We start from the raw sequence: 288,358 nt of genomic DNA on the forward strand, positions 1-288,358 counted from the left end.
ATGCACAGGATCCTTCTGGACAGCCACAGTAGGAGGGAAGCACAGTTTTAACCCTGTCATGCCTGTATTACCACCTTGTTCTTTATCAGAGCGTGTCAGGCATCACATGAGGGAAAACCAAGCCCTGCCCCTCCAAGAACTGCATTTTCTGGGTTGCATTACTACTCAAAACGCTGGCAAAGTCGGAATGAGGCGTACACTTGACTTGCTCACGTATGAAATATTCCACATAGTCTTATTTACAAGTAATCCTACAGAACGTATTTTGCACAAACATTCAGGATAACCACGAAATTACATAATTTTTACCCAAGCTTTGTCAAGAGTAGTTGTACACTATTGCCTTTCATTAATGCATGAACAATCAGTCTAGCAACACTTTACCTCTGAAGGACGTAAAACATCAAAGGTAACACCATGCATTTCTACTGGAGTGACTCAAAACGGATACCTACGCAGCACCTCATTTTCCCTTAGAACAGAAAAGCAGGCCTCTATCTGGCGGGCCCTACACGCTATGGGGAGGGAGCCCGCCTCAAAGCACTTCACGTAATTCGAAAGGACGTAATCTGCACATTACGTAAACACTATGTTGCAAAGGCATCACCAGAGTGACGCATATCTGACGTTCGTGGCACTATAAACAACAAGAGTGAGGCCCTGGTGAATTAAGTAATAGCTCGCAGTTAAGTTAATATGTGATTTAAGCACCTCTTACGGGCGCCATGAAACGCTTCAGACAGACTTTCTCTCAATGCCCGACACTCTGGGCCAGTTTAAGGGTAACCCGTACTTCTGCATGGGTTTCTTAATAGGCGTGCATTTAATAATTTACAAAGTTGACGGTACACCTGTTAAACGCTCAGATTATGTTCGCCCAAATGGCAAAGAACCCCTCCGAGCAACTTTTCCGCTGCCTACAAAATGCTGCAGACTCAAGTGGTCAGTTGGAGGGTGAGGATAAGAAAGCTCATGTTTTAGGGGGTGTGATACCGTTAATTGGTCATCTAGATAAATTCGAAGTGGTATTCTGCAACAGAACACAAACTTAGGCGAAACCAGTGCGCTCTCTAAAGACATTACACTGGACTATGTAAACAATGCGTTGGCACGGAATCGAAACCTGTGGTGCGCGCGCACCACAGAGGAGCCGACGCGGGAATCGAAACCAGTGGTGCGCGCACCAGAAGAGCGGGGGCAAGGGAGCGCGAAGACACGCCGAGACGAGGTAGGGGATGTGTGTGTGTAAGCGCCGGGGGGGGGGGGGTTTATGTGTGTATGTGTGTGTGTGTGTGCGCACGGCGGCAGGGGCGGCGGGTTCTCTATGTGTGTGTGCGTGTGTGTATGCGCGGCGGCGGTCTCTATGTGTGTGCGTGCGTGTGTATATGCGCGGCGGCAGGGGGTTCTGTGTGTGTGAGTGTTGTGTGTGTGCGAATGTGTCTACATATGTCTGTGTGTGTGTGCGCGTGTGTGTGTACGTGTGTGTGTGTGTGTGCGTGTGTCTGTGTCTGTGTACGTGTGTCTGTGTGTACCTGTTTGTTTGTGTGTGCGCGTTTATCTTTATTGTGTGTGTGTACAGCCTGCCGGAATCGGAGCGCGTGTTCACGCGCGCAACCTGATCCGATTCCGGCAGGCTGCGTGCGTGTGCCAGTCTCTTGTCTCCTCTGGGTAGTCCTTGAAAGCTGAAAGGACTGAAACGATTGCAATAGACTCGCTTTGCGACAGCAGGCGCGAGACCTAATAAAGAGGGGAGAGCGCACATGCTCTTGGCCATTCTACCAACCGACTATCCTGGAGGAGGAGTCACACATCTGTGTGACTCAAAAACATTCTTGGAAGAAGAAAAACAACTTGCAATCATCTGAGCCAGACACTAGATGGAGGACGTATGCACAGCATGTGTATCTACAGCCACAACTGCCCTGGAGGTGTCTGCCGAGTCCTTGCAAGCAAGGTGACTGTCGTAAACCATGTCTCATCCCCTGGCTCTGTGATGTCTCTTCCTGATCTTGCATGTTCATGGGATGGAATCAGAGGTGGAGGTTTGACACTTTGCAATGATTATAGAGTGCTTTCTGAGGTTGGTATAAGGTACTATGTTACTATATGGTGGAGGTGAGATTTATTCTGCATTTTGATCAGCTCCAGAGTGGACGACGGGGTGTCGCATTCTCCCGTGCTTCAGTGGTGAACTTATGGTGAAGTGGTATCCCCCCTCCAGCTGCTGAAATGTAACATTATCTGCAACAGACTTGAGGCTTAACATCTATCTGTTGGGGAACAAAACAAACAACAAAACAAACAAACAGCTATTTTATAGTTATTTAAAAAACACTTTACTGAAAAGAATTATTTACATTTGTGAGAAGCAGGGACAAGCGAAGAAGGCACTGGGAAGACATTCTACCAAGCCGTCCATCACATCATTGCACTCGGCGAGACAGACACCCCTTTCTCCATGTCCCAGTATCCCACCCGCCTTGAAGTTTTCAGATAGCAGGAGTTTGGTGACATAGAACCTACTTCACACTACCAGAAGAGTCCGTGCATTGTAGGTTACGATCAGTGGAGGGAAGCAGCAGAGACTGAGGTCCAGAGAAGAACCAGTCCAACGGGAGCAAAGAAAGCTTAGTGGCTCTTTGCCCCCCCCTTGGTATCCAATGGAACAGGGCAATGATCATTATGTGCAATGAGAGAAAAGCGACAAGGGCTGCACCACCTTCGGTTAGTAGGGCGTCGTCGGCGCCATCAGTCACCTTTCACTGCTCACAAGGGCCAGACGGGAGGCAGGGTTGGGAATAGTCTACATAGGAGTCACTTCCAAAAAGAGCGCGGTCTGTAAATCCAGCTGAGGGACGCTGAGCACAGCCAGGCTGAGGAGAACCAGTCCAGCTACCTTCCTTGCAACTGGTTGTAATTCAGACACTCAGACATTTTGTACTTCTCAAGGCACCAACGCCAGAATGAATGCTCTTGGCTTAAGACAAAGCAAAGAGGACGTAAAAGCGCTGATGACTGAGCGGCTGCTGCCTGAAGACAGTGAGATGCTGAGGTGCTCCTCAGATGCATCTCCTCAGGTCTCAGGTTACTGTGAGCCCCGCGGAGTGTCTGATACAGCATGGCCTTGCCTCGCTCATCATGGTCTACTGTGTTTAATGGCTGTGTCCTGGAGGCATGAGCTGGGTCCAGCGCTCTCACGGCAGAAGGCTGCTTTGCTGCCCATTTATACCTCCCTGAGTGGCATCGGCAGCTGCAGATGGACTTGATGTGTGGCTCTGCAGGAACCTGCGGAAGTCCTTGATCATGGGCCGCAACACCTGGATGAGGGCGGTCAGCGCTGCCTGGCTCCCCTCCATGGCCTGCGCCTGCCTCTCTTGAGCGCATGCCTGCATTTCCTGCGAGCGGCGAATCATCTGCAGTAAGTCGTTCTGTTGCTCAAGGTGCTGTGCAATCTCTTTCACGTGCAAGTTGGTCACTCGCTGCTCCTGCAATAATTTTGCTGAATTTAAGGCGATTCGACTCTTCAGTTCCTGCGGTTTCACAGAGACCTCTGCCTGGTGCGTGGTTATCTCCACCGGCGCCTCCGCTGTGATCGTGGTAGGGGTCTCCGTTGTGCAGTACTCCACCACACCATCATCTAGAGTGTGGTATGTTGTCTCAGCTGGGACTGCAAAGAGAGAAAGAAAACATGTCAGTTCCTCTCACAGCTAACTCTTTGCCACTGGCAAAGCAGCAAATGCTCTCACATGTTATTGTCTATGTGCCAGGATACTCCCACCCTGCACTGCTGCGAGGCCTTCTGTGACCGCGTCTGCTTCATGAACACCCTGCACTGCTGCGAGGCCTTCTGTGACCGCGTCTGCTTCATGAACACCCTGCACTGCTGCGAGGCCTTCTGTGACCGCGTCTGCTTCATGAACACCCTGCACTGCTGCGAGGCCGCCTGTGACCGCGTCTGCTTCATGAACACCCTGCGCTGCTGCGAGGCCTTCTGTGACCGCGTCTGCTTCATGAACACCCTGCGCTGCTGCGAGGCCTTCTGTGACCGCGTCTGCTTCATGAACACCCTGCGCTGCTGCGAGGCCTTCTGTGACCGCGTCTGCTTCATGAACACCCTGCACTGCTGCGAGGCCGCCTGTGACCGCGTCTGCTTCATGAACACCCTGCACTGCTGCGAGGCCGCCTGTGACCGCGTCTGCTTCATGAACACCCTGCACTGCTGTGAGGCCTTCTGTGACCGCGTCTGCTTCATGAACACCCTGCGCTGCTGCGAGGCCTTCTGTGACCGCGTCTGCTTCATGAACACCCTGCACTGCTGCGAGGCCGCCTGTGACCGCGTCTGCTTCATGAACACCCTGCACTGCTGCGAGGCCGCCTGTGACCGCGTCTGCTTCATGAACACCCTGCGCTGCTGCGAGGCCTGCGGTGACCGCGTCTGCTTCATGAACACCCTGCACTGCTGCGAGGCCTTCTGTGACCGCGTCTGCTTCATGAACACCCTGCGCTGCTGCGAGGCCTTCTGTGACCGCGTCTGCTTCATGAACACCCTGCGCTGCTGCGAGGCCTGCGGTGACCGCGTCTGCTTCATGAACACCCTGCGCTGCTGCGAGGCCTGTGGTGACCGCGTCTGCTTCATGAACACCCTGCACTGCTGCAAGGCCTTCTGTGACCGCGTCTGCTTCATGAACACCCTGCGCTGCTGCGAGGCCTTCTGTGACCGCGTCTGCTTCATGAACACCCCGCACTGCTGGGAGGCCTGCGCTGCTGCGAGGCCTTCCGTGACCGCGTCTGCTTCATGAACACCCTGCACTGCTGCGAGGCCGCCTGTGACCGCGTCTGCTTCATGAACACCCTGCACTGCTGCGAGGCCTGCGCTGCTGCGAGGCCTTCTGTGACCGTGTCTGCTTCATGAACACCCTGCGCTGCTGCGAGGCCTTCTGTGACCGCGTCTGCTTCATGAACACCCTGCGCTGCTGCGAGGCCTTCTGTGACCGCGTCTGCTTCATGAACACCCCGCACTGCTGGGAGGCCTGCGCTGCTGCGAGGCCTTCCGTGACCGCGTCTGCTTCATGAACACCCTGCACTGCTGCGAGGCCGCCTGTGACCGCGTCTGCTTCATGAACACCCTGCACTGCTGCGAGGCCGCCTGTGACCGCGTCTGCTTCATGAACACCCTGCACTGCTGTGAGGCCTTCTGTGACCGCGTCTGCTTCATGAACACCCTGCGCTGCTGCGAGGCCTTCTGTGACCGCGTCTGCTTCATGAACACCCTGCACTGCTGCGAGGCCGCCTGTGACCGCGTCTGCTTCATGAACACCCTGCACTGCTGCGAGGCCGCCTGTGACCGCGTCTGCTTCATGAACACCCTGCGCTGCTGCGAGGCCTGCGGTGACCGCGTCTGCTTCATGAACACCCTGCACTGCTGCGAGGCCTTCTGTGACCGCGTCTGCTTCATGAACACCCTGCACTGCTGCGAGGCCTTCTGTGACCGCGTCTGCTTCATGAACACCCTGCACTGCTGCGAGGCCTTCTGTGACCGCGTCTGCTTCATGAACACCCTGCGCTGCTGCGAGGCCTTCTGTGACCGCGTCTGCTTCATGAACACCCTGCGCTGCTGCGAGGCCTTCTGTGACCGCGTCTGCTTCATGAACACCCTGCACTGCTGCGAGGCCTTCTGTGACCGCGTCTGCTTCATGAACACCCTGCGCTGCTGCGAGGCCTTCTGTGACCGCGTCTGCTTCATGAACACCCTGCGCTGCTGCGAGGCCTGCGGTGACCGCGTCTGCTTCATGAACACCCTGCGCTGCTGCGAGGCCTGCGGTGACCGCGTCTGCTTCATGAACACCCTGCACTGCTGCGAGGCCTTCTGTGACCGCGTCTGCTTCATGAACACCCTGCACTGCTGCGAGGCCTTCTGTGACCGCGTCTGCTTCATGAACACCCTGCACTGCTGCGAGGCCTTCTGTGACCGCGTCTGCTTCATGAACACCCTGCACTGCTGCGAGGCCTTCTGTGACCGCGTCTGCTTCATGAACACCCTGCGCTGCTGCGCCTTCTGTGACCGCGTCTGCTTCATGAACACCCTGCGCTGCTGCGAGGCCTTCTGTGACCGCGTCTGCTTCATGAACACCCTGCGCTGCTGCGAGGCCTGCGGTGACCGCGTCTGCTTCATGAACACCCTGCGCTGCTGCGAGTCCTGCGGTGACCGCGTCTGCTTCATGAACACCCTGCACTGGTGCGAGGCCTGCGGTGACCGCGTCTGCTTCATGAACACCCTGCGCTGCTGCGAGGCCTGCGGTGACCGCCTCTGCTTCATGAACACCCTGCACTGCTGCGAGGCTTTCTGTGACCGCGTCTGCTTCATGAACACCCTGCGCTGCTGCGAGGCCTGCGCTGCTGCGAGGCCTTCTGTGACCGTGTCTGCTTCATGAACACCCTGCGCTGCTGCGAGGCCTTCTGTGACCGTGTCTGCTTCATGAACACCCTGCACTGCTGCGAGGCCTTCTGTGACCGCGTCTGCTTCATGAACACCCTGCGCTGCTGCGAGGCCTTCTGTGACCGCTTCTGCTTCATGAACACCCTGCACTGCTGCGAGGCCTGCGGTGACCGCGTCTGCTTCATGAACACCCTGCACTGCTGCGAGGCCTGCGGTGACCGCGTCTGCTTCATGAACACCCTGCACTGCTGCGAGGCCTTCTGTGACCGCGTCTGCTTCATGAACACCCTGCGCTGCTGCGAGGCCTTCTGTGACCGCGTCTGCTTCATGAACACCCTGCACTGCTGCGAGGCCTTCTGTGACCGCGTCTGCTTCATGAACACCCTGCGCTGCTGCGTGCCTTCTGTGACCGCGTCTGCTTCATGAACACCCTGCGCTGCTGCGAGGCCTGCGGTGACCGTGTCTGCTTCATGAACACCCTGCACTGCTGCGAGGCCTTCTGTGACCGCGTCTGCTTCATGAACACCCTGCGCTGCTGCGAGGCCTTCTGTGACCGTGTCTGCTTCATGAACACGCTGCGCTGCTGCGAGGCCTGCGGTGACCGTGTCTGCTTCATGAACACCCTGCACTGCTGCAAGGCCTTCTGTGACCGCGTCTGCTTCATGAACACCCTGCACTGCTGCGAGGCCTTCTGTGACCGCGTCTGCTTCATGAACACCCTGCACTGCTGCGAGGCCTTCTGTGACCGCGTCTGCTTCATGAACACCCTGCGCTGCTGCGAGGCCTTCTGTGACCGCGTCTGCTTCATGAACACCCTGCGCTGCTGCGAGGCCTTCTGTGACCGCGTCTGCTTCATGAACACCCTGCGCTGCTGCGTGCCTTCTGTGACCGCGTCTGCTTCATGAACACCCTGCGCTGCTGCGAGGCCTGCGGTGACCGTGTCTGCTTCATGAACACCCTGCGCTGCTGCGAGGCCTTCTGTGACCGTGTCTGCTTCATGAACACCCTGCGCTGCTGCGAGGCCTGCGGTGACCGTGTCTGCTTCATGAACACCCTGCACTGCTGCAAGGCCTTCTGTGACCGCGTCTGCTTCATGAACACCCTGCACTGCTGCGAGGCCTTCTGTGACCGCGTCTGCTTCATGAACACCCTGCGCTGCTGCGAGGCCTTCTGTGACCGCGTCTGCTTCATGAACACCCTGCGCTGCTGCGAGGCCTGCGGTGACCGTGTCTGCTTCATGAACACCCTGCACTGCTGCAAGGCCTTCTGTGACCGCGTCTGCTTCATGAACACCCTGCACTGCTGCGAGGCCTTCTGTGACCGCGTCTGCTTCATGAACACCCTGCACTGCTGCGAGGCCTGCGGTGACCGCCTCTGCTTCATGAACACCCTGCACTGCTGCGAGGCCTGCGGTGACCGCGTCTGCTTCACCCTGCGCTGCTGCAAGGCCTTCTGTGACCGCGTCTGCTTCACCCTGCGCTGCTGCAAGGCCTTCTGTGACCGCGTCTGCTTCATGAACACCCTGCACTGCTGCGAGGCCTTCTGTGACCGCGTCTGCTTCATGAACACCCTGCACTGCTGCGAGGCCTTCTGTGACCGCGTCTGCTTCATGAACACCCTGCACTGCTGCGAGGCCTGCGGTGACCGCCTCTGCTTCATGAACACCCTGCACTGCTGCGAGGCCTGCGGTGACCGCGTCTGCTTCACCCTGCGCTGCTGCAAGGCCTTCTGTGACCGCGTCTGCTTCACCCTGCGCTGCTGCAAGGCCTTCTGTGACCGCGTCTGCTTCATGAACACCCTGCACTGCTGCGAGGCCTTCTGTGACCGCGTCTGCTTCATGAACACCCTGCACTGCTGCGAGGCCTGCGGTGACCGCCTCTGCTTCATGAACACCCTGCACTGCTGCGAGGCCTGCGGTGACCGCGTCTGCTTCACCCTGCACTGCTGCGAGGCCGCCTGTGACCGCGTCTGCTTCATGAACACCCTGCGCTGCTGCGAGGCCTGCGGTGACCGCGTCTGCTTCATGAACACCCTGCACTGCTGTGAGGCCTTCTGTGACTGCGTCTGCTTCATGAACACCCTGCGCTGCTGCGAGGCCTTCTGTGACCGTGTCTGCTTCATGAACACCCTGCACTGCTGCGAGGCCTGCGGTGACCGCCTCTGCTTCATGAACACCCTGCACTGCTGCGAGGCCTGCGGTGACCGCGTCTGCTTCACCCTGCACTGCTGCGAGGCCGCCTGTGACCGCGTCTGCTTCATGAACAACCTGCGCTGCTGCGAGGCCTGCGGTGACCGCGTCTGCTTCATGAACACCCTGCGCTGCTGCGAGGCCTGCGGTGACCGCGTCTGCTTCATGAACACCCTGCACTGGTGCGAGGCCTGCGGTGACCGCGTCTGCTTCATGAACACCCTGCGCTGCTGCGAGGCCTGCGGTGACCGCGTCTGCTTCATGAACACCCTGCGCTGCTGCGAGGCCTGCGGTGACCGCGTCTGCTTCATGAACACCCTGCACTGCTGCGAGGCCTTCTGTGACCGCGTCTGCTTCATGAACACCCTGCACTGCTGCGAGGCCTTCTGTGACCGCGTCTGCTTCATGAACACCCTGCGCTGCTGCGAGGCCTTCTGTGACCGCGTCTGCTTCATGAACACCCTGCGCTGCTGCGAGGCCTTCTGTGACCGCGTCTGCTTCATGAACACCCCGCGCTGCTGCGAGGCCTTCTGGGACCGTGTCTGCTTCATGAACACCCTGCACTGCTGCGAGGCCTTCTGTGACCGCGTCTGCTTCATGAACACCCTGCACTGCTGCGAGGCCTTCTGTGACCGTGTCTGCTTCATGAACACCCTGCGCTGCTGCGAGGCCTTCTGTGACCGCGTCTGCTTCATGAACACCCCGCACTGCTGCGAGGCCTGCGCTGCTGCGAGGCCTTCCGTGACCGCGTCTGCTTCATGAACACCCTGCACTGCTGCGAGGCCTTCTGTGACCGCGTCTGATTCATGAACACCCTGCACTGCTGCGAGGCCTTCTGTGACCGCGTCTGATTCATGAACACCCTGCACTGCTGCGAGGCCTGCGCTGCTGCGAGGCCTTCCGTGACCGCGTCTGCTTCATGAACACCCTGCGCTGCTGCGAGGCCTTCTGTGACTGCGTCTGCTTCATGAACACCCTGCACTGCTGCGAGGCCTTCTGTGACCGCGTCTGCTTCATGAACACCCTGCGCTGCTGCGAGGCCTTCTGTGACCGCGTCTGCTTCATGAACACCCTGCACTGCTGCGAGGCCTGCGGTGACCGCGTCTGCTTCATGAACACCCTGCACTGCTGCGAGGCCTTCTGTGACCGCGTCTGCTTCATGAACACCCTGCGCTGCTGCGAGGCCTTCTGTGACCGTGTCTGCTTCATGAACACCCTGCACTGCTGCGAGGCCTGCGGTGACCGCCTCTGCTTCATGAACACCCTGCACTGCTGCGAGGCCTGCGGTGACCGCGTCTGCTTCATGAACACCCTGCACTGCTGCGAGGCCTGCGGTGACCGCGTCTGCTTCACCCTGCACTGCTGCGAGGCCGCCTGTGACCGCGTCTGCTTCATGAACACCCTGCACTGCTGCGAGGCCTGCGGTGACCGCGTCTGCTTCACCCTGCACTGCTGCGAGGCCGCCTGTGACCGCGTCTGCTTCATGAACACCCTGCGCTGCTGCGAGGCCTGCGGTGACCGCGTCTGCTTCATGAACACCCTGCACTGGTGCGAGGCCTGCGGTGACCGCGTCTGCTTCATGAACACCCTGCGCTGCTGCGAGGCCTGCGGTGACCGCGTCTGCTTCATGAACACCCTGCGCTGCTGCGAGGCCTGCGGTGACCGCGTCTGCTTCATGAACACCCTGCGCTGCTGCGAGGCCTTCTGTGACCGCGTCTGCTTCATGAACACCCTGCACTGCTGCGAGGCCTTCTGTGACCGCGTCTGCTTCATGAACACCCTGCGCTGCTGCGAGGCCTTCTGTGACCGCGTCTGCTTCATGAACACCCTGCGCTGCTGCGAGGCCTTCTGTGACCGCGTCTGCTTCATGAACACCCCGCGCTGCTGCGAGGCCTTCTGGGACCGTGTCTGCTTCATGAACACCCTGCACTGCTGCGAGGCCTTCTGTGACCGCGTCTGCTTCATGAACACCCTGCACTGCTGCGAGGCCTTCTGTGACCGTGTCTGCTTCATGAACACCCTGCGCTGCTGCGAGGCCTTCTGTGACCGCGTCTGCTTCATGAACACCCCGCACTGCTGGGAGGCCTGCGCTGCTGCGAGGCCTTCCGTGACCGCGTCTGCTTCATGAACACCCTGCACTGCTGCGAGGCCTTCTGTGACCGCGTCTGATTCATGAACACCCTGCACTGCTGCGAGGCCTTCTGTGACCGCGTCTGCTTCATGAACACCCTGCGCTGCTGCGAGGCCTTCTGTGACCGCGTCTGATTCATGAACACCCTGCACTGCTGCGAGGCCTGCGCTGCTGCGAGGCCTTCCGTGACCGCGTCTGCTTCATGAACACCCTGCGCTGCTGCGAGGCCTTCTGTGACTGCGTCTGCTTCATGAACACCCTGCACTGCTGCGAGGCCTTCTGTGACCGCGTCTGCTTCATGAACACCCTGCGCTGCTGCGAGGCCTTCTGTGACCGCTTCTGCTTCATGAACACCCTGCACTGCTGTGAGGCCTTCTGTGACCGCGTCTGCTTCATGAACACCCTGCGCTGCTGCGAGGCCTTCTGTGACCGCATCTGCTTCATGAACACCCTGCACTGCTGCGAGGCCTTCTGTGACCGCGTCTGCTTCATGAACACCCTGCACTGCTGCGAGGCCTGCGGTGACCGCGTCTGCTTCATGAACACCCTGCGCTGCTGCGAGGCCTTCTGTGACCGCGTCTGCTTCATGAACACCCTGCACTGCTGCGAGGCCTTCTGTGACCGCGTCCGCTTCATGAACACCCTGCACTGCTGCGAGGCCTTCTGTGACCGCGTCTGCTTCATGAACACCCTGCACTGCTGCGAGGCCTTCTGTGACCGCGCCTGCTTCATGAACACCCTGCACTGCTGCGAGGCCTTCTGTGACCGCGTCTGCTTCATAAACACCCTGCACTGCTGCAAGGCCTTCTGTGACCGCGTCTGCTTCATGAACACCCTGCACTGCTGCGAGGCCTTCTGTGACCGCGTCTGCTTCATAAACACCCTGCGCTGCTGGGAGCCTTCTGTGACCGCGTCTGCTTCATGAACACCCTGCGCTGCTGCGAGGCCTGCGGTGACCGCGTCTGCTTCATGAACACCCTGCACTGCTGCGAGGCCTTCTGTGACCGTGTCTGCTTCATGAACACCCTGCACTGCTGCGAGGCCTTCTGTGACCGCGTCTGCTTCATGAACACCCTGCACTGCTGCGAGGCCTGCGGTGACCCCGTCTGCTTCATGAACACCCTGCGCTGCTGCGAGGCCTTCTGTGACCGCGTCTGCTTCATGAACACCCTGCACTGCTGCGAGGCCTTCTGTGACCGCGTCTGCTTCATGAACACCCTGCACTGCTGCGAGGCCTTCTGTGACCGCGTCTGCTTCATGAACACCCTGCACTGCTGCGAGGCCTTCTGTGACCGCGTCTGCTTCATGAACACCCTGCGCTGCTGCGAGGCCTTCTGTGACCGTGTCTGCTTCATGAACACCCTGCACTGCTGCGAGGCCTGCGGTGACCGCCTCTGCTTCATGAACACCCTGCACTGCTGCGAGGCCTGCGGTGACCGCGTCTGCTTCACCCTGCACTGCTGCGAGGCCGCCTGTGACCGCGTCTGCTTCATGAACACCCTGCGCTGCTGCGAGGCCTGCGGTGACCGCGTCTGCTTCATGAACACCCTGCGCTGCTGCGAGGCCTGCGGTGACCGCGTCTGCTTCATGAACACCCTGCACTGGTGCGAGGCCTGCGGTGACCGCGTCTGCTTCATGAACACCCTGCGCTGCTGCGAGGCCTGCGGTGACCGCGTCTGCTTCATGAACACCCTGCGCTGCTGCGAGGCCTGCGGTGACCGCGTCTGCTTCATGAACACCCTGCGCTGCTGCGAGGCCTTCTGTGACCGCGTCTGCTTCATGAACACCCTGCACTGCTGCGAGGCCTTCTGTGACCGCGTCTGCTTCATGAACACCCTGCGCTGCTGCGAGGCCTTCTGTGACCGCGTCTGCTTCATGAACACCCTGCGCTGCTGCGAGGCCTTCTGTGACCGCGTCTGCTTCATGAACACCCCGCGCTGCTGCGAGGCCTTCTGGGACCGTGTCTGCTTCATGAACACCCTGCGCTGCTGCGAGGCTTTCTGTGACCGCGTCTGCTTCATGAACACCCTGCGCTGCTGCGAGGCCTTCTGTGACCGCGTCTGCTTCATGAACACCCTGCGCTGCTGCGAGGCCTTCTGTGACCGCGTCTGCTTCATGAACACCCTGCACGCTGCGAGGCCTGCGGTGACCGTGCCTGCTACATGAACACCCTGCACTGCTGCGAGGCCTTCTGTGACCGCGTCTGCTTCATGAACACCCTGCGCTGCTGCGAGGCTTTCTGTGACCGCGTCTGCTTCATGAACACCCTGCGCTGCTGCGAGGCCTTCTGTGACCGCGTCTGCTTCATGAACACCCTGCACTGCTGCGAGGCCTTCTGTGACCGCGTCTGCTTCATGAACACCCTGCACTGCTGCGAGGCCGCCTGTGACCGCGTCTGCTTCATGAACACCCTGCGCTGCTGCGAGGCCTTCTGTGACCGCGTCTGCTTCATGAACACCCTGCGCTGCTGCGAGGCCTTCTGTGACCGCGTCTGCTTCATGAACACCCTGCACTGCTGCGAGGCCTTCTGTGACCGCGTCTGCTTCATGAACACCCTGCGCTGCTGCGAGGCCTTCTGTGACCGCGTCTGCTTCATGAACACCCTGCGCTGCTGCGAGGCCTTCTGTGACCGCGTCTGCTTCATGAACACCCTGCACTGCTGCGAGGCCTTCTGTGACCGCGTCTGCTTCATGAACACCCTGCGCTGCTGCGAGGCCTTCTGTGACCGCGCCTGCTTCATGAACACCCTGCACTGCTGCGAGGCCTTCTGTGACCGCGCCTGCTTCATGAACACCCTGCACTGCTGCGAGGCCTTCTGTGACCGCGTCTGCTTCATGAACACCCTGCGCTGCTGCGAGGCCTTCTGTGACCGCGTCTGCTTCATGAACACCCTGCACTGCTGCGAGGCCTGCGGTGACCGTGCCTGCTTCATGAACACCCTGCACTGCTGCGAGGCCTTCTGTGACCGCGTCTGCTTCATGAACACCCTGCACTGCTGCGAGGCCTTCTGTGACCGCGTCTGCTTCATAAACACCCTGCGCTGCTGGGAGCCTTCTGTGACCGCGTCTGCTTCATGAACACCCTGCGCTGCTGCGAGGCCTGCGGTGACCGAGTCTGCTTCATGAACACCCTGCACTGCTGCGAGGCCTTCTGTGACCGCGTCTGCTTCACTCCCACCCTGCACTGCTGCGAGGCCTTCTGTGACCGCGTCTGCTTCATGAACACCCTGCGCTGCTGCGAGGCCTTCTGTGACCGCGTCTGCTTCACTCCCACCCTGCACTGCTGCGAGGCCTTCTGTGACCGCGCCTGCTTCATGAACACCCTGCACTGCTGGGAGGCCTTCTGTGACCGCGTCTGCTTCACTCCCACCCTGCACTGCTGCGAGGCCTTCTGTGACCGCGCCTGCTTCATGAACACCCTGCACTGCTGCGAGGCCTTCTGTGACCGCGTCTGCTTCACTCCCACCCTGCACTGCTGCGAGGCCTTCTGTGACCGCGCCTGCTTCATGAACACCCTGCACTGCTGCAAGGCCTGCGGTGACCGCGTCTGCTTCACGAACACCCTGCACTGCTGCGAGGCCTGCGGTGACCGCGTCTGCTTCACGAACACCCTGCACTGCTGCGAGGCCTGCGGTGACCGCGTCTGCTTCACCCTGCGCTGCTGCGAGGCCTTCTGTGACCGCGTCTGCTTCATGAACACCCTGCGCTGCTGGGAGACCTTCTGTGACCGCGTCTGCTTCATGAACACCCTGCACTGCTGCGAGGCCTTCTGTGACCGCGTCTGTTTCATGAACACCCTGCACTGCTTGGAGGCCTTCTTTGACCGTGCCTGCTTTATGAACACCCTGCACTGCTGCGAGGCCTTCTGTGACCGTGCCTGCTTCATGAACACCCTGCGCTGCTGCGAGGCCTGCGGTGACCGCGTCTGCTTCATGAACACCCTGCACTGCTGCGAGGCCTTCTGTGACCGCGTCTGCTTCATGAACACCCTGCACTGCTGCGAGGCCTTCTGTGACCGCGTCTGTTTCATGAACACCCTGCACTGCTTGGAGGCCTTCTTTGACCGCGCCTGCTTTATGAACACCCTGCACTGCTGCGAGGCCTTCTGTGACCGTGCCTGCTTCATGAACACCCTGCGCTGCTGCGAGGCCTGCGGTGACCGCGTCTGCTTCATGAACACCCTGCACTGCTGCGAGGCCTTCTGTGACCGCGTCTGCTTCATGAACACCCTGCACTGCTGCGAGGCCTTCTGTGACCGCTTCTGCTTCATGAACACCCTGCGCTGCTGCGAGGCCTGCGGTGACCGCGTCTGCTTCATGAACACCCTGCGCTGCTGCGAGGCCTTCTGTGACCGCGTCTGCTTCATGAACACCCTGCGCTGCTGCGAGGCCTTCTGTGACCGCGTCTGCTTCATGAACACCCTGCGCTGCTGCGAGGCCTTCTGTGACCGCGTCTGCTTCATGAACACCCTGCGCTGCTGCGAGGCCTTCGGTGACCGTGTCTGCTTCATGAACACCCTGCACTGCTGCGAGGCCGCCTGTGACCGTGTCTGCTTCATGAACACCCTGCGCTGCTGCGAGGCCTGCGGTGACCGCGTCTGCTTCATGAACACCCTGCACTGCTGCGAGGCCTTCTGTGACCGCGTCTGCTTCATGAACACCCTGCACTGCTGCGAGGCCTTCTGTGACCGCTTCTGCTTCATGAACACCCTGCGCTGCTGCGAGGCCTGCGGTGACCGCGTCTGCTTCATGAACACCCTGCGCTGCTGCGAGGCCTTCTGTGACCGCGTCTGCTTCATGAACACCCTGCGCTGCTGCGAGGCCTGCGGTGACCGCGCCTGCTTCACCCTGCGCTGCTGCGAGGCCTTCTGTGATCGTGTCTGCTTCATGAACACCCTGTTGGGACTGGTTTGTGCTCGTGCGTCCATCCACAAGTTTTCCTACTCCTATGAGTGAGAAGGTGGCTTAGTATATGGTGCACACTTGTGTAAGTGGGCACCTGCACTAATCCAGGCAACCCTTATGGTTCTGTTAGGTGTTCTTAGACAAACTTAGAAAGCTCTCAGCAGGGGTAGCTGTGGAGCGTAGCCTTCAGGCTTAGTCCAGAAGGAGTGTAAAGCAGCTTGTTTTACCAGAACATACTCTTATTGGTATACATTAAGTGAAAAAGAACCACACAGTGTATTTATAAACATATGTATTTATTATAAGACACTAACACATCAGATATCTCCTACCCGGAGATATGCACAATGCACACAATACTTTGAAATAAAAACAGGTAAGTAGCACAAATACACAGTGGTCGCCAGGGGGAGACCAAACTATACACTAAAATATTGGAATGCGAACCACGACGCAAGTCAAGACTATACCCAGAAGATGTAGAAGTGCCGGGGACCCAAGGAACCACCCGAGGTAAGGAACCAGGAAGCCCACGGAGGCTGTGTGCAGAGTGGGACCACGATTGCAGGCTCAATGCGCCAATGGGCAAGTCACAGTTGCAGTTTAAAAGAAGAGCCCTTCCCAGTGGACCCTTAAGAAACTGCGTGTAAGACAGAAGGTTGGGGAGCCACCTCACCCATGGATACCCCAGGAACCAGGATACCTACACCAGGGAAGCCAGGTGCATAGATGTGAAGTGGCATCGGAAACCGCAGTCAAACTCAATGGAGAACTTCAGGAAGATGCCGCTAAGACGAAAGTGTCCATTGGAACCCAAAGGTGGAATTCAAGCTGACAAGTACCTGCGAGCAGAGGGGACAGAGTCTATGCCACTCAGGAGTGACCAGGGGCACGGACGACGATACCCACTGATGTTGGGTGTTGCAGGAGAGCTGACGGTGACCTTAGAGCTGCAGCTGTATGGACCAGGCGACGCTGTGGAAGACCAGGAGCCCTTCACGAGCTGTCCCACGTCTGATGTCAGGAGCGGAGGAGTCTGTGTCCATCAGGAGCACCAACAAGCCTTGCCAAATGCAAACAACGTGGAAAGCAAAGAAGGTGCAGTGTCGGGACCAGCAAGTCCAGGTGACTCTCCACAAGAATACGAGTTCAGGCAGGCCCGAGCAATCAGGGGAGCCCACTGGAATCAAAGACCCTCAAGAGGACCCACAGGCTGGAGGCACTGGTGTCGCAAGGGGACCTCAAGCAGCTCATCAAAGATGCCAATCCACGATGCAAGCGATGCAGTGAGGATGAAGATCTTGGGCACTGGAGATGCTTGAGGTTGGGGCTACTTGGAGCCTGAAGATCTTGGAGGAAGGAAGCCACAAGCCTTTGCAGCGGCAAGTCGATGTGGTGCACAGGGATTCGATTCCTGTGGCTCCGATGAGGGATACTGGCTTCAAACTTGGTGAGAGGACAGGATAGGCCTCGAAGGATGTGAAGAACCACCTCCTGTGTTGCTGAACCTTTCGGAGTCCTTGGGAGCTCAGGGTCAGCAGACAGGTCAGCTTTGTTGAGGTGCCTGCAGATGCAAGGAAGGGACACTTTCACTTCAAGTGAGATTCCTTCAGGTGTCTTGGATGTGCACAGGCCTTGGAAGATTCTTGTTTGGAGCACGGACACAGACGTTGCAGAAGACTGGCAGGATGACGAGACCAGGAGCACCAGGAGTCTTCCCAGTTGCAGTCTCAAAGCACCCAGATGGTAGAAGAAGTGGTGTCTTGAAATTAATCTTTTTCCAAGATGAATCTAGGGACCCACCTACAAGCCCTTAAGTACCCAAAGGAAAGGGTTGGGACAATTCAGAGTTTCCTCCCAGGGGAAGGGTTGAACAGTGGGGAGGATACTCCCATGTCCTTTGTCCAGTTTCACGCCAGAGTGGGAGCCAACAGCTCCCTGAGCTGGTTTGAAGTGGACTATCCAAGGAGGGCACCAAATGTACCCCTCAAGCCGACTGAGTGGGGCTGGCAAGCGCTCCCACCCTACCCCACTACACTAAACCCTGTCTGGGCGGTGGTCACACCTCCTTGTGACCAGTGCTTTACTGGAAAAAAGTGCCCACTTTATTGTTACTTATGATGCCTCAAGCTCACTTACTTATGGGAAGGTTTTCACGACTGGTGAATACGCACCTGCAAAAAGTGAGGAGTTCATCGGCCAGTCTTTTTATTCACTCCTCTAGTGGGTGTTTCTGTCAAACCTGGAAACCAGATTTGCTTTCGAAGAGACATACTTTGCACAACTTTAGTAAGTAGCATATTCTCTCTTTCTCTCTCCCTGCCCTGGGATGAGAAATGCTGACAGACAGACAATAGCAACATTGCAGTTGGTGGCTCAGCCTTTCAACATTCCACTTTATGTGGAAAGAGTGGTGGAAGGAGTAAACATGCTGCAGATGTGATATCAGAAAGAATAAAGTATCCACTAGGCTGATCTGGCTGCACTATGAGTAATAAAAAATACACACCATGATTCCATGTGTGTCAATTCAGCTAATGATTGATATTATAAGCCTTATATACTTACTATACCAAATGCATTCTTGCATTTGCAAATGTCGTTGACAAATATAAAAAACAAAAGGAAGAGGCTTGCAAGTCACAATATAAATGGCAAGATGATCTTTCTGAATAAAAATATGACCAATGACATAAAGTGCTGGTTAGGAGATGAGGCGTATTACAAATTAAACATGTTTTCTGAGCCTGTACCACGTCACTTGTACAAAATAAATGAAAAATGTATGTTTTCTTGCTTTTGGCATTCATTGACAGTGTGTAATAAATTGCAACCATGAGTGGGAATAACACGCATATACCCAGCTAGCCATGCAATACATTTACTGGCTTTTGATAAAAACACAGCCGTGTACATCCATGTGGCATGCAGGCCCAGGTGGTTTAACACTGGACGCAAACATCTGTTTAAAGAGCATCTCACATTTTTCACTGGACTTACAGTCTGTCTAAGATCGATAAAATCGGGATCAGCGAGTTTGGTAACAAGCCCTCCTTGCAAGTAGACAATTCAGATGTGTGGCGATGGTGAAAGCATTAACAAATGTTCTTCAGTTCTGTCCTGAACAGTGCATCCCACCGCCACACATTCGATTTTACAGCCCCATCGTTGCTTCACTGTGAAAGATCAATGGATAAGCTAATCCATCTGCAGACACACCTCTGCTCTGACGACTTCCAAACTAGCTCACGCTGTGTTCTGGTGAATTCCCTGCAGTGCTTGTTAAAGCTGCTGCTGAGGAAAGAGTTGAATGATGAAGGGAGCGCTGCCTGGGTTAAAGTCAGGTCCCCATGAGTACCGGTACTCTCTTCATTCTAGGAACTGTGCCGTTACTCAAGGGGAGAAAAATAAAAAGTGCCAGTACTCCGCACCGGTGAGTAACGGCCCATTTAAAGCACTGCCTGTGACAGGATACCTATTGTTCTGCCTTCCTCTGCTCGAGCTTGGATCAGCAGCAGGAGGGCAGAATCGTGTCCTTGGTCGGCAGTAGCCATGTTGTGCTGTTTGGGTCTAGAAGACTGGTACCGGGAGCACTACAGCCTCCCCGGTGAGCTTTACAGTGCAAGGAATTGTGATGTATTCCTATAGGTTCTGTATCGATCCCCCTATTCCTGACCCTATTCTGGTTAACAAGTTAACTAGCAGCCATCCCATGATGCAGAAACCGTTATCTGATTACGCCAGACCACGGCACAGGAGCGCGTTATCTGATTAGGTCATAACGCTTGCCATCTAATTAGGCAAAAGCAATATTCCTCCAGCCCCTGATAAGGCATACGGAGTTCTCAAAACAAATCAAACCTATGACAACCTGGGAAAAACCCTGCGGCCATTGTTTTGATTTCACCGAGAACTTCAGTAAAAGAATGTGCTAACGACCAGCTCGTATGACATCCTTATTGACGTATCTATGTCCATCCTTACGTCAATCTCGGCACCTTACAGGTATAAATATTACCGATATTGCCTTAAGCAAACACACGCGGTGGTGACGAGATCGGAGCAGCTAGACTTGCCGAAGCCCAGCAGAGAGCGAAGCCCACTGGCGCTGCCCCGCCTTCCTGACGCGCTGAGAACGAGACGCTGCTTTCTCCTGCCGAGAAATCCAGCTCCGGCGCTTCCGAGCAGCCCTCGCAGGCAGCTTGGAATATCGAGACCTCAGACGAGAGATACTATCCCTCAACCATCCTAGATCTCAGGTACAGAACTGAATAACCCCTTGCAGAGAATTCTTGAGTCAGTCACTTGGCAAAACAAACTTAACTTAAACTGCTACTTTCTATCCCCGCCCACGTATTAGGCTTAGGTCAGGTACACTGGGGTAGGCGTAGTTAGAAGCACCAGTTGAGTACTATTAGTTAAATGTATATGTGTATGTATATATTCTGTCCATTTGAAATAACGAATGGCTTAGAAACCATATCAATGTTTTTACAGTATTATTTCATAATTCTGCTTTTATTGTATGCACTTTACTTAACCAAAAGTATTGCGATAATATCGATCCATTTCTCTTGTACGAGAAAAGAGACTGATCAATAAATAACATCTTTTATTGAACACGCCCGTCTCTTCCTTTTCTCTACAATCTGGTGAAACTAAGAATGCACGTACTGACTGAGTAAAATAAGTTGTCTTTTGTTTTCACACGACTCTAGAGATACACTCTTGATTAGGGGAGAGCAAAGTTGTCATGTTCTATGGTTGTCAGAAACTAAATCCCTTCTTGTCTATCCAGGGAGGTTCAACTCCTCCTTGCCTATTCGAGAAAGTTTCTAGTGAACTCTGAGCTAGCTGGCAAACCCAAAACTTTAAGTCTAATATCGACAGTAGAAGACCTAGTTAACGTCTGGTCTAGGTCTATACTATTGGAGGTATTATTCCAATGCGCAGAGCCTATTGGGATAACAGGAACTACACTACATGGCGCCCAACGTGTTTGGATAGGCGATAAAACTAACGCAAGACTTTAGAGTAACTCAGTCGTGCTCTTTCACTCAGACCCTTTTTCCCATAATACTCCAAAGACGTCTGGAGTGGGTGAGAGGTAAAATCCGCCAAACCTCGCAGGAGGGAACTCCTATGTATGGTTCTTGGTTCAATCAACGTTGAAGGATACACTGTTCCAAAATATTGTGCATCTAATCTTTGTTTCCATAAGAAACCTGATCTGCAAACAAACAGAATAACCTTCCTGACAGTAAAATGCCAGAAAGTTAAGACGAAAGAGAGAGAGCTAGATTAGCAGCTGAACTAATAGAAGCTGATAATACTATGCAAGAAGCAGACCCGGATATAAAACTCATCCCGGTCAACATAAGAAGATCTATAACGTTAACACTTATAGACAATGGACTGACACCAAGAGGTGGTACAGTCATATTCGTAATTGAGGCACACGAATATCGGCAGACAGAGGTATTCTATTCATGGATAAACTTTCCAGCAGCAAATGCTGTAACAAAGGAGTTCCACTATTATAAAATAGAGGAACCACCGGATACCTACACTCCTTTCGAGGAAGTGGAAGTACCACTCAAATTCCAAGAGCACCTGCTCTTGTTTAATGGCGCCCTAAAACATAATAATCACATCACCAGGCTCGGTCCACTAGGTAGACCAGGAGCAACATGGCCGGTCCTAGCCGGATACACACCACATCCAGACATCGAAAGAATGTCTGCAGCAGATGTTTTAGTACAACTAAAACAACTAATTAAAATATATAGACAACTAGTCCAATATGTAATGCGGACTTCAACCATCCAACCTGTAGTTAAAATTCCACAGCTGACCCCACATCAGGGGAACACAAATAAAATTACACCACAGAACATACAGTCCTGCCTAGGTAAAGTACCAGCTAAACGGGAACAAATACCATTCTGGTTAGCACAAAAAATCACCCAAATAGAGGCGGTGTTTCCAGACACCACCCCTGTGGATAAACACAGGATTCTGACTATCTGTCTTCCAATGGGAATCGCACCACACGTGGAGGACTGTGACACTTGGGGTACAGTCTTTGCTTCCATTTACACAAAAACACATGGTGTACCATCCATGTCGGTAATACCAGATGTGCTAAAACAAATTCAAGACGAATACGGTCCAGAACCCGCTTTAACTCTCGGTATGAAATTACTAAAAGACTTCAAGCAGGTCTCGGCAATATTACTAGCCAACATAAAAGGAGAAGCAGCGAATGTGGCGATCCGCAGGGGTTAAAAGAGCCAGATATAGCTGACCAACCAGCTGAAATTGCCAGAATTATAGAAAAATCCTATGAAGAACTAGGTAGAGATAGTTTGGGTGGAATACCAGTAAAACCCCAACTAATTGAAAGTCCTGAAAAAATATTTATTAAAAATAATCTAAACAGTCAAAAGAAGAACTGGGATGGAAACAAACAATCCAATCCAAAAGAAAAGAGATTCCAGTCCAGAGGAAGGTCTCCTCGGCGGAGAGAAAGATCTCCGGACCAAGGACCCAAGTCTCCCCAAAGGGAGCCCTCTGTGAAAAAATACAACCTTAGAAATAGGGATAACATAAAGAAACCGGATAGATATCAAGATTTTGATACACGTCCCTCTCAATCTTTTCAGACTTTCTCGCAGAAAATCGGAAAGAAGAGGACGACCGGAACCCAGGGAAGGGCACGTCAAGTCCAAAGACAAGGAACCTGCTCATCCAAATAAAAAATTACAGTTTCCAAAAAAGAAGGTAGCCAGTATTAAAGTATTCAACAATGCCGAGAATACTGAGGACACAGCTGAAAAACGGAGAGTGGGCTCAGACAATGCTAGACAGCGCAGCAGAAGTGAGCATAGCACACAAGGTCCTTATGAATCATCTGGAGACAGTGGACACGAATGAATACATTCAGGTGGAAACTGCAGACACCAGAGTTAGCAAACCTCACAAAATATATGAAATAACTTTACGTATAGAAGGGGATAAGACTAGGAAAATAAGGGGCCTTTTTTGGGATAATCTCTCCAAGGGCTATGACATCCTTCTAGCTGAAAAAGATTGGCCACCAGAGTTCGTCAGGGAGTGCCCACATGGCGAAGAAATAATTATGCCTGCCTTCTCAAATCATATTCCAATTCATAAAAAATATACACTTGCAAGAAAGTGGGCAGTAGCTCAAGCTCCTGCTTTATATAAAAATCATGTAGGATGGGATGAGGAGTCTCCTCCTCACAAAATCCAGTTAAAATCACAACCTACTGCACAAAGGCAGTATCCAATCAAGCAAGAAGCTAAAAAACAGGTAAATGAAATTCTAGATCAACTAGAATACCAGGGGGTGATTGAAACTTGCACCTCACAAATGAACAACCCTTTGTTTCCTGTCTCCAAACCAGACAATTCATATCGTCTAGTTTTGGATTACAGACACCTTAACTCATGTTGCAAAACTTTTGCAGTACAAAACTCGCTTAGTGCTGCACTAATGAATAACATAGTGCGCAAAAAATATAAAACAACATTAGACATCTCTAATGGATTCTTTTGTCAAAATATAGCACCAGAGAGCAGATTCTTATCAGCGTTCTCAATAAATGGCGCTCAAAAAGAATTCTGTCGGTTACCCCAGGGGTACAAGAACAGCCCAGGATTATTCTCAGCGAGAGTAACAGAGTTACTACAAACATATGATGACGAAGCATTATCGTATGTCGACGACATATACCTAACAGACGATGACTTGGATACTCACTTGAAGAGAGTGAACACCATAATACTTGGGTTCGCGGCAGAGGGTTACAAATTCAACTTTAAAAAATCTAGAATTGCCCATCTAACAGTCCTGTTCTTAGGATATGAATTATCAAGTGAAGGCAAAAGCCTGGCTGACAATTTCCTAGAGAAATGTGCCGTACTCCAAGCACCTAGAACACTAAAAAACCTACAGTCAATTCTAGGCTTCCTAAATTTCGGAAGAACATACATTGCAAATTACGCAGAAAGGGTTAAACCCCTTTATGATCTAATAAAACCAGATTTTAAAAAAACCAATTGGACTCAAAAACACACAGAAATTCTGAGATCCTTACAAACAGATATGTTAATTAAAACAAAATTAGAAACACGTGATAACACACGCAACCTTGTGATTCGAGTCATCCCAGGAAGATGCGGATTCACATACCTGACCTCTAATGAGGGAGAAAAGGTACCAATTGCATTCAAATCACACTTGTACACTAAAGCTGAAATGAAATTTAGCCCACCGGAAAAAATTCTTACTGCAACACAGACAGCTATAGCAAAAGAACGAGCCCTTTCACAAGGTAAACGAATAATAATCGTTACACCGATACCAGCCCTAGAGGCTGTAACAAAAGCAAGCATACCGAATGCTAAAGCGCTCCATCCGAGATGGATACAATGGGCTAATTCTCTTGCTGCAACAGACGTGGCATACGAATTTGATCCTAACTTAAAAACACAAGAGTTTCTCCAATACGAATTCGAATGTCCGCCGCCGACCGAAATTCTGCCTCTAGAACATTACGGCTGTATAATATATACAGACGGATCATCACAACCCGCAGTAGGAGGTAAACAAGCTTACAGTGCTGCGTGTGCGATTGTAAAAGGTCGCTGGCACGATGGGAAATTCAAACCAGCGGTCACTAAAACACAATCTCTAGGAGATTGTACAGCTCAGCAAGCAGAACTACTAGCATTCAAGATGGCGCTTGAAAATACCGATCGAGAATTCCCCACACTCATAGTGTGTGATTCGTGTTATTGCGTTCAGTCTTACAATGAATACTTACAGATCTGGCTTCAGAATGGTTTTAAGGATGCAAAAGGAGGCACAATCAAGCATAAAAGTGTAAATTGATTTTAGAATTTGTACACCTCCCACTAACCTGTTAGGGGCACTCACCTAGACTCTGAAAACACCCGTGCAGCCGACCTAAACGCTGCCACGGGGAAGAAAAGTCTCCTTCACCGCCATTAGCGAGTGAGCCTGATTACAGGCCACGCCCACTACTTTTGGCCACGCCCCCTTGACTACTTAAAGCGCCGACGCCCAGTCTCTCTCAGAACCCATACTCCTGAGGCACAGCCGGGAGCTCTGCTGAAAAATTGTATGAAAAATTTTATGTTTTTTTAAAGTGTGTGTAAATTGATTTTAGAATTTGTACACCTCCCACTAACCTGTTAGGGGCACTCACCTAGACTCTGAAAACACCCGTGCAGCCGACCTAAACGCTGCCACGGGGAAGAAAAGTCTCCTTCACCGCCATTAGCGAGTGAGCCTGATTACAGGCCACGCCCACTACTTTTGGCCACGCCCCCTTGACTACTTAAAGCGCCGACGCCCAGTCTCTCTAAGAACCCATACTCCTGAGGCACAGCCGGGAGCTCTGCTGAAAAATTGTATGAAAAATTTTATGTTTTTTTAAAGTGTGTGTAAATTGATTTTAGAATTTGTACACCTCCCACTAACCTGTTAGGGGCACTCACCTAGACTCTGAAAACACCCGTGCAGCCGACCTAAACGCTGCCACGGGGAAGAAAAGTCTCCTTCACCGCCATTAGTGAGTGAGTCTGATTACAGGCCACGCCCACTACTTTTGGCCACGCCCCCCCTGTCGGTATAAAATCATGTGCCGCATTCGGACGCGCAGCGGACGGGCGCAGCGGGCGCGCCGTCAGCGCGCCAAAGGCGCGCCAAAGGCAAGCCCGTCTGGGCCCGTCCGGGCCCAGCCGGACCCGGGCCCAGTTACTCTGCCCATTTCTGTCACGAAATGCCCGAACTACACCCGGGACAGGCTCCTGGCCCTGAACACACAAAAACACCCCCTCTGCAATTACACCTATTCGGGCGACAATCCTTTTACCGGCTGCAGTTTCTGCAACCCTCCTGGCACAGACTCGGCACCAGGCGGACTACAACTAGGCCTCCTCAACTGCAGATCGCTCGCTAAACATGCGCATGAAATTAACCTCTTGATTCTAAACCACGCTATGGACATTCTGTTTCTCACTGAAACATGGCTTACTCACAACAATGGCCCTGATATAGTCATAGCACTCCCTCCGGGCTATCAAATCTGCTCATTGAATAGACCAGTTGGTAGAGGAGGCGGCCTAGCCATAATATCTAAGGACGTGTTCTCCTGTAGAATCTCGGATGGTAACATCAAAGGTTGTGAAAGCTGCCACTTCTCCATCCAAATCTCCCCAGTAACATCCCTGTCGGGAATGCTTGTATATCGCCCCCCTGGCCAACTCACCGATTTTCCTAGCAAACTCACTGACCACATCACCATGGATTGCACGACTTCCTCCAACTATCTCCTACTGGGGGACCTCAATATCCACTTCCTGGACCCGGTCGACAAACAGGCTGTAGAACTCCTACAAGATCTTTCCTCTATGGGCCTCGGCCTAAAAAACGCACAGGCGACTCACGACAAAGGACAGCTACTCGATCCCATATTCACTAACATCCAAGATCTGAGCACTCGCCCCCACGTCCCCCTCCCTTGGACCGACCACTTCCTGGTCCCCTTCGAATGGCACATTAACATCCCTCCACCTCAACCTCCTAAATTCAGAACCCTTATTAGACGCTGGCATAAACTGGTCCCAGAGGAATGGGCAGCTAAACTAAGTGAAGATACCCCTCCCCCCTCTCAAGACACTATCACTGCTGACACCAAATTTAACACATGGATCTCCCAATCTCTGGACGACATCCTCCCGAAATCCAGCACCCTCAAACGTACCAACAGAGTCACCCCTTGCCCCTGGTACACCCCCGAATTAAACTTACTACGGAAGGAATGTAAGAGGAACGAACGCTTATGGAGGAAAGATAAAAAGGCAGACAAAAAAGATATATTTCGGGCCTCTTTAAAATCCTATAAAACGGAACTCCTCAATACTAAAAGCGCCTTCTACGAAGATAGAATTAAAAACGCCTCCTGCTCGGCACATGAAACCTTTGCCGTCCTTAAGGAACTCCTCCAGGCCCCAGACCCCCCAGTAAAACCTCTGGACCCCAAAGCAGCGGAAAGCAAATGCATTAAACTTGCCACCTTCTTCGACGAGAAAATCCAAAAAATTCTCGCGGACCTACCCCCAATCACGGCTGACAACCTGGGCGGGGATCCTTCTAAATCTCCCATTTACTGCCCTCACTCCCCTGAAGGCAACCTACCCTTTCTGGACACCTTTGGCCCAGTGTCTACGGAAGAGGTAGCCGCGACATTGGCTACAATTAAAAGTGGCTCTCCTCGCGATCCCGCTCCCCTCCGTTTTCTGAAAAAAGTGTCCAGCACCATCCTCCCCCCCCTCACGTCCCTCATTAATTCCTCCCTCTCGCAGGGTCTAGTCCCTCCTAGCTGGAAGGCGGCAGTGGTCAAAGGCCTTTTAAAGAAACCCTCTCTAGAACCCCTGGACCTAGCCAACTACAGACCTATCTCCCTCCTCCCAGGAAATAGCAAGATCACGGAGAAGCTAGTGAATAAAAAACTATCACTATTCCTTGAGAGCAACAACCTACTCGGGACCTCCCAGACAGGGTTTCGTCCAGGACAGGGCACTGACACAGCCCTCCTGGCAGCAGTGGAGAAGGCCAGAAGCATTCTGGACACGGGAGGATCAGTGGCAGTGATCCTCCTGGACCTCAGTGCGGCCTTCGACACTGTGAGCCACCACACCCTAATCCAACGACTGGGAGACATCGGAGTAAGGGGCACGGCCTTGAAGTGGCTAAAATCTTTCCTAGACGGACGCTCCTTCCAAGTCTGGGAGAATGACAGCCACTCCCCCGCAATCCCCCTCCGTTGTGGAGTACCGCAGGGCTCATCCCTTAGCCCTACGTTATTTAACGTGTATATGTCCCCGCTGGAGAAACTGGTCAACCCGTTCGGCGTCTCGATTATCAACTACGCCGACGATACCCAGCTGGTGGTAACCCTCTCACACCCGCACCAATCCCCACCCGACCTTCACAGCTGTCTCTCGGAAATTCATAACTGGATGAACTCCTCGGCACTGAAACTGAACGGGTCCAAGACCGAGATCCTGCTGCTCGGACATAAAGAGCCCTCCCTGCCGCCTGACATCTGGCCCGTCTGTCTAGGTGACCCCCCTACACCGAAGGAGGAGGTCAAGAGCCTGGGCGTATGGCTCGAAAAGGACCTGAGCTTCAGATCACAGGCCAAAAAAACGGCAGGAATCTGCTTTGGACTCCTTAGGGCCTGCAGAAAGGTCTTCCCCCTGCTCCCCGCTACCTCCAAGAAACTCCTGATTCAGGGCCTCATTATGGCGAGGCTGGACTACTGCAACGCAATCTACCTGGGTGCCCCTGAAGCCACCCTCAATACCCTGCAGAAAGTCCAAAACGCCGCGGCCCGCCTACTTACCGACACCCCCGCCAGATCCTCGGCAAAGCCAGCCTTGAAGCTCCTGCATTGGCTCCCAGTCAGAGAAAGGGTGGCTTTCAAGGCCCTCTGTCTGGCCCATAAGACCCTCCATGACAAAGGCCCACCCATCCTCAAGGATTTCATCATCCCTTACAATGCGAGTAGGGTCCTCCGCTCAGGCGGAGAGAACTTCATCACTGTTCCCAGAGTCAAAAAGGCCCGGTCCGGAGGACGCCGCTTCTCGGTCCACACGGCCAAACACTGGAACAACCTTCCTCGGAGACTGAGAACTGAACCTAATCTTCTCCAATTCAGGAAGGCCTTGAAAACCTTTCTCTTTCCTTAAATCCCCCCCCTTCGATTCTGACCTCTCCTGAGTTCTGGTTCTAGTGCTGGGATGCTCTAGGGTTACTACGCGCTCTATAAAACCTTAAAAATAAATAAATAAAAATAAAATGCTTTGGGAACAAGTAGTTCTTTTACAAAAGGAACTACCAAAGACTCACGTGATACATACACTGAGTCATCAACGTGATGGCGTTCACGTTGCAGGGAATTCATTGGCTGATGAGGCCGCGAAGGCAGCTGTGCAAACGGCTTCCGTAGCTGCCATCACTCGGTCAAAAACAAAAATAGACAGCGATATATTACAAGCTGTCAGCGCTACAGTAAAAGATGCGATAGAAACACTCCCGAAAGGCTTTCCAGTAAAGTACTCATACATAACTGATGCAAATAATGTTCCATTTGCTCGAATCCCTGGAGTGGGGGATAGAGTAATTCCAAACATGGAACATAGGTCAGGACTCATCATAGCGGCACACGAAGGACTTGCTTCTGTACATGCTGGCGTCTCAGCCACAGTATCGTTATTAAAACAGAGATACTGGTGGCCACAAATGAGAAGACAAACAAGGAACTATGTTCTAGAATGTGACATATGTCAAAAAATGAAAGTATCAACAGTAAGACGACCAGCACAGACGCCCCTTCTAATCTCGGATAAACCATTAGCCTGTGTTTACCTGGACCACTGTGGTCCCTTACAAAGGGATGGTAACTATAAATATATCTTGGTTGCAGTGGATTCATGCACGAGATTCATATGGATGTGGCCCCAGCGAACGGCTGACGCCAGAACTGTTATAAAAGATTTGCGAGTCTTTATCGGCACATACGCAATTGGCATGCTGCATTCTGACCAGGTAGTTTGGTCTGCCCTGTTCCCATGATGCACTGGGCCAGGGACAGACTAATTTGCATATAGCCAGGTTCTGAACTGGGATGGTGCAGTGAGCTAAAAAACGGTGATGGATCAAGCCCTGATCTCTTGACTGGGTAGGAGTGTTCTGCATTAATTTGGAATACTCTGTCCATCACCACCCCCTTTACTGTATAGCATTCTGACCAGGGTCCTGCTTTTAGCTCTAGAGCTTATAAGGAGGCCATGGCCAGCATGGGCATTGCATTGCAGTATTCTTGTCCATTTCATCCCGAGGGAAACGGAATTGTTGAAAGAAAAAACCGTGACATGAAGTAATCTATAACAGCAAAGGTATTAGGTTCGGGAGCTGGGTGGGTCAAACATCTAATAAGTGTCCAACGTAGTCTAAACAACTTGCCAAGAAATTCTGAGGGGATTCAGTCCGTACGAATTACTGTTTGGGACTAGGATGCTAGTCTTAGATCTTGACAGTCAGACTTCAGTGGTGAAAGAAAAAAGCTTTGATATCAAAGATCGTTTGGCTATTTTACAGGACTTAAACGAAACAAGAAAAGACCTGAGCAACATAAAGTTGAAACAGCAGCCAACAACCACTGAAGAACCACCACCTGTCCCAGCAAGACCTGTCTGGATTCCAAAAATCGGGGATCTAGTCAGAGAAAAGATCGCGGTAAAGAAGGAATTTGGGCCTTCTTACAGAAAAGCAGTTCCTGTCTTGTCCATCAACGGGACGAGATCAGTTGTACTACCGCCGCTTGCTGGTAAAAAGGAGAACCGAGTTGTATCCATCGACCTGGTAAAACCACAATCATGTGGCCGATAACAAACAGTAGGCCAAGTGGACTCCCGATAAGTAGTAGAACACCGAGGTTTGCTACAAGTACAGAGGTGCTAACTAAAAGGCTAATCACATTCGAAACGCCTACAGAACAACAACAAGGACTATGCAACAATGCAATGGAACTCACACCTCTGAAAACCCAAATAAAAACATTTAGTAGAGACACACCAACCTACAATGAAGTAACAAATGAATATGCTGAAGCTGCAAGAAACAGTAATCCTGAAGCAATTGGAACAATAGACAGAACGGCATCCGGCTACTTCATCAACTTTGATGATTCTTCTGAAGATCTAAGTGAATCAAAGACACAGCCATCAACAAAAACTTTTAAAGATAAAGCTAAGGAACTTTTGAAACAGCTGAAAGAAACCTATCTGATTTCTCCATGGATTGAATTTTGGGTGTCCTTTGGTGTATTTATCCTGATACTTAGGCTCATCATGATACTATGTTTGGGACGCTTCATTGAGGGAAAATATGCTAAAATGGACACAGCAAGCCAGAAAATCAACTTGATCCTCAAGCCACATACATCTTCACACGTCAAGAAAAGAGAACTTTCTTCAGTCAATTTCACAGCCAATCCTATACCGGGTGGGGTAGCCTGGGACAATACTGACTATGAAATTTATGGTCCGGTTGAAATCCTCAAATATCCACACCAAATCAAGATCTCGTTGAGTGACTTTGTAAAACCAAACTCATTTGCTGATGATTGGGACTTTGAAAGTATTAATGACATGATGTCTGATCTAGTGATGTCTGCTAAATTTACCAAACATGATTATTTGCAGGGCTCATCTAATTATGATAGTATGTACTGCTACAACCACTATGGTAACCATTTTTTACATAAATCAGCACAACCTAGAAATGTTTTAAATTATAATCAATGGGAACATTGTGCAACCCCTCCAAAAGGAAGCTCAAGAACCTTTTATGACAAATATTCATACTTTTCAGGGTTCAACACAAGTGATGCTGAGACATTTTATTTCAAATTGTCAAATAGGACAGGAACAAAAACCATGCTTACAAACACGAAATTGATATATTCGGACTCATTTTTTGAACAAATGAATACATTTGGTTTTGATTATTGGGACAAAAATGTTGAAGTAAAAAGTGTTTGGGGTACAAAAGAATGGCAAGTACAAGGTATAGAATCATTGTTTAGAGCCTGCATGATCCCAGAACAAATTATATTCTTGAATGAAACTATTCAACAAACTACCTATCTTGGATTAGCCAAAATCAAAGACTTAAATAAACCGTCTATTCCAAAACAAACAATGAACAGCAATAACTCTGCAGATGAAGAGATAGACGTAAACTTTGTATTAAACCAAAACAGAACAAATCCTGATTGGAAACAATGGTTAATCTGGCCCACAGATACTAATAACTGTCAAGACAGATTCCTGAACAAAACACAGGGGTTCACATTGACCAGGCCAGACCCTAGATATTCCCAAAGACAACACCCAGGGATAATCACCACCTACAGTGTGGGCAAACTCTGCCTTCAATGGCTAAAAACTTCCACACTGACAGAAATTAAGCAACACCTAACTTTACTTACTGATGGTGCTGACTTGCGTGATTTCATTATGGGACCGCGCAAACAGCGTCAAAAACGCTTCATAGCAGCCTCTATATATGCAGCTTACAACGAGGCCTGGAAGATAACTCAAATTGGGACAGCAGAAAGTATACGGGGAATTGACCATATTAATTTGGAAAAATCGCTTTCTGTAGTGGACAATGGGTTAATGACTCTGTCCTGCAGAATCTTTTCATTGGACAGCATTGTGTCATCAGCAATCGACATAATATCGCAAGACTTACTGTTGTTACAACACGGTCAGTCTCAATTGCGTTCTATTGTACAGCTTGGCTGGACGTTACAAAATCTGCGTTCAGGCTATGTGCCTTGGCGTTTAATCAACACAACGTCACTATTCAATATCTTTAACCTTACTGATAAACAAATCAGTATGGCACAGAAGGGTGCTGATTATACAATCCTGAGCATTGAGAAACTCGAGAGATTACCATTGACAATGTCAGAACGACCTGTCATTGAATGGATAATACATGGGATAATTAATATTCCGATATCTACTTTCAGGTTTCAATACTGCCAAAAATATATACACACCTGCAACAGAGATAGAACCATTCTTTAAAAGACTCTATAACGGGAGTTACATTCTAATTGTGGATCGCAGATGTTGTAGTCTACTGCCCGGGGTTCCTTATCTCGTTAGTACGACTGCGAAGGTCAAGTGCTGTGGACGCTTATTGTTCCCCAGCTCCTTTCCAGACAGGGAGGCAAGGGCATGGCCTAACTTGAAAATTACTTCTATTCGAGTTGATACTTTAAGCAGAATGAAAACAGTGCTTCTTCAGACGCCGACCAGGCTCACGTCATCAAAAGAAACGTATGATCTCCTAGTCGCAAGGACGACTGCAGAGATTCACTCATTGTTATCAACTAATTCCCCCATACATTTCGCAGAAATCCTGAATGAAATCTTAAATATTTCTGATACCAGTGGAGTCTCAAATGTATTTAAGACAGTATTTTCGATGGCATTAACACCATTCAAAGCCATACTGGGTATTTTTCCAGACTTCGTCTTCGATTTTTGGAGGAGTTCCCCTCATTTTGGGACTAATTGCAGGAATCCTATTCTTGGTCCTTATATTTCGTTATGGCAAACCATGTCACAGACAAAACACCCGCGACAAGGGAAGAAACAATCCGAGCCATTGGATACCGGGACCGGATATCAAAAATCCTGGGACTAACCCGGCTTAGAGACCTGAACATGACTTGGTTTCTTTCATTTCGGCCGATATGGCAAAGATGTGTTTTACCTGTATTAAGGTGCATGCTGTGCGGAGAAGAATGCGTGTTGGACACCTGTCTAACGCTACAATCGGATGAGCCAATGGATGCAGAAACATTGTTGGGTCCGGTAAAGGCTCATGCATTGTGCTGCCCTCAACGGCTGCCAATCCTGATGACGGCATTCGTGGAAACTTCACCACTACGATTAAGGGGTAGTGAAGATCAAGATGAAAGCAGCATCGATCAGGTACAACCTTCTGTCAGCAATACTACTCAAAACGTCAATGGAGACGATCATGCACATGAATGCATGGTTACATCCTTTTCCGAGTTAGTGGAACTCTCACAGGAAGCTGTTGACAGCTTTTTCAGCAGTCTCAATGATATGATGTTCTCACCAGAGCAGAAATAATGACTCTTGAACAAGCTCGCACACGGCGTTCCCGACACCTTGAATTTGGCCTTCAACTTTAATAATAAAGTAGCAAGATCAACTTTTCCTCCAGTCCACGGACAGCAATTTTTTTAGCAGCCCCAAAATATTTTTTTTAATTTTACGGGACACTTTTCTTCTGCTTAAAGTAGGAACTATTCTTAGAGAACTAATTTCTGTTTTTAGAAACTTCATAGACATTAGCTGCCCGCTGGTATGTTCATAAATATTTTTTTTCTTGAACTGTGATGAAGTGGTCTCGAACTTTTCTTCTGTATTAAGAGCCATTTCATGTGTAATTCTCATATTCGATTACTAATAATGTATACATGCGTGATTAATTTAGCATTAGTCTACTGCTTAAGTGCATATGGCTATTTTATTTTCCCGTACATTACATAATTTCGAAATGCATTATATGTATTTTGGGGTGGTACGGTATACACGATACTCTACAGTATGTTTTACTATGCCTAGATTCGTAAATATGGCCATAGTTAGCGTGGAGTGGGTGTGATGTATTCCTATAGGTTCTGTATCGATCCCCCTATTCTGGTTAACAAGTTAACTAGCAGCCATCCCATGATGCAGAAACCGTTATCTGATTACGCCAGACCACGGCACAGGAGCGCGTTATCTGATTAGGTCATAACGCTTGCCATCTAATTAGGCAAAAGCAATATTCCTCCAGCCCCTGATAAGGCATACGGAGTTCTCAAAACACATTAAACCTATGACAACCTGGGAAAAACCCTGCGGCCATTGTTTTGATTTCACCGAGAACTTCAGTAAAAGAATGTGCTAACGACCAGCTCGTATGACATCCTTATTGACGTATCTATGTCCATCCTTACGTCAATCTCGGCACCTTACAGGTATAAATATTACCGATATTGCCTTAAGCAAACACACGCGGTGGTGACGAGATCGGAGCAGCGAGACTTGCCGAAGCCCAGCAGAGAGCGAAGCCCACTGGCGCTGCCCCGCCTTCCTGACGCGCTGAGAACGAGACGCTGCTTTCTCCTGCCGAGAAATCCAGCTCCGGCGCTTCCGAGCAGCCCTCGCAGGCAGCTTGGAATATCGAGACCTCAGACGAGAGATACTATCCCTCAACCATCCTAGATCTCAGGTACAGAACTGAATAACCCCTTGCAGAGAATTCTTGAGTCAGTCACTTGGCAAAACAAACTTAACTTAAACTGCTACTTTCTATCCCCGCCCACGTATTAGGCTTAGGTCAGGTACACTGGGGTAGGCGTAGTTAGAAGCACCAGTTGAGTACTATTAGTTAAATGTATATGTGTATGTATATATTCTGTCCATTTTAAATAACGTATGGCTTAGAAACCATATCAATGTTTTTACAGTATTATTTCATAATTCTGCTTTTATTGTATGCACTTTACTTAACCATAAGTATTGCGATAATATCGATCCATTTCTCTTGTACGAGAAAAGAGACTGATCAATAAATAACATCTTTTATTGAACACGCCCGTCTCTTCCTTTTCTCTACAATCTGGTGAAACTAAGAATGCACGTACTGACTGAGTAAAATAAGTTGTCTTTTGTTTTCACACGACTCTAGAGATACACTCTTGATTAGGGGAGAGCAAAGTTGTCATGTTCTATGGTTGTCAGAAACTAAATCCCTTCTTGTCTATCCAGGGAGGTTCAACTCCTCCTTGCCTATTCGAGAAAGTTTCTAGTGAACTCTGAGCTAGCTGGCAAACCCAAAACTTTAAGTCTAATATCGACAGTAGAAGACCTAGTTAACGTCTGGTCTAGGTCTATACTATTGGATGTATTATTCCAATGCGCAGAGCCTATTGGGATAATAGGAACTACACTACAGAATCATACCTCCAACACCGTTTACAGTGTGAGGGATACCAAACATGACAGGGTTCATTACAGCCAGTTTAGAGATGGCCATCGTCTGGAGATGGTCGGAGTCTCCGGCCTTGCTTTGACATGGTTCGGCTCCTTCCTCAAAGATAGATCCTTCCGGGTGTCAGCCCCTCCATTCCTATCCAAACCCCATCCGATTGCACCGGGAGTTCCACAGGCTTCTGCTCTGAGCCCCTCCCTTTTTAACCTTTACGTGCAGCCACTTGCAGCAGTGGCCAAAGAGTGGGGCCTGACGCTGGTGTCCTATGCTGACGACACACAGCTGGCCATCACTCTCACGGAAGGCCCTTCCATCTTGGCCTCTAGATTCAGAGATGGTCTTGCGGCAGTGGCCCAATGGATGACGGATAACTACCTACAGCTTAACGCCGGAAAAACAGAAGTGCTGCTCCTTGGTAAAAACACCTGCCACTGGAATGAGCACTGGTGGCCGTCATCCTTAGGCCCCACTCCTCCTCCCAAGTCCCTTGTAAAAAATCTGGGAGTCTGGATGGATGCCTCACTTAGCTATCAGACACACACCAAGAAAGTGGCCGCCACGTGTGTTGGTCTGCTGAGGAGTCTCAGCCCTATACTAGGCTTTTGTTACGCTAAAGTCCGCCAACTTATCATCCAAGCGACAATTCTTTCTCGATTAGATTACGCCAATGTCCTCCTCCTAGGTGCAAACAAAGGAGAAATAGCACGACTGCAGCGCGTGCAAAACGCTGCGGCAAGAGCATTAGTCGGCCTCCCCCGCAGATGCTCGGTTAGAGCCACTATTCGCAAATTGCACTGGCTACCCGTCAACTCCAGGATCCATTTTAAAACCCTTATCATGATCTTCAAAATTCTCAAACTCGGAAGCCCTATACTCCTACGACCTCTCCTCACTCCTTATGTTCCTCGACGTGATCTGCGATCCTCTAGCCAGCATCTTCTGAGCATCCCCCGTACAAAGCTCTGCCGCATTGGCGGCCGCTCCTTCAGGTCTATGGAAGCCAAGCTTTGGAATGCTCTTCCTCTAAACATCCGCTGCATAGAAAGCCTCCCCACCTTCCGTAAGGCCATTAAGACACACCTGTTCCCCTCTCTCTAACCTTCCCTTCCTTTCCCTCTCTTTCTAGCTCAGGATGGGGACTGTGGCCCTCATTAGCGCCGGGACGCCTCTTTGCTGGGGCAGCTGTTTGCGCTTTACCAAAACCATAGAATAGAATAGAATAGAACCGAGGACCCTGCCTTCAGGATGGAAAGGCCTGCTTTAGAGGTGACATAGGTTTTAAGTGCAGTGACCTTAGATATATGGAAACCTGTATCTTTTGTGAGTGGTGCTAGCACCAGCTTACACAGGCTGCAGTGGCAGGCCTGTAGTTAAAAAGTGAGTGGTCTCTCATGGCTGGCATAATGCATGCTTCAACCCATGGGGGACCCCTGGTGTACCTATGCCCTGGGTCACTCAGTAACATATACTACATACTTATAAGGGTACTCCAGTAGCCAATCTGGGATGTACCCAAGTACTTACCATAACCAATTTAGGGGAGAAAGCAGAGAGACTAGGGGTCCTGATTAGCAGGATCCCAGTCAGACTAGTCAAAAACCAGAATAGCACCAGGCAAACAGCGGGGGTGACCATGAAAGCAGATCCGACTTTCCTACACAATGTGACATCATTTCTAGATTCCATCCCAGGTGTGGGGTCGCTCTTACTGTTGCATTCGTATACTTCTATCTCTTTCATGAGGCTGACCTTTAAAAAGAGAAATTTAGAGAAATGAATTATACTCAAGTCCTAGACGAGAGACTCAGGCAGGATCCTGGCCCGGCCACAACGAGATCCATTTCACAATCGACTGGGAGTCGTGTTCTGTCCACTTTGTACTCGGCACCATGGTAGGAAGCTCGCTCTCTATAAAGTGCACTAAAAGAAGTGCACTGTGCAGAGTCCAGGGGATTCCAGTTGGTATAGATAATACTAACGCTCTCTTTTGCGTTCGTGTGGGCAAGCAGTTAGGCTTATCTGAGGGTAGTGCTGAGCATTTGTCGTACACACAGAGGCAATACATGAGACACACGCTCAAGAATAAATCATAGACCAAATTAGAAAAATAACCCTTCTTTTTATATGTTACGAAACAAAGAACTTTGTTCAAAGGTAAGTACTGTTTTCATTAGCAATTCGTACAGGTAAGTAAAGCTTTTAAAGTTGTGCACCTTTACACACAATGCAATGCTATGGAAGGCAAAGTAAGAGATGCATAAAGGTAGGTACAATCTGTTTCAGGGGTTCATCTTCAGTGTTTGGAGCTGTAGTGGGCCACGGTCCAAAGCACTATCTGCAGTTCTTCGGGAACTGCCTGGGTTCTACCGCGACCAGGGTGCTTGTGAGGTTAGTAGCTGGTGCTACAGAGACGGAGGGCACCTACAAACAGGCAACACAGGGGGATTTGGGGACAATTCTGAGAGCTCCCAAATGGGGGCTTGGGCCGCAAGGGGGCACAGCTGGTTCTTTGAGACCTGGGCTGGGCAGTTCAGGTGCAGAGTGGTTAGGTCGGCTGGGCTAGGTGCACAAAGATGCTCCTCGAGGCCAGAGACAAACAGCTGGTAGGGGCAAAAGCAAGGGAGCCGGGACATTAACAACTGGGATCTTCTTTGATGGCTGCTTGGTCCTGGTGCAGTGGGAATCCAGCCTGGAATCACACTGTTGCTATTTGGTGCAGGGCGCCCGGTACCCGGGGGATTGGAAATGCAAGGACCTGTGGAGCATCAAGGACAACTGAAGTTATCTCTCTTGGGGTGAAGGAGTCACTCCCCTGCAATCACAGGCACTGTTACGCAACTGACCATTCTGCTAATCCTGAGCTCCTGCGGACTCCGAAGCCCCCGCAACACAGGAGGTGGGTTGATAAACATCCTTCACAACGCGGTCAAAACACCGCGGTGCCATTACGACACGTCTTTTACAACGCAAGTCGTTACCACGCCTTGCGCTGGAGGGCGCTTTACAATAAGGAATAGTAGATTTACTATTCGAACACCTTCCCTACTGTACGTTGTTGTGGAGTTGGAATAGTAAATCTTACTATTCCTAAGTCCAGCACCCTACAGCGCAAGTCGTGGTAACGACTTGCGTTGTAAAAGATGCGTTATGATGTACCGCGATCATTTTGATCGCGTTGTAACATCATATATCCGGTGGGTTCCTACGTTCCAGAGCTGCCTTTTCGCCAAGTCTGAGGCCAGTATCCCTCTTGGGGACCACATAACCCGAACCCCTGTGCACCGCATACTTTTGCAAGTGCATACACTTGTTGGTGTTTTCCGAACAAGTACATTGGGCTACAAGTAGCCCCAACCTCTGCGCACATTTCGTACAAAGAACTTCGGCCTCCTCACACTCTGTGCCCTGCAGGGTGTGACTTTGTGAAACTGCTAGAGGTCCCCTCACGACTCCTGTGCCTTCGGCCTGTGGGTCCATTTGAGGGACAACACTGCTTTTCTTGGGCTCCCCTGGTTGCTCCAGGCCTACCCTGACTCCCCTTGCTGTGGTGAGTCTCCTGGTCCTTGCTGGGCCAGACCGTAACCTTCCCTGACCTTCTTCGTGGGTTGCCGCTGCCAAGCTTGTTGGTGCTCCCTCCGGACACTGACCCCTTAGCACTCGACATCCTTTTTGGGACAGCTCGTATCTGGCTCCTGGTCGTGCTCAACGTCTCCTGGTCCCTGCAGCTGCAGAGTCAAAGTCTCCATCATTACACTTGAAGCACTCAACATCGGTAAGCATTCGTCTACCGAGCCCCTGGTCACTCGTGAGTGACCCAAACTCTGTCCCCTCTGCATTCAGGTTCTTTCCATCAAGAATCCACCTGTGGGTTTCACCGCACACTTTAAATTTGCCATAGAAATTATGATTAGTGCTGAAGAAAGAAAAATTAGGGCACATTTTGAGTGACTTCTCAAATCCTCTTATATTTCATTAAAAAAATTCTGATATTCAGTCTCCCAAGATGGCCACCAGAGACAAAAGAGCCTGTGCTTAAAAACTCTGTTAGCAAAGCAGGCATTTGAGATTTAAAAAACGTTTTAATATATAAAAACGTTATCCGCTAATAGAATTAGCATTTAAAAAACCTTGCGAATTCAATGAAAAAACCATAGGTTTCAGGCCTTATATAGTTAGGAATTAGCATTTAAAAAACCTTGCGAATTCACTGAAAGTATGATCCATTGTTTGCATAAGTGAGTAGGATGACTTCATATGTGAATAGGATGTGTGCTGTTGTTTAATGTCGATATAGATGTATAAGTATTTTTGATAGTGTTCTATTGTTCATTGACAGCATGTATGAGTGAATCCATAGGTAAGTGATTAGATGTGTGTATACATATATGAATCACTGAGTGGATTTTTAGATACTTGTATTGCTGTGACAATGGATTTAAATATGATACTCTGTATTTTACAAAGAGTGATGAAAAATTGTAATAGTGTATGAAAAGGTGTATGTGATTGTCACGTGGATGATTTCATCAGTGATGTCATCAGTGATGTCATTTGAGATGTCATCAGTGATGTCACTGACCATGTCATGAATGATCTAATATGTGACATCATCAGCAGTGGATTGCGGGTGCGCGAAATATAGTTAGTACAACTAACTATATAGGAGCAATTTCAATGGTTTTGTATGAGTAAAATGTCCAGATAACTATAACACCACTAAAACTTATAGTTTTTTGAGTGAATTTCAAAGGTTTTTTAAAAGCTAATTCCTAACTATATAACTCCTGAAACCTATGGTTTTTTCAGTGAATTTCAAAGGTTTTTTAAATGCTAATTCCTAACTATATAAGGCCTGAAACCTATGGTTTTTTCAGTGTATTTGCAAGGTTTTTTAAATGCTAATTCCTAACTATACAAGTCCTGAAACCTATGGTTTTTTCAGTGAATTCGCAAGGTTTTTTAAAATGCTAATTCCTAACTATATAAGGCCTGAAACCTATGTTTTTTTTCAGTGAATTTCAAAGGTTTTTTAAATGCTAATTCCTAACTATATAAGGCCTGAAACCTATGGTTTTTTTCAGTGTATTTGCAAGGTTTTTTAAATGCGAATTCCTAACTATATAAGGCCTGAAACCTATGGGTTTTTTCAGTGAATATATTATATATATATATATATATATATATATATAAATATATATATACATACATATATACATACATATATATATATATATTGCTTTTAGCTTATTTTGTTCTTTAAGTTTCAAGGCTTTGGTTGCAAACTTGCAGTGGATTTAGAGTACTAAGTACTTTCCGAATTCTATTCTCTCTCACTTCTTCTTGTGGCTTGTCTCTTGAAAATTTGAAACGCTCGACTGTCTTTAAAGGGTTTGACTTCTCTTGTGGTAAAACTAGAACAACTAAATTATTTTCTCATACATTTTCTAGACTTTAAAAGATTTGAAACTCTTACCGATGTCGTCTTCTTCAGTAACTCTAGCCTCGCGAATGATTACTAACACAGGAATTGAACGCACAGCCAGACTACCTGCTCACTGCTCATGCGCTTAATCTGACAGCTACCGCTCTCCTTCGACGTGACTGAAATTGCTGATGCGTCTTGCTATGACTTCTCCTTCGATGATAAAAGACTGCACATGTGCCTCACAGGTAGAATATCTTTATTTTGACTTTAGGCTGCACACTTGGGGAAATGCTTCTTGCTTGTCAGAAATTTCTGTTGAAGTGCGCCAGACAGAGTGCGCGCGATAACGGAACACAGGCTCAAGGAATGAAACAACTAGACTGCTCCACACAATTCCTTTGAACTGCGGCGTCCATGAAGGTTCTTCTTAACCCTTCGCAAACCTAGCAAGATGGCTCCAGGAATACAAATACAAACCCTGCGAAGGGAAGGAGATATGATGCGAGAGAGAGTTGAATCCTTAGAGAATTACTCGAGGAGAAATAACCTACGCCTTTTGAGGGTTCCTGAAGGTAAAGAGGGGACCGATATTAAGACTTTTGTGGTAAAGCTCCTGAAAGACGCCTTAAATTTGGAGGAGACGTCAGAATCTTTGGAAAAAGATATCCAAAGGATTCATAGAGATCCTTTTCGCCTTAAGCCTGGTAGGGAGAAGCCAAGAAAGATTCTGGTAAACTTTTTAACCTACGCACTCAAAGAGAAGATACTAAACTTGGCATTAAAAAACAGTTCCCTTAATGGTCCGGACTTTCCCTTTCAAATTCGCTCAGATCTATCAAAGTCTACGCTGGACCGGCAGTGGGAGCTGGGACAAAGGATGGAAAAGTTCCGCGCCCTGGGCGCAACAGTGCAGATGAGGTTCCCGGCTTTCCTACGAGTTATGTTTAACAACAAAATGTATAACCTTAGATCCCCCCTCGAGGCTGATGAGATGCTCGAGTTATGGAAGGATGCTACATGGAGGGGAGCAGGGAACTCTTAGGGGGCTGATGTGGACTTTAGGGTTAATAAGTAACTCCCCCCAAAGTCAAAGTCAGTGTTGAGTTTGAGTTATGTAATATAATTCTAAAAAAAAAAAAAAAAATTAAAAAAATTAAATACATTGACAAATAAATAAATAAACATGAAAAAAAGGGATAAAAGAACAACAAAAAAACAAAAAACAAAAAAAAAAAAAGAGTGATAGATAAATAATCTAAAGGGGATCTAAGTCTTCTTTTCTTTTTGGGGTGTGGGGTTTGGGGTGTTGGGGATTGCAAGCTTTCGGTTTGTTGACACTAAATACTATCTAGTTGGTAGATAAGCGGGGGGAGAGGGAGGGGAGGGTGCCAGAGGGTGCTAAACTGGAGATTCATCAGTCCAGTGTAGTTAGGGGGGGGTTTTCCAGGGGGGAGAGGGTGGGTGGTGCACGGGGTGATAGGGGGGGAAAAAACGTGAAATGTCCTCATGGAGTTGTACCCATTTTTTTTGGTTTGTCTCGCTTTAACCACCAATCATTATTGCCAATATTTATCTCCAAGGGGGGTCCTAGGAAGGAACAGCAACAGAGAAGCAGGGTGGGTCGTAGAGGCAGTAAGGGGCGTGATAGACTGATTGTATGACTAATTTGCAGTTTTTATCCTGGAATGTCAATGGCCTGCGCACTGGGAGCAGGAGAAAAAAGATCTTCCAATATTTGAGGGACTCCCAGGCGCAGGTCATTGTCATACAGGAGTCACATCTTCTCAAAGCCGAAACGGTCGAGCTTCTTAAAAAAGAGAAATGGATTGACATCTTCTTGTGCACTGATCAATCGGCAAATATTAGGGGTGTGCTTTTTATTTTTAAGAAGCAGGCTAAAGCTCAAATTATAGAGCATTTGGAGGATAAAAGTGGTCGGTGGCTGATTGTAAATCAGGACGACCCTTCGTATTTGAATATTATTCAGGATCATCTAGTAGCTTTAAAGGACCCGGTAATTTGGGTAGGAGATTTCAACATTGTTTTGAACCCAAAATTAGATAAATCCGCAAAGTCTAGGGCCTGTGCTTCTTCCAAATCCAGACAAGACCTCTTAACAATTATGTCTCAGTTAGGCTTAGCAGATATCTGGAGGGAAAGGGCAGGGGCCAAACTGGGGGTCTCCTTCCGAAATCTTAAATATAAACATCTTTCAAGAATTGATTATGCATTTTTCAGCTATAACCTTAAGGATTTTCTGATAGATATTTCTTATCTCCCCTCGCACCTCTCGGACCATTCTGCTATATCATTCATACTAAATATAGGCCACCAAAAACCGCATTTTTCCTGGTCTTTTGACCGTACCTTGTTATTGGAGGAGGAGGAAGTTTTCTTCCTCAAGACAGAAACACAATCTTTCTTAGAAGCCAACTTAGACACAGCTGTTATCTCTGTTTTGTGGGATACTTTGAAAGCCTATTGGAGGGGGTGCATTACAAGTCGATCTTCGTATAGGAAAAAGCAATATAATGAATGCATTAAAAATCTTGAGTTGGAAATGAAGGCAGTAGAAAACAATCTGGGGGATCACATGGGCACGGAAGCTGATCGAGAAAGATTAGGAGCTTTAAAATCGCAGCTGGAAGGCATCTTACAGAACAGAATAGCGAAACGGTGGGAGGCAAGTAAGAATTCTCATTTTGAGATTGGGGAGTCGGCGGGGAAAATCCTCGCCTGGAAAACCAAGGCTAACCAAGCTCGGAACTATATTAGGGAGATTAAGGTGGAGGGGGAAGTTTCCCCGCGGCTGACCCAATTAGAAATCGGCGCTGCCTTTCAGGATTTTTTTCAGGCCATTTACAAAGAGGATACTGCTGTAGACACTCTGGAGTGTGAGGCTTGGCTGAACTCAATCTCTACTCCTAAGCTCACAACTGAGCAGAGTAAGATCCTGGAGAGAGAGATCTCGGTGGAGGAGGTTAACAAGGCACTAGGGCAAGTGAGTCGGGGGAAGGCCGCAGGCCCTGATGGGTTAACAGGGGAAATTTATAGAGCCCTTAGTGGAGAGATTGCGCCGGCCTTGACCTCTGTTTTTAATAGCATTTTTCTGGAAGGTTCGGACCCACCTAATTCCTGGAAAGATGCCACTGTGGTTTTAATACCCAAACCTGGGAAGGACGTGAGGGACTGTGGGTCGTACCGTCCGATATCACTTCTTAATTGCGACTACAAAATCTTCGCTGCTATTATGGCGGACAGACTGGGGGCGGTGGCTAAAACAATTATACACGATGACCAAAAAGGTTTCATTAAGGGTAGACAGCTATCAGACCTCACTCAAGATCTTGTGAGTGCAATTGATATAGCTACCACTTTTTCTCTCCCGCTTGCCGCCTTTACGTTGGATGCGACAAAGGCCTTTGATAGGGTCAACTGGGTCTATTTGGCTGCAGTTATGAGGAAATTTAACTTACCCGCAAATTTTTGTAATATGATATCTCTTATTTATAAAGCTCCAACGGCCAGGCTTTTTGTGAACAATCTTCTGACAAAGCCTTTTAGTATTTCTAGAGGAACAAGGCAGGGCTGCCCGCTCTCCCCCCTCCTTTTCAACCTTTATATCGAGCCTTTTGCTCAGATTCTAAGAGAAGAAGCAAATATATCATCATTCAGCTTCGGAGGGTGGGAAAAGCGGGTAGCCCTATATGCGGACGATATCCTCATAATGACATCCAACCTAGACCAGGCTCTCCCCACAGTGTTCAAGAGGGCTGAAGAGTTTGGCAAGATTTCCGGATATGAGATAAACTCAGATAAAACGGAAATTATGGCCTGGAACACCACTACTACTCTGGTTGAGACAGTGCCCTCAATGCGATATTTAGGCATCAGAATTTTTCAAGATATTAATAAGCTCGCCGTTAAAAATCTGGAGCGAGTACATAATGAATGCCGGAAGAAGCTTAAGGCTTGGAACCATCTCCCTTTATCCATCTTTGGGAGAACTAACTTAGTTAAAATGTCTATCCTGCCTATATATACGTTTCTGTTTAACTCGATCCCAATGGCTTTTGACCCTAAACAATTGGCGAAGTGTCAACAGGATGTCAATTCATTTGTCTGGAGATATGGAGCCACACGACTGGCGTGGAAGAAGTTGAGGAGGAGGAGGGAAAAAGGGGGGTTGACACTGCCTGACCTTCAGTATTACGCCTGGGCATTTGAGCTATCTTACTCTAGAATGCTCCTAAAGACACCAATGGATAATGCTAGGGGAAGAATGTTTCGAGCTATGTTAGAAGGTGCCGGTCTTCCACCAGCTGGCTTTCTTTTTAAGTTTGGAGACCAGAAATTTTTCAAAAAAGTTAAATTAAAGACTCTTCAATCACTGGCGAGGAGCTGGTCTATAATTAGGAAGAGGTTGGGGCTCGGCTATTTCTCCAACGCGGCACCTCTGTGGGACTCACCTGGAGCTCCAGCGTGTCTTAAAGACAGTTTGGCGGGTCCTATCAAAGAGGCCGGTTTTTTGTCTTGGGGAGAGTTGGTGGCAGGAGGCTCCATGATTTCTTGGGAGGATCTGCGGGAGAAAGTCGGACCGCACCTTTCTACCTTTAAGTATATACAACTAACTAGTTGGGCTCAGGCTACGCTTAGGAAGAGGGTCCCCCTTGGGAAAGAAAGTCAACTGGAAAGTTTATTGGTCACGAGACCAGGGGGGGGCAAGGAGGTTGCATGTTGGTACTGGGGGATTCTAGAAGAAATAGATGGAGATTTTAATCTCCCTGAGAAATTATGGGCAAGAGAGATGGGAGATCAGTGGGATTCGAAGTGGCAAATTTCATTTACTTTGCTAAACAAGCTTGTGAAACCAGCTTGGCTGAAAAGAAACCACCTTTTCACGCTACATCGTGCATACCTTTCTCCCCAGAAACTATCTAAATATCAACATGGGAAAAGTTGTAATAAATGTAATCTGCCGGAGGCTTCGGATGTTTACATGTTCAAGGACTGCCCAGCAATTAGCTATTTTTGGGAGAAGGTGTTGGAGGCTCTGTCTTCTATGCTTAATACAACATTGCATATCTCTCTTCCCCTGATTATCTTTGCATTAGATGATAGCATCATTGGGCAGGCTAGATCCTTTTTGTTTTATTCAATCCTCCTGGCTAGGAGACAGATTTGCAGGTTTTGGATAGACGTAGCTCCCCCAACTTTTTCAGGATGGTTGACATCGCTCTACGAGGTTTCTAGGGTGGACCTGGCCAGATCCTGCAGCAGGAAAAAGCTTGCTTTTTGGGACTTTTTGGTAAAATGGAGGTAGAATGGCCGGGGTTTTTTTTTTTTTTTTTTTTTTCCCCCCGGTCCTATGATTATGCCTGTTTCCTACTCCATGGACCGGTTGAAGGGTCTTCCCAGGTTTGGGCTGGTCCAACAGGCGTTAACACGTCTAGATGGAGAGATCTAGGTCTCCCTGTTGTGTAAAGAATCCCTTCTCCCGCCAATAATAGCTTTTGCGCGCCTGGGTCCGTGCCATGTTAACATATCCGAGGGCTGGTTACGGTGGCGTTGTGGTGGTTGGTGGTTGCTTCTTTATACTAGGGTATCGGCAAATGAGGACACAAAAAAAAAAACCCAGAAAAAAAAAAAAAGATGGCTCCAGGAAGCACGGAACGTCTTCTCCACAGCGGGCATTTATACACCCTATGGACTCTTATGGCACTACAAATCAGATGGTTCCTGATATTCTGCATTCAGATCACGCTGCAGCACAAAGACCGCCACCTTATCAATGCAGGCAACGCCTTCTTCACCACAGATATAGCTGACCTCCGCGTTTTGAAATGATTGGACCTCGCAGCTGCCTTTGGCACAGTTGACCATCAGACTATTATAAAAAGATCAGGACTCACCAGTATGCAGAGGATACCCATAGCCACTCTGAACCCTGTACGTGGAGCTTGGTGCTCGACTCACAGATAACAGCATCAAGATTCACCAGTATGCCGAGAATACACAACGCCACTCAATCAACCTGTACATGGAGCTGCTTGGTGCTCGACTCACATATAACAGCATCAAGATTCACCAGTATGCCGAGGATACACAACGCCACTCAATCAACCTGTACATGGAGCCGTTCGGTGCTCGACTCAAAGATAACAGCATCAAGATTCACCAGTATGCCGAGAATACACAACGCCACTCAATCAACCTGTACATGGAGCCGTTCGGTGCTCGACTCAAAGATAATACCATCAAGATTCATCAGTATGCCGAGGATACACAACGCCACTGCGTCAACCTGTACATGGAGCCGTTCGGTGCTCGACTCAAAGATAACAGCATCAAGATTCACCAGTATGCTGAAGATACACAACACCACTCAATCAACCTGTACATGTAGCTGCTTGGTGCTCGACTCACAGATAACAGCATCAAGATTCACCAGTATGCCGAGGATACACAACGCCACTCAATCGACCTGTACATGGAGCTGCTTGGTGCTCGACTCACAGATAACAGCATCAAGATTCACCAGTATGCCGAGGATACACAACGCCACTGCGTCAACCTGTACATGGAGCCGCTCGGTGCTCGACTCACAAGTAACAGCATCAAGATTCACTAGTATGCTGATAATACACAATGCCACTCCATCCCCCTGTACGTGGATCTACTTGGAGCTTTACTCTCAGATAAAAGCTTCAAGAGTCATCAGTACACCGATGATACACAACCCTTCTCCATCACCCTCTACATGGAGCCGATCTGTGCTCTACCCACAGATACAGCATCAAGATTCATCAGTATGTTAATGATACACAACGCCACTCTGTCAACCTCTACATGGAGCCACTTGGTGCTCGACTCACAGACACCATCAAGATTCACCAGTACGCTGATAATACACAGCTCAACTTGAAAGCCACCTCTGCCTCAAACACGGCCTGTACAGCATCTGGGCCTGGATGATCACTGCCTACCAGAAGCTCAACCCATCCAAGGTAGAATTCCTATTACTGTTCAAGAACAACAAACAAGCGACAGTACAAACCTGGCTCCATGAGATGAATCTTGGTGGCTTTTTACCCCAGCTCTCCCGAATGCCAAATTATCTAGACATCAATCTCTCCCTCAGGGAATATATTGCAAAACGACACGGATGGCCTGGGACCAGCTCTCTCTTCTAAAGAAAGTCAAACAGTTTCTTCCTTAAAGAGACTTCAGAACTGCTGTTCAAGCCCTCGTGCTCTCGCATCTGGATGGTGGTAACGCCCTGCTCCATGGTGTCGCAGACTCCACACTGGCACCCCTTGGGAGCATCCGAAACGCCGCAGCACGTCTCATGCAAGGTCTCAAGAAATATGGCTACATCACCCCAATCCTGTAGGAACTCCGTAAGCGCCCCGTGCCAGCCCGCATCGCCTTCAAAACGAACTGTATCATTTACAAAGCCATCAGGACAAGCTCTCCTTCTCTAGTGGTTTCCGGAACACTCACAGCTATCAGACTGGAACACTCGGAGCGATCAGACTGGAACACTCGGAGCGATCAGACTGGAACACTCGGAGCGATCAGACTGGAACACTCGGAGCGATCAGACTGGAACACTCGGAGCGATCAGACTGGAACACTCGGAGCGATCAGACTGGAACACTCGGAGCGATCAGACTGGAACACTCGGAGCGATCAGACTGGAACACTCGGAGCGATCAGACTGGAACACTCGGAGCGATCAGACTGGAACACTCGGAGCGATCAGACTACAACACTTGGAGCGATCAGACTACAACACTCGGAGCGATCAGACTACAACACTCGGAGCGATCAGACTACAACACTCGGAGCGATCAGACTACAACACTCGGAGCGATCAGACTGGAACACTCGGAGCGATCAGACTGGAACACTCGGAGCGATCAGACTGGAACACTCGGAGCGATCAGACTGGAACACTCGGAGCGATCAGACTGGAACGATCAGAGACTGGAACACTCGGAGCGATCAGACTGGAACACTCGGAGCGAACAGACTGGAACACTTGGAGCGATCAGACTGGAACACTCAGAGCTAACGCAAACGCTGTTCCAATTTACGAAAGGGTTAGAGACCCACCACTTTAAGGAACATTATGCCACAATGCATTAAATATCGACAAGTCCGCTCGTCTCCTATCACTCCAGAACGTTAGGCTTGACTTTGACAATATACAGCGCTCCGCTGCCTTTCTGCTAGGTTTGCTCTATAGAAATACCATATACATACAAACATACATGCATACTAATCCAAAACTATGTGAACATTGAAGACAAGCATTATTTACACAGACTGTATTTTTTGCGAAGATGCTAGCAATCAGACTATTCTTTCACCAAACCTAGTTCAGCTGAGCACTTGCTTTCATTAAATGGAGTCTTTTGTGATCTAACCTCTGCCTGTGTCGATGATATGTTCATGCACGTAGTTTAACTTTCAGGAGGTAGAAAAAGCTTCTCTAATTTCTTGTTTACACATTTATTCTTTCATTTATGAGGATTTATAAAGCCTCAACTGTCACTCATAGAACAGTCTCGCCTGGCGCTGCAGAAACATCTAGTGCGGAGCAGAGAGGCTGCGACTCGAACAAACACAACATCCCATTTCACCTGAAAAGCACGTTTGTAATGGTCGCCTGAACTCTGAGCCCAAAGGGGAGCAGAAAGGGAGCTCACAGAACAGCTCCTTAAACCTGAAAGGCTCTCCTGCCCCAGGGTTGAGAGCTGAAAAAGGCTCTACACAAACCGGTAGTCGAGCTAGCTCGCAGAGCTCTGGAAAGATGATATTTCTTCAACTTATTGGCCCAGAATGTGTGGCTTGAGCCATATTAGGGCCCTTTGGGTTAAGCATGCCAAGATCAAAGCATCTGTCTCAGTAAAGAGACTGCAAGCAGTGCTTGCAGGGGCAAAACCAAAGACTCAACAGAGTCCCTGCAATCACTGGACTCTTTCTGAAGAGACCTAAAGAGGCAGAATTCCCATAGCCCAGTGACAACTGGATTTAAGCTTTAGCGCCTGATCCAAGAGGGAAAGCAAGGGAGAAGGAGGGGTTCTGAGCACTATTTCCACAGGAAGGATACAGGCTTCAGTGACAGCGAAGAGATGAGCTCAGGGTCAAAGGGCACCTGTGGGTTCTGGGTGCGCATGTTATGGCTGCGAAGTGTAGTGGTGCGTGGGGGGGGCAGGGTATTAAGGGGGGCAGGTGCTGCGTCCGCAGGGATATGGAACACTGATGGGTTGGCGCAGTTCAGCACAAGGTGCGCACTGCCATCTAGCAGCGGACGGGGGGAAGGCAGCCTGAGATCCGACTGGTGGAGGTAAAAGCAGAAGAGAAGGACGGGAGTATTGTGGGGGGGTAAAAGCAGAAGAGAAGGACTGGAGTATTGTGGGGGGGAAAATCAGAAGAGAAGGACTGGAGTATTGTGGGGGGGAAAAGCAGAAGAGAAGGACTGGAGTATTGTGGGGGGGGAAAGCAGAAGAGAAGGACTGGAGTATTGTGGAGGGAAAAGCAGAAGAGAAGGACTGGAGTATTGTGGAGGGAAAAGCAGAAGAGAAGGACTGGAGTATTGTGGAGGGAAAAGCAGAAGAGAAGGACTGGAGTATTGTGGGGGGAAAAGCAGAAGAGAAGGACTGGGGTATTGTGGAGGGAAAATCAGAAGAGAAGGACTGGAGTATTGTGGAGGGAAAAGCAGAAGAGAAGGACTGGAGTATTGTGGAGGTAAAATCAGAAGAGAAGGACTGGAGTATTGTGGAGGGAAAAGCAGAAGAGAAGGACTGGAGTATTGTGGGGGGGAAAATCAGAAGAGAAGGACTGGAGTATTGTGGAGGTAAAAGCAGAAGAGAAGGACTGGAGTATTGTGGAGGGAAAAGCAGAAGAGAAGGACTGGAGTATTGTGGAGGTAAAAGCAGAAGAGAAGGACTGGAGTATTGTGGAGGGAAAAGCAGAAGAGAAGGACAGGAGTATTTGTAATGGTTCTCAGGCAGGTTCCGCAGGAGCGCCAAGGATCCGATGAATATTCCACAGCCTTCCCCTACGGCCTTCCGACTCTATCAAACACTAGAGTACCGAGAGGCTCGCCAGGGGAAAACAGGGAGACAAAACAAGGAAAGGCGGGGAAAAAATATTCTTCTTGGTCGTAGACTTCTGTGTGTATGGACCTGCACTTGGTCTGGACCTCTGGTGGGTGTAGGAGCTAAAACCAAAATATAAATTACTAACCCTCAGTAACATACACAAAAAACAACCACCTCTTCAGTAAATGTGTACTACATACCAATGGAAGTTAAACTTTGCTGGCGTATAGCTGTGTAGTGGTGACAGGGGTCTGGTTGGGCTAAGGTGGAGGAACAAACAAGAATCACAATAGCGATTACTCTAGGTAGACTGTGAACTCGTATAACACTGTTCAGGATTGTAGAATTCTTACTTGATAACATGTAGAAGACTCTTAACCACTTGGATGCTAAGCATCTTCTGGCACTTCAATGTAATTTCCATTGAAATCAATAGAAACTCCATGACGAGTTACCCTTGTCATTAGCACTGAAGGGGTTAAATAAACATCTGTATCGCAGTAGATTACACCAGAATCAGAAGGAAACATTCACGTAGAACTAAATGTCTGAGATACAAAACAAACATCTATTAGTTCAAGTATGGCTGCATAGTGATAACATAAGAGTAGCGCACAGCGCTGTTACCGTGATTCTGGGTGATGTGGAAGATGTCTGTACCCTTCACGAGTCCACGCAAGTACACCACACACACACTGTAAGGATGGCCCGGAACACAGGAAGTGAGGGAAGATGATGACGACCAAGAAGGAAACAAATGGCAGGAAAGGGAACCACCGGATGGCGGAGACTAAGCCCGGCCGCCGGGTGGAGGTTAGGATAACCAAGGCTAAATACCTAAAGAATCACCTGCTAGGCGGCGGGGAACAAGCCCGGCTGGTATGCGAAGCAGGTAAGAGGAATGGCGGACAGGGAAAAATAGCAGCCCGGCCAGACGGCGGAGTACAGACCCGGCCGTCGGGCGGAGCCAAAGGGAAAGAGGAGAGGTCAGTGTACTGCCCGGCCGGACGACGGAGCAAGACCCGGCCGTCGGGCGGAGCTAGCAAGACCCGGGGAAACACTGACTCACTGCCCGGCCGGACGGCGGAGAGAGAACCCGGCCGTCGGGCGGAGCAGTCAAGGACAATACTAGGCTCTTGGCAAGTTCCAGTACTCGGAACCACAGCGGGAGCAAGGAGAAAGCCACAGAGCAGTAGAACGGCAGCGAGCCCGTTCAAACACAAGGAACAACCGGAAATCAGGCAACAGGAAACAGGACAGGAATGCAGCAACGGGAGCTTGACGCAAGGACGTAAAGCGTCGCTCCAAGGGCTCTAATTGCTTATGTAGGGGTTTCTTAAAGGGACCGCCCGTTTGCGGAACTCGAGGCATGACAGTATTGTGGGGGGGGAAAATCAGAAGAGAAGGACTGGAGTATTGTGGAGGTAAAAGCAGAAGAGAAGGACTGGAGTATTGTGGGGGGGGGGAAAGCAGAAGAGAAGGACTGGAGTATTGTGGAGGGAAAAGCAGAAGAGAAGGACTGGGGTATTGTGGAGGGAAAATCAGAAGAGAAGGACTGGAGTATTGTGGGGGGAAAAGCAGAAGAGAAGGACTGGAGTATTGTGGGGGGGAAAAGCAGAAGAGAAGGACTGGAGTATTGTGGAGGGGAAAAGCAGAAGAGAAGGACTGGAGTATTGTGGAGGTAAAAGCAGAAGAGAAGGACTGGAGTATTGTGGGGGGAAAAGCAGAAGAGAAGGACTGGGGTATTGTGGAGGGAAAAGCAGAAGAGAAGGACTGGAGTATTGTGGAGGTAAAATCAGAAGAGAAGGACTGGAGTATTGTGGAGGGAAAAGCAGAAGAGAAGGACTGGAGTATTGTGGAGGTAAAAGCAGAAGAGAAGGACTGGAGTATTGTGGGGGGAAAAGCAGAAGAGAAGGACTGGGGTATTGTGGAGGGAAAAGCAGAAGAGAAGGACTGGAGTATTGTGGAGGTAAAAGCAGAAGAGAAGGACTGGAGTATTGTGGGGGGAAAAGCAGAAGAGAAGGACTGGGGTATTGTGGAGGGAAAAGCAGAAGAGAAGGACTGGAGTATTGTGGAGGTAAAATCAGAAGAGAAGGACTGGAGTATTGTGGAGGGAAAAGCAGAAGAGAAGGACTGGAGTATTGTGGAGGTAAAAGCAGAAGAGAAGGACTGGAGTATTGTGGGGGGAAAAGCAGAAGAGAAGGACTGGGGTATTGTGGAGGGAAAAGCAGAAGAGAAGGACTGGAGTATTGTGGAGGTAAAATCAGAAGAGAAGGACTGGAGTATTGTGGAGGTAAAAGCAGAAGAGAAGGACTGGAGTATTGTGGAGGGAAAAGCAGAAGAGAAGGACTGGAATATTGTGGAGGTAAAAGCAGAAGAGAAGGACTGGAGTATTGTGGAGGTAAAAGCAGAAGAGAAGGAATGGAGTATTGTGGAGGGAAAATCAGAAGAGAAGGATTGGAGTAATGTGGAGGTAAAAGCAGAAGAGAAGGACTGGAGTATTGTGGAGGTAAAAGCAGAAGAGAAGGACTGGAGTATTGTGGGGGGAAAAGCAGAAGAGAAGGACTGGGGTATTGTGGAGGGAAAAGCAGAAGAGAAGGACTGGAGTATTGTGGAGGTAAAATCAGAAGAGAAGGACTGGAGTATTGTGGAGGGAAAAGCAGAAGAGAAGGACTGGAGTATTGTGGAGGTAAAAGCAGAAGAGAAGGACTGGAGTATTGTGGGGGGAAAAGCAGAAGAGAAGGACTGGGGTATTGTGGAGGGAAAAGCAGAAGAGAAGGACTGGAGTATTGTGGAGGTAAAATCAGAAGAGAAGGACTGGAGTATTGTGGAGGTAAAAGCAGAAGAGAAGGACTGGAGTATTGTGGAGGGAAAAGCAGAAGAGAAGGACTGGAATATTGTGGAGGTAAAAGCAGAAGAGAAGGACTGGAGTATTGTGGAGGTAAAAGCAGAAGAGAAGGAATGGAGTATTGTGGAGGGAAAATCAGAAGAGAAGGACTGGAGTAATGTGGAGGTAAAAGCAGAAGAGAAGGACTGGAGTATTGTGGGGGGGGGGAGCAGAAGAGAAGGACTGGAGTATTGTGGAGGTAAAAGCAGAAGAGAAGGACTGGAGTAATGTGGAGGTAAAAGCAGAAGAGAAGGACTGGAGTATTGTGGAGGTAAAAGCAGAAGAGAAGGACGGGAGTATTGTGGAGGTAAAAGCAGAAGAGAAGGACGGGAGTATTGTGGAGGTAAAAGCAGAAGAGAAGGACTGGAGTATTGTGGGGGGAAAAGCAGAAGAGAAGGACTGGAGTATTGTGGAGGTAAAAGCAGAAGAGAAGGACTGGAGTATTGTGGAGGGAAAAGCAGAAGAGAAGGACTGGAGTATTGTGGAGGTAAAAGCAGAAGAGAAGGACTGGAGTATTGTGGAGGTAAAAGCAGAAGAGAAGGACTGGAATATTGTGGGGGGGAAAAGCAGAAGAGAAGGACTGGAGTAATGTGGAGGTAAAAGCAGAAGAGAAGGACTGGAGTATTGTGGAGGGAAAAGCAGAAGAGAAGGACTGGAGCAATGTGGAGGTAAAAGCAGAAGAGAAGGACGGGAGTATTGTGGAGGTAAAAGCAGAAGAGAAGGACGGGAGTATTGTGGAGGTAAAAGCAGAAGAGAAGGACTGGAGTAATGTGGAGGGAAAATCAGAAGAGGAGGACTGGTGTATTGTGGGGGGAAAAGCAGAAGAGGAGGACTGGAGTATTGTGGAGGGAAAAGCAGAAGAGAAGGATTGGAGTATTGTGGAGGTAAAATCAGAAGACAAGGACTGGAGTATTGTGGGGGGAAAAGCAGAAGAGAAGGACTGGAGCAATGTGGAGGTAAAAGCAGAAGAGAAGGACGGGAGTATTGTGGAGGTAAAAGCAGAAGAGAAGGACGGGAGTATTGTGGAGGTAAAAGCAGAAGAGAAGGACGGGAGTATTGTGGAGGTAACAGCAAAAGAGAAGGACGGGAGTATTGTGGAGGTAAAAGCAGAAGAGAAGGACTGGAGTATTGTGGGGGGAAAAGCAGAAGAGAAGGACTGGAGTATTGTGGAGGTAAAAGCAGAAGAGAAGGACTGGAGTATTGTGGAGGGAAAAGCAGAAGAGAAGGACTGGAGTATTGTGGAGGTAAAAGCAGAAGAGAAGGACTGGAGTATTGTGGGGGGAAAAGCAGAAGAGAAGGACTGGAGTATTGTGGGGGGAAAAGCAGAAGAGAAGGACTGGAGCAATGTGGAGGTAAAAGCAGAAGAGAAGGACGGGAGTATTGTGGGGGGAAAAGCAGAAGAGAAGGACTGGAGCAATGTGGAGGTAAAAGCAGAAGAGAAGGACGGGAGTATTGTGGAGGGAAAAGCAGAAGAGAAGGACTGGAGCAATGTGGAGGTAAAAGCAGAAGAGAAGGACGGGAGTATTGTGGAGGTAAAAGCAGAAGAGAAGGACTGGAGTATTGTGGAGGTAAAAGCAGAAGAGAAGGACGGGAGTATTGTGGAGGTAAAAGCAGAAGAGAAGGACGGGAGTATTGTGGAGGTAAAAGCAGAAGAGAAGGACTGGAGTATTGTGGGGGGAAAAGCAGAAGAGAAGGACTGGAGTATTGTGGAGGTAAAAGCAGAAGAGAAGGACTGGAGTATTGTGGAGGGAAAAGCAGAAGAGAAGGACTGGAGTATTGTGGAGGTAAAAGCAGAAGAGAAGGACTGGAGTATTGTGGAGGTAAAAGCAGAAGAGAAGGACTGGAATATTGTGGGGGGGAAAAGCAGAAGAGAAGGACTGGAGTAATGTGGAGGTAAAAGCAGAAGAGAAGGACTGGAGTATTGTGGAGGGAAAAGCAGAAGAGAAGGACTGGTGTATTGTGGGGGGAAAAGCAGAAGAGAAGGACTGGAATATTGTGGGGGGGAAAAGCAGAAGAGAAGGACTGGAGTAATGTGGAGGTAAAATCAGAAGAGGAGGACTGGTGTATTGTGGGGGGAAAAGCAGAAGAGAAGGACTGGAATATTGTGGGGGGGGAAAGCAGAAGAGAAGGACTGGAGTAATGTGGAGGTAAAAGCAGAAGAGAAGGACGGGAGTATTGTGGAGGTAAAAGCAGAAGAGAAGGACTGGAGTAATGTGGAGGGAAAATCAGAAGAGGAGGACTGGTGTATTGTGGGGGGAAAAGCAGAAGAGAAGGACTGGTGTATTGTGGGGGGAAAAGCAGAAGAGAAGGACTGGAGTATTGTGGAGGGAAAAGCAGAAGAGAAGAACTGGAGCAATGTGGAGGTAAAAGCAGAAGAGAAGGACTGGAGTATTGTGGAGGGAAAAGCAGAAGAGAAGGACTGGAGTATTGTGGAGGTAAAAGCAGAAGAGAAGGACGGGAGTATTGTGGAGGTAAAAGCAGAAGAGAAGGACGGGAGTATTGTGGAGGTAAAAGCAGAAGAGAAGGACTGGAGTAATGTGGAGGGAAAATCAGAAGAGGAGGACTGGTGTATTGTGGGGGGAAAAGCAGAAGAGAAGGATTGGAGTATTGTGGAGGGAAAAGCAGAAGAGAAGGACTGGAGTATTGTGGAGGTAAAAGCAGAACACAAGAGAAGGACCGGAGTATTGTGGAGGTAAAAGCAGAACACAAGAGAAAGACCGGAATATTGTAGAGGTAAAAGCAGAACACAAGAGAAAGACCGGAGTATTGTGGAGGTAAAAGCAAAACACAAGAGAGGGACTGGAGTATTATTGTCAGGGACTGTGCCGGTAACACGGTCAGGGACTTGGGCAAGGACTGGGAACTGGGTAGAAAACGTAGACAGAAAGAGGAGTATAGCGCTGCCCACACAGGAAGTCAGAGGAGAAAAGGGATCCAAAGAGGAAGCCTGTACAAGTGAACAAGATGGCTAGGATTCAAAGGATGGGCACTCACGAGGCAATTTAGCATTCAGAATAACTTCACCCAGGATGGATGTGCAGATTTATATATATACACACACACACACAACAATATTAACAATAAAGGGAATGGAGGGAAATAGAACACAAGAGATCTTGGTGCACCACTAAGTGTCCATGCTACTGTGCTCGCTGGATCTTGGTGCACCACTAAGTGTCCATGCTACTGTGCTCGCTGGATCTTGGTGCACCACTAAGTGTCCATGCTACTGTGCTCGCTGGATCTTGGTGCACCACTATGGGGCACGGGTGGCTTTGTTGACTAGATCTTGGTGCACCACTAAGTGTCCATGCTACTGCACTTGCAGGATCTCGGACCACCACTATGGGCCTCGGTTACTGAGCTCGCTGGATCCCGACCCCGGCTTCACTTACTCTGGTTGAGCGTCACGGTGGTGGCGGCCTCCATGGGCTCCTGCAGGGCTCCCAGGTCTGAGGAGCACTCGCCGCTGGATGGCAGGCTGATGATGGTGGCCTCGCCCAGGAGGTTGCAGATGCGCTGCTGCATGGGGGTGAGGATGACCGGTGCTGCTGCTGCATCCCCGTCCATGGCTGCACGCACCTGGGACACCTTCCTCCTCACTTCGGTCTTCAGGTCTGACCACTTCTTCTTGACCTCTGCGGCTTGCCGCTGGCAGGTGCTCACCGCGTTGACGCGCCGCAGGATGTCCTGCCAGGCGCTGCTCTTGGCCAGCAGAGGCACGCCGGCGTTGAAGTGGTTGATGAGCACGTGCTTCTGCCGCTCAAGCTCCTCCACAATGATCTCCACCTCCCGCTCAGAGAAGTTCATCTTCCGCTTCTTCGCTGGACCACTCATGGCCAAGAGATGGGGTCTCCTGAGGAAGAGAGAAGGCCAAGAATTAGAGGGACCCTCAAGCCTGGCGCTGCACACAAGCACGAAGAGGGGGGGATATATGGAAGACTGGGGATGAGGAGGCCAAGAGATGGGGTCTCCTGAGGAAGAGAGAAGGCCAAGAATTAGAGGGACCCTCAAGCCTGGCGCTGCACACAAGCACGAAGAGGGGGATATATGGAAGACTGGGGAAGAGGAGGCCACGAGATGGGGTCTCCTGAGGAAGAGAGAAGGCCAAGAATTAGAGGGACCCTCAAGCCTGGCGCTGCACACAAGCACGAAGAGGGGGATATATGGAAGACTGGGGAAGAGGAGGCCAAGAGATGGGGTCTCCTGAGGAAGAGAGAAGGCCAAGAATTAGAGGGACCCTCAAGCCTGGCGCTGCACACAAGCACGAAGAGGGGGATATATGGAAGACTGGGGAAGAGGAGGCCAAGAGATGGGGTCTCCTGAGGAAGAGAGAAGGCCAAGAATTAGAGGGACCCTCAAGCCTGGCGCTGCACACAAGCACGAAGAGGGGGATATATGGAAGACTGGGGAAGAGGAGGCCAAGAGATGGGGTCTCCTGAGGAAGAGAGAAGGCCAAGAATTAGAGGGACCCTCAAGCCTGGCGCTGCACACAAGCACGAAGAGGGGGATATATGGAAGACTGGGGAAGAGGAGGCCAAGAGATGGGGTCTCCTGAGGAAGAGAGAAGGCCAAGAATTAGAGGGACCCTCAAGCCTGGCGCTGCACACAAGCACGAAGAGGGGGATATATGGAAGACTGGGGAAGAGGAGGCCAAGAGATGGGGTCTCCTGAGGAAGAGAGAAGGCCAAGAATTAGAGGGACCCTCAAGCCTGGCACTGCACACAAGCACGAGGAGGGGGATATATGGAAGACTGGGGAAGAGGAGGCCAAGAGATGGGGTCTCCTGAGGAAGAGAGAAGGCCAAGAATTAGAAGGACACCCAAGCCTGGCGCTGCACACAAGCACGAAGAGGGGGGGATATATGGAAGACTGGGGATGAGGAGGCCAAGAGATGGGGTCTCCTGAGGAAGAGAGAAGGCCAAGAATTACAGAGGGAACCCAAACCTGGCACTATTCACAGGGACGGAGAGAGGGATATATGGAAGACTGGGGAAGAGGCGGGTATAAGAGGGGTGTGAGAGGAGTACTCCTGAAGAGAGAGAAGGCCAAAGGTTACAGAGGGACCCCCAAACCTGGCACTATTCACAGGGAAGAGAGGGAGAGAGAGTGTGGGGTATTTGGAAGACTGAAGTAACATGCACAAGGACTACTCGTGCAAGAGCAGCAGTCTCGCGGGGTCGTCTTTAAACTAACCCGGAGCAGTGCAGCCCCCTTTAGAGTGCATGGGACCACGCTGCGAGAGAATGATAGCTCGGAAGGTAAGGTCCCTGCTGCAGGGATGAATGTTCATGGTCAAACACTAGTACTCATATGGGATGTGGCTTATGAGGCTGAAAAACGGGGAGGGATTAATGCAATACACAAAATCCTTAAATAACCCCATTGGCCATAAATCAAGACTTATTCAAAACACCACATAACGCGCACATTAATCCTGTGTGCTGGATAAATCCAGTATTATTTAAGAAACACTTTTTACAATATCACTTATTTACACAAAAAGTATCTTTCCAACCAATCAAAAGGATGTAAGGGAAGCATTGAAGTCAGGATTGCTTAAAAGGAGCGCCTTCCACTCTGGGAGTATAAAGTCCTGGGGCTCTGTTTCTACAGGGGGGAGCTGGACTGTTTAGGGGTGGAGATTGCACTCCCCCCACCTCCCTTTAAACCTGTACCCTAAACTCCCACACACCCCCACAAGAGCTCCTGTCCGGCTTGGGATACTGAGTAATACTTCCAGCTGGGCAAGGACTTTAATCCAATCAATAGCTTTACTACGGCGGTGAGCATCATTAACATAAAACCTTTATTCAGTTACAACCATAATATAAAATAAATATTTTGTGAAAGCATACGTATAAAATACATATACATTGGGCACGAAGGAAAAAAACTAAATACAGTAAAAACAGAATAACAAGCATTTGCAATGCAATAGGTCTCGCATGTATGCGAGTTTAGGCTATTGGCATTGTAAATGACAATGCCTTTTATTTATGTTTTAAAAAGCATAACAAAACAAACAAGCATTGCCATAGCCAATAGGTCTCGCCTTTGGGACATCATAAGTGTTTAGCCATGCAACACTTGATGTTGTTGCACCAAGGATATTGTGCTGGATAACTAAACACTTATAAGGTCCCAAAGGTGAGACTTATTGGCTATGCCAATGCTTGTTCTGTTAGTTATAGCACTCCATAAGGGTTCATATGCTTGCAGGCCGTCTCGCTTTCATCCTTACTCCCATTGTACAGTAGCCAACACATCTGTATGGCTTTAAAATGAGGATACGGGTTGCTATGATCTAGTGATTTACAATGTAACAGTAAAAATTCTTCATTAACATACCTTTGCGATGTAGTGCACTGTGTAGTGCCTGGAGCGTAAATACCACCAATGTATTGGGGGTCGATGCACTGAGATGCAACGATTCCTACACAGTTACTCTCTTGATACAAAACTCCCTCCCCACACACCCAATACCTCTCTATGTAAAGATACGACCCACACGCCATCTACATACACCATACCTTTCTACAAACTGACTCAAATCAGCCGTCACTACACACACACACTCGTTCTCTCCACATGCACAATTGTTTGTTACACACTTGCACCCTATCCCCAACACCCTTTCCTCAAACACACACTCCACACACACACACACTGCCTTCTTCGCACATATATCTCAAACACACAAACTTAGTCCCTGTACCCACACAAGCTCCTTCTACACAAACACCACAGTCCCTCCTAAACCCACACACCTTAAAGAGGGGCAGTCAGATAGAGACCTCAGTGTACCCCCTGCCAGGTCCCATCTATCCCCCCCCCACTTACCCCTCCCCATCCATGGTCCACCTTCATCGGCTCAGCACGCCTCTCTCTCCATTTTCACATGATAACTCATTGCCGTCATATGGTGTAATGGCCTGCTGGGGCAAATGATGCAATCAGGAAATACTTCACACCAATTAGGATCTACTCTGTTTATTGACCACTTATGTGCTAAATAGTAACAGAAACAGGTACCTCGCAGCCGTCTCTGATAAGGAAGAAGACCAACATGATGTTATATGTTTATTTCAGACACCAGTGTCTCACAAAGGCAGAGATTTTAGTTCTAGCAATCTGTTGTTTGCGGAATTGAGCGAAAACTCTGAAAGATGAACTGGACAAAAGAGCCACAAATAAAAAACAAGCATTGAAAATGCAATAGGTCTCGCAATAGAAGAGTTTTACATTTTTCGTTTTGCAAATGGATGAGTGGCGTTGCGTGGATGAGTGGCGTTGCGTGGATGAGTGGCGTTGCGTGGATGAGTGGCGTTGCGTGGATGAGTGGCGTTGCGTGGATGAGTGGCGTTGCGTGGATGAGTGGCGTTGCGTGGATGAGTGGGGTTGCGTGGATGAGTGGGGTTGCGTGGATGAGTGGGGTTGCGTGGATGAGTGGGGTTGCGTGGCTGAGTGGGGTTGCATGTGTGAGTGGCGTTGCATGTGTGAGTGGCGTTGCATGTGTGAGTGGCGTTGCATGTGTGAGTGGCGTTGCATGTGTGAGTGGCGTTGCATGTGTGAGTGGCGTTGCATGTGTGAGTGGCGTTGCATGTGTGAGTGGCGTTGCATGTGTGAGTGGCGTTGCATGTGTGAGTGGCGTTGCATGTGTGAGTGGCGTTGCATGTGTGAGTGGCGTTGCATGTGTGAGTGGCGTTGCATGTGTGAGTGGCGTTGCATGTGTGAGTGGCGTTGCATGTGTGAGTGGCGTTGCATGTGTGAGTGGCGTTGCATGTGTGAGTGGCGTTGCATGTGTGAGTGGCGTTGCATGTGTGAGTGGCGTTGCGTGTGTGAGTGGCGTTGCGTGTGTGAGTGGCGTTGCGTGTGTGAGTGGCGTTGCGTGTGTGTGTGGCGTTGCGTGTGTGTGTGGCGTTGCGTGTGTGTGTGGCGTTGCGTGTGTGTGTGGCGTTGCGTGTGTGTGTGGCGTTGCGTGTGTGAGTGGCGTTGCGTGTGTGAGTGGCGTTGCGTGTGTGAGTGGCGTTGCGTGTGTGGGTGGCGTTGCGTGTGTGAGTGGCGTTGCGTGGGTGAGTGGCGTTGCGTGGGTGAGTGGCGTTGCGTGGGTGAGTGGCGTTGCGTGGGTGAGTGGCGTTGCGTGGTTGAGTGAATGGTTAGCTGTTGCTTATGCGACGTATAGCACTTAATACTAAAGTAGGCAGACCTTAGCCTTTGTGAGAATAATAGCAAAATAAAAATAAAAACCAGATCAAGTCAAGGACGCAAACGGCACCATGCTATTGTTTATTTACTCAGATGATTTGCATAAAAATTTAACTTGTGAGCACGTTTCTCTAACTCTCCAATAATCCCATTACAACACTTTGCACAAATGAGATTGGGACTCATCCTTCCGAAGTCGAGAAAAATGTGCAACGCTGTGTTGTAGTTAAATAGCATCTACGAATGACTGAGATGTGAAGCCGCAAACCAGGGCAGATCTAACTTTACAAAACGAGTTGTTTGTAGTACCCTGAAGCACTTCACATCAGCTAGTTGCAAAACAACACGTTAACCCGATATTAAATTGGCCAATTGCAGAATATTGCACAATACCAGCACGAGGTGTGTCCCAGGGGTTGAATTCATGGAGAAGGTTAAAAGGAACTGCAGTGAAACACTTCCCTACGAAGCCACTGTACTTGGGGTGGATTTAAACTAGAGGATAGCTGAAAGGGTTCGGGGGCTGCTGCAGAGAACAGCCTGCTGCCGGAAGCTTCTGAGGTTTAGCTGCAAAAGAGCAGAGGCCGCTGAATTAAGCAGTCCCGAGTAAGGTAGTAATATCTAAATGTGGCCAAAATAATGGTTAGGTTTTCATAGGTCTCAAATTGCCCATCACACGTGGGAGTAGTACGCCCGGTTGTAGTGTTCACTCTTATTTTTTTTAAGCAGGAAAGAAGGTTCAGTGAGTTGGACATTCGTCGCTGAAACGTGCGGTGATGTGAAGCTACCTGGCCTCTCTTAAACTGGGTAACAATCACACATGGCATTTACAGGTATTTGGAAATGGCACGTGTGGCGTGCAGCACTAGATAAACAAGGCAGTCAGAGAGGAGGGTGACGGGGGGGGACAAAATGAGAGGGGAAGGAGAGGAGGACACGGAGACATTGGCGTAATAAATACAGAGCATTATAAAAACAAGGCAGGGAGAGAGGAGGGTGAGTGGAGGGAAAAATGAGAGGGGGAGGAGAGGAGGACACGCAGACATTGGCGTATAGAGAAAGAGACGTACAACATGGCTGCCTAAAGTGCGTTTATGTCAGTATCCGGATTTAAATGGGTGACAAAGGCTCCCGGCATTTCTGAAAACACGCAAAATGTTTCAAATAAGGTGTACGAGTCATTGCGCAGTGGTGACATGGCTCAACAAGGACCTCACTATTTAAGGCAAATGACTTGGATCCAGGCTTCTTTCTTCCGCAAATGCAAACATAGAACGCCATACATGATGACTTCAGTCGGGACGTTTTGAGCCAGCACTTACAATGTTAAAAAAAGGTGAAAATCGGCCGGGAAATGCTCTCGGCATTGTGTGGGCGTGGGCGCATTCCTTTGAAGTGTGAAGCAGGGGGCGGGAGAGTGGTTCCCTTTGAAGTGAAGCTCTAAACAACATGCAAATGTAACCCCTTGTTCATCACCCTGCGTGTGATTAAACGTTTGTCCTAAAAGAGGTGCGTGCACCCAGGAAGAGTACAGAAAATACAGTGTGAGGTTTAAAATGGAACAGGAAAAAAGAAACAAACTAGGGAAGGAAAGAAACGGAATGTGAAAGAAAAGAGAAAAAGAATAAAGGAAAGAGCAGAGGGAAAATCCAAGAAGGAGGGAAGGCAGAGAAGGGGAGGGGGAGGAGAAATGCGACACGGTGGGCAGGGGAGGGGGCGGAGCGGGGAGAGCGGCCTTTGAAGCGCACTTTACACGGCCGGCCGGCAGTGAAACTGAAAGCACGGCCGGCCGGCCGTGAAAGCCTTTGATGACACAGCAGGGGGAACAGACGGCGAGAGGGTGTGAAAGCAGCAGGGGCAGGCAGGCGGCTGGGGGCATGTGCACGCGCTTTTAAGCGCATGCGCATTAAGCTTGTATTTCACGGGCACTGCAAGGAATCGCCACGATTCCTTGCAAGTTGTTTAAAGACTGTTTAAGCCCCAATAGTCTCGCAAGCTCGATGCGCATGCGCATCGACAGGCGAGACCTAAAAAGTGAAAATGAGTGAGATTCAAATGAGAGGTCCCCGTGGAATGAGTAACTTGTTATTCACAATGATTCACGGCTCAGTTCACGTGTGCCAACGGAAATTCTTCGTGCAACCACTAACACTGCAGCGAAACAGAAATGCATGTTTTACTTCATAAATGCCCTACTTAAGTACAAATAGAACAAGCGCGCAAATGGACATCTTTCATGCGAGAGGAGTGTGGCTCACTGGTTAGAGGAGGCAGCCCCTGATGCAGAGGTCAGACCCGGGACCAGGGTTCAATTCCCGACGCGGCAGGGTCTTGAGCACAAATGTCCACGGACTCGATAATTCTCGCCTCGGTGCCTACTCGAAGCATGAGTTCACACTCTGCAGCTCTGGGCAATAGCTTGCTTAATCTCCACTACGGCCCCCCCGCGGCGGGATGCCTGGTCTTCACCTTGGGGATGCCCAGTAGGGGTAATCTCGCAGGGAAAGCCAGGACGGGTTCCCAAAGCAAGCGCTAAGAGACCTGTCGGTGATTTGGTGCTATATAAATCGAAATTAACATAACATAACATGCTCTGAAATCATGCCAAACCCAACGTATTTCAATAAGTATGTTTTTATAGGTCAGATCTCAGAATGATCATGTTTAACTAGATCACTTCATAGCTAAGACAGCAATGTGCCCAGACTGTGTACATCCCTCTACGAAAGATGGTTTTGTTATTCTATTGTGTAGTTAGTCAAACACATTGTTAATATATTAACAAATATAGAAGGGGAGAAACATGATAGACTGGTGTATAAAACTGTGTAATCTTCACTTCCCCAGTAGCAAACCCTCTTGTTTTTTAACACTGCATAAACTAATTTTCAATAAAAACCTCCTATTCCACTCAAGATTCTATAATTCTTAACATGATTTTAACTTTCTGGTAAACCTATTTCACCTTCTCCAAGATAAAGTTGGAATTTCACTAAACGCCGCACAGTTTCACGCCTCACAATTCAACTCCACACATTTCCATTCCATGCCTCATAATCCGACAAGCCACATAATTCAACTCAACAGCACAATTACACAACACACCACATGCATTCAATACACACATCATGCCCCAAAATTCAGCAGCAAACCCCATAATGTAAGTCCACAACATACCACTCCACAACACAAAATACCATTCCACATAATAGCAGTCCATAATCAATACTACATAATTACTATCCACATCATTCCACTGCAAACCATGCCACATAATTCCACTCCACAAATCCACTCCACACCACACTTATACCACACAACACTATTCCAGTTAACAATTCCAATCCAAACCAAATACATTCACTCCACTCCATAACACATGGGTAAAAAAGACATTGTCATTTACAATGCCAATGTCATGGTGCGGTGGGAGCCCCGCCCCCGAGTACCTGGTGTATGTGTGTGCGCTTCTTCACTCATGCAGAAATGAGTGTTCCTCACTTCCGTAATGCGGGCGGTTGGCGGTCCAGTTTTCCGCTACCGGAAACCGCCGCTCGTCACACCGCGCTTCCGGGGGAAACTGCATAACCACAGCGGTTCCGGCAGGCTCAGGGCTTCGTATTGACGCCCTTGCCATTGACGTATGCCCACATCTGCATCGGACACCATTTCAGGTATCCCGAGGCCGCGCTGGAGTGCTGCCTCGTTTTCTTCGTGACTTTCTCAGTCTCCCTGCTTGCGCAAACCGCATTACCTGGGCTTGGTTCCCCTTCCAGTGCGAACGCGCTGAAAAGTGCCTTGACTATGTTCAGTTCCTTTTGGCACGTACTTTGGGGCCTGGTTTTGGCGTCAGGTTGCGCAGGAGCGCTTTCTTAGTGAATACCACACCGCGCTGGTGCGCTTTTCCTCGTGTACGCCACACTGCGCTGAAGTGCTTTTCCTTATGTATGACACACCGTGCTGGAGCACTTTTACTTGTGTATACCAGACCGTGCTGGAGCGCTTGTTTCTGCTTTCCTTTGCACCGCGCAGGAGCGCTTAGTACTTTGTTTTTGCACCGCTCTGGAGAGCTAGTGCCTGTTTCCCATTGCACCACGCAGGAGCGATTGTTACTTTGTTTTTGCCCCACGCTGGAGCACCAGTGCCTGTTTCCTATTGCACCACGCAGGAGCGCTTGTTACTTTGTTTTTGCACTATGCTAAAGCACTAGGTCCTGTTTACCATTGCACCGCGCTGGAGCGCTTATTACTTTATTATTTAGATGATATCTGGTTATATGGTGTTTCCAGTCACAAGGTATTTACTGCTTTCCGCATGTGTGTAAGGAGTGGTAAGAGGAGGGGTTGTCTGGTCTGTGCCTGTTGTAACTGGGTCTCTCCTTGTCTTCCCTCCCAGCCGGTGTTCACGGTTATACTCCGAACAGAAGGAGGTCCTCTACTGGTCTTCTGGACACCATCCCTGTCATCTTTAGCTTCCTTCCCCAATCACGTCTCCATCCTGGTTTGTGTACACATCCCAATTGCGGTAAGGTGGGTACGGGGGCGATAGCTCATGTCGTCTCTGCGAGATTACACAGCAAGCAGCAGGTAAGCCTTGTGGGGTACACGGCAGCCAATATCTCTACCTCTCACACGCACTCTTCCTGCCTCTCTCAGGTGGTTGACTTCAGGTCATTGAGTACAGTTTCTTTCCTGTGCCTTTTCGATGTTTCCATCCCTCAATCTCTCATTCTCCTCTTCTTGGGGTCTCTTCTGCATACACAGGCATTCCCTCTTTATGTGTCTGTGGCCTGCTCTACCCTTCTTTCTCTTATGAACACACTCTTTCTGCTACTTTTTCTACAGTTCATACACCACTTCCTGCACAAACTACCTATCCCTCTCTATCTTCCTATCTATACATAATTCCACCCCACACAATTCCACAACTAACAATTCCAATTCAACCCACATAATTCCACTCCAAACCACATACATCCACTCCAAACTACAACACATAGATATAAGAGATTGTCATTTAAAGGCCAATAGCTCTAACCATTGCAAATGCAAGACCTACTGCATTGCAAGTGCTTGTTTTACATGTTGCACAACAGCGCGGCTGGTGTGCCGCATGGCTTCAAGTTTTAAAAAAGCACTGGGTGGCACGTATTGATCGCTTCAAGTGGCTTTTTTTTTTGCTTTAAGCCATGTAGCTCAGGAGTCTACGGCGCTGTGCAATATGTAAAGAAAAAAAGCATGGGGTTTGCAGAGGGAAGGTCAAGCAACACAATGGTAAGATAGACGATGTTCCTAAACACATCAGAAGGGTAGGGGTTGAAAACGATGAAGGTCGGGGAGGCGGGGGGTATTAGGGGACACATGGGTGGGGTGAAAAGAGGGACTGCCGTAAAATTATGTATTTCTTTGTAAATCTGCATCTTTGTAATATGCTAATACGGATCGGAGTGTATAAAACCATCTTGCTCTACATTGATGTTGTTTAATTTTAGTATTGTGGCACTCACTGCACTACTTTTTCCAACGAAGGGATCTCTGCCTCGGAAAGACACAAAGCTACCCATCTCCTGCATCTGGACAAAGAGCACATCCCATAGTGCAGAGTATCAGCATATCACACGGACTTCCATGGCCTCTCCAGTAACCCTCAGGCGGGGAGTAGCTCAGTGCAAACCACGCAGGGGCTGTGCTCAGCAAGGGGGTGATACACACCCTGTTTTGTGCAGGAGACACAGGCGAAGCTGCATCTCAGGAGCTGCGCTCTGCAGGGGGCAATACACACCCTGTTCTATGCAGGAGACACAGGCGATGCTGCATCTCAGGAGCTGTGCTCTGCAGGGGTGATACACACCCTATTCTGTGCAGGAGACACAGGCGATGCTGCATCTCAGGAGCTGTGCTCTGCAGGGGATTATACACAGCCTGTTCTGTGCAGGAGACACCAGCGATGTTGCATCTCAGGAGCTGTGCTCTGCATGTTGTGATACACGCCCTTTTTTGTGCAGGAGACAGGCGATGCTGTATCTCAGGAGCTGTGCTCTGCAGGGGGTGATACATACCCTGTTCTGTGCAGGAGACTCCCGGGAGTGCTGCATCTCAGGAGCTGCGTTCCGCAGAGGGTCATACACACCCTGTTCTGTGCAGGAGACACAGGCGATGCTGCATCTCAGGAGCTGTGCTCTGCAGGGGGTGATACACGCCCTGTTCTGTGCAGGAGACACAGGCGATGCTGCATCTCCGGAGCTGTGCTCTGCAGGGGGTGATACACGCCCTGTTCTATGCCGGAGACACAGGTGATGCTGCATTTCAGGAGCTGTGCTCTGCAGGGGGTGATACACACCCTGTTCTGTGCATGAGGCACCGGCGATGCTGCATCTCACAGTGCTCTGTAGTGGTGAGAGTTTGCTGGTGGGCAGCAGGTCTGGTGTGCAGGATGTTTCCGCTCTCTCCAACTGCCCCCGCAGACCCCCAGACATATTTCAGTCGCTTGTGTGAATACATATTGTTGTTGTTTGGAAATCAACAACTGCAACCTCACCTGCAAACCTGGAGTGTACCTGGCATAATGTCATCAGCCCTGCAAGTGGGTCTGTGCTATCTAAACTACAAACATAGCTGAGATGGCCTTAGATGAGCTGAAAGCTTCAGTGTGATAGCGCTGCAAAACCATCGCCAAGGCGAGGAGCCAGGTTGCCTGGCAGGTGCGTCTGTCCCCCTGCAATGTCAGCATAGTACAGTGCAGATTAATCTGTAGTCCAGTGAGGCCCAAGCAAACCCAATTTAAAGATGCCCTCTGCTGGCTTAGGCAGCCTGGCAATCACTGTAACCACAGGGGGGTCCAGCACAGCTGCACTTCAACTTATGAGTGCAAAGGGGGAAGCGATGCAGTGGCTGTGTGGTGGCGGAAGCAAAGAATTGGCTGAAAAGGAGTGAATTTTTTTTTTTTACTGTGTCAATATGTTGGTCTTCGACTTAGATGTAACGGTGTATAAAATATTGGTACATTGACAATAAAATGAAATAAACCGAAGTTAAATAATTGCAGGCTGCAACAGTGTTTACCGCAATCACTGCAGATGTCTGTGTGTAGGTAACCAGACGGTAAGGGTACTGAATCCTGGCTGGCTGAGCGGGGGTAGTGCAAGGTGCATTTATAGTGCCAGGAGATCCGAGTCTGACTGAAAGCACTGTAAATATTAATTAATGGATAAATGAACACACATGGTAAGCAAGGCTGCCAAAACTGCACAGACCGTTTTTAATTTAAATGTGCTTTCAAAATATGTATTTTGACTAACCTAGCGCAGCCCTTTATAACTGCTATTGATCTCTTTCCATGAGCTCGCGTGCTTGGCTCCACTCGAGACAGTGTCACTCCAAGTGTCACGCGCCCGCTGAGTGTCACTCATATGTGGAGACGTCACGCATAAGCGATGCGGAAGCGTGGCGGCCCCATGTCCCCCCCCTCCCCTCCCTCAGAGGCCGTGCCCCGAGGCCGCCCTCCTCGCGGGGCCCCTCACAGGCTCCCTCCTCCCCCCGGGGGCCGGGCCCTCCTCCTCCTCCTCCCCCCCCCCCCCCCCCGGGGGCCGGGCCCTCCTCCTCCCCCCCCCCCCGGGGGCCGGGCCCTCCTCCTCCCCCCCCCCCCGGGGGCCGGGCCCTCCTCCTCCTCCCCCCGCAGCCGCCGCTCCCCGCCCGCCTCGCGCGCAGCGCCGCCATCACTTACTCCAACTCACTAAAGTACGCAAAGGGCGTAGAGCAGCCGCGGCCCCGACCAAGCAAAGTGCGCAGCGTAATGGCTTCCAGAATCCGCTGCGTCCTTGCGTCGGAGCGGAACTGACGCAGCGTGGGCCGACGTCACGCGCGCTCGTGAGGGGCGGTGGGCGTGGCCTCTGGAGTCGCCATTTTAGATGAGGCGCGCGCCGCGGCTGAGGCGGGACCAACGGCTGAATTTATTTATTTATTTATTTGTGCGTTTTTATAAAGCGCGGACTTAACCCGAAGGTGTCAGAGCGCTTCACAAAAGGAACAGAAATGAAACATCATGAGAAACATTACAAAAGAACAGATTACAAAAGCATACATTACGTTACATAAGGTAATAGTGACATTTGTGAAGGCTGAAGGAGGGCGCGCCCCCGACACGGTACACCGAGGGGCACGAGGACCACGCATGCGCCGAGGGGGAGCGGAGGGGCCCGGCCCTCCCTCACTGGGGCCCTTGAGAGCCCGGCCCTCCCTCACTGGGGCCCTTGAGAGCCCGGCCCTCCATCACTGGGGCCCTGAGAGCCCGGCCCTCCATCACTGGGGCCCCAGGGAGCCCAGCCCTCCATCACTGGGGCCCCAGGGAGCCCAGCCCTCCATCACTGGGGCCCTGGAGAGCCCAGCCCTCCATCACTGGGGCCCTGGAGAGCCCAGCCCTCCATCACTGGGGCCCTGGAGAGCCCAGCCCTCCATCACTGGGGCCCTGGAGAGCCCAGCCCTCCATCACTGGGGCCCTGGAGAGCCCAGCCCTCCATCACTGGGGCCCTGGAGAGCCCAGCCCTCCCTCACTGGGGCCCTGGAGAGCCCAGCCCTCCCTCACTGGGGCCCTGAGAGCCCAGCCCTCCATCACTGGGGCCCTTGAGAGCCCGGCCCCCATCACTGGGGCCCTTGAGAGCCCAGCCCTCCGTCACTGGGGCCCTTGAGAGCCCGGCCCTCCCTCACTGGGGCCCTGAGAGCCCAGCCCTCCATCACTGGGGCCCCAGGGAGCCCAGCCCTCCCTCACTGGGGCCCTGAGAGCCTGGCCCTCCGTCACTGGGGCCCTGAGAGCCCGGCCCTCCCTCACTGGGGCCCTTGAGAGCCCGGCCCCCATCACTGGGGCCCTGAGAGCCCTGCCCCCATCACTGGGGCCCTGAGAGCCCAGCCCTCCGTCACAGGGGCCCTGGAGAGCCCAGCCCTCCATCACAGGGGCCCTGAGAGCCCGGCCCCCATCACTGGGGCCCTGAGAGCCCAGCCCTCCATCACTGGGGCCCTGAGAGCCCGGCCCTCCATCACTGGGGCCCTGAGAGCCCAGCCCTCCCTCACAGGGGCCCTGGAGAGCCCAGCCCTCCATCACAGGGGCCCTGGAGAGCCCGGCCCTCCATCACTGGGGCCCTGAGAGCCCAGCCCTCCCTCACAGGGGCCCTGGAGAGCCCAGCCCTCCATCACAGGGGCCCTGAGAGCCCGGCCCCCATCACTGGGGCCCTGAGAGCCCAGCCCTCCATCACTGGGGCCCTGAGAGCCCGGCCCTCCATCACTGGGGCCCTGAGAGCCCAGCCCTCCCTCACAGGGGCCCTGGAGAGCCCAGCCCTCCATCACAGGGGCCCCAGGGAGCCCAGCCCTCCCTCACTGGGGCCCTGAGAGCCCGGCCCTCCATCACTGGGGCCCTGGAGAGCCCTGCCCCCATCACTGGGGCCCTGAGAGCCCAGCCCTCCATCACTGGGGCCCCAGGGAGCCCAGCCCTCCCTCACTGGGGCCCTGAGAGCCCAGCCCTCCATCACTGGGGCCCTGAGAGCCCAGCCCTCCATCACTGGGGCCCTGGAGAGCCCTGCCCCCATCACTGGGGCCCTGAGAGCCCAGCCCTCCATCACTGGGGCCCTGAGAGCCCAGCCCTCCATCACTGGGGCCCTGGAGAGCCCTGCCCCTATCACTGGGGCCCTGAGAGCCCAGCCCTCCATCACTGGGGCCCTGGAGAGCCCGGCCCTCCGTCACTGGGGCCCTTGAGAGCCCGGCCCTCCATCACTGGGGCCCTGGAGAGCCCAGCCCTCCATCACTGGGGCCCTGAGAGCCCAGCCCTCCATCACTGGGGCCCTGAGAGCCCAGCCCTCCATCACTGGGGCCCTGGAGAGCCCAGCCCTCCATCACTGGGGCCCTGAGAGCCCAGCCCTCCATCACTGGGGCCCTGAGAGCCCAGCCCTCCGTCACTGGGGCCCTGGAGAGCCCAGCCCTCCATCACTGGGGCCCTTGAGAGCCCGGCCCCCATCACTGGGGCCCTGGAGAGCCCAGCCCTCCATCACTGGGGCCCTGGAGAGCCCAGCCCTCCATCACTGGGGCCCTGAGAGCCCAGCCCTCCATCACTGGGGCCCTGAGAGCCCAGCCCTCCATCACTGGGGCCCTGGAGAGCCCAGCCCTCCATCACTGGGGCCCTGAGAGCCCAGCCCTCCATCACTGGGACCCTTGAGAGCCCGGCCCTCCATCACTGGGGCCCTGAGAGCCCAGCCCTCCATCACTGGGGCCCTGGAGAGCCCTGCCCCCATCACTGGGGCCCTGAGAGCCCAGCCCTCCATCACTGGGGCCCTGAGAGCCCAGCCCTCCATCACTGGGGCCCTGGAGAGCCCTGCCCCCATCACTGGGGCCCTGAGAGCCCAGCCCTCCATCACTGGGGCCCTGGAGAGCCCGGCCCTCCGTCACTGGGGCCCTTGAGAGCCCGGCCCTCCATCACTGGGGCCCTGGAGAGCCCAGCCCTCCATCACTGGGGCCCTGAGAGCCCAGCCCTCCATCACTGGGGCCCTGAGAGCCCAGCCCTCCATCACTGGGGCCCTGGAGAGCCCAGCCCTCCATCACTGGGGCCCTGAGAGCCCAGCCCTCCATCACTGGGGCCCTGAGAGCCCAGCCCTCCGTCACTGGGGCCCTGGAGAGCCCAGCCCTCCATCACTGGGGCCCTTGAGAGCCCGGCCCCCATCACTGGGGCCCTGGAGAGCCCAGCCCTCCATCACTGGGGCCCTGGAGAGCCCAGCCCTCCATCACTGGGGCCCTGAGAGCCCAGCCCTCCATCACTGGGGCCCTGAGAGCCCAGCCCTCCATCACTGGGGCCCTGGAGAGCCCAGCCCTCCATCACTGGGGCCCTGAGAGCCCAGCCCTCCATCACTGGGGCCCTGAGAGCCCAGCCCTCCATCACTGGGGCCCTGGAGAGCCCTGCCCCCATCACTAGGGCCCTGAGAGCCCAGCCCTCCATCACTGGGGCCCTGAGAGCCCAGCCCTCCATCACTGGGGCCCTGAGAGCCCAGCCCTCCCTCACTGGGGCCCTGAGAGCCCAGCCCTCCATCACTGGGGCCCCAGGGAGCCCAGCCCTCCATCACTGGGGCCCTTGAGAGCCCGGCCCCCATCACTGGGGCCCTGAGAGCCCAGCCCTCCATCACTGGGGCCCTGAGAGCCCGGCCCTCCCTCACTGGGGCCCTGAGAGCCCAGCCCTCCATCACTGGGGCCCTGAGAGCCCAGCCCTCCATCACTGGGGCCCTTGAGAGCCCGGCCCTCCATCACTGGGGCCCTGGAGAGCCCAGCCCTCCATCACTGGGGCCCTGGAGAGCCCGGCCCCCATCACTGGGGCCCTGGAGAGCCCAGCCCTCCATCACTGGGGCCCTTGAGAGCCCAGCCCTCCATCACTGGGGCCCTGAGAGCCCAGCCCTCCATCACTGGGGCCCTGGAGAGCCCAGCCCTCCATCACTGGGGCCCTTGAGAGCCCGGCCCCCATCACTGGGGCCCTTGAGAGCCCAGCCCTCCATCACTGGGGCCCTTGAGAGCCCGGCCCCCATCACTGGGGCCCTGGAGAGCCCAGCCCTCCATCACTGGGGCCCTTGAGAGCCCAGCCCTCCCTCACAGGGGCCCTGGAGAGCCCAGCCCTCCATCACAGGGGCCCTGAGAGCCCGGCCCTCCCTCACTGGGGCCCTTGAGAGCCCGGCCCCCATCACTGGGGCCCTGAGAGCCCGGCCCTCCCTCACTGGGGCCCTTGAGAGCCCGGCCCCCATCACTGGGGCCCTGAGAGCCCGGCCCTCCATCACTGGGGCCCTGGAGAGCCCAGCCCTCCATCACTGGGGCCCTGGAGAGCCCAGCCCTCCATCACTGGGGCCCTGAGAGCCCAGCCCTCCATCACTGGGGCCCTGAGAGCCCAGCCCTCCATCACTGGGGCCCTGGAGAGCCCAGCCCTCCATCACTGGGGCCCTGAGAGCCCGGCCCTCCGTCACTGGGGCCCTGGGGAGCCCGGCCCTCCCTCACTGGGGCCCTGAGAGCCCAGCCCTCCGTCACTGGGGCCCTGAGAGCCCGGCCCTCCGTCACTGGGGCCCTGGGGAGCCCAGCCCTCCCTCACTGGGGCCCTTGAGAGCCCAGCCCTCCCTCACTGGGGCCCTGGGGAGCCCGGCCCTCCCTCACTGGGGCCCTGAGAGCCCGGCCCTCCGTCACTGGGGCCCTGGGGAGCCCGGCCCTCCGTCACTGGGGCCCTGCAGAGCCCAGCCCTCCGTCACTGGGGCCCTTGAGAGCCCAGCCCTCCGTCACTGGGGCCCTGGAGAGCCCAGCCCTCCATCACTGGGGCCCTGGAGAGCCCAGCCCTCCGTCACTGGGGCCCTTGAGAGCCCAGCCCTCCGTCACTGGGGCCCTTGAGAGCCCAGCCCTCCGTCACTGGGGCCCTGAGAGCCCAGCCCTCCATCACTGGGGCCCTGAGAGCCCAGCCCTCCATCACTGGGGCCCTGGAGAGCCCTGCCCTCCATCACTGGGGCCCTTGAGAGCCCGGCCCCCATCACAGGGGCCCGGAGAGCCCAGCCCTCCATCACTGGGGCCCTTGAGAGCCCAGCCCTCCATCACTGGGGCCCTGGAGAGCCCGGCCCCCATCACTGGGGCCCTGGAGAGCCCAGCCCTCCATCACAGGGGCCCTGAGAGCCCGGCCCTCCCTCACTGGGGCCCTTGAGAGCCCGGCCCCCATCACTGGGGCCCTGAGAGCCCGGCCCTCCATCACTGGGGCCCTGGAGAGCCCAGCCCTCCATCACTGGGGCCCTGGAGAGCCCAGCCCTCCATCACTGGGGCCCTGAGAGCCCAGCCCTCCATCACTGGGGCCCTGAGAGCCCAGCCCTCCATCACTGGGGCCCTGGAGAGCCCAGCCCTCCATCACTGGGGCCCTGAGAGCCCGGCCCTCCGTCACTGGGGCCCTGGGGAGCCCGGCCCTCCCTCACTGGGGCCCTGAGAGCCCGGCCCTCCGTCACTGGGGCCCTGGGGAGCCCGGCCCTCCGTCACTGGGGCCCTGCAGAGCCCAGCCCTCCATCACTGGGGCCCTTGAGAGCCCAGCCCTCCGTCACTGGGGCCCTGGAGAGCCCAGCCCTCCATCACTGGGGCCCTGGAGAGCCCAGCCCTCCGTCACTGGGGCCCTTGAGAGCCCAGCCCTCCGTCACTGGGGCCCTTGAGAGCCCAGCCCTCCGTCACTGGGGCCCTGAGAGCCCAGCCCTCCATCACTGGGGCCCTGAGAGCCCAGCCCTCCATCACTGGGGCCCTGGAGAGCCCTGCCCTCCATCACAGGGGCCCGGAGAGCCCAGCCCTCCATCACTGGGGCCCTTGAGAGCCCAGCCCTCCATCACTGGGGCCCTGGAGGGCCCAGCCCTCCATCACTGGGGCCCTTGAGAGCCCGGCCCTCCATCACTGGGGCCCTGGAGAGCCCAGCCCTCCATCACTGGGGCCCTGGAGAGCCCAGCCCTCCATCACTGGGGCCCTGAGAGCCCAGCCCTCCATCACTGGGGCCCTGAGAGCCCAGCCCTCCATCACTGGGGCCCTGGAGAGCCCAGCCCTCCATCACTGGGGCCCTGAGAGCCCGGCCCTCCGTCACTGGGGCCCTGGGGAGCCCGGCCCTCCCTCACTGGGGCCCTGAGAGCCCAGCCCTCCGTCACTGGGGCCCTGAGAGCCCGGCCCTCCGTCACTGGGGCCCTGGGGAGCCCGGCCCTCCGTCACTGGGGCCCTGCAGAGCCCAGCCCTCCATCACTGGGGCCCTTGAGAGCCCAGCCCTCCGTCACTGGGGCCCTGGAGAGCCCAGCCCTCCATCACTGGGGCCCTGGAGAGCCCAGCCCTCCGTCACTGGGGCCCTTGAGAGCCCAGCCCTCCGTCACTGGGGCCCTTGAGAGCCCAGCCCTCCGTCACTGGGGCCCTGAGAGCCCAGCCCTCCATCACTGGGGCCCTGAGAGCCCAGCCCTCCATCACTGGGGCCCTGGAGAGCCCTGCCCTCCATCACTGGGGCCCTTGAGAGCCCGGCCCCCATCACAGGGGCCCGGAGAGCCCAGCCCTCCATCACTGGGGCCCTTGAGAGCCCAGCCCTCCATCACTGGGGCCCTGGAGAGCCCGGCCCCCATCACTGGGGCCCTGGAGAGCCCAGCCCTCCCTCACTGGGGCCCTTGAGAGCCCGGCCCCCATCACTGGGGCCCTGAGAGCCCGGCCCTCCATCACTGGGGCCCTGAGAGCCCGGCCCTCCATCACTGGGGCCCTGGAGAGCCCAGCCCTCCATCACTGGGGCCCTGGAGAGCCCAGCCCTCCATCACTGGGGCCCTGAGAGCCCAGCCCTCCATCACTGGGGCCCTGAGAGCCCAGCCCTCCATCACTGGGGCCCTGGAGAGCCCAGCCCTCCATCACTGGGGCCCTGAGAGCCCGGCCCTCCGTCACTGGGGCCCTGGGGAGCCCGGCCCTCCCTCACTGGGGCCCTGAGAGCCCGGCCCTCCGTCACTGGGGCCCTGGGGAGCCCGGCCCTCCGTCACTGGGGCCCTGCAGAGCCCAGCCCTCCATCACTGGGGCCCTTGAGAGCCCAGCCCTCCGTCACTGGGGCCCTGGAGAGCCCAGCCCTCCATCACTGGGGCCCTGGAGAGCCCAGCCCTCCGTCACTGGGGCCCTTGAGAGCCCAGCCCTCCGTCACTGGGGCCCTTGAGAGCCCAGCCCTCCGTCACTGGGGCCCTGAGAGCCCAGCCCTCCATCACTGGGGCCCTGAGAGCCCAGCCCTCCATCACTGGGGCCCTGGAGAGCCCTGCCCTCCATCACTGGGGCCCTTGAGAGCCCGGCCCCCATCACAGGGGCCCGGAGAGCCCAGCCCTCCATCACTGGGGCCCTTGAGAGCCCAGCCCTCCATCACTGGGGCCCTGGAGAGCCCGGCCCCCATCACTGGGGCCCTGGAGAGCCCAGCCCTCCATCACAGGGGCCCTGAGAGCCCGGCCCTCCCTCACTGGGGCCCTTGAGAGCCCGGCCCCCATCACTGGGGCCCTGAGAGCCCGGCCCTCCATCACTGGGGCCCTGGAGAGCCCAGCCCTCCATCACTGGGGCCCTGGAGAGCCCAGCCCTCCATCACTGGGGCCCTGAGAGCCCAGCCCTCCATCACTGGGGCCCTGAGAGCCCAGCCCTCCATCACTGGGGCCCTGGAGAGCCCAGCCCTCCATCACTGGGGCCCTGAGTGCCCGGCCCTCCGTCACTGGGGCCCTGGGGAGCCCGGCCCTCCCTCACTGGGGCCCTGAGAGCCCGGCCCTCCGTCACTGGGGCCCTGGGGAGCCCGGCCCTCCGTCACTGGGGCCCTGCAGAGCCCAGCCCTCCATCACTGGGGCCCTTGAGAGCCCAGCCCTCCGTCACTGGGGCCCTGGAGAGCCCAGCCCTCCATCACTGGGGCCCTGGAGAGCCCAGCCCTCCGTCACTGGGGCCCTTGAGAGCCCAGCCCTCCGTCACTGGGGCCCTTGAGAGCCCAGCCCTCCGTCACTGGGGCCCTGAGAGCCCAGCCCTCCATCACTGGGGCCCTGAGAGCCCAGCCCTCCATCACTGGGGCCCTGGAGAGCCCTGCCCTCCATCACAGGGGCCCGGAGAGCCCAGCCCTCCATCACTGGGGCCCTTGAGAGCCCAGCCCTCCATCACTGGGGCCCTGGAGAGCCCAGCCCTCCATCACTGGGGCCCTTGAGAGCCCAGCCCTCCATCACTGGGGCCCTGCAGAGCCCAGCCCTCCATCACTGGGGCCCTTGAGAGCCCAGCCCTCCATCACTGGGGCCCTGGAGAGCCCAGCCCTCCATCACTGGGGCCCTGAGAGCCCAGCCCTCCATCACTGGGGCCCTGAGAGCCCAGCCCTCCATCACTGGGGCCCTGGAGAGCCCAGCCCTCCATCACTGGGGCCCTGAGAGCCCAGCCCTCCATCACTGGGGCCCTGAGAGCCCAGCCCTCCATCACTGGGGCCCTGGAGAGCCCTGCCCTCCATCACTGGGGCCCTTGAGAGCCCGGCCCCCATCACAGGGGCCCGGAGAGCCCAGTCCTCCGTCACTGGGGCCCTGCAGAGCCCAGCCCTCCATCACTGGGGCCCTGAGAGCCCAGCCCTCCATCACTGGGGCCCTTGAGAGCCCGGCCCTCCCTCACTGGGGCCCTGAGAGCCCAGCCCTCCATCACTGGGGCCCTGGAGAGCCCAGCCCTCCGTCACTGGGGCCCTGGAGAGCCCGGCCCTCCCTCACTGGGACCCTTGAGAGCCCAGCCCTCCGTCACTGGGGCCCTTGAGAGCCCAGCCCTCCATCACTGGGGCCCAGGAGATCCCAGCCCTCCGTCACAAGGACCCTGAGAGCCCGGCCCTCCATCACTGGGGCCCTGAGAGCCCAGCCCTCCGTCACAAGGGCCCTCGAGAGCCCGACCCTCCCTCACAGGGGCCCTGGAGAGCCCGGCCCTCCGTCACAGGGGCCCTGGAGAGCCCGGCCCTCCGTCACTGGGGCCCTGGAGAGCCCGGCCCTCCGTCACTGGGGCCCTGGAGAGCCCGGCCCTCCGTCACTGGGGCCCTGGAGAGTCCAGCCCTCCATCACTGGGGCCCTGGAGAGCCCAGCCCTCCATCACTGGGGCCCTGGAGAGCCCAGCCCTCCATCACTGGGGCCCTTGAGAGCCCGGCCCCCATCACTGGGGCCCTGAGAGCCCAGCCCTCCATCACTGGGGCCCTTGAGAGCCCGGCCCCCATCACTGGGGCCCTGAGAGCCCGGCCCTCCCTCACTGGGGCCCTGAGAGCCCAGCCCTCCATCACTGGGGCCCTGGAGAGCCCAGCCCTCCATCACTGGGGCCCTTGAGAGCCCGGCCCCCATCACTGGGGCCCTGAGAGCCCAGTCCTCCATCACTGGGGCCCTTGAGAGCCCAGCCCTCCATCACTGGGGCCCAGGAGATCCCAGCCCTCCGTCACAAGGACCCTGAGAGCCCGGCCCTCCGTCACAAGGGCCCTCGAGAGCCCGACCCTCCGTCACAGGGGCCCTGGAGAGCCCGGCCCTCCGTCACAGGGGCCCTGGAGAGCCCGGCCCTCCGTCACTGGGGCCCTGGAGAGCCCGGCCCTCCGTCACTGGGGCCCTGGAGAGCCCGGCCCTCCGTCACTGGGGCCCTGGAGAGTCCAGCCCTCCATCACTGGGGCCCTGGAGAGTCCGGCCCTCCATCACTGGGGCCCTGTAGAGCCCGAGCCGCCATCACAGAGGCCCTGGAGAGCCCGGCCCTCCTATTGTGTGTGGGTAGGGCTCTGTGTGTGTGTGGGTAGGGCTCTGTGTGTGTGTGGGTAGGGCTCTGTGTGTGTGTAGGTAGGGCTCTGTGTGTGTGTGTGTGTGTGGGTAGGGCTCGGTGTGGGTAGGGCTCTGTGTGTGTGTGTGGGTGGCTTTCTGTGTGCATGGGTAACTGTGTGTGTGGGTGGCTTTCTGTGTGTATGGGTAACTGTGTGTGTGTGTGTGTGTGGGTGACTTTCTGTGTGTGTGGCTCTGTGCCCGCGAATAATCTCTACTACTCTCTAATGCTCACCTATTGCCATTGTAAATGACAATACCATTTATTTATGTTTAAAAAGAAAATTAAAAGAAAATGTCGACTCCGCGCATCTGTTAGTAATACGTTTTGTCAAATAAAAATACATTTAGGTAACAAGCATTGGAAATGCAATAGGTCTCGCAGCATTAGAGTTAGTGCTTTTAGAATTGTTTATGGGTTTTTTGTAAATCTTTAGCATTTTTGTTTCCTGTAGCCAATGCTAAAGAATTAAAAAAAAAAGCCATAAACATTTCTAAAAGCTCTAACTCAAATGCTCCGAGACCTATTGCACTGTGTGAGGGTGAGGGGTTGAGGGTGAGTGAGGGTGAGTGAGGGTGAGGGTGAGTGTGAGTTAGGGTGAGGGGTTGAGGGTGGGTGAGGGTGAGGGGTTGAGGGTGAGTGAGGGTGAGGGGTTGAGGGTGAGTGAGAGTGAGGGTGAGTGAGAGTGAGGGTGAGTGAGGGTGGGTGAGGGTGAGTGAGGGTGAGTGAGGGTGAGGGGTTGAGGGTGAGTGAGGGTGAGGGCGAGTGAGGTGTTGAGGGTGAGTGAGGGTGAGGGTGAGGGGTTGAGGGTGAGGGTAGGTGAGGGGTTGAGGGTGAGTGAGGGTGATGCTGAGGGGTTGAGGGTGAGTGAGGGTGAGGGGTTGAGGGTGGGTGAGGGATTGAGGGTGAGTGAGGGTGAGGGGTTGAGGGTGAGTGAGGGTGAGGGATTGAGGATGAGTGAGGGTGAGGGGTTGAGGGTGAGTGAGGGTGAGGGGGTGAGGGTGAGGGGTTGAGGGTGAGTGAGTGAGTGAGGGTGAGTGAGGGTGAGGGGTTGAGGGTGAGTGAGGGTGAGTGAGGGTGAGGGGTTGAGGGTGAGTGAGTGAGGGTGAGTGAGGGTGAGGGGTTGAGGGTGAGTGAGGTTGAGGGTGAGTGAGTGAGGGTGAGTGAGGGTAAGTGAGTGAGGGTGAGGGGTTGAGGGTGAGTGAGGGTGAGTGAGGGTGAGTGAGGGTGAGGGTGAGTGAGGGTGAGGATGAGTGAGGGTGAGTGATGGTGAGGGTGAGTGAGGGTGAGTGAGGGTGAGGGGTTGAGGGTGAGGGTGAGTGAGGGTGAGTGAGGGTGAGGATGAGTGAGGGTGAGTGATGGTGAGGGTGAGTGAGGGTGAGGGTGAGTGAGGGTGAGGGTGAGTGAGGGTGGAGGGTGAGGGGGTGAGGGTGAGTGAGAGTGAGGGTGAGTGAGGGTGAGGGGTTGAGGGTGAGTGAGGGTGAGGGATTGAGGGTGAGTGAGGGTGAGGGATTGAGGGTGAGTGTGGGTGAGGGATTGAGGGTGAGTGAGGGTGAGGGGTTGAGGGTGAGTGAGGGATTGAGGGTGAGTGAGGGTGAGTGAGGGTGAGGGATTGAGGGTGAGTGAGGGTGAGGGGTTGAGGGTGAGTGAGGGATTGAGGGTGAGTGAGGGTGAGTGAGGGTGAGTGAGGGTGAGGGGTTGAGGGTGAGTGAGTGAGGGTGAGTGAGGGTGAGGGGTTGAGGGTGAGGGGTTGAGGGTGAGTGAGTGAGGGTGAGTGAGGGTGGGTGAGTGAGGGAGGGGGTGAGGGTGAGGGAGGGTGAGTGAGGGTGAGTGAGAAAAAAATAAGAGCAGACAGTGCTGGGGCTTGACTGGCTATTAGCAGAGAGCGCCCGAGGGTCAGATACAGTGCCTGGAAGCGAGGACATCACAGCCTGCTCGACTTCAAACCCAAACGCAGCGGCAGGCTTAGCATTAGACTCCCACTGCTATATGGTGACCAAAAGAGGAAACTGTATGTTCCTGGAAGCGGATGTCCGAAGAGATGGGAAACCTGTGGAAGAGAGCGACGGTGGGGCGACAACGATTATGGCTTCGTTTGCTTTTGGTATCCGACTGGCTGCTGCGTTCCGGTTCTGAGCCGTGGAAGTTAAAGGGGTTCTCGCAGAGTCAACGAGGCAAAACGCGAAGGAAAGAACCATGGCTGAAGACGGGTAACATTATATTAAATCTACATCCGTTTGCAAGCGCTAAACGAAGCCTGACATGGGCGAGCAATAATTCAGTGCAAATACTGTAGCGGGGCAGCCAGGATTGGATATAGTATAATTGAGCACGTGTTTTTTTATCAACAATGACGCGAGATTTGCTACGTAAATTCAAGAGGCTGTAAAAGTTACAACTATTTGCGTGTGTGCGCGTGAGTGAGCTCTTCTTTGCTTTTAATCTTTTGGCGCGATATATTTAAGTTGGAACGCAAACGACGACAGCGCGTTCGCCTCTTTTAACTCTGCGCCAGTCAGACAAGGATTTTACTTCAGGAAGGTCTGGAGTTGTGTTTGAGTAAGTTTGCTCTCGTTTGCATGTACCTGACAAAGCCCCAGCATATACTTAGTTTCCAGGTAACTTCGCAAACCGTGTGAAATCCCGAATGTGAACTGTAAATCAATTGGTCAGAATAAACTGTTAAACAAACACAAGAAACAGTCGGACAGGAAGCAATCGCCAGCAGGCTCATGTGTGCAGCAGTTACAGAGCGCACACACAGAACTGGAGACCAGTTACAGTCAACGAACAATCGCAGGCAGGAGCAGTCACAGGCGGAGAGAAACGATGCGGTCACAGACATGGAGCAGTAACATGTAAGGGAGGGGTCGCCTGCAGGAGGCAGTCGAATTCGGAGAGCTGCTGCAGGCACGCGGTACTCACAGGCAGGGCTGGCGCAGGCAGGGGCTTCACTCGAGGAGGCTGCGGGGACCAGTGGAGGGGGGAGGAGAAATGCGACACGGCGGGAAGGGGAGGGACAACCAAAGAAGACGGAGACCCCAAAGACAGGCAGGAAGCAGGGACAGGCAGCGTGGGAACCGGGAACAGAGGAGAGAGGCAAGAGGAAGGAAGGACGAGGAGAGGAAGGCCATTGAAGGGGGCGACTGAACCTCAAGGCAGAAAATTGAGGAGCATAATTGAAAAGGAGGCCGAAGGAAAATGTTTAAATTGAGGGACAAAGGTAGAAGGTGGGGGCACTTGGGAGAAATATTGTAAAGCTCGAGGAAAAAGAATACAGGAAGGGAATACCTGAAAGGAGAGAGACAAACGGAAACAAGCCTTTCACCGTAACACGGCGGGCAGGGGAGGGGGCGGGCAGGGGAGGGGGCGGAGAGGGGAGAGGTGCGACACGGCAGGCAGGCAGGGGAGGAGAGTAGGAGGAGGAGGGGGGAGGAGAGTAGGGGAGGCACGGCCTAGCGGCCGTGCAATCAAGTAGTGAGGGGCGGAGCTGGGGGAGGCTGTGAGAGAGAGTAGGCGGCTGGGGGCATGTGCACGCGCATTTAAGCTCAATGCGCATGCGCATTGAGCTTAAATTTCTCGTGCACTGCAAGGAATCGCCACGATTCCTTGCAGTGTGGATAAAGAGCGGATAAGTGCCAATACTCTCGCCTTGCTCGATGCGCATGCGCATCGACAGGCGAGACCTAAAAACTAATCATATTTATCAACATTGCATCATGGGGGGGGGGGTAAAACATTCTCATCTGTCCTTAAGTAAAATTCCAGTGCACGCAATCCATCCTTGTGGTTAATACATGTATATAACCACACTACATCAAGGGTCATTAAAAGATAATTTCCCTTCCACCTGAAATCTTTCATTTTTAAAATGAAGTCACTCCTGTAAGATGGTAGTTCTTTTACGTAGTCTTGTAAAAAAAAGAATCAACATATATTGAGGTATTTTCTAGCAAGCTATTCTGGGCCAATATAATTGGCCTTCCTTGAGGTTTACATGCATTCTTGTGGATTTTAGGAATGAAGTAGATATTTGGTATTTTTGGGTTGTCATTCCTAATAAACTTGTATTTGTCTGTTATCAGGTCCGCACTTTTCCAGGCCACTAATTTGCCATAATATTCACCATATATTCCTTTGAGTGCCAAGATGTTGCTGGTGCTGTAACATGCCCTGTCATTCAATTGTGACAATGCTTCATCCAAGTAGTCTTGTCTTTTCCATATATATATATATTGTGAAACGGGATGAAAAGAGCACTACAGAGGGGATGTCGCTGATATCTAGGAGGAGAATACAAAGAAGAAAACATATGAAGTAATGTCACAAAGGCACTGCCGAAAAGATGCTTCTATGAAAAGCAACAAGGAGGAAGTTCTCTGATGAAGAGGAAAATGGAAAACGTCTCACCAAAGTTAGGGATCTTCAAAGTAGAAACTGCTGCCACTGGAGAATAACATGGGGGTGAAGCTGTCCCCTCACAGTGCCTTGTTCTAATTTCCTTTATGGAAATACCCTGATTTTTTTTAGATCCTTTAGGGTACAGAACCCTCATTTTAGCTTGAACTATGATTTAGGAGATTTAGATTACTCAATGTACAGATGACAGAACTTTACACTTTTCTCTGAGCATCAAATCCTTGTATAGTTCTTTTGTGCTGCTGTGACTGGACTGCTTGTCTGCCTAATATTGGCCCGGCTTAATTTCTTTCAGATGTTGGGCTTACCTGTTGTTATTCTGTACCTTTATAGTGTGGTGTTTAGTTGTGTACCTGAACTTGATTATCAATCTGTAATAAACCTTAACTATAGTTACTGGTTCCTGTTCCTTATTTATAGCTGCCAAGTTCACAGATTGCCTATGTGTGACATTTCCATGGTTTCAGGGTACTTATGAGTGACATTCTATGAGTGTGAAGAAATAAATATCAGAAAGTACTTATTTCATCTGGGCTTCTCCTGTATCACTACTCGCAGGCTCAGGCTGCTAAAATTAATTTATATATTTACTAATATTCTTGAAATAAATTATGATTTGATTGGCCAACTTATAAAGTGCGAACAAATGCCTGAGGGCGTCAAGGCGCTGAAGTGGTAAGTCTGCTAGGGGGCGAGAGCATCATCCCTATACCAGAAAGACATTACAAGGTAAAAAGTTAGGTCTTCAAGGCCATGCGGAACAGAAGGTGGGCTTCCAGACAAGAGATGGATTGAGGAAGAGTATTCCAAAGCTTGGCCAAATGCTCTCCCTCCCCATCGTGTACAAATGCTCTCCCTCCCCATCTTGCCCTCCTCAACCTAGGAATAACCGTTTTTTATCAAAAATGAAAATATATCTATGTTTATGTGTGATTAATCACACAGACCTGAGCGGCAGACAAGTGTTGCAGCATGGCATCATAACTTAGTCGGATCTTTTGAAAACATGTTCCCAGTGTCAGGAGCGTTGTATATAAGGGGTCCCAGACCAAAACACAATTCTTATTTTAAAACACACATTATTTGGATGAATTCAAAAGCACACTGAATGAAGGTGACCAGTGTTTTTAATATTCACTGTACCATTCAAGCAATCAATGTTAGAAAAATCAGACGTAAAATATACAAAATTCAATGCGCCCACAGTGAGGGAGAGGGGGAAGTGCAGGGAGGGGGATGTATTTCACTAGATTATACATCACTAGTCAACATTCAAACAGCATTGAGCATAAATCCACAATTCAAAACATAATTTGACATACATGAAAAGCCATGGAAAATGACATATATCATAACAGAAATTTGCACATAGAAGATACTCCTATAGTGATTAATATATCAAACTAGGGTTAGGAGTTCCTGAGTGTAGATGTCTACGTTTCGACCCGGATAATGTAGGATAGTCGATCCTTACTGCATGGGTCTTCGTCAGGACGTGATGGGTGAAGAGGGGTGGGGCGTTTAACTCTGCGCAAAAAAATAATAATAATAAATTGTTTAATTAACCGGTCTCAAACGAGTCCCGACACAACTAAAAGATTATGGACAGAGTGGTCCATTGTAGGAAAGTCGAGAAAGAGTGCAGGAGGTTCATAGAGTGAGAAATACTTTGGTGGGCTTGAAGTAGCCATTTAAGCAAAACATTTACCTTGTGGAGCGGGGAAAACCCGTCAACAGGTGATGTCTAGAAATCCGCCATATAGAGAGTCAGGGTCTGCCATGTGAGATTAAAAGACACATTTGTACTAATATGCCCAAGTAGCGCAGATAGGAGGTTCATAGGGTGAGAGTTACTGGAGTAGGCTTGACAAAACAAAACATTTACCTGGCGGAGCGGGAGGATCCCGTCAACAGGTGATGCCTAAAGATCCGCCATATGTAGAGTCAGGATCTGCCATGTAAAATCAAAATCACGGTCACATTTGTACTGATATACCAAAGTGACGTAGGAAAACTAAAGTGGGGGTATGTTGGTTTGGGGCCCTACCTTGTTGTGAGACAGTCACCTTGTAACTTGAGGTTAGTTCCTGGGTCGAGGCAGTACAGGCTACATCTAAAAACAATGATAAACGACGTGTCAAAAGGAGGGGTTGCTTTAAACAGTGATTCCGTAAAGGAAACCTCAAACAGCTCAGAACTCACCCGTGAAGGATGTAGAACGAGCATGCCTGCGACCGGCTCTTTCTCCAAAAATGGACCAATTCAGTGACGCGCGTTGTCAGTGTACGATTAGCACGACCTCCGCAGTGTCAACATCTGTAAAAACCAACACGTTGATAACAGGCTTAGATTGCCGCCCATTAGTTTAGAGAACGCATGGATGCGACCCGCCAGATGGGAGACTCACCCGCAGTGCTTGTGGAAAAATCCAACAGTGGTGCGCGCGCGCCGCGTCTCCTGGAATCAGGAAGTGTTGCCCCGGGAGACGGTGTTATTTACTACCTTGGTAAGGACAGACTCGGGTTTGTTGCCGAGGGTTGTCAGAAGTACCCGAGGGAAAAAAAGACTCGTTGTGGCCTTATTAAACCATTACAATTGGAGGGCTGTCTCAAAAGGCGGAGGAGACCATGTGTAGGGCGAAAGTGTGGAGTAATAATAAATCCTGTGAGCCTGAAATATGTGAATATACAGAACAATGAATTAATTAGAAACTCCAGACATATTAGCAAAAAACATGTTCCTAGCGCTGGGCCTGCCAAACATGGCGGTCAAAACGCTAGTTATTACAGGAATTCCCTAACAATAAAAACAATGATTATTCGAAATTCTGTAACAATAAATATACAAAGCTCACATTTCAATAAGTCTACATGGGTCATGTCACATAGGTGTCTAGCGCACCAGATTGGTTAGGGGAGCATCATTAGCTAATGTCCATACCCAGATCGGTGGTTCACAGCGCGAACCTGCCAGGCACGGCGGTTAAGGCGCTCTTTTACTCAGGAGTAATCATTTTAAGGAAAGGCCAAAGAGGAAAAATCCCAATGCATGATGGTCCACAGGTATATACTAAGGCACATTAGTAAGACATTTAGGAAAAACAGCAGCAAAAAGGGGGAATACCTAAGTTCCATATGGAGAGCCATAATTGCATAAGTGTTTCAGAGAGTAGCCATTTGGGCGAAACTGCTTTCGGACTCATTAAGGCCCCCTCGCACTGAGTCAAAAAAACGGATCCATTTAATTTCCCTCACATTTAAGATGGGTTCAATGCTACCACCCCTTGGGCCTAACTTGACCTGCTCCAAAACTGTCCACCTCAAACTTTCTGGTGGGTGGCTTTTCCCATTGCAGTGATCCACCAAGGGTGCGCCTGCAACCTTGCATCTCACACGGCTGCAGTGCTGGAGAAAACGTACTTTGACTCGTTGCTGTGTTTGACCCACATAAATCAAATCACAGGGGCATAGTATGCAGTATACCACGTCAGTCGAGTTGCAGTTAGTGTGCGACTTTAGTGAAACTTGTTGTTGTCTGTGGCTGAAAACCTTGGTCTGGATTGTCGCAGGGCATGCTTTGCATGATCCACATCGATAGTGGCCCAAAATGGGGGGCAGATTCCACATAGTTGTGATGGTAGGTGCATCTGGGGTCGGCAAGAAGGAGCGAACCACACTGTCCCGAATGTTCTTAGCTTTTCTGAAAGCGTGAAGGGGCAGCGAATTACTCCCAAGGTCTTCTGATATCAAGTTCCAGTATTTATTAATGGTTTTTTTCACCTCATTACTCTTTGTGGAGAAAGTCGTGACACAGATAAGACGCTCTTCGTTGTTGACCTGTTTGTCTCCAGGCTGAAGCAAGGTTTCTCTGGGATTGAACCATGCTCTTTTTTTGGCTTTATTCACCAGGCGTCTTGGATATCCACGCTCGAGTAGTCTGTCCATCAGTATGGTGGACTGTTCTATGTAGTCATCCTTCCTGCTGCAGTTACGCCGAATCCTTAAAAACTGGCCAAACGGAAGGTTATCCCGGAGACCCCGGGGGTGATGGCTGGAGTATAGGAGTAGAGAGTTCCTCTCCGTTGGTTTCCTGAAAAGCGTTATTTTTAAGGTGTCATCTTCCACAAAAATTGTTAGATCCAAGAAGTCTATTGATTTTTTGTCGAACTGGATGGTGAACTTAATATCCGGGGATCGTGCATTGAGCCAGTGGAAGAAATTGGTGATTTCCTCCTCAGTTCCAAACCAGATACAGATGATGTCGTCAATGTATCTCATCCAAATCTTTATCTGGGGTCTAAAAGGGTTAACGTCAGTGAATATAAACGTGTCCTCATACATAGACATAAAGATAATGGCCAAATCTGGGGCAAAGGCAGCCCCATCGCCACTCCCTTGGTTTGGAGGTAGAAACAGTTCCGAAAGATGAAGAAATTCCTCATCAGTGTCAGGAGGACAGCTCTGGGAGTGACGAACTTAACACCATTCCTTGGCTTGTCCTAAGTGAGATGACATTACCTTCTTGTTAGAAATGGAATTTCTGGTTGGCTGAGGCTTGCGCCAAAGCCAGGCAGAAACCACCACCCTAGTCAGGGCAAGGAAGTTACAATCCAAAGATAACCCCTGCTCACCCCCTTAGCAACGTGACACGAGCAGCAAGGCTGATCGCGGAGGCAATGTAAGTTAATATTTGCGCGCGCACCCACCAACAACAACAACATCCCAGGCCCCCCCACAAAAGGAACTCCACACAAGGTTATATATAAAATAGCCTTTGTATTACCATAAACACATTAGATCATAATCACACAGTTACACTGTGCCAACTGGCACTGGGCAATATTTACAGGGGATTATATACATGGGACAGGGCTACATGGACCACTGTCACGAATAAGCACTTAGTAGAACTAGCACTTTGTAGAAATAGCACTTTTAGAACATAGAATACTTGTAGCACCAAATAGCAAATGTAGCACACAACCAGTAACCACTGGTAGAAGGTAAGTACACCCTATGCAACCCTAACCACCTTAGGCATATATCACGCAGGGAACCCTGAACTCACTAGCATAACTATACTAGGCCAAACAACCTCCTAAGCATAAACACATTTAGAGGTATAGGCAAAAAGGTATTGCATATTATGCATAACTCACATTAGGCAAGTAATCACATTTGCGCCACAAATCACATAACTGACCCCAGGCCAACTTGGGCTCACAGGCCCAATGTCCAGAATGTCTGGGCTGGCTGCGCAGGCAGCCAAAGAAGAATGCGCAACAGGCCTAAACGATGCAGCTGCCCACTAAGTGCAGGGCAGCTGGGGAATGGAGCCTGGCACCAGCGTGCATTCTGGCTCTCCTCTGGACTCTAATAACCTAACAGTGCCCAAAAACAACGTGGGAGCCTCCTGGGCTCTGAACCAACTGTGCCCTCAGATCAACGTCGGAGCCCTGCAGGCTCGAGACCATCAGGATATGCGCCACTTGTGGGGGCCACGTGGACTCGGTAATTAAAGACTGTGCCCAAACACGTTGGAGCCTCTCTGGCTCTAAGGACCCCAATGCGTGTGGGAGCCTCATGGGCTCGAGTTATAAGAATGCCCCAGATGTTGGAGTCCCGCTCTGGGGACTCCGAACACAATGGCCCCCTAAGTAGATATGCACGTCATGGGGGAGCGGCCCGCTCAGAATAGGCGCAGAGTGTCTCTGGTCCTGCAGCCACGCGGCACCCAGGGAGTCCCCCCAGCCCGTCTGGACTTACCAGGCTGCTCCTCTGGTGGGGTCCTCTCCTGGGTCCTGGTGATCTGGGCTGCTGCTCCGGTCCGCGGGCGGGGCTTGCTGAAGTCGGCGGCCTTCACCCGGGACTTGATTCGAACTCGCGGGGCTTCCCTCTTCCGTCTTGGAAGCCCCGTCACCCTGCACACCACCTCGCATGCCTTCCGGGTCACGCTGGGCAGCGGCCCGGAAGAGGATTATCTAGCGGTTCGGTCCGTGGCGGTGCAACCCGGGGTAGGCACCCTATCAAATGCGAGGGTCCCTGGCGGGGTGGGCACCCATCAGGGGATAAAGAAAAGTAGAAATACGCGGGGCAGGCTCCCGCTCTGGGGATACAACGGCAGATAAGCGGGATAGGCACCCGCGCCGTAAATCAGCCAGGCAGGGGGATCCCCATGCCGGGGAATTCTTCAGGGCCTGGATCACCGCTCCAGCGGTGCAAATGCGCTATTTTCAAAAAGGGGGAAGCCAGCGCTACAAGGGCAAATAAATCGCTATAAAGAAATAAAAGCAAAGCGCTCTCAGCGCTAGGGTCCCTAAAGTCCAGGGAAAGTCCTTAGAAGTGCAGGGGGGCAAAGGCTGGGCCCAGGGGCCAGCTCACAGGGCCCTCCAGCAGGGAGGCAGCACCCAGTGACGGTATCCTCCTGGTGCTCAGCAGCAGCAGGCCCCCCTCAAGTTAGGAACAGGAAAAGAACATTTTTCATGGGGTCACATCCCCTTCTTATACACAGAAATCCTTTGTCTGGTACCACAGGGTTAAGGAAAAACCAGATGCAACTGGTTTTGGAGCACTCTGTTGTGCTCAGCCCTTCTACCCATTCACTGGACAGGCTAGGGACATCAGACACACCACAGGGGGCGGAGCCAGCATTGTGGAGGGAAAGCCCAGCCATATTCAGGTCCGAGGCGCACCCCTCCCTCACAACATGCAGATCTCTCCATTCACCACTGGGGCAGACCCATCCTGACTCCTGGATCCAGGCACACCAGCCAGCTCCAGCCAATCACAAGTCAGACAGTCAAATCACATTCACTGCACAGACATGCCAAGTTCTAGAAGTGGCACTTCCACACCAGACACATTAAATCTGCACACATCATCGCGCAGCATTTAATCTCACGAGTTCGCACATACCAAACTCAACCCTGCACTCCCCACACATCAGGAACTACCATGGACACACATATTCCCCATGCATTCCTATGGGAGGGCAGGCCAATCTCACCACATGCACTCAGAGTGGGCACGCACTTTACACTGGGACACAGTGTTAAAGTGCGCAGAAGCCAAAAACAACTAACACCAGGTCACAATTAAAAGCAAAAAGTTTAGGGGTCAGAAGTCCAACACTTCTGATTTCCCATTTTTCTTGCAGCCTTTGGACAAGGGTTTGATGTCCAGGATTGGAAACACCTGCTCCTCGTCCCCAGGGCGAGAAGAGGACATTGCGATATGCTTGAATCAGAAAGCCCTACAATGAGAGTGGAGACGTCTGGCATTCCTGCGTAGTCGAATGCGAAGGTATCAACCCAGGCCAAATTACAAGACAAACACTGGCTATTTAAAGACACAAATTATGCAAAACATTATGAACTATAACACAGAAAAATATACTGTTGTAAAAAGGTTGTTTTTAATTATATTGATAAAAATAGATTAAACACATACATCATGTATACAAGATAAATTGATACAATAAAAAGATTTTTGTTAATGATAAAAATGAAACATTTGTCTTAAAAAAGGCTCGAGGGAGTTCTATATGTTATTAGCGTGGCTGTAGTCTGTCAACGCGTTTCGACACGTCGTAGTGTCTTCCTCAGGACAATATTTTTTGCAGCCAAATTTTCTAAAAAGAACAAAACATCTTTAGCTTTTCTCAACATATCGTACATTGTGTTATAGTGCATTATTCTCTTATACTTTATCTAAAAAAATGAGCTTTTTCTTTAATTTCAGGTATTCTTTTTTTAGCCAAGTACAAAAGTCTGATCAATGATTTTTCCACTGAAGATAGCCAAAAGAGCGGTCTTGACAGGAGTCTAAGAACACAATCCCTATAGTTAAGCTTGGCATCAGAAAGCGATTATACATATATCTAGAATTTTTCAATACATCTGATGAAGGCAGTTAAACACATGTTTAGTTAGTAAATAACATATAGATGCAGATAGTAACATTTTAAGGCTTTCCATCATAATCAGGCTTTCTATCATGTTCAAATGCAAATAGTCATATCTTTGGATTTTTACATCGTACTTAAAAAAGAGAGAGAGAAAAGTAATAGAAAGAAGTAAAGTTGTTAGAGGTATAAAACCATATTTCTATTTCTTGTAACCGGTGTATCTCCTAAGGATGGTCTGCTTACGAGTTTACATATTCCCTAATATCTATTGTAAAAATTATTCTACATTTATTAATTTGTAAAATATTATTAATAGAAACGACCTATTTTGTATCTGTTTCCGGTAGATACTTTTTCCGTTCAGTATAAATTTAAAGAGTAACTCACCATTATATATAGGATGAACTCAAAATCACTTAGATAGCTGTAATTTCTGCGATATCAGGTTAAAAAACAGTCGATATTCATCAAGCCTGAAAGGTCATAGTGAAAAAACAATTGGATATTATTTGTTTACTCATGATTTTTCTTTTTTTCCAATCGCTTGTTAATACATATTAGTATCATGATCCTAACTTTCATTGACTACTTTGTTTCCGTATTCTTTTTTTGTTACAACCAGTTATCCTTTGTTCTATTACTTTTTATTTTATCACCTAATGAGATTGGAAGCATTTTTTACCTGGAGTGGCTTCTTATATGCCATTCAGTCTTCCCAATAACCACGAAGAATGAGGCACCTCAAAAGACTCTTTGTTTCGGTATGTGAAATCTACAAAAACAAAATTGTATCTGTAGCTATTCCATCATGTCGCTACATACTACTCCAAAGTGGAATTCCTAATTTGCATAAACGCGATGTAATATTTGCATATTCACGCGTTACCTTTTTTTGAAGATTTCACTGCTCACTTCTCATTCTTCGTTTCAGAGATATATAACCACTTTTTTCTTTTAAAACCAAAGTTCTATAATAGAAGAAATATTGGAACATGGAGTCAGGGCTTAGAAAACACGTTATCAAATAGAGTTTTGAAGATTAAATTCCTGGTTTCTTACCGCCACGAATGATGTTTTAGCTTTGAGGTTGTGTAAAATGCTGTCTTTAGTGAATTTTTCTTCTTTTCTTTTTTTGAGATAATCTGAGAACGAAAGAATGTCTTTCTTTATGATTTCCAGTTGTTTATCTGCTTCTTCTACTGTTGTGGATTTTTAATTTTTTTCTTCCAGTTCCTCTATTTCTTTTCTTATTTCTACGGCTAGCTCCTTAGATGTTGAGATTATTAGGATCATGAGATCCCTGGAGCAGCGACTAGCGATCATACTCCATTTAATGAGAAAGGTTTTAATATCAACAAAAAGGCCTGGAATATTCCTAACTCTGAGTCCTAAAGGAATTATTCAATTTTTGAGATAGTTCAACATAAATTCTCCATGGGCTTCTATTCTAATTAATTTCTTTTGAAGGTTTAATAGTTTGTTGGTATCGCTATTATTAAGAGGATTACTTGTCGAGCTATTCCCAAATGCTGCATTGGTACCTACCAGTGTGGCGAAGTCATCGTCCGAGAACCCAAACGTCTGGAGTTGGGCCATAGGGGCTTGTTATTTCCTTATACGAGTTACACCAGTACTTTTTAGTGGATAGAGAGAGATAGAAAAGAAGATTTAAATCATAGAGGAGAGGCAATCAGGATCAAATCAGTTACAAAATAGTCTTTCTTTTTTTTAAAAACATCAGTGGAGGAAAAACACTAGTCTTAATAAGCACGGCCCCACACGGATCTACCGTGGGTAAAATTATGTGATATATCAAGTGGCTTGCAAATCCCTTTGCTTTTTGAACCAGCCAGCAGACGCCAGAAGTACTAGAGCAGGAGAATCCTTAGAGGTAAGCACACTAAGACCGGGGAAACGCTATATAAATAACAAACAGAAAGAGAGAATATTTCTTTTTCTCTTTCCTTAAAACTTTAGAATACTAAGACAATGTTAATTTGTTGTTGTCTTACTCTCTTAGATTTCTCAAAACCCTCGCTTTGGGAACGTCTTCGCATCTTAATGTCTTCACATCTTGAAGCTTATAAAGAGTGTCCCCTGCCAGCCATACGCCAAAAGATAGACTCAGCTAATCTGCTGTAGTCTCACACTATAAAATCAACAATAGAAAATCATCATTTGTATATCTATAGCGTAATTCCAAAAGGTAAGAAGACCCCCTGCTTTTTCCACGCAAAACTATTTAAAAAATATCTTTAAACTAAAAGATTGTAAACATCGGTTTTTATGGTCTTGGTGTAAGGGGTAACATCCAGACTTATCATGACGTCCTGAGCGTTTCCTCCAGTATCAGCATTTTACACGACCTCAAAGCTAAAACATCATTCGTGGCGGTAAGAAACCAGGAATTTAATCTTCAAAACTCTATTTGATAACGTGTTTTCTAAACCCTGACTCCATGTTCCAATATTTCTTCTATTATAGAACTTTGGTTTTAAAAGAAAAAAGTGGTTATATATCTCTGAAGCGAAGAATGAGAAGTGAGCAGTGAAATCTGCAAAAAAAGGTAACGCGTGAATATGCAAATATTACATCGCGTTTATGCAAATTAGGAATTCCACTTTGGAGTAGTATATAGCGACATGATGGAATAGCTACAGATACAATTTTGTTTTTGTAGATTTCACATACCGAAACAAAGAGTCTTTTGAGGTGCCTCATTCTTCGTGGTTATTGGGAAGACTGAATGGCATATAAGAAGCCACTCCAGGTAAAAAATGCTTCCAATCTCATTAGGTGATAAAATAAAAAGTAATAGAACAAAGGATAACTGGTTGTAACAAAAAAAGAATATGGAAACAAAGTAGTCAAAGAAAGTTAGGACCATGATACTAATATGTATTAACAAGCGATTGGAAAAAAAGAACAATCATGAGTAAACAAATAATATCCAATTGTTTTTTCACTATGACCTTTCAGGCTTGATGAATATCGACTGTTTTTTAACCTGCTGTCGCAGAAATTACAGCTATCTAAGTGATTTTGAGTTCATCCTATATATAATGGTGAGTTACTCTTTAAATTTATACTGAACGGAAAAAGTATCTACCGGAAGCAGATACAAAACAGGTCGTTTCTATTAATAATATTTTACAAATTAATAAAATGTAGAATAATTTTTACAATAGATATTAGGGAATATGTAAACTCGTAAGCAGACCATCCTTAGGAGATACACCGGTTACAAGAAATAGAAATATGGTTTTATACCTCTAACAACTTTACTTCTTTGTATTACTTTTCTCTCTCTCTTTTTTAAGTACGATGTAAAAATCCAAAGATATGACTATTTGCATTTGAACATGATAGAAAGCCTGATTATGATGGAAAGCCTTAAAATGTTACTATCTGCATCTATATGTTATTTACTAACTAAACATGTGTTTAACTGCCTTCATCAGATGTATTGAAAAATTCTAGATATATGTATAATCGCTTTCTGATGCCAAGCTTAACTATAGGGATTGTGTTCTTAGACTCCTGTCAAGACCGCTCTTTTGGCTATCTTCAGTGGAAAAATCATTAATCAGACTTTTGTACCTGGCTAAAAAAAGAATACCTGAAATTAAAGAAAAAGCTCATTTTTTTTAGATAAAGTATAAGAGAATAATGCACTATAACACAATGTACGATATGTTGAGAAAAGCTAAAGATGTTTTGTTCTTTTTAGAAAATTTGGCTGCAAAAAATATTGTCCTGAGGAAGACACTGCGACGTGTCGAAACGCGTTGACAGACTACAGCCACGCTAATAACATAGAACTCCCTCGAGCCTTTTTTAAGACAAATGTTTCATTTTTATCATTAACAAAAATCTTTTTATTGTATCAATTTATCTTGTATACATGATGTATGTGTTTAATCTATTTTTATCAATATAATTAAAAAAAAACTTTTTACAACAGTATATTTTTCTGTGTTATAGTTCATAATGTTTTGCATAATTTTTGTCTTTAAATAGCCAGTGTTTGTCTTGTAATTTGGCCTGGGTTGATACCTTCGCATTGAACTAATTTCCCTGACCCAGGAACTTTATCCTTACCAGGGGGTCCTTGATATATCACATAATTCCTGCGAAGTCGACCGCTGCTCCAGAGACGGACCCTGAGTTAGGCAGCCCGCCCAGCCATGTCCAGGAGGGACGTGGCCCAACCAGGTGCATGAGCAGGCCGCCCAGCCTTGTCCTTTTGATTTTTTATTTTTTTTTTGTTTTTTTTTTTTGAAAACCTTTATTGTACAGAAAGAGCTCACAAATACGGGCCTACAACCCACCGGGCTGGCCACCACAGAGCCGAGTGTCAGGAGCAATGCACAGAGTATCACAGTATACAAAGGCAAAGAAACAGGAGAAATAACAAGCGTCTCAGAGCAAGCACAGGAGATAAGAATTAGAAAGGCAGTTTTCGTATTTTTTAAAGGACGGGTTAGGGAGTACAGGAGTATGGCGGGCCGAGAGACAAACCAAAGGGGTGGGGCCGCGGCGGGCAGCAATACAATGATCGTAAAAAACACAGGAGAAACAAATACGAAATAGGCATACCAATAAGCACCGGTCAAAACAAGAGACATGAGGAAAGGCCACCGCACACATCGTCCAATGCCCGCCCACCGCAGCTACCACCTGTCCCATCGAACAGCACAGAAAAGGACCCAAATACAAGAACAATACGAAACGGACCCCCAATAAAAGAAAGGAACCCCGCATAAGGGGGGGGGGGAAAGGAAGGGGGAAGAAGGAAAGGAAGGGACTCTTATCCAAACACCCGCCCCCGGGCGACGAAACAGGAAAACAATAACCCGGTACAAAATAGACATTAAAAATATAGAAAACACACCCAGCAAATCAGAATCATCGCGATACCGGAAAAATACCCCAGAAAGACACCAGGGGGACAGACGATGAGACAGAGCCCCGAAAGAAGGGATACACAAGGGCCATAGAACCAAAAAGGGAGAAGAAAGGAGGAAAAAGATCCCCCAAAAACAGCAACAGACCCCCCCACCCACCCCACAAGCCCACCCTACACCCCTGCAGAAGGCTACGGCCAACCCCCCAGCAGCGTGCCTGTCGCCCTAAATAGAACCCGAAATATAGGAGAAAGAAACAAGGTAGAAACAAAGGCAAAAAGAAGGGCCAGGGAAAGGAAGGAACATTACACACGGGAGAGGGCAAAAAACAGTATTATCAGCAACCATCCCACCACCTGTGCAGAGGGGAGAGAGGCAGAGCCCACGGGAAGTTAAACGATATCAGGATAAGTTTCAGGAGTCCCACGAAGTTACGCAACATCACAACAGCACATGTCGGTCATAGATCAAAAAACAAGACTACCGCATATAATAAGTCATTTCAGCCCTGTCCGCTTTTGTCCAAGGTTGTAATCATCCAAACAAACAAAGTCCAAACGACGAGGGACACAGGGTTCAGGAGGAAATCCAGCGGCAGTCCTGAGGAGAAACGTGAAAGAAAGTACGGAGGATACAAAAAAGTTACGGTACAACCTTCGCACCGCAGGCACAGTTCTATGGACAAGTCCAACGAGGCAAGCCCAGCTGGGTCGGCACAGGCGCCCCGGCCGGGGAGCCGACGCGATGAGAAACAGAAAGGATCAGCGAGGCCTGGACAGGATGCAAACGGACCGCAGACCAGCGGCCGAGGCAACAAAGCAGGACGACGAAGGGCGTCGGAGAGTCTCCAATCCAAGGATGCGGTCTCCGCCGGAGGCACAGAGACCAGGAGCACACCAGCCGTACCCTGCAACAAGGAAGCAAAATCCAACGATGGGGGCCCGCATAAATCGAAAAGTGGGTCCGCCTCCACAGGGGAAACAGGCGCAGCCACGGAAGTCCGCCAGGAGTATAGTGCATCCAGGACAACTTGAAGTGCAGGGAACCCTTCACTAGATCCGACATCCGGGCCGTGTGGCGGGCCCCCAGTGCTCGCCCAGGCCCGGCAGAGACTCCCAGGGTCGGCCGCCATCTTAGGAGCCCAGCAAGCCCTCGGTCGTCGGGGGCCCCGGCCGGAGCAACACCAAAGCAAAAGGAGGTCAGCCGAACTGCGGCGGGGCGCCCCAAGGCAGGAAGGAGACCCACCAGAAGAAGGATGTTCGGCGGCCCCCTCGTGCCGCCGGCCCCGTTCTCCGAGCCCGGGCGGAAAATCCAAAATGGCCGGGCCGGGGAACAAAGGGGGGACCAAGCCGGACAAAAGAGGAGGCTCTCCCGCAGGAGGCAGCGTCCGCACCCCGAGGCCCAGGACAGTCGGGTCCGCCAACGGGCACAGCCGGCCTATTCGCACATCAGCCTCCGCAGCCAGATCCACAGCGCCAGCAAGGGCCGACCATCGCGCTCCGTCACGTCCCGTCGCTGCAAGGAGGTCCAGGCCAGTCCGCCCCGAAGGCTCCGAGCGGGACCACCGCACAGGATCGACAGCACCCAGGATCACCGGAGCAACAGGTAAGTGTCCGCAAAGTGCCCGCAGTACCGAAACACCGCAAGGAGGGCTTCCCGGGGCAGGAGAAATACAGGATAATCGAAGAAAACAGGTGGTTGAACGGAGCCGAGCTAAAACGCGGCCATCTCGGTCGCGAGCTAGGCTCCTCCCCCCGTCCTTTTGATTTTTAAAGAGTGTTACGAGCCTGTGCTGGCCTCCCCAGAAATGGCCTTTCTTTCTGGCCGCCCTCTTAACAGGAGAAGCACAGGCTGCTTATCAAATAGCAAATGCTTAAGGTATTTGTAATAAAGATGTCCAGTAGCTGGGGAGAAAGCAACAGGATAATTGCATATACAGGTTACCTGCTAATACCCCTATGAAGCTCAAGCAACTGGTGTCCACCCCCACCCACCTCGCCGGACACACACTCGACACAGTCTTCTCCTCCAGCCCAGACATCGACTTCAGCCACGCCACAGAGCTTCAATGGACGGACCACAGCTGCGTCCACTTCACCTTCAAGAGAACGACGAGCCACCAACACCAGCAACAGGCCGCCCGCAGAAGCTGGAACAAGATCACAGCAGACCAGCTCGCCACCTCCCTGAGCCAGCACCCCCCTGCCAGCTCAGCGAACCCCAGCCAGGCCGCCAACAACCTCACGAAGTGGATCAGCAACTGCGCGGACGAACTCGCCCCACTGAGGACCCCGCCTAGCAGACCCGGCAGCAAGAAGGCCCCATGGTTCACCGACGAACTCAAGAGCTCCAAGAAGAATTGCCGAGCCCTCGAGAAAGTCTGGAGAAGGGAACCGACACCGGACAACAGGACCTCCTTCAAACTTGCCACCCGGAAACACCACCAGCTGATCCGCGCCGCCAAGAAAACAGCATTCAAGGACCGGCTGGACAACAACGCACACAACTGCAAGGAACTCTTCAACATCGTGAAAGAGCTCTCCAACCCCAGCGCAGGAAACAACGACATCACCCCATCGCAAGACCTCTGCAACTCCCTCGCTTCATACTTCCACAACAAGATCGCGGACATACACAACAGCTTCAACAACCAACCAACGCACACCATGACCGAGCAACCACCCCCCACCACCACCCTCCACGCCTGGACCCCGATCAGCACCGAAGACACCATCCGCACGATGAACTCCATCCACTCCGGATCACCAACCGACCCCTGCCCTCACCACGTCTTCAACAAGGCCGACGCTGTCATCGCACCCCACCTGCGAGACATCATCAACACATCCTTCGACACCACCATCTTCCCTGAGAGCTGGAAACACGCCGAACTCAGCGCTCTACTCAAGAAACCAACAGCGGACCCCACCGACCTCAAGAATTACCGCCCCATCTCGCTCCTCCCGTTTCCAGCCAAAGTCATCGAGAAGACCGTCAACAAGCAGATGGCCGCCTTCCTCGAGACGAACGGATCCCTCGACCCCTCACAGTCCGGCTTCCGAGCCAACCACAGCACCGAGACCGCCCTCATCGCCGCCACCGATGACATCCGAGCCCTGATGGACAATGGAGAAACAGCGGCCCTCATCCTCCTAGACCTCTCCGCGGCATTCGACACGGTCTGCCACCGCACCCTAGTACGGCGCCTCAGCAACATCGGAATCCAGGACAAGGCGCTGGAATGGATCATCTCCTTCCTCGACGGAAGAACACAGAGAGTCCGCCTACCACCGTACAAGTCAGAGGCCTCCAAAGTCATCTGCGGCGTCCCCCAAGGATCATCTCTGAGCCCCACCCTCTTCAACGTCTACATGAGCCCCCTCGCAGCCATCGTACGCAAACACAACCTCAGCATAATCTCCTACGCCGACGACACCCAGCTGATCCTCTCCCTGACCAACGACCCCGCCGCCGCCAGAGCCAACCTACACGAAGGGATGAAAGAGGTAGCCGAGTGGATGACGACCAGCCGCCTGAAACTGAACTCGGACAAGACGGAGGTCCTCATCCTGGGCTCCTCACCCTCCGCCTGGGACGACTCCTGGTGGCCTCCCGCCCTGGGCACCGCACCCAAACCGACAGACCATGCACGCAACCTGGGCTTCATCCTGGACCCCTCCCTCTCCATGACCAGGCAAGTCAACAACGTCTCCTCGGCGTGCTTCAACATCCTACGCATGCTACGGAAGATCTTCTGGTGGATCCCCACCGAGACCAGGAAGACCGTCACCCAGGCCCTCGTCACCAGCCGACTGGACTACGGCAACGCCCTCTACGCCGGTACCACCGCCAAGCTCCAGAAGAGACTCCAGCGGATCCAGAACGCCTCAGCCAGACTCATCCTCGACATCCCGCGAACCAGCCACATCTCCGGACATCTGAGAGACCTTCACTGGCTCCCCGTCAACAAAAGAATCACCTTCCGCCTCCTCACCCACGCACACAAAGCCCTACACGACCAAGGCCCGAGCTACCTCAACAGCCGAGTCAACTTCTACGCTCCCAAACGCCACCTCCGATCAGCCAACCACGCCCTCGCCGCCGTCCCCCGCATCCGAAGAGCGACTACAGGAGGGAGGTCCTTCTCCTACCTGGCCGCCAAGACCTGGAACTCCCTCCCTCCCGACCTGCGCCTGACCCAAGACCACCTCTCCTTCAGGAAGAAGCTGAAGACCTGGCTGTTCGAGCAGTAGCGGCACCCCCCCCCCCCCAGCGCCTTGAGACCCTACGGGTATGTAGCGCGCTTTATAAGTGTCACTGATTGATTGATTGATTGAAGAAATGAAGGTCATTATCCTAGACCACGGGAACTCATAGTACGGCCCGCTGGCCAACAGCGGCCCTGCAAGCCTTCCCTGGCAGCCCGCGGACCGTCCAAACATTGTACCCGTGTTTTAATATATATATATTTTTTTTAAATGTGTCAGCAAACACCCCTGCGGCAGCGTGACTCAAAAGACTCTGCTGCTCTGTGGAGGTGGGCGATTCCCGCCATAGTCACGAGTGGAGCTGCAGGGGCCTAAGAGGTGAACAAAGCCTCATTAACATGTGAATGGTCTTTTAAAGACCTATGAAGTGCTCGGGTGCGGCTGTGTGTGTGTGTGTGTGCCCGGAAGCTGTCTCAGCCAGGGTACACACAGGCAGGGTGAGATGAAGAGGGTGACAGAGCGAGAGGCAGGAGGTAGAGGGGGAGAGAAACAGAGGCAGACAGAGGGACAGCGAGGGAGGGAGACAGGGAGAGCGAGGGAGAGGCAGAGCGAGGGAGGGAGACAGAGGGAGAGGGAGACAGAGAGAGAGCGAGGGAGTGCACAAGGGAGGGAGACAGAGGGAGAGCAAGGGAGGGAGACAGAGGGAGAGCGAGGGAGGGAGACAGAGGGAGAGGCAGACAGAGGGAGAGCGAGGGAGGGAGACAGCGGTAGAGCGAGGGAGAGGCAGAGAGAGGGAGAGCGAGGGAGGGAGACAGAGGGAGAGCGAGGGAGGGAGACAGAGGGAGAGCAAGGGAGAGGCAGACAGAGGGAGAGCGAGGGAGGGAGACAGCGGTAGAGCGAGGGAGAGGCAGAGAGAGGGAGAGCGAGGGAGGGAGACAGAGGGAGAGCAAGGGAGAGAGACAGAGGCCGAGGGGGGGAGACAGAGGAAGAGCGAGGGAGGGAGACAGTGGGAGAGCGAGGGAGACAGGCAGACAGCGGGAGACAGGCAGGCAGGGAGAGCGAGGGAGACAGGCAGACAGAGGGAAAGCAAGGGAAAGCGAGGGAGGGAGACAGAGGCAGACAGGGAGAGGGAGGCAGACAGGGAGAGCGAGGCAGACAGAGGGAGAGCGGGGGAGGGAGACAGGCAGATGGAGGGAGAGAGAGGGAGAGCAAGGGAGAGCGAGGGAGGCAGACAGAGGCAGAGCGAGGGATAGGGAGACAGAGAGAGAGTGAGACAGTCAGAGTGAGTGAGACAGGGAGAGAGGGAGTGAGACAGTCAGAGTGAGGGAGACAGAGGGAGAGAGAGGGAGGAAGAGGGAGGGAGAGAGGGAGGCAGACAGAGAGAGAGACTGAAAACAAGCATTTACAATGCAATAGGTCTCGCAGCATTAAAGTTTGAGCTATTGGCATTGTATATTACAATGTGTTACATTAATTTGTTATCAAACTCTGAATTGTTGTATAAAGAGGATTTGGAAACTGTCAAATGTTGCTGAATAGTAAGCAACGTTGTGAATAATATTGTTTGCTAGTCATCCTTGGGTACCAGAGTACTTCACATGAGGCAGCTCACTACTCTGCACTCACTACTCTGCACTCACTACTCTGCACTCACTACTCTGCACTCACTACTCTGCACCCACTACTCTGCACTCACTGCCCACTACTCTGCACCCACTACTCTGCACTCACTACTCTGCACTCACTAATCTGCATCACTACTCTGCACTCACTACTCTGCACTCACTACTCACTACTCTGCACTCACTACTCTGCACTCACTACTCACTACTTTGCACTCACTACTCTGCACTCACTACTCTGCACTCACTACTCTGCACTCACTACTCTGCATTCTGCACTCACTACTCTAAACTCTGCACTCACTACTCTGCACTCACTACTCACTACTCTGCACTCACTACTCTGCACTCTCTAATCTGCACTCACTACTCTGCACTCACTACTCTGCACTCACTACTCTGCACTCACTACTCTGCACTCACTACTCACTACTTTGCACTCACTACTCTGCACTCACTACTCTGCACTCACTACTCTGCATTCTGCACTCACTACTCTAAACTCTGCACTCACTACTCTGCACTCACTACTCACTACTCTGCACTCACTACTCTGCACTCACTACTCACTACTCTGCACTCACTACTCACTACTCTGCACTCACTACTCACTACTCTGCACTCCCTACTCTGCACTCACTACTCTGCACTCACTACTCTGCACTCACTACTCTGCACTCACTACTCTGCACTCACTACTCACTACTCTGCATTCACTACTCTAAACTCTGCACTCACTACTCACTACTCTGCACTCACTACTCTGCACTCACTACTCACTACTTTGCACTCACTACTCTGCACTCACTACTCTGCACTCACTACTCTGCATTCTGCACTCACTACTCTAAACTCTGCACTCACTACTCACTACTCTGCACTCACTACTCTGCACTCACTACTCTGCACTCACTACTCTGCACTCACTACTTTGCACTCACTACTTTGCACTCACTACTTTGCACTCACTACTTTGCACTCACTACTCACTACTTGCACTCACTACTCTGAACTCACTACTCTGAACTCACTACTCACTACTCTGCACTCACTACTCTGCACTCACTACTCACTACTCTGCACTCACTACTCTGCACTCACTACTCACTACTCTGCACTCACTACTCTGCACTCACTACTCTGCACTCACTACTCTGCACTCACTACTCTGCACTCAATACTCTGCACTCACTACTCACTACTCTGCACTCACTACTCTGCACTCACTACTCACTACTCTGCACTCACTACTCTGCACTCACTACTCTGCACTCACTACTCTGCACTCACTACTCTGCACTCACTACTCTGCACTCACTACTCACTACTCTGCACTCACTACTCTGCACTCACTACTCACTACTCTGCACTCACTACTCTGCACTCACTACTCTGCACTCACTACTCACTACTCTGCACTCACTACTCTGCACTCACTACTCTGCACTCACTACTCACTACTCTGCACTCACTACTCACTACTCTGCACTCACTACTCTGCACTCACTACTCACTACTCTGCACTCACTACTCTGCACTCACTACTCTGCACTCACTACTCACTACTCTGCACTCACTACTCTGCACTCACTACTCACTACTCTGCACTCACTACTCTGCACTCACTACTCACTACTCTGCACTCACTACTCTGCACTCACTACTCTGCACTCACTACTCTGCACTCACTACTCTGCACTCACTACTCTGCACTCACTACTCTGCACTCCATACTCTGCACTCCCTACTCTGCACTCCCTACTCTGCACTCCCTACTCTGCACTCACTACTCTGCACTCACTACTCTGCACTCACTACTCTGCACTCACTACTCACTACTTTGCACTCACTGCTCACTACTCTGCACTCACTACTCTGCACTCACTACTCTGCACTCACTACTCTGCACTCACTACTCTGCACTCACTACTTTGCACTCACTACTTTGCACTCACTACTTTGCACTCACTACTTTGCACTCACTACTCACTACTTGCACTCACTACTCTGAACTCACTACTCTGAACTCACTACTCACTACTCTGCACTCACTACTCTGCACTCACTACTCACTACTCTGCACTCACTACTCTGCACTCACTACTCACTACTCTGCACTCATTACTCTGCACTCACTACTCACTACTTTGCACTCACTACTCTGCACTCACTACTCTGCACTCACTACTCTGCACTCACTACTCTGCACTCACTACTTTGCACTCACTACTCTGCACTCACTACTCTGCACTCACTACTCACTACTCTGCACTCACTACTCACTACTCTGCACTCACTACTCACTACTTTGCACTCACTACTCACTACTCTGCACTCACTACTTTGCACTCACTACTCTGCACTCACTACTCTGCACTCACTACTCTGCACTCACTACTCTGCACTCACTACTCTGCACTCACTACTCTGCACTCACTACTCTGCACTCACTACTCACTACTATGCACTCACTACTTTGCACTCACTACTCACTACTCTGCACTCACTACTCACTACTCTGCACTCACTACTTTGCACTCACTACTCACTACTCTGCACTCACTACTTTGCACTCACTACTCACTACTTGCACTCACTACTCTGAACTCTGCACTCACTACTCACTACTCTGCACTCACTACTCTGCACTCACTACTCAAACTCTGCACTCACTACTCTGCACTCACTACTCTGCACTCTGCACTCACTACTCTGCACTCACTACTCTGCACTCTGCACTCACTACTCTGCACTCACTACTCTGCACTCACTACTCTGCACTCACTACTCACTACTTTGCACTCACTACTCTGCACTCACTACTCTGCACTCACTACTCTGCACTCACTACTCTGCACTCACTACTCACTACTATGCACTCACTACTTTGCACTCACTACTCACTACTCTGCACTCACTACTCTGAACTCTGCACTCACTACTCTGCACTCACTACTCACTACTTGCACTCACTACTCACTACTTGCACTCACTACTCACTACTCTGCACTCACTACTCACTACTTGCACTCACTACTCACTACTTGCACTCACTACTCACTACTCTGCACTCACTACTCTGCACTCACTACTCACTACTCTGCACTCACTACTCACTACTCTGCACTCACTACTCACTACTCTGCACTCACTACTCACTACTCTGCACTCACTACTCTGCACTCACTACTCACTACTATGCACCCACTACTCACTACTCTGCACTCACTACTCTGAACTCTGCACTCACTACTCTGCACTCACTACTTGCACTCACTACTCACTACTCTGCACTCACTACTTGCACTCACTACTCACTACTCTGCACTCACTACTCACTACTCTGCACTCACTACTCACTACTCTGCACTCACTACTCTGAACTCTGCACTCACTACTCTGAACTCTGCACTCACTACTTGCACTCACTACTCAAGTCAAGTCAAGTCAATAAACTTTATTCGGTTGTTCGTTTTGACAACCATAAAAGTATTTACATTACAATTAAAAAGAACACATTCATTTAGAAGAGAGAATTCAATTGTTATTAAAAATCACAAGATTAAAAGTACTAAACTATATCAGAAATTGAAGACCGTTTAAAAAATAGAATTCCTTTAGCAACAGTTATAAATAACAATTCATATATCAGTATTATTATCCTTCCATACTGTTTCTGAATTTAACTGCCAGCTTTAAAAAACTACATATAAACAAAGTGTATTCACAGTTTAGCAGCTGTAGAAAATGTTGTGCAGGACGAAATTGTACAAAGTTCAATTTTTTCAAACAGGGTTTCAGGTATAGCTTCCTTGGTATAGCGTAAAAAGGACAAAAGAACAGAAAGTGTGCCAGGTCTTGCGGAGACTTATCGTCGCAGCCGCAAGCCGGCAACACTTGACCTCGATGAGAGCCCCTAGGAACAGCCAGCAAAAAATGAAACAGGTTAAACCTGAACCTTGTCAGCAGGAAACGGTCATAACTCGACATTTGCCATGTCAGGTAGGGTTCCGTGAACAAAGTGCTTTTAATTAGTATATGGTTACGTACACTTTCTTTTTTTAGTTCACATGATTCCCTATCCTGCTGTCTTGAGTCAATAAAAGCATTTTTGACCGTAATAAGATCCATTTTAGTGATAGAATCCGGAAATAGAAAAAGTTCAGGGCGGCCTAGATCAGTAAAGCACTTAAATAAGTACTTAAGCCAGGGAACCTCCTTCCTGTTGTCCCATGTAAGTGCTTCTCTTAGAATAAGCTTGGTAAGTGGGATATTGTCATTTAGCCAACAATTCATCCAGCATAACAGGGGATTCACTGCAATTTTATCACATACGTACGGGACCCCCAGTTCTTCATGCACAGAAAAATTTGCTGTACTCCTGGGGACCCTTAAGACCTGTTTTAAAAAGTTATTTTCAACTATCTGTAGTGCATCCAGTGGAACATATCCCCATATTTCACTGCCATAACAAACTGTGGTAATGCTTTTGGCCTCACTACTCTGCACTCACTACTCACTACTCTGCACTCACTACTTGCACTCACTACTCACTACTCTGCACTCACTACTTGCACTCACTACTCACTACTCTGTACTCACTACTCACTACTCTGCACTCACTACTCACTACTCTGCACTCACTACTCTGCACTCACTACTCTGAACTCTGCACTCACTACTCTGAACTCTGCACTCACTACTCTGCACTCACTACTCTGCACTCACTACTCTGCACTCACTACTCACTACTCTGCACTCACTACTCTGCACTCACTACTCACTACTCTGCACTCACTACTCACTACTCTGCACTCACTACTCTGCACTCACTACTCACTACTCTGCACTCACTACTCACTACTCTGCACTCACTACTCACTACTCTGCACTCACTACTCTGCACTCACTACTCTGCACTCACTACTCTGCACTCACTACTCTGCACTCACTACTCTGCACTCACTACTTTGCACTCACTACTCACTACTATGCACTCACTACTTTGCACTCACTACTCACTACTCTGCACTCACTACTCTGCACTCACTACTCTGAACTCTGCACTCACTACTCTGAACTCTGCACTCACTACTCTGCACTCACTACTCACTACTCTGCACTCACTACTCACTACTCTGCACTCACTACTCACTACTCTGCACTCACTACTCTGCACTCACTACTCTGCACTCACTACTCTGCACTCACTACTCTGCACTCACTACTCACTACTCTGCACTCACTACTCTGAACTCTGCACTCACTACTCTGAACTCTGCACTCACTACTCTGCACTCACTACTCTGCACTCACTACTTTGCACTCTGCACTCACTACTCTGCACTCACTACTCTGCACTCACTACTCTGCACTCACTACTCTGCACTCACTACTCTGCACTCACTACTCTGCACTCACTACTCACTACTATGCACTCACTACTTTGCACTCACTACTCACTACTCTGCACTCACTACTCTGAACTCTGCACTCACTACTCTGCACTCACTACTCACTACTCTGCACTCACTACTTTGCACTCACTACTCACTACTCTGCACTCACTACTCTGCACTCACTACTCTGCACTCACTACTTTGCACTCACTACTCACTACTTGCACTCACTACTCACTACTCTGCACTCACTACTCTGCACTCACTACTCACTACTCTGCACTCACTACTCTGCACTCACTACTCACTACTCTGCACTCACTACTCTGCACTCACTACTCACTACTCTGCACTCACTACTCTGCACTCACTACTCTGCACTCACTACTCTGCACTCACTACTTTGCACTCACTACTTTGCACTCACTACTCTGCATTCACTACTCACTACTCTGCACTCTACTTTGCACTCACTACTCACTACTCTGCACTCACTACTCTGCACTCACTACTCTGCACTCACTACTTTGCACTCACTACTCACTACTTGCACTCACTACTCACTACTCTAAACTCTGCACTCACTACTCTGCACTCACTACTCTGCACTCACTACTCACTACTCACTACTCTGCACTCACTACTCACTACTCTGCACTCACTACTCTGCACTCACTACTCACTACTCTGCACTCACTACTCACTACTCTGCACTCACTACTCTGCACTCACTACTCTGCACTCACTACTTTGCACTCACTACTCACTACTCTGCACTCACTACTCTGCACTCACTACTCTGCACTCACTACTCACTACTCTGCACTCACTCCACTTGCAAAAAAATGTTGAGCCTCCCACCCTGAAAGACGGCACCAAGGATGTCCTCTGCGGAAAGGCCCTCCCGAAACCTCTCTGCCACATTTAGCCTACCTCCCTCCTTCATCAACACAGCTCTCCCCATCATCAACATAGTTCTCTTACCTCAACTCCCTGCAACTGAAAAATAATTAATTCAACCATGTCCGTGAAGAAATCTGCAAAATACTTGCGAACATGAAGCAGACTACGCACATCTCGGACCCTCTCCTGGCGACATTTGTAAACAAGCATTTATTTTGCAATACTGAGGTTCAATTTTGTATTTGTGATTCCGTTTTCCCAGTGCAACATAACCCTGTTTTCCATGTCAGATTTTTCTTAATTAAATGGTGTTTAGAATTTGCGATTAACCCCTGCGCTGTCGGTTTCTGTTGGGGATCAGGCGAGATGACTGCAATATCTGCGCGCGCATTCAAAACGAAACTTAGCGTGGGGGCGGGACTTCCGTCTTGTGCGCGAAGCCCGCGCCCACGGAGTTCCTGGTCAAGAGCAGTGCGTGATGCGGGGCTCCCATGCCGGAGAGCCCCGCGGAGGCGACAGAACACACTGGATTAGCGGTAAGTGGGCCTTGGGGGGCGCTCGTGTGTGTGAGTGTGTGGGCGCGCGTGTATGTTCGCTCCTGTGTGTGTGTCTCTGTGTGCGACAGCGGGGGGAGGGGGGAGTGTATCTGTCTGTGTGTCTGTCTCCGCTCGTGTGTGTGTGTGGGCGCATGCGTGCAGGGGGAGGTGTGCCTGGGTATGTTTGCGCTTCCCAGGAGACAGCCAGGCCGAGCGCGGCGCGTGCCAGTCGGCGCGTGCCACTTTCAAATCGCCTCCAAGGCGATGCGCGCGGCCAGGATTGTCTCCTGGGAAGCTCACATGCCGACAATAGGGGCTCGGCGGAGACGCGCTTCGCGCGGCTAGCCGAGACCTAAAGAACGAGAGAGAGATGTGTGTTTGCCAGGTCTGGTGGCTCAGTGGACGAAGGTGTCCGCTGCAGGGACCAGTGATCAACCTCATGGTACCTGTTTTTTTGTTGCTCTAGCCCCGCCCCCTCCCCCACTGACCCCGTCCCCACCGTTGCGGCCCTCGGACACAAACCACACTGTAAATTTGGCCCCCGAGAGAAAGTTTGTGAGTACCCATGTCCTAGACTATCTAGGTGGCGGCAGACCTGTCCCATTAATCTAGACACAAAAGGTGTGCCTTGATCAGTAATGATCTCCCTGGGAAAACCCATACGCGAAAACACCTCCACTAGTCTTTGGGCTATGGTACAGGAGGTGGCGGCCCGGAGGGGAAAAGCCTCCGGGTAACGGGTGGCGTAATCTACCAGTACTAACGCGTACTGGTGTCCCCGAGCAGACTTGGGTAAAGGGCCTATAAGGTCCATTCCCAAACGATCGAACGGCTTCTCTATGATAGGTAGGGGATTCAGAGGTACTGCAGGAGGGATATAGGGATTGCGCCGTTGGCAAATGTGGCATTTTTGACAATATCGCTGTATTTGTGCGTATACTCCCGGACAAAAGAAGTGCTAGAGGATGGCCTGCCCCATTTTCTCAGCACTAGAGTGTACCGCTAATAAATGCGCACGGGCAAAAAAAAGTATCTGGTCCCTGAAGTCTGTCGGGACTAGGAGTTGAGGGACCCCATCGGCTTTGGCTAGTCTGTACAACAGTCCCTTTTTTTCAATAAAAGTAGGATAAGTCCTATTCAAGGGGTCCTGATCAGTGCAAGCCTTTTGCCAAGCATTAGTGAGGCTAGCATCGTTTAGCTGAGCGGTTCTGAAATGTGTGTCCCGAGCCCAGGGTTCTGATGTTAGGAGGGTATCACGTGGTGTTTTTGTAATGGCGTCAGACATGAGGTTGATGAAGCCGGGATTATCGATCCCTATAATGACTGGCTCGGGGAGAGATGTTAAAACCCCTACCACTACTTTTGTCTCCTTCCCTGAGGCACTGCAAAGAGTTATTTTGGCTAAGGGATACTCCTTGACGTCCCCATGCATGCATCTGATGTGAACTGTGTCCCAGGTAACAGAGAAGAGGGGTGCACTAGCTCTTGCCTCACCACCGAATGTTTACAGCCCGTGTCTAATAGTGCTTTTACAACCCTCCCATTGATAACCACACTCACATAGAACACTGGGCCAGTTTCTTGGGCGTATAGGAGTGAATGGGGGGCGTAGCTCACATCCATGGGGTCTTCCTCTTTTTCTTTTTTCTTGCGGCAGTACCGCGCTATGTGCCCCCACTCCCCACAGTCATAACACTGGGGACCTGAAGTCGGTGGAATGTCAGGTCGAGGATATCTAGGTCGTGGTAGTTCAGTTGGGCCTTTCACAAACTTCTTGTCGGGTTTCCCTGGCATGATTCTATTGGTCTTTTCAGGTTCTTTTATGGCGGGGCGACCTTGGGCACGGGCATATGAGGTAGCCATTTCGATTGCATGTTCGAGAGTCAACCCCGCATGTTGCTTCAGCCAGCGTTGGGTCCCATAGGGTAGTGCCTCTAAGAACTGTTCGAGGTATATTTTATTCATACCTCTTCCAGGCTGGACTCATGTGGTTTGAGCCACAAATCCGCTGCTCCTTTTACTTTATAAAACAGTCTTGGGGAGGTCTCCTGGGGTTCCTCTTTCTTGGCGAAACTTTAGCCTATGGGTTTCTTCGTCCACTCCCAGGCGGTCGAGAATATACTGTTTGACCACGGCATAGGTGGTGGTGCCGTCTTTGTTCACCATCTGATATGCGGCTTGCGCCTCTCCCGTTAACAGAGGTGCAAGGTAGAAAGGCCATCTATCTCCGGACCAAGTGCTGGCCCTGGCAGATCTTTCAAAGTTCAGAAAAAACGCCAAAGGGTCATCCCCTTGTGTGTATTTCTGTAGGGGAACAACCGTTCCCGGAGGAGGGGCGGTGGCTCTCCCCTGTCCAAGGCCAGCAATGAGTTGAGTTTGACCTTCTGCTATCTTTGTTAAATGATCGGACTGGCTCTGTATAGCCGTGGTGAAGGCTGTACGATCCGCGTCGGCTTGAGTAGATATCTGTTCTATTGCCCAGGCCAGCGTAGCCTGGTCCTCCTTCATTTGTTGAATTAGATTCTCCATCTTGTGTCAGACGGTGGTTCTTCTCTTTGACTCCTATCTGGCTCACCACTTGTGACAGGGTGATAGGCAGGGGGGGGGGGGCGACCAAGGAATAATTCTACAACAGTTATAGCCTTTATGTGTCAGGTATTTTTATTCCTTCACTCAACAAAGTAGGTAATTAAACATCCGTCCGATGTCTTTAAGGGATGACTGTGGCTTTCGTGGGAAGGTGTAGGTCTGGTCTCTGCTCTCGTTTCTTTCTCTGTCTTCGGGGCCTCCCTCACTGGATTCACCACGTCTCTCCGGTATGGGCGTGAAAGGAAAACAACAAAAGATTTCCCCGATTACTGCGGGGCCTGGTTTTTATAACAGTGAAGAGTGGGGGGGGGGGTGTGAGGTATCACCAGGGTCTACCACCAGTTCATAAAACAAAAAGGTTTCGCAACCTCGCAAGACACAGGTGGACAGTGTGTTCCAAACGCGGTGTGAACCAACGAAAAGATAATAAATGAACACACAGTCAACCCCGTGATATCCCTCAACCCTCCCCGGACCCAGTCCCTCCTCGTGAGAACGCCAGTCGCAGTATGCGCCCCCGTACCTTGTCCAGCCACACTTCTCCAGAAGTGCGGCGGGGCGACACGTGGTGACGGTGGCCTCCTGCTCCTGGCGTGTCGGTCTTCCTGGATTCGCACTCCTCGGCGTCTCCACTCTCCGTCTTCCTAGGTTCGCGCTCCTCGGCGTATCCACTCTCCGTCTTCCTGGGGGCTTCTAGGATAACGCTCTTCGGCTCCGGCTTCTCCGCTGATGCTCCTCCTCCGGCCCATCTTCTTCCGGATTCAGCGTTATGACTGCCTCCTCAATCCCTGATTGGTAGAATGCTGGGGACGTCGTGAGAGAGCTGTCCACCCCCGGTAAGGCCCATGCAACATTAAAGGGGCCGTATGCATCCTGTGCACGGGGTGGAAAGGAAGAGTCATTAAAGTCCTCGCCCTGCCCATGACAGACAGAGCCCCCGCGACAGGACCGTATAAAATAGTTATCTGGATAGGGAAAACAACATACTGGCTACAAATCTCTCCAAGAACCCAGCAAACCTATCATGTGAACCTCCTAAAAAAAATGGCTAGGTCCCATTCCCAAAAAGTTACAGACGGTACAGCTTGAAAATCACCCCACCACTCTGAGCCAACTGGCTGTGAATGAGGCCCTAACAAGGGAACAACGGACATCCCTGTCCTCTATATTGCAACCTTCCTCTTGTATATTTTCAGATATCTCTGGTAGGACCCAGTTAGCTGAACATGCCATCCCTACTGAGAAAGGTGTTGTAATTAAACAAAAAACATACAGAATACCGACTGCCCATAGAGAAACCATAAGAAAAGAAGCCTCTAATAGGTTACAACTAGGTGTTATTAAACAATCCCAGAGTAATTGGTCTTTTCCCATAGCCCTTTTCCCAAAACCAGATGGTTCAATAAGATCTGCATACACTTAATGTCAGTTAACCGCATCTCCGAATGTGATGCATATCCTCTACCCCAAGTAGGCAAGTTGGTTGAGAAATTGGGGAAGGCCAAGTATATCACGACGATTTGACTAAGGGGAACCAGCAAGAACCCTATAAGGAAGAAGATCAAGCAAGGGCCACTTTCTCTACTCTCAATGGACTGTTCGAGTTTACAGTCCTACTATTCGGTCTACATGGCACACCAGCAACGTTTCAGAGATTAATTAATAAAGTGTTACAACCCCATCAGGCACACTCATCCACCTATCTGGAGTGGTGTGGCTCACTGGTTAGAGGCGGCAGACCCAGAAACAGAGAACGGCCCGGGACCAGGGTTCAATTCCCGACGCGGCAGGGTCGTGGACCAGGGTCAGGGGGACTCGATAATTCTCTCCTTGGTGCCTACTCTAACCAGAGATCACACTCGGCAACTCTGGGCACTTAGCTTGCCTCATCTCTACAACGGCCCCCCACATTCGCCGGGGATGCCTGGTTTCACCTTGGAGATACCCAGTAGGGACCATCTCACAGGGATAGCCAGGACGGGTTCCCCAGCGGTCTACATCGCCACGACGCCTCAGGGCAGCAGTGCGCTTTACAAGACACATACATTACATTACATTACATCTGGGTGATATAGTGGTTTTTAGCCGAACATCGGAACAATACTGTAGTATTCTTGTTTACAGATTGATGGACAGGCCACATGAAGGGCTCGCTCCCTCCCCGCAGGACAGGGCCCGGGCCACCGTCAGCACCATTGCCCGGCCCAGCCGCCATCTTGGACACGGCACCACGCGGCCGCGCGGCCTCAGCCCGACCCCAACCCTGGGCCTGGCCAGGCCCCGACATCCCGGCACCACCCTCCACCCAGGAGGTGAACGGACCACTTGGCAGGTCAATGGGAGTAAGAAGTGTCGATGGCTCTCCCCCGCCAGGTGCCGAGCACCCCCAGCCTCCTCGGGCGCTGGCTCCACCCCCCTGCTGGGTGTCTGGACTCCCTCATCCCAGGCCTCCCGACCTCCAAGAGCGAGGGTCCGGACATCAAAGGGCGCCAGACCTATAACTGAGGCCGCCCCAGGACAGGAAGGCAGTTGTATCCTGGAGTCGAGAGACACCGAGAAGAACTCATCCTTGACGGACTGCTGGCGCTGCCACAGCCCTGCCTTGTGAACTATTGTCCTGCCTGCTGGCGCTGCCGCGGCCCTCTGCAACCTTCATCCTCGTGGGACCTGCTGGCGCTGCCGCGGCCCTCTGCAACCTTCATCCTCGTGGGACCTGCTGGCGCTGCTGCGGCCCTCTGCAACCTTCGTCCTCGTTGGGACCTGCTGGCGCTGCCGCGGCCCGTGGTAACCTCCATCCTCGTGGGACCTGCTGGCGCTGCCGCGGCCCGTTGCAACCTGCATTCTCGTGGGACCTGCTGGCGCTGCCGCGGCCCGTTGTAACCTTCATCCTCGTTGGGACCTGCCGGCGCTGCCGCGGTCTGACCCATCCGAACACCGAGCTCGAGGATTGTGAGCTATCACCGTTACCCCTCCGTACCCGTGGGTACCAAGACTGTCCCGCTACCCCCTTCCCTTACTAGAGACTAGAATTGAGAGGATCATCGTGTCCTGATCGCCTTGTATCGTACCACTCTACTACCAGAAGTGCCTATAAAAGGTGTTACCCTGATCTTTGTGTGGTGTCCATCTGTGGGGGGGAAGTTACCTGTCTGTGCGATCACTGTGCTCGGCCGACCCTCCAGGTCCCCGTCTAACATTGGTGGCAGCGGTGGGATCCGAACCAACGCGTACCGTACAGACAGTAACTCACCCTACGACTAAAACCACAATGACGACCAAAGAGAGCGGATCGGCGGAGAAGTTCCAGATGGAAAAGCTGGAGGAATACAACCACCGAGAGCTCAAACAATTTTGCATGGACTTAGGCATTGCTACCACCGGGCTAAGCACAAAAGAAGACTTCAAAAACGCCCTAGAGGCCTGGACAGAGACAAATACCGCAACCCCCCGGGACCCCGCAGCCCCGGAAGTCAACACCACCCGGACGGAGGAACGGAGAACAGGCCCGTCCCGTGAAGAGATCCAAGAGCGGGAAAAAAATAGATTACACGAGTTAGACTTGGCACGACTCAGATTAGACGGAGAATTAAAACTGGCGGAACAAAAAATAAACTTAGAACACTTACGGCTCAGAGAAGAGCGAGAGGAAAAACAGAGACAGAGAGACCTCGAAGAAAAAAGACTGGCATACGAGCACGAGTGCAAACTAGCGGAGATAGAAATACGCAAACTGAACAAAAACCTAGGGGTGCCCGAGCAACCGCACTCCCCGGGTCCTACCGAGCAGAAGGTCCACATCCCCAAGGATGTGGTCCGAGAATATCACCGGAACGACGACATACAGCAGTGGTTCAAGGCCTATGAGATTGCCATGACCGCCCACCGGGTCGCTCGAAGTGACTGGGGAGCCGGCCTATGGGGGAGATTCGTTAACGAGGGTCGTGATGCCCTGCTGCAGCTTCCGGACCATCAAATGACGTCCTATGCTACATGAAGGCCGCCCTCCTCAGTCGATATGGACTTACACCCGAAATGTACCGCCAAAGGTTCCGCAACTGCACCCGGATCCCAGGTACGACGTGGTTGGAATACGTGAACTATTTCAGCCGAGCCTTCGAGGGGTGGATCAAGGGTAACAACGTAACCACTTACGAACAACTCTTCAATCTCATTGTGTGGGAGCACCTCTCCAACAACTGCTTCGTCGAGCTCCGGCAGCACCTCCTCGACAGTAAATTGACTGAACCCCGGCAGCTCGCCACCGAGGCTGACCGGTGGGAGAGCACCCGAGTGGCCCGGAGTGGGCCGAATGAGCAGAACAGAACCAACCAAGGTCATCATCGTCCCCGAGGAGGAGGAGGAGGCCCGGGCCGGGGCAGAGACGCCGTCCCGGCCGCACCCACTAACGCCACCCCGGCCCCAGTAGGCTGGGGAAACCCCCCGATGCGCCCGGGGTTCCGAGCTAACGTGACGTGTCATCGATGCCAGCGAGTCGGCCACTATGCCAGTGACCCGACCTGCCCGAAGAACCAGGTCCCCGGGCCCCGCCAGATGGCGGCCGCCGCCCTGGGAGAAGAACAAGTCTCCGAAGACACGGAGACCTATGAGTCTGAGCAGTTCGAGTGGGAACCCGCCGCCATGACCCTGGCATGCCTGGGAGGAAGAGACATGGTCCCGCGGACTCCCCTGCCCGCCAACACTCGGAAGTACAGCCAATGGGTGAGCATCAATGGGCGCAAGGCCGAGGCCCTGCGTGACACCGGGGCCAGTGTGACGGCCGTCCGCTGTCACCTGGTGACCCCAGAACAAATCCTACCAAACGTACTTTGCCCCGTCCGATCGGCAGATAACTCGGAGAGCCTGTGTCGGATGGCCTGCGTCCCCTTCGAATGGGGAGGAGTGTCCGGCATGCTGAAAGTAACTGTCCGTGACGATGCCCCCGTAGACTGCCTCCTGGGGAACGATCTCGAGAGCTCCCCGTGGGCCGCTGTGGAAAGAAGAGAGCATCTGGGGATGTTGGGTCTCCCGGACTGGGCGTGCGTAACCACCCGGTCCATGGCCACCCGCACCATCCCTAGACCAGAAGAACCAGAATGGGCAGCACCTCCGCCCTCGATCACTCCAGAAGACGACTTCCTCCAGACCGACCACCCGGACCCCGCCCCAGAGGGGTCCCCACAGCCCCCCGAGCTTCCCGACCTGGCTCAGTGGCGTCAAGAAGGGGGGCCCACCCAGGAACAATTCCGGCAGGCGCAAAAGACCTGCCCCTCCCTCGAGGGATTGCGACAGCAAGCGCTCACCCAGAGCCAAGGAGACACCACCGGGGCCCACTGGGTTTATTGGGACAATGATCTCTTGTACAGCGAACAGAAAATCGCAGAACTGGGGGCCGGGCGAGTGCTGGTGGTGCCCCTCCACTTCAGAGACTTCCTGTTGAACCTAGCCCATGATGTCCCCCTGGCCGGGCACCTGGGCCAAGACAAGACCTACCACCGCCTGGTGACTCACTTTTTTTGGCCCAAAATGAGAAATGACGTCTCCAACCATTGCCGGTCCTGCCCGACCTGCCAGGCCAGCGGGAAGAGCGGCCGCAAACTCAAGGCACCCCTACAACCATTCCCCGTGGTGACCACCCCGTTCGAAAGGGTGGGAATAGACATTGTGGGGCCCCTGGACCCCCGAACAGCACAGGGGCATCGCTTCATCCTGGTCCTGGTGGACCACGCTACCCGATATCCTGAGGCGGTCCCCCTTCGTACGATAACAGCCCCAGTAGTGGGTCGAGCCTTGATGGGGATCTTCTCTCGAGTGGGCTTCCCCCGGGAAGTCGTCAGCGACAGGGGTACGAACTTTATTTCAAAGTATATGAAATCCCTCTGGCAGCAGTGCGGAGTCACTTACCGCTTCACCACCCCCTATCACCCCCAGGGGAACGGACTAGTCGAGCGGTTCAACCGCACCCTCAAGGGGATGATCATGGGGCTGGAAGAACCCCTACGCCGCCAGTGGGACGTGCTACTACCGTGCCTCCTCTTCGCCTACCGAGAAGTCCCCCAGAAGTCCCTCGGCTTCAGCCCCTTCGAACTCCTGTACGGACACCCCGTTCGCGGGCCTCTCAGCCTAGTGAAGGAGGAATGGGAAATGGCCCCCCTAAAGACCCCTCCGGACGTCTACAAATACCTCCTGACCCTCCGCAATCAGACCCGGAAATTCAGGGAGATCGCTAAAGCCAATCTGGAGGCCAGTCAAGAGGACATGAAGAAGTGGTACGACCAACATGCCTCCTCCATCGAGTTTGAACCGGGTCAGCAGGTATGGGTGATGTCCCCCATCGAACCGTGTGCCTTGCAAGACAAATGGACGGGGCCCTTCAAGGTGATCGAGCGCAGGAGTCCCGTCACCTATCTCATCGACCTGGAGTCCCCCCGGAACCCCCTCCGGGTCCTCCACGCCAACAGGCTCAAACCCCACTTCATGCGCTCAGAACTCAGCCTGCTGATGGCGACCGACAGTGGCACAGAAGGAGACTCCGAGCCCCTCCCTGACCTACTGAGGACTCGGGAAAGAGATGGCTCGGTGGACGGGGTCCGACTCTCCGAGGCCCTGACCCCAGAGCAGCGTCAAGATTGCCGGGCCCTCCTGCTGCCGTTCGCAAACCTGTTCTCCCTCGCACCCGGAGTCACCTCCTGGTGCCTGCACGACGTGGACACGGGGGACAGTCCTCCTGTCCGACACCGGGCGTACCGGGTACCGGATCGGGTACGTACATGCATCCAAGAAGAAGTCTCCAAGATGCTCGCCCTCGGGGTCATCGAGCCTTCGGACAGTCCCTGGGCCAGCCCGGTCGTCCTGGTCCCCAAGGCCGCGGCACCGGGCACCACGCCGGAGCTCCGATTCTGCATCGACTATCGGGGGATGAACGCGGTCACCCGAACCGACGCTCACCCTATCCCCCGAGCAGATAACCTAGTCGACCGCATGGGGGCAGCCCGCTACCTAAGCATCTTTGACCTGACAGCGGGCTACTGGCAGATCGGCCTCACCCCCAGGGCCCAAGAACGTTCCGCTTTCTCCACCCCGGACGGACACTACCATTTCAGAGTGATGCCCTTCGGCATGAAGAACGCTCCAGCCACCTTTCAAAGACTGGTGAACCAGGTATTGGTGGGCCTCGAAGAATTCAGCGCCGCCTACCTGGACGACATCGCGGTATACAGCCGCCACTGGGCCGACCACCTCCACCACCTCAGAGCGGTCCTGCAGGCCCTCCAACAGGCCGGCCTCACCATAAAGGCCAGCAAGTGCCAAATCGGCCAGGGGTCCGTGACCTACCTCGGACACCAAGTGGGGAGCGGTCTGGTGGCCCCCCTCCAACTCAAGGTAGCTGCCATCCAGTCCTGGCAACCCCCCGAAACACAAACAGAGGTCCGAGCCTTCCTGGGGCTCACCGGATACTACCGGCGGTTTGTGAGGGACTATGGCAGCATTGTGGGGCCCCTCACGGAACTCACGTCTAAGAACAACCCAAAACGAGTCAACTGGACTCCCGACTGTCACGCGGCCTTCGAGACGCTGAAGGCCGCCCTGTGCACCGCTCCGGTGCTCCAGGCCCCCGACTACAGCCGCGAGTTCATTGTGCAGACCGATGCCTCCGACCATGGTATTGGGGCCGTCCTCTCCCAACTGAACCCCGAAGGAGTGGACCAACCCGTGGCCTTCATCAGCAGACGCCTACTGCCCGAGAACAGCGCTGGAGCACCATTGAGCGAGAGGCCTTCGCAGTGGTATGGGCCCTCAAGAAGCTCCGGCCGTACCTCTTCGGAACCCACTTCCGGGTACAGACAGATCATCGGCCCCTGCAATGGCTCATGCAGATGCGGGGGGAGAACCCCAAACTATTGCGATGGTCCATCTCCCTGCAGGGGATGGACTTCACTGTGGAGCATCGTCCTGGCCAAGACCACGCCAACGCGGATGGCCTGTCCCGCTTTTTCCGCCTCGACGAGGAAAGTCCCCAAGAAGATGGGTGACTCTCCCCGCCTTCAGCTGGGGGGGACGCATGTTGGACAGGCCACATGAAGGGCTCGCTCCCTCCCCGCAGGACAGGGCCCGGGCCACCGTCAGCACCATTGCCCGGCCCAGCCGCCATCTTGGACACGGCACCACGCGGCCGCGCGGCCTCAGCCCGACCCCAACCCTGGGCCTGGCCAGGCCCCGACATCCCGGCACCACCCTCCACCCAGGAGGTGAACGGACCACTTGGCAGGTCAATGGGAGTAAGAAGTGTCGATGGCTCTCCCCCGCCAGGTGCCGAGCACCCCCAGCCTCCTCGGGCGCTGGCTCCACCCCCCTGCTGGGTGTCTGGACTCCCTCATCCCAGGCCTCCCGACCTCCAAGAGCGAGGGTCCGGACATCAAAGGGCGCCAGACCTATAACTGAGGCCGCCCCAGGACAGGAAGGCAGTTGTATCCTGGAGTCGAGAGACACCGAGAAGAACTCATCCTTGACGGACTGCTGGCGCTGCCACAGCCCTGCCTTGTGAACTATTGTCCTGCCTGCTGGCGCTGCCGCGGCCCTCTGCAACCTTCATCCTCGTGGGACCTGCTGGCGCTGCCGCGGCCCTCTGCAACCTTCATCCTCGTGGGACCTGCTGGCGCTGCCGCGGCCCGTGGTAACCTCCATCCTCGTGGGACCTGCTGGCGCTGCCGCGGCCCGTTGCAACCTGCATTCTCGTGGGACCTGCTGGCGCTGCCGCGGCCCGTTGTAACCTTCATCCTCGTTGGGACCTGCTGGCGCTGCCGCGGCCCGTTGCCACCTACGACCTCTTCGGGACCTGCCGGCGCTGCCGCGGTCTGACCCATCCGAACACCGAGCTCGAGGATTGTGAGCTATCACCGTTACCCCTCCGTACCCGTGGGTACCAAGACTGTCCCGCTACCCCCTTCCCTTACTAGAGACTAGAATTGAGAGGATCATCGTGTCCTGATCGCCTTGTATCGTACCACTCTACTACCAGAAGTGCCTATAAAAGGTGTTACCCTGATCTTTGTGTGGTGTCCATCTGTGGGGGGGAAGTTACCTGTCTGTGCGATCACTGTGCTCGGCCGACCCTCCAGGTCCCCGTCTAACACAGATATTTCCCTTTTAATACAAATTCCAATGTTGTACATATTTCCCTTTTAAATAGAATGTCTCTTCATAGCTGCTCATGCACATTGTGTTATGGATTCCATTTAGAATTGTTATGGTCTGAAATGGATTGGGGTGGAGAAAAAGGACTGGTAACTTGGGGAGTGGATGTACTGTGCTGCAGTTCAATAAACCTTGGATTTTACTTGGAATTATCTTGGATTTTCAACCTCTTTATTACAAAATTGGCGACGAGGGTGTCTAGTACCTACTACTACAGCAGCACAGGTGTGGTACACCTGATTTTGAAAGGATTTTGGATTTTTACCTGATCTTAACCTAGTTTGGATTTTATAAACTTTTGAAGATTGGAGCTTGGTTCATTCCTACATAGAAGACGTTGCTATCGACTATCCTACTTAAGGACTAAAGGATTTAAAACTTTATTTTACTTAGAATACTATTTACACCTGCTCTCACTGGTGTACAATATTCTATTGGTAACGCTTTTCATCTTGGAGACTGCACGGTTGAGGACGCTGTGTTTACCGTAAACTACGAAATTTATGGGTGTTTGCGCGAAAGTTTCACAATTTTAAACGAAATAAGCAAATGTTTACCTTTGAATGTGGTTTCAACGGGCAACACGCGAAGGACTGAGTCTTCCCGTGCAACAAATCTCCATGCGCCGTGTTGGAGCGTGCAGTTACCATGGTTTCCAAGTAGTGACTCGGGTGTGCTCGTGAAATAAAGGTACTGTTTCACATTTTGGAATATATTGATCAAATAAGCCACGCCGCACGACGAACTTCACAACTATCTGTTTTGACAACATTTTCGCATCGCGTGCATTATTGCTGGAAATTTAGAGCTAGTGCTAGACTTTTGCACTATAATCTACAACTGCTGTGTAGGACATTACAGCGCTGATGTATACAGCTGGTGTACTCAAGGATTGAATTTGTGTTTATTTACTTTGCATTTTATTTTCTTTCAACGGTAATAATATCATATTGCTTCATTTTGTTCACTATTTAATTTGTACTATTATCATTTTCACCATGCAGTTTGACCCTGCTTCGAAATTTTTACAATGTAAGGGTGATCCTCCCATCCCCTGGAACAGATGGAAGGAGGAGTTTTTAACTTATTTAAAGGTTATTGATGGGGAAAGGATGGGAAATGAAAGAAAAAAGAATATTTTTCTTCATTGTTTAGGATCCGAAGGGCAAGCTATTTTTAGAAATTTACCACCTGTTCCTGGTGACTCTGGTGTATTTGATGAAGCAATGCTTCGTGTAGAAACACATTTCAAACCCACAACCAGTATTGCTCTGAATCGTTACAAGTTTTATACGAGGGCACAGAAAGAAAATGAATCTTTTGATGATTTTTTAACAGGTTTGAGAGCTTTGGTGGTTTCATGTAATTTTGGTGCAATGACAGACGAAATGATCAGAGATCAGATAATTGTCAATGTTAAATGTAAGAAAACACAGGAACAATTGTGGATATTAGGTAATCCCACTTTATTAGAAAGCATTTCCACTGCCAAGGCTTTTGAACAATCTAGCAAATGGATGAAAACTATTGAAGAAACGAGCACTAGGGGTAGCAAGAATGATAAACTAAGTGAAGAAGTATGTGCTATGAACAATGTTACAAAAGGTTTTCAAAACTATAGGAATATATCACGTAACCGCATTGTATGTTTTAGATGTGGGAGTTACAATCATGTAGCTTCCTTCAAGTTTTGTCCTGATTTGGGAAAAGAGTGCAACAAATGTGGTAGAGTTGGTCATTTTTCCAAGTCCTGTAGGGAAGACAAAAAGAAAATTGGGGACAAAAATAATTATTTAAAAAAAGGGGAAGTCTCTTGTGTGAGAGATGACACTGATTTGGGATCAAATTTGTCAAGATGTGAGCATGTCGTGTCTGATGAATCCCTTAAAGAAAGATGAATGATTGTATCATTAGTGAGTTTAGGGTTGCTTGAAGAGGATGTGTTGGACTCTCCCAAGTGTGTGGTTAAATTTATGGATGTTGAACTAGAGCTAATGGCTGATTCTGGGTCTCCTTGGACCATCATAACGGAAGAATACTTTCATGAAATGTATGAATCTAAGATTGCTAAGAGTGATTTGTGCCCTCCTGATGTAATGGCAAAAGGTTTCAATGGTTCATACATTGATTTCATTGGTTATATTGCTTCCACCATATATTTTAAGGATCAATCTGCGTACATCAAATTATATGTTGTAGTAAAGGGTGTGAATGTTCTGGGTTGGCGCGATCAATTCAAACTTAACATTACGTTGAATCCACGCAGCAAAGATCCAGTCATGGTGTTAAAGGATAGAGATGAGTTAAATAAAAGAGTTATGTTTGTAGAAGAGAGTAATGCTTGGAAGTTACTTTCGTGTGAGTTTCCTGAAGTTTTTTCAGACAAGTTAGGTAAGCTAAGCGGGTTCACTCACGTCATCAAGCTCAAACAACGAGCTGAACCAGTTGTGCAAAAGCTTAGACCTGTACCACTCAATGTTAGAGAAGAGTTAAGTGATACTCTAAAAGATATGTTAAAAAATGATGTCATAGAGGAGATAGAATCGTCAGAATGGGTTTCGCCAGTAGTTTTGGCACGCAAACCTGATAAATCTCTGAGACTTTGCATAGATTTGAGAGCACTTAATGCTAATATAGTAGTAGATTGTCATCCTCTGCCGAATATCAATGAAGTAGTGAGCATGATTGGTGAGGCTGTAGTTTTTTCTACCTTAGATTTGAGATCTGCGTATCATCAGGTAGTGTTAGCAGAGGAATCACGTCATCTCACAGCATTTATTACACCTCAGGGATTATATCAATTCAAACGGATGCCATTTGGTTTGGCATCGGCAGCCTCAGTTTTTCAGAGATCGATGTATCATATTTTTAAAGACATGAGTGACTATGTGAAGTGTTTTCAGGATGACATTTTAGTATTTTCTAAGAGTGATGAAGTACATATGGAACACCTGAGTAATGTGTGTAAAATGTTAAGTAAGTTTGGTCTTACCATTAAGAGTAAAAAGTGCAAGTTATTTCAAAAGAAGATAGAATATTTAGGGCATACTATTTCTGGGAATGGTGTTGCTCCTAAGAAATCGTTAGTTGATGCAATCCTGAAAGCTCCTGCACCCGATTGCAAAGATAAATTGTTATCATTTTTAGGACTCTGTGAATATTACAGTAAGTTTATAGTTGGTTTCGCAACTAAAGTGGAGCCGTTAAGAGAACTAACCAGGAAAGATGTTGAATTTTTGTGGGGAACTAAACAACAAAACGCTTTTGACAGTATTAAACTTGACATGGTGTCAGCTCCTACACTTAGACCGTTTTGTTTGAACAAACTTTGTGTTTTGACAGTGGATGCTAGCCTTTATGGCCTGGGTTGCGTGCTTTCGCAACGTTCGGGTAAGGAGGACTGGAATGTTGCATTCGCGTCTAGATCTCTAAATAACACTGAAAAACGATATGCTGGAATCGAAAAGGAATTATTAGGATGTGTCTGGGCTGTTGAACATTTCCGGAATTATATTTGGGGTGCAAGATTTTTGATACGTACTGATCATAAGCCTTTGGTGGGTATTCTTTCACCCGGTGGAGGTTTAAGTGCGACTGCTCGTATTGCTAGATTGATGTCACGATTACAAGAATATAGTTTTGACATAGAATATGTGCCTGGGAAACTCAATGTGACTGCAGATTGTTTGTCAAGATTACCATATCCCAGTGTCAGTGATGATGAAGATACTGAAGTCGTAACTAGCATTTCAGAATTATTGTCTGAGAAATTCAGTATCATTTCAGAAGATTTATGGATGAAAAGCATGAGTGAGGATGATGTCTTGTGCAAAGTGAGAGATTATGTGAGTGTGGGTTGGCCTTCTAAGGAATTAATTCCAGCTGAAGTTATACCATTTTACAATGTTGCTGATGAGTTAGCCATAGAGGGAAATCTACTATTCAGAGCTGGAAAATGTATTCCACCTTTTGCGGTAAGAGATGTTATTTTGCAAATGAGTCATGAATGTCACATGGGCATGTCGTCCATGAAAAGATTAATTAGGTCAAATTTCTGGTGGCCAGGAGTGGATAGGTTTGTAGATAAATTTGTTAGAGAGTGTCCTGAGTGCATTGAAAGTGATAAGACGTGCAAATGTGATCCGGCACCTTTGACTCCTGTGAAGTGGCCAGATCATCCATGGCAGAAATTAGGGATCGATATTGCTGGCCCATTCCATTTTTTACCACAGGAGTGTAGATTCGCTATAGTTGCTGTGGATTATCACTCCAAATGGCCTGAGGTCAAACTGGTACCTCATCCTAACACTGAAAGTGTTATTTTATTTTTGAGAGAGATATTTTCAAGAAAAGGATTCCCAGAAAGCATTGTATCAGATAATGGGGTACAGTTCAAATCTTCAGAGATGTTGGAGTTTTTGAGTACTTATGGTATAAAGCATTGCACCACTGCTCTGTATGAACCACAAGGAAATGGGCTAGTGGAGAGATATAACAGAGTTCTCAAACAAGATATCCTATGGGCTCGGAAGTTTGGGGGAATGTGGAAGGAGAAATTGAGAGAAAAGTTATGGCTGTACCGTAGAACGCCTCATGCCACTACAGACGTTTCTCCTTTCCGCCTACTAAAGGGTAGAGATCCTGTATCTAACCTATGTCCTTGGTGGTTTAAGAAAAGTGCTGGTTATCGCATGGTTGATGTGAATGTCAAGGATGTAGCTGAGAAAGTGGAACTAACAGTGCAAATACAAAAGTGATTATGATACTAGGATGAAAGTCAAACAACCTGCTTTTATGGTAGGTGATGTGGTTAGGATTCGTAAACCTGGTTATATTACCAAAGGTGAGACAAAGTTTGGCAAACCTATGAAGGTTGTGAAAGTTTATCACAATAGCGTTGTCACACAAGATGGCAAAAGATGGAATGTTAGAAGAGTATCCAAATGTGTGTCTTAAATTTTCTATTATAACCAGTAGTTTCTTTATGTGTAAGAATTTGTTTTTTTAAATGTTTACGTAGTCACTTAATTTTCTTTAGGGGGAAAATGTGTAGTATTCTTGTTTACAGATATTTCCCTTTTAATACAAATTCCAATGTTGTACATATTTCCCTTTTAAATAGAATGTCTCTTCATAGCTGCTCATGCACATTGTGTTATGGATTCCATTTAGAATTGTTATGGTCTGAAATGGATTGGGGTGGAGAAAAAGGACTGGTAACTTGGAGAGTGGATGTACTGTGCTGCAGTTCAATAAACCTTGGATTTTACTTGGAATTATCTTGGATTTTCAACCTCTTTATTACAAATACCTCGATCATTTCTGACAATTCAAGAACTGAAAAAAACGCACATCTACACATAAATATAAAGAAATCACGGGTGGGTTTCATGAAAGTCAAATATCTTGGGTACATCCGGGCCATTCAGTATACCCCTTTACCCAAAACAAGAAAGGAAGTATGTAGTCCTATTGGGCTATTAGTGTAGATTTATACCACAGTACTCTGATATTGCAGGACCCTTAACTGACTTACTAAAACAGGGGGTAACCCTCCAAGAGCTGCATAACCCCCCGAGCCAGAGAAGCATTCCAAATACTGAAACAGGCTTTCACCAGCAAACTGACGCCTCGGACGTCGGCATTGGGGCTGTACTCCTCCAAGTAAATGATGAAAGACTTGAAGTACTGTAGTATCCTGTTCATGTGACTGCCCTGCCATTATCTCTCCCCCTGCTCAGCCAGTGTTCATGTGCTGTGTGCTGCATGGAATGTTGGAGGGATGATGCATTTTGGAATGTTGGGTGCCTGTGAGGTGGAGTGTGAGTTGGAGAATGGGCAGAGCAGCAGGCGGTCTGCTCCTGGTGGGGCTGCTACACAAGAACTCTTCTACCTGTAACTTACTTCAATAATTCTACTTAATGTACATCCTACCTGTGTGGACCTAATGAGCCGTAAACTCTTCCCAAGGGAACAGAAATACCTGGTCATTAAAAAAAGAATGTATGGCTATAAAGATGGCAGTAGAGAAATTGCAGTACTACCTGGAGGGAAACCTTCTATCTTAGAGACCGCGCTCTGCTCATGTGGATGAGTTACAATATGGGTAATACCCTGCATCTTACGGTGGTTCCACAACCCTTCCGCTCAAGGTGCGGCAACACAACGGCAACAATAGTAATGCGGTGCGGATTTCTTGGGGGGGGGGGAATGTCAGGAGGACAACTCTGTGAATTACGAACTTGACACCATTCCTTGGCCTGTTCTAGGCGAGCAGACATTACCTTCTGATTCTGCCTTTTCTTACAGCCTTTGGACAAGGGTCAGATGTACAGGATGGAGACCCCATGCTCCTCGTCCCCGGGACTAGAAGAGGATGTTGCGATAGGTTTGAATCTGAAAACCCTACAACAAGAGCGGAGATTTCTGGCGTTCCCGCAAAGTCGACCGCTGCCCCAGAGTCGACAGCGACAGACCTTGGGTCAGGCGGGCCACCCAGCTGTGTCCAGGAGAGAGTTGGCTCAGCCTAGGGTGACCAACCATCCGTAAATTCTACAGACAGTCTGTTGCCCGTGATAATATCTTTAACGGATGTCATTTGTCCATATTTTTGACTATTTTAGGTGACAGCTAATGAGGTTGTGCTTTCCAGCCAATAAAGTTGTGCCTTTCACTCTCCGCAGCTACCTAGGATTGACTTAAACAATACAGGCCAATCCTAGTTTTCACTGCTCCACTGCACGACCTGCAGAGCAGGCTTTCAGTCGTTTGTTTCCTGTTTACATTACAGGGTCAGTGGCTGATAAAGAGAAACATTCCTAATGAGTGGAACAGTGGGTGGAACTGAACTTGGGGAGCACACCAAGCGGCACGAAGTGGCATCCCTGACTGCACATCTGTGTGGACAGAGGGCTGGCCTGCAAGCCAAGGAGTGGCACGTGCTAGTAAACAGATCTATCTGTGGCGGTCACTGGATGGTAGATCACCACTGATAAGTGGGATAGCTCCTTGTTTGGCAGACAGCTAGCCTGGGAGTAGTGCCCTGGGTGGTCAAATTACAAGGGGGAATATCTGACTGACACTCCAGAAAAGTAGGGAGTTTCCCTTTATTCTTGAAGCCAGGGAAAATGCGATTATACTATTAATAGTCTGGTACAAACTGAGACCGAAGTAGCTGTGCGATTGTGCTCTAACAGATGTGCCGACAAGGACATTGGGAAAAGGGGTGACGACATTCGGAAAGGCCACAGTGAACTGAGCCTGTGTTCCAAATTTCTACCGATTTGAACATTCAGGAGGTGAATCAGCAGACAAGTAGAATGGTTGAGCAGGAAGGTGGTAGTGCAGGAAGACGGTTGAGCAGGAAGATGGTATGCTCGCGGTAGACCCAATGCAATGTGACCAACAATCTTGAAATGTTTGAACAAACGGCTCTAGCCTACATTCTATTGCTGGAATGAGTAAGGTGCATACACATGTAAAGTTTGTGAGATCTTTATTAGGGGAATGCTCACAGTGGGACTACTTTCTATGCACTATTGACACGCTGTTACAAGTTGCACCCGAGTTGTAGAATAGGCCGTGATTGGTTGCCCGTGTGTGTGTGTAAGGGAGGCAGGGGATTGTTTCTGGAGTTAGGTTTAGAAGATGGCAGAATCAGTGGGCAAAGAAAGGTCCAAGGTGATGATAACAGGTGTGAACCAAAGTCCTAGCCTCATCAGATTCAGGCAATCCCTTATGGGGAATTCATGAGGGCCAGGAGAAACGGCAGTGAGGAGACTGAGTTCCACAAATGTCTTACTGATATGAAGTCTAGATTCATGAAAAGAGGATACACACCACATACAATTAAGAAGGCAGAGAAAAGAATCATGCGGGTACAAAGAGAGAAAACACTAAGGGGCAGGGTTCATACACAGTACAATCAACCAGCAAGACTGGCAACAGACTATAACGATATGAGCTACACTCTCAGGAAAAGCCTGACCAAACATTGGGGGATTCTGCGAGCGGATAGGTCACTGGATGGACAGATTGCCTCTCAACCACAGATAACCTACAGATGAGGCAGGACCCTCAGAAATTGACTTAGCCCCACAGTTCCACGGGCTCGTGGTGACTCTTCATGGCTATCCTCGCAAACAATATGCTTTTACAAATGTGGCTCGTGTGGTATATGCAGATGGGCCAAACATGATACCAAGGAATTTACTGGTTCTGACAAAAGGAAATACAATATAAGACACAACTTCAATTGCAACACTAGATTCGTAGTGTACATTATCGAATGCACATGCAAAGGGTAGTACGTGGGCAGTACTATTAGACCCCTTGAGTACAGGATTGGGGAACATGTGAGGGCTTTACATCAACAACATATCAGATATCCCATGGCACTACATGCCGCTGTTTGTTCATCTCAAGGCCCTCATACACGTTTCACTTTTTATGGCATTGACTTTTTGGAACCAAGTCCACGCAGCGGCAACAGAGAACTAAAACTCAGACACACGGAGGCAACATGGATAATGCGCCTTCGGACTGTGGAACAGGGCTCAACAGTGACCATGGGATGCAGTACTTCTTGGGAGAGTGAGATCAAGAAGATAGGATCCTTTTGTCGTGCACTCTCTGTTTAATGTCGTAAGTTTAACAGTGAACTGGTGATGTGACGAACTGTAACTAGAAATAGTCCATAACGAGAGTAGAACCACAAAAAATCTTTACACTGTTTCTTTACTCTCAAACACTTTTAATGACTATAAGAGATTTTTCCTAACAGATCAAGTGGTAGATGTAGATTGAGAATGAATACTTCACCATTAGTTTTACATATTTGGTTACACAGAGGCACTGTCAGGCACTTGCAGTTGAGAGAGGTTCTAATGTTCTAACCCACAGATTTCTGCATACTATTTTTGCTTTTAACTGTATACTAACACATTGTATTACCAATTGTCGCCCAGTTAATGCCTCATGCTTGCAATTACACGATTACATCTCGTCTTCCGTTAGCTCTAATTATGATAGTTTTCCTCTTTTCATACAGAGGTTTCAGATCCATTTTTAGGTCGAGGACTATCGGTTCTGCCGTAAGGCAGAAACCGGAAGTCGGAGATTTAATGATTCTTAGAGTGCTGCATTTATCTCGCCCTCTTTTTGCTTGTTCTCCATTGGCTGGCTTCCTAAATGGAGGCCAGCCATTGGAGGAGAGAACTGTCCCTCCGAATAGGCTCCGTCTTTTTCGGATTTGGGGGCGTCATTTTTGCTGTTCTTTAGCTCGTGACGTAGTCCGTCACTCAGGACAGCAAAACCACGCCCCCAAATCCGAAAAATATCGGAAGCTCGAGTCCGCCATTTTTCCCGCCGTCTAGCCTGCACCAACCAGTCCCCTGTGAGGTCGCCTCTTCAGTCACCTTGCAGCCTCCCTCTCAGCCCCTGCAGACTCTCACCTCCCTACTCCCTTTCGCTCTCACCCGTCCTCCCAGTCCGTAGCTCCCTGCTCCGGCAGGCTCCCTCTCGGCGCTTCTCGTCCTGTGCGCTCCTCTGCCCTGTAACCTCCCTGCACTCTCACTCCCAGCTCGCCTCCATCCAGTCTCCCTCCTCCCTCCCGTACCCATTGACCCTAGAAGACCTCGGCTACCGTATGAGCCCTGGATCCCACAGATCCGCGAACACCCCCCCACCCATCTTGCCGGCGGCGAGTTCTAGCATAAGGAAATCCTCAGGAGCGCAGGCCGCATTAATTACTGGCAGCGCGAGCCACGTCAGGCTCATAACTCATTGCAATCATTGAATTAGCATCAGGGGGTCTAGTGAGGGGACAGGCGAGAGACTGAAGGTACGGGGGCTCACAGGGGGGGAAAGCACTTTGAAGCGACCGTAAAGTGGCAGATTAGAGCTAAAGAAACCAGTGTAAATTGAAGCGGAGGTGGGTCTTGGGCATTTTTGCTTCTGTAGCGAGTTACAGCGAGCGGGGTAGCAGCCCTGGGGCCGGGAGTGCCAGGGCAGGCCGGGGCTTGAGCGCACTCAGGCAGGCAGGGTGATGGCGAATTGTGACTGCATTTCAATGATCAAAAGACACTTCCCGGAACGCAACAATGAATAATTGGTCACATGCGATCTATAATCTCGGCTGGAGCCTGGCCGCCACCCTCTCGTGAGCCCCCGTCGGTGTGCCTACCTCTCGCCCCCTCACCCCGTCTCAATGTTGCATTGTCTTCAGTGAGCTGGATCACGGCGCCTGCGGGCGTGCGAGAAATGATTTACCTGGTACACGCCCCGATTTAACCGTTTTCAGGCGCTCCCGATTCACAGACGAGCGACTGATGCCAAGTAGGAGGTAGGGGAAGGGAAAAGTGGTGTGTGCCCCAAGATAACACAATCTACCAGCGGCTGACCGGGGACTTGGGAGCCCAAACTTCCTGTCTTGGAAGCATTCACCTGTGCCTCAAGGCTTTGTAGCCACTCGCAATTAAGAGTTTAATAGCGAGAATTTTTGAAAGGCTCACTTAGTGGTTTGTTAATTATATCATCTGCATACGTTTAGTGGCTCGTAGGAATGTAGCGCTAAAGTCAGCAGTGCTTGCAGTTCAAGCTGTTGGATGCCTCCATGTCACGGAGTGGGGTGGAGGGACGGGGAGGGCACAGGGGACGCGTTAATGAGCCACTCCGGGATTTGTGCGCTGTAATCTGGTACTTGAGTCTGACGGATCATTTGAAGTGACAACAGACACGTCTGGGCTGTTTCGCGTGTTCTCAGGGTATCTGCGTCAGAGATCCATTGATTACACACGCCTGAAACCCTGGCCAGGCCTCTAGGACTTTAGATTGACAGCCATTGGAAATATAAACCGTGGACTGGCATGGTGCCCCCACCATAGCTACCAACTGGCTCCATGTCACAGATGTAACTTTCAGCCCGTTCTGGTATTTCCATCAGTAGCACTAAGCATGATGGGAGTTGTAGGCTAATGTTTGTAACAGGAAAGGTAAATCTTACAAGTCCCGTCCAGCGTGCTAGAGTTATCAGCTGAGGAACCAGGAGGGTCAAAGGATCACTTGACAACACTGGTGTAACACTGGCACGCGATTACACATTAAGCCAAGCAGATTACACAGATATGACAAAAGGGCATTAGTGATGTTGCGCTGGCTAATCGGAGGTCAGATTGAAACGGGGTGCCTTCGACTTAATCTGTGTTCTTGGATGAAAGTGTACTGCAGCAAGATCTTACACCGTGACGGCGGGTGAGCTGCGATTTACGGCCCCAATCTTCATACCTCAAGCAATAACAAAAAATCATGAATGAAAAATCCTTCATGAATAAGGTCCTTGTATGTAATGGAAAGAACAGGCTGTGGCATGATGGATTAAATGTTTTGCAACTGGCTCGCATCAGCGAGCCCCCTTCGAAGCTATCCAAATCTGCCCTTAGTGGGTTGTGTCACTTTCTATTGCACGCGCCACTCGCAGACAGTGATGTCACCAGCAGGTAAATAAAACCACAGCTGATGCTGGAGGGACGGGGGAGGGTGGCTGCGGACAGGCAACGTAAGCACATAGGTCGCGGCATTTGAGTTGGCTCTTTCTAGATTACGTACAGGGCTTTTTTTTTGTAAGAGACTAGAGAGCATCTGCCATGGTCACTGTCCTAGAATCCCGGTGTGCTTCCGACAAGTGCCAGCACTCTCCCATTATAAGTATTGCACTTCTGCTGAGAAGTGCGAGTACTCCTTCATTAAAATGAAAGAAGTGCAAGTTCTCTGTACCTGACATCAGCCCGTTTAAAGAACTATTGACGGGGGGATCGATAATCAATACACGCTCTGCCACAGAATGAAGTCCCCCTCTTATCCATACGTCGCCAGTCCAAATCACCAGCTTGATGTATAGCGTGCACCGTCTGTGCACTGTGGCTCGAGTCACCCCAGGGTCCAGAATATTGACATGGGACAAATGAGCATACAATACATTTCAAGTTAATTATTTACAAAGTAGGATGTTATTCTTGAATCCCGGCATGTCTACGTCGCTCGAGGGCCAGCTTTGGACACCCACGGCCCTGTAAGCGTGCAGTATACATTGCACATTTCACCCATGTCTTATGGGAGATGTTAAAGTCTGAATTTGAAGGTGTGGCCTCGGGACAATGATATGTCTTGTTTTACAGATTGCAGCTCGTACTTCTTAGGTACAGCGGATGCTCTTTGCTCTAGTCATGTAAGGCAGCTTATTTTTAGGCTTCTTATAATGTATTTTAAGTTTAAAATAGTATTGTCATCTTTTTTTTATTTTTGGTTACGGTGAACCTCACTCTATCTATTTCTATCTCGGTATCTCTCTCTCACTACCTCACTATATCACAACACACTCAATAATTCACTACATCACTCTCTCACTACCTCACAACTTCACTCTCTCTAACTCACTAGTTCACTCTATCTCACTACATCACTCTCTCAAATACATTTCACTCTCTCTTTCAATACCTCACTCTTTATAGCTCACTAATTAACAACATCACTCTCTGTTTCTATCGCAGTACCTCACAAAATACCTCTCCCTCACTGACTCTTTCAATACCTCACTCTCTCTGTCTAACACTAACTCAATATCTATCTACATCACTCTCTCTCACTACATAACTCTCTATACATCACTACTCCCCTCTATCTATATCACTACCTCACAATCTCACTACTTCTCTCTCTAAAAACAACACTACCTCACTCTCTCACTACATCACTCTCTCAATCTATAACTCACTACATCACTCACTCTGTATCTCTCTACCTCACTCTTTCTATCTCACTAACTCACTTTCACTGTCTCTTTCACTACCTCTCTCTCTATTCTCACTACATCACATACCTCTCTGCTTACATCTGACTACCTCACAACATCCCTCCCCCTCACTACATCAGTTTCACTCTCACTACCTCACTCTCTCACACTACCTCACTCTATATCTCACTACCTCACTCTCTCTCTGCTAATGCAATAGGTATCACATGTGCAAAATATTAGGCTAATGACAACAGAAATGACAATGCCATTTATTTAAAGATAAAAAAAACACAATACCAATAGCTCTACCTATACCATTGCCGTGACCATTGCATTGTAAATGCTTGTTACTACAGTGTCATGATGTTCACACCAACTTAAGAAATCGTGATTCCTGTACCATAGCCAATAGACTAGGCTATATAGGGACTTATTCCTACGATGTATTCATGTCCCAATTTGCACGTTACACTCGCGGTACATACGTAGATTTTCACTGTGATCACAGAACGCTCCAGTGAAAACAGCACACTTTTCTTTAATGCTCTCACTTTTCACAAACCTGTTATTTTTCAGACGTATATATAGACTAGGACACTTTTTTTTGTTGAAAATCTTTTTATTACAAGAAACACTCCATTACAAAGCACATCAGTTTACGTCGGAAGATCATTGGCAGCATATACAAGACAATTAGTTAAAACCTCCCTCAGCAGGAACAAATGCGGCCCATGACCATGGATCAAGCACCTACAGAACCCACATGCAGTACCTAGGCCCCACCACACCGCTAACTAGACCCTCCCCTCCCATGTAACCGCGCCTAAACCCTACACCGCCCCCTCCCCCATCCCTTGAGTATCACATGGTTCCCTCAGTTGAGATTGATTGCGCTCCAAGCGTGCCCTGCAGGCCAGAGACTAGGACACTTTTAACATCACTGGGAACTTGGTAATCGGAGCTCCTTTGACTAAGAGTATACGGATAGCCTAGGATTGCTTATGGACAATAAAGCTTTTGTCGTCTCAACTCGGTCCTCGGGAGCGATGCACTCTAGTAGTTTGCATGGGCGTGACTGTTGGACTTGGCCCTTCTGGCAGGTTCAGCCCTCAACTTTTTGCCTTTTTTTTTTTAACTCTTTTTATTTACCAAACTAAATTCAGTCTTGGGATCATTACATACAGGGGTTACATTAGTCACAGAGTCATCATTGCAGGACAAATACAAGGACATCATGACTGGTACATTAATTCACATGCTACAATCTGCACCGATTACGTTACAGTGTACTTAGGGCATCAATGGGTTCCATATAGGGGGGATCACACAAATTGCTGCGGTATTCATTCCAGTTGGACCACTTAGCTATCCATTTCCTGGGGCACCCCCAGGCTACATACACTGTCTTTTCTTGGAGCATACACCAGTCCATATCCTTCTTCCAGGAGCTGAGTGTCGGAGGTGTAACTGCTCCCCACAGCCGTGCTATATTCCTTTGGCGATTGCCAGACCCAGCGTCACCCATTGTCTACCTTTTGTTGAGAGATATGTGGGTTCCCATATGTTCAGCAGACACCTTTTTACCTCCAGACGCAGTTCTACTCCCCAAACCTCCTGCATGCAGTTGTGAACCCGCTTCCAATAAGTTTGCAGCAAAGGGCATTCCAATATTATGTGGAAGAAAGTGCCCGCCTCCCCACAACCCCTCCTGCAGAGCCCCTCTTCACTGCGGCCCATCAACATTAGCCTTGTGCCGGATATATATACACGGTGAAGTATTTTCAACTGAACGAGTCTCAACTTGGCCGAAATCGCTAATTCTTTGGGGGAAGCTAGTGACTCTCTCCATTCCTCGTCGTCAATTTCAAGACCTTCCGCCTCCCATTTCTCTCTAAGAGCGAATAAGGGGTCCGGAGTGTGGTTTATGAGCTTTTTGCAAGTCAGGGAAATCGCCTTTTCAGGGAGGTGGCCATCTAGCAGCCTGTCCTCGAGGGGGGAGGATTCTGGAAGTAGAGTCCCTGGTGGAATGTTTGTCTGGAGAGGGTGTCTGACCTGCAAATATCTAAAGTGTTCCGAGCGAGCAAGGTCATAGGTATGTTGGAGCGAAGCGAATGTCACCATTCCTTCAGGACCCCACAGATCTGTAATGTGAGAAATTCCTATCAGGTCCCATTTGTGAAAACCCTTAGTGCGACTCAATGTGCCCAGCCTCTCAGCCGCCCATAATGGGGTAGACAGTGTAAGTTTGCCCGCCCATCCCAATTTCCTATTAACGATGTGGCAGAGTTCAACGAAGTGTTTTGTCGGGCCTGTGAGGAGGTATCTGCTTGGCCTGGAACAGAGCTCAGCCTCAAAGCCCCCCCTCCCACCCCCCGGTAGGAGCCACCTATCCATCCCATAGCCCGGGTCATTTCCGTCACAGTAGGTGCCCTGATTTATGGTGGAGAGATGCGCCGCCCAGTAATATTTCCGAATATCCGGAAGTGCTATACTCCCGTCATACCATCCCAATATAAGTTTCTGCAGGGACATTCGGGGCGTTCCGGTCCACAAGAGATCTCGTTGGGTGACTTTGATATCCGCAAAATATCTCTGGGGAATTAAATCTAGGTAGTTCTGGAGGGCGTAAAGAAACCGCTGCAGTGCCATCATTTTAAAGAGTGCTGCCCGCCCTAGTAGGGACAACGGCAGAGTCGTCCAGGTGGTTGCATCTCTCTTTAACCGTTGTAGAGGCGGCAATGAATTTCTCTCGTATCTTAGAGTCGTGTCCTTTGAGATAAAAATTCCCAGGTACGTGAACCCCTCCGCCGCTACCTTGATTGGGTAATTGCGCAGGATAGGCGGGGGGAAGGCTCCGTGGAGGACGTAAAGGAGTGACTTACTGTGGTAATCTACTTATGCTTTCTTGTATATAAATGTTAATGTGGAATTGTATGTATGTCAGGTTAGAATTGATAGTGTCATAGAGTGATGTCATGAGTTCTAGATAACTTTAGAAGTAAACTTGGACAGTTAGTTCCAGGGTGTCCTGCTGTTGGTTGGATGGGATTCTTGCTACAATAAATCTAAGATAAAAACTACATCTGCCTACATTTATTATTGGACCTGCTTCACTGGCGTAGTCGGCAGAGGAAAAGAATCTCAACAAAGGAAGATTGGTGAGGAGCACTTCATTTTTTTTTGCTTTAAAAAAAAAAAAGAACAATTTGGCATTGGATACTTGACATCATTAATCTTGGAATCATAGATCTACTGTTAAATATCCTGGGGATTGGGAGCTTTTCGCCGCATTTCCTAAGCTGTCTTGTGGGTACTCGATGCGGGCTCATCCCAAATTATTATTTTGCCAATTCGAGTTTTTTTTTTTTTTTGTCGCTCCGTTATTCTGTGCCACATTTCCTGTACCAGCGAAGAAGCAATTTTTAACCACTACTAATTTGTGGAAGTGGCTATCAGTAAACCTTTTTAATGCTAACTTTTACAAATGATGGGGAAAATTAAGCAGTTACATGTATGACTTTGCGCGCAGCTAAAGAGTAAAGTAACTGAATAAAATGAAGCCAAGCGTGAAAGAAATTGGAAACTAACAGCAGCTCGTGCAGTGTGATTAAGTGAGCATGAAGAGAAACATGGAGTCAAGCTCATGAGCTTCAATGCATTTGAGAAAAGCTGTTTAGTCATTTTAAGTGCCAGAAGTCTCTGTGTGCATTCATCAATCAGGCACGATGTCTGTGTTTTAAAGTAAACAAAGTATGTGGAGCTAAGCGCGTGAAAACCATTGCTGAAGGGAAGTTGTTGTGTACGTATCGATCAAGGGTGACGGCTGGATTTTAAAAGTTAATAAGGCATTTGGAGTTAGCGCGTGGAAACAAACAGTTTATGGCATTCTTTAAAACTTACTGATTTTGACGTCTCTGAAGATTGCGTGTCATTCCGAACTCTGTGACGAAGGATCATTCTTCATCGACTGAGTTGCCCAGCTATCTGTTGGAGAGCAGCTTGAACTAGCAGAGATCCTGTAGTTTTGCAACATCAGTCATAACGTCATAACGTTATGCGTGTCAGCCATTTTGGATACTAGAAGTCAATTTCATCGCTTCGTCTGATGTTTCAAGTCGAGCTCTTTCAGTTGGAGTTGCTTTTGGCCTCAATAATGCTTCATTATTCACAAGATAACCATCATCTCTGGTGAATTCTACTTGAAGAATTTGGAGGGAAAAGTAAAACTATTGAAACCAGATATTAGACCTTTGGCTTATGGTGGGGAACCCATTAAGTTACATGTGTATTTCATTGGTCTCATCGAATTTAAAGGAAGATTTGTTTCGGGTAAGATTTACGTTTTGAAGAAGGGGGATAGTATAATTAGTTGGATTCATCAGGGTGACCTTGGTGTGTACTTAGATCCCAATGCTGACCCTCCTATTCAGTTGAGAGAGTTAGGGAGCGCTGTGGTGGTTGGAAAATCTGATTCTAACTTTATTGCTGGATTAAAGAACAGTTATCCCAAAGTTTTCAGTAATAAATTGGGCTGCCTTAAGGGCTACCAGCATAAGATTGTTCTTAAGGAAGATTCTATACCGGTTAGTTGTAAAGTGAGGAGTGTACCTATTGCTGTAAGATATGACATGAGAAGAGAGTTGGAAAAATTGGAGGATGGGGGCATCATTGAGGATGTGGAAGGGACCGAGTGGTTGGCTCCGGTAGTGGCAGCGAGGAAATCGAATGGAGATTTGAGATTATGCATTGACTTGCACCAGTTGAACAAGTGTGTTGTGGTGGATAAGCATCCTTTACCCAATTTAAATGAGCGTTTGATGCTGTTGGGTGGTTCTAAGATCTTTAGCACCATAGATCTCACCTAAGCGTATCATCAAATTGAACTTGAAGACTCATGTAAGGATCTCACCTCTTTCATAACTCCCTGTGGTACTTTTAGGTTTAAGCGCATGCCCTTTGGGATAGTGTCAGCTTCTTCGGTCTTCCAAGAGGGTCATGGAGAAAGTCTTATATGGTCTTGAAGGTACTTATGTTTACCAAGATGATATATTGATATATGGGGGGATGATGAAAGTCAACATGATGGAAGACTCAGGAAAACTTTGGAAAGGTTGGCTGGGCATAACTTAACTATCAAAGCTGAGAAATGTAGGTTTAGGACAGATTCGATAAATTATTTGGGGCACAACATTACCAGTGGTGGTGTTAAGCCTAAGTGTGAATTGGTCAACACCATTCAAGAGATCAGTTCGCCTTCATGTAAAAGTGATCTCATGAAATTTTTGGGCGTTGTTGAATACGATTCAAAGTTCGTAAAAAATGTTGCTGATTGTGCAGTCAACATGAGACACTTGTTAAAGAAAGGAGTTGACTTTGTATGGTCTGAGGAGTGTGAGGATGAGTTTTTGAAAATCAAGCAAAAGCTCAAATCTGCTCCTTCTCTTAGTAGTTTCAACCCAGAACTCAAGCCGATTCTCATCACTGACGTGAGTAAGGGCTTAAGTGCGGTTTTGCAACAGAAGGGTCCTGATGGAATGCAAACCATAATGTTTTTATCTCGCACCCTTAGGGACCCTGAGACAAGATACTCGGTGGTTGAGAGGGAGTCATTAGCTGTTTTCTGGGTGGTTAAAAAATTAAAAAAATTCCTTTGGGGTGTTGAGTTCGAGGTGTGAACCGATCACAAACCGTTAATTGAAATATTTAGCAAAAAAGGGCTTGATCTGATTTCTAGTAGGATAACGAAATGGGTGATTGGTTTGCAAAATTATAATTTTGTGATTCGTTATATTCCAGGATTGGAGAATAAAGTTGCTGATGTTCTGCCCCGTTTAACCCCTAAGTCAGAGGTTTTGGATGAGGAAGCTGAAGATGGTGATGAGTGGGTTTGTGCAATTGAACAAAGTGTAATTTCGGAGGAAAAGTGGTGTGATGAGATGCGTGCCGATGAAGTCTTAAATTAAGTTATGAGATTGATTAATAAAGGTTGGATGTGTAGTAAGGAAGAATCTGATGGCTGTAGGAAATTTGGGCCATTGCGAAACGAGCTTGCTATTGACAAGGTGTTGTTATTTTGTGGTACACGAGTCATTCCACCTACTGCGCTTAGGAAGGAGATCATTGATAAAGTACATTCTACACATGATGGAGTATCAAAATGTAAGGAGAAATTACGTATGATTTATTGGTGGCCAGGGATGGATAACCAAGTGGAACGTATGGTACGTGATTGTGTTGCATGTTCATTGAGTGATAAGTCTAAATGTCCTCGTGTTCAACCCGTGGTGTTGAGAAGAGGACCCTCTGGACCTTGGCAAGATGTTGCCTTGGATATTTTAGGTCCGATTAGTAGCAATGGGACACAAACCTATGTGCTTGCTGTTATTGACATGTTCTCACGGTGGCCAGAAGTATTTTTTTTATCAAGCGTTGATTCAAAGCACATCATTAAATGCTTGAAGGATTCATTCTCAAGAGAAGGGATTCCTTGTTCATTGTTGACAGACAACGGTGTTCAACTCGTTTTGGAGGAAATGAAGAAATTTCTTTCTTCCAAATGAGTCATTCATAAGACATGCTCTATTTATCACCCCGAGGGAAATGGCATGATTGAGAGATTCAATCGAGTGATTAAAGGCACTATATATATTGCAAAATCAGCCTCTATTGACTGGAAATCTGAAGTCTTGAGGAAGGTGGAGGAGTATAGATTGTTTCCTCATTCCACGACAGGGAAAACACCGTTTTTGTTGTTTAGAGGTCATGTTCCTAACACTAGTGCAGAACCGAGGGGGAATAAGAAGTACGAGATTAGCAGAGGAAAAGGAATGTGGTGGTGTTAAAATTAAGGAAAAAGAAGAAGAGAAAGCTAGGGCAAGAAAATGTTATTTTGATGCAAAGAAAAGTGTGAAAACAACTAAGGTAATGGTGGTAGATATGGTTATGATAAAACGTCCAGGTTTAAGGAGTAGTGCTAGTTCAAAATTCTTGAAACCCATTAAGGTCATAAAAGTATTTAGGAATGCTGTTAAAACCCAGGATTACCGCATATGGAACTTAAACTGAGTGGTGGTTGTTAAAGGCAAGTTAAATCACTGCTTGAGGGGTCATGTGGATGAAAATCATTCACGTTCTGACAATATGGATGGATTTCGATCACATGCTGGTGGGGAAGATGGAACACGGAGTTCATCGAGAGTTGCTAAATGACCACTGTATCTCTCTTACTATGTATGAGTTATTTGTTTTGTTGAGCTGCACAGTATATTTAATTCAAGTAAAGAGGGGAGGTGTCTGGTAATCTACTTATGCTTTCTTGTATATAAATGTTAATGTGGAATTGTATGTATGTCAGATTAGAATTGACAGTGCCATAGAGTGATGTCATGAGTTCTAGATAACTTTAGAAGTAAACTTGGACAGTTAGTTCCAGGGTGTCCTGCTGTTGGTTGGATGGGATTCTTGCTAAAATAAATCTAAGATACAAACTACATCTGCCTACATTTATTATTGGACCTGCTTCACTTACCCCAGTTGATACTATACCCTGAGTTCTTCCCGAAGCTGGTAAAGATGTCTAGCGCCACTATCAGGGACTGACGAGGATTCGCTAGGTACAGGAGAATGTCGTCAGCGTACAGCGAGATCCTGTCTTCCCATCGTCAGCCTCCTCAAGGAGAGATCCTGACTTACCCAGGCAGCCAGTGGCTCTAGGGAAAGGGCATAGAGCAAGGGCGAAAGGGGGCATCCCTGTCGCGTTCCTCTTCCTAGGGTAAAGACCTCCGATTTCTTATTGTTCACTACCACCTGAGCTAAGGGTTCAGCGTAGAGGAGGCGTCCCCAACCGATAAAGTTTGGGCCAAAACCCAGTTTTCGAAGGACTGCCATCATATACGGCCATTCTAGCGTGTCAAACGCCATCGCGGCGTCTAGCGATACCACCACCGCGTCTTCCTGCCTCGCGTGGCAGCGTCCTAGCACGCCATGCTCCGCTCCATTTGCTTCTGTGACATTCTCCTCATGTATCATTGCTGTTCCTATTGTGAAGCGCTCTGACGCCTTTGGGTAAAGGCCCCGCTATATAAGAATGCATTAATAAAATAAAACAAAAATGGGCTTTGCCAATGCTTGTTGTTTTGAGACTCTGGTCCCCCTGCCAGTAGAGGCGCTTGTGACGCGCACTCCAGGCCTCATCTGCCTCCGGCGCCCCCACCCCACCCCACCCCACCCCGTGGGAGCGGATCCCGCCGGGGCCGCCTCAGGATCAGCTTCCGGTGCCGCCTCCGCCGGCTCAGGATCCGCTTCCGGGGATCTGGCGGCGCCGCCTTAGGGCAACATGACACCCTGGACGTTTAAATCTTGGCGCTCGGCATCCTGTACTCCTATTGGCTGCTCGCGAAGTCAATCCTCCTTCAAAGTCCAATGCCGCATCGAGCCGTGGGCGCCCGTCCGCCTCGCGGGTGTGACCGCCGGGTCCAATGAGCGGCCGGGCTGTGGGCGCGTCACGGCTGCCGCCGCTGCGGTTGGTCGGACGCGGCTCGAGCCGGGGGGCTGGGCGGCCACGTCTGGGCTGTGGCGGAGGCGAGGCAGTGACGCGTTTCCGGTCACGGGACGGAGGCGCGCGGGGCAGTGTTACCGGCATCGGAGGCTCGCGATCGTCGCGCGCGGCTGGAGCGGAAGTGACGGACGCGTCCACGGCGGCCCCCGGAAGCCCCCTCATGCCCCTGCGGCCCTCGCTGCCCCCGCTGCTGGGGGGGGCGCTGTGCCAGTGCGAGCCCCCCCCGGCCCCCTGCGGCGGCGCGCAGTGCGGGGGCCCCGAGCAGGAGCAGCGGCTGCAGCGGCTCTTCCAGCAGCTCGACGTCAACCGCGACGGGGGGCTCTGCGTCACCGACCTGCGCGTGGGGCTCCGGCGGCTGGGGGTGCACCGCACCGAGGGGGAGCTCAGGGTGAGTGACGTCACACCGAGGGGGGCACCGAGGGGGGGCTGAGGGTGAGTGACGTCACACCGAGGGGGGCACCGAGGGGGGGCTGAGGGTGAGTGACGTCACACCGAGGGGGGGGGCTGAGGGTGAGTGACGTCACACCGAGGGGGGGGGCACCGCACCGAGGGGGAGCTGAGGGTGAGTGACGTCACACCGAGGGGGGGGGCTGAGGGTGAGTGACGTCACACCGAGGGGGGGGCACCGCACCGAGGGGGAGCTGAGGGTGAGTGACGTCACACCGAGGGGGGGGGCACCGCACCGAGGGGGAGCTGAGGGTGAGTGACGTCACACCGAGGGGGGGGGCTGAGGGTGAGTGACGTCACACCGAGGGGGAGCTGAGGGTGAGTGACGTCACACCGAGGGGGGCCCCGAGGGGGAGCTCAGGGTGAGTCACAGGGGGGGGGCTCCGAGGGGGGGCTGAGGGTGAGTGACGGGGGGGGGGGAGGGGGGGCACCGCACCGAGGGGGAGCTGAGGGTGAGTGACCGAAGGGGGGGGCTGAGGGTGAGTCTGAGGGGGGGCACGGGGGGGGGTCTGAGGGTGGGTGAGGGGGTGAGTGTAAGTGAGGGGGTTGGGGAGTTGAGTGTAAGTGAGGGGGCTGTGGGGGAGCTGAGGGGGGTGGGGTGAGTGTAAGTAAGGGGGCTGGGGGGGTAAGGGTGAGGGGGTGAGTGTAAGTGAGGGGGCTGTGGGGGTGGGGTGAGTGTAAGTGAGGGGGCTGGGGGGGTAAGGGTGAGGGGGTGAGTGTAAGTGAGGGGGCTGAGGGGGGTGGGGTGAGTGTAAGTGAGGGGGCTGAGGGGGGTGGGGTGAGTGTAAGTGAGGGGGTTGGGGAGTTGAGGATGAGTGAGTGTAAGTGAGGGGGCTGTGGGGGAGCTGAGGGGGGTGGGGTGAGTGTAAGTGAGGGGGCTGAGGGGGGTGGGGTGAGTGTAAGTGAGGGGGTTGGGGAGCTGAGGATGAGTGAGGGGGTGAGTAGAGTGAAAGGGGGAGCTGAGGATGAGTGAGGGGGTGAGTGTAAGTGAGGGGGTAAGGGTGAGGAGGTGAGTGTAAGTGAGGGGGCCGTGGGGGAGCTGAGGGGGGTTAGGGTGAGGGGGTGAGTGTAAGTGAGGGGGTTGGGGAGCTGAGGATGAGTGAGGGGGTGAGTAGAGTGAAAGGGGGAGCTGAGGATGAGTGAGGGGGTGAGTGTAAGTGAGGGGGTAAGGGTGAGGAGGTGAGTGTAAGTGAGGGGGCCGTGGGGGAGCTGAGGGGGGTTAGGGTGAGGGGGTGAGTGTAAGTGAGGGGGTTGGGGAGCTGAGGATGAGTGAGGGGGTGAGTAGAGTGAAAGGGGGAGCTGAGGATGAGTGAGGGGGTGAGTGTAAGTGAGGGGGTAAGGGTGAGGAGGTGAGTGTAAGTGAGGGGGCCGTGGGGGAGCTGAGGGGGGTTAGGGTGAGGGGGTGAGTGTAAGTGAGGGGGTTGGGGAGCGGAGGATGAGTGAGGGGGTGAGTAGAGTGAAGGGGGAGCTGTGGGTGAGGGAGGGCTGAGGGTTCTATGAGAAACTTGTCAATCAAAGCTGGTTTCTGCCTCATCTCTGATTAACAAATTATCCGTTCCCCGAATATCTAAATTTGTTTTCAGTGTTTTTTTATCCAGTCATTCCGTGTGGTTTGTTCCTCTGTGTACATTGATGGAGTCCTCGCCACAGTGACTTGTATTATTATAAAGTGGTGTTTGAGGGGCTGCGCTGGTGAATTGTCTGTAAACCTACAGACTGCCAAAAAGAACGGTTCCCTCGGGAGAAGCTAAGAGCCTTTGCTTCCTCGACAATTGTAATGAAGTGGTCTGGAGCGAAATCAGAGTTTGTAAAAGACCAGCTGTTTAATAGATAACAATATATATATTAAAAAAATGCACACGCCCATCGAAGCATTGGGTATATACATTACATGAATACAATGCTCCTTGCGGACGGCACAGTGGTGATGGATGGTGAAAGATAGTGAACAGTTGCGCCCAGTGATAAACCAAGCAATTGTTGACTTGTCGCATGTGTTTCAGTAATAGGGAGCCTACGTCCCAAATGACCATATAGGTTCAACCCGTACAAGCATTCATTAAAGTAAACACATGTTACTATTTGACCCGCAAGTATCAAATTGTAACAGAATGTTCATCAGGACCTCTTAGGGGAAGAAGCGTCGACACGTGTTGACTTTAATGAAATCAAATTGTAACAGTCTTGTCCTGGTGAAGACTCCTTTACAGTTTCATACTTAGAGGTTGAAACAGTGACGTGTGTTGACCTTAATGAATATTTGCAATGGGTGGAACCTATACAGCCTAAAAATGTGATCCCTGCCAGAAGCCCTTGGTTCACCAAAGTTGGCCTGAAAATTTAACTTGAACATTGCAGCTACTGTACATGCCGTTCATTCATGGATTGTTCGCAGTCCTGGGTACCAGTTGATACTTCTTTTCCCTCACTGATTGCTTTCTAGCACTGTGTGGGGTTTTTGTCTGTGGGCTGGGCACAATTGGTGGAGGTGCCGTGTTTTGTAGATAAGTTGTATTACTTGACGCCGGCCTGCAACGGGGTTCTACTCTATTCTGCTCGTGAATGTTACAAGTGAGAGGTCCCTTTTTAGGATCGTGGGCGTGAATTAATGAGATGTAGGTTGTCAGTGGTGTGATTTTCGTAGTTCTCTGGTTGATTAAGTGTGACCTTATTATTCTTTGTTTTGGGGGCATCCCTCCCTGGTCCAGGGTTCTTGATGTACCCCATGACAGGGTACATGCCGGATCACTTTACTTTCAGGGGGTAGAGAAGTTTCCATCGCATGCTACAGGCTTCCTGAAGGGAGTCTGTGGCTAACCCCTGCGTATGAAAGCTGAGGTGACACCAACCATGTGATTTTCTTGGATAGAGGCTCTTGAGGTGTAGTTTGACAGCACATCTATTACTAGACCTTATATAATCAACAGGAAAAAGAGCTTTCAGGAATACTATAGGGTTAGGGACCCGGGCTCTGTCCAAATGTTGGTGCCTTGATTGGACAGAAGTTGAGTGGTTCCTCTAAAAGAGCAGAGCTGAGTTGGTTATAATGACATTCTATTTATCTAGATCAGGTGAGGGATGAGTGGGTAATACTGCTGTCAGGCACCTGAGATGGATGGCTTGTATGGCTCCCGGGCACCTGCTGAGAGATGGGTGGAGACCTGCACTGCTTCTATCGGGCTTAGTGAAAGACCAGAGAGTAGTAAGGGATTGGCTGGCGGAGTGACCATATAGGACGATATTAGTGGGTGTGTAATACTGCTTCGTAAAAATTCTGAGACCGTGATTTTAGCAGCACTATTGTATTGGGGTGTGAGGTGTAGTGTTAGGAGAGGACGTCTGCCTGAGGAGAGTGTCTGGTAGGGCGACTGCCTGCGGAGAGTGGCTGGTAGGGCGACTGCCTGCGGAGAGTGGCTGGTAGGGCGACTGCCTGCGGAGAGTGGCTGGTAGGGCGACTGCCTGCGGAGAGTGGCTGGTAGGGCGGCTGCCTGCGGAGAGTGGCGAGTAGGGCGGCTGCCTGCGGAGAGTGGCTGGTAGGGCGGCTGCCTGCGGAGAGTGGCGGGTAGGGCGGCTGCCTGCGGAGAGTGGCGGGTAGGGCGGCTGCCTGCGGAGAGTGTCTGGTAGGGCGGCTGCCTGCGGAGAGTGGCTGGTAGGGCGGCTGCCTGCGGAGAGTGGCGAGTAGGGCGGCTGCCTGCGGAGAGTGGCTGGTAGGGCGGCTGCCTGCGGAGAGTGGCGGGTAGGGCGGCTGCCTGCGGAGAGTGTCTGGTAGGGCGACTGCCTGCGGAGAGTGGCTGGTAGGGCGGCTGCCTGCGGAGAGTGTCTGGTAGGGCGGCTGCCTGCGGAGAGTGGCTGGTAGGGCGACTGCCTGCGGAGAGTGTCTGGTAGGGCGGCTGCCTGCGGAGAGTGGCTGGTAGGGCGGCTGCCTGCGGAGAGTGGCTGGTAGGGCGACTGCCTGCGGAGAGTGTCTGGTAGGGCGGCTGCCTGCGGAGAGTGGCGGGTAGGGCGGCTGCCTGCGGAGAGTGGCGGGTAGGGCGGCTGCCTGCGGAGAGTGGCTGGTAGGGCGGCTGCCTGCGGAGAGTGGCTGGTAGGGCGGCTGCCTGCGGAGAGTGGCGGGTAGGGCGGCTGCCTGCGGAGAGTGTCTGGTAGGGCGGCTGCCTGCGGAGAGTGGCTGGTAGGGCGGCTGCCTGCGGAGAGTGGCGAGTAGGGCGGCTGCCTGCGGAGAGTGGCGGGTAGGGCGGCTGCCTGCGGAGAGTGTCTGGTAGGGCGGCTGCCTGCGGAGAGTGGCGAGTAGGGCGGCTGCCTGCGGAGAGTGGCGGGTAGGGCGGCTGCCTGCGGAGAGTGGCTGGTAGGGCGGCTGCCTGCGGAGAGTGGCGAGTAGGGCGGCTGCCTGCGGAGAGTGGCTGGTAGGGCGGCTGCCTGCGGAGAGTGGCGGGTAGGGCGGCTGCCTGCGGAGAGTGGCGGGTAGGGCGGCTGCCTGCGGAGTGTGGCGAGTAGGGCACCTGCCTGCGGAGAGTGGCGAGTAGGGCACCTGCCTGCGGAGTGTGGCCAGTAGGGCACCTGCCTGCGGAGAGTGGCGAGTAGGGCGGCAGCTTGTGCTCTTTCTGTCTGCTCGATGCAGAAGGTTGTCATGTGGATTTAGTTGCAACGATTGGGTATATTCCATGTCCTAAAGAGGATCCCCCAGTTTTTTTCTTGCTGATTGGGGAGTGGAGTCATTCATACTGGTCGGGGTGTTTGCTTGTTTTTGGTAGATCCAGATGGGGGTAAAGCTGGCAAGAGCAGTGGCTCGTTTTTGGTGGAATCCGGTGGGGAAAAGGCTAGGCAGAGTGGTTTCTTGTCCCTGGTAGATTCGAGTGGGTAAAGGCCGGGCATGGTGGTGTCTGGTCCTTAGTATATTCTTGCTTGGAAGGCTGGCTAGGTTGGTTTCTTGTCTAGTAGATTCAGGTGGGGTAAGGCCAGCCCGGGTGGCCTCTTGTTCCTGATCGATTTAGGTGGGAAATGGCTGACCAGGCAGGTCTCCTGTCCCCGGTAGATACAGGTGGAGATAGACCGGCCAGAGCGGTGTCTAGCCCTGATAGATTCGGGTGAAAGAATGGTCAGGCCTCGAAAAACCCTAAACATGTTACTTCACCTGCAGGTCAAGTGACTTAAATAATCTATTCAACCTAATTATAATGCTCTTGCCCCATAAACTAGTTTCAAATTATGTGATCCAGGGCAAGTAGTTCAATTCACTGAGACACCATTTTCTTCTTAATCACATACAAGAGCAACTTCAAATAAGCAAGTTCAGCATGTCTGCTGTACAGAAACCTCTTTTGTTTGATTTAATAGACTATACTTTTGCTCCATATAAATCTAGCCACATATAGGACACACATGACCGCTGACTTGCCTCAGTTCATTAACCACATTGTCATCAGTGCGGGGGCAGGAATGTTTCTCAAATTGTTTAACTGTCACTTTTAATAAATACAGAACTAAGTATAAAGTAGCAGCACGCTGTTATTAGCAATCAGCAGATTTCACATTGACATGTTGTAAAACTAGATAGTGGACAATGTCTGGAAATCAAGTTTCTGCCAATATTTGTCATTTGCAGGTGGATAAAGGCCTCCTTGGGGAGGGGGGGGGGTTATATTTTATATTGGAAAGCAACCAAGTGGTGATCCGACCACGTGATTGGAGTCATTGTATGAAAGGTCACTAGTTCTGAGTTTTCAAGAATGAAATCTAGGATGTGTCCAGTGATTTTGTGGACGATTTGGTGCAGGTTAAGTGCCTGCGCTGATTGTTTTCAGATGGAGCATATTGGGTTTGTCAAACCAAATGTTGAGGGAACCCAGAACACATAGGTTGGAGCATAATGGTAATACATTTTGAATTGTCTGGGAATGTCGCATTGCTAGGTGAAGGTCTGTAAAGGAGCAGGAAGTTACCGGAAGAAGATGGTGTAGGATTGCATCTCGTCAAAGGGCCTCATAACCATGTATGGAGACCTCGTCGGCTTTAGTGATATTTAATGTTTGCCTGAACTCACCAGTTAGGCCACCTTCTCTTCTGCCCATGCGATTTTGCTCGATAGTTTGATAGCCTAGAGGAACGGCTTCATGCAGGACTGGAGCCATATCATCTTCCACCCGTGATTCAGTTATGAAAAGTAGGTCAGGTTTGTGTCAGGCTGACTAGGGTGGGTTTTTGGGTAAGCTTGGGTGGTTAAAGGCCGGCCTCAACAGTGTCTTGTCTTGGGTACACTTTGGTGGGTAAAGGTCGAGTGGTATGCCTTCTTCAGCCTTTGCCCCTCGTGTGTTCCCTGCCCTTTGCCCCTCGTGTGTTCCCTGCCCTTGGCCTATGACCCTCATGTGTTCCCTGCCCTCAGTCCCAGCCTATGCCCCTCGTGTGTTCCCTGCCCTCGGCCTTTGCCCCTCGTGTGTTCCCTGCCCTCGGCCTTTGCCCCTCGTGTGTTCCCTGCCCTTGGCCTATGACCCTTGTGTGTTCCCTGCCCTCAGTCCCGGCCTATGACCCTTGTGTGTTCCCTGCTCTCAGTCCCGGCCTATGAGCCTTGTGTGTTCCCTGCCCTCAGTCCTGGCCTTTGACCCTCGTGTGTTCCCTGCCCTCGGCCTTTGACCCTCGTGTGTTCCCTGCCCTCGGCCTTTGCCCCTCGTGTGTTCCCTGCCCTCGGCCTTTGCCCCTCGTGTGTTCCCTGCCCTCGGCCTTTGCCCCTCGTGTGTTCCCTGCCCTTGGCCTATGACCCTTGTGTGTTCCCTGCCCTCAGTCCCGGCCTATGACCCTCGTGTGTTCCCTGCCCTCGGCCTTTGCCCCTCGTGTGTTCCCTGCCCTCGGCCTTTGCCCCTCGTGTGTTCCCTGCCCTTGGCCTATGACCCTTGTGTGTTCCCTGCCCTCAGTCCTGGCCTATGACCCTTGTGTGTTCCCTGCCCTCAGTCCTGGCCTATGACCCTCGTGTGTGCCCTCAGTCCCGGCCTATGACCCTCGTGTGTTCCCTGCCCTCAGTCCCGGCCTTTGACCCTCTTGTGTTCCCTGCCCAGGCTCTGGGGTCCCGGGGGAGGCTCTGGGGTGCCCGGGGGAGGCTCTGGGGTGCCCGGGGGAGGCTCTGGGGTGCCCGGGGGGAGGCTCTGGGGTGCCCGGGGGAGGCTCTGGGGTGCCCGGGGAGGCTCTGGGGTGCCCGGGGGAGGCTCTGGGGTGCCCGGGGGAGGCTCTGGGGTGCCCGAGGGAGGCTCTGGGGTGCCCGAGGGAGGCTCTGGGGTGCCCGGGGGAGGCTCTGGGGTGCCCGGGGGAGGCTCTGGGGTGCCCGGGGGAGGCTCTGGGGTGCCCGGTGGAGGCTCTGGGGTGCCCGGTGGAGGCTCTGGGGTGCCCGGTGGAGGCTCTGGGGTGCCCGGTGGAGGCTCTGGGGTGCCCGGTGGAGGCTCTGTGGTGCCCGGTGGAGGCTCTGGGGTGCCCGGTGGAGGCTCTGGGGTGCCCGGTGGAGGCTCTGGGGTGCCCGGTGGAGGCTCTGGGGTGCCCGGTGGAGGCTCTGGGGTGCCCGGTGGAGGCTCTGGGGTGCCCGGTGGAGGCTCTGGGGTGCCTGGTGGAGGCTCTGGGGTGCCTGGTGGAGGCTCAGAGGTCCTGGGGGAGGTCTGTCATGAGAAGGTCCGATGGGCTGGGGGGGTCGGATGTAGATTGTTCCCAGTGCCCCGCTCTATCCTCGCCCTCTGCTGGCTCCAGGGAGGGGCGGTGAACCCAGCGCCCTCGGCTGAGCTCATTCTTGGCAGCCGCTCCCAGGGCCTCCGGGGCCTTCATCAGAGGCCTCTCGGTTCCTGGGACCGGCAGGAGTCGTGCTCCTTGGCACAGCCTGGACACTGGCATGCCTCTGTCCATCCTGGATTGGACAACCTCTACAGGCGGGCTCTGGTCAGTGGGGGGAGGGGGGGCTTCACACCCTCAAACCTCCCCTGGTGGCACCTGAGCAGAGGGGGGGGCTCCACACCCTCAAACCTCCCCTGGTGGCACCTGAGCAGAGGGGGGGGGGGGCTCCACACCCTCAAACCTCCCCTGGTGGCACCTGAGCAGAGGGGGGGTCTCCACACCCTCAAACCTCCCCTGGTGGCACCTGAGCAGAGGGGGGGGGGCTCCACACCCTCAAACCTCCCCTGGTGGCACCTGAGCAGAGGGGGGGCTCCACACCCTCAAACCTTCCCTGGTGGCACCTGAGCAGAGGGGGGGGCTCCACACCCTCAAACCTCCCCTGGTGGCACCTGAGCAGAGGGGGGGCTCCACACCCTCAAACCTCCCCTCCCCTGGTGGCACCTGAGCAGAGGGGGGGGCTCCACACCCTCAAACCTCCCCTGGTGGCACCTGAGCAGAGGGGGGGGCTCCACACCCTCAAACCTCCCCTGGTGGCACCTGAGCAGAGGGGGGGCTCCACACCCTCAAACCTCCCCTGGTGGCACCTGAGCAGAGGGGGGGGGGGGGCTCCACACCCTCAAACCTCCCCTGGTGGCACCTGAGCAGAGGGGGGGGGGGGGCTTCACACCCTCAAACCTCCCCTGGTGGCACCTGAGCAGAGGGGGGGGGGGGGCTTCACACCCTCAAACCTCCCCTGGTGGCACCTGAGCAGAGGGGGGGGGCTTCACACCCTCAAACCTCCCCTGGTGGCACCTGAGCAGAGGGGGGGGCTCCACACCCTCAAACCTCCCCTGGTGGCACCTGAGCAGAGGGGGGGCTTCACACCCTCAAACCTCCCCTGGTGGCACCTGAGCAGAGGGGGGGGCTCCACACCCTCAAACCTCCCCTGGTGGCACCTGAGCAGAGGGGGGGGCTCCACACCCTCAAACCTCCCCTGGTGGCACCTGAGCAGAGGGGGGGGCTCCACACCCTCAAACCTCCCCTGGTGGCACCTGAGCAGAGGGGGGGGCTCCACACCCTCAAACCTCCCCTGGTGGCACCTGAGCAGAGGGGGGGCTTCACACCCTCAAACCTCCCCTGGTGGCACCTGAGCAGAGGGGGGGGGGCTCCACACCCTCAAACCTCCCCTGGTGGCACCTGAGCAGAGGGGGGGCTTCACACCCTCAAACCTCCCCTGGTGGCACCTGAGCAGAGGGGGGGGGGCTCCACACCCTCAAACCTCCCCTGGTGGCACCTGAGCAGAGGGGGGGGCTTCACACCCTCAAACCTCCCCTGGTGGCACCTGAGCAGAGGGGGGGGGCTCCACACCCTCAAACCTCCCCTGGTGGCACCTGAGCAGAGGGGGGGGCTTCACACCCTCAAACCTCCCCTGGTGGCACCTGAGCAGAGGGGGGGGGGCTCCACACCCTCAAACCTCCCCTGGTGGCACCTGAGCAGAGGGGGGGGGGGGCTCCACACCCTCAAACCTCCCCTGGTGGCACCTGAGCAGAGGGGGGGGGCTCCACACCCTCAAACCTCCCCTGGTGGCACCTGAGCAGAGGGGGGGGCTTCACACCCTCAAACCTCCTCTGGTGGCACCTGAGCAGAGGGGGGGGCTCCACACCCTCAAACCTCCCCTGGTGGCACCTGAGCAGAGGGGGGGGGGGCTCCACACCCTCAAACCTCCCCTGGTGGCACCTGAGCAGAGGGGGGGGGGGCTCCACACCCTCAAACCTCCCCTGGTGGCACCTGAGCAGAGGGGGGGGGGGCTCCACACCCTCAAACCTCCCCTGGTGGCACCTGAGCAGAGGGGGGGGCTTCACACCCTCAAACCTCCCCTGGTGGCACCTGAGCAGAGGGGGGGGCTCCACACCCTCAAACCTCCCCTGGTGGCACCTGAGCAGAGGGGGGGGGGGCTCCACACCCTCAAACCTCCCCTGGTGGCACCTGAGCAGAGGGGGGGGCTTCACACCCTCAAACCTCCCCTGGTGGCACCTGAGCAGAGGAGGGGGGGGCTCACCCCCTCAAACCTCCCCTGGTGGACCCTGAGCAGAGGGGGGGGGGGGCTCCACACCCTCAAACCTCCCCTGGTGGCACCTGAGCAAAGGAGGGGGGACTCGCACCCCCTCAAATTTCCCCTGGTGACACCTGGCCGGGGGTGGTTGGCAGTGGGTTTGTTGTCCCCATGGGTGGCAGTCTGTCCTGTCTGTGGGTCTGTCCTGTGTGGGTGTCCTGTCTGTGGGTCTGATGCGAGTATAAAATCCTAGGACATCCACAAAATAAGTGACCATACAAGCAGGACCAATAGAAAGAAAAAATTGTCAGGAGATAATGTGTGTATTTAAAAAAACACCATATATGTTTAATTATACATAAAAGATAAAAATCATATAGAGACTGATTCAATAAGTCAAACTATATGATACAATAAGACATTGACACGTTAAAAACAATTCTTTAACACAATAACTCGAAAGCATTCATTGAAAAACAATACACTTCTTAATAAAATTATAAATCCTAACTCATTGGACAATTATATACAAGCAGAAAATGTAAATAGAAACATCAGATATATCTATAACAATTTAATTCAATTGACTCGACGCGCGTTTCGGCAGTAGGAGAACTGCCTTCTTCAGGAGCCTTTGATTAAATTCTGTAAAAAGAATTTTTATTGAAAAAACATAGTTATATCTTGACATATACATATCTTTTAACAGTTTTAGTCTCTTTATCTACCAAAAAAATCCAGTAGTTCCTCACACAATGAAAATCATTTTTTTTAAAAAAATTAAAAAAAACCTTTCTATATCTCCTCTAAAGGTCCAGACATTTTAATTGGTCACTTAACGTCATATGTTAGACTGATATATGCAGAAAGTAGTGCGCACTCAGCTTGACTTCAACGGAGCTATTCTTATAGGTACTTTTAATGTTCATATGTATCAATCTTGAGTGATTACCTAATTGGAGATTCAAATATTCAATGCACATATATAATACATTTTGGTCTCACTTCCGGATATACACACATTAAGTCACTTAGATAGCTCAAAAGAACATTAATATTTTCGTCGTTAGATTAGAAGAATTTGCTAAAATTCACGGATAACAAAGTCATTTATAAAAATGATATCTAATTGTAGCCAAAATTTATAATGAGAACAGACTATATGATGAAACAAAATAGAAAGCAGCTTAAACTCAATGGGGCATTACAGACACAATTTGTATACGATACCATTGGGGTTAACAAGATATAGGTAATTAGTCCATATCCTTACATTAACACCAGCAAAAAAAGGGGTAGGTGGGAAAAAAGATTTTTGCTTTTATAGTTGAAAGATAAATGGATTCAAAGGACCAGTTACCTATTATTCTAACTGCTAACGTATATACTAAACTGTTCACACTGAGAAATCTTCTAGAAGTTGTATGTTTAAAGGGGGAAAATTACCTTTTTATTTTCAGTTGTTTATGTTCCAATATTGGTGGTCAAGACGAATCTTAAGATGCACAGGGCATAAAATAGGCTGAAACAATATAAATTTATGCAATGGCAAGCATTAGATGTTATCCTAAATCTTGGATCGTGTACATCAACTAATAATGCAACGTATCCTAGGGGTCGAGACGTCATAGTGTTACGAGAATAGATGAACATTTACCTTTAAAACCAAGCAAAAATGCCGACAGCAAGATGGTGCTGTTTCATTTGGAGAGCCGGGTTGGAATGCCGCTATTTTCAAAGTTTCTGCAAATAAATATCAGACGAACTCGAAGTAAATAAATAAAAAGTCATATCTGTGAGCTGGGGTAGTATTAATATCTTGAGTGTGGAGACAATTGTCACCTTAATTTAAGGGAGGTGGTGCAGACTTCAAGTGGGTTCGGATCAAGGCGATAGATCAGTGAAACTGCTTCGCCAGAACAAGATGTAAAGTCCACTACTGGCTGATCTTTAAAGAAAAATATCATTTCGTAAGGGGCCACATTTTGAGATTCAGACAGTTGCCAATATTAAAGCGGACATAATTCTCACCTTATAACAGTGTGAATATCGTGGACTGCAAAGTGGTGCAGTTCCAAATGGCGGGATTGCGGAGCTGCCTCGCCGAAAGTGATAAGTATTCCGCTTCTAATGAATCCTTAAAGACAGATATTTACATAAAGGGTCACATCTGACAGAAATACACGGTTCCTAATGTTTTCGAATGTGCTTACATCTCACCTTGTTAAAGTGCAAAATACACGGGCTGCAGGATGGTGCAGTTCCAGACGGCGAAATTGCGGAACTACTTCGCCGAAAAATGATGAGTATTCTGCTGCTATCGAGTCTTTAACAAAAAGGATAATTTACGTAAAGAGCCACATCCGTTAAAATTTGTACGGTTCTTAGCATATTAAAGTGGGCTTACGTCTCACCTTGATAAAATATAGATTTCTCGGGCTGCAAGATGGTGCAGTTCCAGGCGGCAGGACAGCGGTACGGCTTCTCCGGGGTAAATCGGTGTGCGCTCAATTACTGGCAACACTTTTAAATAGTGATTTAGGCGCGAAAAGAGAAAACGCGCAATCAGGTCTGGATGTAGTTGAAAGAGTGAGCGGACTATCCCGAGACCTCCGTCAGGATCCCGATTGAAAGATACCTTCTCTAAGATGGCGCCCAAAGGGCGTGAGGATATTAATCTATGCTGCCTAACTCTAAAGACACAAAACTAATGTGCTATAACGAAGAAACCGAGAGAGAGAATATCTCAATGAGGTCGCAAATACAAAAATCGCAAATAGATTGTACAGAAATAAAAAAATATCTAGTTAGATGTTTTAATACTAAAAAACGACATTTATTTACTACACCTATGGCATGATTTTTAATACCTAAAGCGGCAGCTATTTACACTTCGGTTAAGTCAATAATGTGACTCAACTTTCACATATAATTGTAAAATATATTTATTGTATGGACTAATAAACAAGGGGTGACTGAAGGCCATTATCTTATTTGGAGGGCCAGAAGACAATCTAGCTCTCTTAATATTTGTCTAATGGACTCAGTGTTAAACATATATGTTGGTTTACAGTGGGGATCAGAGGAGATCAGTGGAGGGCAGTAACAAAGTTCGGAACCATAACTTACATATTGTTACCTGATGTTATATGATTGCATTCTCCCACGGGATTTCAGCGTTTAATCCTGTTTTGAAGGTCCCCAAAGAAAAGATCCAGAACACCTCTCTTTTTTTCCTAATTTTTTCACCACCTTTACTGTCTGCGAGCCTAATTTTCTCTAAGATGCACCATCTGAAATCCTCTGGGCCATGATTGTGCTCTCTAAAGTGTTTAACTAGAGGTGCTACAGTTTTGTTAGTACGAATGGCTGAGCGGTGTTCCGTGAGTCTAGTTTGTATCTGTCTCGAGGTCTCCCCAACATATCCCAGTTGGCAAGGGCAAAGGATCAAATATATACAATTGGCTGTTTTACAATTCCATAGGCCTGTAGCTTTAAAATGGCAGCCATTGTGTACAAAAGATTCTCCGGAGATGATATTTTTACATGATTTACATGAGGAGCATCTAACAGTTCCTTTCATTGGGGAGTTATTATCAATTGATCTTTGGGAAAATTCAGAATTGACCTCTTTGGAGGAGAAACGAGAATGTACGATCAGATCCTTGAGATTTTTATTCCTTTTATGTGCATACAATGGTTTTTCCATTTTGACGTTGGTAGGGTTGGAATTAAGTATATGCCAGTTAGAGTTTATAATTTGGCGAACAGTATTATCTAAGGTGGAATGTTTGGTTATGCAAACCAGTCTTTTGTTCTCTGGGGGTGGCTTAGGTCTAAGTAATGAATCCCGATCGTAGTATCGGGCTCGTTTGTATGAGTTCCTGACTAGTCTATGAGGATAGCCTCTATTCAGGAACTTCTGTCGCATGATGTTTGCTTGAAGGTCAAAGTCTGCTAAATTAGAACAGTTCCTTCTCACCCGGAGGAACTGAGAAAAAGGGATGCTTTCTCTCTGACAACGGGGATGAAAACTTTTAAAATGTAAGAGAGTATTCCTCGCTGTGGGCTTGACATAGAGATCAACTGCTAACTTGCCATTCTGGTGCTTAATAATGATGTCTAAGAATTCAACCTGGTTACTATCGAAATGAGCTGTAAATTTCAAATTTGTGTCCACCAAGTTGATCCATTCCAAAAACTCAGAGTGAGTCTTTCCCATTGGTCCAGATAAAAAAGATGTCGTCAATGTATCTGGACCAATGGGAAATGGATTCAAAAAATGGAGCTATCTCGTTGTGGATAGCTTTAGTTTCGAAGGCTGCCATGTAGATATTGGCGATGGACGGAGCAACTGAAGCCCCCATGCTGACGCCTCTCGTTTGACGATAGATTGTATCACCAAATTCTACAATGTTTTCCGACAGTACAATATGGAGAAGCTCCAGCAGAAATTCTTTGGGGCCAGGGATGTTGAAATGGTCAATAAACCAACTAGTGGCTGACAGAGCTTCCCGTTGGGGAATGCTACTGTACAACGCTTCCACGTCCATCGTTACTAGAAGATCTGTGCATGGGTTGAAAGATAGAGTTTCTATCTTTGATATCATGGAACCTGTATCCTTAATGTAGGAGATGATTTTCGGTATGTGTGGACGCAGAAATGAATCTACAAATTTGGATAAAGGTTCCGTATTGGTCCCTATTGTGGATACGATCGGCCTATAGGGGGGGTCAATGGTGTCTTTGTGGATTTTAGGCATCCCGTAGATGCATGCTGTTTTATGTTGATGGAAATTCAAGAAGTCAAATTCTTTTTGGTTAATGTCACCTGCAGATAGTGCCTCGATGGTCAGATTACGGATTTTTTTGGAAGTTGATATCAAGGGGTTACTTCTAATAGGGGTGTACGTGGTGGTATCTGCAAGCAAATTTTTCATTTTACGTTCATAGTCTTTGGTATCTATTAGAACGATTCCTCCACCTTTATCGCAACTCTTGATGACCACAGTATTATCCTGACGTAAAATTTTTAAGGAGTTTGATTCCTCTCTATTAAGGTTATAGATCGGTTTTGGAATAAAGCGAAGAGCTTTCTCAAGTTGTTGGAGGACCACTAGTTCGAACGTGGCAACTTCGGGGCCTAGTTGATCTAGAGAAGGATTAAAAGTCGATGGAAGAGATAATTGCCTTATTTCTTGAAGTTGTTCCGTATTATCTAACTGAGAAGCGAAAAATTTCTTGAGTCTAATTCTGCGAAAAAAGGAGATAATGTCTTTCTGAAATTCAAAGATGTCTAAATGGGAATGTGGGACAAAGGAGAGTCCTTTAGATAGAAGAGATTCTGTGTAGGGATCGATATTTCTGGAAGATAAATTAAAGATTGGGATCATATCCCTTGTCCCCAATATTGGCGGTTGCGTGTCTCGCGAATAAATTGGGGTTCCTGAGGCTGATGTTGTTGGTAAGACTGTTGGTGTTGGTGTGGGTGCTGTTGTTGGTGATGGGCCTGTTGGAAATTGCCTCTTGTCTGGTTCTGAAAATGAACTCTTTGTCGACCTCGTCGTGGGCCCCTGTTGGATAAAAAAGGCTGTTTAGGGCGAGGGCCGTTGTATTGGTTGAAGTTGTTTTCCTGGTCATAATAGTTTGACGGGCCTTCATTCTCTGAATCAGAGGAGTCAGTAAAGTTATTCACTCTCTGAGGAGTAGATCTCAACTCATCAACATAGTGGTTCTGTTTATAAAAGTCTGCCTTAAGGTAAGGATAAGTGCTTTCTAAGGTATAGAAGCGTTTGTCTTTAGTTAATTTATCGTTCTTCCGTTTGTTTAAATAAGCACAAAAAGACTCTAACTCTTTGTTGGCTTCCTCGATTTTCTTCATTGCCTCCTCTATGTTACCTGCATTTTTAAGTTTAGTTTCTAGGGTGTCAATTTCTTTCCTGATGTCGACAGCTAGTTCTTTTGCTGTCTCGATGATAAGGATCATCAAGTCCCTTGAGCACCTATTAGCAATGAGACTCCATTTTTCTAAAAAAGGCTTATGGTGAACAAAAAGTCCTGGTATATTCCGTACTCTTAGACCCATGGGGATAATGCCATTTTTAAGATACGCAAGCATGAATTCCCCATGTGCTTCCATGCGAGTCAATTTCTTTTTAAGTTCAATAAGATTGCGACTATCTTCATTGTTTGATATATTGGAAGCTCCCCCATTTATGGTGGTGATACTAGTTCCAACTAGAGAGGCAAACACCTCGTCTGAAAAACCAAAGGTTGGTAGTTGAGCCATGATGTGTGGCTGATAGGTTTATTAAAGGAATGACTGTTTGTAGAGGCTGAGGGCACGAGGCACTGGCACTACTAGGTAACACTTGTGATATAGCAAAAGACAGGCCCTACACAGACAGGCTGTGGGTAAACATTGAGAAATAAACAAGGACCCCCTGGGTATCGTAAATACACAGATTCCTAGGGCAGGGTAAAGACCAATGCGAGTATAAAATCCTAGGACATCCACAAAATAAGTGACCATACAAGCAGGACCAATAGAAAGAAAAAATTGTCAGGAGATAATGTGTGTATTTAAAAAAACACCATATATGTTTAATTATACATAAAAGATAAAAATCATATAGAGACTGATTCAATAAGTCAAACTATATGATACAATAAGACATTGACACGTTAAAAACAATTCTTTAACACAATAACTCGAAAGCATTCATTGAAAAACAATACACTTCTTAATAAAATTATAAATCCTAACTCATTGGACAATTATATACAAGCAGAAAATGTAAATAGAAACATCAGATATATCTATAACAATTTAATTCAATTGACTCGACGCGCGTTTCGGCAGTAGGAGAACTGCCTTCTTCAGGAGCCTTTGATTAAATTCTGTAAAAAGAATTTTTATTGAAAAAACATAGTTATATCTTGACATATACATATCTTTTAACAGTTTTAGTCTCTTTATCTACCAAAAAAATCCAGTAGTTCCTCACACAATGAAAATCATTTTTTTTATAAAAAAATTAAAAAAAACATTTCTATATCTCCTCTAAAGGTCCAGACATTTTAATTGGTCACTTAACGTCATATGTTAGACTGATATATGCAGAAAGTAGTGCGCACTCAGCTTGACTTCAACGGAGCTATTCTTATAGGTACTTTTAATGTTCATATGTATCAATCTTGAGTGATTACCTAATTGGAGATTCAAATATTCAATGCACATATATAATACATTTTGGTCTCACTTCCGGATATACACACATTAAGTCACTTAGATAGCTCAAAAGAACATTAATATTTTCGTCGTTAGATTAGAAGAATTTGCTAAAATTCACGGATAACAAAGTCATTTATAAAAATGATATCTAATTGTAGCCAAAATTTATAATGAGAACAGACTATATGATGAAACAAAATAGAAAGCAGCTTAAACTCAATGGGGCATTACAGACACAATTTGTATACGATACCATTGGGGTTAACAAGATATAGGTAATTAGTCCATATCCTTACATTAACACCAGCAAAAAAAGGGGTAGGTGGGAAAAAAGATTTTTGCTTTTATAGTTGAAAGATAAATGGATTCAAAGGACCAGTTACCTATTATTCTAACTGCTAACGTATATACTAAACTGTTCACACTGAGAAATCTTCTAGAAGTTGTATGTTTAAAGGGGGAAAATTACCTTTTTATTTTCAGTTGTTTATGTTCCAATATTGGTGGTCAAGACGAATCTTAAGATGCACAGGGCATAAAATAGGCTGAAACAATATAAATTTATGCAATGGCAAGCATTAGATGTTATCCTAAATCTTGGATCGTGTACATCAACTAATAATGCAACGTATCCTAGGGGTCGAGACGTCATAGTGTTACGAGAATAGATGAACATTTACCTTTAAAACCAAGCAAAAATGCCGACAGCAAGATGGTGCTGTTTCATTTGGAGAGCCGGGTTGGAATGCCGCTATTTTCAAAGTTTCTGCAAATAAATATCAGACGAACTCGAAGTAAATAAATAAAAAGTCATATCTGTGAGCTGGGGTAGTATTAATATCTTGAGTGTGGAGACAATTGTCACCTTAATTTAAGGGAGGTGGTGCAGACTTCAAGTGGGTTCGGATCAAGGCGATAGATCAGTGAAACTGCTTCGCCAGAACAAGATGTAAAGTCCACTACTGGCTGATCTTTAAAGAAAAATATCATTTCGTAAGGGGCCACATTTTGAGATTCAGACAGTTGCCAATATTAAAGCGGACATAATTCTCACCTTATAACAGTGTGAATATCGTGGACTGCAAAGTGGTGCAGTTCCAAATGGCGGGATTGCGGAGCTGCCTCGCCGAAAGTGATAAGTATTCCGCTTCTAATGAATCCTTAAAGACAGATATTTACATAAAGGGTCACATCTGACAGAAATACACGGTTCCTAATGTTTTCGAATGTGCTTACATCTCACCTTGTTAAAGTGCAAAATACACGGGCTGCAGGATGGTGCAGTTCCAGACGGCGAAATTGCGGAACTACTTCGCCGAAAAATGATGAGTATTCTGCTGCTATCGAGTCTTTAACAAAAAGGATAATTTACGTAAAGAGCCACATCCGTTAAAATTTGTACGGTTCTTAGCATATTAAAGTGGGCTTACGTCTCACCTTGATAAAATATAGATTTCTCGGGCTGCAAGATGGTGCAGTTCCAGGCGGCAGGACAGCGGTACGGCTTCTCCGGGGTAAATCGGTGTGCGCTCAATTACTGGCAACACTTTTAAATAGTGATTTAGGCGCGAAAAGAGAAAACGCGCAATCAGGTCTGGATGTAGTTGAAAGAGTGAGCGGACTATCCCGAGACCTCCGTCAGGATCCCGATTGAAAGATACCTTCTCTAAGATGGCGCCCAAAGGGCGTGAGGATATTAATCTATGCTGCCTAACTCTAAAGACACAAAACTAATGTGCTATAACGAAGAAACCGAGAGAGAGAATATCTCAATGAGGTCGCAAATACAAAAATCGCAAATAGATTGTACAGAAATAAAAAAATATCTAGTTAGATGTTTTAATACTAAAAAACGACATTTATTTACTACACCTATGGCATGATTTTTAATACCTAAAGCGGCAGCTATTTACACTTCGGTTAAGTCAATAATGTGACTCAACTTTCACATATAATTGTAAAATATATTTATTGTATGGACTAATAAACAAGGGGTGACTGAAGGCCATTATCTTATTTGGAGGGCCAGAAGACAATCTAGCTCTCTTAATATTTGTCTAATGGACTCAGTGTTAAACATATATGTTGGTTTACAGTGGGGATCAGAGGAGATCAGTGGAGGGCAGTAACAAAGTTCGGAACCATAACTTACATATTGTTACCTGATGTTATATGATTGCATTCTCCCACGGGATTTCAGCGTTTAATCCTGTTTTGAAGGTCCCCAAAGAAAAGATCCAGAACACCTCTCTTTTTTTCCTAATTTTTTCACCACCTTTACTGTCTGCGAGCCTAATTTTCTCTAAGATGCACCATCTGAAATCCTCTGGGCCATGATTGTGCTCTCTAAAGTGTTTAACTAGAGGTGCTACAGTTTTGTTAGTACGAATGGCTGAGCGGTGTTCCGTGAGTCTAGTTTGTATCTGTCTCGAGGTCTCCCCAACATATCCCAGTTGGCAAGGGCAAAGGATCAAATATATACAATTGGCTGTTTTACAATTCCATAGGCCTGTAGCTTTAAAATGGCAGCCATTGTGTACAAAAGATTCTCCGGAGATGATATTTTTACATGATTTACATGAGGAGCATCTAACAGTTCCTTTCATTGGGGAGTTATTATCAATTGATCTTTGGGAAAATTCAGAATTGACCTCTTTGGAGGAGAAACGAGAATGTACGATCAGATCCTTGAGATTTTTATTCCTTTTATGTGCATACAATGGTTTTTCCATTTTGACGTTGGTAGGGTTGGAATTAAGTATATGCCAGTTAGAGTTTATAATTTGGCGAACAGTATTATCTAAGGTGGAATGTTTGGTTATGCAAACCAGTCTTTTGTTCTCTGGGGGTGGCTTAGGTCTAAGTAATGAATCCCGATCGTAGTATCGGGCTCGTTTGTATGAGTTCCTGACTAGTCTATGAGGATAGCCTCTATTCAGGAACTTCTGTCGCATGATGTTTGCTTGAAGGTCAAAGTCTGCTAAATTAGAACAGTTCCTTCTCACCCGGAGGAACTGAGAAAAAGGGATGCTTTCTCTCTGACAACGGGGATGAAAACTTTTAAAATGTAAGAGAGTATTCCTCGCTGTGGGCTTGACATAGAGATCAACTGCTAACTTGCCATTCTGGTGCTTAATAATGATGTCTAAGAATTCAACCTGGTTACTATCGAAATGAGCTGTAAATTTCAAATTTGTGTCCACCAAGTTGATCCATTCCAAAAACTCACAGAGTGAGTCTTTCCCATTGGTCCAGATAAAAAAGATGTCGTCAATGTATCTGGACCAATGGGAAATGGATTCAAAAAATGGAGCTATCTCGTTGTGGATAGCTTTAGTTTCGAAGGCTGCCATGTAGATATTGGCGATGGACGGAGCAACTGAAGCCCCCATGCTGACGCCTCTCGTTTGACGATAGATTGTATCACCAAATTCTACAATGTTTTCCGACAGTACAATATGGAGAAGCTCCAGCAGAAATTCTTTGGGGCCAGGGATGTTGAAATGGTCAATAAACCAACTAGTGGCTGACAGAGCTTCCCGTTGGGGAATGCTACTGTACAACGCTTCCACGTCCATCGTTACTAGAAGATCTGTGCATGGGTTGAAAGATAGAGTTTCTATCTTTGATATCATGGAACCTGTATCCTTAATGTAGGAGATGATTTTCGGTATGTGTGGACGCAGAAATGAATCTACAAATTTGGATAAAGGTTCCGTATTGGTCCCTATTGTGGATACGATCGGCCTATAGGGGGGGTCAATGGTGTCTTTGTGGATTTTAGGCATCCCGTAGATGCATGCTGTTTTATGTTGATGGAAATTCAAGAAGTCAAATTCTTTTTGGTTAATGTCACCTGCAGATAGTGCCTCGATGGTCAGATTACGGATTTTTTTGGAAGTTGATATCAAGGGGTTACTTCTAATAGGGGTGTACGTGGTGGTATCTGCAAGCAAATTTTTCATTTTACGTTCATAGTCTTTGGTATCTATTAGAACGATTCCTCCACCTTTATCGCAACTCTTGATGACCACAGTATTATCCTGACGTAAAATTTTTAAGGAGTTTGATTCCTCTCTATTAAGGTTATAGATCGGTTTTGGAATAAAGCGAAGAGCTTTCTCAAGTTGTTGGAGGACCACTAGTTCGAACGTGGCAACTTCGGGGCCTAGTTGATCTAGAGAAGGATTAAAAGTCGATGGAAGAGATAATTGCCTTATTTCTTGAAGTTGTTCCGTATTATCTAACTGAGAAGCGAAAAATTTCTTGAGTCTAATTCTGCGAAAAAAGGAGATAATGTCTTTCTGAAATTCAAAGATGTCTAAATGGGAATGTGGGACAAAGGAGAGTCCTTTAGATAGAAGAGATTCTGTGTAGGGATCGATATTTCTGGAAGATAAATTAAAGATTGGGATCATATCCCTTGTCCCCAATATTGGCGGTTGCGTGTCTCGCGAATAAATTGGGGTTCCTGAGGCTGATGTTGTTGGTAAGACTGTTGGTGTTGGTGTGGGTGCTGCTGTTGGTGATGGGCCTGTTGGAAATTGCCTCTTGTCTGGTTCTGAAAATGAACTCTTTGTCGACCTCGTCGTGGGCCCCTGTTGGATAAAAAAGGCTGTTTAGGGCGAGGGCCGTTGTATTGGTTGAAGTTGTTTTCCTGGTCATAATAGTTTGACGGGCCTTCATTCTCTGAATCAGAGGAGTCAGTAAAGTTATTCACTCTCTGAGGAGTAGATCTCAACTCATCAACATAGTGGTTCTGTTTATAAAAGTCTGCCTTAAGGTAAGGATAAGTGCTTTCTAAGGTATAGAAGCGTTTGTCTTTAGTTAATTTATCGTTCTTCCGTTTGTTTAAATAAGCACAAAAAGACTCTAACTCTTTGTTGGCTTCCTCGATTTTCTTCATTGCCTCCTCTATGTTACCTGCATTTTTAAGTTTAGTTTCTAGGGTGTCAATTTCTTTCCTGATGTCGACAGCTAGTTCTTTTGCTGTCTCGATGATAAGGATCATCAAGTCCCTTGAGCACCTATTAGCAATGAGACTCCATTTTTCTAAAAAAGGCTTATGGTGAACAAAAAGTCCTGGTATATTCCGTACTCTTAGACCCATGGGGATAATGCCATTTTTAAGATACGCAAGCATGAATTCCCCATGTGCTTCCATGCGAGTCAATTTCTTTTTAAGTTCAATAAGATTGCGACTATCTTCATTGTTTGATATATTGGAAGCTCCCCCATTTATGGTGGTGATACTAGTTCCAACTAGAGAGGCAAACACCTCGTCTGAAAAACCAAAGGTTGGTAGTTGAGCCATGATGTGTGGCTGATAGGTTTATTAAAGGAATGACTGTTTGTAGAGGCTGAGGGCACGAGGCACTGGCACTACTAGGTAACACTTGTGATATAGCAAAAGACAGGCCCTACACAGACAGGCTGTGGGTAAACATTGAGAAATAAACAAGGACCCCCTGGGTATCGTAAATACACAGATTCCTAGGGCAGGGTAAAGACCAATGCGAGTATAAAATCCTAGGACATCCACAAAATAAGTGACCATACAAGCAGGACCAATAGAAAGAAAAAATTGTCAGGAGATAATGTGTGTATTTAAAAAAACACCATATATGTTTAATTATACATAAAAGATAAAAATCATATAGAGACTGATTCAATAAGTCAAACTATATGATACAATAAGACATTGACACGTTAAAAACAATTCTTTAACACAATAACTCGAAAGCATTCATTGAAAAACAATACACTTCTTAATAAAATTATAAATCCTAACTCATTGGACAATTATATACAAGCAGAAAATGTAAATAGAAACATCAGATATATCTATAACAATTTAATTCAATTGACTCGACGCGCGTTTCGGCAGTAGGAGAACTGCCTTCTTCAGGAGCCTTTGATTAAATTCTGTAAAAAGAATTTTTATTGAAAAAACATAGTTATATCTTGACATATACATATCTTTTAACAGTTTTAGTCTCTTTATCTACCAAAAAAATCCAGTAGTTCCTCACACAATGAAAATCATTTTTTTTATAAAAAAATTAAAAAAAACATTTCTATATCTCCTCTAAAGGTCCAGACATTTTAATTGGTCACTTAACGTCATATGTTAGACTGATATATGCAGAAAGTAGTGCGCACTCAGCTTGACTTCAACGGAGCTATTCTTATAGGTACTTTTAATGTTCATATGTATCAATCTTGAGTGATTACCTAATTGGAGATTCAAATATTCAATGCACATATATAATACATTTTGGTCTCACTTCCGGATATACACACATTAAGTCACTTAGATAGCTCAAAAGAACATTAATATTTTCGTCGTTAGATTAGAAGAATTTGCTAAAATTCACGGATAACAAAGTCATTTATAAAAATGATATCTAATTGTAGCCAAAATTTATAATGAGAACAGACTATATGATGAAACAAAATAGAAAGCAGCTTAAACTCAATGGGGCATTACAGACACAATTTGTATACGATACCATTGGGGTTAACAAGATATAGGTAATTAGTCCATATCCTTACATTAACACCAGCAAAAAAAGGGGTAGGTGGGAAAAAAGATTTTTGCTTTTATAGTTGAAAGATAAATGGATTCAAAGGACCAGTTACCTATTATTCTAACTGCTAACGTATATACTAAACTGTTCACACTGAGAAATCTTCTAGAAGTTGTATGTTTAAAGGGGGAAAATTACCTTTTTATTTTCAGTTGTTTATGTTCCAATATTGGTGGTCAAGACGAATCTTAAGATGCACAGGGCATAAAATAGGCTGAAACAATATAAATTTATGCAATGGCAAGCATTAGATGTTATCCTAAATCTTGGATCGTGTACATCAACTAATAATGCAACGTATCCTAGGGGTCTGTCCTGTCTGTGGGTGGCGGTGGGTCTGTCCTGTCTGTGGGTGGCGGTGGGTCTGTCCTGTCTGTGGGTGGCGGTGGGTCTGTCCTGTCTGTGGGTGGCGGTGGGTCTGTCCTGTCTGTGGGTGGCGGTGGGTCTGTCCTGTCTGTGGGTGGCGGTGGGTCTGTCCTGTCTGTGGGTGGCAGTGGGTCTGTCCTGCCTGTGGGTGGCGGTGGGTCTGTCCTGTCTGTGGGTGGCAGTGGGTCTGTCCTGTCTGTCTGTCCTGTCTGTGGGTCTGTCCTCTCTGTGGGTGGCGGTGGGTCTGTCCTCTCTGTGGGTGGCGGTGGGTCTGTCCTCTCTGTGGGTGGCGGTGGGTCTGTCCTGTCTGTGGGTGGCAGTGGGTCTGTCCTGTCTGTGGGTGGCAGTGGGTCTGTCCTGTCTGTGGGTGGCAGTGGGTCTGTCCTGTCTGTGGGTGGCAGTGGGTCTGTCCTGTCTGTGGGTGGCAGTGGGTCTGTCCTGTCTGTGGGTGGCAGTGGGTCTGTCCTGTCTGTGGGTGGCGGTGGGTCTGTCCTGTCTGTGGGTGGCGGTGGGTCTGTCCTGTCTGTGGGTGGCGGTGGGTCTGTCCTGTCTGTGGGTGGCGGTGGGTCTGTCCTGTCTGTGGGTGTTGGTGGGTCTGTCCTGTCTGTGGGTGGCGGTGGGTCTGTCCTGTCTGTGGGTGGCAGTGGGGTTGTCCTGTCTGTGGGCGGCAGTGGGTCTGTCCTGTTTATGGGTGGCAGTGGGTCTGCCCTGTCTGTGGGTGGCAGAGGGTTTGTCCTGTCTCTGGGTGGCAGTGGGTTTAGTGGGTGGCAGTGGGTTTGTCCTGTCTGTGGGTGGCAGTGGGTTTGGGTCTGTCCTGTCTGTGGGTGGCAGTGGGTCTGCCCTGTCTGTGGGTGGCAGTGGGTCTGCCCTGTCTGTGGGTGGCAGTGGGTCTGCCCTGTCTGTGGGTGGCAGTGGGTCTGCCCTGTCTGTGGGTGGCAGTGGGTCTGCCCTGTCTGTGGGTGGCAGTGGGTCTGCCCTGTCTGTGGGTGGCAGTGGGTCTGTCCTGTCTGTGGGTGGCAGTGGGTCTGTCCTGCCTGTGGGTGGCAGTGGGTTTCTCCCTTCCGCTGGTGGCACTGGGGTGGTTCTGCCGAGGGCACTGACTCTCCAAGCTTCTGATGGGTGGCACCGGAGCTCTCGCCAGCTCCAGCCGAGCTGTGATTGGCCGGCCACTGCTGCAGGGGGATGCAGATACGAGGGATGCTCTGGCGATGAGGGGACCCTGGACCGGCCCCGAAAGAATCACTGGAGGCAGCACACGAGGCACCCCCCCCCCCCCAGACTGCAGAAAGGGACTCTCCTCCTGCGGGGGCGGCACATGTGACCCACCCCCCTACACTGAAGGGGGCGGCTCTCCTCATGTGGGGGACACACATTGCCGAGTCATCCCGAGGAGACGTGCCACCACAGGAGGTGCTCCTGCCCTGTACTCCTGCGCTGTATGCCCTGTACTCCTGCGCTGTATGCCCTGTACTCCTGCGCTGTATGCCCTGTACTCTCCTGCGCTGTACTCTCCTGCGCTGTATGCCCTGTACTCCTGCGCTGTATGCCCTGTACTCCTGCTCTGTACTCTCCTGCGCTGCATGCCCTGTACTGCGCTGTATGCCCTGTACTCCTGCGCTGTATGCCCTGTATTCCTGCCCTGTACTCTCCTGCGCTGTATGCCCTGTACTCCTGCACTGTACTCTCCTGCGCTGTATGCCCTGTACTCTCCTGCGCTGTATGCCCTGTACTCTCCTGCGCTGTATGCCCTGTACTCTCCTGCACTGTATGCCCTGTACTCCTGCACTGTACTCTCCTGCGCTGTATGCCCTGTACTCTCCTGCGCTGTATGCCCTGTACTCTCCTGCGCTGTATGCCCTGTACTCATGCGCTGTATGCCCGGTACTCCTGCGCTGTATGCCCTGTACTCCTGCGCTGTACTCTCCTGCGCTGTATGCCCTGTACTCCTGCGCTGTATGCCCTGTACTCCTGCCCTGTACTCTCCTGCGCTGCATGCCCTGTACTGTCCTGCGCTGTATGCCCTGTACTTCTGCGCTCTTGGTGCTGTACTCACCTGTGCTGCGTGCCCTGTACTCTCCTGCGCTGCATGCCCTGTACTCTCCTGCGCTGCATGCCCTGTACTCCTGCGCTTTACTCTCCTGCGCTGTATGCCCTGTACTCTCCTGCGCTGTATGCCCTGTACTCTCCTGCGCTGTATGCCCTGTACTCTCCTGCGCTGTATGCCCTGTACTCTCCTGCGCTGTATGGCCTGTACTCTCCTGCGCTGTATGCCCTGTACTCTCCTGCGCTGTATGCCCTGTACTTCTGCGTTCTTGGTGCTGTACTCACCTGCGCTGCGTGCCCTGTACTCTCCTGCGCTGCATGCCCTGTACTCTCCTGCATGCCCTGTACTCCTGCGCTTTACTCTCCTGCGCTGCATGCCCTGTACTCCTGCGCTTTACTCTCCTGCTCTGTATGCCCTGTACTCTCCTGCGCTGTATGCCCTGTACTCTCCTGCGCTGTATGCCCTGTACTCTCCTGCGCTGTATGCCCTGTACTCTCCTGCGCTGTATGCCCTGTACTCTCCTGCGCTGTATGCCCTGTACTCTCCTGCGCTGTATGCCCTGTACTCTCCTGCGCTGTATGCCCTGTACTCCTGCACTGTACTCTCCTGCGCTGTATGCCCTGTACTCCTGCGCTGTATGCCCTGTACTCCTGCGCTGTATGCCCTGTACTCCTGCGCTGTACTCTCCTGCGCTGTATGCCCTGTACTCTCCTGCGCTGTATGCCCTGTACTCTCCTGCGCTGTATGCCCTGTACTCTCCTGCGCTGTATGCCCTGTGCTCTCCTGCGCTGTATGCCCTGTGCTCTCCTGCGCTGTATGCCCTGTACTCCTGCGCTGTACTCTCCTGCGCTGTATGCCCTGTACTCCTGCGCTGTACTCTCCTGCGCTGTATGCCCTGTACTCCTGCGCTGTATGCCCTGTACTGTCCTGCACTGTATGCCCTGTACTTCTGCGCTCTAGGTGCTGTACTCACCTGTGCTGTATGCCCTGTACTCTCCTGCGCTGCATGCCCTGTACTCTCCTGCGCTGCATGCCCTGTACTCTCCTGCGCTGCATGCCCTGTACTGTCCTGCGCTGCATGCCCTGTACTTCTGCGCTCTAGGTGCTGTACTCTCCTGCGCTGCATGCCCTGTACTGTCCTGCGCTGTATGCCCTGTACTTCTGCGCTCTAGGTGCTGTACTCACCTGTGCTGTATGCCCTGTACTCTCCTGCGCTGTACTCTCCTGCGCTGTATGCCCTGTACTCCTGCGCTGTATTCACCTGTGCTGTATGCCCTGAAAACACTCCTGCGCTGTATGCCCTGTACTGTCCTGCGCTGTACTCTCCTGCGCTGTATGCCCTGTACTGCGCTGTACTCTCCTGCGCTGTATGCCCTGTACTGTCCTGCGCTGTACCCTCCTGCGTTGTATGCCCTGTACTCCTGCGCTGTACTCTCCTGCGCTGTACTTTCCTGCGCTGTTGGCGGCAGGGAACCCCTTGTTTACAGGAAGCAGCACGAGAAAGGCGCTCGGTTGTTGGCACATGTCAGGGGGTCGCAGTGCTGGACCGGGGCATGTAGCAGCTTCTTTGGCATTTTCTATTCACACCTCCAGTGCAGGCTCCTTCCCAAGCGAACCCCAAAATCGAGAGCCTGGAGCAGAGCGTTCTGGAGCCAGATATTATTTTTTTATTATTATTTATGCATTTTTATATAGCGCGGACTTTACCCGAAGGCGTCAGAGCGCTAAGCAAACGTTAAGTTACATGAGGTAAAGTGACAATTGTGAGCAAACAAAATACATGAGGTAGCAAAAAGTGCACAGAAGGACAAAGTAAAAAGTGTGCAGGTTACAAGAGAAAACAAAGTAGAAGTAGAGGTATAATACTGCAATATGTGCTAGACACTCAGGCTCAAGAACAAACGTTACGTAGGCACTGGTGGCACTTGTGCAAGTATCAGAGGCAAACAAAATGTGAGAAGTAGCAAACCGTGTGTTACAAGGGAAAGTGACGTGTGCAAGTTACAAAAAGGTACCAAACACAGGTAGAAGGATAATGCCGCAATAAATGGCAAACACTCCAACCACAAGAACACACTGGGAAGGCACTTCCATAGTCATGGAGAGTAGAATTTTCAGTAATGGGAGGTCTTCCTTCAGATAATAGAGGACGTGGATTACTTTTGGAGGTGTCTTTGGAGGAGGAGAACTTTGAGGTCCCTTTTGAAGGCCTGGGAGGAGGTGGTGGTCCGGAGCTGAGGCGGGAGTGAGTTCCAGATTCTCACTGCGCTGCCTGAAAAGGATTGGGCCATCGATCTCTCTTTCTTGAAAGTGGGAGGTTCAAGCTGTAGATTTTCCGCATTTCGTGAAGGTCTAGAGCCTCCAGAGAGGTTCAGTTTATTCGCCAGGTAGCGAGGAGAGGAGGAGTGCAAGGCTTTGTGGGTGATACAAGCAGTCTTGTAGATAGCTCTAGCCTCGAAGGGGAGCCAGCGAAGGGTGGATAACATCAGTGTGATATGATCGCTTCTTTTGGCCCCATAAATGAAACGAGCTGCTGAATGGAGAACAGATTTAAGGGGGGACAGGTGGGATTTGGGGAGGCCAGTAAGAAAAGAATTGCAGTCTCGTCTGGAGAGGACCAGTGATTGCACCAGGGTTATAAGGTCCTGCTCCGGGAAGAAGCGACGGATTCCCCAAAGAAGGCGCAGTTGTTATCGAGCAGACTTTGCAATGGAATTGATGTGGGAGATTAGATTGAGTTTTTTTTATCGAGAATGACACCAAGGGATTTTGCGCTGTCGACAATGATGGGTTTATTGTTTAGTAGATTCATCTGATCCATCTATGATTGCACCGGGGGAGGAGAGAGTGAGGAGAAGAGGAGGAATTCAGTTTGAGGGATTCAGAATCAATTGATGAGTTGACATCCAGTTTTGAATGGAGTAGAGCTTAGGATGGAGAGATCGTGAGTGGATGCAACCTTGAGGTAGAGTTGAGTGTCGTCTGCGTAGAGATGATAGTGGATCCCGGATTTACGTAGGAGATTTTCCAGTGGTTCTAAATGGAGATTGAACAATGTGGGTGCAAGTATAGAGCCTTGGGGAACACCTTAACCCACCGCCACAGGAGATGAAAGACTGTCCTCTATTTTGATCATTTGGGATCTATCAGAGGAACGAAGCAAACCATTTAAGCACAGTGCCCTCCATGCCCATTGTCTGTTGAAGAATGTTGAGGAGGGTGTTATGATTGACAGTGTCAAAGGCTGCAGAAAGGTCAAAGAGAATTAGAAGACAGGACTGATCTAGGACTCTGCACCCCCAGGGTGCGCCAGACACCGGATCTCTGACTGCACCACCAGGATGCACCAGACCCCGGATCTAGGACTGCACCCCCAGGGTGCACCAGATGCCGGATCTCTGACTTTGCACCCTCAGGGTGCACCAGACCCCGTATCTAGGACTCTGCACCCTCAGGGTGCACCAGACCCTGGATCTAGGACTCTGCACCCCCAGGGTGCGCCAGACCCCGGATCTGGGACTCTGCCACCTCAGGGTGCAACAGACCCCGGATCTGGGACTCTGCACCCTCAGGGTGCGCCAGACCCCGGATCTAGGACTCTGCACCCTCAGGGTGCACCAGACCCCGGATCTGTGACTCTGCACCTCCAAGGAGCCTCAGGCTCGCCAGCTGACCCTCCCCGCCCTCTGACGGTACCGGACCCTACAGGCGAAAGAGCCACTGTTCTATTGGTGCTTGAACCGGACCAGCGTCTTGTGCAGGCAATGGGGTCGGGGTGGGAGCCCTCCTCGGTACTCTTGGCGCCAGGAGACTCTAGGACCTGCGTTGTACGCGCTGTAGGCTTCTGTTCCCTCCGGCACTGGTGCATGTTCATCCAATGGTGGCGGGAGGGGCTCCTATTCTGTGGCTTTGGAGTTGGACTCGAGTTGCAACTTAGTGTTTCACGATGCAAGTCCCAAGTCTGGGGCAATGACCTAAAGTCGACCATATTCTCAATAGTGACTTTTTTAGAGACCGACAAGCGTTCAGTAGGTGGGGTCTGTACCCTCGCCCCAAGCCCTGCTTACTGCGCTATCCACTGCCCTTTGAGGGACCAGGCAGCTGCTGGTGAGCCTGGGTAGACTCTGGCTCCCTGTACAGGGTGCTTCTGTTGTATCCGGCGCTGCTGGTGAGCCCGGGTAGACTCTGGCTCCCTGTACCGGGTGCTTCTGTTGTATCCGGTGCTGCTGGTGGTCCTGGGTGGACTCTGGCTCACTCTGCCGGGTGCTTCTGTTGTATCCGGCGCTGCTGGTGGTCCTGGGTGGACTCTGGCTCACTGTGCCGGGTGCTTCTGTTGCATCTGGCACTTCTGGTCTTCCTCTGGTGGACTCTGGCTCCCTGTGCCGGGTGCTTCTGTTGTACCCGGCACTGCTGGTGGTCCTGGGTGGACTCTGGCTCACTGTGCCGGGTGCTTCTGTTGTATCTGGCACTGCTGGTCTTCCTCTGGTGGACTCTGGCTCCCTGTGCCGGGGTGCTTCTGTTGCACCCGGCACTGCTGGTGGTCCTGGGTGGACTCTGGCTCACTGTGCCGGGTGCTTCTGTTGTATCTGGCACTGCTGGTCTTCCTCTGGTGGACTCTGGCTCCCTGTGCCGGGTGCTTCTGTTGTACCCGGCACTGCTGGTGGTCCTGGGAGGACTCTGGCTCACTGTGCAGGGTGCTTCTGTTGTATCTGGCACTGCTTGTCTTCCTCTGGTGGACTCTGGCTCCCTGTGCCGGGGTGCTTCTGTTGTACCCGGCACTGCTGGTGGGCCTGGGTGGACTCTTGCTCACTGTGCCGGATGCTTCTGTTGTATCTGGCACTGCTGGTGGTCCTCTGGTGGACTCTGGCTCACTGTGCCGGGTGCTTCTGTTGTATCTGGCACTGCTGGTGGTCCTCTGGTGGACTCTGGCTGCCTGTGCCGGGTGCTTCTATTGTACCCGGCACTGCTGGTGGTCCTGGGTGGACTCTGGCTCACTGTGCCGGGTGCTTCTGTTGTATCTGGCACTGCTGGTGGTCCTCTGGTGGACTCTGGCTCCCTGTGCCGGGTGCTTCTGTTGTATCCGGCACTGCTGGTGGTCCTCAGGTGGACTCTGGCTCACTGTGCCGGGTGCTTCTGTTGTATCTGGCACTGCTGGTCTTCCTCTGGTGGACTCTGGCTCCCTGTGCCGGGGTGCTTCTGTTGTACCCAGCACTGCTGGTGGTCCTGGGTGGACTCTGGCTCCCTGTGCCGGGTGCTTCTATTGTACCCGGCACCTGTCGGTGGTCCTAAGTGGACTCTGCTCCCTGTGCCGGGTGCTTCTGTTGTATCCGGCACTGCTGGTGGTCCTCTGGTGGACTCTGGCTCCCTGTGCCGGGTGCTTCTGTTGTATCTGGCACTGCTGGTGGTCCTCTGGTGGACTCTGGCTCCCTGTGCCGGGTGCTTCTGTTGTATCCGGCACTGCTGGTGGTCCTCAGGTGGACTCTGGCTCATTGTGTTGTGGTGCTTCTGTTGTATCCGGCACTGCTGGTGGTCCTCTGGTGGACTCTGGCTCCCTGTGCCGGGTGCTTCTGTTGTATCTGGCACTGCTGGTGGTCCTCTGGTGGACTCTGGCTCCCTGTGCTGGGTGCTTCTGTTGTATCTGGCACTGCTGGTGGTCCTCTGGTGGACTCTGGCTGCCTGTGCCGGGTGCTTCTATTGTACCTGGCACTGCTGGTGGTCCTCTGGTGGACTCTGGCTCACTGTGCCGGGTGCTTCTATTGTACCCGGCACTGCTGGTGGTCCTGGGTGGACTCTGGCTCACTGTGCCGGGTGCTTCTGTTGTATCCGGCACTGCTGGTGGTCCTCAGGTGGACTCTGGCTCATTGTGTTGTGGTGCTACTGTTGTACCCGGCACTGCTGGTGGTCCTGGGTGGACTCTGGCTCCCTGTTCCGGGTGCTTCTGTTGTATCTGGCACTGCTGGTGGTCCTCTGGTGGACTCTGGCTCCCTGTGGATTGGTTCTCCAGTTGTACCCGGCACTGCTGGTCAATCATTCAGGGTACTTGTATAGCGCACTACATACCCGTGAGGGTCTCAAGGCGCCGGGGGTAGGGGGGAGTACTGCTACTGATCAAAGAGCCAGGTCATGAGTAGTCTTCTGAAGGCCAGAAGGTCTGGGGTCTGTCGTAGGTTGGTGGGGAGGGTGTTCCAGGTCTTGGCGGCAAGGTGGGAGAAGATCTGCCCCCGGCTGTCGTTATTAGGATGCGGGGGACAGCAGCGAGGTCGGCAGAGCGGAGCTTGCGGGTGGGGGTGTGGAAGCTGAGTCGTCTGTTGAGGTACGTTGGGCCGGTGTCGTGGATGGCTTTGTGTGCGTGGATGCGGAGCTTGAAAGTTATCCTCTTGTTGTCGGGGAGCCAGTGTAGGTCTCTCAGGTGTGGTGTGATGTGACTGCAGCGGGGGATGTCGAGGATCAGACGTGCCGAGGTGTTTTGGATGCGTTGCAGCCGTCCCAGGAGTTTGGCCGATGCTCCTGCATAGAGGGTGTTACCGTAGTCCAGCCTGCTGGTGACGAGGGCCTGGGTGACTATTCTTGTTTCAGTTTACTTGAAAATCCTACGTATCTGGAGGATGTTGAAGCAGGAGGAGGAGACGGCGTTGACCTGTTTAGTCATGGTGAGGGTGGAGTAGAGGATGACTCCTAGGTTGCATGCGTGGTTGGTGGGAGTTGGAGCAGTTCCCAGTGAGGTCGGCCACCAGGAGTCGTCCCAGGCCGAAGGAGTGGACCCAAGGATGAGGACTTCCGTTTTGTCAGAGTTCAGCTTTAGTCGGCTGTTCCTCATCCATTTGGCGACGTCCTTCATTCCTTTGTGGAGGTTGGTTTTGGCGATGTGGGGGTCCTTGGTGAGGGAGATGATCAGCTGGGTGTCGTCGGCGTAGGAGATGATGTTGAGGTCGTGTTGACTGGCGACATGGGCGAGGGTGCCATGTAGATGTTGAACAGCGTCGGGCTGAGGGACGAGTCTGGGGTAAGCCGCAGATGATCTCGGTGGCCTTGGAGTGGAAGGGGGGAGGCGGACGCTCTGAGTTCTGTCGGGAGGAAGGATGTGGTCCAGTCTAAGGCCTTCCCTTGGATTCTGGCGCGGTGTAGGCGTGTGTGTAGGGTGCGGTGGCAGATAGGTCCAGGAGGATGAGGGCTGCTGTTTCTCCGTTGTCTAGCAGGGTCCTGCTGTCAACTGTAGCGGCGATGAGGGTGGTTTCGGTGCTGCTGGTGGTCCTGGGTGGACTCTGGCTCCCTCTGCCGGGTGCTTCTGTTGTACCCGGCACTGCTGGTGAGCCTGGGTGGACTCTGCTCCCTGTGGATTGGTGCTCCAGTTGTATCCGGCACTGCTGGTGAGCCTGGTTGGACTCTGGCTCCCTGTGCCGGGTGCTCCAGTTGTACCCGGCACTGCTGGTGGTCCTCTGGTGAACTCTGGCCCCCTGTACCAGGTGCTCCAGTTGTATCCGGCACTGCTGGTGGTCCTCTGGTGGACTCTGGCTCCAGTGCCTGCACCCCCTTCCCCGTACAGAGTAACCCGGCTCTAGATGCTGGAGCTCGTGCTCCCGCTGCCCTATGATTTGCGGAGAGTTCATGTTTGCGCTTGTCTGATGCCTCCCCCCGGCACTGGCTCTGATGTCACGAGATGGAAGGCCTTGGGCTTCTGATGAAAGGGGCAACGAGCCCACATCACTCGTGTCAGGTTATCACTGTGAGGGCCACGCAATCTGTTCGCGATGTTACTTACCTCTTATCAGCACCTGATGACATTGCATCAGTACATGACCATTCCCTATGTGTCCACTCTTCTGTCCTCGTGACTACACCACAGACCAACCCATCCAGCAGGACTCTGTCTCTCTGTGGGCTGGCACTGGTGACACAGCTCCCGGTGCCAGCTCCCGGTGCCAGCTCCTTCTCGCTGCTGCGTGCCGCTTACCTCCAGCTGTGTAGCTTTTCATTCCAGTCCCGTCACTTCTGTTTTAGGTTGGTTGAGGTCATGGGGTGGAGGGGGAGCAGAGGGAGATGGTCCATTGACTCTCTGATGCTCTGTTTCAGCTTCAGTGAGAGGTGCTAGGCTGTTTGGTGGTCGGAGGGGCTGTGATGGTGAAGTGGACGATGGCATGTGCTTTCCAGGTGAGTTTGTGACGTGGCTGAAATGGACTGTTGCTGGCCATGAAAATGTGTCTGAGTATGCCCTGCGATGTGTGTGGAGTAGGTCACTAGTTGGGTGAGGCTGAGAGAGTTCATGCTTTGGAGGAGGTTGTCGGTGTTGGTGTCGTCAAGGTGGAAATGGAGGTCTACAAGCGCTGGAGTCGATGGCGAGCGGTGCAATGAAATTGGAGATGGCGTTGCAGAAGCTGGGGCACGGTCCTGGAGGAGAGTGTGCCTGATGGTTTTGTCGTCGGTGTGGAGTTGGAAGTTGCGATTGTCCATCTCCAACTATTCAACAGCGTCCCAAGTTTGCCAACCTCTCAGCCTCTGAAATCATCATCACCCCCTCCCAGGAACTCTGACACCCTGGGGGACTTCTTCTGACAAGAGCTCCAAATTTCATTGCCCAACCCACTGCTGCCGGCATCTCTCATCGCTTCCATAGAGGCAAAACCTATCCACCTGGGACAAGCTCAACACTAAAAACACCCCCGCCATCATGAACTCTGGCCACTCGAAGCACCAACCACATCTTCAACCATGGGAGCACGAGAATCCGCAACAAACTCCCCACCTTCAACGCATCTATTGCCACAGCCATCGTCAAACCTCTCCTGAAGAAACCGTCTGCCAACCCCAGCGAACTCAAAACTTCCTGCCCATCTTTTTTTTTTTTGCAGAGTTTTATATAGCGCGAACTAGACCCGAACTGAATCAGGTATCCGAGCGCTTTACATAGCACCAGTTACGTTACATGAGGACACGCATTAATTTTTTAGGCACGGGGAGATTAAGTGATTTGCCCAGGATCACAGGAGGTTTTTGGCGTCGTTACCGAGACTCGAACCCAGATTCCGAGGTAGAGCGCCCTAGCCGTTAGGCCAACCCCTCTCCCCATCTTCCCATCTCTCTACTCCCCTATCCTGTCCAAGTCCTCTAAAAAACCATCAACCGCCAACTCATGCAATACCTGGAGAATGACTACGTTCTCTCTATATCTCAGTCTGAATTCCGCACCAACCACAGCTAAACCTTCATCACTGCCACAGACTACACCGGAGCCCTCCTCAACCGAGGAGAAACTGCAGCCTTGATCCTCCTCGACCTCTCAGCAGCATTTGACACCGTATCCCACCACACCCTTCTCAAGAGACCCCACCGGAGCCCTCCTCAACCGAGGAGAAACTGCAGCCTTGATCCTCCTCGACCTCTGCAGCATTTGACACCGTAACCCACCACACCCTTCTCAAGAGACCCCACCACACTGGAATCCAAGGAGATCCTCAGATGGATTGCCTCCTTACTCACAGAGAATCTGTTTGCCTCCCTACAACTCTGAACACAAAAGCAACATCTGCGGTGGCTTCTGCCTCATTTCCACCCTGTTCAACACAAGCATGACCCCCTGGGTGGCTGGCATGTAAGGAGGGCGTTGGGGACAAAAATAAGAGTAAGAAATAAGTAAAAAATCAATAATTCCACTTATCTTCCTGTTGCGACTTCTTCCTCGATCTGATCTTCTCCAGGCAAGCTCCAGCGGGGACCCAGGAAACTGCACTAACCAATCCTGGTGCTGCTCTCAAGAAACGTGAAAGAAGCCCCGGGATTGGAAGGAGCGGCCGAGGACACGAGCCCTTTGCTCTCTCTAACCCAGCGGCTTAAGACAGCTGGGAGAGATTTAAAAATGTGCTTCTGTCTGGCTGTCGCAAGACAGCTGGCCAAAAAAACACGCACATTCAAACTTAAAAGTGCCCTGCCCATCACTGCTTTCTGCTGCTGCCTGACTGGCAGCAGTAGAAATCAGAAAGGCCCCCCCAAGTACTGCTCGGGGCGGGGCTTCGAAAAATAAATTGATAATAAATGACATTTACCATTTTCTTTTTCCATCTCTGGGCCATCAGATGGGTGCGCGCCCCTCCAATGTGCGGGCACAGGGGGGTGCGCCAGGGTGTAGGTTAGGGTTATGGATAGGTAGGGGTGAGGGTCAGGGGTGGGACTAGGGTCACGGAGAGGACTAGGGCTGGGGTCACGGAGAGGACTAGGGCTGGGGTCACGGAGAGGACTAGGGCTGGGGTCACGGAGAGGACTAGGGCTGGGGTCACGGAGAGGACTAGGGCTGGGGTCACGGAGAGGACTAGGGCTGGGGTCACGGAGAGGACTAGGGCTGGGGTCACGGAGAGGACTAGGGCTGGGGTCACGGAGAGGACTGGGGCTGGGGTCACGGAGAGGACTAGGGCTGGGGTCACGGAGAGGGCTGGGGTCACGGAGAGGACTAGGGCTTGGGTCACGGAGAGGACTAGGGCTTGGGTCACGGAGAGGACTAGGGCTGGGGTCACGGAGAGGACTAGGGCTGGGGTCACGGAGAGGACTAGGGCTGGGGTCACGGAGAGGACCAGGGCTGGGGTCACGGAGAGGACTAGGGCTGGGGTCACGGAGAGGACCAGGGCTGGGGTCACGGAGAGGACCAGGGCTGGGGTCACGGAGAGGACCAGGGCTGGGGTCACGGAGAGGACCAGGGCTGGGGTCACGGAGAGGACCAGGGCTGGGGTCACGGAGAGGACCAGGGCTGGGGTCACGGAGAGGACCAGGGCTGGGGTCACGGAGAGGACCAGGGCTGGGGTCACGGAGAGGACCAGGGCTGGGGGCACGGAGAGGACCAGGGCTGGGGGCACGGAGAGGACCAGGGCTGGGGGCACGGAGAGGACCAGGGCTGGGGGCACGGAGAGGACCAGGGCTGGGGGCACGGAGAGGACCAGGGCTGGGGTCACGGAGAGGACCAGGGCTGGGGTCACGGAGAGGACCAGGGCTGGGGTCACGGAGAGGACCAGGGCTGGGGTCACGGAGAGGACCAGTGCTGGGGTTACGGAGAGGACATGGGCTGGGGTTACGGAGAGGACATGGGCTGGGGTTACGGAGGGGACTAGGGCTGGGGTCACGGAGGGGACTAGGGCTGGGGTCACGGAGGGGACTAGGGCTGGGGTCACGGAGGGGACTAGGGCTGGGGTCACGGAGGGGACTAGGGCTTGGGTCTAGGGTCACGGAGAGGACTAGGGTCACGGAGAGGACTAGGGCTGGGGTCACTGAGAGGAGGACTAGGGCTGGGGTCACGGATAGGACTAGGGCTGGGGTCACGGATAGGACTAGGGCTGGGGTCACGGATAGGACTAGGGCTGGGGTCACGGATAGGACTAGGGCGGGCTGGGCTGGGGTCACGGATAGGACTAGGGCTGGGGTCACGGAGAGGACCAGGGCTGGGGTCACGGAGAGGACCAGGGCTGGGGTCACGGAGAGGACCAGGGCTGGGGTCACGGAGAGGACTAGTGCTGGGGTTACGGAGGGGACTAGGGCTGGGGTCACGGAGGGGGCTGGGGTCACGGATGGGACTAGGGCTGGGGTCTAGGGTCACGGAGAGGACTAGGGTCACGGAGAGGACTAGGGCTGGGGTCACGGAGAGGACTAGGGCTGGGGTCACGGAGAGGACTAGGGCTGGGGTCACGGAGAGGACTAGGGCTGGGGTCACGGAGAGGAGGACTAGGGCTGGGGTCACGGATAGGACTAGGGCTGGGGTCACGGATAGGACTAGGGCTGGGGTCACGGATAGGACTAAGGCGGGCTGGGCTGGGGTCACGGATAGGACTAGGGCTGGGGTCACGGATAGGACTAGGGCTGGGGTCACGGATAGGACTAGGGCTGGGGTCACGGATAGGACTAGGGCTGGGGTCACGGATAGGACTAGGGCGGGGGTCACGGATAGGACTAGGGCGGGGGTCACGGATAGGACTAGGGCGGGGGTCACGGATAGGACTAGGGCGGGGTCACGGATAGGACTAGGGTTACGGATAAGACTAGGGTTCGGGTTAAGAATGGGCATCGGCTAAGGGTTAGTCTCGAGGACAGGACAAGGGCTGGGGTCACTCTTAGGATGAAGCGGCCAGGTCGTTCTTGAAACAAATGTGAAACAATGTCGCGCGAATATTTTTTATTTAAATGCCTGGTTCATTTTTAGGAACCGCAAATGCGAAGGGGGTGGGTGGGTGGAAGGGGGCGGCCGGAAGTGGTGGGCATGGCCCATGGCTGTTCTTCCTTTGGGTACAGGGCCCCCTCCAACACTGCGGGGCCCTCCTTGGGGCGGGCTCTCATTGGCTTGGTGTGGGGGGCAGGTCTTATTCCTTGACAGGGGGCCCTTTGGTTACAGGGCCCAGTCCAGGGGCGGGCCCTCATTGGCTTGGTGTAGGGGGGGCTTCTGTGTGGGGCCATGCCGGGGGCCTCATGTGTTGGGGGTGCACTGTCTGTGGGCCCTGTATCTTGGCCCTTGACGGGGGGCCCTGTGTGCGCTGCTGGGTGTCTCGGACCCGGGACCCTTGCCACCCAGGGCGAGGTTCCCTCAAGATGCGCCTAGTAGCCTAGCCTGCCGCCCTTCAGGGCGCTGTGCCCCTTCCCCTGGGTGTGAGAATGAGGGAATGTCCTTTCTCTTGTTGTGGTGACCTCTGCCCCCTGCAGCTGGTGACGACACTCCCTGACGTGGGCAGCGTGGACTCTGCCCCCTGTGTGACCGGTGCCTCTTGTGCAAGCGCCTGTGAGGCTGCCAGGCGTGCCCCGGGCACTCCTTATAGAGTAGAGGCCGGCCCTCACTCACTCACTCCCTCGCCATGCTCTGCCTCGGCCTCTACGTGCCCCTGGCACACGGGTGCCAGCCAGAGTTCCAGTACTTCGAGTCCAAGAGGCTTCCCTCGGAGCTCAAGTCCATCTTCAAACTCAGCCTCTTGGTGCCCGCGCAGGAGGTGACGACCTACCGCCAGTGGCGAGAGGTGGGTGGCAGGAGAGGTGCCCCGGTGGTAGTCTCAAGGGGTGACGACCTACCGCCAGTGGCGAGAGGTGGGTGGCAGGAGAGGTGCCATGGTGGGGTCTTGGAGGCGATAACCTACCACCAGTGGCCAGAGGTGGGTGGGATGAGTATTTGCTGTGACTCTGGAGGTGGTTTGTCCATTTTACAGTGAGGGCAGGTATGCAGGCAGTGCGGCATGTTACACTGGGGGGCAGGGAGTGTTGGATGCCTTGTCCATGTTACCCCAGGGGCAGGGAGTGTTGGATGGCTTGTCCATGTTACACCGGGGGGCAGGGAGCGTTGGATGGCTTGTCCATGTTACCCCCGGGGCAGGGAGTGTTGGCGGCTTGTCCATGTTACCCCGGGGGCAGGGAGTGTTGGATGGTTTGTCCATGTTACCCCGGGGGCAGGAAGTGTTGGGCTGCTTGTCCGTTACCCCGGGGGCAGGGAGTGTTGGGCGGCTTGTCCATGTTACCCTGGGGGCAGGGAGTGTTGGGCGGCTTGTCCATGTTACCCCTGCTGCAGGGAGTGTTGGATGGCTTGTCCATGTTACCCCAGGGGCAGGGAGTGTTGGATGGCTTGTCCATGTTACACCGGGGGGCAGGGAGCGTTGGATGGCTTGTCCATGTTACCCCGGGGGCAGGGAGTGTTGGGCGGCTTGTCCATGTTACCCCTGCTGCAGGGAGTGTTGGATGGCTTGTCCATGTTACCCCTGCTGCAGGGAGTGTTGGGCGGCTTGTCCATGTTACCCCCGGGGCAGGGAGTATTGGGTGGCTTGTCCATGTTACCCCCGGGGCAGGGAGTGTTGGGGGGCTTGTCCATGTTACCCCCGGGGCAGGGAGTGTTGGGGGGCTTGTCCATGTTACCCCGGACGCAGGATGTGTTGGACGTCTTGTCCATATTACCCCGGATGCAGTGAGTGTTGGGGGGCTTGTCCATGTTACCCCGGGGGCAGGGAGTGTTTGGCGGCTTGTCCATGTTACCCCGGGGCAGGGAGTGTTGGGCGGCTTGTCCATGTTACCCCTGCTGCAGGGAGTGTTGGATGGCTTGTCCATGTTACCCCTGCTGCAGGGAGTGTTGGATGGCTTGTCCATGTTACCCCTGCTGCAGGGAGTGTTGGATGGCTTGTCCATGTTACCCCGGGGGCAGGGAGTGTTGGGCGGCTTGTCCATGTTACCCCTGCTGCAGGGAGTGTTGGGCGGCTTGTCCATGTTACCCCTGCTGCAGGGAGTGTTGGGCGGCTTGTCCATGTTACCCCTGCTGCAGGGAGTGTTGGATGGCATGTCCATGTTACCCCCGGGGCAGGGAGTGTTGGATGGCTTGTCCATGTTACCCCGGGGGCAGGGAGTGTTGGATGGCTTGTCCATGTTACCCCTGCTGCAGGGAGTGTTGGATGGCTTGTCCATGTTACCCCTGCTGCAGGGAGTGTTGGATGGCTTGTCCATGTTACCCCGGGGGCAGGGAGTGTTGGGCGGCTTGTCCATGTTACCCCGGGGCAGGGAGTGTTGGATGACTTGTCCATGTTACCCCGGGGGCAGGGAGTGTTGGATGTCTTGTCCATGTTACCCCTGCTGCAGGGAGTGTTGGATGGCTTGTCCATGTTACCCCTGCTGCAGGGAGTGTTGGATGGCTTGTCCATGTTACCCCGGGGGCAGTGAGTGTTGGGCGGCTTGTCCATGTTACCCCGGGGCAGGGAGTGTTGAGCGGCTTGTCCATGTTACCCCGGGGGCAGGGAGTGTTGAGCGGCTCGTCCATGTTACCCCGGGGGCAGGGAGTGTTGGACGGCTTGTCCATGTTACCCCCGGGGCAGGGAGTGTTGGGGGGCTTGTCCATGTTACCCCCGGGGCAGGGAGTGTTGGGGGGGCTTGTCCATGTTACCCCGGGGGCAGGGAGTGTGGGGGGGGGGGGGCTTGTCCATGTTACCCCGGGGGCTCTTGATGTGTTGGGACCCTATTCATGCTCCAAACAGTCGTTGCCGGTGCGCAGACAGCCCCCCGCCCTGGAGTCATGTGCCCCGGGAGGGGGGTTAGAGGGGGGGGGGGGAGACTATCTTTAACTCATTTTATATCCGGAGCCCTCCTGGGCACGGCCTGTCCTGTGAGACGGGTCTTGTGACTTTAAATGTCACCACAGACGTCACCCGGGGGCAATGGGCCCAACATCTGGTCAGAACCGTCTCTTCTGGGGGCAGTGGAGGCGAGCTGTGTCTGGGGGCAGTGGAGGCGAACTGTCTGGGGGCAGTGGAGGCAGGCGAGCTGTGTCTGGGGGCAGTGGAGGCAGGCGAGCTGTGTCTGGGGGCAGCGGAGGCAGGCGAGCTGTGTCTGGGGGCAGCGGAGGCAGGCGAGCTGTGTCTGGGTGCAGCGGAGGCAGGCGAGCTGTGTCTGGGTGCAGCGGAGGCGGGCGAGCTGTGTCTGGGTGCAGCGGAGGCGGGCGAGCTGTGTCTGGGGGCAGTGGAGGCGAGCTGTGTCTGGGGGCAGTGGAGGCGAGCTGTGTCTGGGGGCAGTGGAGGCGAGCTGTGTCTGGGTGCAGCGGAGGCGGGCGAGCTGTGTCTGGGTGCAGCGGAGGCGGGCGAGATGTGTCTGGGTGCAGGGGAGCTGTGCTGTGTCTGGGGGCAGTGGAGGTAGGCGAGCTGTGTCTGGGTGCAGCGGAGGCGGGCGAGCTGTGTCTGGGTGCAGAGGAGGCGGGCGAGCTGTGTCTGGGTGCAGTGGAGCTGTGCTGTGTCTGGGTGCAGTGGAGGCAGGCGAGCTGTGTCTGGGTGCAGTGGAGGCAGGCGAGCTGTGTCTGGGTGCAGTGGAGGCAGGCGAGCTGTGTCTGGGTGCAGTGGAGGCAGGCGAGCTGTGTCTGGGTGCAGTGGAGGCGGGCGAGCTGTGTCTGGGTGCAGTGGAGGCGGGCGAGCTGTGTCTGGGTGCAGTGGAGCTGTGCTGTGTCTGGGTGCAGTGGAGGCAGGCGAGCTGTGTCTGGGTGCAGTGGAGGCAGGCGAGCTGTGTCTGGGTGCAGTGGAGGAGAGCTGCATAGTTGAGCTGTGTGTGGAGGCGCGCCGCGTCTTAGCCCCAGGGCCCGCACACAGCTCCTCAGGCTCTTGTACACCGGTTTGAAGGTGCGCTGTCTGTGGCCCCAGGGCCCGCACACAGCTCTTGTACAGTGGATTGAAGGTGCGCTGTCTGTGGCCCCAGGGCCCGCACACAGCTCTTGTACAGTGGTTTGAAGGTGCGCTGTCTGTGGCCCCAGGGCCCGCACACAGCTCTTGTACAGTGGATTGAAGGTGCGCTGTCTGTGGCCCCGGGGCCCGCACACAGCTCTTGTACAGTGGTTTGAAGGTGCGCTGTCTGTGGCCCCGGGGCCCGCACACAGCTCTTGTACAGTGGTTTGAAGGTGCGCTGTCTGTGGCCCCAGGGCCTGCACACAGCTCTTGTACAGTGGATTGAAGGTGCGCTGTCTGTGGCCCCAGGGCCCGCACACAGCTCTTGTACACCGGTTTGAAGGTGCGCTGTCTGTGGCCCCAGGGCCCGCACACAGCTCTTGTACAGTGGATTGAAGGTGCGCTGTCTGTGGCCCCTGGGTCTGCACACAGCTCTTGTACACCGGTTTGAAGGTGCGCTGTCTGTGGCCCCTGGGTCTGCACACAGCTCTTGTACACCGGTTTGAAGGTGCGCTGTCTGTGGCCCCAGGGCCCGCACACAGCTCTTGTACAGTGGATTGAAGGTGCGCTGTCTGTGGCCCCAGGGCCCGCACACAGCTCTTGTACACCGGTTTGAAGGTGCGCTGTCTGTGGCCCCTGGGTCTGCACACAGCTCTTTACACCGGTTTGAAGGTGCGCTGTCTGTGGCCCCAGGGCCCGCACACAGCTCTTGTACACCGGTTTGAAGGTGCGCTGTCTGTGGCCCCAGGGCCCGCACACAGCTCTTTACACCGGTTTGAAAATGCGCTGTCTGTGGCCCCTGGGTCTGCACACAGCTCTTTACACCGGTTTGAAGGTGCGCTGTCTGTGGCCCCTGGGTCTGCACACAGCTCTTTACACCGGTTTGAAAATGCGCTGTCTGTGGCCCCTGGGTCTGCACACAGCTCTTGTACACCGGTTTGAAGGTGCGCTGTCTGTGACCCCAGGGCCCGCACACAGCTCTTGTACACCGGTTTGAAGGTGCGCTGTCTGTGGCCCCAGGGCCCGCACACAGCTCTTGTGCACCGGTTTGAAGGTGCGCTGTCTGTGGCCCCAGGGCCCGCACACAGCTCTTGTACACCGGTTTGAAGGTGCGCTGTCTGTGGCCCCTGGGTCTGCACACAGCTCTTGATCACCGGTTTGAAGGTGCGCTGTCTGTGGCCCCAGGGCCCACACACAGCTCTGCAGTGGGGTTTGGTGCTCACGGAAGTGAAGGTGTCTCAACCAGCCAGACCTCCAAAGTGTAACAAGCATTTGCAATGCAATAGGTTTCGCGTTCACACGAGTTAGAGCTATTGCCATTGTGTAAATGGCAATGCCTTGTTTTATGTTTTGGGTTTTAAAATACTAATGGCTTAAACTCTCACAAATGTGGGACCAGTTGCTTTGCAATAAAGGGCCTTCTCGACCGCTTGTTAGATTGTAAATATCAGAGGAAGAGACCGGCCTGCGACGTCTTCAAAGTAGTGATAAACAATGCCGTGAAGATGTGCAAGTGTAAATCATACAGACACCAAGTGTGAAGTGAAAGTTACATATGATCCGAGAGAAACACTAACAAAGCGCTCCTTCACCTGTCGCTCAGTGATCACACTGTCGCGGCTCAGGAAGAAGAGCGGGGGGGGCTAGTACCTGCCCTCTCCCTGATTTGAATGTGCCGTGTGACGCTGTGTAATATCATTGCGATCTTTGGCCTAATAAAAAACACTCCAGCTGTGGTAGAGCCCTGGCTTCTCCAGTATTAGGGGTGTCTTTCATAGATTCACATGCTTGAATATTCCCCGTCGTCGAAGTGGGAGTCCCACGGTACATAGAATAGCAGTCATATATACATGAAAATTACCATAATTACATATATACATACATATATGCAGTAGAAGAAATATAAAGTTTAAAAGTACCATAGAACAGAAGAGCCCCTTAGAAGCCTATGGGAGAACTCACTTTAGTAACATATCAGTCATTATGTATTGGTCCACATACTAGCTAATCAGGCTGTAGCTCCCTCTAGAACCTTCTCCTCAGAAGCCCAAGACCTCAGATTTTCTACCTCACGTCGTGTGAAGGGAGTCTCCCTGAGCTCTGCTCAGTTTTTTTTTTTTCTTCAAACATAGCTGTTTTTCTTCTCAGATATCTTCCTCAGGGAAATCTTTGTTCAAGCCTTCTCCATCTTGTGGAAAACTACGTCTCTTTCATGAGGATCCACACAGTAAATGTATTTACGGTCTCTACCCGGACCATGCAGTGAAGAACTGTAAGTACTGCCATACTTTTCCACCTAAAACTTTAAGGGACAGAGAGGCCCGTCTCCTTCTGTGGCTACAGAAGTTGAAGACTACTGACACGGTGCTCTCGGAGGTTGAGTGTCTCTTCTTTCCAGTCTAAGACCTCTCAGAAGCGTGGGTCGGAGACGGAGATGCCTTCCCCTTTTCTCAAGAAAAGTAGACTCGTGGAAGTCTCTAAAGATGTCTCCCCACAGGATTTGCTTCCTATAACGCCTACGGGACCTGGCTCTCTGGCGTCACTGTCCAAAGCCATGCCATCATCCTCTAAAACGGGCACTGGCTCGTCGACGGGCTCGTGGACGCGTCCGTCGACGACGACGAAATCCGTGGATGCTGTCTCCACGTCGACGACGACATGTTCAATGTCTTCGAGAACTACGTCGACGTCCACCTCGTCGACGACAACCCATGAGGTGAGACCCATTACCTCTATCTTGAAGATCTCGTCGACGACTACCAAATCAACACAGTCGATGAAGAAGCCACCGTCGACGCGTCATCCGACGACGCACTCCTCGTCGTCGACCAAGATCACAAATCTTGGTCGACTGGATCATCTTCGTCGACGAGCAAGGCTCTACCCCCGTTGACGGCGAAAAAATCTTCGTCGACGAAGGTAAAATCAACTCCGTCTACAGTTGCAGATTCCCAGCCGGTTCTTGGATCTTCCACCACTACGTCGACGGGCTCGTCGACGTTGCACCATCCTTTAGCCACAGCTACCACCTTCACAGTGGTCACTGCTTCCACATATAAAAAGGTGCCTCTTATACAATTGAGTCCGGTCAAGAGTTGTTCTACTCTTCCTGAAAAACTATTTCAGTCTGCGGAGGAGGCCTCCAATGACGGTTCAGAGGTGGACAATGTCTTTGGCCAAGTGTCTAGCCCATCCGAGTAAACATCAAGTGCCGGGATTATGATGAAGAGGAGGAAGAGAACGTCGAAGATGGGACAGATCTATTTCCGGTGGACACTTCAGAGGCACCTATGGCAGAACAAACAACACAGATACCATTGTCTTTGGTAATGAATCTGCAGCACATGCTGGACGATTATAATCACAGATTCTCACCGTCTAGGCCTGTTTCTCCACTGCCGCAACCTCTTCCACAGCATCAAATTTCTGCACCAGTGCGTACCCAGCACGATACGGATAATGAGGATCAAGACCCTCACAACACAGATCAAAATGATGATAACTGCCTTCAAGAGTGGGACTACAGGGCTCATACACCTTCGACCCCACCAACGTCGCCTCTAGCTTCGCCTTCTGTGGATATTAGCAGTTTCCATACCTTAATGGTCTGCGCTGCAAAGAGGTTTCACCTCACTTTAGAAGTCCAACAGACTGATTGTTTTCTATACGATTTCAAGGACTTACCTCAACGGCATGCCCACACTATTCCGATCATAGACCATATCTGGGAGGAAGGCCTCAAATTGATGGAGCGACCAAATTCTATCCCTGCTGTCTTACCAAGGTTGGATAAAAAGTATAAAGCGCCGCCAAATTCTCCGGCATGTCTAGTGTCACAGCCTAAGGCGGATTCCGTCATTGCTCGGGCAGCTCAAAAACGGTCCCGCAATCCTGCCACACCTCTCACATCTCCCCCTGATCAGGAAGGCCGCAAGCTGGATTCCATAGGGAAAAAGTTTACCACCATGGCAGCCACGACTGTAAGGGCGGCTAATTCCTTGGCTATTCTTGGACGGTATGACCGCCAAATGTGGTCCGAAATTGCAGCATTCGTTCCACAATTTCCGGATGCCATCCGTGCGGAAGCACAAGCCATCATTCAAGAGGGGGAAAAGATCTCTTCAGAGATCATTGACTGCGCCCTTGATATCTCCTCTACGGGATTCAGGCAATTGGCTGGAGCTGCAGTTTTGAGGCGTCAAGGCTGGGTAAAATCTACAGAGGTTCAGGCTAGAGTGCTCGATCTACCATATGACGGCAATTCGCTCTTCGGCACACATGTCGATGAAGTCCTTGAATCAATCAAAAAGGATAATGATACGGCCAAGGCTTTAGCAACCCTCCAGTATAGAAAACTGCCATTTCGAGGGGCACGTGGTGGAGGCGGCAATTCTTCCACTTTTCGTGGATCAAACCAATATCGCTCTTACACTGAAAACCGTCAAAGGAATACTTACCAGTCCCAAAATCGACAGACCTCCTCCAGACCATACCAAAGGAAAACCACCTACAGAGGTGGTTCAAATGCAAAGAAACAGTGACAGTCCCAGCGTCAACTTTCCACCGACTGTAAAAATTGGAGGACGAATCTCCAACTACATCTTGAATTGGTCAAACATCACCTCCGATCAATGGCTCCTAGATGTGATTTCCAAAGGACATACCCTGGAATTTACAAAATTTGCTCCCAATCGCCCTCCTTTTGGTCCCCCACCTCCCCATTTCAAGGCACTATTGGCTCAAGCCAAATTAATGATCAGAAAAGGTGCTATCGACGTAGTACCGCAAGGCCAGCGAGGCAAGGGTTTTTACTCCCGCTTCTTTTTAGTCAAGAAGAAGTCGGGAGAGTGGCGCCCCATTTAGGACTTGCGGGCTCTGAACAAATTCATCACGTCGAAAACCTTTCAAATGTTGACCTTGCTCCAAATGTTGAATTATCTCAATCCCGGAGAGTTCTTCTCCACGATCGACCTCCAGGACGTGTACTTTCACGTGCCGATTCACCCCAGGCACAGAAAGTACCTCCTTTTTACAGTCGGACACCTGCACTTTCAATTCAGAGTTCTGCCGTTCGGCCTCTGCTCAGCACCGAGGGTCTTTACCAAGATCATGGCCCCGGTAGCTGCTTTTCTGCGCCTGCAAGGCATTCAATTTTATCCATACCTGGACGACTGTCTTATAAAGGCCCCAACCTTCCAGCTGGCAAATCAGCACACTCAGGTTTGTCTCTCTCTTTTTCGGAACTTGGGCCTTTCCATCAATTGCCAGAAGTCACACTTTCACCCGTCTCGACGATGAGATTTTCTAGGAGCCTCGCTAGATTCTCAGCTGGCAAAAGTTTTTGTCTCCCAGGAAAGACAGGACCGCATGCTCAAGTTTGTACGATTCCTACAGTCAAAGCTGTACGTTTCAGTCCGGATGTTGAAATCATTCCTGGGCATGGCTTCCTCGTGCATTCAGTTGATCCCCAACTTCAGGCTACATATGAGGGTCGTTCAAGAGGAACTAGACAAGCAGTGGAAACAGATTTCAGGATCGTTCAACGACCAGATCCTTCTCACGCCCCGCATTCAGGTGGCACTGAAATGGTGGTCTCACCCTCCGAACATTTCCATCGGTCGGTCTTTTCAAGACGCGACGCGGTTGGGGAGCACACCTCGAAGGAATGTCGGTAAAAGGAAAATGGACCGCAATCCAGCGCACCTGGCATATAAACCGCCTAGAGCTTCTTGCGATCTTCCTTGCCCTGAAATCGTTCCAGAGGTTAGTGCAGGGCCAATCTCTGCTGGTGAGAACAGACAACATCACCAGCATGCACTACCTCAACAAGTAGGGCGGCACGAGGTCCCTTCTGCTTTCCCGACAAGCACAGGAGATATGGGACTGGGCGATTCATCAAGTTCATCTTACAGCCATCCATGTGCCGGGTGTTTCCAATGTTCTGGCGGACTCACTCAGCAGATCTCTCTCGGACAATCACGAGTGGGAACTCAACCAACCAACTCTAGAGTTAATTTTCTGCCAATGGGGCCATCCGCAGATGGATCTCTTTGCGACTGCCGCAAACAGGAAATGCCAGCGCTTTGCAAGTCGTCATCCCCACAGAGAGTCGAGCGGAAATGCATTTTCGATCAACTGGTCGAACGAATTCATCTGCGCTTTCCCTCAGATTCCTCTGATTCCGCGCCTGTTGCACAGGATGAGGCTTCAACCCTGTCATGTCATCTTAATCGCACCCAAGTGGCCGCGGCGCCCATGGTTCTCGGACCTTCTGTTGTTTTCCCAGAAAGAGCCAATATCGCTTCATCATCTGCCTCACCTCCTCACGATGAACCGAGGGCAGATTTGCCACCCAGATCCGGCATATCTCCAGCTCCATTCCTGAAACCTGAACACAATGAATTTTCACGTCTAACCATCGACGCAGATTGCAGGGAAGTATTGGCGCACGCTCGCGCTCCATCCACCATTAAAACCTACCAGCTGAAGTGGAAGCGTTTCTGTGTTTGGTGCCACACCAAAGCCTTGGATCCAATGACCGCCAAACCGGAGCAGATCCTGCCTTTCTTCCTATCCCTTGCAAAGTCAGGACTGTCTCACTCCACTCTTAAGGTGTTTCTGGCAGCACTTTCCCGTTTCCGTCATGATGGTTCCACGTCACTGTATTCCTCTAGAGTCATCCAACAGTTTTTCAAAGGCCTCTTCCGTATGTTTCCACCCATTTGTCGCCCTCTACCTGCTTGGCGTTTGAATCTGGTTTTGTCTCAACTCCTCCTGCCTCCTTTCCAGCCCATCCACTCAGCAAGCTTAAAATTCCTCACGTGGAACGTTGCTCTGCTGCTCGCCTTAACTTCTTCTAGGCGTGTTAGTGACATCCAGGCATTCACGATTCAGCCTCCTTTTCTCCAGTTCTCCAATGAGGCAGTTACGCTCCGTACTAATCCAAAATTTATCCCGAAGGTTCCAAGTGATTTTCATCTCAATGAACTTTGACTTTCTTTCCTGATCCCCAAACTCCTGCTGAACGTTCATTGCATTCATTGGATGTGAAACGCTGCCTTAAGTTTTACATTCAACGTACTACACCATTCAGGAAATCAGACCAACTCTTTCGTGGCCTATGGCCCGATCTGCAAAGGACAATCTGTTACCAAACAGACTTACTAGGTGGATTTCTTCTACCATTACTTTTTGTCACCAACGGGCTGGCAAGCCCCTTCCTGCTCCAGTACGAGCTCATTCAACTAGAGCTGTGTCAACTTCTACTGCCCTTTTTGCGGGGGTACCTCTACGACACATTTGCAGAGCTGCTACGTGGTCGAGCAGCCATACTTTTACGAAGCACTATTGTCTACAGTCAACAGACGCTGCGATGCGGCAGTGGGACAAGCGGTGCTGCGGAATCTTTTCCAATAAGGTGAGCCTCTGTTGCTAACCGCCTCCTGTCATAAAGGTATTTTTCTCTTAAATTTTGATATTTGCATTTTGAATGATATCAGACTGTATGCTTGGAGTTTTATATTACCTTTATGACTTATATGATTTACTGCTTTCTACTCTTATTCAAGCATGTGAATCTATGAAAGACACACCTAATACTGGAGAAGAACATAAGTTATTTACCTGTAAACTGTGGTTCTCCAGTATTGGTGTCTTTCATAGATTCACATGCGGCCCTCCCTTCCTCCCCTCAGAGGCTACATTCTCCTCAGGCACTTTGCTTACTTGGTGCTACGAAAATCTGAGGTCTTATGCTTCTGAGAAGGTTCTAGAGGGAGCTACAGCCTGATTGTCTGGAATGTGGACCAATACATAATGACTCTGATATGTTACTAAAGTGAGTTCTCCCATAGGCTTCGATGGGCCTATTCTGTTCTATGGTACTTTTAAACTTTATATTTCTTCTACTGCTAATATGTATGTATATATGTAATTATGGTAATTTTCATGTATATATGACTGCTATTCTATGTACCGTGGAACTCCCACTTCGACGACTGGGAATATTCAAGCATGTGAATCTATGAACGACACCAATACTGGAAAACCACAGTTTACAGGTAAGTAACTTATGTTCTTCACCTCCCAGTGCAGGACGGGCCCTGCTTTATGGCTCACATGGAGGGAGGGAGGGTCTCGACTGCAGCTCCGGCCTCGTACAGTGCCCCTGCCATTACTAGTGCGCGAGAGGCACTGTGGGGGTGCTGGTATCGGGTGGTATTGGCGATGGTGGTGATATTGGTGGTGGTGGTGTTAATAAAATAGGCTTTTGAAAACAACCCCACAGGTGGCTTTAGTACAGATGACTTGTAACTCAGATGTGCTGTTGTCCGCTTCAGCCCATTAGCACAGGATTGTGTGCTACCTGGAGTTCACATGACTTAATTGCTAATCATTTCTAAATCCATTTTACTTGGGGAGGGGTTGGGGTTTGAAACCGACACGAGAAAATGCTGTTAAAGTGATTGAAAGCAGCGTGTGGCCGTGTTATGGGGGCGGCAGCAGCACTGCTTAAAAAACACAAGCGGTTTCAACTGAGGCCGCGTATGTCCGGCCTGCAGTAGGAGAAACTCAATAGAGTAAATAGTGCTTACAGACTAAATAAGAGGTCCTGTGTAACAACCGAAGTAAAGTGGCCAGATCCATGGTAGGGTACAAATCAAGACATGGTTGTACTAAGGTGGGACTAACAAGCCTATTAACGAAACCGAAGGCAGCATTAACGAAGGACAAATACACTAGCCAATGGAAAATATGGGCAGAGTGGGCGCGGCTTCTCTCCAATACTCTACTACAGCAGTCTCGCAGAGCGAGCAGCGCATGCGGCTGCCTCTAGGCTCGACCTAAAAAGCATAGCTGCACAGTTCGTTTTTAGGTCGAGTCTGGGCAAAGCCTAGGCAGCGCATGCGTTGCTCTGCGAGGCATGCTGGATTGAGTGCGGCACCCACTTCAGGGGCACTGCTCTTTCAGCTTTCCATTGCAATAGGTTTTGTAATTGCGAGATTTTGAGCTATTGTCGTTGTAAATGACTGCCTTTATGGGTTTAAAAACCTGCAATAGTAAAAGGCATTGTCATTTACAATATCAATAGGTCAAAGTTTTGAAAATGGAAGACCTATTGCATTGCAAATGCTTGTTTGACCTACTAGTTGCACAAAGATTGACGCAACGGTGACAAAGTCAAACGTTCTTGTATAGCGCACATATGACGGTGAGGTCTCATGGCGCTAAGTCTGGTTATCTCATCAAAGTGCTGTGCATTCTGGTGTTGCTTGCCTGTCGCCCTGTCCCCCCCTCCCCCCCACACCCTTCCTCCATTGCCGCTTGCTTTGTTCATGAGCTCTTGTGACAAAGGTTTCCCATTTTGCATTTACTAGAACACAAAATTGGCGCTAGAAAAGCCAGTCAATGCGGTTATTGACCTCGGCACCCTGATCTCGGCGGCTGAGGTGCTCACCGCACGCACCATCAATGGCGTCTGAAGAGGGCGCCGCGCACGGAGAACTGGGGTTCAAAATGAGTAACATTCAGAACATGGGGACTGATCTCTTTTTAAGCCTTTGAATTCCGCAAAACAGTAAGAGCATGCTAATGGTTTTCGATGGCGTAACCTTCATTAACCTTGCCAACGCCTATAGCCCTTTAATTGCCGAGACCTATTGGCTTTGCCACAGCTTGTCAGGTGATAGTCTACTGCTGTGCATAGATGTAGCGCTGTGAAGCGTAGCACATGGCGGTCCTCGGCCTAGGAGAGCGCCTGTTGGCTCCCGCGAGGCTCAGAACATGGAAAGTTAAGTGTTCATTTGTGTTCTTGCAGAAAATCGTGAAGGCGGGAGACAAGGACCTGGACGGACAGCTGGACTTCGAAGAGTTTGTGCACTACCTGCATGACCACGAGAAGAAGCTGCGGCTGGTCTTCAAGAGTCTGGACACGAAGAACGATGGTGAGCAGGGGGGGGCAGTTACAGGTGGGCGAGTGGCTCTGGTTAATGGGGGCTTTGAGCGGGGTCTCAGGTGAGCGCTGGAGCTGCAGGTGAGCCCGTTGCTCTGGGTAATGGGGGCTTGGGTGGTTTGCAGTACTCCAGGTGAGCGGGGTCTCAGGTGAGCGCTGGAGCTCCAGGTGAGCGGGGTCTCAGGTGAGCGCTGGAGCTCCAGGTGAGCGCTGGAGCTCCAGGTGAGCGGGGTCTCAGGTGAGCGCTGGAGCTGCAGGTGAGCGGGGTCTCAGGTGAGCACTGGAGCTCCAGGTGAGCGGGGTCTCAGGTGAGCGCTGGAGCTCCAGGTGAGCGCTGGAGCTCCAGGTGAGCGGGGTCTCAGGTGAGCGCTGGAGCTGCAGGTGAGCGGGGTCTCAGGTGAGCACTGGAGCTCCAGGTGAGCGGGGTCTCAGGTGAGCGCTGGAGCTGCAGGTGAGCGGGGTCTCAGGTGAGCGCTGGAGCTCCAGGTGAGCGGGGCCTCAGGTGAGCGCTGGAGCTCCAGGTGAGCGGGGTCTCAGGTGAGCGCTGGAGCTCCAGGTGAGCGGGGTCTCAGGTGAGCGCTGGAGCTCCAGGTGAGCGGGCCTCAGATGAGCGCTGGAGCTCCAGGTGAGCGGGGGCCTCAGGTGGGCGCTGGAGCTCCAGGTGAGCAAGTGGCTCTGGGTAATGGGGGCTTCGGTGGTTTGCGGTACTCCAGGTGAGCGGGGCCTCAGGTGAGCGCTGGAGCTCCAGGTGGGCGGGGCCTCAGGTGGGCGCTGGAGCTCCAGGTGGGCGAGTGGCTCTGGGTAATGGTGCTCTGAGGATTAGGGTGAGCTGGGGGGCTGCAGGCGATAGGATCAGGAGTCTCCACGTGAGCGGGGGGCCTCCGGTGACTACTGGAGCTCCAGGCGAGTGGGGAGCTAGCCGTGACTGAGCAGCTCCGGGCAATGGAGCTCTGAGGGGCTTTAGGTGATTGGCTCTGGGGCCTCTGGCTGCTAAGGTGAGGGATCTTCAGGTGAGTGCTGGTACTTCAGGTTAAGGTGAGTGCTGGTACTTCAGGTTAGTAGTGGCATTACAGGGGAGTGCGCAGGCTCAGGGTAATGGGGGCTCTGAGGATTAGGGTGAGCTGGAGGGCTTTAGGTGATCGGCTCTGGGGCCTCTGCTAAGGTGAGGGTTCTTCAGGTGAGCGGGGCCTCAGGTGAGCGCTGGAGCTCCAGGTGAGCGGGGCCTCAGGTGAGCGCTGGAGCTGCAGGTGAGCAAGTGGCTCTGGGTAATGGGGGCTTGAAGCGGGGTCTCAGGTGAGCGCTGGAGCTATAGGTGGGCGAGTGGCTCAGGGTAATGGGGCTCTGGGGATTAGGGTGAGCTGGGGGGCTGCAGGCGATAGGATCAGGAGTCTCCACGTGAGCGGGGGGCCTCCGGTGACTACTGGAGTTCCAGGCGAGTGGGGAGCTAGCCGTGACTGAGCAGCTCCGGGCAGCGGAGCTCTGAGGATTAGGGTGAGCTGTGGGGCTGCAGGCGATACGATCAGGAGTCTCCACGTGAGCGGGGGGCCTCCGGTGACTACTGGAGCTCCAGGCGAGTGGGGAGCTAGCCGTGACTGAGCAGCTCCGGGCAACGGAGCTCTGAGGATTAGGGTGAGCTGTGGGGCTTTAGGTGACAGGCTCTGGGGCCTCTGCTAAGGTGAGGGTTCTTCAGGTGAGTGCTGGCATTACAGGCGAGTGCGCAGGCTCAAGGTAATGGGGCTCTGGGGATTAAGGTGTGTTGGTGGCAGGTTGTGGGCTTCTTCTGAAGGGTCTTCAATGAATGTTGTGTGCTACAGCTGAGCAGTGAAGCGTCGGGGAAAGAACAACGTATCTTTGGTAGCGCCTTTGCTGGTAGAATCTCTAACCGCGGATTCCTCACCTTGTGATTTACTCTTTCACCAGATTGGATCCGGAAACTAGAAAAGGTTCGGTCTCTGGTGCCAAAAATTGGGAGTTCACCCTTTGTCTTCCTCGCCTCCGTAGATCCTTCCTGGTATCCTTTCCTTGGCGAAAGCTAGTTTAACTCGCACATCCATCAAAGTTCATCTCGCATCCATCTCTTGTTTCAGAAGAACTTCTTAAGGCCTTCTCCATGGTCATCAAGGATAATAACACCGTTTATGAAGGGGCTTTTTCTGGTTTCTCACCCGATCAAACTCCCTCCTCCACTCTGACGCCTTCATATAGTCTTGGCTCAGCTCATGAAACCTCCTTTCGAGCCTGTCCATAAAGCGGAGTTAAAATTCCTTTCTTGAAGGTGGCTCTTCTTTCGGCACTAACATCCGCAAGAAGGGTTCGCGAATTGCAGGCGCTCACTATTCAGGAGCCTTTTCTTCAGTTAAAAAATGATTCAGTGGTTCTTCGTACTAAACTCCAATTCACCCCTAAGGTGCGTTTGGACTTTCATCTGAATGAGCGTCTGGTTCTTAAGACTTTTTACCCTCAGCCTACTATGCTGGCTGAGAAATCACTTCATCCGCTGGACATTCAATGTTGTTTAAAATTCTATCTCCAAAGAACTGAACACTTCAGAAGGTCACCTCAGCTCTTTGTGGCTTTTAGTGCTCCTCGTAAGGGGTTTCCCCTATCGAAGCAGGGTATTGCACGTTGTATTTCCAGCTCTATCCAGTTCTGTCATCAATCGGCTTGGAAACCCCTCCAGGGAAAGGTTCGTACTCACTCTACGAGAGCAGTCCCCTCCTCTATGGCCCTCTTTGCTGGGGTATCTCTCTGGGATATCTGCAGAGCGGCCACCTGGAAGGGCATCCATACCTTTACCAGACATTACTGCTTGGATTCTTCGACGCGCAGTGATACTGCAGTGGGCCAAGCAGTCCTGAGGAACCTGTTTCACTAGCGGTGACCTTTCTCTCTCATCTCTCCTTCCTGTTCTCTCTTAAATCTGTGCACATTCGTTGATAAATGTCTGGTTTCTGGCTATATTGTCTGCATAGAACCCTCTATGATGCCTTTTGTTTTCTTGCTACTTCTTTACATTTTCCGTCGGATTAGGCTTGATGTCTTGATATTTTACAAAGTCTAAATTGAGGAAATGGGTTCCTTTTCTCTCTTTTTCTGTGCATTATGTACGGTTCTTCACGATAAGAACAAAAAATGTGCTCATAACTGCTCGCTACTCTGATTGGAGCATGTGACTCTATGAAAGTTGCAATACTGGAGTAAGAAAACAAGTTACTTACCGGTCACATTAGTTCCCAGTATTTGAATCTTTCCTAGATTCACATGCGACCCACCCTCCTCCACTGGGAAAGCTCAACCTTCTGCTTTTTTTATGGTTATCCGATAGCACTACGGCTACGGTCTGAGGTTCTCTCAGGAGGGTTCTAGAGGGTGAAGCTGATCTGATTGGTTGTGTTTTATTTGGTCTCTTTTACAAAAAGAGGTGGATATGTTACACAACTGGGATGGGACTCGGCCTAATTTCTAGTTTGTCATAGCTTTGCAATCGCAAGGCGATTATGCTGTACCCCCAACCTCTCCGGGTGTAGTGCTGGAACTGAAGTCTCTCAACCTACTTACTTCGTCCACTGTAGCTGTCTTCTAAAGGAGGGTCTCAAATGGAAGCCCTGGTGGATTTGGGGTGTGATTTTTGGGACTTACCTGAACTCTGTGATCATGATGTGGATTGATCATGGAAGTTTGATCGCGACCTATTCCATGATGGCTTATGGAGATTGCGGCTGGCTTGGCAGTTCATCCTCGCTCAACTTGGACACAACTTGATGTTATGAGGTGCTGAGGCACCAGAAGCAGATGCTGTGGGTATCTCTAACCGACATCTGTTGGTTACAGCCCTGACGCAGTTAAAAACTTCATGATAAATCCAGAGCACCACAATCATTCCTTCATTGTCTATCAATATAGCAGATTCAGAACTTTATTGTCAGCATCCAAAGATCGGTGACCAACCGGTATCGTAAGATGAAACAGCGGACACGTCATCAGCTCAGATCTCATTGTCTTAGGGCCCATATCTGCGCACAAGACTCCGGATCCACGGCGAAGGATCTGAAAGAAAGGGTCCGTGCACAGAAGCGGCACATGTAGGGGCTCCGACGTCACATCCGAGGCGGGGCGATGCCGCATGATGCCACCTATCAACGTGCGATTAATTGCTTGAGTGTCCGGAGCCAGCCTGGCACCTGGTGAAATTCACCAGGGGTTGAATCTGCAGTTAGTAGTCTGTCAGCAAGGAGGGTTGCATGTCAGCTGGCTCTGGGTATTCAGGGTACTGGGGAGTTTCAGAGAATGGGCCTGGGGCTCCTACTGAGCGGTCTTCAGGTGAGCGGGGCTGTTCCCTGGAGCTTCCGGTCAGTGGGTGGACTGCAGTGGAGCTAGCGGGCTCCAGGGGATTGGGGGACTTCAAGCATTACCTGGCTCTGGAGCTTTCAGGTTTTTGAGGTTTATATTAGTGGAGGGCAGGGTGCTCCAGGTAACATTTCAGAGTTAGACTGTGTTTCTGAAAGTTGGGAGTGAAATATTCTTTTAAGACCTAGGGAGTACTTCTCAAATTGAGGCAACTAAAAGTATATTTAGGGTCCCGTTTTTCAATAATATCTGGTGAGTCGGGTGCCAATAAATGTGATTTTAATTTGAGGTCCATCTCAAGCTGACAGCAGCGGAGCGCTCTTTAGCTGCCGCTTCTGGGTCCCGGAGTACACTCCGCAAAGGGGGGACTGCTGGGACTGTTGGCTGAACTGCTGGGAAGGGTCTGGCCTCTCCGTCCTGTCCAGAAATCACTGACCACCTCTTCTGTCCACAGGCCACATCGATGCCCAGGAGATCACGCAGTCTCTTCGAGATCTGGGTGTCAGCATCTCTGAGCAACAAGCAGAGAAGATTCTCAAGAGGTGAGTGGTCCTGCCATGTCCTGTGCCGTGGGCCCCTGGCCTATTGGGCTCTGCAGGGAGTGTGTGTGGGCAAGTCAGAAAGAAGTGGCTGAACTGTGCATGTAAAACTGATCTTTAGGCAGTGGAGAAGGGGATGGGGTACAGGTAGGTTTAAGATATTTAAGGAGCTAAATTGTCAGACGAGGTGGTATGTGGGTCTGCGGTTTAATCTGTTGGGCCAGTTGAGGACAAAGGCGGGTGTTAGCCTCTGCGGGGAAGCTCATGGACGGCTGAGGTTTCGCCTCATCTTTGGGGGTAGCTTGTGGGGAGAGGATACTTGCCAGTTTCTGGGGAGCTGCAGGTTTTCTTTTCTGAGGAAGGTTTTTAGGTTGAAATGTTGTTTGGCCTGCCTTTCAGGGTACATTCTGGGCATTGGGTTTTTTGTGTTTTCTAGTCTGTCAGCTCGAGGGAATATGTGGTTCTCTTCATGTATGGGCAAAAGGTGCTTGCTTCCTTCAGTGGTGGCAGCTTGTGGGCAGCGGTGGTTCTTGGTCTCTGTGTGGGCGAGAAACTGCCAGCTGTAGCCCAGCACCCAATGTTTGGGAAAAGATTTGGAGTCTGTTTGTGATCGCTTGTGAATAGTGTTTTTTTGCCAGTTTTTGGTGATTGTTTACCAGCCTGTGGGCACTTTGTGTGATCAGGATGTTCATGGCTAGTGTGTGGTCAGCTTGTGGACAAGGCCTGGTGCTCCTGCTCTTGTTGATCGAGCTCTGCATGTGCAACATTTTGGGGTGCTTGTCTGCTCTGCTACTGTGGTGGAGGGCTCTGGGTTGAATGTTAACCGCTGCCTGTCTCATGTACTGTTCTCTCCCTCTTGTTTTCGCTTCCCAATCCGTCTGTCTGTCTCAGAATTAGGACAGGATATTTCTGGGGTCCTGTCACCTAGTAAGTATAGGATTGCTTTAAGTCTCACTTTTGCTCTTTTCTTGATGTGGTGTTGCTCTGCCTTTAGAGTGCAGAACAGGCTCCTCCCTTGCTGATGCTGTGGGGCTCTAGTGCCTCGCTCGCTGATGCTGTGGGGCTCTGACATCCCCCCTCTGATTCTGTGGGGCTCTGGCGTCTCCCTCGCTGATGCTGTGGGGCTCTGGCGTCTCCCTCGCTGATGCTGTGGGGCTCTGGCGTCTCCCTCGCTGATGCTGTGGGGCTCTGGCGTCTCCCTCGCTGATGCTGTGGGGCTCTGGCGTCTCCCTCGCTGATGCTGTGGGGCTCTGGCGTCTCCCTCGCTGATGCTGTGGGGCTCTGGCGTCTCCCTCGCTGATGCTGTGGGGCTCTGGCGTCTCCCTCGCTGATGCTGTGGGGCTCTGGCGTCTCCCTCGCTGATGCTGTGGGGCTCTGGCGTCTCCCTCGCTGATGCTGTGGGGCTCTGGCGTCTCCCTCGCTGATGCTGTGGGGCTCTGGCGTCTCCCTCGCTGATGCTGTGGGGCTCTGGCGTCTCCCTCGCTGATGCTGTGGGGCTCTGGCGTCTCCCTCGCTGATGCTGTGGGGCTCTGGCGTCTCCCTCGCTGATGCTGTGGGGCTCTGGCGTCTCCCTCGCTGATGCTGTGGGGCTCTGGCGTCTCCCTCGCTGATGCTGTGGGGCTCTGGCGCCTCCCTCGCTGATGCTGTGGGGCTCTGGCGTCTCCCTCGCTGATGCTGTGGGGCTCTGGCGCCTCCCTCGCTGATGCTGTGGGGCTCTGGCGCCTCCCTCGCTGATGCTGTGGGGCTCTGGCGCCTCCCTCGCTGATGCTGTGGGGCTCTGGCGCCTCCCTCGCTGATGCTGTGGGGCTCTGGCGCCTCCCTCGCTGATGCTGTGGGGCTCTGGCGCCTCCCTCGCTGATGCTGTGGGGCTCTGGCGCCTCCCTCGCTGATGCTGTGGGGCTCTGGCGCCTCCCTCGCTGATGCTGTGGGGCTCTGGCGCCTCCCTCGCTGATGCTGTGGGGCTCTGGCGCCTCCCTCGCTGATGCTGTGGGGCTCTGGCGCCTCCCTCGCTGATGCTGTGGGGCTCTGGCGCCTCCCTCGCTGATGCTGTGGGGCTCTGGCGCCTCCCTCGCTGATGCTGTGGGGCTCTGGCGCCTCCCTCGCTGATGCTGTGGGGCCCGGTCATCTCCCCCTCTGATGCTGTGGGGCGCTGACATCAACCTCACTGATCCTGTTCCACAGTCTCTAGCACAGGCATCTCTCTTACTCATCTGTTGGGCAGTGTCCTTTAGTGTGAGCAGTGTGATTCTCACTAAGTGGTGTGGGTAAGGCGTATCACTCTGCTGTTGGGTGCAGGCATCTCCTTCTCTGATGCTGTGGGGTGCAGGCGTATCCGTCTCTGCTGTGGGGTTCAGATGTCTCCCTCTCTTATGCTGTTATGTGCAGGAAACTCCACATGATGCTGTTGGGTGCAAGCGACTCACTCTGCTGTGGGAAACTGGCATCTTCCTCTGGTGCTGTGGGGTGCAGGTGTTTCCCTGTGCTGTGCTGTGGGGCACACGCATCTCTGTTATGCTGTGGAGTGCAGGCATCACATTAATGCTGGGGGGTGCAAGCGTCTTCCTCTTAAGCTGTGGGGTGGGTCTGTTGTGCGCTCTGATGCTGCTGGGCACAGCGGTCTCCTTTTCTGATGGTGTGGGGTGCAGGCCTCTTCCTCTCTGATGCTGTGGGGTGCCGGCCTCTTCCTCACTGATGCTGTGGGGTGGACACTTTTCCGATGCTGTGGGGTGCAGGCCTCTTCCTCACTGATGCTGTGGGGTGCAGGCCTCTTCCTCACTGATGCTGTGGGATGGACACTTCTCCGATGCTGTGGGGTGCCGGCGTCTCCGATGCTGTGGGTTGGGCCTGGGTGCGATGGGCACCGTTGAACCTCTGTCTCTTTTTGCAGCATGGACAAGGACGGCACGATGACTATTAACTGGAACGAGTGGCGGGATTACCACCTCTTGCACCCAGCTGAGAACATTCCGGAGATTATCTTGTACTGGAAGCATGCTACGGTAAGTGCCCCTGGGCTCCGGAGAGGCAGTCGCAAATGTATGCTATCCTGAAAGGCCATGGAATCTGCCCCTGTATGGTCACCCCCAAAGTGTTGGATTGATGCTGCTTGTTTTTGAGTGCACGGAGGCCGCCGAGCAGACCTTTGTGCCAGTGCCCTGACTCTTGAAAGTATGTTTCATTGGCTTGTACCCAATTGGCATAAACTAACTTACCTGTAAGTCCCTGGTATATGGTACCAGGGGTACCCGAGGCTTGTAAGTTAGTGTCTCACCCCCCCCCCCCCCCCAGGGACTGCAGCACGTGTTGTGCCCTCCTGAGGGGCACAAGGTCAAACGTGACCCCCAGACTGCCACTGCAGACAGTTTGAAACTGCGAACTCTACTTTGCCATTTTAATTGGTGACCAAGTCCAAGCTCCCCTTTTAATGTCGGTCACCCCTGCGCAGGCCGATCGAGTCCTAAAGCAAGATGCAGCCGATTTAAAAGTAGAACATGTTTAACGTGTTCTCGCAGTATAAACCTGCAGTGTACGTTTTTACTGGTAGAGAAACGAGCGGCCCCATTGGCAAGTACCTCTCTACGCGCTGACCCTCAGTTGTTAACTTCTGAATGGGACTGTTAAGTTGGTACTCAGAGGTATCAAACGTATTTTATTATGCCAGACTTGATGCCCACATTGAAATTAATGTAACTTGTTGCCACATACAACTTTTAGAAAGTCGCTACTCTTGTTGCCCAGATTTAAATTTGAGACACCTTCTGCGCCCCCCCCCCCCCCCCCCCCCCCGGGGAGACCTGTCAACGGCTCCCCCGACCTGTAAAGATAGAGGCTTGCCCCTGAAGGAGGCGTTACCTCCTGGTGGCAGGAAGCCACGCCGGGTGTTAGCCACAAAGGCGAGCTTCAAAGGGGAAGCTGCCTTTGTTGGGTAAAATGGGGACCACGCTAAAGAGGGGCTACTCTTTCGGTCGGGTAGACGCGGTGTCTGCAACAGAGCGGGGAAACACTGGCCAAACCTTCTTTTCTTTTTTTTTTTTTCCCATGGGTTGTAGCCCACAGGTAGCTACACATCTAGGGCAGGCTACCGAGCGCCACACATCAAAAGAGGCTTTCCGACGATTGTGATATCCGATTTGGAGGAAGGGCTCTAAGAATTAAATAAAAGGGCCTCTTGGCCTCAGTGGGCGGTATATCAAAAGCTCATGAAATGATTGTGATTTTGTATGTTTGATATTGAACAGGAGAGCTTCGTGAGCATTCGATGAGACGGGAGTGCAAATAGCCGTGAAGGGGTCGCTATCTAATCCCCCTCCCTTCTTGTCAGACTGGTCTAACCGAGCGGTGGTGTACCCTGTCTATAATGCAGCTGGACCTGGCCCAGTTTCAGTAATGAAGATTATATAGACCAGATGTGCTTCGATACCTTGCGCCAGTTCCACGTGATGTTTAGGCAGGGATCTAATCAACACACACCGAAGTTAGGAGGCCAAGGCTCCAGCCATGTAGTGATCGTTAGGGGTTGTTTACCTGAAAGGTCGTCCATACCTTCTAACGCCTCACCCACGCCTACAAATACCTCAACGTGAGACTATCCTTCCACGTACCCCCCCCCCCCCTATGTGCCCCCCGCCACAACCCAGCACCGTGAGAACCTCACGGGTGAGTAGCACGCCTTATCGACCCATGATTGATCGATCGATCCCTCTGGGACTTACGGCTGTAATTTTAGCCTTACAGACGTGACTGGATGATTGAATGCTGTCTGGGGCCGCGAGACCCAAAAGTGGGCGATCTAAATTCTTATTCAGGGGTCTGTGATAGCAGCGGGGGTCACAGATCACTCAGCCTTATGGCAACCTGCAGGTCTGTCGGACCAGGGACCCCGGCTCTGGGCCCGCTCCATGCGTGGACTGGTGCAGATGAGCCTGCCTTCGGCCTGCCAGGTGCGCATGAGTCTTCTGTGCGGAAGTGCCCTACGATCTCCTAGGGGTCGTGAACCCTCTCTCGTCCCTACTTCTGAGCCTGTGCTTCCAGGGCATATTTTTATTTTATTTTATTTTGAAAGTTTTATATAGCGCGAACAAGATCCTTGAAGATATCAGAGCGCTTTACACAGAAGGGGTACATTAGGGAACATAGTCAAACCAGTAAATCAGAGGAGCATACAGTACAAATAAATGAGGGCAAAGCCAAATCATGTAAATCAGTAAATCAATAATACAAGTAATGCAAATATGCAGCGGGGTCAAACAAGTAGTACAGTTCAGTGCATAATCTTAAGGAGACCGAATTAATAGTTCAGGTGTATTTTGCCATGAGGATAGCTTTCACTTCTTAAAGAGTGTAGTGGAAGAGATGAGCTTAGTTTCGGGGGGGGGGGGAGAGTTCCAGATTCTGGGTGCCATTCCTGAGAAGGAGCGTTTATATGTTTTTTCCTTCCGGAATCTGCGGGGTGTCAGCAGAAGATTGTTTGTGCCTCTAGTGTTTCTAGCGCCGCCAGAGATTGTCAACTTCTGAGTGAGGTAGCCGGGAGAGTTCAGGTGTATCGCCTTGTGAGTCATGCAGGCGATTTTCAGATGTATTCTGGCTTCAAAAGGCAGCCAGTTCAGGGATTTCAGGTCAGGGGAAATATGAGAGTGCTTTTTTGAAGTGCATATGAATTCTCCCTCCTTCCCTGTGCTTCCAGAGCAGAATAACCCTCCCTGCTGAACGTTCCTTGTGCCCCTTGGCCTGTTTGAGGAGGCATCCGGGTGGCACCTCACCCTCCCTGTACGAATCCCCTGGGCGATGGCACAGATTCAGCAGGCAGGGCAAAGTCCACGCCCTGCTCCCAGCATGTTTAGTGATGCAATGTGTGCTCTGTGACTACTCACACCTGGTCTGGGACAGCCTGAACCAGGTGTTCCTGAGGTAATCCTGGCAGAGCTTCTGATCCCAGGGCTGGTCCTCTACATGGCCGTGAACATGTCGGGTGCAAACACTGCGGCCTGCTGATCTGCCCTCGTAGGCAGAGGCGTACCTCATGTAATGCTAGGAAAGCAAGGCGACCAGAGGGCAGGCCCTTCTGGTTCGGAATGGTGTTCAGGGCGTGGTACTGGGTTCAGATTCCGTATTAAGGGCGCGGTACTGGGTTCAGATTCGGGCACGGTACTGGGTTCAGATTCCCTATTAAGGGTGCAGTACTAGGTTCAGCGATGGGGTCGGATTCCGTATTCAGGGCACAGTACTGGGTTCAGATTCCCTATTAAGGGTGCAGTACTAGGTTCAGCGATGGGGTCGGATTCCGTATTCAGGGCACAGTACTGGGTTCAGATTCCCTATTAAGGGTGCAGTACTAGGTTCAGCGATGGGGTCGGATTCCGTATTCAGGGCACAGTACTGGGTTCAGATTCCCTATTAAGGGTGCAGTACTAGGTTCAGCGATGGCGTTGGATTCTGTATTAAGGGCACGGTACTGGGTTCAGATTCCCTATTAAGGGTGCGGTACTAGGTTCAGCGATGGAGTCGGATTCTGTATTAAGGGCGCGGTACTGGGTTCAGATTCCGTATTAAGGGCACGGTACTGGGTTCAGATTCCCTATTAAGGGTGCGGTACTGGGGGTCAGAGTGTATTATGGGCGTAGCGATGGGATCGGATTCTGTATTATGGGCTGATCTGAGTTTAAACCATCATTCTTTTGCTCACCACACCAGACGTGAGTCCCGGGCTCTCCACACCACTGGAGTCAAGCTATCCTGGCTGGTGAGGGCTGAAAGCCCAAAAACGGTCTTGGGTGCTTGTTTCCGGTCCAGGGAGGACCTGGCTTGGCAGTTTGGGCTGGACTGTTCCCATGGGGCACAGGGTCAAGACTGATTTGTATATGGCTAGGTTTAAACTGGAATGGCATGGTGAGCAAAATGTAGGCGCCGATTTCTGTACTGGGGTGAATGTATGACCTGGTTCTGCATTCTGTCCATCAGTTGATCTTTTTGCATTCCCCAGGAGTGCCAGCCAGCAGGACCTGTAGGTGAACTGGCCTTGACAGACTGGGGCGGGCACAGGGGTGCCCTGGGGCTGGCCTGCTTCGGGGCACAGACGCTGCCCACGCCTTGCTTTAACCTCTTGTGCTTTTCTTTAAGATTTTGGATGTTGGGGAGAACCTGGCAGTGCCCGACGAGTTCACGGCGGAGGAGAAGCAGAGGGGCATGCTGTGGAGGCACCTGGTGGCAGGTGGCGGGGCTGGGGCCGTGTCACGAACTTGCACGGCCCCCCTGGACCGGCTGAAGGTGCTCATGCAGGTGAGTGTTGCTGAGGCCCCGCCCCGTGTATATGTACCCACAAGACTGATAGCCCCTCCGCCGCCCCCCCCCCCCCCCGGTAAACACCCCCTCACCCAAGGACAGGCTGGTGGTGGTCATGCGGGGGAGTGTCTTGCGGATGCCCTGCCCCCATGAATCTGTACCCACCAGACTGACAGCCCCCACCTTGGTGAACGGCGGAAGGTGTGCCTGCAAGTAATGTTCTTTGGCAGGGCCGCCTGGGCCAGGGTCAACCTGACAGCCTGGGTACCGTCCAGGAGGCAAGTGCCTCCCCTGAAGGGGGTGTCCTTCTGTCCCCCTCCTCCTCCCCCCCCCCCCCCCCCCTCCCCCCATGCCCCACTCCCCAGCTCCCAGGACAGTCTATGGCTGCTCATGTTGGGGGGTCACCTGCTTGAAGGGGGAGAACTCCTCCTTCCCCCCGCCCCCCCCCCCCCGGCCCTCCTTGCTGGTCTGTAGCTTGCTCCCTCCTCTCTTACTCGTCGGGTTACCTCCTGGAAGGTGTCCATTAACCCACCTTGAGCTTTAAGCGTTGTTGCCGTGATGCCGCCATCTTGGGTCTCGGGGACATTCTGCTTGTGGGTAGATGTCATTGGTGCCAAGGGCAGGAGGGTGGTGAATCTCGCTTTGCACGAGAGGTGTGTGCAGTCTGCACTATGCTCTGTGTGGGGTGCTGGGGAGAACATATGATGCTTGTTTACTCCCACTACATGTCCCATCAGGTGCTTTGACCACTACACCCTCCCCCCCCCCCCCCCCCCACCAGCTGACGCTTCTGACTCAGATAACGTTTGGACTCTGACGTCAGCTCTTTCAACAGGCTGTTTGCTCTCGGTAGGGATGAGCATGTCCGTGTAGTTCTGAGAAAAGGGCGCCGCCCGCTGTCGTCTGATAAGCGATGATTGTACTCTGCTCTCAGCAGTGCGTCTTTCCTGCCTCTGCCACTCCCTGACAGTGGGCTGCTTACTCTGGTGATCACTGTCCTACCACTAGGCTAAGACTGTACCCCGTTGTGACACCCACACTCTTGTCCTGATTCAGTTTTTTCTGCTGCCCGCACTTACCCTCCTCTCCCCGTGCCATGTCTGCTGGTGACCCACTTCTGGATCTTGTCCCCTGGGCTCTCACCCTGATGCAGTCTACCCCAAGTCTGTCTTTTTGGCAGCCACCCCTGGGGTCTGACCCCTGGGCTGCCACCCCTGGAGACTGTCGTCCCCCGGGATGGGTCTGCCCTCTGGGCTGGCTCCGCCGGGAGGGGTCTGCCCTCTGGGCTGGCTCCGCCGGGAGGGGTCTGCCCTCTGGGCTGGCTCCGCCGGGAGGGGTCTGCCCTCTGGGCTGGCTCCGCCGGGAGGGGTCTTCCCCCTCCGGGGTGGCACCTCCGGGAGGGGTCTTCCCCCTCCGGGGTGGCACCTCCGGGAGGGGTCTTCCCCCTCCGGGGTGGCACCTCCGGGAGGGGTCTGCCCCCTCCGGGGTGGCAGCTCAGCGGGCAGACCCTTCCCGGCGGAGGCAGCCAAGAGGGCAGACCCATCCCGGGGGTGGCAGCCCAGAGGGCAGACCCATCCCGGGGGTGGCAGCCCAGAGGGCAGACCCATCCCGGGGGTGGCAGCCCAGAGGGCAGACCCATCCCGGGGGACGACAGTCTCCAGGGGTGGCAGCCCAGGGGTCAGACCCCAGGGGTGGCTGCCAAAAAGACAGACTTGGGGTAGACTGCATCAGGGTGAGAGCCCAGGGGACAAGATCCAGAAGTGGGTCACCAGCAGACATGGCACGGGGAGAGGAGGGTAAGACCCCTCCCGGAGGTGCCAGCCCAGAGGGCAGACCCATCCCGGAGGTGCCAGCCCAGAGGGCAGACCCTCCTCGGCTGCCGCCTTGCTTTGTTGCCCTGGCTACCTCTGCTGTCCACCAGGTTCTCGTGGGCACTGTCCTTTATGCTTCCCACACTGTTCCGCCCTCTGCACATTTCCACCTCTAGTACTGTTTAGAGCCTTCTGCTATACTGTCCATGCTCTTTTGTCACTGCCCTCCCCTCCCTTTCATCCTTGTTCTATAGTTTCTCTTCCCTCATAGCCCTCTTGGCTCTGTACTCTCTGGCTCTGTGTGTTTTGGTGCCCAGCGGTGGCGCTCTGTGCGCGTGTTTGGCTGCGGCGCTGTGTGCGCCCGGCTGTGGCGCCGTGTCCGGCTGTGGCGCCGTGTGTCCGGCTGTGGCGCCGTGTGTCCAGCTGTGGCGCCCTGTGTCCAGCTGTGGCGCCCTGTGTCCAGCTGTGGCGCCCTGTGTCCAGCTGTGGCGCCCTGTGTGGATGTTGTGTCAAGCTGTGGTTGGATGTTGCCCTCCTGCTTCCGTCTGTGAGTGCCAGTAGTTCCGATTGTCCCTGCACCTACTGTGCCGGTTCAGTTTTTCCCCAACCTCCTCCACAGCAGCGCATGACCAGAACACTCTTTGTAATGTCTTCACCCGCTCCAGGTTCATGCCACGCGCAGTAACAACATGTGCATTGTCGGCGGCTTCAGCCAGATGCTGCGGGAGGGCGGTGTGCGATCCCTCTGGAGAGGCAACGGCATCAATGTTTTAAAAATCGCCCCAGAGTCTGCAATCAAGTTCATGGCCTATGAGCAGGTAAGGCCCGGGCGGGCAGTGCGCTTTTGGGCAGCTGGTTGGGGTTTAGTCTGTCGGGGACTCGGATCTTCATGGTCAGGGTGGAATGTTGGTTTTGCAGCGTGAATCCTTTTCTGGATTCACATGCTGTCCATCATTCCGCCATCCAGTGGTTGGGTCCGGAATTGTCTGTTTTTTGTGGCGTTTTTTTCACTTATTTTGGTCGCTGTCGACCACCATTTGGTGCTAGGTACGTCCCCTTTATGACATCAGACGGCATCCTGGAGGTCGACGTGCATGGTGGCCATCTTCAAATTCCTTTTTCCGCCTTTGGGTCTGGAAGCACGACGGGAAGCTCCGAAGAAAAGTTTATTTTCCCCGAAAAACTTCAAGAAAAGATAGTAGTCGTCGATAGGATCAACAAGAAGAAACCGATCATCAATGCAGAGTCGTAGACCGAAGCACAGCTGCTCGCACCAGAGGACCACTCCGGGCTACAAATGGTGAGGTAGGGGGCCATGGAGAAGACCTCTTAAGTTCTGCCCAAGTGCCATCACAAACACGCACAGCGGGATCCTCACACTGTGTGAAACCTCTGTCTACCCAAGGATTACCAGGATAAAGACTGTGAGGCCTGTGCAACGTTCCTGCCAAACTCTCAGGACACACCAAAATCAGAGACCGGCCCACTACGCTACAATGTCCATGCCAACAAAGAAACCTTCCATGAGCGAGATGGGCTTCTCGAGCGATGAAGAGCAACATGCAGCTCCTGCGGAACCCACACATGAAGGATGGGACTTCAAAGTTATGGAAAAGGACACCGAAAAAAAGCGTGATGTAAAGAAGGCGAAGGAATTGAAGAAAAAGACGTACAAGGTAAGAACAAAAGATCCGTCGGAACCGAAGGGCCACGAACCAAAAACAGCCAAGGCAGCCCGACGCCAAAGAAAAAGGCGATCGAAGGTCAGCCGCGACCGAAAGAAACCCACGGCACCCACCCAAAGGTTGCCGAAGAGGGAAAGTTGCACAAGGCTCCTAAGCCAAGGGTTGACAACACCAAACCTGCTAAAAAGGCATCAACACCGAAGACTAACGTCGAAAAGAAGGAACACCCCGGCATACGACGCCAAAAGGGTCCTCTAAGTCAAAAAGAAGAAAAGACTCAAAGAAATGGAAAATAGTTTGATCATTCACTAAAGGTGTATCTAATCCCTATGGCTCCGAAAGTCGAACTGGAATCTTCGCGCCAAAGAGGAGGAAGATGGTATCCTCCAGTCCCCACCAACGCCGGAACCTCTAGGTGAAGACTCTGAGGTATACGGTAACTTTCCGGAGTAGGACGAATGGACCGATCTCGACACCGAGAGTCCAGAGGAAGAGATCTGCGACTATCCCTGAAGGCTTCTCCCCCAGATGACATTGCCTCCTACAATGACATTGTTAAAAGGGATGCAAACCAGTTTGGGGAACCCCTAGAGGAAGAAAGGGGGATACATGTTTCCTGTTGGAAACCCTGGCACCTGCAACTAAAGGTACACTATCTTCCCATGTTGCCAATTATTCTGGACCAAGGCAAGGAAGACTTCAAGGAGCCAGACTCTAACAGATGGGTAACTCCTAGAGTGGAAAAAAAATATAAACCCTCTTCAAAGGACCCAAAATATATACAGGGAAATGTTACGCCAGATTCCATCATCGTAACAACGGCCATAAGGAGAGTTAACGCAGTCTCCAATACAGTATCTACGCCAGAAAAGGAGAAAGGATGGTCTTGGTGGCAGAAGAATGGAGAAAGAAGCAGCAACGCAGTGGCGCATTGCCAACTCAAATGCCCTGCTGAACAGATACGGCCACCAACAGTGGGATGAAATGGAGGAGCTTATAAACAAATTCCCAGAGGACAAGAAAAGAGCAAGAGCGGTGGTCCAAGTGAGAAAAAATGTAGCCAATACCTGCCTATAATCTGCACTAAATGAGCAGACATCGCAAGCAGGCAAATGTGCTCCGGAACCATACTCAGAAGACGTGCCTGGCTCAGGATCTCTGGCGTTAAGCAAGAAGTCCAGACATCCATTATCAACAGACCTCTTAACGGACAAGTTATTTGGCTTGGAAGTAGATTCATTATCCTTCCTAATCTGTTGAAGGGATTAAACAGCCAGGGCAATGGGGGCCCTACAACAAAGAGGATCTTTCAAGAGAGGAGGTTTCTCTAACGGAGACCACAGGAAGAGGCAGCCTCAGCCAAAACCAGCAGATGCCGCAACAATCGCAGCGGCAAAACACAAGCCAACAAATGGGTCAAAAATCTGGTTACCAGGGCTGGCAACAACAGAAGCAGCCCTTTCGAGTGTGAGGAAACGGCAGAAGAGGAGGCCAGACCTCCAGAGGGAGGGGTAATACGTCTAACTGACTTCCACACAAAACACCTGTGGGGGGAAGAATAGCATTCTTCGACAACAAGTGGGAAAGGATCACAGCGGACAAATGGATATTACATTTGGTACAACACGGATATTGCATAGAGCTAACAAAGACACCACCTGCAAAGCCACCAAGAATAAGAATTATCCAAAACAGGACAAACCCTGCCAAACGGAGAAATCCAGGCACTGTATCTAAAACAGGCAATAGAAACCGTACCAAAACGGGAACGGCACAAACGAAACTACTCCCCATACTTCCTTGCACCAAAACAAGACTTAACCCTCAGACCAATCTTGGATGGAAGATTCATAAACCAGTTCATGCGGGCACAACACTTCAAAATGTGTACCCTTCAAGAAATAATCCCACAAATCCAAAAAGGAGATTTCCTAGCAACAAGAGACCTCAAAGACGCCTATTTACATATTCCAATGAACAAGACACACAAAGTTTATTTATTTTCATTTATTTTATTTTATTTTGAGAGTTTTATATAGCGCTGGCTAGACCCGGAGGTATCAGAGCGTTTTACATAAGGTTCCACAGGAATTGCAAAATTACATAATTTACACTTTACATCAGTTACTAGAAAAACATTTCAAGAAAGTAGAAGACGATCTAAATGGAGCATTAGAAGGGGGGGTTAATGGGTAGGAGTAGATAGGATGGAGTTCCTAAGATTCCTACACAACGGAACACACTACCAATTCAAGGTACTCCCGTTCGGAATAAAAGCAGCTCCATGGGTGTTCACAAAGTGTCTGGCCTCAGTGGCCACCTACCTAAGAAGAGAAACGATCCACGTATACCCCTATCTGGACGATTGGCTAATATGGGGACGCACAAGACAAATATGCCACAAACCGGTTCAGAAACAATCCAAACACTTCAAGCGTGAGGTTTCTCAATACACCACAAAAAATCAACAAACCCACAAAGGGGAAAAAAACATTCTGTGGGGCAAGACTAAATGCAAAGAACGCAAGGGCGTATCCCACACAAGACAGGATACAAGCTATCTACAAAGAAACAACCCTCTACCAGAGGGGACAGCCTGACAGTGAGGAAGGTAACGAAACTTATGGGCATGATGGCATCACGCATCCCACTCATCCCACACGCGCGCCTACACATGCGCCCCTTCCAGGAATGGATCGCCAACAGCTGGTCACAAGCCACGGGGAGTTGGGAGGATCGAGTGGTTGTTACACAAAGGGTGCAAGAAGAGATACAATGGTGGGCATCCAACAACGTAGTACAGGGGAGACCTTTCAAGAACACAACTCCATCTGTGACAGTCACCACATCCCTCAGCGGGTGGGGGGCACATCTGAACCAACTACAGATTCATGGGCGATGGAGCGAAGAAGACTCCAAAAAAAGCAACACTTCTTAGAAATGAAAACTGTTCTTCTGACACTCAAAGCATTCCGGAAACAGATTCTGGGGAAAACCCACCCACCTCCCCTCAGAGGAGGAATGCAAATAGGTGGGGAAGCAAAGTATAACGTTGAGAACTAAAATAAGGACCATAACAAGGATTAAACAGCATAAAGACAGAAAAAAGAATACGAAGATGGCCACTACGCAGGTCGTCCTCCATTATGCCGCCTGCCGTCTTACAGGGGACGTACCTGACACCAAATGGTGGTCGACAGCGTCCAAAACAAAAGGGAAAAAAACCAGACAAATCCGGACCCAACCATTTGATGGCGGAATGATGCACAGCATGTGAATCCACGGAACTCTTCAAGGTGCAAAACTACTCCTACTGGTAACTAACCATTTTGTTAGATCTTACTGAGGGGTTCTGGGTCACTATAGTCGGGTAAACCCCCTGACAGTTGCTGCTCTTACCAATACAAATGCTGTATTTGAGTCGCTTTGCAGACTAAACATTTAGGGAGGCTCGCACCTTAGTTCTTCCTTGGGTCCTCCCTCAGGAATGATGCTGTAGGCCTCTGCACTCACGATGCCAGTGTGTAGTTGGCCTCTGTGCTCCCCGAGCAGTGATGATGCTGGTGTATAGTTGGCCTCTGTGCTCCCCTAGCAGTGATGATGCTGGTGTGTAGTTGGCCTCTGTGCTCCCCGAGCAGTGATGATGCTGGTGTCTAGTTGGCCTCTGTGCTCCCCTAGCAGTGATGATGCTGGTGTGTAGTTGGCCTCTGTGCTCCCCGAGCAGTGATGATGCTGGTGTGTAGTTGGCCTCTGTGCTCCCCGAGCAGTGATGATGCTGGTGTCTAGTTGGCCTCTGTGCTCCCCTAGCAGTGATGATGCTGGTGTGTAGTTGGCCTCTGTGCTCCCCTAGCAGTGATGATGCTGGTGTGTAGTTGGCCTCTGTGCTCCCCTAGCAGTGATGATGCAGGTGTGTAGTTGGCCTCTGTGCTCCCCGAGCAGTGATGATGCTGGTGTGTAGTTAGTCTCTGTGCTCCCTGAGCAGTGATGATGCTGGTGTGTAGTTGGCCTCTGTGCTCCCCGAGCAGTGATGATGCTGGTGTGTAGTTGGCCTCTGTGCTCCCCTAGCAGTGATGATGCTGGTGTGTAGTTAGTCTCTGTGCTGCCCGAGCAGTGATGATGCTGGTGTGTAGTTGGCCTCTGTGCTCCCCTAGCAGTGATGATGCTGGTGTGTAGTTGGCCTCTGTGCTCCCCGAACAGTGTTGATGTTAGTGTGTAAGCAGCATCCGCTCCCTCAGCAGTGTCGATGCCAGTGCGAAGGTAGCTACTAACCCCCTTAACAATGTCGGAAGACTGCTTCCTAAACTCCCTCAGTATTGATCTCTACCCCTCCATCTCTCACTGTTTCCCTCCCTATTTCTTTCTCTCCCTAACTTCTCCACTTCCCCATCTTAGATAAAGCATCTCATTGGAAGTGACCAGGAGACTTTGCGGATTCACGAGCGCCTGGTGGCGGGTTCACTGGCTGGGGCCATTGCACAGAGCAGCATTTACCCCATGGAGGTGAGTCCCAGACTTGTTATGCTTGACTTGTGACAAAAAAGCAGTGAGGTGGTATCCATGTAATCAATCTCCTGCCCCCGGCGACTGTCTTCATGTTAACCTCTGCCCCAGCCTGTCGTATCCTCTACCACGCATTGTGGTAGGATCTGGTCCTCATGTAACCTTCTGATTGAAGCCATATGCTTAGAAACTATAATCCCCATGCTACAGTCTGGGGCCTTCTTGCCACCCTTGCAGTAGGGTTTGATCTTGTGTACCCCTATGCCCCAGGCTGCTAGTTAGCGGTTAGCGGGTTTCACCTGGCATGAACACGGCATGTAAGCTCTGCTCAGCGCCCTGCAGGAGCACGGAGAGGCTTGGCTTGACTCTTATCCTTTATCTTGTAGGTTTTGAAGACTCGTATGGCACTGAGGAAAACCGGGCAATACATGGGTATGCTGGACTGTGGCAAGAAGATCCTCCTGAAGGAAGGCATGACTGCTTTCTACAAGGGCTACGTGCCCAACATGCTGGGCATCATCCCTTACGCGGGCATTGACCTCGCTGTGTATGAGGTAAGACATCGACGACTAAATGTGAAACCAAGTTGAGCACTGTTGTAATCTTTTTGAGTTTATCTGGATATATGTGCCAGTCTCTCTCGAACTTTGCAAATGGGAAGGGAGGGTCTTCCAGTTGTGGCTTTAGAAACAGCAAGAGCAGTCTTGTACTTGCACCCCATCGATGCAGCCCTTTTTGTGAAGCCAGCAACGACTGTTTAATGCACTCAAGCTTCAGTGTGTCCGTATGTGGGAAGTGAGTTCACAGTGCTGCACTATACACTCACCTACTGACTGTGACTCAGTTGATCAATGTGCTGCACTGCACACGTCTCCGACTATTGACTGTGGCTCCATTGAGCTGCGTGCCGCATTCACATCTCTATACACAGTTTTTCTTCAAATAAAGTCTTTCGAGTCCTGGGATGCACTGTTCTTCCACCCATAGTTGGCAGTGCGCATAGGCACAGATTTTTTTTTTTGCCTTTGGGTTTAGACCTGTACTGACATTGCTGAGAATCAATGTGTTCGCTACTTTCCATAGTGCCAACTTGGTAAAATTCGAAAAATATTTGGGAATGCTTTTGCCGTCCACCTTTTCGGTGACATCCTTAGGAGACAGACCTTGGTTGATCGACTCCTAACTACTAGAGCCTCTGTCGCTGTGCGCGCCTCTGTGGCTCTGTGCACCTCTTCTTTTTTAGGACTGTTCGAGTGCCACGCAAAGTAATCGTAGTTCAACGGACATGAGCTTTGTTACCTACGTCTCTTCCCAAACCACAACACAGCGTGCCAGGCCTGCCTCATCTTCTGTTCAAGAATGGCCCTTTGAATTTTTCAGGAGGTATTGGACACATCAAGAGGTGCAGCAGCAATACTCTGATAGCATCCTTAACATCTTTAGAGAGCAAAGGCTGCTCCTTGTCGAACAGTGAAGACGCCAGCCCTTCGGGCATTCAGACCAATCAGCAATCGCCTAACCTGAAGGCCGTTTTCCCCTCCGAGTCTGACCAGGAGGAAGAAGTAATTTCTCCCTTGACGCCTGCCGGTTTGTGAAGAAAGACCACCTCCAGAACTGTGAGCATGGTCAGCATCGACACACTAGCCTTTTGAAGAGGCCTGCCTTGGAGGCAGAGCTCCGCCCGTGGCGGTTGGGCGTGGAGCCCTTCGTCCAAATCATTGTAGACTCCTCTGCCTTCAAGCTCCAGTTGTGACGACGCCTCCGTCGGCAGGCATTGCCCCTTCGTGGTTGCCAAGCCCAGAGATCCACAATGCTGCCGCCCTTTCAAAGTTAAAGCCCCTTTCAAAGCCAGTGCTGAGGCCAACGTCGACACCAAAGCCACCATTGTAGAGCCTGTTGACAGCTGACTCCAACTACTTGGAGTAATGCATCCCACAACTGTTTAAAGAGGACCTGAATGCCAGGCAGAACAGGCTTCACATCTATCCTCAGACAGGGAAGCGTTTGGCGGAATTACCTTCGCTTTAACCCTCACAGACTCGCGAGGAAGAGAACATTCAAGGAGGAGCTTGCTTTGAGCCCCCTCGAGTTCCCACGCTCCAAACAAATAGGTAGAGGAGGACCGGTCCCCTCCCCTACAGTCCACCTCCATCACCCCCACACACTCCAGAGGGAGTTCCACATTCCTCGTGTGGGCCTTGTAGCTCCTTCTGCTCTGCTGACCCTTATGATCTCCACCTTGAGATTCAGTGCCAGTGTCCTCGACCCGCCCTTCGATGGTGAACATCTATTCGGACTGCAGGTTGACGAGATGCTGGGGAAACTGAAGAACATCAACATTGCTAGATCTATGGGTGCCCTCCTGACCCCACCCAACAGAGGCTCATCTCTGAGATAGCCTGCTGGAGACCCTGCCCCCTCATACCACAGGAGCCCCACACCTCCCACCTGCAAACTGAAGGGGTGCCTACAGGCGGAACCACGATAAGTGCAGGGGCAGAGATGACTCCAGTAATGGGGCCTCCACCTCCTAGCACTGACTCCTCTCCCTCCCCCACAATCACACAACCCCGTCAGGGGAGAGACTGCAGCTTTTCCTTCCAAGCTGGGAGGAATTTGTATTACACCAATGGGTGTTAGCGGTGGTTTGCCACAACTGCTGCCTTGAACTTCTCACACCCCCATCCAAACATTCCACCCACACCAGCGAACATCTCAGCCTCCTGCAGGAAGAAGTGAAAGCTTCTTCAAAAAGGGGTTACTGAACCAGTGCTTCCTCCTTCCTCCCTCTGCCCTCACCATTGGGGCAAGGGAATTTACTCTGCTTCCTGCCTCATCCCCAAGGAGGACAGCTCCTTCAGGCTGATCATGAACCTCTGGCCTCTCCCTCGAGACATTGTGTTCGAGGCATGTGGGCTGCTGAATTCATATCTTAGCATAGATCGCCGCCTAGTGTTGGGTCCGGATGTTTGCACCTTGTTGTCTTGGAAGAGTTTTCGAAGTATCACGAGATAGGGGACTCCTCCCTTGGACTACAGTGCGCATGGGCATCTTCATCTTCAGATTGTTTTTTTCCGCTATTGGGTTCGGAGGCACTTCGACAACTCCAACTTCGGAACCGAAGTTTTCCTACTTACGAAGTCCAAAAAACTTATACTTGCGATGGTATTGTTTCCGCTCGGTATCCCTCGACTCGACAACCCTTTCCATCTATCTGTGGTAGTCGATGCGGGCCGTTAGGCCTTTTCGACGCCATGTGGGCCTCCTGCCGATGGAAAGGACCCCGTTCAAAAGATGCCGTCGACTCAAAAACGGCCGCAGAGCCGAGAACGGGCGCCGACACCAAAAAAGGCCGTACAGCCAAAGCAGGGCGTCGACCCGAAAAAGGTCGTCTACCCGAAAAAGGTCGTCAACCCGAAAGACGCAGAGTCCAACAAGGCCGTCGAGCCGAAAAAAGCTCCGCAGAAAAATAAAAACAAACAAGCGACAGTTCCAAAAACCTCGGCGCCAAAGCCACAGACAGTGGAAGAACTTTTTCATCCTGATCCAGTGAGCCCAGACCAAAGCAGACTGTATATTGAACCTGATACAGGACACATCAGTTTACAATAGGAACAAGAGAAGACCGGACACTGAAGCACCTTCTTCTGTTCCTCCTAAGAAAAATGGACTTTGGGACATCCCCATCTAGACCTTTCACACCTCCTCCTTTCACTCCTTATGTTCCATATTCTCCTACACCTCCACACTATGATGACGTAGAAGACATGGGTGAAGATCCTCAACAGGACTTTATAGACCCTGATGATCAAGGAAACCAGGATAACACATGGGACGATCAGAATGACCCATATGATACACAACCCATACCGGATACCTCGCCATACCCCACAAAGCTGTCTCCTACTGACGACACTGTCGCTTTTAACCAGCTAATAGACAGAGCAGCTCAGTATCATGGCGTAAACATGCACACTGACCCTATAGAGGAGGATTTCCTATTTAACACCTTCCCAATATCTGAGAAGAGTGTACGTATACTCCCTATGCTGAAGGGAGTATTGAAGCACGCACCAGACCTCTTTAAAGACCCAGCCAGGCCGTCTGTCCTCAATCCAAGAATAGAAAAGATATACAAACCAGCCCCTACAGACCCCTCTTATATCAAGTCTCCGCTACCACTAGACTCCCTAGTTGTATCTAATGCTAGGAAAAGAGCAAATTCGCAAACAGGTGATTGCCCCCCCCCCCCCCCCCCCCCCTCCTCCTCCTGACAAGGAGTCAACAATTTTAGAAGCCTCGGAGAAAAGAGTGGCCTCTCAGGCAGCAAATACCTGGAGAATTGCCAATACACAAGCTCTTATTTATTTATTTATTTTAAAGGTTTTATATAGCGCTGGCTGGACCCGGAGGTATCGGAGCGCTTTACATGAGCATTAGATCATAGTTACAGGTTACATCGTTACAAAGGTTACACAGTTATTAGAGCATGGCAACATAGTTACTTGTAAGGTCGAAATAAATAATAAGCACAAATACGTAAGGGAAAAAGCAGGCAGGGGGAAAGATTCAGGGGAAGGAGCTGGGGAAGTAGACAGGTAATGAAGGTGGGAAAGAGGAGGGGAGGCTGAAGGACACCGCAAGGAAAGAGATGGGGAAGGGCGACAGGGACACAAACCGGTAGACAACTCAAAGCATCGTCCAAAGTCCAGTAAGCTGAGATCCCTGGGGAAGTGGTATCACTTCCCTATCTCTGTTGAGGGAGGCTCCGTTTACGCAGTGGACTCTCTCAGAGGGGTCTCTGAGACTCCAAGGCCTACATACTGGATCCTTCCCCAAAAAAGGGAGAGGGAGTGCTTTGGCAAGGGGTGCCATACCATACCTCAGCTGTGAGTGGCTCCCTTGGCACAGTGGACTCTCTCAGCGAGTTTGCTGAGACTCCTGAGTATAAATATTGGATCTTTCCCCAACAAGGGGAGAAGGAGTGCTTAGTCAAAGGGCACAAAGGACCGGGGGCTAGGCAGACTAACAGGCAAGGTGAGAGATTCAGGGGAGAGTGGATAGGAGCTAGGAAGGTATACAAAAGGGAGAAAGAGTACTAAATGAGAACAAATTTAATTAATGAATTAATTATATAGCGCTGGCTAGACCCGAAGGAATCAGAGCGCTTTACATAAGGGACAATAATGTTGCAAATTACATCCGTTAAAAGTTACATAAGTATCAAGCAAAGCATTTAAAGAACATAGGGGACAAGGTGAATGGGGCAGGAAGGGTAAGGGGATAGGGTAAAGGGGTAGGAGGAAGATAGGACGTAGAGACGAGGGTACCAAGCCAAAACCTTCAGTCTCGAAGCCAAAAAACGCTTCAAAGCCGAAATCATTGACACCGAAAATGAAATTTCCTTTGGCACCAAAACCTTCCCCACTGAAAATTATCCTATCCTGGCACCCAAATCCTTGGTACCGAAACCTAAAACTATTCCTCTGATGCTGCAGGATCCGATTTTTGACACCCCAAGACTGGAACTTTATATAAATCCACATACAGGACATGTTCTTAATAAATCACCTCAAACGCAAACCTGATTCAGGGGACACCCTTTACCATATTCCTTTGAAGAGGAAGAATGTAGGTACTAACCCCTCCCAGCTTTCCCCTACACAGTCTCCACCTTTGCACCATGTACTGATAACATCAACTAACTCTCCACCACCTGATGATGGAGGGCGGGGGGGGGGGGGGGCAATATTCAATCCAATCCAATAGACCCCTGGAAGGATTATAACACGGATTCACCTTTGGATAACAACCCAGATCTTTACCCTGCAAAGTCTTCCCCTCCTTCGTACAATGTAGGATATCTGGAATTACTTGCCAGAGCTGCAGAATATCCTGGGGTAGAGTTACACAAGGAATCTCTAGAGGAAGATTTCCTATTTCAAATGCTCAGTAGCGCACAAAGGGCTAGCCACACTCTACCTATGCTTAAAGATATGATGAGACATGCTGATGAGCTCTTTAAAGATCCAGTGGGGGCTCGCATTCTCACCCCCAGAATTGGTGAAAAAAATAGAAGCCTGCTCCCTCCGATCCAGTCTTTATTAAAGGACAGATGCCACTAGACTCTTTGGTGGTCTCTAATGCCCGTAACAGGCCAAGTCAGAATACAGGGGAGGCTCCCCCTCCAGACAAAGAGTCAAAACTATTAGACTCCTCCAGTAAACGAGTAGCCACCCAAGCGGCAAATCATTGGTGCATTGCCGACACCCAGGCCCGGCTAGCCAGATATGATGGGGCACACTGGGACGAGATGGAGCAATTGCTACAACACCTCCCAGATGAGCACAAAGCAAAAGCACGGATTTAGTCCAGGAAGGGAAGCTTGCGTCCACGTCTTCAATAAGATGCGCTTTAGATGCGGCAAACACCGCAGCTAGAGAGGTCAACACTAGTGTGTTTAGACACGCACGGTTGAGGGCTTCTGGGTTTAAACCTGAAGTACAACGGTCTATTTAAAGGCTCCTTTTGACATGGAACATCTTTTCGGGTCCGAAGTAGATGAGTCATTAGAAAAAATGGAAAAAGCCACAGAAGTAAATGTAAATGTAGTTGAGCTTATATAGCGCACAGCTACCCGCAGTGGGTTTCCCGGCGCTTGCTTAGGGAACCCTTCCTGGTATTCCCCTGTGAGATAGCAGGGTATCCACAAGGTGAAAGTCAGGCATCCCGCCGCGAGGGGCCGTTGTGGAGATTAAGCAAGCTATTGCCCAGAGTCGCAGAGTGTGAACCCGTGAGTCGAGGAGGCACCGGGGCGAGAATTATCGAGTCCATGGAATTTTTTAGCCCAAGACCCGCCGAGGCGGGGAATTGAACCCTGGTCCAGGACCGATCTCAGCTTCCGGGTCTGCTGCCTCTAACCCCTGAGCCACACTTCTCCACAGAAGTAGCTAAGTCTATGGGAGCTCTGCAGTCTCCCTCTAATCTGCGCTCTTTTCATCGCTCCTTCTACTGTGGAGGGTCGAAAACCAGGTGCTCAGATAATACTGCTGCCTCCTACAAAGGCAACAATAAATCTTGCTCTACAAGGGGATTCTTTAGATGACGATACAGAGCCCTCCCCCAACAAGCAGTGACTTGCCTACACCCCCCCCCCCCCGATCGTCTTAACACCGGTCGGGGGACGTCTTTTACAATTCCTCCCCATCTGCAATCGATAACTACAGACAAATGGGTGCTAGGAATTATCCAACATGGTTATTGCCTGGAGCTTACCAACAATCCTCCAAACATTCCACCACGTTCTCACAAAAGGTCAACGGAACATTTACATCTACTTCAGCAAGAGGTCCAATCGCTCCTGTCCAAAGGAGCCAAAGAAACTGTGCCGTTACAACATCAAGGGACAGGCGTGTGCTCCCTGTGCTTTCTCATCCCCAAAAAGGACCGCTCTCTGAGACCTCCCAAGGTATTTACCAAATGCCTGGCAGTAGTTGCAGCACGTCTGAGAAGGCAGCACATCCACGTCTTCCCATTTTTGGACGACTGGCTCATCAAAGCCAGCACTTACCAAATGTGTCTCCAACACACTCAAACCACTATTCACTTACTTCACTAACTAGGGTTTACAGTAAATGCTTTAAAGTCTCATCTACAGCCTTCCAACACACAAACTTATCTAGGAGCCACCACGGACGGCCAGAAAGCACTAGCCTCTACCAATACAGCCAGGATTCACAGTATTCAGTCCCTTCTCACTCAATTTCAGCCCAACCAGTCATTACCAGCAAAAGTATTCGTGCAACTACTAGGGATGATGGCGTCTTTAATTGTTCCCCACGCAAGACTTCACTTGCATCCCCTTCAAGAATGCTTAGCAAGTCAGTGGAACCAGTCACTGGGTCAGTTGACCGATCTAGTGTTGGTAGATGGACACAACCATCACACTCTGCCGTGGTGGAACTCACAAAATGTATCCATAGGGCAGCCCTTTCTCGACCCTGCTCCACACAGCGCTAACAGCAGACTCAACGCTCACAGGTTGGGGCGCTCACCTACACAATCCAAGGATTATGGACTCTAAAGTACAAGAGCCTCCATATCAATCGCCTAGAGCTGCCTGCAGTGTTTCTAGCTCTCAAAGCCTTTCAAATTCACCTCATAGGCAAAACTGTCCTAGACTGCACAGACATGACAGCTATGTGTTACTAACTCTGGGAGGGGGCACACTATCTCCAACTGTCACGCCTAGCACAAGCCATTCGGAAATGAGCCATACATCACAAAATGTATCTCCTAGCAGAACACCTCCCGGGAGTACACAGTTGAATCCTTCTTCCCTTCTCTCAGGAATTGGGATTTCCTCACATAGACCTGTTCGCCACAGCTCCAAATGCAAAATGCCCAAGCTTCACCTCCAGGTTCCCACACCAGCTCTCTAAAGGCAATGCCCTAATAGGGTCTGGCATATTTGCCTGCGCTTTTCTGCTTCTCCCCCTCATTCCGCTGGTAGTTCAGAAGCTCAGACAATCATCCCTCAAACTCCTTCTCGTAGCTCCCACATGGGCACGTCACCCTTGGATTCCACCCTGCTAGAGCTCTCAGTAGTTCTACACCAAAAGCTGCATCTCAACTCCAGTCTCCTCACTCAGAGCCATGGAGTAATCAGGCCTCCAAATCCCAAGGAACTCAACCTGGCGCTCTGGCTCCTCAAGTAATAGTTTAGTTATTTACAATTTGCACCAGACTGTATGAACATCCTAAAGCATGCTAGAAAGCCTACCACTGGGGCATGTTATGCAGCAAAATGGACACAATTTGGTATATACTATAACAATATCAATCTCCTTGATGCTTCAGTGCAAAACATAATCTGTTATCTCTTACATGTACAGAAATCTGGATTAGCATACACATCATTCGATTGCATCTAGCAGCAGTAGCTGCAATACTTACAAAACAGACAACTTCTCTCTATTCAGAGTACCAGTAATAAAGGCCTTTATGGAAGGACTAAAAAGAGTAATACCACCAAGAGTCCCACCTGCACCAGTTTGGAACTAGACATAGTCCTTACAAGGATAATGGGTCTACCCTTTGAACTGCACAAGTGTTGACTACAATTCCTCTCATGGAAGGTTGCTTTTCTTATTGCAATCACTTCCCTAAGGAGAGTTGGCAAACTCCAGGCACTAATTATACAAGAGCTTTTCTTTCAACTTAACAAAGACGAGGTGGTTCTTCAAACCAATCCCAAATTTCTTCCTAAAGTGGTTCTCTTCACATCAATCAGTTGAGTTACCTGTGATTTGCAGCATGAATCTTTCTGGATTCACTATGCTGTGCATTATTCCGCAGTCTAGTGGTGGGGTCCGGAAGCGTAGTCTTTTTTCTTTCTTTCTTTTTTTTGTCGCCCAGGTGGGTGTCGACGTCCCACCTTTTGGTGTACTTCCTGTGACGTCGGCACGCTTCCTGCGGAAGCTCCCACCTTTGGGCGCCATCTTCAGGTTCTTTTTTCCGCCGATGGGTCTGGATCGTTCCTGAGGGGCTCCAGAGTTTTGGAGGAAAGAAGACGCAGAAAAGTCGATTTTTGCACGGAAAAGACTGAGAAGATGATGAGGAACAACACCATTGAGCCAGGACGACGAAGGAGGAGAACTTCGACGTCCAACGGAGATTGCGCACACAGGGGGGCCCCCTGAGCGCAAGAAATGGACAAGACACCCTTTAAATTCTGCCGTAACTGCCACCACAAATACGCGCAGAAAACCAGCACCCGGTTTGTAACCTCTGCCTACCGGTCGACCACGAGAGCAAGGACTGCAACGCCTGCTCCGCCTTCACACCGAAGACTCTCCGGGTTAGAGAGCGACAAAGAAGAGCCAATTACAACATGCAAGGCAAGGGACAACCACTGTCCCTTCGAGACCTGGAGCTCTCGAGCGATGAGGACAACGTCACCGGAGAAGACGACTACATGGTCGTAGAGACCGATAAGACTTCTAAAGAGGTAGGAGAGTCGACGACCCCCAAGCCCCCGACAGGCCCTCAAGTCTGAGTCACTCTCGAAAAACAGAGTCTAAGTCCTCTAAGGGAGCACTGGCACTGAAAATCTCGACGGCCGCAGCTGCATCCAGGTACAAAATGCCCAGCGGATCCTTCGAAAAGGACTCCCAGGTGGCAAAGACCGGCGAAAAGCCAAGGTCTTTGAAGCACGTCCCCGAAAAGGAACGTTCGACTTCGAAAGAAAAGGACCCGAAGGTTGCTCCGGCATCGACGTATACGTCAAAGAGATCAGCCGAACCACTCGACGCCGAACAGGCCGCAGAACTGAAGAGAGAGAAAAGATGGCTTGAGGCCTAAATGGATAACATCCTACAAAGAAAGGAGTTCGAAAAGTTGAAGAGGTTCGCGATTCCGTCGAAGGCAAAGGCGGTGATGGTCGAAGTAGAAGAAGAGGAGGAGGACTTCGAGGCCGAAGAGCCGCTGTAAGGTCCCGAGACCCAGGACCATCCAGAGGAAGTCTTCTACGAGGAGGAGGGTGACGACGATCAGCGGACGATCCTTGGCTCAACATCCTCGGGGACACAGGACCTGGAGTGGCTGGACCTCGACGTCGAAAGCCCTGAAGAGGCCTTGGACACTTACCCTATGAGGCCTTCGCCGCCAGATGACATTGGGGCCTACAATATGGTCATCAAGAACGCGGCAACAGCTTTTGGAGTCCATCTAGATGAGGAAAAACCGAAAGCAGACTTCCTCTTGGAGTCCATGCTCCCCACACAAACTAGGAGCCAGTACCTCCCCATGCTTGGGAGCGTCATGGCCTAGGGGAAAGAGGCGTTCAAGGAACCGGCAACACGCAGGTCAGTGACGCCGAGGACAGAGAATAAGTATAAACACTCCTCTAAGGATCCTCCCTACATCCGAGGATCAGTTACGGCGGACTCCATTATTGCGGCGACCGCTAGGAAAAGGGCAAATGTGCCCACATCAGGGCCACCACCAGACAAGGAAAGCAAGAGGATGGACCTAACTAGGAGGAAGACAGAAAGAAATGCAGCCATGCACTGGCGCATGGCGCAAACTAACGCCCTGTGAACAGGCACCAGTATCAAATTCTGGACGAGATTGGACAGCTGCTCAAGCACCTCCCGGACGAGTACCAACAAAGAGCTTCACACTTTGTTGAAGAAGGGAAAAAATGTGGCAAATTCTTGCCTCAAAACAGCCCTGGACGGAGCTGACACATCCAGCAGGCTGATGATGTTGGGAATCACGGAGAGAAGACAGGCCTGGCTCAGGATCTCAGGCTTCAAACCAGAGGTGCAGCACAACATTCTAAACACCCTGTTCAATGGGGAGACACTGTTTGGGGCGCCGGTGGATGAAAAACTCACCCAGCTCATAACAGAAAACTAAACTGCAAGGTCCATGGGGGGGCCTTACAATTCAGGGGGACAAAAGGGGTACTCCGTCGCGGAGACAGAATGGAAGAGGGGGAAACCAGCTAGGAATGTCACACCAGACTATCCAACAGTCAAACCAGGGAGACAGCCAAACACAACAAGGACATCACAAACAAACCTGGCACTACCAGCAAAGGGGCCAGTCCTTTTGCGGGAGGGCGAACGGACGTGGACAAAATAAGAGGGGGCCAACGACCCACGTCTAAGGGACTCCGTCACGCAATACGTGCCCACCCACAAGACTCCTCCCTGGGTGGAGCACAACAAGACCAACACAGGATTACACGGCCAGAACATCAACGAACATGTAACACCAGTAAGAGGCAGGCTAAATCATTTCTTCCGGGTGTGGCAGAAGATAACCACAGACAAATGGATATTCAACATCATACAGTTCGGATACTGCATAGAACTGGAAAAGACGCCACCAAACAGGAAACCAAAAAGAAGGGCGCTTTCAGGAAAGGAGCTAGAGCTACTTGAAAAGGAAGCGAAGGAACTCCTCCAAAAAGAGGCCGTCGAACCAGTACCATACAGAGAAAGGAACAAGGGAGTGTACTCAACTTACTTCCTGGTACCAAAGGTGGACGAAACACGGAGACCCATCCTGGACCTAAAGTTTCTAAACAAGTACATAAAGACACAAAAGTTCAAGATGACGTCCCTACAAGAGGTCATTCCTCAGATAAGAGACGGAGACTTCATGGCCACCATAGGCCTCAAAGATGCCTGCCTGCACATCCCAATGAACAGGCAGCACAAGCACCTATTGAGATTTACCATCAACCAAGATCGCTACCAGTTCACAGCCCTAGCATTCGGACTAAAATCCGCACCAAGGGTCTTCACAAAGTGCCTCGCAGCAGTGGCAGCGCACCTAAGGAGGAATGCATGTATACCCTTACCTGGACGACTGGCTAATAAGGACAAGTTCACACAGGAAATGCTAAGAACACGCACAGCGCGTGACAAGCACACTGGTGGACCTGGGATTCTCCATCCACTAGGGGAAATCCTCAATGGAACCAGAGCAGGTAAAAATCTTCCTAGTAGCACAGATCGACACGGTACAGAGCAGGGTGTTCCCCAGCGACAAAAGAACACTGGCACGGCTGAAGGAGACTCGCCTCTACCAGGAGGGGCGAGCTCTGACCGTGAGGACAGCGAGCAAGATTATGGGCATGATGGCCTCCTGCGTACATCTGGTTCCAAATGGACCATTCCAGGAATAGCTGCAAGAAAAATGGTCACAAGCTACAGGAAGTTGGGAAGATCTAGTGGTTGTAACGCACGCAGTGAAGGAGGAGATGTCATGGTGGAACAAGGAAAACATAACGGAAGGGAAGCCTTTACCACCACCGACCCCAACGGTGACCATCACCACAGAGGCATCCCAGAAGGGATGGGGGGCTCACATGAAAAAACTCAGCGAGGGGTCTGTGGGCACAGCGGATGCGGTCAAACACATCAACTACCTGGAACTAAAGACAGTGTTCCTCGCTCTGAAGGCCTTCCAGACAAAACTGTACAACCAGAGAGTGTTGATCCAGAGACAACACAACAATGATGTTCTACATCAACAAGCAGGGAGGAACACAATCAGCCCCGCTATCGAACCTAGCACAGGAGATATGGAGATGGGCCATCCCACTAAAAATAGACCTGCTAGCCATACACCTACCAGGGAAGGACAATGTGGAAGCAGACTGGCTCAGCAGACAGACATCGGCATCCCACGAGTGAGAGCTCAATACACAGGAAACGCAAAGGCTATTCAGAAGGTGGGGAACACAGACAATAGACCTATTTGCAAAATGCCGAAACTTCCCTGGGGAATCCCCTATGGATAAGCTGGTCGAAAACATTTGCTTACGCTTTTCCCCCCTGATACCGCTGATACACAGAGTACTCAACAAGTGCAGAACCAGCAACATGACCCTGATCCTGGTGGCACCCCAATGGGCCAGGCAGACCTGCTACTCACAGATAATGGCACAGGGTGCACCCCACAAGTTCGGGAAAAGGAAAGACTTACTCTCCATGCAAAACGGAGTACTACTACACCCAGAGCCAGAGAGCCTCAGCCTAGCAGCATGGCTCCTGAAGACATAGTTTGCACACCTGCAGTTACCTGAAGGCACCCTGCGGGTACTAAGAGAGGCAAGGAGACCTAGCACTCGAAGGTGCTATCTGGCAAAATGGAAGAGGTTTACACAATGGTGCAGCAAGAAAAAGCTACACAAGAAGATGACAAAGGAATCAACGGTGCTAAGATATCTTGCACACCTACTGAAGGCAAAACTAAGTTCATCCTCGCTAAGAGTACACCTAGCTGTGATAGTAGCCTACACAAGAAAAGATACAGAGAAGAGCTTCTTTACTTCTCAGATAGTAAAAAGATTCCTGGGAGGGGCAAAGAGGATGCCACCACCGACATGGAACCTCAATTTAGTCCTAACAGAGCTCATGAAAGCGCCCTGTGAACCTCCTCATAAGGCCTCCCTACAAATGCTGACTATGAAAACAGCCTTCTTGGTGGCAATCACCTCGCTGCGCAGGGTGAGCTTACTACAGGCGCTAACGCTACAAGTACCCTACATCCAAATACACGATAGGGTGGTGATGAGAACGGACCCACACTTTATGCCAAAGGTGGTGTCAAGGTTATCCAGTATTTGGGTGTCTTTCATAGATTCACATGCCTGAATCATTCCCCGTCGTCGAGACGGGAGCCTCCGGTAAATAAAAAAGTAATGTCCTATAGACATACATAGAGAAAATAGGCCCAAGGGTCTCCCCTTAGTGGCCTTTCCTTGTCCTTATGTAAAAAGGACCAAACTCTTACAGTCAGCCAATCAGCTCCGACCTCCCTCTAGGACCTCCCTGGGAGGAGCCCCAGTCCCTCAGATTTTCTACCGCACGTTGTGCTAGGGAGTCTCCAGCTTGAGCTCTGCTCAAGATTCCTTTATAACCATCTAACTTTCTTCAAAAGTGATTCTTCACTCTCAACCCTTCAAGGATTCTTCACTACACTGGTTTGCAGTAAGTGGTTTCTTTCCACAAACTTCTTCCATGTCTGAGTCACAGAAGAAAGCCCTGTTCAGGGCCTGCTCTTCCTGTGGGAAGAAGAGGATCCACGTGGATGATAAGCATGAGCTATGCTTGTACTGCCTTTACCCGGATCATGTCTCGGACAAGTGCAGGATTTGTAGGTCTTTCCCTAAAAAGACTGTGAGAGACAGAGAAGGTCGCCTTCTCATCTGGCTGGACAGGCTGAAGGACAGAGACAATCTAGAATCTTCTGAGGGCAGTGTTTCCAAAAGCTCAGAAGTCTCTCAGAAGAGGCCTAGGGTAACTTCCCCGGGCCCCTCAGACACTCCTCCTAAGAAGGCAAAAAAGTCTTCAGAGGCAAGATCTACGTCATCTTTAGTGTCTGTTCAGGCTGATCAAACCTTCAAAAGGCCTGCTCCATCGTCTACCAGACAGACCCACAGGACAACCTCTGTCACAACCACTGTGTCGACGACATCAGCGTCATCGCCTTCAGCGTTCACGACGACGACTACTTCCTCGACATCATCAGGTAGACCTGTTTCCTCTATTATATTACTGCAATCGTCGTCGACGACGAAGACCCTGTCGACGACGAGAACCACACCATCGACGACGGCATCGTCATTAACGAGCCCACCGTCATCGAAGAACTCACAGGCGTCATCGAAGACGTCGACGACGACGACGAAGACACCGTCGACGGCGGGCTCGCCGTCGACGAAGGTACCGACGACGACAACATCGTCATCAAAGTCGTCGACGACCAAGGTACAGTCGTCCACACAGTCGACGACGGCACCGTCGACGAAGGCACCGTCGACGAAGGAAAAACCGTCGACGAAGGCACCGTCGACGAAGGCACCGTCGACGAAGGCACCGTCGACGAAGGCACCGGCGACGACGACGACGGAAGACTCGTCGTCGGAGATGGCATCGGAACCATGGAAAAAATCCAAACTGGTGGAGATGCCGACCCTCATGCTGCCGCCGTCGACGACGCCCTCAACGTCGACAGGAACAAATGCTGCGTCTAGCAAGTCTAGCAAAACGCAAATTACCCCGGAAACCACGTCTCCAAGCAAAGTGGAGATGCAACCACCTCACGACATCTTCCAAAGTGAAGAATCCGAAGAGGAGGACCGCATGGGTCAAGCTACCTCTATCTCGGACCTCAACGTCAAGTGCCAAGGCACTGATGAGGAGCAGGAGGAGCAAACTTATCAGGAACACTCCATCCACACTAGTGTCCGCACGGATGTCACCCCCATGATCTGCCTACCGGCGACTCTGGTCAATGACCTGCGGTTCCTTGTACAGGACTACAAACAAAGATTCCCGGATGCGGACATTGGTCATCAGACACCGGTGGACCATACACCAGCGCCTGCCCCAAAACGATCTCAAACTCTCCCTCAAACCCACCGTGACCAGACCCAGCCTCAGGTGATGGACTCCTCGGACGACGACGAGGAGGAGGAAGAATTGGAGGAAGGAGAGGTCCAGGAAGTCCACTCGGACCACTCGGACCAGGATGGAGATAACGAGTATGTAGCGTCATCCCCGGCTTCACCTGAACCGCGACATGCGGATTCGCCGCCTGTGGACATAGCAGGCTTCCACAAACTTGTGGAACGGGCAGCGAAGAGATTCCATATGGTAGTGGAATCAACGGAAACTGACTGCTTCCTGCACGACTTCAAAGAGCAGACACAAAAGGCAACCAAATCTATTCCAATCATAGAGTTCTTGTGGGAACAGGGCAAGAAATTAATGCTGACACCCGCTTCTGTACCTGCGGTTGTTCCGCGCCTGGACAAGAAATATAAAGCCCCACTTGCAGCGGCGGCTTGCCTCAACGGGCACCCCAAACCTGACTCGGTGGTCACGCAGGCGGCCCAAAAACACTCCCGCAACCCTTCCTCCCCACTGTCCGCTCCTCCGGACAAGGAAGGCAGGAAGCTGGACACGATAGGAAAGAGATTCACGTCCACGTCGGCCATGACCATCAAGGTGGCCAACTCCATTGCCTTGTTGGGGCGCTACAATCGCCAACTCTGGGAGGACATAGCCCCATACCTGAAGGAACTGCCTGATGCCGTAAGGGTCAAGGCTCTCCTGTCGGAAGGTCAATCTTCAGCGGTGGAAATAATTGACTGCGCTATAGATGCAGCCATGACTGGCTTCCGTCAGCTAGCCGGAGCCGCGGTGCTACGCCGTCAAGGATGGCTGAAGGCGACGTCGTTCCGCCAGGAGGTACAATTGAAGGTGCTGGACATGCCCTTCGACGGCCAGCATCTCTTTGGGGACAAGATCGACGAGGCACTGCAAACTATCAAGAAGGACACCGACACTGCAAGGGCACTAGGCACGTTACAGTCACGGAACCAGTCCTTTCGAGGAAACAGATCAAGAGGTCAGTCCTCTTATCGCGGTTCCTACCAGAACCGGTCCTCGTATTCCTCTACCAACAAAAATCAATACCAGCACAAACAACAACAAGCCCGTCAATCTTCATACGGACGATCTACCTTCAGGGGCAGGAATTCCAAAAGGGGCGCCGGCGGACGCCAGTGACCGATTACTCCAGCCAGTCCCACCACCCTCTACATCCTTTCAAATTGGAGGAAAACTGACCCATTTCCTCAACAATTGGCAACACATCACCACGGACCGATGGGTCCTCCAAATTATAAGATTCGGACACTCTCTCGAGTTCACATCCCTCCCTCCCAACACGCCTCCCACAAGACGGACGCACAAACATCTACGGCTACTTACCCTAGAACTCGCTATAATGCTACAAAAAAGAGCAATCGAACGAGTTCCAGCATCCCAGAAGGGAAAGGGGTTTTATTCCCACTTCTTTCTTGTGAGACAGAAAGAGAACAAGTGGAGGCCCATTCTAGACCTTCGGGCACTCAATGCCTTCCTACGGAGCCAATCGTTCAGGATGGTGACGATTCAAGAAATCCTGGGCGCACTCGAACAAGGGGATTTCATGACATCCTTAGATCTCCAGGATGCCTACTACCACATCCCCATCCTCAAGCGTCACAGAAAGTTCCTGCGGTTCGAGGTGGCGGGCCGACATTATCAGTTCAGAGTCCTACCATTCGGCCTCAAGTCCGCGCCGCGGATTTTCACGAAGTGCCTAGCACCGGTGGCGGCTTTTCTGCGTCAGTTGGGTCACCAAGTCTTCCCTTACCTAGACGACTGGCTGGTGAAAGCACCCTCAGCCGAGGGCGCGGCAGCATCCTCCTGCGCCTGCACAAATCTTTTTCAGAGGCTAGGATTAACCATCAATCTCAAAAAATCCTGCATCACCCCTACAACAAGGATCACCTTCCTAGGGGCTATCCTGGACACGGACTGCGTGAAGGCCTTTCCCTCGAAGGAGAGGGCGGACAAGATACTGTCTCTGGCCAGGGCTGTGGCGACAAAAACACACGTCAAAGTGCGCACTTACACATCCCTCATGGGAATGATGTCTTCGTGCATACTCCTCATCCCTCACTGCAGACTCAGGATGCGCCCATTGCAGGAAGCTCTCGCGGCCCAATGGACCCAAAGCACTGGCTCTTTCGAGGACATTGTGCAAATCACACCCAAAATGTCCAGAAGCCTAGCTTGGTGGAGGAATCGAAAAAATCTGAATATAGGATTACCGTTTCTCCTTCCGGCGACGCCTCTGGTGATCACCACGGACGCCTCCTTGGAAGGATGGGGCGCTGTTCTACAAGATCTTCGAATCAGCGGCAAGTGGGACTCTCAGGAAAAACTGCTCCATATAAACCTCTTGGAGCTGAGGGCGGTATATCTTGCTCTACAGGCATTCCTGCCACGCATCCAGAACTCCCCAGTGCTCGTCAAAACAGACAACACCACGACGATGCACTACCTCAACAAACAGGGGGGAACGCGTTCTCTCTCTCTATCACGAGAATCGCAGAAAATCTGGAACTGGCTAGTGTTACACGGGATCCCACTCAAGGCGGACTATGTCCCCGGAAAAGACAATACTATCGCGGATGCCCTGAGCAGGCAACGATCCCTCTCCCACGAGTGGGAGCTGAGCGACAACGCCCTGGAACACGTCTTCTCTCAATGGGGAGTCCCAAACATCGACCTGTTTGCCACCAAAGAAAACACCAAATGCCCACACTACGCAAGCTGGCATCCCCAACAAGGGTCTCTGGGAAATGCATTCTCCATCGGATGGTCCAGCGCATTTGCGTACGCCTTTCCTCCGTTTCCAATGATCCCGAGGCTCCTCAGGAAGATGAAGGCGGAGCCATGTACCCTAATCCTGATTGCCCCGTTCTGGCCGAGACAACACTGGTTCTCGGATCTACTTCGACTTTCCATCAGGTCACCGATCCGTCTGAGGCAACACCCGAACCTCTTAACAATGTCCAACGGACAGGTGCAACACCCGAACCTCCAATCGCTCAAGTTGTCGGCCTGGCTCCTGAGCACAGGGAGTTCAGTGGCCTAAATATCCCGCAGGACTGCAGGGATATCCTGTCGAAAGCGAGAGCGGATAGTACAAACAAAACCTACACTCTCAAGTGGAAACGCTTCTGCATGTGGTGTGTGGATCGGGGTCTACGACCACTCTGTCACCCCTGAACAAATACTGCCATACCTGCTGCATTTAGCACAGTCAGGCCTGGCACATGCATCCATAAAGGTTCACCTAGCAGCTATCTCCAGATTTACCAGGACTTTCACAGGACCTTCTCTGTGGTCCAGTAGACTTGTCAAACAATTCCTGAAGGGGCTCTACAGATCCTTTCCGAGGCCTCGGAAAGTCCCTCCAACGTGGCAACTGAATCTGGTGCTCAACCAACTCATGAAAAGTCCGTTTGAACCCATCCATCGAGCATCCATCAAACACATCTCCTGGAAAACAGCACTCTTGCTCGCTCTAACATCAGCCAGGAGAGTTAGCGAGCTGCAAGCTTTGTCCATTCAGGAACCATATATGCAATTCAGACAAGACAGGGTAGTACTGAGACCAAACCCTAAATTCATACCTAAAGTCCCTTCGGACTTTCATCTCAACGAGCCAATTGTCCTCAGGTCCTTCTTTGCAAATCCGTCCACAACAGCGGAAAGAGCGCTGCATTCTCTGGACCTTCAGAGGTGCCTAAAATTCTACCTGGACAAAACTAAGGCTCTCAGGAAATCTTCACAGCTGTTTGTGGCATACAGCAGACCAAGAGTGGGCCTGCCTCTCACGAAGCAAAGCATCTCCAGGTGGATCTCCTCAGCGATTGCATTCTGCCACGACAAGGCCGGACGGCCTTTAACTGAGCATGTTACTGCTCACTCCACCAGGGCGATGTCCACGTCCGCAGCACTGTTCGCTGGGGTACCAATCTTGGACATTTGCAGAGCGGCGACTTGGAAGTCACCGCACACTTTCTCCAGACATTACTGCCTGGATATCGAACTTCAGAAGGATGCGGCAGTGGGCCAGGCAGTGCTTCGCCATCTCTTTCAGTGATGTGAGCCTTCCTACAACCCGCCATCCAGGTATGCACGTTCCTTGCTATTGTGATGTTACTGTTATGCTGTCCACATGTTGTATGACGACACATGCATTGTCTACTGTGACTACAGAGCATTTCCATCACGCAGGTGCATATCTGATTGCTAGCTATTCTGATTCAGGCATGTGAATCTATGAAAGACACCCAAATACTGGATAAGAAATGCGTTACTTACCTGTAACAGCAGTTATCCAGTATTGGTGTCTTTCATAGATTCACATGCAACCCTCCCGCCTCCCCTGGAAGGTCTCACATCCCTCTCTAACAATATTACGCCAACCTAGTTGGGTGCGTACGAAAATCTGAGGGACTGGGGCTCCTCCCAGGGAGGTCCTAGAGGGAGGTCGGAGCTGATTGGCTGACTGTAAGAGTTTGGTCCTTTTTACATAAGGACAAGGAAAGGCCACTAAGGGGAGACCCTTGGGCCTATTTTCTCTATGTATGTCTATAGGACATTACTTTTTTATTTACCGGAGGCTCCCGTCTCGACGACGGGGAATGATTCAGGCATGTGAATCTATGAAAGACACCAATACTGGATAACTGCTGTTACAGGTAAGTAACGCATTTCTTCCACATCAACCAGACAGTACAAATACCAAGCTTCTTTCAGAAACAGACCACAAGCGCAGGGAGGGCACTGCACATTCTGGACGCTAGAAGGGCAGTAATGCACTACATAGAAAGAACCAAGGAGCACAGGAAAACAAACCAGTTCTTTGTGTCCTTCGCAAGCAGTTACCTGGGTAGACCAGTGACAAAGGGAACCATCGCACGATGGATCGCACAAACTATACAATTCTGCCACAGAAAGGCAGACCAAGAACTAGCAGAGGGGCCACGGGACCACTCTACCAGGAAAAAAGGGGCAACAATATCCTTCCTGGCTAACACACCCATTCAAGACATATGCCTGGCGGCAACTTGGGCTTCAGTGCACTCGTTCACGAAGCACTACTGCGTGGGTATACAGATGAACAAGGAAGCACAAGTAGGACAGAAAGTGCTTCAACATATATTCAACAACCAACTCTCATCTTCCACCCAGCTGCCACAAACATAACAAACCGCTGCAAAGTCGATGCACAGCATAGTGAATCCAGAAAGATTCACGCTGCAAAACGAATAGTTTCTTACCGGTCTGTGTAGTTTTGCAGCTTGAAGATCTTTCTGGATTCACTAGCGAACCCACCCACCTCCGCCAGAAAGGTGAGGCTGGGGAAGCAGGTGGTAATGCAAGGACAATACAGAAACAGACACCTTAAAGGACGAAGCGGATGAATCTCTTACTTGAAAAAAAATACTGAACATTGCCAAAGGATTCGAAAACAAGAACACAAAACAAGAAAAAAAAATCCGAAGATGGTGCCCAAAGGCAGGAAGCGTGCCGACGTCACAGGAAGTACACCAAAAGGTGGGACGTCGACGCCCACCTGGGCGACAAAGAAAAAAGACTACGATTCCGGACCCAACCACTAGACGCGGAATAATGCACAGCATAGTGAATCCAGAAAGATCTCCAAGCTGCAATACTACACCAACGGGTAAGAAACTATTAGTTCTTTCCTCAACCTGATTCGTAGCAGAACGAGCTCTACACACAATTGATGTTACAAGAGCTCTACTATATTATGTGGAAAGAACATAAGATTTTCGTAAGACCAAACAGCTCTTGGTTCCTTTTTCGCCACCACACACAGGCAACCCCATCTCTAAATCAGGCGTTGCAAGATGGATCGTGAAATGTATCCAAACATGTTATGTGAAAGCAAAAACAACCTTGACCATACCCGCTAGAGACATTCCACACCCGCAAGATAGGGGCTACTATGGCCTTTTTAGGGAATATTCCCCTAGCTGACCGCTGTAAGGCAGCAACATGGTCTACACCTCACACATTCACCAAACACTATTGTGTAGATGTGTTAGCGAGACAGCAAGCTAATGTAGGCCAGGCAGTACTTAAAACACTTTTTCAAACAACTGCAACAGCTACAGATTGACCACCGCTTTGGGAGATTACTGCTGTCTTGTCTATGCAAAGCATATGAACTACAGCTCAGATGCCTCGAACGGATAATGTTACTTGCCCAGTATGCATCTGTTCTTGGCATGAAGAGCTGTAGATTCACATGCGCCCACCCGTCTCCCCCGGTATCTATCTGTTAGTTTTCTTACTTTATATACATACGCATGGACATCTCTATTCTTTACTTACTTACTCAATTCTCACCCTCTGCACGAAAACAATGAATGTAGTTGATGCCCATGCGCACTATCACCGAAAGGAGTAGTCACCTACCTCGCGACGGGAAAGACTTCTTCGAAGAAGAACAACTTGCAAACATCTGGACCCAACACTAGATGGCAGGCTATGCAAAGCATGTGAATCTACAGCTCTACATGCCAAGAACAGATGCATACTGGGTAAGTAACATCCTTCTAGAAGATGGGAAATGTCTTTATGAAAGTGACCTTCTACAAGATGTACTCTTGACTAAACTCAGGGACTCCGTAAGCCATACAAAGGCAAACTGTCAGGTCTTCGGCGGGAGCCGCCTTTTGAGAACACTGAGGAGCTGCTCTGCAGAAAAATGACTTGCTCTTACGCTAAGATACGGGCATTATTCGTGCTCATGTGGGTCTCCCTCCCTGAATCCGTTTAAAACATGTTTATAAACTGTGCTATTGACAAGTGTGCTTCTGTCCATGGTGTGGCACATACCACAACGATAAGACTTAGCTTTATTGCTGTTTCAAATGGGAAATGTTTCCTGATTATGAACTCTCAAAGGAAGCAACTTGTGCAAGAAGTACGGAGGCAGTAGGCACCGTACCCGCTGAGGGCCAAGCCACTGGGCATTGTTCCGGGTGAAGTCTGCCGGTGCCGCCTTGGCTGTTGGATCTCTTGCTGCCGAATGTAGCGCAGCCACATGGAGGTCCGCTCACACCCAAACATGTCCTCCGTGCGTAGGGGAGGGGTCACCGCCATGCTCCACCCTGCCCAGCTTGTCTACCTTGGCCACACGTCAGTCTCCCTCCCACACTTGCCGTAGTACTGGACACGGAGAGCAGAGTGGTACAGCGTCCACATGTGAGCGAGGAGCTTTCATGACATTGTGTTTGTGTTTTTAATAGTTGTTGGTGGGGTTTTATTTCAATACAATGGTTTGTGATGATTTAATTGCTCTGAATAAAATGAGCCTTCTCAGCTCTAAAATGTTGTACCCTCCCGCCCCTGGGCCAGGCCCCACTCCCGCCCCTGGGCCAGGCCCCACTCCCGCCCCTGGGCCAGGCCCCACTCCCGCCCCTGGGCCAGGCCCCACTCCCGCCTCAAGGCCAGGCTACCCTCCCACCCCGGGCCACCCTCCCGCCCCGGGGCCAGGACCCCCTCCCGCGGCCAGGCCCCCCTCCCGCCCCGGGCCCCCCTCTCGCCCCGGGGCCAGGCCCCCCTCTCGCCCTGGGGCCAGGCCCCCCTCTCGCCCCGGGGCCAGGCCCCCCCTCGCCCCGGGGCCAGGCCCCCCCCTCGCCCCGGGGCCAGGCCCCCCCCTCGCCCCGGGGCCAGGCCCCCCCCTCGCCCCGGGGCCAGGCCCCCCCCTCGCCCCGGGGCCAGGCCCCCCTCTCGCCCCGGGGCCAGGCCCCCCTCTCGCCCCGGGGCCAGGCCCCCCTCTCGCCCCGGGGCCAGGCCCCCCTCCCGCCCCGGGGCCAGGCCCCCCTCCCGCCCCGGGGCCAGGCCCCCCTCCCGCCCCAAGGCCAGGCCACCCTCCTGCTCCAGGGCCAGTCTTCCCTTCCCCATTAATTGCCCGACTTAGTTCTCGTATTCATGCAGGTTTTGTCTGTTTGATGTTCCAGACTCTGAAGAACGCCTGGCTGCAGAGATTTGCCATTAACAGCGCGGACCCTGGGGTCTTCGTCCTCCTGGCCTGTGGGACAATCTCCAGCACATGTGGCCAGCTGGCCAGCTACCCGCTGGCCCTGGTGAGGACGCGCATGCAGGCCCAAGGTAAGGTGTCCACCCTTCTGAGCGAGCCCAGCCTGCTTCCTTTAGTCACTGCCTCTAATCTTGTGTTGTTTTCTTTGCAGCCTCCATCGAGGGAGCCCCCCAGGTCAGCATGACCAGCCTTTTCAAGCATATCCTAAAAACTGAAGGGGCGTTCGGCCTGTACCGCGGTCTAGCCCCCAACTTCATGAAGGTGATTCCGGCCGTCAGCATCAGCTACGTGGTTTATGAGAACTTGAAGATCTCTCTGGGAGTGCAGTCCCGGTGAAGGTCCCGACTGAGCCCTCCACTTTGGGCAAAGCCCATGGTGCACCACCCTCATTCTGTGAATGCATGAACACTGATGTGACCGAGCGCAGAGCTGCGGCTTCAGACGTGGCCTCTGAGTGGCCTGGGAGGGCGCTCTCTAGGGTGGCCTGTCTGCTGATGCCCTCAGGGCCCCCAGCTGTTTGACACATCTGCTGCCTACATGGAGCATTTCAGGGACAGAGGTCCCACCAGATATTTATTGCCAATGTTTACATTTGTTGTTGTAGAATGTATTCATGTTGTTTTTCGTGTTTTTGTTTTAAAGCATATCGAACGGTGCTGCTGCTGGCACAGTGTGTGAAGGTGCCTCTGTGACCCCATGGCTAAAACTCCTGTCCCCAACCTCCTTGTACAGTGTCCAGACTCTTCCAACCTTGGCTTGATGCACTGTTATTGGCTGAAGTGTGGTGCGACTGCAGCAGATTGAGGAAAGACAGGGCTGTGCTTTTGGGTGCAAGCAGTATTGTATTTATTTCATACATGTGAATCTGATGTAGCAGCAGAAGCTTGAGATTCGGCTGACCCTGAGCCGAATATCTGTGAACGAGGCTCGACCCTTCCTAGTCCACTCTGTTCACAGTGCTCCTCATCAAGCCCTGGGGTACGCTACAGGGCCGGGTACCCCATAGCGCACCGTGGGCGAGGCTCGACCCTTCCTGGTCCACTAGCGTTCCTGATCAAGCCCTGGGGTACGCTACCGAGGCAAGTACCCCGGAGCACACCGTGGGCGAGGCTCGACCCTTCCTGGTCCACTAGTGCTCCTCATCGAGCCCTGGGGTACGCTACAGAGCCAAGTACCCCGTAGTGCGCCCTGGGCGAGGCTCGACCCTTCCTGGTCCACTAGTGCTCCTCATCGAGCCCTGGGGTACGCGGCAGGGCCGGGTACCCCGTAGCTCACCGTGGGCGAGGCTCGACCCTTCCTGGTCCACTAGTGCTCCTCATCGAGCCCTGGGGTACGCTACCGAGCCAAGTACCCCGTCGTGCGCCCTGGGCGAGGCTCGACCCTTCCTGGTCCACTAGTGCTGCTCCTCATCGAGCCCTGGGGTACGCGACAGGGCCGGGTACCCCGTAGCTCACCGTGGGCGAGGCTCGACCCTTCCTGGTCCACTAGTGCTCCTCATAGAGCACTGGGGTACGCTACGGGGCCGGGTACCCCAAAGTGCAAGTTGTGGGTGCGCAAGGGCAGTGGAGGGCTCCCAGCATTCCTCCAGCTCTGCAGAGTGCATTCTTTCTCTGATGGTTAAGGCTTTACATCAATGCCATTTGATTGCCCCTGGCATACTGTATGCACGGCTTCCAGATCATCTTGGTCCGTTTGTGGTGATTAAATATCTGCCTTTTGAAATCTGGCACATTTAAAGGCGGATTTTAACTCCTGAAGCTGCTCCCTTTGCGACGACCTTTGCTTCCATGCACTGTAGTTGCTGACCTATTGCTGGCTGTAGGTGTCTGTTCTGTGTGCCCCTGTCGCAGAGGGCCCACCCCCTTCCCCAGTGTGCCCATATTGACAGTGTTGTCTTCCACCTATGTGCCCTTTCACAGGGTGTCCCCAAACCATTTTACGATGTTACCCTCTGCTCTCTCCTTTGGGTCCAGTCAGGATCTCTCTGCCCAGACCCTGACAAGACCAGTTACTTGTGCTCGCTCGCATGCGGTCTGGCCCGTCATTCTCCTTCTGGTTGTGCCCTGTCACTGGCTTTATCCAGTTGCAACTTCGGCACCATTGATGCTGTGCCTATATTGTGCTCAGACAGACTGTGCTCCATTGTAGGCCCTGTCCAGGCCTGGCCAGGAGACCAGTTCTCTTGTGAGGCCACTTGCATGCTTTGGTTGGCGCTGCCACCTTGTTCACTGGCTTTACCCATTGCCAGCTTGTGCCCGTCCTACATTCAGTCAAGGCTCTGCCCTGGCCGTGACAAGAGACCAGTTTCCGATGCTCTCACTCATGCTGTGCTGGCACACCCTTTTGTAGCTTCTGATCCATAATACTGTGCCCAGGCAAAGACTGATCAGATAGCTTCGAACAGATAACCTGCCAAGTGGAGGCGAGAGGGTGTGTACTGATAGTATACCCAGGGAGCTTGAGGACAGCAGGGTAGTTTGGGGATCAGAAGATTGGTGGTACTGGGAGCCCCTCTGGGCATAAAGTGTGCCTAGTGCATTTTGACGTGTTGGGGTGCGGATCTCTGCCATGCCCGTCTGAACACCTGTCCTCGTTTCGAGGGAGATACTTTCCATTGCAGAATGAAGTCAGCGGGCGCCATTCCTAGTCTGAAGGGATCAGCACATTCCATTTAAGCAGAGGCAAGTTTTACTGAATATTTATTTTCTATTTATTTAGAGTAATTCATTTCAAATTATTTTATATACTGACGTGTCTTGTTCCAAATGTCTCTGAAACGTTTTATTGTCATAAGCTTGAGGCTCATGTTTGCCTCTGCGGCTGTAATGGAGTTCAAGGGATGTGTTGTCTGCCTATCCCACGCGGATAGATTCTTTCAGAGGAATAGTTTTGTTTAAGAGAGTGACATGAAGACAATTTCTTTGTTAATTCTTCCTGGAGGGTAGTTGAGAAGGAATCCGGTCCTGGCCTTGCCAGACATAAGGCAAGAAGGTGGAGCTTTCTGGAAGGAATGAAAGTCTCAGGGAGGCAGGAAGCAGCGACTCGCTCCTGTGACTGACCACAGGACACTTTGCACTTTAATTATTCCATAACCTTTGGTGGCTGTCGAATGATGTTTACTTCCTGCACCGGACACGTCCTCACTGGGGGCTTGGATGACTGCCTATTCCCCCATGTGTCCCTGGATTTTCAGTGTTAATAGTTGGTTTTGTCAGTCTGAATGGGTTATGGCTCCGAGACGTGATTCCCTGGAAATGTTTGAATTTTGAGATGTGGTGTGTCAGAGAGTAGCTGTAAACCTGCTCTTTGAGTGAGTCGGAGAATAGCTGAAAACCTGCTCTTTGCTGCTCTTTTGAACCGTTGTTGCCTAATGACCAGGGATTTGTAGACTGCAGCAATGAATCAATGCAAAACCTAACAACCTGCCTGTTACTTTAACTCCAAGCTGCAAAACCAAACCATGTTATCTTGGCATAGAATTGTATTAAAGAACTTAATAACTCTGCTCTGTCTTTATCTCTTGTCTCAAAGCGCTAGATGTTGTTGTTCTGCATCTTGAGTTTTCAATGATATTCATAAACGCATTTCTTATCCAAGAATTCCTTTCCAGATTCATACATGGAGTAATTCTTGCCACCATGCTGGACCTCAAAAACAGCAAACTTTAAGTTAATAAAACCGGGTTGTACCATGCTCCTGCCGTACATACACATGGTCTGCATACTCCTGCCTTCTAGTGTTGAGCTTGAGTGTTTGTAAATTGTTTTACTTCAAAGAAGTCTAATCAATCATGATGTTTGAGTTCTCCATATGCTGGCGTTGCGCATGGCCACCGCCTCAATGTTAGCTTAGTTTTTGCTGCCCTTGGGTCTGTATGCGGTAACTGGAGATCCAGGATCGAGGCACCCTTCAACGACAGATGCCTCGTTGGAAGGATGGGGTGCGTTCCTGCAGGAGCTCAGGATCAACGGCCAATGGTCATTGGCAGAAAAGGGGCTGCACATCAACCTGCTCGAGTTGAGGGCAATATACCTGGCTCTTCGAGCATTCCTGCCTCGTATCAGGAACTCCCCAGTGCTTGTGAGAACCGACAACGCCACCACAATGCACTATTTGAACAAACAAGGGGGTACTCAATCGATGACGTTGTCTCAAGAATCTCAACGAATTTGGAAATGGCTACTCCGCAACAACATTTCTCTTCGAGCCGAGTATGTCCCAGGGGCAGACAATACCCTGGCGGACTCTCTAAGCAGACAACGCTCCATTTGCCACGAGTGGGAGCTCGACCACCATGCTCTCAGCAGTTTTCTCCCGCTGGGGCACACCCCACCTGGACCTGTTTGCAACAGAAAGCAACGCAAAATGCCAACATTATGCAAACTGGCTTCCCCAGCCAAGATCTCTCTGGGATGCATTTTCGATGGCATGGTGCAACGTATTTGCTTACGCATTTACTCCATTTCTCCTGATTCCCAGGGTTCTCTGGAAAATGAAGATAGAGCGTTGCACCCTGATCCTGGTAGCCCCAGCGTGGCCGCGCCAACACTGGTTTACAGAACTCCACCTTCTATCGCTGGAGCCGCCGATTCCATTCAGGCCATACCCGAATCTCTTCACTATGAACCAGGAGCAAGTCCAGCATCCAGATCCGACATCTCTCAGATTATCGGCTTGGCTCCTGAGTTCAGAGAGTTCCAGGTCTTAGATATTCCTCGAGTGCAGAGCAGTCTTGGCCCAGGCCCGGGCAGACAGTACCAACAAGACATATTCCCTTAAATGGAAAAGGTTCTGTATGTGGTGCAAGGCTAACAAACTGCATTATTATTATTATTATTATTATTATTTATACATCTTATAAAGCGCATGGTTACACTAGCAAGTGTGTCCCCGCGCTAATTGCTTTACAGCTGCTTCAATTGAGTCTAGGCATGATTGAGGAGAGTGTCTTGGGCCAGGCACTATTCTTTGGGGAACAGGGCTGTTTTAAGCTCTCTTCGGAAGATGAGCTCAGAGGTTTCCAGACGCAGCCTCTCTGGCAGCTTGTTCCATATCCTGGCAGTCATGACTCTGAAAGATTTTCCACCCATTCTAGCTCTTTTAAACTTCGGGACCTGAACCTGCCCAGTGCCACAGGATCTTAACTGGCGGGTAGGCTTGTACCGATTAAGAAGGCTATGCAGATACCTGGGGCCTTTTCCATGGAGGATACGATGTCCTACACCGAGGGCCTTAAAAGTCACCCGTTCCCTAATCGGGAGCCAGTGAAGGGTCCTGCTTTTTGTGCTGATGCCCTTCTGGGAAGTTGTAGGATCAAGCGGGCAGCTGCATTTTGTATGCGTTGTAGTCTCAGGAAGCATTTTACGCTGGCCCCTAGATATAGTACATTTCCATAGTCCAGCCTGGATGTTATCAAGGCATGAACCAGGGTCTGGCGTACCGGCACGGGCATAAGGTCCAATGTTTTCCTAAGGACCCGTAGAATGCCAAAACAGGTGCCTGCCACTTGTTTGGTCTGGTGGTCGAAGGATATGTTTTTATCTGAAAGACACGTTGGTATTAGATTCCTTACCTTAGAATATCCCCAGGCGTCAGACTGGTTCCGGAATTTGCGTGTTGGTAGGCGTCGTCTGCGGCTCCGCGTCCATCGGCGACGTGGGCGCCGTGATGACGTCGTCAGAGTACTTAGACGCCGCCTCCGCGTGCTGACGTCAGTTCTTCTTTTTTCCGCGCCAGCAGCGCAGATCCGAAAAATATGGTACCTCAGTCACTTTTTGACTAAATCTTTTTTGATCTTTTGATCTCATTTTTCGAGTCTTCGACTCCGATTCGGTGCCGGTAGGGATGCCTGGTTTCAAGCCCTGTGAGGATTGCGACCGACTGATGTCGGTAACGGACCCTCACCGTCGGTGTCTCCACTGTCTTGGCGACGACCACGACGACTAGGCCTGTTCCGACTGCCGGGCCCTCACTTCGAAAGCTAGACAGGAGCGGTCCCATAAGCGACTCGAACTCCGGCAGTCAGCCCCGCGCCATGAGAGCTCCCGGTCCGGACGGAGGTCGAGGGACCGGTCGCGGGAGCGGAGCCATCATAGCTCCGGGAGTCGAGATCACTCCTCAGGGTCTAAGTCGTCAGGTAAGCACAAGAAGTCGACAAGACGTCATCGCTCTTCCGACTCCCCCCGAAGCTCGCGGGACACGGCTGGGGGTTCGGGTGGCACGGCCCATGCGGCTCCGTCGGAGTCGCAGGTGCCGCGTCCGGCTTCATACCCTTCGGTCCTTGGGCCTAACGCGACGCCGAAGGAGATCGAGCGGTTCCTCATGGCCATGAGGTCCCTCTCTCCTCCGACTGGCTCCGCGGCGCCTCCGGGCCCAGCGGACCCGTCTGGGGGGGCCTAGCGGGTTGGGGACTTCGGTCCCGGCGCTGTCGGGTGCTTCGGCGACTTCGGGCCCGGCGCAGCAAGGCCCCCCTGGATCCGGATGCGGGTCACCGCCGGTGGACTTGACGACCTCCCCGGCGCCGACCTCCCAGGTGTCACCCCCGGCGCCGCCCTCGAGCGGCGCCGTCCCCGATGCCTCCCTCGACCCAGTTCCGGCGCCGCTTCAGAGGCCTTTCGGAGAGTTTACTTTCCATGAACCGGCCCCATCATTTTCTGACCCTGACTATCAGGAGATGGGTGATGAGGAGTATTGGGAGGGGTCTGAGGACCCTCTGACACATGAATGTCAGTCCCAGGAGGACTGGACAGGTGAACTTGGGGATGCCAGTGGTCTGGACACTTCGCCCGACACTGGCTTTGTCTCACCTCCCACCGTGGCTACGGAGGAGGGGCTACCTACAGTGTGGTGTTGATGAGGGCAGCTATGGCCTTGGGCCTTGAGCTCCCCGTCGCGGCCGTGAGGACTAACTTCCTCACTGAGGTCCTTAAGCCGCAGTCATGCTCAGCTGAGCCTCTGCTGCCGTTTAACGAGGCCTTGACCGACGTTCTTTTGGGCACTTGGTCCAAGCCCGCTACAGGTTCGCCTGTAGATAGGAACGTGACCCGACGCCACCGCCCGGCTCCGGGTGACCCATGTTTCCTGTCCACCCACCCCACCCCTGACAGCCTGGTCATCCAGGCCTCCAATTCCCAGAACGCATTCCCGTCGGCTCCGCCGGACAGGGAATCCAAGAGGTATGAGCAGTACGGCAAAAAGATCTTCTCCTCCCTTAGTCTGGGACTGCGGTCTTCCAACAGCGCATGCCTCTTGGGCCGCTACACCCACTCTCTGTGGGATACGGTTGCAAAAGTGCTACCAGAGTGTCCGCTGGAGGTACGGGCCAAACTCGGCCAAGCCCTTGTGGAGGGCCGGGATGCAGCCAGATATTCTATCCGGTGTCGGCTGGATACCACAGACTCACTAGGTAGAGCGATGGCAACGACCGTGGCGTTAGACGTCACGCCTGGTTGAGGTCCGCCAACTTTTCGGCTGATGTCCAAAACACACTGATGGACATGCCGTTTGATGGCCGTTGCCTTTTTGGCGACAAGGCAGACCATGCGCTTGAGCGCTTTAAGGACTCCAGGGCTACGGCCAAGTCCTTGGGCCTCTCGGCCCCGCGCCAGCAATCGGCTGCCTTACATTCCTTTTGTGGCCACGGAAGGGGTGTACCCACATGTGCTGCCAGACACGCTCCGCAGGGTAATACCCAACGCGGTGGCGGCCGTGGAAACCGCCGGGGTGGCGGTCGGGGACAACGGCGAGGTCAGTCCACACCTTCCCCTGCAGCATCCGCCTCAAAACCCTCCTAGTCCGTGCTTTCCGGCCCATGTGACGCCAGTGGGGGGCAGGGTTCGCCATCACCTCCTCCACTGGCGCACCCGTCACATCGGACAGGTGGGTGCTGCAGATCGTCCGAAGGGGCTACTCCCTCCCCTTCGAGGCGATTCCTCCAGCCATGCCACCGCAGAACCACTGTGTATCGGGGGATCATTTGCGACTTCTGCAGGAGGAAGTTACGGCCCTCTTGGCCAAGGGGGCCATCGAGCGCGTACCTGGGCCAGAAGTAGGGTGTGGTTGTTACTCCCACTACTTTCTGGTACCCAAGAAGGGCAAAGGGGGCCTACGCCCTATCTTGGACCTAAAAGACGTCAACGGCTTCCTCCGGAAGGAGAAGTTCAAAATGCTGACTGGCTCAGGTCTTAGCTGCCCTGGACCCAGGAGATTGGATGGTAGCGTTGTACTTGCAGGATGCTTATTTCCACATCCCCGTCCTGCCGGCCCACCGGCGCTACCTGCGGTTCACGGTTGGCCACGAGCACTTTCAGTATACCGTGCTCCCCTTCGGCCTTACCAGCGCCCCACGGGTGTTCACAAAGGTGATGGCGGTGGTCGCAGCTCATCTGCGCAGGTTAGGGGTTTGTCTTCCCCTACCTCGACGACTAGTTGTTGAAGGCGGGCTCGCCCCAGACTGTCGTCAGCCACCTCCAGACTACGGCAGATCTCCTGCACCAGCTGGGGTTCTCCATCAATGTGCCAAAGTCACACCTGTGCCCCTCTCAGAAGCTGCTCTTCATCGGAGCGGTACTCGGCGCGGTTTCGGGTTTATCCACCCGAACAGCAGGTCCGGGATATTCAGGCTCTGATTCCCATCTTTCAGCCGTTATCCCGGGTCTCGGTCAGGTTGACGCTGCGGCTTCTGGGGCTGATGACCTCCTGCATCCTACTGGTGCATCACGCCAGGTGGCGGATGCGGGCTCTGCAGTCTGACCTTAAGTTTCAGTGGGCCCAGCATCAGGGCAACCTGTCTGACCATGTCCTGATCTCGGAGGGCACTGCGAGACAGCTGCAGTGGTGGCTCACGGACCGCGATTGGGTCAGCGGCAGATCCCTCTCCCATCCCCAACCGGAGCACGTAGTTGTGACGGACGCGTACCTCCAGGGCTGGGGAGGCCACATGGGAGAGGCGGAGATCAGAGGCCTCTGGTCTCCGGCGGAGGCCTGGCTCCACATCAACCTGTTGGAGTTACGGGCGATTCGTCTAGCACTGAAGGCATTCCTCCCCTCTGTCCTGGGGAGTGTAGTGCAGGTGTTCACGGACAACACCACCGCCATGTGGTACTGCAACAAACAGGACAGGGTGGGGTCGTGGACCCTTTGCCATGAGGCTCTGCGCCTCTGGCAATGGCTGGAACGCCAGCGCGTGACCTTGGTGGCTCAACACCTGGCGGGATCTCTGAACGCCAGGGCGGACGAGCTCAGCCGTCGGTGCATGATGGATCACGAATGGCTAAGGAATATCAAAAAAGGGAGTGAAGAGGTGGTGCAACTCGGCACCGCGGTGGGCTAATCCTCCTCTTATGAAAGCATGAATAATCAACAAAGACCACCTGAAAAAAATATTCAGTACATATTCCGATGTTGTTGGAATATACTCAGTGTGTTAAAATACCCCTCACACACCAAAAGGGCCCTTGGTGTCATGCTTCATCATCGGGGTCTTCCCGCCCCCGCTGCGGGACGGGGCAGTGCTGCGACAAGCGGCTACGCCGGAGCACCTTTTTATTGTGAGTGATGATGGAGTGAGTGTCAGTGGGGTCAGGAGTGATAAAAAGTGAGATTAAAAGATACCTGGCCAGGTGTTTAGAAAAAATTATTTATTAGGCACTGGCTGGTATCGTTAAAGGGGTGAGGCGGAGGGCAAGAACGGGTTACTAGTCTTGCTCTCCTGTGTGGGTCAACATGTTTCGGGGCGACATGGCCCTTCGTCAGGACCGGGTATATAGATCCCCCTGTCACTCACTAATGCCCTCCCACAGATAGAGAGTGTTATGTTTGATCAATGTGTATAGATAGACTTTATAGATACACGTGAAAAAGCTAGGTCAGAAATACTGATGATATAAGCCTGAAAGGATAAGAACACAGGTTTTAGAAAGAGCGCGGATCCCAATGCGCTTTACTAGTGAGTACCTGTAAGGAAAGAAAATACATAAAAAGGGAAAGAAACACACTTATAGGCTGTTACATGGCACGCCAAAGATTTCTTGGGAGGACCAGGTTTGCCGAATATGGAAAGAAAAATATAAAAAAGGGAGAAATACATTCATGGGCTTTTGCATGGCACGCCAAGGATTTCAGGGGGGGCCAGGTTGCAAAAAATGGTGATAATGGGAAGGAATAGACACACATGTATACACACACAACAATATAGAGCATCAGAAACTAGCAGTAAGATGCCTATTCAACTAGATACATACTTTTTGAATGAGGAGACAATGCCCCATGAGCCAAGCTGGGCGAAGGGTACAGAGGGTCCAACTGTGGGAAGGAATGGAGAAAAGGCAGAGATAGTATCGCCAGGACCTAGATTAGCTACTTACACTAAATAGATTAGAGTAGTGTATTCCAGGTCAGTTCTATCGGCTGTGCCGTACTTACTCGACCCCCACACCTCAGTGCTTCCTCCTTCGTCAGTGGCTTCCGTGGTAATGGTAAGCCTGGGCGGGGCGGGTCTTTTTATAGTCTGGCAGAGGCTTGTTGATTGAGCCCTGATTGATTAACTCGATACCGATGTGAGCGTTCGGTCGAGTAGTTAGGGCTGGTAACCAGGGTGGCCATTGTTAAATGTCCGAGGTCGGCTGGGCGAAGGTAGATTTTAGGGATTATTGCAAGGATCTGTATGTCTTGTTCTCATGTTAGGTAGCGATAGGCAGAAGGTGTCGATAAGTGGGTAGGATACACCCTTTGTCCGCGTTGATGAGTGTATCGGCGTCTGTGCCGACACAGGGGCGCATGCGCGGTGATGCTCAGTGTTGAGTATTCACTCGGCGCATGCGCGGTGGTGCTTCGTTTAGAGTCTGTCTCCGCGCATGCGCGGGAGAGAGGCGTTCCTTCGCGCTGCTCGTTCAGGATCCATGGGAGATCCCTAGTATTGTTCAAAAGCAGGGGGAATGGGACCTCTGAGCTGCTTAAGAAACGCCACATTAAAGACAAACTAAGCTCTTGTTATTATTAAATTGCAGTAGAACAAAGGGAAAGTATCTGTATTTTTGTCTATGCAGGCGTTATTCAACAAAATAAAATACATATTTACAAATCATGTTCCACTGTGCCAGTCTACAGGTTATTAAGTTGGTTGGAAAATGAAGCCGTTCTTATTAGATAGCAGCTGTTCAGAGGGAATATCTCTGATTTCTCGTTATTGCAGACGTTATAACACACAATAAAGAAAAAATATACATATTTACAAGTCATGTCAACCTGCACCGCCCGCAGGTTACTGAGTTTGCTGGAAGGCGAAAATGGTGTTGTGTTTTAAATTGACACTGTATTCAAGTCCCGAACTGTGACCAGGCGTTTACTTGGTACCTGGTTGGATCATGCCTTAAATTGCGACCAGGGAATATCATCATTCAATCCTGTTAGGTGGGTGCCCAAGCGGTAGACCCAACGTTGCTCTTTCGCAAGAAGGTCCTTGTCATTTCCGTAGGCTTCTATGACTGTCCATTTCAGGTCATCTACACTGTGACCCATTGTGGCATAGTGGGTGGCCATTCTTGTGGTAGTTTTTTTGCAACGTACGTTGCTGCGATGTTCGCCCATTCGTATTTTGACCGGCCTTGTGGTCATGCCAATATATTCTTTCTTGCACGGGCAAGTGATCAGATAGACCAAGTTCCGGCTGTTGCAGTTAGTAAAGGAACGTTGTTCCCATGTAGACTGGTTGGAAAAAGTTATATTCCGACTTTTTCTTGTGTACTGACAAGATGTGCATGAGCCACACGGGTGGTGCCCGCCAATAGTTGAGATAATTGAGGGTCCCTCGTTAGTGAGTTGTTTCGGTCTCGTGTGGACCAGCAGATCCTTCAGGTTCTTACCTCGCCTGTGTGCAAACATGGGTTTTGGGAAATCTAGTTTCCCGCAATTTAGTATTTTCCAGTGTCTATTCACAATCTTTGTGATCTGGTTCGAATTGGTGTTGTATGTTGTGACACAAATAGGGCGTTGGTCTTGTTCCTTTTCTGCTGTAGGTTCTAATAGGGCATCTCTGTTGTTATTCCGTGCTCTCTTAAAACCCTTGTTGACCACCTTGCTTGGATAGTTCCTGTTACTGAGCTTCGTTTTCAAGTCAGCTGCTTGGGTTTTAAAGTCTTGGATAGCGCTGCAATTACGCCTAAGGCGGAGGAACTGTCCGTAGGGTAAATTGTCGCGTAGATGTCGTGGATGGAAACTACTATATAGCAACAGGCTGTTTTTAGCCGTAGGTTTGAAGTGAGTACATGTTTCTAGATTGCCATTAGAGGGGTAGATATTCAGATCAAGGAAAACTAGGTTTTCTTTTGAGGCTGTGTGGGTGAACTTGAGGAACCGGTCTTGTTGGTTCAGCCAAGTCATGAATTGGACAACAGAGTCTTGATCACCCCTTCAGATGACTAACACGTCATCTATGTATCTTTTCCATGCGACCACATGGTTCTTGTAAGGGTTCTGGTCGTTCAGGATTCTGGTGGCTTCGAGATGGTGCACATAGAGCCCTGCTAGGCTCGGCGCACAGGTGCTGCCCATGCTCGTGCCGTGTTTTTGTAGGTAATATGTGTTTTCATACATGAAAAAATTCTTTTTCAGGGTCATGGAGATGCATTCAAGGACCACCTGTCTCGGGGTGTGGTACGCCCATGGGGTAGAGAACAGAACTTCCTCAATTATTTCGAGAGTCTCTTGGTGGGGGAGACTCGTGTACAGACTCTCTACATCTAGTCCTAAGAGGAGGTCTTGTTCGGGGTCAAAAGATATTTCTTTTACCAACTGTAGGACTGCTTTTGTGTCCTTTAGATAGGTACTCGTCTTCTGTACTATCGGTCTAAGGAAGGCATCGGCAAATTTTGATAAGGGTTCAAGGATTGATTGTATTCCGGATACTATAGGGCGCCCAGGTGGATATGGAGCGTCCTTATGAATCTTGGGGATAGTGTAGAAATAAGGAGTTTTTGGATTCTTTTGAATCAGAAAATCGCTCTCTTGTCTTGTTAGCCAGTCGTGTGCCATTGCTTCTTCAATCATTATGAGGATACAGATCCTGACTTCTTCAGTCGGGTCTTCCCTTAGTATTTGATAATTGCGTCTGTCCTCAAGTAGTTTCCTGCACTCCCTATCATAGTTGGTATACGTTTGTATCACCGTAGCCCCGCCTTTGTCGGCAGGCTTAATTACAATAGTTTCATTATTTGCCAGTTCGTGCAGGGCCGTTCTCTCAGCTGTGGAGGTGTTGTTAAAGAAATCCCCACCGTCAGTGGTTAGCTTCTCCAGATCTGCCATAACTGCCTTTTCGAAGGTTAACCGTTCAACTGGTAACATAGAATCTAGAGGTGTGAAAGAGGATTTGTTTTTTAGGCCTGTATCTGATTGGACAATCGTTTCATTATTTGAGTCCTGAAAAAAAGCTTTTAGCTTAAGTTTTCGCGTAAACTCTTTCATCTCTTGGCAGAGTTTGAATTTATCCATTTTGTGAGTAGGAACGAAACCCAAGCCCTTACTTAGGACATTATCCTGGGCTTCCGTTAGTAGGTGGTCAGACAAGTTTACTACTAAGTTCCTCGACTGGTTGACGCTGTTTGACTCCGGGTTGATACACCTAGGGGTGTGACTGGCTGTTGATTCCAGTGGACCTGTGTACCTTTCCGATTGCGGCCCTTTCTTGTTCCTTGGCGCTGGCCTAAAAAAGGCGGTTGGCCATAGTGGTTGAAAGGGGGCATCTGTTGGTCCCACGGTGGGAATTGATTCCCCATGAAGACAGGCCCTGGTGGGTATTGCATGAAACCTGGAGGTCCTTGCATGAAGGGAGGTGGTCCTTGATATGGGCCCCAACCTCTCCCACCTCGTGGGTAGCCTTTGCCAGAGAATTGTGTCCCTCCTCGTGTGCTCTGGTTGCTGTTCCTACTGGAGTTTGATCCGTTGGAACTAGTATCCGACAGGTCAGTGTCTTGGTCATTGTTCTGATTTTTGGACACATGATCTTTTCTAATGTAGGGGTATATACGTTCATGTGTAAAGTTCTCTGTATCTTTTTTGTGTTTTTTATACTTGTTCTTTTTGAGGGTGCACTCAAATTCTGTCATTTCTTGATTTAGTTCCTCCAGTCTTTTTTTCAGAGCGGTTGGGGATAGGTAGCTTTTTATCTTCACTTCTAACTGGGTTATCTCTATTTTGAGTTCTTGTGTTAGTTTTGTTGCAGTTTTTACTATAAGGACTAGCCAGTCCCTAGTACACCTCCAGCTTATAAGAGACCAATCCCTCTTAAATTCCAAATCATGCGTGAAGATAAACGGTTCATTTTTCACTATTAGGCCAGGGGGGGCCGTTTTGGATTTCAAATACTCGGACATGAGAAGCCCATGCAGAGCTGTCTTTATTTGCGTTCTCCTAAGGGCTGCCAACTCGTCCCAGTCACCTTCATTGATGCCCGGTTCAGTGTTGCTCAGCCCTTCGAATGGGCGTAGGTTTGCTAGGATCCTATCGACCTCCTAATCGTCAAATGCGAGGCCTCCAGCTTCCTCCATCGAGGCTAGTAAGATGTGTGTATACTAGATGTGTGTGCGTAGAAAGTTGTGACTATGTGTGTAGGGAAGGGGTGATAGGAAAGACGAAAGTAGAAAGAACCGAGTTGGCTATTCTACTGAAGTCCAGAAGTTCTGGTCGGCTCTAAATGGAGCGAAAAAACTCCCACAGCTGCGCGCTGTCTCAAGACTAAGGAATATCAAAAAAGGGAGTGAAGAGGTGGTGCAACTCGGCACCGCGGTGGGCTAATCCTCCTCTTATGAAAGCATGAATAATCAACAAAGACCACCTGAAAAAAATATTCAGTACATATTCCGATGTTGTTGGAATATACTCAGTGTGTTAAAATACCCCTCACACACCAAAAGGGCCCTTGGTGTCATGCTTCATCATCGGGGTCTTCCCGCCCCCGCTGCGGGACGGGGCAGTGCTGCGACAAGCGGCTACGCCGGAGCACCTTTTTATTGTGAGTGCTATGTGAGTGATGATGGAGTGAGTGTCAGTGGGGTCAGGAGTGATAAAAAGTGAGATTAAAAGATACCTGGCCAGGTGTTTAGAAAAAATTATTTAATAGGCACTGGCTGGTATCGTTAAAAGGGGTGAGGCGGAGGGCAAGAACGGGTTACTAGTCTTGCTCTCCTGTGTGGGTCAACATGTTTCGGGGCGACATGGCCCTTCGTCAGGACCGGGTATATAGATCCCCCTGTCACTCACTAATGCCCTCCCACAGATAGAGAGTGTTATGTTTGATCAATGTGTATAGATAGACTTTATAGATACACGTGAAAAAGCTAGGTCAGAAATACTGATGATATAAGCCTGAAAGGATAAGAACACAGGTTTTAGAAAGAGCGCGGATCCCAATGCGCTTTACTAGTGAGTACCTGTAAGGAAAGAAAATACATAAAAAGGGAAAGAAACACACTTATAGGCTGTTACATGGCACGCCAAAGATTTCTTGGGAGGACCAGGTTTGCCGAATATGGAAAGAAAAATATAAAAAAGGGAGAAATACATTCATGGGCTTTTGCATGGCACGCCAAGGATTTCAGGGGGGGCCAGGTTGCAAAAAATGGTGATAATGGGAAGGAATAGACACACATGTATACACACACAACAATATAGAGCATCAGAAACTAGCAGTAAGATGCCTATTCAACTAGGTACATACTTTTTGAATGAGGAGACAATGCCCCATGAGCCAAGCTGGGCGAAGGGTACAGAGGGTCCAACTGTGGGAAGGAATGGAGAAAAGGCAGAGATAGTATCGCCAGGACCTAGATTAGCTACTTACACTAAATAGATTAGAGTAGTGTATTCCAGGTCAGTTCTATCGGCTGTGCCGTACTTACTCGACCCCCACACCTCAGTGCTTCCTCCTTCGTCAGTGGCTTCCGTGGTAATGGTAAGCCTGGGCGGGGCGGGTCTTTTTATAGTCTGGCAGAGGCTTGTTGATTGAGCCCTGATTGATTAACTCGATACCGATGTGAGCGTTCGGTCGAGTAGTTAGGGCTGGTAACCAGGGTGGCCATTGTTAAATGTCCGAGGTCGGCTGGGCGAAGGTAGATTTTAGGGATTATTGCAAGGATCTGTATGTCTTGTTCTCATGTTAGGTAGCGGTAGGCAGAAGGTGTCGATAAGTGGGTAGGATACACCCTTTGTCTGCGTTGATGAGTGTATCGGCGTCTGTGCCGACACAGGGGCGCATGCGCGGTGATGCTCAGTGTTGAGTATTCACTCGGCGCATGCGCGGTGGTGCTTCGTTTAGAGTCTGTCTCCGCGCATGCGCGGGAGAGAGGCGTTCCTTCGCGCTGCTCGTTCAGGATCCATGGGAGATCCCTAGTATTGTTCAAAAGCAGGGGGAATGGGACCTCTGAGCTGCTTAAGAAACGCCACATTAAAGACAAACTAAGCTCTTGTTATTATTAAATTGCAGTAGAACAAAGGGAAAGTATCTGTATTTTTGTCTATGCAGGCGTTATTCAACAAAATAAAATACATATTTACAAATCATGTTCCACTGTGCCAGTCTACAGGTTATTAAGTTGGTTGGAAAATGAAGCCGTTCTTATTAGATAGCAGCTGTTCAGAGGGAATATCTCTGATTTCTCGTTATTGCAGACGTTATAACACACAATAAAGAAAAAATATACATATTTACAAGTCATGTCAACCTGCACCAGCCCGCAGGTTACTGAGTTTGCTGGAAGGCGAAAATGGTGTTGTGTTTTAAATTGACACTGTATTCAAGTCCCGAACTGTGACCAGGCGTTTACTTGGTACCTGGTTGGATCATGCCTTAAATTGCGACCAGGGAATATCATCATTCAATCCTGTTAGGTGGGTGCCCAAGCGGTAGACCCAACGTTGCTCTTTCGCAAGAAGGTCCTTGTCATTTCCGTAGGCTTCTATGACTGTCCATTTCAGGTCATCTACACTGTGACCCATTGTGGCATAGTGGGTGGCCATTCTTGTGGTAGTTTTTTTGCAACGTACGTTGCTGCGATGTTCGCCCATTCGTATTTTGACCGGCCTTGTGGTCATGCCAATATATTCTTTCTTGCACGGGCAAGTGATCAGATAGACCAAGTTCCGGCTGTTGCAGTTAGTAAAGGAACGTTGTTCCCATGTAGACTGGTTGGAAAAAGTTATATTCCGACTTTTTCTTGTGTACTGACAAGATGTGCATGAGCCACACGGGTGGTGCCCGCCAATAGTTGAGATAATTGAGGGTCCCTCGTTAGTGAGTTGTTTCGGTCTCGTGTGGACCAGCAGATCCTTCAGGTTCTTACCTCGCCTGTGTGCAAACATGGGTTTTGGGAAATCTAGTTTCCCGCAATTTAGTATTTTCCAGTGTCTATTCACAATCTTTGTGATCTGGTTCGAATTGGTGTTGTATGTTGTGACACAAATAGGGCGTTGGTCTTGTTCCTTTTCTGCTGTAGGTTCTAATAGGGCATCTCTGTTGTTATTCCGTGCTCTCTTAAAACCCTTGTTGACCACCTTGCTTGGATAGTTCCTGTTACTGAGCTTCGTTTTCAAGTCAGCTGCTTGGGTTTTAAAGTCTTGGATAGCGCTGCAATTACGCCTAAGGCGGAGGAACTGTCCGTAGGGTAAATTGTCGCGTAGATGTCGTGGATGGAAACTACTATATAGCAACAGGCTGTTTTTAGCCGTAGGTTTGAAGTGAGTACATGTTTCTAGATTGCCATTAGAGGGGTAGATATTCAGATCAAGGAAAACTAGGTTTTCTTTTGAGGCTGTGTGGGTGAACTTGAGGAACCGGTCTTGTTGGTTCAGCCAAGTCATGAATTGGACAACAGAGTCTTGATCACCCCTCCAGATGACTAACACGTCATCTATGTATCTTTTCCATGCGACCACATGGTTCTTGTAAGGGTTCTGGTCGTTCAGGATTCTGGTGGCTTCGAGATGGTGCACATAGAGCCCTGCTAGGCTCGGCGCACAGGTGCTGCCCATGCTCGTGCCGTGTTTTTGTAGGTAATATGTGTTTTCATACATGAAAAAATTCTTTTTCAGGGTCATGGAGATGCATTCAAGGACCACCTGTCTCGGGGTGTGGTACGCCCATGGGGTAGAGAACAGAACTTCCTCAATTATTTCGAGAGTCTCTTGGTGGGGGAGACTCGTGTACAGACTCTCTACATCTAGTCCTAAGAGGAGGTCTTGTTCGGGGTCAAAAGATATTTCTTTTACCAACTGTAGGACTGCTTTTGTGTCCTTTAGATAGGTACTCGTCTTCTGTACTATCGGTCTAAGGAAGGCATCGGCAAATTTTGATAAGGGTTCAAGGATTGATTGTATTCCGGATACTATAGGGCGCCCAGGTGGATATGGAGCGTCCTTATGAATCTTGGGGATAGTGTAGAAATAAGGAGTTTTTGGATTCTTTTGAATCAGAAAATCGCTCTCTTGTCTTGTTAGCCAGTCGTGTGCCATTGCTTCTTCAATCATTATGAGGATACAGATCCTGACTTCTTCAGTCGGGTCTTCCCTTAGTATTTGATAATTGCGTCTGTCCTCAAGTAGTTTCCTGCACTCCCTATCATAGTTGGTATACGTTTGTATCACCGTAGCCCCGCCTTTGTCGGCAGGCTTAATTACAATAGTTTCATTATTTGCCAGTTCGTGCAGGGCCGTTCTCTCAGCTGTGGAGGTGTTGTTAAAGAAATCCCCACCGTCAGTGGTTAGCTTCTCCAGATCTGCCATAACTGCCTTTTCGAAGGTTAACCGTTCAACTGGTAACATAGAATCTAGAGGTGTGAAAGAGGATTTGTTTTTTAGGCCTGTATCTGATTGGACAATCGTTTCATTGTATGAGTCCTGAAAAAAAGCTTTTAGCTTAAGTTTTCGCGTAAACTCTTTCATCTCTTGGCAGAGTTTGAATTTATCCATTTTGTGAGTAGGAACGAAACCCAAGCCCTTACTTAGGACATTATCCTGGGCTTCCGTTAGTAGGTGGTCAGACAAGTTTACTACTAAGTTCCTCGACTGGTTGACGCTGTTTGACTACGGGTTGATACACCTAGGGGTGTGACTGGCTGTTGATTCCAGTGGACCTGTGTACCTTTCCGATTGCGGCCCTTTCTTGTTCCTTGGCGCTGGCCTAAAAAAGGCGGTTGGCCATAGTGGTTGAAAGGGGGCATCTGTTGGTCCCACGGTGGGAATTGATTCCCCATGAAGACAGGCCCTGGTGGGTATTGCATGAAACCTGGAGGTCCTTGCATGAAGGGAGGTGGTCCTTGATATGGGCCCCAACCTCTCCCACCTCGTGGGTAGCCTTTGCCAGAGAATTGTGTCCCTCCTCGTGTGCTCTGGTTGCTGTTCCTACTGGAGTTTGATCCGTTGGAACTAGTATCCGACAGGTCAGTGTCTTGGTCATTGTTCTGATTTTTGGACACATGATCTTTTCTAATGTAGGGGTATATACGTTCATGTGTAAAGTTCTCTGTATCTTTTTTGTGTTTTTTATACTTGTTCTTTTTGAGGGTGCACTCAAATTCTGTCATTTCTTGATTTAGTTCCTCCAGTCTTTTTTTCAGAGCGGTTGGGGATAGGTAGCTTTTTATCTTCACTTCTAACTGGGTTATCTCTATTTTGAGTTCTTGTGTTAGTTTTGTTGCAGTTTTTACTATAAGGACTAGCCAGTCCCTAGTACACCTCCAGCTTATAAGAGACCAATCCCTCTTAAATTCCAAATCATGCGTGAAGATAAACGGTTCATTTTTCACTATTAGGCCAGGGGGGGCCGTTTTGGATTTCAAATACTCGGACATGAGAAGCCCATGCAGAGCTGTCTTTATTTGCGTTCTCCTAAGGGCTGCCAACTCGTCCCAGTCACCTTCATTGATGCCCGGTTCAGTGTTGCTCAGCCCTTCGAATGGGCGTAGGTTTGCTAGGATCCTATCGACCTCCTCATCGTCAAATGCGAGGCCTGCAGCTTCCTCCATCGAGGCTAGTAAGATGTGTGTATACTAGATGTGTGTGCGTAGAAAGTTGTGACTATGTGTGTAGGGAAGGGGTGATAGGAAAGACGAAAGTAGAAAGAACCGAGTTGGCTATTCTACTGAAGTCCAGAAGTTCTGGTCGGCTCTAAATGGAGCGAAAAAACTCCCACAGCTGCGCGCTGTCTCAAGACTAAGGAATATCAAAAAAGGGAGTGAAGAGGTGGTGCAACTCGGCACCGCGGTGGGCTAATCCTCCTCTTATGAAAGCATGAATAATCAACAAAGACCACCCGAAAAAAATATTCAGTACATATTCCGATGTTGTTGGAATATACTCAGTGTGTTAAAATACCCCTCACACACCAAAAGGGCCCTTGGTGTCATGCTTCATCATCGGGGTCTTCCCGCCCCCGCTGCGGGACGGGGCAGTGCTGCGACAAGCGGCTACGCCGGAGCACCTTTTTATTGTGAGTGCTATGTGAGTGATGATGGAGTGAGTGTCAGTGGGGTCAGGAGTGATAAAAAGTGAGATTAAAAGATACCTGGCCAGGTGTTTAGAAAAAATTATTTAATAGTTCTTTCTACTTTCGTCTTTCCTATCACCCCTTCCCTACACACATAGTCACAACTTTCTACGCACACACATCTAGTATACACACATCTTACTAGCCTCGATGGAGGAAGCTGGAGGCCTCGCATTTGACGATGAGGAGGTCGATAGGATCCTAGCAAACCTACGCCCATTCGAAGGGCTGAGCAACACTGAACCGGGCATCAATGAAGGTGACTGGGACGAGTTGGCAGCCCTTAGGAGAACGCAAATAAAGACAGCTCTGCATGGGCTTCTCATGTCCGAGTATTTGAAATCCAAAACGGCCCCCCCTGGCCTAATAGTGAAAAATGAACCGTTTATCTTCACGCATGATTTGGAATTTAAGAGGGATTGGTCTCTTATAAGCTGGAGGTGTACTAGGGACTGGCTAGTCCTTATAGTAAAAACTGCAACAAAACTAACACAAGAACTCAAAATAGAGATAACCCAGTTAGAAGTGAAGATAAAAAGCTACCTATCTGTGGAAAAGTAAATTTTGTCATGTTCTGTGTCCCTACGTGTCGTCCATCATATGTTATGTGTGCATGATTAATATGCATATGTACTCCCCATGTCCGATTAATGACGCTATTACAGTTGTGTCCACCTCTAGTATGCCAGTTTCCAGTCCTCGTGAATACTACGAATATCAGGCCTATGTAAAGCTACGTTGCCACGTTTCTCAGTGTGCACGTTATTCTATTATAAAGTCTCCGTTTCTAGGCCTCAAAAGGGCCCGGACACCAGATTCAGCTCCTGTCTCCTGAAGCCTCGCTGAGGAGCGATACAGCCCCCACCTGTATCCTCGACCCTTCACTTACTTCCTGCCTCGCAGTGCCCGGCCCAGCCTGGCTCAGTCTCTGAGTCTGCCAAGAATATGTTATGATTCCAGTTATCAGTTCAGTCCTCCTTCTCTGCATTCCTAAGCTACTGAACTGCATCAATAATTTCCGTCATTGTCTAGCCTTCACGTCTCCACGTTAGAGAAATACTGCATTTAATGGTCATTTAATATTCTTCATCACGCACTACATGTAGAATAATGCATGGTCCAGTCTTAGAATCAAGTTAGCCTTTCCCCTCCTGACTTATAGTTTATATCAACATGTTCCCTAAACATCAGATACTAGATAGGGTTTAGGTACATGTCGCTCCGACTCTCCAGACTTCAGTCTCTGCTCCTAGCACAGAGTTCATAGCCCCCAGCTTCTCCTAGTAATACGTCATTGCCAGTTTGCGCGCACCATCAGGTTAGAGGTCCCGGCTCCTTAGGTAGCCCCCTCCATGGTTTCCGCCCCATTTATGACATATTCTGTTACGTTTGCATCACATGTCTATGTATACGCCCCGTTACACCTCTTTTCCCCCTTATCTTTCGCGACTGCTACGCGTCACGCCTTCTGCTCCACCCACTGCTACGCCTACTGCAATATAATGCTATGTGTTTGCGTTATGTATATATGCTCATGTATTGTTATTAAAAGTCAGCGCGCTCATCCCAGATCCAACCCCAGCAGCTGCTGGGCCCTGCCATCCTATTCCTATGCAGGTTGTCCTGTTCCTGTCCTTATGCTGTATTAAACCTGCAAAACTCCTACTACCTCGAATCTTGACTCTTATTTATTGAGCTATCTGTTATGATATATGTCTAGTCAAAAATAGGGTATTATTTATTTATTTACCACATAATGGCGCCCGAATAGGGACTTGCCCTTTCCCCACGCGTCGGTGAAGCCACGCCGACCCCCTGACCCTCTGCAGTCGTGACGGAACTCTTCTGCGCAGTGGCAGATATTTCTGCTCAAGTATCCCTCAGGCCCACGGAGGAGACGGAGGAGGCGGTCCAGCATCCAGACGAGACGGTGGAGGAACGCGGCGAGTCCCGACCAGAGCCCAAGCCAAGAGTCCAAGGTCCGAGGTATCCGGAGGTCCACCCGTAACTGAAGTCCGAAGTCCGAAGTTCGTCGTCCGTCGTCGTAGCAGTCCAGTCCAGTCTGAGGCCTTCCGTTCTTGCTGCCCGGTGAGTACCGTTACTGGGGTGGTATCTAGACAGGGTCCATTTAATTGACTCTGGTCTGTGGGTTGGTGGTACACAGTCCCACAAACGAAGTGTCCACTTCGGTGGATGCGGGTCCTGACGTGTCTCTTTATGAGACCGGTAAGTTTCGTACTGTTTCAGCAGTGCATCTAGTTTCTGTTCTAGTCAGTTTCTGTTCTCGAGAAAATGTATGTGTTCTGTTCTCAGTATTTCCAGGTAGTATTCTGTTCGAACTGTTATTTTAAATGTTTTTCATGTATTCTAATGTCGTGGTATGAATGGGGGATAAGTATCGTGTTCATTGTGTATTGTATTGTGTCTAGATTACAGTTCAGTCATGCCCATATTTTCCAAGTTACGTCAGTTAAAAACTAGAAAGGGTCTGCTGGAAGCAGCAGTTCCCGTCCCGCCCAGGGACAGTCCAGGTCACTTTATGTATCAGAAACATGGCATAAGTGCCATATTGTATCTAGATTTATGGGTAGAGTATACCAAACAGTTAGAAGAAAAGTATAGATGGCCCGTATCGGGTACATGGGATGCCGAATGCATCATGCGAGTAGAAGAAGCATTATGGAAAAAGAAAGCCAGACAGTCACAGAAAGATGCCATCGAGTTATGGCGCAAAGAAGCTCATAAAAGAACCGAAAAAGAAATCAGAAAGTCAGAATTAAGTAGAGAATCCTTAGAACGAGCCCAAGAAAAAGAATTAATCGAGATAGGTGAACAAGTCAAAGCCGAACAATCAGACAGACAGAGGAATGCCCTTATTAAGGGTATGTATCCTCTTCTTGCCGAGGGCTTGCCAAAAGCGACCCCAGAGGCATCCAGTAATTTCCCGCCACCATTAGTTCCGACCAAGCTACGTCACAAACCGACCGCAGCTGATATTTTTATTTCGTCCTATCTGGACGACACAGTCCCTGAATATGCAAATCCTGTTCGCGCTCCGCCAGTCCCTGTAAATCAGGCACTTCCCGCTTCTCCAGACACCGGAGTACCTGCTACGGTACCCCCGGTCCAACCAGCATTTCAATTTCCCGCTCCGCCACGAAGAATATCAGTCGACGATTCTAGTCTAGGGGCCGCAGGAGGAGGTCCTCCTCAAACCCCGCCGCCACGCAAGCGTTTATCAGCACTCGAATTACATGCTCAAGCATCACAGCGTACTCCCAAGAGTAATAAGTCTGTTGCAGAAATCAGGCAAGCCCTTGGCGAATGTGCCTATGACCCAGTCCCAGGCGAGAATAATATGGTTTTATATTCAGTACGCGTAAGGAGGGTGACCGAGTATCTAGTCACCCTACCCAATATGAAAGAAGATCTAGACAGAATATATCGTTTCATCCGTACAGGGGATGATCCAGAAAGTATTAGTGATGCCATGTCTCAAAGGAAAGCTGAGATCCAGCGTATGATATTAAAGTTTTTAATTAACTGTCTAATAAGAGAACAAGATTACCCGTCTAAAGATCAGGCCGAAATGAAAACCCTGACAAAGTGGAGTGATAATATAGCCGAGGGTAAGCACAATACCATTAGTGCCATGGAGAGTATGTACAAGAAAATCCGTAGAGAAATAATAAAGATACACGAACAACGTAAAGCAGCACAAGTAAGCGAGAAAGAAAGTAACTCTGATACTGAAGAGGTAGACGACGAGAATACCGCCAGAATAGCGTATGTAGGAAAATCTAGATTTCCAGATCGCCATTTACGCCTAGAACACAAGTCAATTTTCCATCATTCAGTACCAGAACAAGGTTCCCTAGAACAAGTGTTCCAAGCTACCGATCACATTCTGAAATCACGAATCGGTTACAGTGAGTTAAGTACTATGCATGAACAAGAACTAGCCCGATCAGCAGTCCGATGGATTACTGATTCTACCACTTTTCCAGACGAAATAGTGGCACAAATGTTTCTGAAATTGCCCCCAGCCGAGCAGCGACTGGTGGGTATGTATATGATCCAGCACCTCATTACATTGTATGAGGGTCAGCACTCTGATCCAGGTCCGTTACACGATATCCTGAACGAGTTACTCCAGTATAGATGGAGAGGTCTAGGTACCGATTTAATTAGTGTCATTCTAGAACAACGCCACAAATATAGGACGTTTCTGAACCCGCATTTTGTTCATGTCTCACCCCCAGAAAGTAAACCATTTTACATGGAGAGACAGAATCCGTTACGAGAAGTGCATCCAGTTAAGACAGAGGACGGGGAAATGCAACGAGTGTTTGTTTACACCCCGATTACAAAGATGGAACTCCTCGAGATGAAGAAATTAATTCCCTGTCATGACAAAGATCCAGCAGGGTTCCATAGAGAATTAAAAGACATGCTCCGTATGGGAGAATACACCTACCCAGATATCATTAAAATGTTAAAGGTCCTGTTGCCCGCAGGGGTGTATGAAAAGCTAAAGGAAAAAGAATGGGAGGTGGGAGAGAAAAAGATCGATTGGGCAGTTCTAGAAGCCGAAGACAAGGCACGAGTACCAGGTACTGGTCTAGGAGAGAAATGTAAAGAATTACCAGAATTACTAATACAAGTTTTACCCAGATTATTGACAACTAGAAAAGAAGACTGGGATGCAATCTCAGCCTGTAAACAGAAGCAAGAGGAAGATATTAGTGATTTTTATTCTAGATTTGAAAAATGCTTTAGCATCAATAGTGGTCTCAAGACAAGTAGTGAGTCGTACCCTCACCTTTTCGTTACTAAATTAGTCGAGAATTCAAGTCCACCAATTAAAAACCGAGTTCTGAAAGTCGAAAGTACCTGGCAAGCTAATACTCCGTCCCAGATGCTCCAGATGCTCCAGTATCACCAGAATAGAATCAGAGAAGAACAAGAATACGAAAGAAAACGTATGAAAGACACAAAAATGAAAGTGCTAGTTGCACAATCTGTTCCTCAAGACAGTCAGAAGAGGGGTCCGAATCAAGCCAGTCATCCTGCAGCTCCCGTTAAAGGGAACTGCAACTATTGTAAACAGCCAGGTCATTTTATAAATGAGTGTGCAGTTCTGAAACACAACATAGCTACCGGTAAAACAAAAGAAAGACCACGTCCGCCTAGACAAGAGCAAGTTTCACAGATTCCTCAGCCACAGAATGCACAACAGACAGTTACCGCACCGCAGCCCATCGCTGCAACACAGCATGTTACATCGCAGATGTACCAGTATGCACAGTCTGAGTATCCAGAGTACCAGCAGTATTCATGAAACAGCCTAGAGAGGGAGGTAGGCTTGCCTCTCATCGAGATACCTGTAGATCAAGAAGGTCCCTATGTTCACAGTCAAGTATTAGGGAAAGACAGAAAGTTTTTGATTGATACAGGGGCAAGTAGGACCACAATTAGTCATGCTGAAGTTCCAGGGGCTCCGCTCTCAGGCTCAAGAAATGTTTCCCTTGGATTTTCAGGAAAACCTATCGTAAATGAGATTTCAAAGCCAGTTACTCTAGAAGTAGGTCCATTGTCCCGTACTACTGATCTGTTACTTACTAAATCATGTCCAGAAAATCTATTAGGCATTAAAACACTGAAAGAGTTAGGTGCAGTTATATGTTGTTCCCCAGAGGGAATACGTCTGTTCCTACGTGACTTTAAGGGTCACTATGTATTACGAGATTTTGATTCAAGACTGTCTAATGTTCCACAGCATTTATGGGCGCAAGGTCCAACTGATGTAGGTTATATGCAAATCACACCCCATCGTGTGACCCTCAAACCAGGTGTAGTGTTACCACGAATCAGACAGTACAGATTGCCACCCGAGGCTGTAGCAGCCTTATCCAAAATTATTGACGAGCTCATCGCTCAAGGAGTAGTTGTAGAAACTGACTCCAATGTATGCAACTCTCCGATCATTCCAGTTATGAAACGTACTGATCCAAATGCACCCCCAGTACATCGATTAGTGATCGACCTACGAGAGCTTAATAAATGTATTATTCCGCAGTACCCAGTTGTTCCAGACATCTCTTCCCTATTGACAGCCATTGATTCCGAAGCCACGTTCTTTACAGTAATCGACCTCAAGAATGCATTTTTTAGTGTTCCAATTCATCCAGACAGCCAGTTCCTTTTCGGATTTTGTTTAAATGGAAGGAGCTATATGTTTACACGAGCTCCTCAAGGTTTCACAGAAAGTCCTAGTATTTACAGTCAAGCACTTAAGAGACAACTAGACAATATTCACATGCCAACTGACACTGCCCTGCTCCAGTATGTCGATGATCTATTGATCACAGCCCGTTCTGAACGTGACTGCGAGCGAGCGTCACTGACGGTTCTGTATTTCCTAGCTGAGATGGGGCACAAGGTGTCCCCTTCGAAGCTTCAATTCTGTGTCCAGCAAGTGGTTTACTTAGGACACTTGCTGTCCAAGAGGGGTAGGCAGTTGACACCCGATCGCATCCAGTTGATAGCGAGTCTTCCTCAGCCCAGGACCCAGAAGGAGGTACGTGCTTTTATCGGCCTTACTTCTTATTGTAGACAATGGATTCCTCAGTATGCATTTCTAGCCAAGCCACTGATACAGTTAACGACACAGGAGGCAGCCGTATCGACTGTTCTCCCTTGGACATCTGAACATACACTGAGTTTCAACGAGTTAAAGAAAGCTTTATGCCAAGCTCCAGTTCTAGCGACACCGAACTACAGTAAGCCTTTTACACTTTTCGTCACTGAACGTGAAGGTACAGCATTATCTGTTCTCACACAAGATCAAGCAGGACAATACAAGCCCTGTGCTTATTTTTCTAGCACATTAGATCCAGTAGCCCAGGCTTTGCCTGCGTGCCTCAAGTCAGTTGCAGCCACAGCACTAGCTATCAGACAAAGTGATTCCATAGTCTTAGGACATACCTTGACAGTACAAGTTCCACACTCCGTGGAAGTTCTTTTAAATAGAACACAAACACAGCACTTGACAATTGCACGTTTAACGGGTTATGAATTGACACTGTTCCAGCCACACATAGATATCAGACGCTGCAACGTCCTGAACCCTGCTACATTGTTACCATCAGCTAATTCAAATCCTGACCCACATGATTGTGTGGAAGTAGTCAACATTACGACAAAGCCAAGACAAGACCTGACAGACATTCCGTTACCAGATCCCGACCTGACACTTTATGTGGATGGGTCATGTATGAGAACTAGTACAGGAGATTTAGTTGCCGCGTATGCAGTGACTACTGACACTGAAGTTATTGAGACACACCGCATTGACACTCTGTCCGCTCAAGCAGCAGAGCTAGTTGCTCTGACACAAGCTTGTATACACGCCAAGGAAAAGAAAGTTAATATTTACACAGATTCACGCTACGCATTTGGAGTCGTACACGACTTTGGAGTGCTCTGGCAGGAGAGAGGTTTCATGACTTCTCATGGAACCAAGATTCAGCATGGTCTCCTTATTCAAGCTCTGTTAGATGCCATACATTTACCGACATCCATTGCTATCATGAAGTGCAAAGCACATACGAAGGTCACTGACATTATTTCCCAGGGTAATGATCTAGCAGATCGCACAGCCAAGCTTACAGCACAGACTCCAGACATTCCAGTTAACATGACACATACTCCAGATCCGACTACATGCATGACAGTTAAGGACCCTACACAAGATGTCATAGATATCCAGCTACATGCTACTCCCGAAGAAATCAAGAAATGGTCCGAACAAGGAGGGGTCCAGACAGATCAAGGATGGGTAACGAAGGGTAGAGCCACATGGTTTCTCCCCGACTCTATGGTTCAAGTCATTATTAATACCGCACATAGTCCAGCACATTTAGGGGAAAAAGCTATGTTAGACAGTATCCAGAACATTTGGTTCAACAAGCATTTACGAGCTGCAGCTAAGCAGAAAGTCCGTACCTGTATGATATGTTGTCAGTTTAATCCAGGTAAAAGTGTCCCGGTGGAACAAGGTGGTTTCCAGCCCCCTGACCACCCTTTTGAAGTCCTCCAGATGGATTATATTCAGATGGAGCGATGTCGAGGTTTCAAGTATGTCCTTGTAGTTGTATGCGCTTTGTCCAGGTGGACAGAAGCATATCCAGTCCCAGATTACACAGCCGCGACCACTGCCAAGCAGTTGGTTCGTGAGTTCTTCCCCCGTTATGGACTCCCTAGAGTCGTATATTCTGACAACGGCCAGCCATTCTCCTCAGAGTTAATGAAGCACGTTTCCCTTTTGTTAGGGTACCAGTGGAAGTTCCATTGTGTACGCCATCCTGAAGCAGCCGGTCTCGTTGAGAGACATAATCAAACCCTGAAAATCCGCATCGCCAAAGTCTGTCAAGAAAAGGGTGTGGACTGGCTTGTAGCTCTGCCAGTCGCTTTATTTTATATGCGCATGGTCGCACATTCCAGATCAGGTCTGTCCCCGTATGAGGTCGTTTTCGGCCGCCCCCCTAACATGTGGGGTACTCCTAGACCCCGAAGTATTACCGATGTTTCAAGTAATATGCTGACAGATTACCTAGCTTCCTTGATGTCTGCCCTCAACTCATGTCGTTCACAGGTTGCTGCCGCATTTCCAGACAATACCGAGGTGGCACCGCATGAAATCGTTCCAGGATCCATGGTGATGGTCCGCAACTTTGACAGATCAAGTCCGCTGGAGCCTCGATGGAAAGAGCCCCGACAGGTCCTCCTCACCACCCGTACAGCCGTGAAGTTGGAAGGACACAAGGGCTGGGTGCACCTTTCTCATGTTAAACTTTTTAATGGACTAAAACCCGCCTTAAAGAACATTTCCCAGGATTTGAAGGATTGCCAAAATATTGTTCCCAAGGACTGTCCCGCAAATGACATTGATTCAAAACCCCCCCTGTTAGAGAAAACTCCGCAGCAGGAGTATAAACAGAAACTACGGTCTAGTAAATTAAGTCAGCCAGTTTGATTGTCTAAGTCCTCCCCTAGGTGAAACGGTTAGACTGTTTCTGACATGTATAAAATAGACCCCCATAGTGAGAGAGTCAGTCAAAACTCAATCCGATGTATCGTTTTTCTATGTTTCATATTGTTTTCCAGCCTTATGATTTCCTGCACCAGTTATGCATTTTACCTATGTTTCCCAGTTTCACATGTAAATAAGTCTGCTAATGCTACAGTAGAGCACACGTTTAGTGATCTGCCCCCTCATGAGCTGTCCTACCGCCTCGCTATGCGTAATAACTCATTTATCCGCATGTTACATTACTCACACCAGACCAGCAATGCCACTAATTGTTGGGTATGTGGTCGACTCCCCCCTTTCCAGATGCCGAAGGGAGTTCTGCCACTCTTTCCTTATCCTTTCTCACATAATGGTTCGTGTGGAGCATGGTCCACGTTAACGTCATCCTCAACAGATATGTCTTTTCTTAACAGTACATGTTTCCCAGACAAGCAAGGTTTCCCCCACAGAACCGGGTTAGATCTAGAAAATGAAGTGTATAATTTAGGTAATTATTCTTCGAATTTTATGGTCCTGAATGTTCAGTCTGATACTACTCCAGACTTACCCGCTATTTCAGTACTACCAGTCAAAGGCGAATTATGTGTCCGAAATAATGGTTCCGTACGTGTAGGACATAGTGAATGTACTACTATTGTCAAGTATAGTGACAGTGGGAAATCTATTTTCAAAGCTTCACGTCATTCATATTTTATTTGTGGTCAAACCGCATATGTTCGTCTGCCCCTCGATTGGGAGGGAACCTGTTACATTGCCTTCCTACTGCCACCAGTTTTCCTAGCCCCACCTGATTATCATAGAAACACACATCTAGTACACATTAGACATAGAAGGGAGATCGAGTCCCCAATTGTCGATTATACTGAAACTGCTCTAGAACAGTATACAGATTTCAACAGAGGTTTCTTCTTCTTTATAGGCCCTGTCCAGAATAGTAAGTTAATCCGTAGATTAACCAGAACCCTTGAAGCTGTAGTAAATGAGACTGCCTCTGCTCTAGGTAACTTAACTGAAGAGCAATCTGCTATGAGATTTGTCGTTTTGCAAAATCGTCTCGTCCTTGACGTCATACTGGCCGATAGGGGCGGGGCCTGTAGAGTCATCGGATCTAGTTGCTGCATTTTCATTCCAAATAACGCGCCGTCTGTCTATTCCGCTATAACCAGACTCCATAAAATTGCCCATCTGATACACCAAGATCCAGGCACCTGGACATGGTCCGGTTGGTTCTGGAATATAATTTCCGCATGGGGATGGAAAGTCTTGTCCTTTCTAGGTATAGCAGTAGCGATCCTATTCAGCTGCTGCCTCTGTATACAATGTGGCCCTGCGATTTGCGGCATTTGTGCTACCTCTTGTATTCCTAGTCCCAAGCCCCGTTCTAAATCCCGTTCCAGGATAATTCGAGACGAGCAAATGATACTGTATGAAATGATAGATGGTATCATGAATATTGATGTTTCCTGATGGAAACGTAGTGACAAGGAGGGAATGTGGAAAAGTAAATTTTGTCATGTTCTGTGTCCCTACGTGTCGTCCATCATATGTTATGTGTGCATGATTAATATGCATATGTACTCCCCATGTCCGATTAATGACGCTATTACAGTTGTGTCCACCTCTAGTATGCCAGTTTCCAGTCCTCGTGAATACTACGAATATCAGGCCTATGTAAAGCTACGTTGCCACGTTTCTCAGTGTGCACGTTATTCTATTATAAAGTCTCAGTTTCTAGGCCTCAAAAGGGCCCGGACACCAGATTCAGCTCCTGTCTCCTGAAGCCTCGCTGAGGAGCGATACAGCCCCCACCTGTATCCTCGACCCTTCACTTACTTCCTGCCTCGCAGTGCCCGGCCCAGCCTGGCTCAGTCTCTGAGTCTGCCAAGAATATGTTATGATTCCAGTTATCAGTTCAGTCCTCCTTCTCTGCATTCCTAAGCTACTGAACTGCATCAATAATTTCCGTCATTGTCTAGCCTTCACGTCTCCACGTTAGAGAAATACTGCATTTAATGGTCATTTAATATTCTTCATCACGCACTACATGTAGAATAATGCATGGTCCAGTCTTAGAATCAAGTTAGCCTTTCCCCTCCTGACTTATAGTTTATATCAACATGTTCCCTAAACATCAGATACTAGATAGGGTTTAGGTACATGTCGCTCCGACTCTCCAGACTTCAGTCTCTGCTCCTAGCACAGAGTTCATAGCCCCCAGCTTCTCCTAGTAATACGTCATTGCCAGTTTGCGCGCACCATCAGGTTAGAGGTCCCGGCTCCTTAGGTAGCCCCCTCCATGGTTTCCGCCCCATTTATGACATATTCTGTTACGTTTGCATCACATGTCTATGTATACGCCCCGTTACACCTCTTTTCCCCCTTATCTTTCGCGACTGCTACGCGTCACGCCTTCTGCTCCACCCACTGCTACGCCTACTGCAATGTAATGCTATGTGTTTGCGTTATGTATATATGCTCATGTATTGTTATTAAAAGTCAGCGCGCTCATCCCAGATCCAACCCCAGCAGCTGCTGGGCCCTGCCATCCTATTCCTATGCAGGTTGTCCTGTTCCTGTCCTTATGCTGTATTAAACCTGCAAAACTCCTACTACCTCGAATCTTGACTCTTATTTATTGAGCTATCTGTTATGATATATGTCTAGTCAAAAATAGGGTATTATTTATTTATTTACCACATATCCCCAACCGCTCTGAAAAAAAGACTGGAGGAACTAAATCAAGAAATGACAGAATTTGAGTGCACCCTCAAAAAGAACAAGTATAAAAAACACAAAAAAGATACAGAGAACTTTACACATGAACGTATTTACCCCTACATTAGAAAAGATCATGTGTCCAAAAATCAGAACAATGACCAAGACACTGACCTGTCGGATACTAGTTCCAACGGATCAAACTCCAGTAGGAACAGCAACCAGAGCACACGAGGAGGGACACAATTCTCTGGCAAAGGCTACCCACGAGGTGGGAGAGGTTGGGGCCCATATCAAGGACCACCTCCCTTCATGCAAGGACCTCCAGGTTTCATGCAATACCCACCAGGGCCTGTCTTCATGGGGAATCAATTCCCACCGTGGGACCAACAGATGCCCCCTTTCAACCACTATGGCCAACCGCCTTTTTTAGGCCAGCGCCAAGGAACAAGAAAGGGCCGCAATCGGAAAGGTACACAGGTCCACTGGAATCAACAGCCAGTCACACCCCTAGGTGTATCAACCCGGAGTCAAACAGCGTCAACCAGTCGAGGAACTTAGTAGTAAACTTGTCTGACCACCTACTAACGGAAGCCCAGGATAATGTCCTAAGTAAGGGCTTGGGTTTCGTTCCTACTCACAAAATGGATAAATTCAAACTCTGCCAAGATATGAAAGAGTTTACGCGAAAACTTAAGCTAAAAGCTTTTTTTCAGGACTCAAACAATGAAACGATTGTCCAATCAGATACAGGCCTAAAAAACAAATCCTCTTTCACACCTCTAGATTCTATGTTACCAGTTGAACTGTTAACCTTCGAAAAGGCAGTTATGGCAGATCTGGAGCAGCTAACCACTGACGGTGGGGATTTCTTTAACAACACCTCCACAGCTGAGAGAACGGCCCTGCACGAACTGGCAAATAATGAAACTATTGTAATTAAGCCTGCCGACAAAGGCGGGGCTACGGTGATACAAACGTATACCAACTATGATAGGGAGTGCAGGAAACTACTTGAGGACAGACGCAATTATCAAATACTAAGGGAAGACCCGACTGAAGAAGTCAGGATCTGTATCCTCATAATGATTGAAGAAGCAATGGCACACGACTGGCTAACAAGACAAGAGAGCGATTTTCTGATTCAAAAGAATCCCAAAACTCCTTATTTCTACACTATCCCCAAGATTCATAAGGACGCTCCATATCCACCTGGGCGCCCTATAGTATCCGGAATACAATCAATCCTTGAACCCTTATCAAAATTTGCCGATGCCTTCCTTAGACCGATAGTACAGAAGACGAGTACCTATCTAAAGGACACAAAAGCAGTCCTACAGTTGGTAAAAGAAATATCTTTTGACCCCGAACAAGACCTCCTCTTAGGACTAGATGTAGAGAGTCTGTACACGAGTCTCCCCCACCAAGAGACTCTCGAAATAATTGAGGAAGTTCTGTTCTCTACCCCATGGGCGTACCACACCCCGAGACAGGTGGTCCTTGAATGCATCTCCATGACCCTGAAAAAGAATTTTTTCATGTATGAAAACACATATTACCTACAAAAACACGGCACGAGCATGGGCAGCACCTGTGCGCCGAGCCTAGCAGGGCTCTATGTGCACCATCTCGAAGCCACCAGAATCCTGAACGACCAGAACCCTTACAAGAACCATGTGGTCGCATGGAAAAGATACATAGATGACGTGTTAGTCATCTGGAGGGGTGATCAAGACTCTGTTGTCCAATTCATGACTTGGCTGAACCAACAAGACCGGTTCCTCAAGTTCACCCACACAGCCTCAAAAGAAAACCTAGTTTTCCTTGATCTGAATATCTACCCCTCTAATGGCAATCTAGAAACATGTACTCACTTCAAACCTACGGCTAAAAACAGCCTGTTGCTATATAGTAGTTTCCATCCACGACATCTACGCGACAATTTACCCTACGGACAGTTCCTCCGCCTTAGGCGTAATTGCAGCGCTATCCAAGACTTTAAAACCCAAGCAGCTGACTTGAAAACGAAGCTCAGTAACAGGAACTATCCAAGCAAGGTGGTCAACAAGGGTTTTAAGAGAGCACGGAATAACAACAGAGATGCCCTATTAGAACCTACAGCAGAAAAGGAACAAGACCAACGCCCTATTTGTGTCACAACATACAACACCAATTCGAACCAGATCACAAAGATTGTGAATAGACACTGGAAAATACTAAATTGCGGGAAACTAGATTTCCCAAAACCCATGTTTGCACACAGGCGAGGTAAGAACCTGAAGGATCTGCTGGTCCACACGAGACCGAAACAACTCACTAACGAGGGACCCTCAATTATCTCAACTATTGGCGGGCACCACCCGTGTGGCTCATGCACATCTTGTCAGTACACAAGAAAAAGTCGGAATATAACTTTTTCCAACCAGTCTACATGGGAACAACGTTCCTTTACTAACTGCAACAGCCGGAACTTGGTCTATCTGATCACTTGCCCGTGCAAGAAAGAATATATTGGCATGACCACAAGGCCGGTCAAAATACGAATGGGCGAACATCGCAGCAACGTACGTTGCAAAAAAACTACCACAAGAATGGCCACCCACTATGCCACAATGGGTCACAGTGTAGATGACCTGAAATGGACAGTCATAGAAGCCTACGGAAATGACAAGGACCTTCTTGCGAAAGAGCAACGTTGGGTCTACCGCTTGGGCACCCACCTAACAGGATTGAATGATGATATTCCCTGGTCGCAATTTAAGGCATGATCCAACCAGGTACCAAGTAAACGCCTGGTCACAGTTCGGGACTTGAATACAGTGTCAATTTAAAACACAACACCATTTTCGCCTTCCAGCAAACTCAGTAACCTGCGGGCTGGTGCAGGTTGACATGACTTGTAAATATGTATATTTTTTCTTTATTGTGTGTTATAACGTCTGCAATAACGAGAAATCAGAGATATTCCCTCTGAACAGCTGCTATCTAATAAGAACGGCTTCATTTTCCAACCAACTTAATAACCTGTAGACTGGCACAGTGGAACATGATTTGTAAATATGTATTTTATTTTGTTGAATAACGCCTGCATAGACAAAAATACAGATACTTTCCCTTTGTTCTACTGCAATTTAATAATAAGAGCTTAGTTTGTCTTTAATGTGGCGTTTCTTAAGCAGCTCAGAGGTCCCATTCCCCCTGCTTTTGAACAATACTAGGGATCTCCCATGGATCCTGAACGAGCAGCGCGAAGGAACGCCTCTCTCCCGCGCATGCGCGGAGACCGACTCTAAACGAAGCACCACCGCGCATGCGCCGAGTGAATACTCAACACTGAGCATCACCGCGCATGCGCCCCTGTGTCGGCACAGACGCCGATACACTCATCAACGCGGACAAAGGGTGTATCCTACCCACTTATCGACACCTTCTGCCTACCGCTACCTAACATGAGAACAAGACATACAGATCCTTGCAATAATCCCTAAAATCTACCTTCGCCCAGCCGACCTCGGACATTTAACAATGGCCACCCTGGTTACCAGCCCTAACTACTCGACCGAACGCTCACATCGGTATCGAGTTAATCAATCAGGGCTCAATCAACAAGCCTCTGCCAGACTATAAAAAGACCCGCCCCGCCCAGGCTTACCATTACCACGGAAGCCACTGACGAAGGAGGAAGCACTGAGGTGTGGGGGTCGAGTAAGTATGGCACAGCCGATAGAACTGACCTGGAATACACTACTCTAATCTATTTAGTGTAAGTAGCTAATCTAGGTCCTGGCGATACTATCTCTGCCTTTTCTCCATTCCTTCCCACAGTTGGACCCTCTGTACCCTTCGCCCAGCTTGGCTCATGGGGCATTGTCTCCTCATTCAAAAAGTATGTATCTAGTTGAATAGGCATCTTACTGCTAGTTTCTGATGCTCTATATTGTTGTGTGTGTATACATGTGTGTCTATTCCTTCCCATTATCACCATTTTTTGCAACCTGGCCCCCCCTGAAATCCTTGGCGTGCCATGCAAAAGCCCATGAATGTATTTCTCCCTTTTTTATATTTTTCTTTCCATATTCGGCAAACCTGGTCCTCCCAAGAAATCTTTGGCGTGCCATGTAACAGCCTATAAGTGTGTTTCTTTCCCTTTTTATGTATTTTCTTTCCTTACAGGTACTCACTAGTAAAGCGCATTTGGATCCGCGCTCTTTCTAAAACCTGTGTTCTTATCCTTTCAGGCTTATATCATCAGTATTTCTGACCTAGCTTTTTCACGTGTATCTATAAAGTCTATCTATACACATTGATCAAACATAACACTCTCTATCTGTGGGAGGGCATTAGTGAGTGACAGGGGGATCTATATACCCGGTCCTGACGAAGGGGCATGTCGCCCCGAAACATGTTGACCCACACAGGAGAGCAAGACTAGTAACCCGTTCTTGCCCTCCGCCTCACCCCTTTTAACGATACCAGCCAGTGCCTATTAAATAATTTTTTCTAAACACCTGGCCAGGTATCTTTTAATCTCACTTTTTATCACTCCTGACCCCACTGACACTCACTCCATCATCACTCACATAGCACTCACAATAAAAAGGTGCTCCGGCGTAGCCGCTTGTCGCAGCACTGCCCCGTCCCGCAGCGGGGTCGGGAAGACCCCGATGATGAAGCATGACACCAAGGGCCCTTTTGGTGTGTGAGGGGTATTTTAACACACTGAGTATATTCCAACAACATCGGAATATGTACTGAATATTTTTTTCAGGGGATCACGAATGGCGTCTGAACTCGGACGTGGCGCAAGGCCTCTTTCAGCAATGGGGAGAGCCTTGGTTAGATCTATTCGCCACCGAAGAGAATGCGCAATGTCATCTGTTCTGCGTGTTGGAATTTCCAAGCCGGCACTCGCTCGGAGATGCTTTTCGTCGCGAGTGGAGTTGCGGTCTATTGTAAGCCTTTCCGCCTATACCACTTGTGCCCAGAGTGGTGAAGAAGATCAAGCGCGACCGGGCCCAAGTCATCCTTGTGGCTCCGGACTGGGCACGAAGGTACTTGTATCCAGAGCTACTCAGTATGTCAATCGATCCCCCGGTTCGTCTACCTCTTCAGGAGGACCTTCTGTCGCAGCAGCAGGGGACGGTCCTCCACCCGAACCTGTTCAGTCTCCACCTCCATGCTTGGAGATTGAGCGGCGACAGTTGAGGCCATTTGACTTACCTCCTGAAGTCTGTAACGTCATTCTGGCTGCCAGGCGTCCCTCCACAAAGTCGGTATACGCCTGCAGGTGGAACAGATTTGTGGCATGGTGCACAGCAAAGGCTGTGGATCCTCTTGCTGCCCCTCTCTCTGAGGTTCTTCTCTTCCTTTTTTCTCTTGCCCAGCAGGGCTCTGCTCTGGGCACTATCAAGGGCTACCTTTCTGCCCTTTCAGCCTTTCCGAGGCTGCCTGATCAACCTTCTTTGTTCAAGTCCACTATTGTAAATAGATTTCTAAAGGGAATCACACACACATTTCCTCCTGTTCCGTTTGTGATGCCTCAGTGGGACTTGAACCTGGTTCTTACGTTTATGATGTTCGCTCCCTTTGAGCCACTTCATAACTGCCCTCTCCGCCTTCTTACTCTGAAGACTGCTTTCCTGGTTGCCATCACCTCTGCCAGGAGAGTGAGTGAGCTCCAGGCCCTTTCTTGTACTCCTCCTTTCCTTTCTGTCCTTCCGGACAAAGTGGTGTTGCGTACTAAGCCATCTTTCCTGCCCAAGGTTGTCACAGCCTTCCACATCTGGCAGTCTATCACCTTGCCAACCTTCTTCCCGCCACCGCATCCCTCTAAAGAGGAAGAGCGGCTCCACCGTCTGGACCCAAAACGTGCGCTCTCAATCTACTTGGATCGCCAGTTCCGGGTGGATGACCAACTCTTTGTTGGTTACGTGGGCCCTAAGAAGGGGAAAGCGGTGCACAAGAGGACCATCTCCCGGTGGATCATCTTGTGTATCCAGGCATGTTACTCCTTTGCTAAAAAGGAGCCCCCTGTTGGATTGCGGGCTCATTCCACCCGAGCCACGGCGACTACAACTGCCCTGGGCCGCGGAGTGCCCTTACAAGACATCTGTCAGGCAGCTACGTGGGCATCGCTGCACACGTTTGCAAGACACTACTGCCTGGACAGCCAAGTCCGGAGGGATGGCTTCTTTGGCCGTTCTGTCCTCCAGGACTTTCTGGTGTGATTATTGGTTCGCAGACCCACCACCGGGGTTGGTATTGCTGGGGTAACTATTCTAAGGTAAGGAATCTAATACTAACGGGTCTCTTTCAGATGCCCAAGTTACTACTTGTGTAACGATATATCTGTAAGAGACATTAGTTAGTATTAGATTCCTTACCGACTCACCCATCCTCCCCGTTCTGCGAACCGATATCTAGGGTTAGGGTTACCCCTTTCAGGGCCCTAGTTTTAATAATAATAATAATAATATCCACATTTGTAAAGCGCACAATCACCCGTTAGGGTCTCTAGGCGCTGGGGGCCGTCGGGAAGATTAAGCAAGCTATTGCCCAGAGTCACATGGTGCTGGGCTAATCTGCTGCCGGTGCCGGGGATCGAACCGTGATCCACAGATTCCGGAGCCAGTCGCCCTGGCCGCGGCGCCACACCTCTTCCTTGGCACCAGTGGCACCAGTGTTGGTTTTTAACATGGCTCAGCGCTTCTGGCACGGAAAAGCTGTGTCTAAGAACTGACATCTTGTATGTGAAAACAGGAGTGTGACCCATAAACCAATCGGGATTGGGGTTCAAAGGTTCAAAGCAACTGACATCAGCACGCTGAGGCGGCGTCTAAGTACTCCGACGTCATCACGGCGCCCACGACGCCGACGGACGCGGAAGGGTACTGCTACGCAAAAAATTTCCGGATCCAGTCTGACGCCTGGGGATATTGTAAGGTAAGGAATCTAATACTAACTAATGTCTCTTACAGATATATCGTTACACGAGTAGTAACAATATATCTGGGGCCACACCAACTGGGGCCACATACAGATTGAATAAGGTGGGGCTAAGACTGGAGCCTTGTGGCACTCCCTGTTTAAGTTGTATTTCTTTGGACCTAAACTGTCCCTGTGCGACCTGGAAGCTGCGGCCTGTTAAAAATGATTCCAACCACTCTCATGCTTTGCCTCTCACTCCTCCCTTTTTAAGACACTGTAGCAGTGTGTGATGCGCTACAGTGTCGAAAGCGGCACTGAGGTCGAGGAGAATCAATTCCTTCGTCTGGCCTTCGTCTGCATATCTTCGTAGGGCTTCCGTTGAAGATAGCAGGGCCGACTCAGTTGAGTGTAAAGCGCGGAATCCCGACTGTGAGGGGTGGAGCAGTCCATTAGTCTCAGCAAATGCAGAGAGTTGTTTATTGACTGCTTTCTCCGTGATCCTGGCAAAGTAGGGGAGAAGGGAGATGGGCCGCAGATTTTCTAGTTTCGCTAAACTAATGTTGGGTTTTTCTCTGAGGAAGGACTATTGCTTTCTTCCATGTAATAGGTACTTGTCCTGATTCGAAGGAGAGAGCATGTAAGTGACTGATATAGGGCTCTAGAGTGTTTATGCTGCCATAAAGTCTTTTTGGAGGTACTGGATCACTCGGTGATCTTCCTGCTATGTGGCATATTATTTCCCGTGACGGTACTAGAAATGCCGAAAGGCAATTGCGATCCTGTGTAGTCATGGGAATTTCCGCCCTCCCATCATCTACTCTAGCTGCCACCGGAAAAGCAGAGTAGATTTTATCTACTTGACTGGCAAAAAACTCTGCGACTTGATTGCAGGCTTTGACTGATCCATTTATAGGGGCTGCTACCTTTACTGACAAAATATGGTCCTGGACGTACCCTAAGATCCGCTGACCCAGGCACTGGTAAAAATACCTAGAATCTTCAAAGCCCGCACCGGAGCACGCTCCTTCAGGTTCCTAGCGGCAAAAACCTGGAACTCCCTGCCAAGAACCTTAAGGATGGAACCTAACGAGAAAGTATTCCGCAAACAGCTAAAGACCTGGCTTTTCTCCAGTATATAGAATTGAATATAAGAATACCCACCTCCTAAAACCTCTTCCCTGTCCATGCCTTAGCGCGGGGACACACCGTTGGTGTAACCAAGCGCTCTACAAATGAATAAATAAATAAATAGTGGGGCGAGATCTGATAATTCCCTGTATACTAGAAACATTTCCTTCATGGAGTTGTCCGCATCCTTGATTCTAGTACAGTAATAGGTTTTTCTAGTTTTCCGGATAAGGGCGTGATATTCCTTCAAGCCTTTCTTTTATTCAGCTCTCTCTGTCTCAGAGAAACACCTCCTCCATTTTCTCTCTAAGTGTTTACATTTTGCTTTTTTTCCCCGCAGTTCAGTGTTGAACCAGGGGGCAGATTTGGATTTCCTCACCGGAGCATTCCGAGTCCATGGCGCCGTGTAATCTAGCGCCTTTTGGATTCGCAGGTCTAATGCTTCGCAGGCAGAGTCTATTCCCTCTCCCTCGGGAGGGCCTCCCAATGTTATTATTTTATTAAATGCCTGTGTGGAAAACTTTGCCCATTTCCTGCGTTTGTTTGCGGTACTGGTCCCATTCTGAGGTCCATTGTCCGGGACCGCTACCCGAAAAGAGACAAGAAAATGGTCTGACCAAATCACAGGAGTTGGGGACGCTACAGTCAAGGTGTCCCAGTTAGCGCAAATAGGGTCCAGAAGATGACCTTGGCAGGGAGTGGGCATTTCTGATTTTAACAGCATCTGTATGCCTGCCAGTTCCTGTCTGATTTCCTGAGCTTCAGCGTTCAGAGGATCGTCAAAATGATAGTTTAAGTCCCCTAGGAGAAGGAGTCTCATGTTTGAGGGCAGAAAGCGTGAGGATCTCCATCAGTTGAGTCGCAAAACTGGCTCCAGGCCCGGGGGGCGATATATCAAAAATCCCTTGAGACAGTACCCATGGGGTACTGTGATAGAGAAAAACCCTGTCTCGCTGTTTGCAATATCCATCTCTTCTAGGGTGCAGGCCAGATCTTGTTTGTATATTATCGCAATGCCTCCCCCCTTCTTCCTATCCATTCTCTTTATATCATATCCCGGTGGGAGGGGAGCCCGCACATCTGATGCAGATGTGGTATTAAGCCACGTCTCCATAAGGAATTGTGCATCCACCTGATCGTCCGTCAGGTAGTCATATACTTCCATCTTATGTTTCCCTAGGGAGCAGCAATTTAGAAGGGTGAGATTTAATATCTTTCCCTTACACCTAGACCTAAGTTGTCTATTTACGGCGAAGGAACAGTGCGCACACTTTTTCTCTCCCTTCTCAATGATGTAAATGTGTAAATGTAAATGTAAATGTATAGGCATTTATATAGCGCACTACTTACCCGTAGGGTCCCAAGGCGCTTCGACCGCTGCGAAACCCTTCCTGGCTTCCCTGAGAGATGGTCCCTTAATGGGTATCTCCAGGTTGAGACCAGGCATCCCCGGCGGTCTGGTGGGGCCGTTAGTGAAGATGAGGCAAGCTAATGCCCAGAGTTGCCGAGTGTGAACGCTGATCAGAGTGGGCACCGAGGCGAGAATTATCGAGTCCGCTGACCCTGGTCCAGAGACCTGCCGCGCCAGGAATCGAACCCTGGTCCCGGGCCGTCCTCTGCTCTCGGGTCTGCCGCCTCTAACCAGTGAGCCACACTACTTCACAATGATTATACTGTGCAGACAGGTGTTGTCTATGAGAGGACATAAGTTTCTAACCTCTAGGGAGCTATAGTGCTTTCGGAAACTGACACCCATAGGGGTTCCTGCCCCTGGCCCCGGTCGGTCACGGACGGGCACAGACGGGCTTGCCTTCGGCGCGCCCGCTGCGCCTCCGGATTAGGTCAGGCATTTAAAGTGGAAGTTTTCGTCCTCTCCAGCGCAGCTGCTGCCTTACTTACTTCATCTGGCTAACTCGGGATTGGCCCACGCCTCAAAGGTCCATCTGGCGGCCATCTCTCGGTTTAGGCGCTCTTCGTCTGGAACGTCACTATGGTCCAATAGACTGGTCAAGGAATTTCTGAAAGGGTTATTAAGAACATTCCTTCCAGTGACACCGTTACCACCTACGTGGAAACTCAACATTTTCTTGGCTCAGTTGATGAAACACCCCTTTGAGCCAATTCATAAAGCAGATGTCAAATACTTGTCATGGAACACAGCTCTCTTGCTGGCTCTCACGTCAGCAAGGAGAGTAAGCGAGCTTCAGGCTCTATCTATTCAGGACCCTTTCATTCCATTCAAACAGGACAGTCATCTTAAGGACCAATCCTAAGTTCATACCATAGGTTCTGTCTACTTTTCATCTCCATGAACCTATTGTTCTAAAGGCTCTCTTTCCAAATCCATCCACGGCAGCGGAGAGATCTCTCCACTCTTTAGACCTGAAGAGATGTCTGAAGTTCTATATCCATAGGACGGAACAGTTTCGAAAAACCAGCCAATTATTCATTTCCTTTAGTAGGCCCAGGAAGGGTCATCCATTGACAAAGCAGAGTATTTCAAGGTGGATCTCTGCAGCCATCGCCTTCTGCCACCAACAGGCAGGGCATCCCCTACCTTCCAAAGTTCAGGCTCATTCCGCAAGAGCAGTCTCCACTTCCATGGCGCTCTTTGCTGGTGTGCCCATTGTCGACTTTTGTAGAGCGGCGACTTGGAAGTCGCCTCATACGTTCACCAGGCACTACTGCTTGGACTCAGAACTTATGAAGGATGCAGCAGTGGGACAAGCGGTGCTCCGTCATCTATTTCAGTAGAGGTGAGCCTTCCTTTCATCCCACCTTCCTATTTCCTTCTTGCACATTTCTTCCTACTGATAATGTTTACAGGTTCATGGGATTGCACTAATGATAAGGTGTTATTAAGGGTCTTCCATGATGTACTAGACGAAATGTGCTGACTATTGCTTGCTACTCTGATTCAGGCATGTGAATCTATGAAAGATACCCATAATACTGGATAAGAAATGCGTTACTTACCTGTAACTGCAGTTATCCAGTATTGGTATCTTTCATAGATTCACATGCAACCCACCTGCCTCCCCTGGAAGGGCTCACCTTGGTTCTCTCAGTAGGTACTACTTAGCACTGTGCTTACGAAAATCTGAGGGACTAGGGCTCCTTCCAGGAAGGTTCTAGAGGGTGGTAGTAGCTGATTGGCTCCTGGCCAAACTTCGGTCCTTTTTACAAAAGGACTCAGGTTACTAATGTGAGGCCTCTGGCCTATTAGGATGTATATGTCTATATGACATTACTATTGTTATGTACCGGGGACTCCCACCCCGACGACGGGGAATGATTCAGGCATGTGAATCTATGAAAGATACCAATACTGGATAACTGCAGTTACAGGTAAGTAACGCATTTCTTCTTTGACACAGAGGATCACCAGGCACTCCACCGCTAGGCCTCAAGCATGTGCTTGATGTCTCTCTCGAAGATGCCTAACTGGTGATGGAACGGACCCAGTTTCAACACTGCTGCCACTGTAACATGAAGTACCCTTGGTCTGAGCACTACAAGCTGTGTAATTTGTGTTTGTTGCCACTACACCAAGTGCGACACCTACCTTCGCTCAGGTTGAAAGAGACTTCATCACCATAGGGATGTAGTGTAGTTCCTATATTCCCACTAGGCTCTGCGCATTGGAATAATAAATCCTGTAGTTTAGACGTAGGACTGAGGTCGACTATGTCGCTACCAAATCTATTAGACTTAATTGTGAGTGCCAGCTAGCTCAGAGGTCACTAAAACTTTCTCGAATTCACAAGAAGGGATTCGTTTCTGACAACCGCATAAACATGACAACTTTGTTTCCCCAGGATAAGAAACGTATCTCTAGAGTCGCGGAAGCAATAGATAGCTATTTTACTCAGTCAATCGTGCATGCCTCGTTTCATCAGAGGTGCTGAGAAAATAGAGAGACGGCGTTTTCAATAAAAAGTTTAATGAACAGTCTTTTCTCAAGCATAGGAAATGTACTGCTACAATCTTAATACTGGTTATAAAGTACAGGGCATATAATACGAAAAGTATTAGAAAGTAGTACTGTAAAAGCATGATATGGTTTCTAAGCCATAAATTGCCTAAAACTTATAAAATACATACAGTGGTAACATAATGACTAAAAGTACTCAACTGGTGCTTCTAAAATACGCCTACCCCGGTGTACCTAACCTAAGTCTAGTACAAGGGAAGAAGTGAGTGAGGAGTAGCTTAAGTTTAGTATTTCTCTGCCAAGAGTCTATCCAAGAATTCTCTAATGGGTCTAATCAGCTCCGTACCTTGGTTTAGAATGAAGGAGGTCTTGTATCTATCAGGACTCTGTTTCCCAGCAACCCGCAAGGGTAGCCTGGAAACACTGGAGCTGGATTTCTTGGCTGGAGAAAGTACAGCGTCTCTCAGTGCGTCAGCTGGAGGGTCGGCTTCCTTCGGCACTTGCTGCTGCAGGGCGCGTTGGGCAAGTAGTCGAACTGCTCCAAACCACCATGTGTGCTTCTGGGCAAATCTAGGCATATTTATACTTTGAAGGTGCCGAGTTTGACGTGTGATTGGACTTAACGTCATCAAAGACTCAGTTCTTCGAAAACTCCATGATTTCCTAGATAAATTAGTATTCCGGCAAGGGGAAGTCCCTAGCTGCTGAAAGCGGGTTTCTCCAAGAAATCGTTGTTGATTCTTGGAACTTAGTGGAAGTAGCCATGCCGTATTTGGGCTGCATAGGCTCAGTCTAAATATGGTAATGATTTCTATGCCTATATAAGGATCGGATAATCTATACCTATATAAGGGCATGAATCGGGAAATATTACACCAGGGTCCTAGATTCATTTACATCTGAAAGAGACACGTTAGTATTAGATTCCTTACCTTAGAATATCCCCAGGCGTCAGACTGGATCCGGAAATTTTTGCGTAGCAGTACCCTTGCGCGTCGGTAGGGGTTGTCTGCGGCTCCGCGTCCTTCGTCGGCGTCGTGATGACGTCGTCGTAGTACTTAGACGCCGCCTCCGCGTGCTGACGTCAGTTCTTTTTTTTTTTTTGCGCCAGCAAGCGCAGATCTGGAAAAAGCAGTAACCCTAGTCAATTTTGACTAACTTTTTTTGATCATTTCTCGAAGTCTTTCGACTCCGATTGGTGCCGTAGGGATACCTGGCTTTAAGCACTGTGAGAATTGCGACCGCACGATGTCGGTCACGGATCCTCACCACCTGTGTTTAACTTGTCTAGGCGTCTATCACGACGACAAGGCCTGCTCCGACTGCCGGGCCCTCTCTTCGAAAGCCAGGCGGGAGCGGTCCCGCAGGCGACTCTAACTCCGGCAGTCGGTCCCGTGCCGCGAGAAGTCTCGGTCCCACGGGAGGTCGAGGGACAGGTCGCGGGCTCTGAGCCACCACAGCTCCAAGAGTAGGCCGCACTCCTCCGGGTCGAAGTCGTCATCAGGTAAGAAGCACAAGAAGTCCAAGAGGCGTCATCGCTCTGCGGACTCCCCCCGGCGCTCGCGCCATGCGGCCGGGTGTTCGGGTGACACCACCCACGCGGCTCCGTCGGAGTCGCGGGCGCCGCGTCCAGCTCCACACCCTCTGGTCCCTGGGCTTAACGCGACGCTGGAGGAGATCGAGCGCATCCTCATGGCCATGAGGAAACTCTCTCCTCCGACGGGCTCCGCGGTGCCTTTGGGCCTAGCGGACCCGTCTGGGGCCTCTAGCGGGTCCGGGGCTTCGGCCCCGACGCCGCCGACTCCTTTGGGCCCGGCGCCGCAGGTTCCCACAATCCCGACGCCGCCGGTGCCTTCGGGCACGGCGCCGCAGGGTACAGCGGCCCTGGCGCCGCCGGCGCCTTCGGGCCTGGCTCCGCGGGACCCCGCTAGACCTTCTTCGGGATCTGGATCGTTGCCGGTGGACCTTACGACCGCCCCGGCGTCGGACCATCAGGTGTCGCCTCCGGCGCCGTCCTCGGGCAGCGCCGTCCCCGATGCCCCCTTCGTTCCTGTTCCGTCGGGACGGCCCCGATGGGCGCCGCTCCAGACGTCGTTTGGGGAGTTTCACTTCTATGAACAGGCCCCATTCGTTGAGAACCCTGTGTTTCAGGAGATGGGTGATGAAGGGGATTGGGAGGGGTCTGAGGACCCTCTGACCCGAGAGTGTCAGTCACATGAGGACTGGGCAGGAGACCTTGGTTTTGTCTCCCCTCCTACCGTGGCTTCGGAGGAGGGGGGCAACCTACAGTGTGGTGTTGGTGAGGGCTGCCAAGGCCTTGGGCCTTGAGCTCCCCGTCGCGGCCGTGAGGGCTAATCTCCTCACTGAGGTCCTTAAACCACAGTCAAGCTCAGCCGAGCCTCTGCTGCCCTTTAATGAGGCCTTGACTGACGTTCTTCTGGGCACTTGGTCCAAGCCTGCTACGGGTTCGCCCGTAGATAGGAACGTGGCCAGACGCCCCCGCCTGCCCCGGGCGACCCATGTTTCCTGTCCACCCACCCTACCCCCGAGAGCCTGGTCATCCAGGCCTCCAATTCCCAGACCGCATTCCCGTCGGCACCGCCGGACAGGGAATCCAAGAGGTACGAGCAGTACGGCAAAAAGATCTTCTCGTCACTTAGTCTGGGACTGCGGTCTTCCAACACCGCATGCCTCTTGGGCCGCTACACCCACTCTCTTGTGGTAAATAAAAAACTAATTATTTACGCTGTCGGAATTTCTATAATTACCCAAGAAATGGTAATACATAAAATGAGGAGCAGAGTCCGTGGTCTTCGAGTTGAAAGGGTTTTATTCCAGAACTCTAGTTAAGGGAGAGCTCCTTCACCAAGCGGGTTCAGGAGTAGTCTGCTTTACTTGGAACATAACAGCACTTATATACATTATGAGTACAATCAAAAGAAGGCGTTCCCCCGGACTTGATTCAATCATTCATGATGTAATCATACGGAAGACATAGCATGCTTGTTCTCGTTTAAAGAATAACTTGGATTACATTTACACATAGACAAACATATTGCATTGGAGTGATTGTGGTGACAAGTTACAGAGTTACTAGTGTCTGGGGACAGAGAATCGAGGCACTGTTACAGGGTCGTTTCTGTCAGAAAGGTAAAGAGGACGAGGCATTGTGCGTTCTTTACTTCTTACACAAGGGCGGTGATGTCTCACAATGGTATATGTGTGCAGCTGGGAGGAAGGAGAATGGGCTGTGGTTAACTATTCTTCTTCATGGCTGTCTCGTGTGCTTGATCAGGTTTTCCCTGGATTGTTGACCCAACCCGTGGCTGCCCCCGCAAGCTGAGAGATCATTGACGAGCGAGAGCTGCTCGTTCTGTGACAGAGTTGGAGAGGGGGGGTTTTGGTGAGCCAACCATCTTAACTGACTCCGTTCTGGTCTAAGGGAAAATATTGAACGGGACGGAAACCCGTAAGATACACGATGGCTGGCCATTATTTTCTTTGCATGTGCCAGTACAACGAAGAGAAAAATAGGCAAGAGGGAGTATAACAGGATCCGTGCTTGAAGTAGGAAAATCGGCTTGCCTGGTCGGTGTTAGGGTGAATAGGGTACATGATGGGACACCAGGCGGAAAAAGGAAGTTTTTAGTCAACTTCCACATTCCTTCCTTGTCCCATAGAAACCCTATTACAGAAATTCTTAATCAATTTCTATATTCATTAGGTCGTATACTTGTTCTTGCAACATGATCTTTTTATTTTTCTTTCCTCTGTTTCGTGGATGAGGAGTACAGGAAGTGGCACACAGTCCACAAAGGGCGGGCCACACTGGACACAGAGGCAACAGGTGAAAATAGTGGCTAAAACGAGGCCCAGGACTGTTAATGCCTTCCACCCCCAGGTGGACAGGAGGTCCCACAACCAGCCGGTCAGGGACCATGTGCTGGTGTCCATATCCAACTTATCGGATAGCACATGGAGGCGGGAGATAGCAGAATAAACTGATGGGGCGTTGTCTGGAATAAATACACAACAACTGGACCCTATTACCTTACACACACCACCACGGTCGGCTAACAGGACATCTAAAACTATACGGTGCTGCAGTGTCATGAGCCTGTCTGCAGCTACCTCAGCTGTAATGTTATATAAGGCGCCAGTTGTTTCGTCTATGGCGGCCTGAACTACACGGGTTAGTTGCCGGATGTGGCGACTATTTGCCATAAGTCCCCAGAAAGGGAGAAAACCTTTAAAGAAGTCTCCAGCTTCTTGTCCTGCAGTATCTTCTGCATCTATGACCCCCCTTCGCTGTCTTCTAACTTGGGTCAGAGGGTCAATCAGGTGGTAATCGGCAGGGGCGGTGTAAGTCGGTGGTAAAAGGAATGCGATGTAGCACTTTCCAGACCAGCCTTGAGGCAACCAAGTGCGCGCATGGGGTCCACAGATGAAATAGGTGTTTGGGGCAGTTACTATGGTCAGAAAATCGGGAGCGGGTAGTGTATATGTCCTATCACACTCGCTGTTCCCATTACTTCCCCTTTTCCTTCCCCCCTTATGCAAAACCGGTTGTTTTGCGGTACTACCCAACCTCCTTGATCTGTCCGTCTTTGATCGGCGGAAATCATTTCCCTGAAGGAAGCAATGTCATGGAACTGAGAGTAACTGATATTTTCGTGATCTTCGGCCCTCCCCCAGGTTACAGTAAGATCCACCATTTTAGAGACTGCCTTTACTATTTTAGTCTTAACTTCATTCCAATTACTCTCGTTTTTCAATTTTGTCGGGGGATGTTTCTGACTGAGGCAGAAAATATCATGGCTAATGCATAGGCGGACCCTGAATAACCGAACGGGAGAGAGAAAAAGGGCATTCCCTTATGTA

The 288,358-nt window shown here is 50.7% G+C and overlaps 2 protein-coding genes across 8 annotated transcripts; one reads left to right on the top strand and one right to left on the bottom strand.

Annotated features, from left to right (window-relative positions):
- Positions 1–2,312: 2,312 nt before the first annotated feature.
- NAIF1 (nuclear apoptosis inducing factor 1) lies at positions 2,313–137,746 on the bottom strand. Of its 4 annotated transcripts, none has more exons than XM_078646582.1 (3): positions 137,666–137,746; positions 57,189–57,649; positions 2,313–3,667 (listed from the first exon to the last, which is right to left on the bottom strand). In XM_078646582.1, exons 1-3 carry the CDS (start codon positions 137,695–137,697, stop codon positions 3,195–3,197), a joined length of 966 nt encoding a protein of 321 aa, XP_078502708.1. In that variant the 5' UTR covers positions 137,698–137,746; the 3' UTR covers positions 2,313–3,194. The 4 variants fall into 4 exon arrangements, with proteins under 4 accessions (XP_078502708.1, XP_078502709.1, XP_078502711.1 ...); XM_078646583.1 differs by lacking the exon at positions 137,666–137,746 and adding an exon at positions 69,724–69,848; XM_078646585.1 differs by lacking the exon at positions 137,666–137,746 and adding an exon at positions 69,734–69,800.
- A 4,481-nt stretch (positions 137,747–142,227) lies between these two features.
- On the top strand, positions 142,228–242,654 carry SLC25A25 (solute carrier family 25 member 25). Of its 4 annotated transcripts, none has more exons than XM_078646676.1 (11): positions 142,228–142,710; positions 194,846–194,972; positions 199,782–199,869; positions 200,758–200,793; positions 202,754–202,865; positions 206,983–207,141; positions 209,621–209,773; positions 215,033–215,140; positions 215,527–215,694; positions 239,070–239,220; positions 239,301–242,654. In XM_078646676.1, exons 1-11 carry the CDS (start codon positions 142,243–142,245, stop codon positions 239,483–239,485), a joined length of 1,755 nt encoding a protein of 584 aa, XP_078502802.1. In that variant the 5' UTR covers positions 142,228–142,242; the 3' UTR covers positions 239,486–242,654. The 4 variants fall into 4 exon arrangements, with proteins under 4 accessions (XP_078502802.1, XP_078502803.1, XP_078502806.1 ...); XM_078646678.1 differs by lacking the exon at positions 142,228–142,710 and adding an exon at positions 181,706–181,872; XM_078646677.1 differs by lacking the exon at positions 200,758–200,793.
- Positions 242,655–288,358: the final 45,704 nt, after the last annotated feature.

This window comes from Lissotriton helveticus, chromosome 5_2 (genome assembly GCF_964261635.1).
Source record: "Lissotriton helveticus chromosome 5_2, aLisHel1.1, whole genome shotgun sequence".
Lineage (NCBI taxonomy): Eukaryota > Metazoa > Chordata > Amphibia > Caudata > Salamandridae > Lissotriton > Lissotriton helveticus.

Bases quoted from the DNA above. Each gene is read 5' to 3' on its own strand.
- SLC25A25 (XM_078646676.1), top strand. From the start codon at position 142,243: ATGAGCGGCCGGGCTGTGGGCGCGTCACGGCTGCCGCCGCTGCGGTTG. The intron at 194,973-199,781 runs GTGAGCAGGGGG...TTCTGTCCACAG, and splicing joins TCTGGACACGAAGAACGATG to GCCACATCGATGCCCAGGAG. The intron at 199,870-200,757 runs GTGAGTGGTCCT...TGTCTGTCTCAG, and splicing joins GCAGAGAAGATTCTCAAGAG to AATTAGGACAGGATATTTCT.
- NAIF1 (XM_078646582.1), bottom strand. From the start codon at position 137,697: ATGACACGCAATCTTCAGAGACGTCAAAATCA. The intron at 57,650-137,665 runs GTAAGTTTTAAA...TCTCTTCCTCAG, and splicing joins CTTCAGAGACGTCAAAATCA to GAGACCCCATCTCTTGGCCA. The intron at 3,668-57,188 runs GTAAGTGAAGCC...CTCTCTTTGCAG, and splicing joins CACCGTGACGCTCAACCAGA to TCCCAGCTGAGACAACATAC.